Source organism: Tenrec ecaudatus, chromosome 1 (genome assembly GCF_050624435.1).
Source record: "Tenrec ecaudatus isolate mTenEca1 chromosome 1, mTenEca1.hap1, whole genome shotgun sequence".
Classification (NCBI taxonomy): Eukaryota; Metazoa; Chordata; class Mammalia; order Afrosoricida; family Tenrecidae; genus Tenrec; species Tenrec ecaudatus.
This window is the reverse complement of record NC_134530.1, coordinates 288,393,809-288,682,166: the sequence shown is the minus strand read 5'-3', so window position 1 is coordinate 288,682,166 and position 288,358 is coordinate 288,393,809. Positions and strand designations below refer to the sequence as shown.

The window sequence follows — 288,358 nt, the reverse complement described above, 5'->3', positions numbered from 1 at the left end:
GATATGAAGGAAGATAGGCAAAGACCCAAAACACAAAACAGAATATGGCAACCATGAAGCCAGAGATTGTAATAATCACTTTGAATACAAATGGGCTCAATTCATATGTTAAAAGAAAGAGGCTGGAGGATTGGATTAGAAAACATAACCCATCAATCTGCTGCCTGCAAGAGACACACCTTAAGCAAGCAGACAAGCATATGCTGAGAATAAAGGGCTGGCAGAAAGTTTACCAAGCAAATGGTAACTCCAAGAAGGCAGGAGTGGCTATCTTAATCTCCGACAAAATGGATCTCAAGATCCAAAACATAAAAAGAGACAAAGAGGGACATTACATAATGCTCAAAGGCTCAGTAAACCAGGAAGCAATAAGCATACTGAATATTTACGCACCTAATAATGGTGCGGCAAATTTCGTCAAACAAACTATTAAAAAAATGACAGAAGAAATCACGGAAACAACAATAATAGTGGGGGACTTCAACACTCCACTATCAGAGAAAGACAGGTCACAGGGAAAGAAGCTCAGCAAAGAGGCCAGAGAGCTAAACAATGTAATTGGGCAACAGGGCCTGATAGACATCTATAGAGCCTTTCATCCAAAAGCAAAAGGTTTCACATTCTTCTCCAATCCACACGGATCTTTCTCAAGAATAGATCACATGCTGGGGCACAAGGCCAGCCTGAGTAAATTCAAACACATAGATATTATCCAGACGTCTTTCTCAGACTACCATGCCATAAAGCTGGAGATTAATAGAAGGGCACCCAGAAAAGCAAGGGCCACCAATTGGAGAATAAACAACGATCTCCTGCGACATGAATGGGTTAAGGTCCAGATCAGAGAGGATATCAGGAAATTTCTAGAAACTAATGAGAACGAGCATACAACATATCAAAACTTATGGGACACTGCAAAGGCAGTTATCAGAGGTAGCTTGATATCACTGAATGCATACATGAAAAAAGAAGAAAGGCGTATGACAGATATGTTAACACAAAACCTCCAACAACTAGAACAGAGTCAACAGAACTACCCCTCCAATAGCAAGAGAAAAGAAATAATAAAAATCAGGGCGGAGTTAAACCAGTGGGAAGACAAAAGAACAATGCAAAGGATTAATGCAACTAGAAGCAGGTTTTATGAACGAATTAATAAAATTGACACTCCCCTGGCAAAGCTTACCAAAGATAGAAAGGAACAATCATCAATAGCCAGGATGAGGGATGAATCGGGGGCAATAACAACAGACCCCAATGAGATAAAAAGGATAATCACAAAGTACTATGAAGGTTTGTATTCTAATGAATTCAGAAACCTGGAAGACATGGATAAATATTTAGAAAAACAATCTCTCCCTAGATTATCTGAGACAGAGATCAAGAACCTCAACAAACCCATAGCGAAGGAAGAAATAGAGAGTGTCATCAAAAACCTACCAAGGAAAAAGGCCCCAGGGCCAGATGGCTACACAGCAGAATTTTACCAAACATTCAGGGAAGAGCTGACACCGATCCTCCACAAAGTATTCCATAACATAGAAAAGAACGGCAAGCTCCCAAACTCATTTTACGAAGCCAGCATTACTTTGATACCCAAACAGGGAAAAGACCCCACAGGTGTAGAGAATTATAGACCAATATCTCTAATGAACATAGATGCAAAAATCCTTAACAAAATATTGGCCAATAGAATACAAAGGAACATCAAACATATCATTCACCACGACCAAGTAGGATTCATCCCAGCGATGCAGGGATGGTTTAACATCCGAAAATCCATCAATATCATACACCACATCGAGAAGAAAAAGGATAAAAACCATATGATAATATCCATAGATGCGGAAAAAGCACTTGACAACATCCAGCATCCATTCCTAATCAAAACACTCATGAAGATAGGATTGGAAGGTAAGTTCCTCAAGCTCATGCAAGCTATCTATGAAAGACCAACAGCCAACATCATAGTCAATGGAGAAAAGACAAGAACAATACCACTGAAAAAGGGTACAAGACAAGGATACCCCCTGTCCCCTCTTCTATTCAATATCGTTTTGGAGGTTCTGGCTAACAACATAAGACAGCGGAAGGACATCAAAGGGATCCAGTTGGGAGAGGAGTAGGTGAAACTATCGTTATTTGCAGATGACACGATCCTATACATTGAAGACCCCCAAAACTCCACAGTTGGAATACTTACAGCAATAGAGGAATACGGAAGAGTAGCAGGATACAAGATCAATAAACAGAAGTCGGTAGGGTTTCTATACACATCGGACAGGGCCATGGAAGAGGCGATTAAGAGGGAAGTACCCTTCACAGTAGCCAAGAACAAACTGAAATACCTAGGAATATACTTAACAAAAAATACTAAAGACCTATATAAGCATAATTATAAAACCCTATTACAGGAAACCAAAAGTGACCTTCACAAATGGATGAAGCTCCCCTGCTCATGGTTAGGTAGGCTGAACATAGTAAAGATGACAGTTCTTCCTAAAGCACTCTACAAGTTCAATGCTATACCAATCCAATTACCATCAACCTTCTTCAAAGAATTGGAAAAACTGACCATCAACTTCATATGGAGAGAGAAGAAACCCAGAATTAGCAGAGAACTCCTCAAGAAGAAGGACACAATTGGAGGACTCGCCCTACCTGATTTTAATGCCTACTACACAGCTACAGTGGTCAAAACAGCATGGTACTGGCACAATGATAGACACTCAGACCAGTGGAAAAGAATAGAAAGCCCAGGAGTAAAATCATCAGCATATAGACAACTGATCTTCGACAAGGGTCCCAAAAACGTCAAGTGGGAAGCAGATGCCCTCTTTAATAAGTGGTGCTGGAAACAATGGATATCCACATGTAGAAAGTTGAAACAAGACGTCTACCTCACCCCATGCACAAGAATACACTCAAGGTGGATCACAGATCTAGAAGTCAAACCCCAAACCATCAGGACCATTAAGGAGGGAATCGGGACTAATCTCAGAGCACTGGCCCAGGGAGCACATAGGCTCACTGCAACAGGGAAGGGGACACACACAGGTGATCTGGAAATCGACAAATGGGATCTAATAAGAATAAAACACCTGTGCACCTCGAAAGACTTTGCCAAGAGGGTGACAAGGCAACCCACAGACTGGGAGAAGATTTTTAGTAATGACACGTCAGACAAAGGGCTCATTACTAAAATCTACAACACCATCATGACCTGCAAAAAGAGGAAAACAGTTAACCCCCTAAGGAAGTGGGCAAAAGAAATGAGAAGAACTTTCACTAGAGAGGAGATCAATATGGCCAATAAATATATGAGAAAGTGCTCGAAGTCACTTGCCATAAGAGAAATGCAAATCAAAACAACCATGAGATACCACCTAACACCCCTCAGGCTAGCTCAGATCAGTAAATCAGAGAGCAACAAGTGTTGGAGGGGCTGTGGTGAAATAGGAACCCTCCTCCACTGCTGGTGGTCGTGCAGATTTGTACAGACACTGTGGAAAGCAATCTGGCGATACCTAAAGAAAATGGAAATTGATCTACCTTACGACCCAGCCATCCCTCTACTGGGCATATACCCGGTTGAAGCAGCAAATAAAACACGACCAGTCATATGCGCTCCAATGTTTATTGCGGCACAATTCACAATAGCAAAGACTTGGAAACAGCCTAAGTTTCCATCGATAGACGAGTGGATTAGCAAACTTTGGCACATACACACAATGGAGTATTATGCAGCACTAAAAAGCACCGATGAGCACATGAAACACGTTATTTCATGGGAAAAGCTGGAAGGAATTATGTTAAGCGAGGTAAGCCAGACCCAAAGGGACAGGTACAACATGAATCCCATGAGGTAAGTACAATCAGCATGACAGAAATGGGGCATTAATCCACCCAAGGGGAGGGTATGGTTTATATCTCCACAGGGAAAGTGGGACCAGACTTCAACCCAGTGTCGCAAGGTGTGAATGCAATATCCCGGCGTGGAGGACTGAACCGGTGGAGAGGTCTGGGAGGCTGGGCCCAGCACCATAAATTAAGTGGATTCCTGCCCCTCCCCCGAAAAGAACTTGTTCCAAAGGACGACATTGACCCTGCAGCTATGGGAGATGGACATATTTGATCAGAGCACACGGGAGCAGATGAAGGGGCAGGAGGAGAGAGTGGAGCACAGCCTGGCCCACCAGGCCGTGATGATGATGTTCCTGAGTAGAGCAGCCAGTCCACAGAGAGAACAACATGGCTGGCCCTACTATGAGACATGATGCCCCTCAGTGACTGAGGGCGATACAGGGGACAGCACCGGAGACACAGTGTGGGAATTGCACCTGACCTGATCCCACCACACCGAGGCAAATCACTGGGGGAGTGCAGCGGAACAGCAAGGGAATGGAGTGGCAAGGTCCCCAGGGAATGCTGAAAGTGGACTTTGGGGCCAGGGCGTGGTGCCCCAACAGACTGGACTGGAAAACGCTCCTAAGGGCCAGAAAAGGTCCCTGAACTAACTACAAGCTTTTCTCTTGTGAACTGTTTTGTTCTGTTCTTTTTCAGTGGTTTGTTTTGGTTGTTTTGTTGTCTGGTTGTATACTGTTGCTTTGTGTTCCTCTGTCTAGTTTTCGTGCATGTTAGTGACTCCACAGGTCTGTCTGAATAGGACAGGCTGGATGAACTATCTGGATGAAAAACAACGGGACCGACAGTTCCGGGGGGACTTGGGGTGGGGGGTAGGGGGGGGGTAAGGAAGTGATGTTAACAAACCCAGGGACAAGGGAAAAACATGGGACCCCAAAGGGTAGAGAAGGGGGAGTGGCAGGCCTGATGGGAAATGATCGAGGGTAAGGTTGCTTAGAGAAGAGGTATACTCTAGCCCAGGTGGCGATGAAGCATGGTAGTAGGGCAGGAGGAAGGTCAAGGGAGATGGAGGAAAGAGCTAGGAGTCAAAGGGCATTCATGGAGGTCTAGACAAAGACATGTACATGCAAATATATATAGGAGGATGGGGAAATAGATCTTTGTGTCGATATTTATAGGTCAAGTATTAAGGTGGCGGAAGGACCTTGGGCCTCTACTCAAACACTCCCTCTATGCATGAATACCTTCTTTTATTAAATTGGAACTCTATGATGCTCACTCTCCCGACACAACGGCTGGAGCCAAAGTGGGTGAACAAGTAAATGTGGTGAAGAAAGCTGATGGTGCCCGGCTATCAAAAGAGATAGTGACTGGGGTCTTAAAGGCTTGAAGATAAACAAGCGGCCATCTAGCTCAGAAGCAACAAAGTCCACATGGAAGAACACACCAGCCTGTGTGATCGAGTGGTCCCAAAGGGATCAGTTACCAGGCATCAAAGAACAAAAAATCATATCAGTGACTGCACACCTCCATGATAGGATCGCTGAAGACAAATGGGTGCACAAGCAAATGTGGTGAAGAAAGCTGATGGTGCCCGGCTATCAAAAGAGATAGTGTCTGGGGTCTTAAAGGCTTGAAGGTGAACAAGCGGCCATCTCGCTCAGAAACAAATAAGCCCACATGGAAGAAGCACACCGGCCAGTGCGATCACGAGGTGCCCAAGGGACCAGATATAAGGCATCATGCAAAAAAAAAAAAAAAGATATGAGTGTGTGTATGTATGTGTATATATGTGTATATGTATATATGTATATGTATATATATATTATATTAAATGAAGGGGGAAGTGCAGAGTGGAGACCCAAGGCCCAAGTGTCGGCCAATGGAGATCCCCTCATAGAGGGGCCTAGGAGGAGATGGGTTAATTAGGGTGTGAGGTAGTATCGATGAAGAACACAGCTTTCCCCCAGATCCTGGATGCTTCCTCCCCCCAACTACCATGATCCGAATTCTACCTTGCAGGGCTGGATAGGACAGAGGCTGTACACTGGTACATATGAGGGTTGGAGGTACAGGGAATCCAGGGTGGATGATACCATCAGGACCAAGGGTGTGAGGGACGATGCTGGGAGAGTGGAGGGTGAGTGGGTTGGAAAGGGGGAACTGATTACAAGGAGCCACATGTGACCTCTTCCCTGGGAGAGGGACAGCAGAGAAGGGGGGAAGGGAGACCCCGAATAGGGCAAGATATGACAAAATAACGAGGTATAAATTACCAAGGGAATATGAGGGAGGGGGGAAAGGGGAGGGAGGGGGGGAAAAAAAGAGGACCTGATGCAAGGGGCTTAAGTGGAGAGCAAATGCCTTGAGAATGATTGGGGCAGGGAATGTATGGATGTGCTTTATACAATTGATGTATGTATATGTATGGATTGTGGTAAGAGTTGTTGGAGTCCCTAATAAAATGTAAAAGAAGAAAAGAGAAAAAAATGATTAGGGCAAAGACTGTACAGATGTGCTTTATACAATTGATGTATGTATATGTATGAACTGTGAAAAGAATTGTATCAGCCCCAATAAATTGTTAAAAAAAAAAATCACATTCACACACACCCATTCATGTTCACATGGAACCTGAGGCTATGGCCTTACTTGGAGAGGAGGTCTTGGCAGATGTGCTTAGTTAAGGATTTCAAGAGCTCCATCTTTCTGGGTTTAGATTTCAGATGGATGCTACATGCACTGATTGGTGTGTTCTTATAAGAAGAGGACTGGGCACACAGAGACCCCGTGTGAAGACACTGGCAGAGATTGGATCAGTGCATCTATAAGCCAAGAAATATCAAGGATTAGCAGCAGTGACCAAAAGCAGAGAGGGGCTACTTTGATTCTCCTTCAGAGCTCTCAGAAGGAATGAATCTTGCCCACACCTTAATTTTAACCCTTTGCCCTTCAGAAAAGTGAGAGAACAAATGCCTGCTGTTTAAGTCACTCGATTGGTAGCCATTTGTTACAGCTACCCAAAAGAACCATTATGGATTGATCTGTAGCCCCCTCAAAATATGTGAGAAATTTGAACCTTGGTGGACATGATCCTGTTTGAAAAAAAGGGAGTTCTTTTGTAATATAAATGAGGCCGTATGGCCACTGGAGATCCCCTCATTGAGGGGTTTAGAAGAGGAGATGGGTCAGTCAGGGTGCGAGGTAGTACCGATGAAGAACACAGCTTTCCCCCAGATCCTGGATGCTTCCTCCCCCCAACTACCATGATCCAAATTCTACCTTGCAGGGCTGGATAGGGCAGAGGTTGTACACTGGTGCATATGGGGGCTGGAGGCACAGGGAATCCAGGGTGGATGATACCTTCAGGACCAAAGGTGTGAGGGGCGATGCTGGGAGAGTGGAGGGTGAGTGGGTTGGAAAGGGGGAACTGATTACGAGGATCCACATGTGACCTCCTCCCTGGGAGATGGACAGCAGAGAAGGGGGGGAAGGGAGACTCCGGAGAGGGCAAGATATGACAAAATAACAATGTATAAATTACCAAGGGTACATGAGGGAGGGGGGAGTGGGGAGGGAGAGGAAAAAAAAGAGGACCTGATGCAAGGGCTTAAGTGGAGAGTAAATGCTTTGAGAATGATTGGGGCAGGGAATGTGCGGATGTGCTTTATACAATTGATGTATGTATATGTATGGATTGTGATAAGAGTTGTATGAGTCCCTAATAAAATGTTAAAAAATGAGGCCATATGAGAATAGGCTTGAGCCTAAACCTAAATACTTCTGAGTTAAAGGCCAGGATAGACCCAGTAACACACAGTACGGGGAGAAAGATAGCGAGGAATGCCAAGGAACTTTCTGGTATCCACAAAGAAGGACCCTGACCTAGAGTCGCACCCCAAATGTGAACCTGTAAGCTCCAAAGCAGGGGGAAAAGTGTTTTAAGGCTACTGACTTGTTAGATAATTTTTGGTTAAGGAGATTAAGACAGGAACTTAAGACATCCTCTAATCATTCCTCTGGCTTCGTTCCATTTTTCTCACATTCAAGAGTCCTCCCAGAGGATTCAGTCAGGTGGTTGTTGTTGTTGTTCAGTGTCATAGGGAGGGTTTGGATTCATTGTGACCATACATACAACATAATCATACACTGCCCAGTCCTGTACCATTCTCACAGTTGTTCTTAAGCTTGAGCCCATTGTTGCAGCCACTGTGTCAATCCCATTTGTTGAGGGCCTTCCTCTTTTTCATTGCCCCTCTACTTTCCAGAACACGATGTCCTGCTCCAGGGACTGATCTCTCCGGACAACATGTCAAAGTTAAGGCGAAGTCTCATTATCCTTGCCCTGAGGAACATTCTGGCTGTATTTCATCCATGTTAGATGGGTTTGTTCTTTTGGCAGTCCATGGTACATTCATTACTCTTTTACATCACTACTAATCAAATATATCTATTCTCCTTTGGTCTTCCTTATTCAGTGTTCAACTTTCACATGAATATGAGACAGTTGAAAATACCATGGCCTGGGTCAACCCGCCCCAGACCTCAAAGTAATCTCTTGCTTTTCAACACTTTAAAGAGGTCTCGTGTAGCAGATTTGACTAGTGAAATGTATCATTTGTTCTCTTCTCTGCTGCTTCCATGAGAATTGATTGTGGATTCAAGCAAGACAAAATCCTTGACAATTTCGATCTTTCCTCCATTTATCATGATGTTATCAATAGGTCCAGTTGTGAGGGTCTGGGCTTTCTTTACATTGAGTCATAATCCAAACTGAAGGCTTTAATCCTTCATCTTCATCAGCAAGTGAATCAAGTCCTTCTTATTTCCAGCAAAATTGTGTCATCTGTATAATGCAGGTTGTTAATAAGCCTTCCTCCAACCTGATGCTCCAGCAGGCACTGCCCCTTAGTGAGTTTAGGTCATGAAGGATAGTCCTCCATAGGCACATTGATTATTACCCTACCCCCCTCACATAATAAATTCAGAGAGAGAAAATTTCCCCAAAGCAATGGAAAGCTTTCTAGAGAAGTGGAGGGTGCTCAAAGCCAAAGGTGACACAAACTGGAAATCAGTACTAGTTTTCAATACCTGCAGTCATCTAATAGTTCACTGCACTATCTAAGGAAAGGTGAGGAGAACTGGGGCAATTCCATTAAAAAAAGACAATGCAGGGTATGTAAGTCCGTCATTCCTCTGGAGAAGAAAAACACATAGTTGGGTTGTAGAGCTTTGTTTGCTAATCAACCGAATGTAGTTGTAAGGCAGGGGTGTGTGTGCGCGCGAGTGTGTGCATGCGTGTGTGTGTGTGTGTGTGTGTGTGTGTGTTGAAGGGAAGCGCTTGCCATTCTATTTCATAGCCAGGAGAAAGATGAGCCTCTTCCCATATCTTTTGCTCTGTGGCAAGTTACTGATCTACAAGGAACTTTTATTTGACAAGGACATTGCCGAGAAAAAAACGGGAAGCTTGTGTTCATCTCTGCTGAGAGGTGGAGTCAAAGAGATGGGCTTTATGACAGACACCCTGATTGTGCAACCAAACTATGAAATGGCCTCATACATTCAACACACATTTGCTGCACCTCCCCAGTGTGCTGCCCACATATTACCAGGCAGAGTGTTTTATGGGCAGCATTTTAGAGTTAGGCAGGCAGAGGGAGTGTCTTTGTGGGTGTTGCCTTTACCAGTCCTTGGATTGTTCTGGGACAGGCATGTCTTTTTCCTCTAAAGTAACTGATCACGTGTAAAGAAGGAGTATGTATATACTCAGTAAGACGGGTTAAACCAAACCCAACCTATGACAATCATCTCAACTGGAACACATAGCGACCCTATACAAATACCCGTAGGGTTTCCAAGTTTGTAACTCTTTTGGGGGTCAACTACCGTATCCTTCTCTTTCAGAACCACTACAGAGTTGACCGTTGTTTTAGCAGCTGAATGCTTAATCACTGTGCCCATTTTGTTTGCTGAGCCGCCCTCAAAACACTGAACAGGTTTTCTGGGTAACAAGTATGTCCACTTCTATGTCTGACATAGGGTGTTTTCTCCAAGTTGATAGGAGGTGCAAATCAGTTACTAGGGGTTTGGCTGAGTCAGTATGGAAACTGGGAGGGTGTGTGAAATATGAACCAGAGTAGAACAATTCCAAGACACTTCCTAGGGATTCCTGGCATATAATATGCAAATGATAGTCAAGATATATAACTGTGTCTCTGTTCTTGGTTCTGTCAGTACCTGGTGTGGCCACAAAGGAGAAACCTGGTCTCCTGCTATTTTGAGCATCTAGTGTGAATGACAGGAGATAAGTCACATGCTAATGAACCCTGGTGGTGTAGTAGTTAAGCACCATGGTGCCCTGCTATCAAAGGATATAGCTTCTGGGGTCTTAAAGACTGGAAGATAAACAGGGGGCCATCTAGCTAAGAAACAACAAAGCCCACATGGAAAAAGCACACCAGCCTACCCGGACATGATCGCTGAAGACAAAGCGGGTGCATAAGCACATGAGAGCATGTTTTCTTGATGTGCAATCACCCTTTACATGCAACTCTCTTATACATACGTGTTTCTGTGGATTTGTTTCTCGAATGCACCCAGACTAACATAAGCAGCATGGAACGCATTTAAGAAGCCGAGACAAAGGCAGGGCAGGATATTCGGAGGTAATGGATCCAGAATTAGAGAGGAAGGAGCCCTGGTGGCAAAACAGGCTGCTAGCTCCCTGTCCCAAGGGGGACAATGAGACTGCTGGCTCCCATGAAGATTTACAGTCTTGAACACTCCATATAGGGTCACTGTGGTTGGAACCCACTGGACGGCAGTGAAATTTTGGGATTGAAGGTGGAAGCCACCAATGACTTCCTGCCATTGAGCCAAGGAGCCTCCGCAGAGTGTGTGAACTTCTGGAATGCAGTGAACAACCTCTGCACATCTGCTTTTCGTGCTGCCCAAGTCATGCCCTTGGCCTTTGCTTAAACATATTCATTCAGAAGTGAATCATCACAGCTGCTCCCTCGGGAAGCTGGGGGCTGAGCTCTCTGGTTCCACTCTGTCAGCATTTCTGGTCCGGGTACCTCCCCTCTGCCCCGGCACAGGCAATGTGCTTTTGGAAAGCAGTGCTCCCTGGGTAGTGGGTGTGACTTGCCTCCTCTGGCCTAACATGATGAATGCTGAGAGGGGGTGGATACTAGGGGGTTAAACTCCCTGAACTTTACCTAGCCCAGGGGAAAACTTATTAATTAAAGTAAGTTTTAGACAGAATCTTTAGAAAGATAAATTGTTAACTTTATGTACACAATTACTCCCCAACACATAGGCTCAACCTCATAGGCTGTGGATGACCTTGAGCAGGTGCTCAGTCACAATGGGTTTCTATCAGGATTGAGAGTTCAGCTCTCTCAACTCTCCAACTGGTTATTAGCACCATAGTCTCGTTTCTATTTATGTATTTACTTTGTTTTTAGGGGGAAAAGACTCCCAATTCAACTATATTTTATTAGGAACTCCTTTGCTAAGTTTTACACAAGAAAAAGGCACAAACTGCTGTTCTGGATGAAGGAGAGCATCCGCATGAGGCCACAATGGTGTCGGAAGGACCCACAGCCACAGTGACTTAAATAAAATGACACCCATTCTGTCCTGCTGACTCTGACTCATAGTGACTCTGTGTAGGGATCCTGAAGTTGCTACCTTTACAGGAAGCAATAACCTCATCTTTCTCCTGTGGAATGACTAGTGGCTTTGAACCAGCGACCTTGCTCTTAATAGTCCAACACTATCCAGCATTACCACCTGGGCTCCTGAAAACTTAAATAAGACATAGAAAACAAACAACTTTGTCACAAAATTGTGACTGAAGACAGATCAATTCATGGAGTTTCAGGAGGGCCTGTGAGAGCATGAGCGGAACCTTCATTGGGATGTGCACACTACCGTATATCGTTGAGTCTGGCCCGGGGAGTGGACGCAAGCACACTGCCTGAGGGACAAGCTTTCCACTGCCAGTCAGCAGTAGGAAAGAACTCAATGGCGGCTGTATCTGTGGCCTCTCAAAATGGATGTAGGGTCTCCACATAGACTCTCACTGTGAGCCACAGCCTATTGCTCAAAATTTAAGCTCAAATACGACTTAAACGCCAAACATTCTGTTTCCTTAAAATAGGGTACTGCCAGGATCAGCTAGAAGTCTGCATGACCTATCAGATCTCAACGCCGATCTCAAATCACTTCACATGATCCATTCTACCAGTCATGTCAAGGACAACTAGAGGTCTGCATGAGTGAGCCCAAATCGCCTCTTCACTTACCCATTCCAGAGGCTGTGCCTGTATAACCTATCGACTAACACATTCCCATATGCCGTGGTTATGAAACCAACCATCATGCTGGAATAAGGACCAATCACGATGCAAGGGTCAGGGTCAATGGGAAAGCAAAATAGGGGCTGAGGGGAGCCAAGAGGGGTCCCTTCACTCAATCCCTAAACCTGATCTAATGTCACAAGACTGGGGTCTTCCTCACATCTCAAGGGCACCCAATTCATGATTGAAGTGAATTGTGCTTATTCAATCTTTGTTCTGCTTGCTGTCCTGCTGTGCTGCATCCTCTTCTTGCTTTTTTGTGCATGGCTCCCTCTGTTGTGGTGACAAATGGCTCGAGAGGGATTTGACATAGGGAGAAAGCCCACCTGCATCAACTGTCACCAGAAGCAGACACTAAGTCCATTTCTCTCACCTCACAGAACTATGCACACCAGACACTGGTAGGGCTGCCTGGGAGGGGCACCCTTAGTGCAGTGGTTCTCAACCTGTGGGTTGCGACCCCTTTGGGAGTCATATGACCCTTTCACAGGGCTCACCCAATTCATAACTGTAGCAAAATTACAGTGATGAAGTAGCAAGAAAATCATTTAATGGTTGGGGGAGGGGGGCATCACCACAACAAGAGGACCTGTATTAGGAAGGTTGAGAACCACTGCCCGAGTGTGTTTAGGACTTTGCTGCCCTCAAGGTCATCAGACATTCCTGAAGGCAGAGGCACTGCAGGAAGCCCTTCTGGGAAATGCCCTGAAGACAGGTCTCAACCAACTCCACCCTCACCCTCCGAGATCCTAATCATAGGACGCATGGAAATGCTCCCTGCCACTTCGAAGACTGTAAGTCCATGGGAGCAGAAAGCCTCCTCTTTCTCCCTTGGAGTGGTGGCTGGTGAGTTCAAACTGCTCACTTTCTGGCTAACATAACCCACAGACCAGCTCCCCCTGAGGTCAGTTTGGTTTGCCGCACAGCACACATTGTTTGGAACCTTCTGAAATAGCTATGCACATGTGCAGGTTGGGGGGATTTCGCACAAGATGCAGTTTTCCACCGTCTCTTGGAAAAAATAATTTTTGCAAAAGGCTTGTATTCTCTTCTGGATCTGAGTAGCAGCTACTCTCATGAAGTCATAGCACATACATTCATGCTACAGTCCTCCCAACTCCCTAATGTCTTACGCCGAGTCTGCTCCATGCTTTTCTGTGTCCTACATGGCAGCTGTAGGCACCCAAGGCATGGGCTCTGCAGCCTGGGCCCAAATCTCTCCTTCCCACTTCCTCACTGTGTGGTCCTAGGCTCATGACTTTATCATCCTGTGCCACTGTTTTTTCATCTGTAAAATGAGGCCAGAATAGAGTCCACACATAGGCTTGTTAAGTGGAATAATTGAATTATTATACACAAAAAGCTTAGAACGGTGCTTGGCATCTTGCAAATACTATTAGGTGGTTTAGCATAGGGACTGGGTCATCCATTACATATGCTCAGGTTCAAACTTCCGGCCAGGAAGGGGTGGTACACCTAGGTGGGCATTACACCTGGATTGGCCCATCTGGGCCAGGTGAATTCAATCCAGCCATTGGGGTTGACCATGACCGTCAACCATGCCTCCCTTAGGAGGAATTGAAAAGGCAGGATCTTGACCGCTCCGATGTCTCCCTTCACCCACTTTTCTGTTGTCCGTCCCCCAGGGAGGAGGTCACATGTAGATACTTGTAATCAGTTCCCTCTTTCCAATCCACCCTCCCACAATCGTCTCAGTATCACCACTCAGAAATTATCAAGGTTTCTTGATGGATGGGGGAGCGGGGAGGGAGGGGAAAAATGAGGACTTGATGCCAGGGGCTTAAGTGGAGAGCAAATGTTTAGAGAATAATGAGGACAATGAATGTACAAATGTGCTTTACACAATTGATGTATATATGGATTGTGATAAGAGTTGTATGAAACCCTAATAAAACGATTTTTTAAAAAAGAAAAAAGGCAGGATCCTGGAGCCCCCTGAGTGACTTTCTCTCCAGCAGCTTCTAGGTAGGCTGTGCCCCGTGAGGGGCCCTGAGGTGCCTGTGTAAACCTGAAACTTCTCTCAAAAAACTCATGTGGATCACAATCCAGGCTTCAAAGTTAATTCTTTCTCGCGCGAAGCCAAGGCCTGAGGTATATCTCTCCCAGGAGAGATCTAACAATAGTATCTCTTATTATAGCATTAGGAGCCCAGGTGGTGTAGTGGACTGTGCATTAAGCTGCTAATCGCAAGGTCGGGGGTTTGAACTGACTAGCCCGTCCGTGGGAGAAATATGCGGTTGTCTATTTCTGTAAGGCAGTGGTTCTCTACCTTCATAATGCCCCCACCCTTTAATACAGTTCATGTTGTGGTCACCTGCAACCATAAAATTATTATCATTGCTACTTCATAACTGTAATTTTGCTATTGTTATGAATTGGTTGACCCCTGTGAGAGGGTTATTTGATCCCCAGAGGGGTCGCGACCCACAGGTTGAGAACCGCTACTGTAAGGATTTAAAATCTCAAAACCCCAAAGGGGCAGTTCTTTGTCCTATTAGGCCGGTATGAGTGGGAGTCAATAAAATGGTAGTTAGGTGTTTTTCTGCATCAGTATAAGATTCTAGTGGCAAACTCAGTCATCCTGCATTGTGGTCTGGTTTGAACTCTGGTAGATCTGTGGGAAATGACTGCCCTGGTTTGAGTTGAGGGCCACGGTGCTTCAGTGGTAGATCTCTCATTGTCTTTCACCGGGAAGACCTGGGTTCGATTTGCAGCCAATGTGCCCCAGACTGTCAGTGAAAGTTTGTGTGTTGCTATGACACTGAGCAGGCTTCAGTGATGTTTCCAGACTGAAATAGAATAAGGACGAAAGACCTGATCATCTCCATCCACACATCGACCTATGGCCCTCCACGGTTGGCTTCCCCTCCCAGCCCTGGTGATAGCACAGACTGGCATAGTTTGCTTCGCTTCCCATGAGGTGCCCATGAGAAGCTGACTCGACAACCACGGTCAAGATCAACAGCTTGAACTCCTTTCTGGGTCTACAGAAACAAGAACAACCTTCTGAAATGAGGTCGCATTGCTATTTGGGACTGGGAGAATGCCTTTGTGACAAGGATTGTGCTCTGGATCCCAAAGGCGACATTTAAACACAGCCACATAGCAACTCCGGAAATTGCCATAGTGGAAGCCAGGTTTAAAAAAAAAAAAAGTTCTACTGACTTGCTCAAAGGAGGCCAGAGGTGAATGGGGGTGGGGTGGGGTGGGGTGGGAGCCTCCTCTAAAAATGAACAAATTTGTTTCCTTACATATTTGCCATGTCTTTTGTTCCTGAAAGATAGTGGGGGGAAAAGCAGACGAGAGGAGGAAACGGCAACTGACAGTCATCTTGTTGGTGTTCCCACAGCATCCCCTCCTTAGGCACTTGCTGCCATCTCATCCAACTCCAATCAGTATATTTTCACCCAGCAATGATGCAGAAATGTCTGTGTACTCCAGTTTTATTGTAGTCGGGCAGCGTTTACGGGTTTGACTTTCAACTCAGCGTGGCAGGACGTCTAGAAGCAATTATAACCAGCACCTGCTCTGTCTGTGCGGTGGGCAGGCAGTGACGGATCCCCAGCTTCCGGAACACTAGTGCCCCCTCCCAGCTCAGGATAATGACGGTGACACTCGGCCTCCAGTTTGTCTGGGGGAGCTCTAGGAGCTCTCCTCTGAAACCTCATATTATTGGCATTTCTTTGAGTGAACACATCAAATTAGTGACTGTAAAGCAAGGCGTAGGAGATGATTATTGGTGACAAGGCAAGCCTCAACCACCTCCAGAGAGCATGTCTCCTAAGTGCAAAGTATGGAGAGAGAGGAAACAATTGACCACAAATGGAATAGGCTCTGAGTCTCGCCACACAATTTATGTGTGTGGTCACTGAGGCGCCAACATTATGGCTGGAGGACGGATATGGTTTGTGCAGCCGTGATTGCCACCCAGAACGTGCCGTGCTATTGTGAAAAATGATTTTTTATTCTGAGCAAATCTCTGCTTCCACTTGCTTTAATGCTTCGCCAGAGAGCCTGGGACTCTGGGAGGGGTGGGGACGCACAGGGCTGGGCTGACCTCAGGAACTCATGTGTAAAGGGCTTTTTCTCACTTGGAAGCAGGCTGGGTTCACAGCTGTTCTTTCTGGTAAAGCTTGTTTCTGAACCTTGCCACGTCTGAGTCCGAAAAGGGAAATGAAGGTGACAAATGCTGCGAGGAGCCCTGGGCACATCTTGGCTATGGTCCTGCTTAAGTCTGTTTCATTTGAATCCCAGTTTTACCTTTCCTCCTTTCTGGGTTCCGAAGCATCAGATGGGTGCCAAACGCTTCCACGGACAACTAAAGCTGAACAAGGTGGAGGCAGATGAAGAGCAACGGGAGGTTGGTGTTTGGGAGACTGAATACTTGGGCTTCCTAGGCCAGTCCAGCTGGTGGTTAGAGCCCTGTTTCAGATTCCACTGAAATCTCCTAGCGTCCAAGAACCAAGTGGCTCCTAAGTCCAGAATTTCTGATACATGTCTCACCAAGGAGAAGCTGGGCCAAAATGCATTGAAGAATAAAGCAGGAGCTTGGCTTGTGAATCCACTCTCTGATTCTGAAATTTCAAAGGCTCCGTGCACAGACATTTCAACACTGAAAGCACAGCAGGGAAAATCAAAGACTTGGGCTTCCTCCTTGCCTCTTTTAGGGCTTTTATGGTTTTCCAAGGTGCCTCCCAGAGCCGAGTGTTGTATAGGTCATGTTTAAAAATGTCATAGTTCTGAGGGACTTGCTGTTCTGCTTTCTTTTGCAAGGAGACCCGGTTTCTTGTCTTGTGGCCAAACACAGAGCACAGATGTCTGTGGGCCCCCTCCCTTTCCCCTGACCTTTGCTCTCTTCTCTGGATACCCTACTGACCTGTTCTCCCTTACAAGATCTGAACTGCTCACACACTTCGTTAAATTCTCATCCTAGCGAGAAGCATCTGAGCATCATATTAGAGCCTGTATGCGTTCTGTTCTGGATGCCTATTTGTGTAACTTCAGGTCTCTGGCATGGAAACGTCCCATGCCCACAGACCCACACAGGTAATATAAATTCCAACAGTAGTTTAAGGTTGAAGGTGGTCACAGGGAACACTGGGGCCCGTGTCTCCTGGTGAACCACACAGGCTGTCTAAAGGGGCTAGTTCCATCTTAATGTAGCCATGCAGGAATGTAGACCGGTTAGGTAGCAAGACAAGGGGTTGTTCCTCTCCATGCTTAGGGGGCCCCCTACGGGAGGTTGGAAGCCAATGCGGGCTAAGCCCAAGCCAGGAGAGCTTAATTGACACCTCCTGGCTGAAAGCCCTTAAAAGGCTGGAATCTGGAGACCACCCCCCCTTCCCTTCAGCTGCTTCTCTGCCTTCCACTCAGCAGGGCTGGGTGTGCAGTGTCATGAGGGTGCCCATGTTCAGTTTAGTGTAACGCCGGAACCTTCTTCTCTCGTGTATATAAACCCACTCGGATTACCAACCAGGCTTTGGTGTGAATTTCTTTCCAGTGTGTAGCCAAGGACCGAGACATTTCCCACCCGAGAAACCTAACAGACCCAGACTTACAATAAACCCATATTTTTATTTATAAGGCAAGAGGTGACCAGGTCTAGACAATAATGGTGAAGAGGGCCCTGGGTTTGAGAAAGATTCTGAAGTAGAATCCATAACCCTTAGAAATGTATTGGCCTTAGGGGAGGGGCAAAGAGGGCTGGATTGAGAAAGTCTCTGGCATCCAGTTCTGACTTGACTTCTGGATCCTGAATCCTTCAGGGCCATGACCTTGCCCTCCAGCCAGACCTTCCAATAGCCATCTTCTCAGAGCCTTGTTAAGTTCTCATAATACATCACACCTGCCATCCTGTGAGCAGCTACCAAACCCAGGCACTTTTTTCAAAGACAAGCTCGCTCTCTCTACCCCTAAGAGCAGGTAGTTTGGGGATGATGGATATGAGATACCACAGAAAACAAATCTGTTATCTTCCATGGTGCACAAAACATGCTGTCACAACCAGGACTCGTGACAATCCCTCAGTTTCCTAAATTGCTTCACTGCTACTTTTTAATTAAGCCTCATTAGATTGTCATATATTGATAAGAGGGATGACCCTGAACTAGATGCATAAATTAAAGCTTTCCTCATCCTGTGCTTTTATATGAATGTGTTAATTATTTTTGTCATAACTGAGAATAATGGAGGGATGGAGCAATACCAAACAGAGTTTGACAAAGTGTTGGTGTTTGCTGCGGCAAACGTGGTGCGTGTCAGATACAATCCGTCACCCAGTGAGTATGCAATTAACACCAAGGGACAAAGGTAGGATTCCCTGTAATAAATAGCCTTCCTCCCAGATGCTAATGGGGCCCCAGCAGGACCCAATGTTGTGTTGTCGCAGTTGTACACGGGCCCTTAGAGGAGACGGAGCTGCTGTTTGAAATGAGTCTTGTTTGCCCCCAGGTGGAGCTCATCCACCCCAGGACGGTCCTATACACTGCCAGGGACTGGCAGCTCCCCCTCCACAGGATGCAGGCAGCTCTCCAGCTCCCAGATGCTCCCCTGTATGCAGGGCCTGGTGCAGGACGTGGGGTGAGCAGTGGGCACTGGGCAACCTGGGATCCCATCCAACCTGGCCCAGGACGTGCACAGTCCCACCTTGCAGGCCTCCTGGAGCATGGCCTCTTTCCTCCTACAGTTGGCCCTCAGCTCGCCCCAGAGCTGCTGCAGTTCCTGTAGCCTCGCCTGGAAGGTCTCTGAGGCCCAGTGGCCCCCCTGCAGGCCCCTCTGTCCCTCCTGCAGCCACAGTGGGCACACAGACCTCCTCCAGCCACCAGCCTTGTGGCTATTGGTTCTGGGCACTAACTTGTAAGCTTCGTTCCCCCTCTATGTAATGGGCACAACAATGGATTATTTTGTTTCAAGGAGAGAAACCATATACAGTCCTGAGTGGGGCCCATCTTTTGTAGCTGGGAATAGAGACACTTAAAAAAGAAGGGAAAAAAAGGATTGACATCCAGTCCCTTCACCGGCAGGGACAAATGCTCTGGTCTCACTGTGTCCCCTAAAAACATCATGTCAAAAAGTTTTCTTTTAAATTATGGACATCACTGCATTATAGTTACGACAGCCAAAGGTGGAAGCCGCCTTTGAGTCCGTGGACAGATGGATGGACCAAGTCAGTGAGTTCGAGGTCTAGAACGGAGTGGTGTCCTTTCATTAAAATAGGGGGATAAATGTCAGGTCACAAATGAACCTTGAAAAGACATGCTGGGAATGAAGTAAATAAAATTCCCAACTCACTGCCATCCAGTCAACTCTGACTCATGGTAACCCTAAAGGGCAGAGTGGAATTGCCCCCACGGGTTCCGGGGATGGTAACTCTTTTACAGACATAGAAAGCTTCATCTTTCTCACAAGGAGCAGCTGGTGGACTTGAACTGCTGGTCTTGCAGATCACAGTCCAATTCGTAACCACTACGCCAGAAGGGCTGCTGGTAATGACATAAGCCAGACACAAAAGAACAGGTGTAGGACCGAGCCAAGTAGAGAAAGGGTGAGCACAAGCAAAGGCACAGAGGCAGGCAGATCGGAGATATACGGGTTCAGGGTGGCACACTTGGGCGGGTTAGTGCCCTGTGACCCCGCTACCCATTTATTTATTATTATTATTACTTTTCCTTTCCCCGCCTCTTTTTATCTGTCTACCATGTGTATCCCTGAATTTGGTCTGCTCCCTGCCATATTACCTGGTCCTCACCCCAGGAATGTTCATAAAGTAGCTTTTCCCCTATGTCCCTTTTGCATTTTTTTAAAGCTTACTTCTCCAGGGCACGGCGCTTGGTCTGCACCAGCAGGAACTTGTGCAGAGTGAGCACTCACTTCTTGGTGCCCACCATGCAGCCCTTCAGCATGACAAAGTCATTGATCACTTCCCCGTAGTGGACAAAGTCGCCCAGGGGGTTGATGCTCTTGTCAGAGAGATCATAGTCGGTGGAGGCGCTGTTCTTGATAAGCTTGCCGTCCTTGACGAGGTAGCCCTGGCCAATCTTATAGATCTTCTTGTTGATCTCTGTGCAGTGGTGGTAGCCTTTCTGCACAGCGCGGGCCATCGAGAATGCCACGCGGGCGGGATGCCAGGCCCCGATACAAGCCACCTTGCGCAACCCTCGGTGGGTCTTTCGGGGCATCTTCTTGGTGTGCCAACGACTCGTGACCCCTTTGTAGCCTTTGCCCTTGGTCACCCCCGTGACGTCGATCATTTCATCCTGCCCGAACATCTGGTTCACTGGCACCAGCTTCTCTCGGGCCCAGTCCAGCTTCTCAGCCACGGAGCCCCCGTTCACCTGCATCTCCATCAAGTGCGCCTTCTCCTGGCGCAGGGGGAGCAGGCGCGTCTGGGTGTGGGCGATGGCGCGCATGACCGGGCAGGACTTCTTCATGCTGCTAAAGTCTTTCTCGAGCTGCTTCTTACCCTCGTCATCCTGCCACTTCTTGCAGTACTTGGTGAAAGCCTTCTTCTTCGACTTGTGCCAGTTCTTGTAGAACCACCGCTTGCACTCGTCGTCACTGATGTGTTCCGCAAAAACCGTCTTGAAGGTCCGGAGGCCACGAGGTGTCTCCACATAGCCCACGATGCCCACCACCAACATGGGAGGGGCCTCCACGATGGTCACGGCCTCCACCACTTCCTTCTTGTTCACCTTGGAACCTGGCCTGTCGACCTCGCGCACAATGTGGGTCATGCCGGCCTTGTAGCCCAGGAAGGCCGTCAGGTGGACCGGCTTGGAGGCGTCATCCTTGGGGAAGCTCTTCACCTTCCCGCGTGTCGGCTGCTGCGCTTCCGAGGCAGGAAGCCCAGAGACCCATGCTGGGGCGCCAAGAACTTCCGGTGTGACATTACATCGTTGATCCCCGCTGGTAGAGGTACCCCAGCTTTTTAATCCAATTGTCAGGTGATGGAAATTTGGGTTGTTTCCAATTCCTTGCAATTTTGAACTGTGCCACAATGAACATTGGAGCACAGATGTCTGACCTTGGTTTGTTTCTTGCCCAGTAAGGGGGGGGGGGGTTGCTGGGTCATATGGTAACTCTATTTCCATCTGTTTTAGATATCGCCAGTAGACCTCTTTCTTACACACATATGAGTCTCCCTGGATTTGTTTCACGTATGATGTGTCTGGGTCATTGTGTGGTCGTGGTCTCTTTTAAGACTTGATCGATGTTTTCTTTACATTGTCTGTCCTGAAGGTCTCTTTTGTACCCTAAAAAAAGGAGTCAAGAAGATGCATGGGACTTGATTGCTGAAGGGGGGCAGGAGTGAAGAAATGGACCCAAAGGGTGTCCATACCACTTCTGGGCTCTGCTCTGGAGCTGTTGCCAGCTGTCCATAAACTGTTGGCACCTGTGGCCGAGGCTGCGGGCTGACCCCAGGCTTTTCTGGCAGAGGAGGGCTGCCTTCTGCTCCGGGATATGGGGGATGTCCGGAGGCTGAGGAAGGGGATCAGGTTGTGCTTAAGGGGCCCCTGGCATGGAAGTATACTGGCTCAGCTCTTCCTCTGCAGGGTCCCACAGAAGAGGTCCCCTGGCCTGGACCCAATGCTAGACCCAGTGGCATACCTGCCCCTGAACTTGGAGGAGGCCCATCTCCTGCTCCAAGGCCTCGTGTCTGTGCAGCAGCCTCTCCATGCTCTCCAATTCCTTCCCAAGGTCCAGGACTCTAGCAAGGGCACCCTGTGGAGGACGGGCACATTACAGGCTTGGCCTCTGCCCTTCTACCCAGGGTTCTCTTCAATCCTTTCTTCCTGGCTGGTCTTGGCCTTGGCCTCGGGCAGGTGACAGAGTCTGATTAGTGTCTGCACAGTGACACTGCGGGTGTTGGGGACAAGGCTGCTGGATGGAAAACCAGTACCTAGCAGGGGTCCCAGGCCTTCCTGTCAATTCCCTTCCTGCCTCCCTTCCATGGGGTCTCTGTCTCATAGGCCAGGTGTTTCTGAAACCGCATCAGCTTCTCTTTGTGGTCCCCAAGAGGGACAGGCTATTCCAGCTGCTGGCCCCACCCCTGGATCCAGTCGCCGTCCTGTGTGATGGTGGAGACATGAGTGCCCTGATGTTCATACTACCTTGGCCCCAAGCGGTGACCCCGTCTACCCCTCAGGCTGTGCCAAGGAGTGAAATGCTGACCAGGCTCAGGGACAGCACAATAATTTTTCTTTCACCCAAGATAACAGGGCCCAGGCCCATCAGTCTTCAGATCTAGGAAGTGGCTGGGCAGGGGCCATGGGTGGGTTCTCATGTGGAAGGCGCCCCTCACCCACCCCTGGGGCCCTGACAACTCTACCCATCAGGATGACAGGTGTCAACACGGGTCTGAGAATCAAGGGCCCTGGGCTCCAGTCCTAGCTTTGCCCCTGGAAAAGCCATTAAACTCTCCACATCCCGTTCCACCGCAGGCCGCCCCTTGGCCCCTAGTGGGGCTGAAGGTCACTTGTAAAGGTGAAATGGGGTTCAGGTGGGGTGCCCTCTGACCTGGCTACCAGCCCTGAGAAAGCCGGCAGTAATCAGAGAGCTGTGAAGCTTGTGTCGCTGACCTTCTCCCAGGGCTTCCACTCAAGCCGGCCGCTCTCGTATCGTGCCCAGCAGGCCCTGAACCCAGGGGCCTGGCAGCACAGTAGCCTGCTCTCTCAGCGCAGCCTCCTGCATAGTGGGAGGTGGGAGGTGGACCCAGCCCTGAGTACAGAGTGTACCCCTGCTGGGGCTGGCTCACAGCCCATAGCCCTCAGTATAAGTCCCAGGGGCCTCCCCTCAGCTCTGCAGTTGAGGGTTGGCCAGGCTCCTGGGCAGAAGGAAGCAGGGGCCATGTGATATGGGCAGATCCAAATGCCCTCTGTGGTCCCCAGAGTGTGGCCTAACCCATCCCCATGCGCTTCTGGGTGCTTGGGAACCTCGGCTTGGTCACCAGCCCTGGATTGGAGCCCCTGGCAACTTGGTAATCCCTCACCCACCAGCACAGGTTCGGTGTGCATACACACCTCACCCGTGTGGCCCCAACAGTCTGGATACCCCGGACTTATCAGGGTCACGCCCATGACCGTCCCGGCCATCACCTCCCTATCCTGTGTGCTCAGCACCTCTGGAAGGTGCCATGCTTCTGGATCAGCCGCTCCACCTCTTCCACAGAGCCCTCCAGGGCACTGGCTTCCTGGGAGACCTGGGGCAGCCATGGAGGTGACACAGAGGTGGAGGGGGGGATCAGGGGCAGAGATGGTGGTTCAAAGGGAACCCTAGACAGCAACATCTGCCAGAACCTTGGTTTACAGCCTGGGTTCTCTGGGGGTGCATCAAGGGGCCTGCGGCTAGGGGTGGGGAGGTGGGTGCTGAGCAGGAGGGGAAGGAACCTGAGGAAGAAGACCACTCCAACCTGGGGGCTGTTAGGAACATCCCAACTTCTGACGAGGTGGGGAGGAGCCCCATCAATTTCCAACCAAACCGCATAGGGCTTGGCTGGCCGGGGCCAGGTGCGGGGAGGAGATGGCCCTGGGTGACCTGAGGCTCAGGAGTCCCCTTGGCCACTTGGGAAGACACACTATCTAGCTCCGTATCAGAATAGCAGCCAGTGATCCAGGAAGCAAGGGGGATTGGGGTGGTACTACAGGAGGACTGGAGGTCCTGGTGTCAGTGTGCCTGTGTGTGGTGAGGGGAGCTGTCTCCTGGGCCTGCAGGATCTTGTCCAGATGCCACACTGTCTGAGGAAGAGCTGCTTCTGGTGCATGGCCTGCCGTCTCCCTTGCTTCCGTTCCCAGGCCTGAAAGACCTGCTCCCAAGCATCCTGCAGGGCGCATAGCCTTTCCGGGACCTGGGCATGGACACAACCGAAGGTGGTGCTGAGGGAAGCTCCAGAGAAAAGGTGCCTGACTGTCCCACCCAAGGGGAGGGTATTGTTTGTGTTTCCACAGGGAAAGAGGGACCAGATATCAAGCCAGTGCCAGATGAATGCAGTGTGCCTGCACGGAGTGGGGAGCCAGTGGAGGGGCCTGAGGGCTGGGCTCCCATACCAGCTATGTGGACAACTGCCCCTACCCCCAGAACAATTTACTTCAAAGGACAGCACTGAAGGTGCATCTAGGAGAGAGGGACATGTTTGATGAGAGCAAATGGGAGTAAAGAAGGGGGAGGAAGAGAGAGTGGAGCACATCCTGGCCCATCAGGCCTGGAGTACGATATCCCGGCTCTGAACAGCCAATGGACAGAGTGGACAATGTTGCTGATCCCACTAAGAGACACACCGTCCATTGATGACCCAGGGCCCTAAGGGGGACAATACTGGAGACTCAGGATTAGAACTGGCTCAGACTGATCCTATGACACTGAGGCAAACCACTAAAAGTGTGTGGCAGAGCAACCATGGGAGCAGTGCAGGAAGCCCCTGAGGTAGTACAAAGGACAGACTCTGGGGCCAAAGCATGGTACCCCATTGGACCTGACTGAAGGACATGCCTAGAGATTAAAATCAGACCTTCATCTATGTATAGGTTTTTCTTTCGTTAAAATTTTTTTTATTTTATTTTATTCTTAAAAAAACATTTTATTAGGGACTCATACAACTCTTATCACAATCCATACTTACATCAGTTGTATAAAGCACATCTGTACATTTTTTTGCCCTCATCATTTTCAAAGCATTTGCCTTCCAAAATTAATTTATTCTTCTATGGGTAATTGGTTTCCTTTTTGTTGTCATTGCTGTGTTCTCACTCATTGCCTATCTTGCAATGACTTGATTTTTGGTGCATATTATTATCTCTACAGACCTATCTAGATACGATAGACTGCATGAATAGTTTGGAGGAGAAAACAAGGGGACCAATAGTTCCGGGGGAATAGGGGAGTGGGAGAGAAGGGGGCAAAGGGGTAGTGCTGACCAACCCAGGGACAGGGGAGCAATAAGTTATCCAAAATCAGTAGCAAGGAGGGTGTGAGTGGTCTGGTAGGGATTCAGCAAGGGCAAAGTAACCGAGAGAAATTACTGAAACCCAAATGAAGGCTGAACATGATAGTGGGACAAGAGGAAAGTAAAAGGAAATAGAGAGAACTAGGTGACAAAGGGTATTTATAGAGGTCCAAAGACTGGAAAGTACATATGTAAATATATTTATATGAGTGTAGGGAAACAGATCTATGTGCATATATTTATAGGATTAGTACAAAGTCAGCAGATGGACATTGGGCCTCCACTCAAGCACTTACTCAATGCAAGAGCAAGTTGTTCTATTAAATTGGCATTCCAGGATTCACACCTTCCCGACACGATAGCTGAAGAAAAATGTGTGCATAAGCAAATGTGGTGAAGGAAGTTGACGGTGCCCGGCTATCAAAAGATATAGCGTCTGGGGTGTTAAAGGCTTGAAGATAAATAAGCGGCCATCTAGCTGAGAAGGATCAAAGCCCACATGGAAGAAGAACACCAGTCTGGCTGACCACGAGGTGTAGAAGGGACCAGTTATCAGACATCAAAGAACTAAAAATCGTATCAGTGGGTGCCCACCTTCCTGATACGATCAGTGAAGACAAACGTGTGCATAAGCAAATGTGGTGAAGAAAGCTGATGGTGCCTGGCTGTCAAAAGATATAGCATCTGGGATCTTTAAGGCTCAAAGATAAACAAGTGGCCACCTAGTTCAGAAGCAACAAAGCCCACATGGAAGAAACACACCAGCCTGTGTGACCACGAGCTGTCGAAGGGATCATGCGGTATCAAGAATCAGGGAACAAAAAATCATATCATTGAAAATGTGGGTGAGTGCAGAGTGGAGACTCACAGCACATTGGTAGCCAAGCGGACACCCTTTACTGAAGGGTTGTGGGGAGGTGATGAGCCAGTCAGGGTGCAGGGTAGCAACGATGAAACATATAACTTAACTCTAGTTCTAAAATGCTTCCTCCCCCCACTCTCATGATCCCAATTCTACCTTACAAATCTGGCTAGATAAGAGGGTGTACATAGGTACAGATAGGAACTGGAAACACAGGGAACGCAGGACAGATGACTCCTTCAGGACCAGTGGTGAGAGTGGCGATGCCTGGAGGGTGGAGAGAATGTGGGGTGGAAAGGGGAAATTGATTACAAGAATCTACAAATAGCCTCCTCCCTGGGGGAAGGACAGCAGAGAAGAAGGAAGGGGGAGACTTTGGACAGTGCAACATATGATAAAATAATATTAATTTATGAATGATGAAGGTTTCATGAGGTAGGGGGGAGTTGGGAGGGAGGGGGAAAATGAACAGCAGATATTAAGGGCTCAAGTAGAAGGCAAAGGTTTTGAGAATGATGATGGCAACAAATGTACATATGTTATTTTTTTTTAAAAAAAAACCCTTTTATTATTTAAGCTTAATTTATTCCCAAGCCATGAGTTTTTGCTTCTTCAGTTTCTTCTGGGAAATCTTTTTCTTCAGTGCAACCTCCTCTTCTGGCTTGGGAACGATTTGTTCCTTCTCAGTCAGGATCATTTCAATGTGGCAGGGGGAGCTCCTGTGTGGATTAATCTAGCCAAGAGCTCTGTAAGTCCGGTGGTGCATCTTGGGGACTTTGTTCACCTGGATGTGCTCGATGACCTGAGAATCCACATCTAAACCCTTAAGTTCAGCATGACTTTCTGCATTTTTAAGCATGTGAACCAAACATTCAGCACTCTTTTTGGGCTACCAACTCTGGGTCCCACCCCACTGTTTGGCCTGGGCACATCTACCAACACCATCATTGTCCCGTTGGAAAGGCACACACTGCTTCTGCAGAGTGACGTCTTTCAAGTATTTGGTGGCTTTCCAGATGTGCATGCCTTTGATGGCCTGGGCAGTTTCACGGGTGTTTTTGAAGTGGACCCGGAGATTCGACCCTCTGTATTTGCAGGAATTTGTAGGGTTTTCTGGGTCAAATGAGTAGCGAACCATTTTAGCAGGTCACCTCAGGCCGCTACAGTTAGAGGAAGAGCCTGTACATATGTTCTTGACACAATGCATGTATGTATGGATTGTGATAAGAATTGCACGAGCCCCCAATAAAATGATTAAAAAAATAGAAAAGAAAGGTGCTTGGCCCTGTGAGGCCAGGGTGCGGTGGTCCAGTGGGCTGGGGGAGGGCCAGAAAGGGGAGCCGATCTCCATGGCGGACGGCCCTGTAGCCTGGAGCACCTGCTGTCTCCGCTGGGTGGCGCACTGGTGCAGCTCCTTCTGGGCCTCCAGCTTGGCCCGCAGCTCTTGGTGGACACTGAGGCTTTGGGCTCCACTGCCGGGGTCTTGGGGCTCCTCCACCACCTGCAAATATCACTGCACACTGGCTGCCCAGGAGGCATAGTCTTGCACCTGGAGCCTGGGAGAGCACGGTAGAGCACGGGGTGAGGGGACCTGGTACCGAGGCAGCGTCACAGCCGGCCTGAGTCCACCACCACTCATGTCCAAACCTCCATGTCTCTGCCGCTCAATCCCACAGCCTTACCAAGTGTCTACTCGGCCTCAGCTCTGCCCGCCACCCCTCCTTCCCACCCAGTTCTCCAGGGCCAATGAAGTCCCTCATGGGCCACTTGATAGCTTTGCCCACCCATCCACAACTTTGCCAGACCCCACTTAGAGGTAGCCTTTGGTGGCCTTGTGTGAGAGCCGAGGGACTCGGGACTCTTGTCCCTTCATTGCCTCACTGTGCTGATGGAGGTTTTTGGTGTGTTTTTTTTTAAATTTAAATTTATTTATTTTATTGGGGGCTCTTACAGCTCTTGTTACAGTCCATACACCAATTGTATCTGACATAGTCATACGTATATTGCCATCATTCTTTTCTAGACATTTACTTTCTATTGAGCCCTTGGGATCAGCTCCTCTTTTTTTCCTCCTCCCCCACTCATGGGTCCTTGATAGATTATAGATTGTTATTATTTTCATATCTCACATCGACCATTGTCTCTTTTATCCTCAGGTTTCTGTTGCTCCTCTCCCTGCGATGGGTGTGTGGTTATATGTCATTCATTGCTATCGGTTCCCCTTCCTCCCATCCTCTACCCCCCTTCCCCCTACCCTTTTGGTTTCTCTATTCCCATTCCTGTTCCTGGGTTCCAATGTGTTGTGACTTTTATCTCTTCCTAATACCTATGCACTCTAGTCCAGAGTGGGAAGCGGCACTGGGGTGATGATAGTGGGGGGTGAGGAGGCCTCAAGGGGTCAGAGGCAGATTGTGTGATTCATTGGTGCGATCCATGTCTCCTCAGGGGGGCCTCCACCCAGTGGGACACAGCATCTGGGAGGCTTGTGGCTTTCTCCTGAGACAGCATGGTGGCCAAAGGCCCGGGCATTGAGTGTGGGACTCTGGGCCTGGGGTGGCAGCACTTGCAGAAGCCACCCCTTCCCCAAGGCACCCACCTGGATACGGACGAGCACGTGAGACAGTTGGCTGTGAACTTTGAGGGTGGCCTCAGCGTCTCAGAGCAGGAGGGGTCTTGCCTGAGTCAGCTCCCACAGCTCCAACCTGGCAGCCCTGCCCCCAGGCGGGGGTCAGCAGTTATCCCAGCATGCTCATTCCTCCCCCTCAGCTTCTGTCTAGTCAGCCCTTCAGCTTCCTGGCTGGGTTTAGAACTTGTCCTAAGCTCCCAGAGGGAGATCTTGCTCAGCGCTTCAGGCCTTTCTGCAAACTCTCCTCCCAGGAGCCCATTATCACTAGCAGTTTACCCCTTGCTCTAACGATGCTCCAGGAGGCCTGCTTGGGAAGTGTTGGGCTGTTGCCTGGTTCAGTCCCACTAACTGCTCCTCAGGAGAAAGAAGAGGTTCCCTGCTCCTGAAAAGATTTACTGACTTGCAAACCCTCTGGAGGATCCCCATGAGTCAGCAGGTGGGGTCATTCTAAAGCCCGGCACATGGCAGGTAGCCACGTTGTGTGCCACCCAGGCATGCTGTGTGTTTGGAGGAGACTGCACACCCTTCAAAGGTAGAAGCTGCACCCCTCCATGGTTCTTGCATGCAGCAAATGCTGGGCCCCTGAGACTCCGGGCCAGCCTCTGGGCTAGGATCATGGGCACATCGGGATCTCGCCTAAGCTCCATCTGGGCTGGAAACGCAGTAGCTTGTACTGTGACCTGGGTCAGCCTGGGGCTGTGCAGGGCATCCTCAGGCCAGCACAACTCTTTCCAGAACGCCCCTGCAGGTGCAGGGAGCCCGTGGCTTGGGAAAGTGACCCTGCTAAGTGGGCTTTGTGACCAGGCTCCCTGATACACCGACCCAGCTTTACCACCTCCACAGGCCACAGACAGCAGGGGCTGCCCTGGGTTCCCTGAACTTGGGCCCTCTACAGAGACAGTGGTTTGGCAGAGCCGCAGCACAGCAAGGGTCTCCCTGGAAGCCTCTTTATCCCATGCCCAGCACCTCCCCCCAAACTCACCCCTGCTCCAGACTGCTGGTACTCACTGTAGGTCCTGTCACCACTGCTGGGCCCTGGGGGCAGTGCTGGGCCACCACTCCAGCAGGCTCTCCGCTAGTGGGGCAGGCTGCCCCCTGGTGGCCACCCATCTTCACTTGGTGCGGAAACATTGCAAACTTGGTTAAGAGGAGCTGAGAAGAGAGGAGAGGGGTCACAGGGGGCCCTGGCTGGTGGGCTGTGAGACACCTCAGTGAGTGACTGGGCAGGGCAGGACTGGACAGCCACAGAACTTGCCCCTCTACGCAGACAGGGGAATAGGAAGCCACAGCTGTCCTCAGTCCAGACTGATGTTCCCCATCAGCCCCTTGTGCATGCAGCCCCCCCTCCACTACCCGATTTCCTTCGGCTCCAGAGCACCTTCCTTGCCCCTAGCCCCTTCCTCACTAGGGTGTGCTCATAGTCCTCTCTCCTCTAGCCACCTGCTGCTGGCTGCTCAGCCAGCTCTGCAAGTCCTTGGCTTCCCTCAGGAAGCCCTGCAGTGCCAGCATCCTCTTCAGATCCTGGCCCCTGTGGTGACAGCCTGAGTCCCCCAACAGTTAGTGTGCATGTGTCCACACTCTGGAGGTCAAGGGACCCAATCAAAGGGGCTGCCTGAAGGACAAGGATCTTCATGGTCTTTGCCCAGGCTGCTCCTCTGGATTCAAGAAGCAAACCCAGGGCTTTGGGAGTTGGGGCTGGCGAGGGTGTGGCTATGGGGAAGAGCAGGTGACTGGAGCCAGGGAGCCGAGCCCCTACCCTGCAGGCTCTCCTCAAAGGTTTGTGGGAAGAGGAAACAGTGAAGGACTCATCTTTTCCTAACACATGTCTACAGGCCTCTGTCACGGTTCTCTTCAAGGCAGGGGTAGCATCTAGGGGAATAAGCAACCCCAGCCAGTTTTCTGGTACCCACGGATGCAGTGACCCTCACTGTTGGGCTGCCAACTCCCGCAGTGTCTGCAGCTGCTTCCAGAGCCTCCCCTGCATCACACCCAGCTGCTCTGAGACCTCAGTTACAAGGATCTACGTATAACTTCCTCCCTGGGGGATGGACAACGGAAAAGTGGGTGAAGGGAGACAAAATATGTAAGATCTGACAAATTATCAAGGGTTCATGAGTGAGGGGGGAACAGGGAGGGCGGAGAAAAATGAGGACATGATGCCAGGGCCTTAAGTGGAGAGCAAATGTTTTGAGAATGATGAGGGCAATGAATGTATGGATGTGCTTTACACAACTGATGTATGTATGGATTGTGATAAGAGTTGTATGTGCCCCTAATAAAATGATTTTAAAAATTAAATCATTTTAATTTCTTAGGACAATGCCATTTGTATTTCAAAGCTACATTCACGAAAGCTATTTTTTCACCTTCACTATCTTCTATTTACTTGTAGATAGTGCAAATTCTTATGCCTTTTTATGAGATGTAATGCAAGTAGACATAAATTTATGCGTAATTAAAAATTTGAATGAACAAAATATTTTGTTAAAGGATTTGAACTTTTGTGAAAATCATAGAAAGCATATAGCATTTTATTGAAGGATTGGGAATTTTTTCCTCTATTTTATTCTAGTATTTGGTCTGAGGTTCTTACGGCATATTCTGATTGTTGTCATGTAAGAGAATGTACATTCTATATAAGAGAAAACTTTCCTTATAATATTTTCCTATCCATTGCTTCCTGCTGAATCTCTCATTTGTTCTTTTATCATGTTTTCCTATAAAACACCCAGGCTGATTAATTTTATTCTTATTAATCATTTATATAAGGTAGGAAAATATTTATTATATATACATTTTTATTAAAAATCTTTTATTGAAGACTCTTACAACTTTTGTTGCAATCCATATTGATTGCATCAGGCATTTTGTACATATGTTGCCTTCATTCATTTATAGACACTTCTTTCTTTTTCTTTTTTAAAATCATTTTATTGGGGCTCATACAACTCATCACAATCCATACATACACCAATTGTGTAAAGCACACTTATATATTCGTTGCCTTCATCATTCTCAAAATTTGCTTTCTGCTAGGGTTCAAGTGAGAGGCGTGTTATCTATACTCTATCTATTGGCTCACTTACAAAAAAGTAAATTTATGTTTACCTTCTTCTACTCCTAAAATAGTCTTCCCTCCGTATACACGGAGAGGGGGACCAGGACTCCCAGCAGGTACCAAAATCTGAAGGTATAAGTCTCTTACATAAAATGATATATTGTTTGTATGCGACCCATGCACATCTCCTGTGTACTTTAAATCACCTCTAGAGTAACGGTAACACCTAAACCACTATACATGCTATATAAGGAATACTTTATGCTCACTCAGTCTCTGAAGGATTGCTTGAGCACTCACTCAGTTGCTCTCCCCCACCAAATATTTTCCATCAGGAGTTGGATGTAACAGTGATGCAAAACCCTGAGATACAAATAGGCAATTGAACTTAAAGATCAAGTTTAGTAACCTGTCAATACACCATCCAAACAAATCACAAGTGTTGAGTGGGTGTCAGTACTTTGAGAATTTTCTTAAGGATTCCACATGACACTATGGTTAAATATTGGGCTGGTGAAAGCACAAGGTCAGCAATTCAAACCCACCAGCCACTCCACAGAAAAAAGATGAGGCTTTCTGCTCCAGCAAAGATTGACAGTTTGGAAACCCTACATAGGATGACTATGGGTCACAATTGACTCAGTGGTGGTGGAATTGGCTTTTTTGCTCACACCTGTGGTTCTCAACCTTCCTAATGCCGCAACCCCCCTTTAATACAGTTCCTCGTGTTGTGGTGACCCCCCCAAACACAAAATTATTTTCGTGGCTACTTCATAACTGTAATTTAGATACTTTGATGTATCATAAGGTACATAGCTGATATTCAGGATATATTTTCATTGTGACAAACTGAACATAATTAAAGCATAGTGATTAATCACAAAAATATGAAATTATATATTGCTAAATATTTTTTCTAATGACTAATAAATGAATTTTTGTCTTGAAGTATGGTATATCATGGGTGCCAAAAGTAAAATAAATTGCTACATTTTGCAAAAGTATGCACAAAAGGCCAACATCAATGTGATGCTTGAGATAGCTTTTTTCTCACCAGATCAGAAGCATGTATTTTCCAATGGTCTTAGACAACCCCTGTAAAAGTGTTGTTCAACACTGAAAGGGGTGGTGACTCACAGGTTGAGAACCACTGGGTTAGACCGTTCTTATTTGAAAATTCTATACATATGAGCAACACAACTTACAAGAACATGTAACTATATCATGTCATACATTAATCATTTTCCTTAATTACATATATATACAAATTCATTAAACCACAGTCGTTCTATTTTTAAAGTCAGGCCAAAACAAAGAGAAAGCTGATCATACTTCCAAACAAAGGTACACTAACATCAAATGCCTAATTTATTACTTAACTCTTATCCATAAAAATGGATCAATTAACCTAACAGTGGTGACAAAGAGAAAGTGGCTGACTGACTGGAAAAGTCATTCCTGTTTACAAATACATATGTATCATAAAATGAAAACAGTGATTATTAAGTACACATTTAAAGATAACACTTTTAAAATAATAAAATTTTTAAAAATAACACTTTTAATCAGGGATTTGAAACCATCTTCACAGTTCAGTTATAACCAAGGAAGCAAAACTGAAACAGACTGGAAAGAATTACAGTCTATGCTCTGTTGGAAAGTTAATCTGCCTCTTAGAAAATAAGGGCAGCCCAAGCAACGCCTAGCCACCACATCTCTTAGCCTGCAATCAGAAACAGTGCTGCCCTGCTCAAAGATGGCAGCAAATGCACTATTTAGAAAGTGTATTTTCCACCCACCTGGTAACAATCCAATCTCCCAAATTAGGTTCCTAAAAGGACTCCCTAACCCTCTTCCAAAACCTCTAATCCAGGGATAAAATCTACAAGGTTTCCCGTTCCGGTTTTCTTTCTGCTTCATTCAAATTTTAAAATGTTGAGACTCTTCTGATTTTGCTTCTTCAGACATGATTGAATCAGATCAAAACCCTGATTTAAATTAATATAAACTTACAGCCATTGAGTTCATGCTGACTCACATGGACCCTGTAAGGGCAGGACTCCTGCCCCTGTGAGTTTCTGAGATTGTAACTGTTAACGGAAGTAGAAAGCCTCTTTATATCTTCCACTGAATCAAAAACAAACCAAACTCAGTGCCACCGACTCAATTCTGACACATAATGACCCTACTGGACAGGGTAGAACTGCCCCTGTGGGTCACACCACCACAAGCAACTGCAATCAAGTCGATTCTGATTCAGTGAGCTTTGTAACTCTGCTCCATATGATTCTCAATCACTGTGCTCTGTTAAGTACACTGCCAGGCCTTTTCCTGCAAGGCACTTCTGGCTGCTTTGATCCACCAATCTTTCCATTCTTAGCCTAGTTAGTAGCTAAGTGGGAACATGTTTGTGCTGCCCAGGGCCTCTACTATAACCAAACAAGAGATCTCAAAGAAGTAGTTAGTATATAGGGTCACTGTGAACCAGAGCCATCTTGATGCCTGTGGTTCCAAGGATACATACGTGCACATGCAGTTACACACATACACACACACAGTGAGTAATTTTTAGATGAAAAGGAGAGAGAAACAATGAAAGTGAACTAAATCTACCCCCTGCACAAATCTGAAAAGTTCCCAATAGGATTGTGATGTTGATCAAATTACCACATCCTAGAACCAATCAACTGTCATTTGATGCACCAAAAGATCAAAACTGAGAAAGCTTCTTGAGGCCCTTGTTGCCAAAATGCTAATAATCTAGTATACATGAGCATGACTGAGAAATTCACATTTGCTTTTGTAATCAATGACAGCGTCTAAATACTTAACTTCTTCATGGATAGAGTACCTTCCAGCAGCTGTTAATGAAGATTGAGTAAGAACATCTAAGAAGTTAACTCTAGGTCTCCTGGTTATTTCCTCAGTTGTACAAATCTGAGACCTTTCAGTACATGCTATATGTGGAATCAGAAGATGTTATTACAGATTTCATATATACATTCAGTTCACATTCGACATTGGTTAAATGTTTCAGGCACTATTCTGGATGCTGGGGATACTCTAGAGAAGGCAAAGTGCCTATATTCACATACCTTATATGAAGATGGAAGAAAGAAATCATAAATTTGGATAAGAGCTGAAAGAGCCCTAATAAAATGATTAAACAAGATAAAAGAAAGCAATCTTAAATAACTCCAAGAGAGCAAGACCCGAGGAAAGGAGGCTAATTAAGTATCATTTTCAGTTTGAATTAATTAATGTTTAAAAAAAAAAAGATATCCAGAAAGCCAGAGAAATGGAGTGACATTGTTTAAACTCCAGTCCAGAGCTTGAGCCAAGATCAGACTTCAGAAACCAGTGTCTTTTATAATGCCTATTAATGCTTCTGTGGCGTTTCACCTTTTACAGGACAGTCTGAATAACACAAAGAGGAACACAGGACAGACTACAAGGTTCATATGCCCACCACGCCCCTCCTAATCGGTTTGGTTGATATTTATAGCATGCTGGATCTAAAACTTTTATGGATAAGTTTCCAAGAAATACAGGTCAGCAGTGTAAAGCAACAATAAATGAAAACTCCCATTTCCCCCACTTCTATGTCCCCCAGCCACCTCCCAATCGGTTTTGTTGATATTCAGAGCAAGCTGGATCTAAAATCAGAGGTGTAAAGCAGCCATAAACCAAAACTCCCATTTTCCCCACTTCTAAATGGCACCCCTGCCACTAGAACATCCCCATGAACAGGGATGTAAAACAGAGTTGTTGATTTTGTATATCACTTTTGCTTTGGAGAAGTAAATTCGGTTAAGGTTTAGATTTGCTCACACCTGCCTTGGGAAACTCGGTTAAGATTCTATCCTATGCTACAGTATTCTGAAATACTGCTTTTCCACTAAAACCTTTTACAATGTAGCTTTTGGAAGAAAAAAACCCCACGATTAATGAACTGCTGAGAACTCTGACTCTCTGGAGATGATTTTATTAGGAATCCTATTTCCAAACAGCCATTCAGTGCTTCAAAATAAGTACTCATCTAATTTAATTGTGATGACTTCGCCAGACAGTAACAGCCCAAGATGATGTTTACAAAAGCACTTGTCACTCCCTTTAGAAGTACCAATGCGGTTGGGGGAGTGGGGTGCGGGGAGAGAGTGTTTCATACTTTCTGGGTGTTTATAGTCTGCAACCAGTGATAAAGCGACACTTAAGATTATTTAAAGAGCAAAGCACTTCAAGTTTGGGACCTCCCGTAAATTATCCTACGTTCACTGGGTTGCCTCAGCCCCCAGGTACCTGGGACAGGTATTACGAGTCGCCATGTGCTTGTGCTAGGAAGCACTCTAGGAAGGGACCCCGGGATGCTATTTTACCCTCCGCCGACGACAGGTTCCAACATTAGGAGCTACTCCAGCGGAGCTTGCAAACACCACAGCAGCTGGGAAATAAACGTGACCCGCACGGCAGCCAGGCTTCGGCCAGCGGAGCGAGGTGCAGCCTTCCCAGTCGCTACCATTCACAAGCTTTTGCGCTCTGGCCAGGCAACCTTTTGGAATCTACGCGGACAACCACCCCAAGGGGCACGCATTCTTACCCCCTTGGGCTAAGCAAGGCGTTGGGGGCGAGGCCCCAGGGCTCCCCGGCGGCGCTGGGATTTAAAAACACGTACGTGAAGCCCACCACAGGTTTCCCGCTCCTAAAACACACTTCTGCGTGAAGAGACACCAGAGTGGCAGGCGGGTCCGGGGCTCCGGCGTAGACGCGATGGCGCCAACGCCACTCTCCGCTGAGGCGCCCTCAGGAGGCGTCGGAACGCACCGCCCGCCCGCCGGGGACGTCCGGCCGCGCCTCAGCAAGGCGTCCCGCGGGCCGCCGGGCGCGCGTACTCCGAGCCGGCAGGAAGCGCGGCACGGGGGCCGGAGCCGCCTGCCCGGACCTCGAGGAACGCGCCGCAGGCCAGCGCGGGGCTCAGGCGCCGCCGCGACCCCCGCCCTCGGCCGCCCTCAGCCGCACCGCATCCGGGTCACGCGCCTCTGCTCTCACCAGCCCGGCGCCCCGCGCAGCGCGCTCCGGATCCTGTGCGCCGTCAGTAGCCCCAGCCGCGGCCGCCCCGCTCGTCACCTCCCGCCCGCCGGGCTTGGCACTCCGCCTGCCCCCCACTGCCGTCGCCGCTGCCGCCGCCTCAACCGAGGGAGCAAGAGCGCCGCGCCTCCCGTGGAGCTGTAAGACTGGCGGGTCCCTGAAAGGCCCGGGACCCCAGACTCCCGCCTTCCATGCACGCAATAGGAAGAGGAGGGATTGGGCGTATACTTGTGACAAGATGGGCGGATTCTACATTTAGGATGGCAGCTTAACTTTGACCGGTCTGGATCTCCATATGAACCATTATCAGTAGGGTGTGAACTCCACCCACAGGAACCAAGCTATTGGTTGCAAGCTTGAGGGAGAATTAATCCATTGTCTCCAGCAGTAGGGAGCAGAGCATGCCCATCCCAGTCAAGGAGTATTTGTAATTCCTGCATTTAACATTTGAATGCTTACTTTCTTGGAATGTTTGAGCTTGGAGTCTTAAAAACAAATTGTCCAGCCCGTCACTTTACATAAAGAACAATAAAAGTTAGGTAAAAATATTTGCATAAGGCCTTCAGTCATCATCTCCAGGCCCTCAAAGGGGTAGGTTTGGCTGCTGGTCTCACATATCAAAGAGCCAGCAAAGCATCAGACATCCTGTCCTGCCCACAGATAGTGGCGTGTTCAGTCCCTTTCACTTCGCTTCTTCTCCCAACTGCCTGCAGAGACCTGCACAAAAAAGGTCGAGCAACACACACAGCAATGGTGTGGCCAACAGTGGGAAGAGGAGGAAGGGAAGAAAGGTGGGGGGGGGGGCGGGGCACAGAGGTGACAGAAGAAGAATAAGCATCAGGTGTCAGGGGAAGCCAGCCCCTAACACATCATTATGAGTCCGGTGGGCGCAATTGTATAGCGATAATAAATAAATATTATAGTAAAGTTACAGAGCATGAGAGAAAGAGAAATATTGAAATAAATGGAGTCAGACACAATTCATAGTAGCATACTCAGCTCAGCCCCGCTTGGTGGTCTACATGGAGAGAGAGATATTTGATGCTAACCCAGGTTTTTATATTCTCCGGGGGCATGCAAGCCCCCTAATTACAGGTGAGGACATATAGTAGAAACCTGGTAAAAAAATTATTTTTTTAATTGACCCAGAAAGGTAAAGAGGCTTGATCAAGGTCAGTCAGCTGGTATTCAAATTGCTAAGCCCTTTAATTTGGCTGAATTCCCTACTAGTCATTCCTCATGACCCCCTGAAATGACCTCACCATGCTCCTTGGATTCCCAAATATTTTTGTGCCAACCTTCCTCAGCTTAATAAGAACATAGAGGAACCATTCTCAGACTCAGGAGGCTGGTAGCACCTGGGAGAATTTCTGAGAAGAGTCAGGAAGCATTTTTGTAGAGGCTGTAGGCATGACACAGCCTTCCTGTGCTGATAGCTCTTCCTCCTTCCTCCCTAGAGAGAGTCTAAATGAACTTTAAATTTGTGAGGATCCTGGACCAGGTTATTTTTAATCTTTCCTTCCCTACACCACTCCACATCTGTTTATCTTGACCAAACTTTTCCCAACGTCTCAGCCACAAATTCACTTTCCTGTGAGGCTTTCTACTCCTGTAAAGAGTTACAGACTCTCCCAGCCCCCACCTCACTATCATGACTCCAGTTCTACCTTACAAATCCGGCTAGACCAAAGCATGTACACTGGTGCAGATAAGAGCTCTGGACATACAGAATTCAGGACAGATAAACCCCTTAGGAGCAGTAATGGGAGTAGCGATACCACGAGGGTAGGGGGAAGGTGGGGGGTGAAAGGGGGAACTGACTGCCATGATCACTGTATAACCACGCACCCCTGGAGGGTGACTGGGGGGCATGAACAACAAGAACTTGGGTGAATGGAGACAGCGGATTCTGTATAATATGAAAAATAATAATTTATAATTTATCAAGTGTTCATGAGGTAGGGAGGGTTGGGAAGGAGGGAAATAAAAGGAGCTGATACGCTCACATTGAAAGAAAATGATGATTACAGCATATGTACAAATGTGCTTGACAAAATTGATGTATGGATTGTTATAAGAGGTGTAAGGGCCCCCAATAAAATGATTTACAAAAATAGAGAGTTTCAGACTTGGAAACTCAGAGGTAGTTCTACCCTGTCCTGTGTAAGGTTGCTATGGGTCAGAATCAACTCTATAGCAATGCGTATGGTTTTGGGAGTCAACCTTGAGATTCTTACCTCAGTCTTGCAGGCAATTGCTGGCTTTCTGGCGGTTTCTGCAGTAGTTTACAAGTAATCTGAGGGATAGAATGCTCTCTTGGTTCCCTCTACATCATCAAGTGAAATTTAAAATGACAATTGGTTGTAAGCGAAGGCATTCTTTTAAGAACCAATTTCTCCGCTCAACTCATATTTTTAGCTATGCTGTTTAGGAGGGAGTAGTGTTATGGTGTAGTTTTATGTTAGGTAGCTAGAGCTGGGACCAGGGTGTCTACTGGGCAGGCTCCAAATTCAGGCACTTGAGGCAGGGAGGCAGTGCACCTAGGTGGGCGCAAACCAGGCCAGGTGGGCTTAATTTAGCCAATGGGGTCAACCAGTAATGTCAACCATGCCTCCCAGCCGAAGGCACTAAAGGCCAAACCTGGAGACCACCTCCCTCTTTTGCTGTGGTCTCTCTCTCTCAATCCTTTCTTTCTCCCTCCCCCCTCTCCCCCCTCTTTCTCTTCTCCTCTCCTCTCTTCTCTATCACCTTCTCTCCTTAATAAAAACCCATTTGGATCACCAATTAGTCTTCGACATGAATTCTTTCTCCTGTAATGCCAAGGACAGGTATTTCCCACCAGAGAAACATGGTTGGCAGCTCAAAACTACCATCAGCTCTGAGAAAGATTGGTTTTTCTACTGCCAGAGACAGTTACAGTCTCAGAAACTCAGAGGGTCACTGTGAGTCAGCAGTGACTTGATGACAGTGAGTTTGGGTTTTATTTTTTGGTTTTAGGGAGAGGGCTCAGAGTTCATATACCAGCACACCTGCACAGAGATTGTTTCTGATGAGGAGGAGGACTCCAGGCCCTAGGATTCAAGGGGACTAGGCTTAAGGTGTCCCTGAAAGCAAACTCAGATATGTTAAACAGTACAGTTTACAAGACTGGTCCACGGCTGAACAACCAAGGCATTGGGGGCATGACTCATGACTGTGCAGCCCAGAACGGCAGCCTCGATTCAAGGATACACTCAGGCAAGTCTCTAAGCCCCACCATGGGCTGCCTAAGGGGTAATCCACTTTCCAATGCCCTCTGCCTGGTGGCAAGAGGGTTCACATCCCTGGTCAATGGTCTGAAGGAATTCACTGGCAGCTTAATCCACGTGGGGACTGTGCAAATAGAATTTGGGTTTTCACTGTTATCCACAGACTTCTGAAAATTGTTAATTCTCAGAATTTCAGTTGAAAGGTAGGCTTGATGATCTGCTTCTAAGGGGGTCACTATGGTGCACACAGCAGGTCACTGTGCATGCACACAGGAATCAGTTCAACAGCAGCCAACAGCATTCTCCCTTATGTTGCTTGATGTTTGCTTTATGCCCACATCTTCTTTTCTCTCTCTCTCTCTCTCTCTCTCTCTCACACACACACACACACACACACACACACACACACACTTACTCACACAAGCACACACTGGTATTTCAAAAAATTCCTGAAAAATTCTATTCTCTTTTGATTCCTTGTTCCACTAACTTTTGGGAGCCCGCTTGTGTACATATATGACAACATTTGTTTGCTGAAAGTGAGGAGGAATTGAACCACTTGCTGAAGATCAAGGATTGTAACCTTCAATATGGGTTACAATTCAATATAAGGAAGACCAAAATCCCCACAACTGGACCAATAGGTAATAAACAGAGAAAAGGGCTTAAGTTGTCAAGGATTTTGTCTTGCTTAGATCCACTATCAATGTTCATGGAAACAGCAGTCAAGAGATCAAAAGATGTATTGTAATGGGTAAATCTGCTGCAGAACACCTCTTTATAGTGTTGAAGAACAATGATGTTACTCTGAGAACTAAGGTGCACATGACCTAGGCCATGCTATTTTCCATTGCATCATATGCATGTGAAGGTTAGACACTGAATAAGGAAGGCTGTAGAAGAACAGATGCATGGAATTGTGGTCCACCAGAAGACTACTGACAGTACCATGGACTGCTGAAGGACTGACCAATCTGTATCAGAAGAAATAAGGCCAGAGTGCTTCTTAGAGGCAAGGATGGCAAGACGCCATCTTACATACTTTGGACATGTTGTCAGGAGAGACCAGTCCCTGGAGAAGAACATCCTATTTTGTAAGGTGGAGAAGAAATGAAAAAGAGGAAGTCCTTGAAGAAGTGGATGGACTCAGTGGCTTCATCGGTGGCTCAGGCACAGCAACAATTTTGAGGATGGTGCACGACCCTACAGAGTTTCATTCGGTTGTATATGAGGTCAAACAAATCCAAGTGTCCTCAATGGCACGCAACAACAAGTAGCCAGAGCAGAGAGGAGCAATCTGCCCTCTGGGACTTCCCTGGGAAGGTCCTCTATGGAAACTGAGAAACTCTAAGACCCTATGGTCATGAGTCATAGGTGGTCGGAAGGCTCCAGAACAAATCCAGTAAGCCTTTCTAATCTGTGCTCGTCTCCGTGTCTCAAGAATGGCCCCATTCTCACTTATGTAGTCCTGCCTGAGACAGTGATGAATTGCTCTGCCTCCAATCACATTTTTGTGGCAGATTTCATCCATTTCTATAATTAGCAACATGGCCACACAGCCTTTAGACCCCATTATGGCCTCATGCTGATGGTCTCCTTCATCTAAATCATATCTCCTAGTTTTGTCTTTCTTCATTAATTGGATATCTGAGATACATATGGAAGGGGGATTATGTCTACAATAAGAGAAAGGGATGAGGTGGTGGTGGTGTGGAGTGGGGTGGCACACCATCTCAGAGAATGAGAACAGATGTTACAATGGTTCCCACTGCAGTGGGGAAACTGCAGGTACACTAAAAGAACACAACAATGACAGCATTAAGGTCTTAGAGCTTAAGGACTCCCACCCTCCTTAGGCCTCTCTTTCAACTATAAAATGTAGCTCTAAAATGCAGAGCTTCTCGGACACAGTTTTCAGGAAGCCTGTGGATCCAGCAAAGCCCCAATCTCAGCAGAACCAATTTGGCAATCCACAGGTCTGATTTTTGACCAGTCAGCTCACTTGGTCTAGATCACTCAATTATGTTCACATAAATTACAACAAACAGGTTCACACTGTCACCACATTTTCTAGATAAGAAAACTGGAACAGAATTAAGCTGCCAAATGAATTGGCTTCTTATAAAAGAAATAGCCAAGTGAATGTTTTGGAAAACAACAGCTCCCGCTATGTTGCACAGGGAGCCCTGGTGGCATAGTGGTTTTCACTTGGGCTGCTACCAACATAGTTCAAAACCACCAGCCACTGTGAGAGAGAAACGTTAGGGCTTTCTACCCCTGTAAAGAGTTGCAATCTCAGAAACTCACAGGGGCTGCTCTACCCTGTCCAATAGGGTTGCTCAAAGTCAGGGTTGCTGTGAGTCACAAAAGATGCAATGGCAGTGAGTTTTCAGTTTGGTTATTAAGCAAAATTATCAAATTCTGAAACTATTGTTTCTCGATCTAGCCTCCATCCAGATCTGCCTAAACACTTAAAAAAAATAAATCATTTTATGGGGGCTCTTACAGCTCTTATAACAATCAATTGTATCAAGCACATTTGTACCTATGGTGCCATCATCATTTTCAAAACATTTTCTTTATACTTGACCCCTTGGTATCAGCTCCTTTTTCCCCCTTCTCTCCCACTCTACCACCCTTATGAAACCTTGATAAATTATAATTTCATATCTTACAGTGCCCACTGTCTGACTCCACCAATGTTTCTGTTGCTTGTCCCCCTGGGGTGTGGGTGTTAATACATCAATCATTGCTATCTGTTTCCCCTATCTCCCCCCTACCCTCATGGTATCACTACTCCCATTACTTTTCCTGAAGGGTTTATCTGTCCTGGATTCTGTGTGTTGAGAGTTCTTACCTGTAACAGTGTACCTTATCTGGTACAGCCGGCTTTGTAAGGTAGAGCTAAGGTCATGATGGTTGGAGTGGGTGAGTGGGAGAAGAAGCACTGAAAAACTACACAAATGGTGTGTACTGTGGTATGAGTTGGGGTGCCAGCCCCCCACCACTAATCTTGGGTTCAATAAGCACAGTTGTATGGTAGAGATATATAAGTATTATCTTAAAGTCATCGGGAGCATGAATGATAGAAGAGACATTACAATAATGCAGTCAGACACAATTCATGGTAGCATGCTCACCTCCTGGATGGCCATGATCTTACCCGCCAGGTCCACGCACAGTGTGGGACGAAGGGAGGTGGGATGGAGACCAGGCAGGAGGCTCGAGGACTGGGCTGGAGGCTGGAGCCCCAGCACGAGGATGGCTTCCCCTGACAAATGGCGCACAACGGGGGACAATATGAATTATACCCCATGTAACAATTATACAGCCCCACCGGAATGTAGAGCGAATTTGAAAATTGTGTGATGTGAGGATCCAGTGTGGGGACTGAGAGAGAAGTAGTGGAAATAGTGAATGAGTATTTTAAAGAGGATAATGGGAGCAAGGTAAAAGTAAACCTGAAATTTATGGTACCATGCTCATCTACTTACTGAAAGGACAAGGTGTAAAAGTAATGAAGAAAAAGATACAATGTTTTCTAAAAGTAGTAAAAAGGTATAATCCATGGTTCCCAGAGGAAGGAACTTTTGATTTAGAGACCTGGGAGGAGGTCATTGTAAACTTAAAGGAAGCACAGAGATGAGGAGAGTATCCCTATGGAGAAGTGGTCTCTGTGGGTTCAAGTTAAGATGGTTTTAAAACTTTTGCAGGAGGAAGAGAATGAGGATGATCCGTCTAGTGATAAGTCATGTGTCTATTCAAATCTAGAAAAACAAGCTAAAGTGTCTGTGAATAAGCATGATTTAGGTGATGAAACTTTAGGAAAAACTGAAAAGGCAGGGATTGATTTGTTATCTAAAGCCTCCAATTCTAGAACAGAACCTCATGGCCAAAGCCTATAAGCTCTTGCGAGACTGCAGACTCCGAAGGTTTAAAGGTGATACAGTACTAGAGGCAGTGGATTGCAAGATCCAAAGCATGGCTATAAAGCAATCCCAGGAAGCTCCCTTGCTTTCAAAGGTAGATAAAGCCAAGAAGCAGAACAGGCAATGTCTAAGATGCCCAAACTTAAATCAGATGAGAAGCAGTCAGAACGGGTTTCAGGCAGATGAGAAGATTTTAGGCAGAACTAAAAGAACAGAGCCTGAGTCAGAAGGGGACATAGTAAAAGCAGCTGCTCTCCTGCTGGAATTTAGTGTAAGAAAGGCCAGAGATTGTAAAACAATGAAGCAAGTCGACCCTGGAGGTAGAGAGATTAGCTCCAAAGAAATGCAAACTAGGAGAGCTAGCACTGAAGGTGAAGTTCAGGAAGTGGAACTCCAAGATAGACAGATTGAAAAGAGTAGTTCAGAGAATAGACATAAAGAAGCAAAGTATAGGAAAGCACCTTTACTATCCAAAGTAGGAAGAGGGATTGCAGAAGGAGATTTAGAATGTAAAATGTCTTATCCTGTTAGAGTTGTTAGCAGACAGACTTAAGGGGAAACAACCAAAAGAAATTCATAACGCCTTTCCCTTTAAGTTGCTAAAAGATTTCAAGCAGGCAATCAATGATTATGGCCCAGACTCACATTTTGTAATTAGCTTGATAAGGGCTCTAGCAGAGTGAGAGCTGGACACCTACAGACTGGAGAGCTTTAGCGAGAATTTGTCTTTCCTCTTCAGAATCCTTGCAATATCAAATGCTATGGAAGGAAGCAGCCCTTGTACAAGCTCGGAAGAATGCTGAGGATGGGATAGATACAGGAATTCATCAATTGCTAGGGGATGCGAATTATATTACAGTTGAGGAGTCTCAACTACAGTTTACTGAACAGACAATAGGACAGATGCGTGAGGTTTGCTTAAGGGTCTGGGAAAAGATAATTCCATCAGAAGAGAGAAAGCCGAGTTACACGGCTATAAGACAACGGAATGATGAGCCTTATGCTGACTTTGTGTCCCGACTGGAAGATGCTATTTCCAAGTGTGTGAAGAATGTTCAGGCAGTAAAAGACCTAGTGCATAATCCATCTTATGATTTCTCTAATAAGCACTGTAAAAATGCCTTGCGTCCCTACAGGGAACAGGGCACTTTGCTGGGTTATTTTAGGATATGCAGGAATGTAGAGGCAGAGGCATACAAGGCAGACCTCATGGCAGCTACATTGGCAAACTATATCAGACCAGTAGAAAGTGCTTTAGTTGTGGGAAGGCAAGTCATCTTCAAAGAGAGTGTACGCACACCAGGCTGCGGCCAATGTCAGAGCATGGGCCAGGACCATGGAGATCGGGTTTAAAAGAACCTGAACTTGGCCTCCACTGTAGGAAGGGAACTCATTGGGCCCGCCAATGTCGTTCAAAGATCAACAGTGAAGGGTTGCCATTAGGAAAGACTTCCCGGAGGGAGAATAGTGAAAGGAGCTTGATGCAGAACCCTCATAGCAGAGCGTGGGAGGCAAGGTGTCTGCCTACTGGAGCAAAGAAGATCTTTGAGAGAAATGGCAGTTATCTTGTAGCCTCACAGCAGGAGACCAGACTTGGCCAAACAGGCAAAAACCTAGTCTCCATTCTCACTGCAGTTGGTTTGAATAACCAAGAGATGGCTCAGAAGCCCTCACTGGAGTTTGATCCTAAAAAGCAGGAACCTCTTATTGGAAGATTAATACAGTTTCTATCAGGAAGATTTAACCTTAGTAATCAAGAAATTAAAATTGATACTGGAGTTGATAAGAGTTGTGAGGAAAAGCAAAAAGCTGTGATTGAATCAGAAATGAAGAGCAGTAATTGGGGTCCGCTACCTAAAAGAACTATAGGATGTTTATTAAGAAAGTCCAACATAAATTCTCAAAGTGTTGCTGGAGTTGGTCAGGATTGTGAAGAAGAAATTAAGCCAGTAATGAGTTCTGATATACCATGGTTTATAAAAAAGGAGGATCGCTCAAGCCAATTTTTCCTTCCTTGAATTTCTAGAGTAAAAATGTATACCTATCAGGAAAGAGTACTTGAGAAGTTTGACCACCCTTTAAATCAAGCAGTTTTCTGGAATGCTGTTGTGGAGAAACAGCGCCCCCACATGGAATTAGAAATTGAAAGAAAAAGGTTTGTTAACTGTGGATGCCGGGTCATTTCCTTAGGGCATTCAGGAGGGCCTAAGACCCTCCCATTAACTTCCCCTAAAGCCAGCCTAGAGGGAATGAGTGAAGTTAACCAAGACAGAATATTGCAAGGTAAAATCATACAGTGTGAGAAGCCTGAAAAGCAAAATGTCTTAATTGAGCCTATAACCTTATTGGTAAGCTTGGAGAAAAAAAAATGTCTGCTTGTAAGTTACTTCAAGATCAGCTGAACAAATTTATTAAGCATTTTTTCAGTCTTTCAAGGTATGATAATAAGTTCTCCCAATTAGTTAGCTCTCTTAATTCTGAGTGATTGGGAGCCAGTATTTACATAACAATGAAGGCTATCTAACTAGTAGTTTTACTGGTTCAAGACCTAGCAAGGTAACTGAGACTGCTAGCAATGCTTTAATATTTAAATTGTTAAAACAGAAGGGGGAGAAGAGGAATCTTATGTGTGACAAAGTTCATTTAGTCATTTTAACTAAAAAAATTTTCTCCTTAATAAAAGCTTGTAGTAAAATTAGGGAATATAAACACATTTTCAATTCTACAGAGAAAATTGATCCTAAGAAATCTGAGGATGATGGAAACCGTGTTTGGTTGGGTCCATTCACCTGGAGAAAAGGATATGCATTTCTGTTTTTTACAGAATAAAACTGATGGACTCCCTTTAAAAGGACACAACCACGTTTGGAAAAAGATGGACAAGGAAGACAATGGAGAAGCACTGTTTATCCCACAACAAGTAGTGTCTACTCCCTTCTGATAAGGATAGTAGTTGTCTGTTTCTTTGTAGGAGACACTAGAGAGGTCAAACCCGTCCAAGGACGACCAAGGTTAGGCTGCCATCCTAAATGTAGGATAAGCCCATCTTGTCACATGTATACCCCCAACCCCTCCTCTTCTTACTGAGTGTATTTCCCTAGACCACCCCCTCTAATTACTGTATTACCTATAGCACAGCCCCTTCCTGTGATGTATGTCCTCACCAATGAGAAAAAGACTGGGAAAAGTTACAGTCTATGCTCTGTTAGAAACTGAATCTCCCTCTTACAAAACAAGGGCAGCCCAAACAACGCCTAGCCACTCTCTTAGCCTGCAATCAGAAACAAGGCTGTCCTGCTCAAAGATGGCAGCAAATGCACCATTTCGAATGTGTATTATCCACCCACCTGGTAACAATCCAATCTTCCGAATTAGGTTCCTAAAAGGACTCCCTAACCCTCTTCCAAATCCTCTAATCCAGGGATAAAATCTATAATGTTTCCCATTCCGGTTTTCTTTCTGCTTCATGCAAATTTTAAAATGTTGAGTCTCTTCTGATTTTGCTTCATCAGCCATGATGGAATCAGATCAAAACCATGATTTAAATTAATATAAACTTACAGTCATTGAGTCCATGCTGACTCACATGGACCCTGTAAGGGCAGAACTCCTGCCCCTGTGAGTTTCTGAGATTGTAACTGTTAACGGAAGTAGAAAGCCTCTTTACATCTTCCGCTGAATCAAAAACAAACCAAACTCAGTGCCACCGACTCAATTCTGACGCATAATGACCCTACTGGGCAGGGTAGAACTGCCCCTGTGGGTCACACCACCATAAGCAGCTGCAATCAAGTCGATTCTGATTCACAGTGAGCTTCGTAACTCTGCTCCATATGATTCTCAATCACTGTGCTCTGTTAAGTACACTGCCAGGCCTTTTCCTTCAAGGCACTTCTGGCTGGTTTGATCCACCAATCTTTCTATTCTTAGCCTAGTTAGTAGCTAAGTGGGTACGTGCTTGTGCTGCACAGGGGCTCTACTGTAACAAAACTGAGCTCTCAAAGAAGCACTTAGTATATAGGGTCGCTATGAACAAGAGCCACCTTGATGGCTGTGGTTCCAAGGATACATATGTGCACATGCAGTTACACACATACACACACATAGTGGGTAATTTTTAGATGGAAAAAAGAGAGAAAAAATGGTGAAAGTGAACTAAATCGACTCCTTGCACAAATCTGAAATTTTTCCTATAGGATTGTGATGTTGACCAAATTACCACATCCTAGAACCAATCAACTCTCAAGACCAAATTTGATGCCCCAAAAGATCAAAACTGAGAAAGCTTGTTTAGTCCCTTGGTTGCTAATAATCTAGTGCACATGAGCATGACTGAGAAATTCACATTTGCTTTTGTAATCAATGACAGCGTCTAAATGCTTATCTTCTTCATGGATAGAGTACCTTTATGAAGACAAAGGTGGTAGCTGTTAATGAAGACCGAGTAAGAAAACCTGAGAGGTTAACTCTAGGTCCCCTGGTTATTTCCTCAGTTGTACAAATCTGAGACCTTTCAGTACATGCTATATGTGGAATCAGAAGATGTTATTACAGATTCTATTCATGCATTCATTTCACATTCAACATTGGTTAAATGTTTCAGGCACTATTCTGGATGCTGGGGATACTCTAGAGAAGGCAAACAAAGTCCCTGTATTCACATACCTTAGATGAAGGTGGAAGAAATAAATCAGAAATTGTGGTAAGAGCTGTAAGAGCCCATAATAAAATGATTAAAAAGAAAAAAAGGAAGCAACCTTAAATGACTCCAAGAGAGCAAGGCAAAGGAAAGGAGGCTAATTAAGTACCATTTGCAGTTTGAATTGGGGTAGTGGAAATAATAACAGAACAAGTAGATTAAGGATATATTTTAGAGGTGCTATTGACACAGTGGCTACAACAATGGGTGCAGCAAACATAAGAACAATGCAGGACCAGGAAGACTTTCCCTCAAATGTACACAGGGCTGAACTGAAATGACTGAATGGTACCTAACAACAAGACTGAAGGGCAGAGAAGCCCTGGGGGTGGGTAGTGGGGAAGGCAAATAGGTGCTAACCACCAAGCCAGCTGTATGCTAAGGCTTTCTGTTCCAGTAAAATCTCAGATAGCCAAAGGGGCAGTTCTGCTCTGTCCCATAGGGTCACTATGAGTTGTAATCAACCCACTGGCAAATGAATTAAGGATGACTTTCAAAACTCTTACCTCACAGGTTTGCGAGAGATACTGTGTGAAAAGAGCTTGTATGTTTATCAAGGAGATAAACATCAGAGGTAGACAGTTTACTGATAATATTCAAATCACTGGGCAAGATGAGCTCACCTGAGAATACAGGCAGAAAAGGACAAAGAGAGGCCAGAAGCCCTGTGGTGTCCTACAAAGAGAGGAAGAATACAGGAGAGGGAAGATGGGGAAAAGGAGAAAATCTAACAAGAGACAGAAAGAAAAATAAAGTAGGAAGACAGCAATAAAAAGGCAGTATCAAAGAGGAAACCGATTACAAGGATCTACATGTGACCTCTTCCCTGGGGGATGGACAACAGAAAAGTGGGTGAACGCAGATGTCGGACAGGGCAAGATATGACAAAACAATAATTTATAAATTTTCAAAGGTTCATTAGGGAGTGGGGAGAGGGGAAAAAATGAGGTCCTGATGCCAAGGGCTTCAGTGCAGAGCAAATGTTTTGAGAATGATGAGGGCAATCAATGTATAGGTGTGCTTTACACAATTGATGTATGTATGAATTGTGATGAGTTGTATGAGCCCCTAATAAAATGATTATAAAAATAAAATAAAATGCAAAAGAACTTTTAAAAAAGGCAGTACTCTGGGAGTGTCCTTTATATGTTTCTCAAGTCCGGCCCACCCCCTCCTCCACCCAAATTCTATTAATTAATGTTTAAAAAAGGAGGGCCATAAAGCCAGAGAGATGGAGTGACACTTTGTAAACTCCAGTCCAGAGCTTGAGCCAAGATCAAACTTCTGACACCAGTGTTTTCCATAATGCCTAGTAACACTTCCGCTCTGGCGGTCCCCTCTAACAGGAGGACAGTCTGAATAACACAAAGAGGAACACAGGATAGACTACAAGGTTCCTATGTCCCCCAGCCACCTCCCAATCGGTTTTGTTGATATTCAGAGCAAGCTGGATCTAAAATCAGAGGTGTAAAGCAGCCATAAATCAAAACTCCCATTTTCCCCACTTCTAAATGGCACCCCTGCCACTAGAACATCCCCATGAACAGGGATGTAAAACAGAGTTGTTGATTTTGTATATCACTTTTGCTTTGGAGAAGTAAATTCGGTTAAGGTTTAGATTTGCTCACACCTGCCTTGGGAAACTCGGTTAAGCCTATGCTACAGTATTCTGAAATACTGCTTTTCCACTAAAACCTTTTACAATGTAGCTTTTGGAAGAAAAAAACCCCACGATTAATGAACTGCTGAGAATTCTGACTCTCTGGAGATGATTTTATTAGGAATCCTATTTCCAAACAGCCATTCAGTGCTTCAAAATAAGTACTCATCTAATTTAATTGTGATGACTTCGCCAGACAGTAACAGCCCAAGATGATGTTTACAAAAGCACTTGTCACTCCCTTTAGAAGTACCAATGCGGTTGGGAGAGTGGGGTGCAGGGAGAGAGTGTTTCATACTTTCTGGGTGTTTATAGTCTGCAACCAGTGATAAAGCGACACTTAAGATTATTTAAAGAGCAAAGCACTTCAAGTTTGGGACCTCCCGTAAATTATCCTACGTTCACTGGGTTGCCTCAGCCCCCAGGTACCTGGGACAGGTATTACGAGTCGCCATGTGCTTGTGCTAGGAAGCACTCTAGGAAGGGACCCCGGGATGCTATTTTACCCGCCGACGACAGGCTCCAACATTAGGAGCTACTCCAGCGGAGCTTGCAGCCACACCACAGCAGCTGGGAAATAAACGTGACCCGCACGGCAGCCAGGCTTCGGCCAGCGGAGCGAGGAGCAGCCTTCCCAGTCGCTACCATTCACAAGCACTTGCGCTCTGGCCAGGCAGCCTTTTGGACACGCATTCTTACCCCCTTGAGCAAAGCAGGGCGTTGGGGGCGAGGCCGCAGGGCTCCTCGGCGGCGCTGGGATTTAAAAGCACGTCAGTGAAGCCCACCACACAGGCTTCCCGCTCCTAACACACACTTCTGCGGGAAGAGACACCTGAGTGGCAGGCGGGCCGCGGCGTCCGCCTAGACGCGATGGCGCGAACGCCGCTCTCCGCTGAGGCGCCCTCACGAGGCGCCCGCCCGCGACCTCCGGCCGCGCCTCAGCAAGGCGTCCCGCGGGTCGCCGGGCGCGCGTGCTCCGAGCCGGCAGGAAGCGCGGCACGGGCGCCGGAGCCGCCGGCCGGGACCTGCAGGAGCTCGCCGCCCGCCAACGCGGGGCCCCGTAGCCGCCGCGACCCCCGCCCTCGGCCGCCCTCAGCCGCGCCGCATCCGGGTCCCGCGCCGCTCTCACCTGCCCGGCGCCCCGCGCAGCGCGCTCCGGATCCGATGCGCCGTCAGTAGCCCCAACCGCCGCGGCCGCCCCGCTCGGTCACCTCGCGCCCGCCCGGCGCGCCACTACGCCACCCGCCGCCCACGTTCAGGGCCCGCTCTGCCGCCGCCGCCCGGACCGACGGAGCACGCGCGCCCGCGCCTCCCAGCGAGCTGCACGGCCGGCCGGGGCCTCCAGCCGCCTTTCTGGAGCCTTTCCTGGCGGGTCCTGAGGGATCGCAGAGCCCCCAGACCCCTGCCTTCCGGAGCGGCCCGCAGCCGCCTCGCGGGGACCCGTCTGCCTCGGCGTTCCCTCGCAGCCCTTCGCCCCACTTGTGCCCCGCGGCGCCGCAGACCCCCGACCCCACTTCCTGAGCGTGGGAGCGCGGGGATGTTGCCCCGCAGAGTGGATGCCCTTGAAAGGCTGAAATTCCCACTTCCAAGTTCAAGAATATTATTCTGTGCGTTCATTTTTGTGATAACAGCTAACACTTTGCTGCAGTTTCATCGTTTAACCAATCCTTTTCGTATTCTGCTCTCCTGTTCGCTTTTCTCTCAACCAGGAAATGTCACGCCCCTCATTCTTGGATCACAGTTGAATTTTTTATTGATTATAAACCCTAATGTCGACTTACTGTAAAGCACCTGTACGAGGAGGCTTCAAAAATTCATGGGAAATTATCTTCTCTTTTCATTCCATTCTCCCACGATCTTTCCGAAGCTCATGCGTATTGTGATGCTAGTGTACAATTAGTAAAACCCCTCTGGCAAATAATTCAGTAGTCTGGGATATAATTTAGAACTATATGCTATGCAAAGCAAAGGTGGCAAAACAATCCAGTGGTAAAGGACTACTTTGGTTAATGAGTGGTTGAATTGGCTGAATTTACAAGAAATCAAAGGAAGGAGCATACTACATTCAAAAATAAACTCCAGGAGGATTAGAGCGATAAAATATTCAAAGCATTAAAAACTTAGAGGGATTTATTTTCAAGAGTAGCAATTTAGCTTTAGTGAGGTGGAAACTTTAAGCAAGACAGGAAGGTTCATGTCTTTAAAGGAAAGATAAAGCTATTTGACTATATACAGATATTTTTACCTTTTAGCATGGTATCACAATGACAAGAAAGGTGTTTTAAAAGAACAATTGGCTATGCAAAACGCATGGCAATCTAACATAAAGTTTCTATAAATTATTTTTCCAGACAAATTGCTCGGTTGTATGTGTTTTTAATACAGGCAATGCATACACATAGACAACTAACAGAAGAGAGGTTCATAAGCATGATTCATAAACATTGAAAAGATGCCCAATGTCATTGAAAGCCCTGGAAACATAAAGGGTTGAGATATAAATATTAAAGTCATAGAGAGCATGAGCAATAGAAGAGATATTACAATAATGCAGTCACACACATATCATGGTAGCATTGCTCACCTCAGCCCCGCTTGGTGGCTTGGTGGTCCACGTGGAGAGAGGGGGAAGGGAAGGAGGACAAGGGGAAATGGAAACGGGAGGGTAAAGACGTACATCACAGGAAGGACTTGCACTATGTTATACAGCAGTGAAAAGGGGTGGTCTAGGGGCATACCTGCAATAGGAAGAGGAGGGATTGGGGGTATACACGTGACAAAATGGGCGGATCCTACATTTAAAAATTTAGGATGGCAGCTTAACTTTGACCTGTGTTCTGGATCTCCATATGAATCATTATCAGTAGGGTGTGAACTCCACCTACTGGAACCAAGCTAATGGTTCCAAGTTTTAGAGAGAAGCAATCCATTGTCTCCAGCAGCAGGGAGCAGAGACTGCAGTCTGGCAGCATTGCCTTGAGGGACTTTGCAAGCATCTGACCCACACACATTATCCCTCTAGTAGGAATCAACCCAATTAACTTAAATTGGGGCTTTTTATCTCCAGACTATATATTTTTATTGGAGTAGAAAGCCTCATCTTTCTTCCCTGGAGCTGGCTGGTGGTTTAGAAGAGTGAAACTTTGTGTTTAACCGCTAAACCCATAACCTCCTATGGCACTAGAGCTCCATGACTCTGAACTAGCAACGTAAAATGCTTTGCCCTCAGGCAGAGTTTGTTTGCTTCCACCCACTTTCCTGGCCAGCCTTGTGAGGAGTAGTCTAGCCCTCAAGAACTTGCCTGAGTATGCCCTTGATGGGAACTGGGGTACTGAGGTTGCACGTTCATGCCCTGGCCAAGATGGTTGGAGGGCCCTGAACCAATCCTGTAAACTTTTCTAATCTGCAATAATGCATTTACTCCAATCACGGTCCCTCTCCCATTTCTGTAGTCACATTTCCAACTGTGATGGTCTGATCTGCTGGGAACGTGACTTTTAAAGGGGCTTCCTTTGTTTTCCATGTGACCTAGCTGTTGTGGATCCCTTAGTCCCCATTATGGCCTCATGCTTACGGTCTCCCTCAACCAGATGATTTGTTTTTTCTGGACTTTGTCCCATTCAAGATTTAACAAGGGGGGGGGTCTCTGTAAATTATATTTGACCTTCAAGTCTTCTCCCTGACCTAAAACAATGCACACACAAATATATACCAATTCGATCATTTCTACATTTACAATTTGCTAACATTCATTATATTTATGAAATTATGTAGCCATTCTCACTGTCCTTTTCCAATTACAAATTTCCATCATACACGTAAGTTCACTGCCCCTTAAACTTTTCACCTAACCTTCCAAGTTCCTGTGTCAATCTGATCACAGACAGATTATTCTTTAAAAGAACACAATGTCTAAAGCAGATCTTCTTTACTGATTCAGCTATTGGATGGCTTTTTTTTAATTGGATGGCTTTAAAAAGGCTTTCCAAAAATAAAATCTGCTGCTATCAAGTTAATGCTGACTCATAGTGAATACCGGCTATGGGCTTCTGAGACTGTAATGTTTACAGGAGTAGAAAGGCCCACCTTTCTCCTGCAGAGCGGCTGGTGGTTTCAAACTGCTGACCTTGTGGATCGCTGACCTTGTGGATCAGCCCAACATGTAACCACTACACCAATAGCGCTCCTCAATAGGATTTTAGGGGATGTTTTGGGTTTAAGGTTTTAGGATCTCCACTTTTTCTTTTTTCCCCCCTTCTTTTCACCCAATTGATATTTGATTCATACTATTTCATACCTTGGTTTTACACATAAGATAGCTCTTGTTCATAACAGTTCATACAGTGCTTCCACATTCTCCTCCTAGAGTATATGTGCAAAAATGTGGACATATCATAACACTTTTACAAAAGGCGCACACATGCATAACCAGTTCACAGATAGAAAAAGAGAACCTAACGACATTGCAGACTCCCACTTGAAACCCCTCCCAGTCACCGACTCTGTCCGCAACTTCTAACATCAGAAATCCATTTTTCCTAGTTTTGATCCTTAATTAAGTGAATTCATACAATGTGAGCTCTTTTTATGTCTGACTTCTTTTGCCATTTATTGGTCCTAAGCTCTTGGTGATATACCTATACAACTGTGTGTAGCAATACCTTGTTCATTTTCAGTTACTATGTATCATTGTGTCATTTTTTTCCATTCTCATTGTTTTATAGTATTTCATTACATCTATAGCTCCAAGGGAGCCCTAGTGCCAGAGAGCTTCTACGTTGGGCCTCTAACCTCAAAGTAGGCAGTTCCAAACCACCAGTCGTTCCATGGGAGAAAGGTAGGGTTTCTGTTCCGGTAAAGAGTCACAATCTCAGAAACTCACGGGTAGTTGTTCTACCCTGTTCTATAGGGTCACAATAAATCGACATGCACTTATGGCAGTGAGTGAAATTTTTGTACTCTGTTCTATATGGTATCATGTTTCCCTTTAGGAATAGTTGTTATTTATTTGGTCCCGATATGTTTGTTTCCAATGACTTGATAAGCAAAAAAATCATAAATTAAATCTCTAAAGACTGTTTAAAATACAAACTGTCCACTCTTACATCATTGTCAATTGCTCTTCCATGTGGATATTGAACTGCTAACACCAAGGTCAGTGGTTCAAGCTTACCAGCCCCTCCGATGGAGAAAAATGAGCCTGTTTGCTCATGTAAAGATTCACAGCCTTGGTGTCTCCATGTAGGCTCACTATGAGTCCTGAGCACCACCTGTCTGTGGAAGCCAGTCATCTTCTCTCCCCAGCCACTGCTGTCATTGCCCAGTGGGCACAGGAACAAAGGGGCCATGGTAGCAGGTATCAAGGTCGTCTCTTGGAATTACCATGTCCTGTGGTTAAAGTCCATGGTAAACTACAACAATACAATTCTGACAAGATTACTAATGGCACAGACTCTTCAGGAGTGACAGATTCGGTCACTGAGTCAGGCCAAGAACCAGGACCAGCTGCAGGACTTGTGAGGGCAAAGGGAATACAGAGTGGGTGGTGGAAGAAGGCAGCTCCAAAGAGCAGACCAGCCACATGATCAGTTACAGAGACGAGGACTACAGTTGTTATGAGGGCTTCCTCTTTGCATGTACACATCCAGTATTTGGGGTTCATTTATACAATATAAGATGAAAATGGGGTTGTGTGCTGTCAGTCGTACTCGTGTTAGTTGTGTCATGTTACATGCGAGTATGTCTTTGTTTGGAGATTCTGTTTGGTTTACAGAGAAGTGTGTAGGTGCCAAATAGACAAGAGGTTTCGTGTCAACTTGGCTGGGCCAGGGTTCTCAGTAGGATGTAATCTAATTGCATGGTGAGCAGCTATGCAGTTGTGGTCAGATGAGGGTGGAGGGCAATGGACAGGCAGTTTTCTCCTATTTCAGCAAACTCCTGGGAAGCCATGCCTTTTCCTCCTGGTATGAATCCTGCAGCTGTCTCCTTGACCTCTGGATCTTTGGACTTCAACCACTAGCCTGCCACCTTCCCTGCTCATCCTATCATCTCTTACGCCTGCCAAGTTCCCATCTTGTTGGAGCACATAGCTGTGGGAAAACAGCCTGAAGAGCAGGCTCCTGGGAGGGAACGTGGGGATTGGCAGGCAGAACGCCCAGGCCAAACTCGGTGAGCTGTTTAATTTCATCCAGGCTGATGCTCCTCCCTGAGATGTCACGGAGGACAAGCTGGAAGCAGTTTGTAAATGACCAAGCACCTCACACCATGAGCTTTCTCTGAGGGTCCGAGATGGTGGGACCGTGGACTCTGATGCTTGGGCTCTCAGTCTAACCTGCCCAACGTGACTCTGAGGGACATTCCACTCAACCTTTAAGGTTTCTTGCCCCTGACCCTCACCACCATAGCCCACTCTCCTGATTTCCAGTCTTAAGAAGTTGCCACAAAGAGCTACATGAGGCTGGGCCCATTTGAGCTTCTTCAAACATAATTCATTGTGGCACTCATGTTCAGTGTCCACCTTCCTACCCAGGGGTCCTGAGTGGCCTGAGGGCACAAGGTGGCGAGGGCTGATGAGCAGGCTGTCTGAGGCAGGGAATGTGTAGGGAGTCCTGGGGAAGAAGAGCAGAAGCTCAGTGATGTCAGTGCTCGGGGAGAGGAGCAGTATGGCATGGCAGGTGGGGGGTGGGATGGGGAGCAGGTGATGTGTTTAACAGAAGGGCATGGGGAGAGGAGCAGTGTGGCATGGGGAGGGCAGGTCATGTAGTTAACAGGAGTTCATGGGGAGAGGAGCAGTATGGCATGGGGCTGGGAATGGCAGGTCATGTAGTTAACAGAAGGGCATGGGGAGAGGAGCAGTATGGCATGGGGAGGGCAGGTCATGTGGCTAACAGAGGGCATGGGGAGGGGTAACTCAGTGGGATAAGGACAGCTGCCATCAAGGTGAGGGGTGGGGGTTCAGGAGGCTGTGGATGATGTCAGGGGTGAGGAGGGGCAGGGGTAACAGAGCCTGGGAAAGGGTGTGACCATGCACTGCAGATGTCCCTGCCCCAGCCAGGGCTACTGTCCAGGTTGTTTGCTCCTGGCCACAGCGGGGCCTTCTGTCTCCTACAGCCACCAGGGACAGGCCCTAACAGGGGTCCATTTTGTCAGCTGACATGTCTAGAAGCTATTATTCCTGTGCAGGAAAGAGCACCCAATGAAGCCCATTGGCAGCCACCCAAGGAGCAGTGGTCAGAACCCAAGACTGTGCTGCTTCCCTGGCTGCTTCAGCAGCCCCCAGATGAGCTTTCTGAGGGGACAGCCACTGACTCACTGGGCTGGAAGACGGACAGAGAGGTCTTCTTCAGGGAACACATATCGTTTGGGCCTTCTGTCCCGACAAACTCTGACCTTGACCCATCAAGCCAACCCAGTTCAGCTTCCTCTTGGGCAGCTTTCCCATCTGGAAACACTGTGAATTCCCGGCCAGAGGACACTTCCAACCTCCCAGCAAAGGCTTCTTTCCACGATTGTCTCACACACATGAGCTCTGAAGCTAGGGCCACTCTTTCCTTGACCCTGACATCCAAAAAGTTCCTGTAAATACACAGTCAAGAGAACAAGTGAGTTCTAACTGCCCCCCGAGTTCTTTGGGGATGTTGCAATCACTCAGGCAGAGCAGACCACCACAGTCCCCAGTCCTCTTGAGCAAACTAGCGCAGCTGTCCAACCCTGAGCAGCTCATCTCTCCAGGACCTGGGCCATTTACACTAGAAATTGAACCAGTTCCTCAGGGGCATCCCCTCTGCACAGGGAGTCCTTGGGGACTACTGCCTGGGTCCCAAGGAGCTCCTCCCCACGGCAGTCTCCCTCTGTTCAGTCAAAAAATTTCCAATGCTGCTCAGTTCAAATCTATCCACCATAGCTGAGGGAGTGAAACGGAACAGTCAATTTTAATTTCAGTGATTAACTAGAGAGAATAAGCTCCTCTGCCCCACAGATAGCAGGGCCGCATTAAGCACAGCTCTGATGTTAAACGGGTCACATGGAGTCCAGATGACAAGTGGCCCAAATTGATCATATTGTGGATCCAGGGGTTCTGTCAACTCACCCTGGTCACGTCCTTTGTCTAGGAAATGATGATGGATATAACGGCCATTTCTCTTAAGAATATGTTACTTTTTCTAGGAAGCTAGTATTGGACCCTTCCATCCTGGAACATAGGAGGACAAGGAAAAACAAAGATTCAAGGAAGCAATTAGCCTCAAGGAATAACAGTACCCTTGGACCACAGCCTCCTAGAACCTAAGAAGAGAATAATTAGGTGGACCCCAATACCAACTGCCAACCAAGATCATAATCAAAGGTCAAGGTTAAAATAGGTGGGAATATAGAATAAAAGTTAAAGACCAGACTTACTGGACCGAAAGACACTGGAGGAACCTGGAAGACTATTGCCCTGAGAGTACAACTTCTAACTTGAAACCAAAGGCACCTCTGTAAATCAACTTTCAACCAAATGCTACCTTGGACTATAAAACCCACCACAAACCCAGTGAAAATGTGGTCTGGGGACAATCCACACTACAAAACTGAAAGGGTAACATTTGCCCAAAACCCAAGAGGAGGAGACAGGGAAAGTGGACAAAAGAAAATAGGGAGCCCAGGGAGTAAACAGGCAGCTGCTACCTCACTGCAAGAAGTGTGACCAAGGTCACTCAACAACGGTGTGGGAACTGTTGATTGGAAAACAAACTTGCTGTGTAAACCTTCACATAAAACACAATTATAATACAAGAAAAATGTATCTATCAACTCTTTGTGGAAGGAGGATCAAAAGCTTGTTGTCTGTACCTGGATAAGAAAGCAGTTCATGTCCACCTCTTTCTACGACCATGACAACATTTCTCGTCTATTAAACAATATCACCCAAAGGGATCGTGAGTAGTTTGTGATTCCCATTTAGTTATATTTGTCATTCTCTATTTGGTGTCTTTGATAGTTCTATTTGTATTTCTCTTTCACTTTTATGAAAAACCTTTTTATTGGGGGCTTTTAAGGCTTTTACCACTATCCACATATCAATTGCATCAAGCATATTTGTACATGTTGCCATCATAAATTTCTAAACATCTACTTTCTATCGAGCCCTTCTCTTTTACTTTTATATCATAAACACCTGAGTTTCTGAGGTTGGTGAGGGAGTGTATTAGGTACATAATTACATGCCAAGTTGAAGCTATATAAACGTGTAGGGGTGGAATTGAGCCTGTCAATCAGGTTACAGCCTGATGGTGCTTCCTTGTGGGAGTGACCTTCTCAGGGGCATCTCCCTCCCTCTCTGCCTTCACCTTCCTGCTGGCTGACCCTGGTTGCTACCACTGCCCTGCAGATGCTTCCACCACCATTGGATCCATGGGACTTAGAATCCACAGGCCTATGATCTTGCATTCTGTATTATTGCATGTGACTTTATGAGTCTGAAGTGGGACTTATGGTCTAGTATCTGACTTTTGGACTTGAGTTGTACTGGACTGGGATGTGTCTTTGATATATAAGCACTTATTGATATAAAGCTCTTTCTTACACATATGAGTGTCTCTGGCTTTGTTTCTCTAGTCAACCTGGCCTAACACAGGAAGTATATGGAACTGGAGTTCCTGGGTGGCACAAAGAGTTGAGTGCTCAACCACCACTCATGAAAAGATTTACAGTTCAAATTAGAGCTTGGAACTGGTTCCAACTGGTTCGGTCATGGCAGACAAATCAAAGCAGAACATACACAAGTTTTAAAAATTGGGGCGAACCTAAACAGTAACTAAAATGGGTAGTTTAGAGGCTGAAGTCCTGTCATGAGAGTCCCTGGATAGACATAATGGGTCCTTCAAGGAGCATGGTGCAGTAGCTGGGTTAGTGACAGGACTGTGGAGACCGACATGGATTCAAAGCCCAATGTTTGGCCACCATCTTTGAGAGGGCCACCAGAGCTGTTTCTGAATGTTCAAGTTTGAACCTGCAAGAGATGTGGTTGCTATACAATGCATACGGTGCCTGTGGTAGTTATGTAATATGGTGTGAACTTGAGACTACTAAGAGTGAAGGGGTGGAATTTACCTTACAAATCAGGTTGCAGCTTGATGACCTCATTTGGAGGCGCTCCGGAGATAAATAGCCTGCTGGAGGAGGGACACAGACACTCTGCTTGGTATTCCTGATGGCAAGACACATGGAATTATGCGAGAGCCCTGGAGCTGGAGGAGCCATGTGGAGGCCCACACCAGCACTGAGATTCTTCCACTGCCACTGGATCCACAAGACTTTCCACCCCTTGGCCTGTGTTCTTCCTGCATTTGGCATCATTGCATGTGTTTGAAGACAGATGATTGATAGAAAGATTATCGATAACCTCACCAGGAAGGCCTCACAAGGCTCTGAGAGGAAAGACTCACATTCTCTGTGATAGGGCTATTTTGCCAAGTAGGCCAATCAGAACACGTGGGCAGAGTTTAATCATGTTGAAACTTGATCAGAGGGCAAAGAGAGAAATGGCTTTCCTAGGCCCCTTCCCTTTTCTCTTCCTGCCTGGTCATGGGACCAGCTTGAGCTATGCTTTACCCCAACCTGGACTGCACTACCCGTGGGCCAAGCCAACCCATGGATGGTATGGCTAGAGCTTGAGGCTTCTTTGAGACCTGCTTTGCCAGGCTGCTGCTGTGTACATTGCTTGAGCTTCAGGCTGGTGGATCCTGTGGCAGTATAGGGGCTTTCCTAAGCTCCCGTGCTACTGACAATTGCTGACTGACCCTGCTGTCTGCTGCCTTCAGGCAGACTTGGCCTGTCTTACCTGAGGGAAGATTCCAATGTCTGCTTCATTGACCTTGGACTGGCATCCCAGTTCAGCTGAAGGATTTCCAGTATGTTAACGGTTGCGTGAAAGTGAGTTCAACTAAGTCTTCTACACTGCTCGGTTAATGTTATGTTCACTCTCAATGTATAAACCCATCCTTTTATATATAATCATAACTTTTGGCTCACTCCCTGCAAGACATTCTAGAGGAAAAGCCAAATGGACTTACCATGATGTAGCCAGAGCCCTGGCAGCTGGAGAAAACATGTGGACACCCCTGCCAGCACTGAGATGCTTACACCACCACTGGATCCACAAGACTGCCCACCCACTGGCCTGTGATTTTCCTGCATTCAGCATCATTGCATGTGTTTAGTGAGTCTAAAGAGGACTTTATAGATTGTTATTAGACATATGGGCTAATTACGTACTTAACGACTTGATCTGGACTGGGCTGGAATGTTTTCTCAATATGGAATTGCCCTTAATTATAAAGCTCTTTCCTATTTAAAAAAAACCCAAAACAAATGCAAATGTCCTGGTTTTGTTTCTCTAGTGAACCCTGCCTAACACACTGTTCAAGCTCTCATAAGCCATAAATCAAATATGGAGCAAAACAGTCAAGCAACTGAATGATCAGCAAGAGAAAATTTCTACTGGTTCAGGCCAGTAGATGTTGTCTATCAGGGTCTTCCAAGGAGATCAGATCATTCATCGGTTATGGAAGGTTACTGGGAGCTTTCTTCAGGAAGGGAACCCTGCACAGCAGCGGACTCACACATCTACACACAGGGCAGTAAACTTGCTGGGAGGAGGCAGGCATTAACCACTTTACTCAAGAAAAAGCAACCATTTTATTCACTGAAGAATAATTATTTTTCCTGTGGTTTTAGGGAGGCTGGTACCAAACATGGGATATGGAATCATCCTTTGTCTAAAGCATCCCCTTAGGTGGAGAGTCTGCTGGTTCTGTGCCATCAGCAAGGGTTTAAAGTTTTTCTGGAACCCAATCTGTGAGCACCTAAGAAGCATACAGGTACCTGAGTACACACCCAACTCATGAAGTGCTAGCCAAGGATGCAAAGAGACTCTGCTCTGACAATGACCCCAGTGGGTGCTGCTGACTGGGAGGCTGGTAGTTCCAAGGCACCTGTTTCTCTGTAGGTAAAGGGTACGGCTGCCTGCTTCTGTAAAGATCTGGTCTGTGAAACCCTACATTGGCACTCTGAATCAGGCTGAAGGGACCACAGACTTGCTGAACAGCAAACCAGTCGCTTTGGAAGCAGGACTGCCAGAATGCTCCTCAGAAGCAAGGATGGTAAATCTTTGTCTCACAGTCGGACATGACATCACCAGATGAGTGCCTGGAAAAGACATCCTGTTCGGTAAAGCAGAGGGCCAGTGAAAAACAGGAAGACCCTCAAGCACATGGACGGACACACTGAAGGCCACAATGGGCTCAAACCCAGTAACAGTGAAGACGGTGCGGCGCAGGCCGTGTTTCGCAATGTTGAACATTGAAAGTCGACAGGGGTCAAACACACTCAACAGCACCTGACAACTGGGATGGGGTGACTGGATGGCGGTGTGGATGGCTGGATGGAAAACTGTGCATGCACATAGTGGTGAGACGGAAATGAAGAGGAGAGTTCAGATCATGAATGCTTCCATAAATTTTCATTTAATGCTAGCGAACATTTTTATCATAAACTCAATGAACTACAACCGGAAGTGGAAACCCCTTATCCTACTCTACCTGGGCCATCACCAAAGGGTTTGCCTCTAGGTTTCTCAGAGGAGAAGCAATCAAAACACACAAATGTTGAGCGTTGACAACCACAAAGAGAACTGGGGGAGTTTTGGCCTTGCACCACCGTGCAGGTGGGAAGGTGGATGGCAGTGCAGTGTGAACTGATCAGATCTTGTCCAAAGAGTGAACTCTTGTCTGTCCCTGCCTGAGTGAAACTAAATTGCCTTTACCTTGTGACCTCAGGAACAGTCTCAAATACCAAACTAGTCCAAGATCAAACTATTCTAAAACAGCCGTGTGCAGGAACATCACTACGTTTCTCAAGGAGTCTGGGAGTTGCATCTTCTATGGATCAGAAGCTGCAGCTTGTCTTGAACATCCAGACGAGGCACATGTGCTCCCCATGAAGTGCCAGCCACCTCCCCAAGAGAAGCTCAGTCCAGACTGCTAATGGAGAATTCACAGAGCATCTGCACCCCTCAGACGGCATCACTGGAGGCTTGGCCAGCAGGCCGCTGCACCTGTAACCAAGCACAGCACCTTCCTCTGCCTCCAGGTGTCCTCAGAGTCCTGACTTTCCAGCCCAGAGTATGTCCTGGCCCACCAGACTCCACCAGCTTCCTGAGCCCAGTGGCTCCCACACAGTGCACTCCCTCCTCTCCTCAAAACCCCTCCTCCACTTCCACCTGCAAGCCCTCACCACCACCAAGTACTAAGTCCCTCTGCACCTCAGGGGCGCTATGCACAGGCAGGAGTAGTGTCTCTCCTCTGGGCCAGGCACTGGGACTTCAGGAGAGGTAACACAGGGCCTGGGGGAGGCCTCACCTGGCCGGTTAGAAGGGGTGGGCTCAGCTCCACAGCAGATGTGACTCCGGGGAAGAAGGACACAGCCTTGGCCAACTCTGGTCTGAAAAACAAACAGGCAGGATGTCAGGACAGGCTGTCTCAAGTGTCCAGGGAGGCTTGGGAGTAGCGTCCATGCACTCAGTGAGATGGCAAAGAGTGGGTTTGGAGATTAGTTTTATTATAAACTGAAGTTTACATAATTTTATTATTTCCATATGCTTCATCCAAGTTTTCTTTTAGCAATGAAAATTTAAATAGTGGAGGGAAGGTAGGGTGTAAAGGGGGAACCGTATACAGGCATCTACATATAACCTCATCCCTGGAAGACCGACAACAGAAAAGTGGGTGAAGGGAGACGTTGGAAAGTGTAAGATAAGACAAAATAATAATTTATAAATTATCAAGGGTTCATGAGGGAGGGGGGAATGGGGAGGGTGGGGGGAAATGAGGAACTGATGCCAGGGGTTTAAGTGGCAAGCAAATGTTTTGAGAATGATGAGGGCAACGAATGTACAAATGTGCTTTACACAATTGATCTGTATGGATTGTAATGATTTGTATGAGCCCCCAATGAAATGATTTTTAAATTTTTAAATAGATCATTACTTTTTGATTTTCAAATAGAAATAAGAATGCTTAAGAAAAACTTCACTAAAACTGATGATCTTGAGTCAGAGAGAACTGAGAAAAACCGCTACACTGTGCTGTCTTGGTGGTCTCACTGTCTGGACACGAGGACCACTGCCCAGGGATGACCCCCAGTACTGAAAGCGTGACACTGACTGACCAATGCACAAACCCCACTTCAACGTTCTCCACACTCTCTCCCCAGTGACTCAATGTCCCTCCTGTCTGCATTCAGGAAGGCGGTTAGAAGAATCCCTCTGTGTCCTGTGCTAGTCTGCTCCCAATAAAACGCTCTCTTCTCACCAAAGCCTGCACTGGAGCAGACTTTTGGGCTTGACGTCAGCAGCAGGCAGAGACCCAACTTCTGTGGCAACACATGTGGGGGTTCATCCAAGCCCCCCTTCCCACCTGTGACACATGGACCATGCAGCTGGAGTGGGCCAATGCCAGTCCCAGCCCCGGGGAGTTTGTTACTGTTCCAAGACCTGGACAGGCATTTCCAAGGAAGAAAAAGAGAAAGAAAAGGCACAGGGCTGTCACACACTGGGGGTCGTGTGTGTGTGTGTGTGTGTGTGTGTGTGTGTGTGTGCACACCACAAGGGGGGACTGTCACACACCACCCAGCTGTCTGTCACACACCACACAGGGAGTTGCCACACATCACCCGAGCTCCAAAATGTCAAGACACCTCAGGTCCTGGGCAACCACTGGGCTGATGCGCTGGCTACTGCCTGCCTCTGCCTGAAGCTCGCTGCTCAAGTAGCAGCAGAGACCCTCCAGCTCAAAGCCTCAACTCTGGACCCCAACTGAAAATTAGATTTGTCTGAACTTGAATACACCCCTGAAGACCTAGAGAGCTGACAAGCAGACACTCAACGGGACACTGTCTGCGTACCCCACAAGGCAGACCACCTGCAGTCTGCATGGAGGACTTGTGGTCCCCACACACTGAAGACAAATCCCATCTGGCTCTCGGTCCCTGCACCCAGTATAGAAGGGATGCGCTGCCTCCCCTGGATCAGGTCCAGGAACAACTGGGCGGTGCCCTGCTGGATTTGCCAGTCAGCATCCCTATAATAGAAAAGGCCACCGAAGTGTTGAAGGCAACGCTGATGGCCCTCATCCCACCTCTGAGCAGCCTCTGAGCAGAGGCGCAGCTGGGGTGAGCACATTCCTCACACAAGTGCCCTGGGGCATCTGCCAAGCTTTAGGGGCTCAAGCAATTTCACCACACTGTGAAAAAGCCTCTGGCAGAGCTGTGTCTACAAAGGGAGTAACCGGGGACCAAGAACTTCCCTCTCCTGTGTAGAAACCAGAGCCACGTTAGGGAGTGATTTCACCAGGGACCGAGAACTTCCTCTCCATTAAAGTGATTTCACCAGGGACTGGGTACTTCCCTCTCCTGTGCAGAAACCCAGAGCTGCCAGAGAAGTTGGCTCAAGCCCCTATGAGATAGTATTTTTACAAATGTTGCCACTGGGTCAAGTCTGACCCAAATGACACTGTGTCAGACAGAGCAGAAGTGTCCCAATTAGGGTTTTAAGACTGAACATATTTATGGCAGCAGACTGCCACATCTCTCTCCCGGGGAGCAGCTGGTGGGTTTGAACCTCTGACCAGCAGAGAAGTGCATTCTGCAGGCAGGGCCCCTCAGGAAATGCCATGAGGAAGGTGCACATCAAACCCACCCTCCATCAACAGGAAAACCTTTTCCAGGTTGCCTGCAACCCCCTGAAGCCCTTTCAAAACCAAAGTCTGAAATGCAGAACCAGGATGCTGCTGCTCAGAGCCCCACAACCTGTGTGGAGACAGGAAAACACCAGGAAGAGGCTGCTGGGAACCTGGGCAGCCTCATGGGCAAGTGAGCCCAAGCTCTACTCAGACACAGGCCAGGGATGGTGCCCACATAAGCCTGGGTATTTGTGGGTGCCTTTCCTGTTTACCAGAAAGCCAAACTCTTTGTAGAAGCAACCTGGGATGAACGCTGTTAACTTTCAGAAATGTCGAATCTGTGTGCTTTGAGGGGTGAAGAGAAGGCTGGACCTCCTCCTACTGGGCCTTTGTTGCCTTTACTTTCCAGGGTCCATGGTGGAAAGGGTATCCCAGACTGTGGGGTTGTACGGGGCCACCTTTGCGGAAGGATGAACTCCCACCGTGGGTTTCTACAGGACTATCTTTGAGGAAGAAGGAACTCTGAACATTGGGTTCTATGGCACCAGCTTTGGGGGAGGATGGACAGCGATCTTTGGGGAAGAATAAACTCTGAGCATGGGGTTTTTTGGGACACTCTTTGAGGAAGGATGAACTCTGACCTTGGGATTCTGTGAGACTACCTTTGGGGAAGGGTGAACTCCAGAGGTGGTAATGCAGGCTGTGTCACCTGTAGCTCCACGTGTCCACCACTGGTACCTGGACCTTCCTCCAGACACATAGTCTCGGCGCTACGACGGGGCATGTCAGTGAATCCTGGGGAAATAAGGGTTCACAGATTACACAGGGAAGAAGCAGGGAATATGAGGCAGCGGCTCCACATTGAGGCTGGCCACGCTGAGCCAGGCTCACTTCCTGCAGAAGCCTCTGAATCAACACAGTAGCAACACCTATGTTCGAGCAACCAAACAACAGGCTAACTGGCCTCCCTGAACCTCCTGACCCAGACCACCTGATCAGGCTGGTTTCTGAGGGCACATCTGCTTTCTCCCATTCTCTCTCCCCTGGGGACCTCTCCAGTGCAGGACATAAGGCTTAAGTGCCAATCAGACCACCTCTGTCTCAGCACAGTGTTATACTTCTCCCTCTGAGACGGAGATGATCAAAAGGCCATGAACCAAACCAGCAAAGGGGGGCAACAGAAACAGGACAAACAGGTGCGAGACGACTACAGGCCTGCAGCGTTGGGAAGCCAACGGAGCCCACTAGATGATGGTGCGGGGCACAAGGCAAGGTGTCAGGCACCAGGAGCCCTGAGAAAGGTGAGCATGAAGGAAAAGCAGGGGGTACTCGTCAAATCACCTCCACACAGCGGAAGGAAACCATGCCAAGTCCTGTGCCTTCCTCACACCTGTGGCTGTGTCTCAGCCCACTGCAGCGGCCAATATGTCACTCAGTCCATTTTGTTGATGGACCCTTCTTTTTGGATGACCCTCTTCTTTACTGGGCATAACGTCCTTCATCAGAGACTGGCCCCTTCTGATGCAACATTCAAAGTATGTAAGACGGAATACCACCATTCCCTCTTCCAAGGAGCTTTCTGGATATTCTTTTTCCTCTTGTTCAAACTTCGGAGAGTCCATGCAGTTGGTATGACATGCCAATACCACAATCCAGATAAATTAATTCTTCATTTTTCTTCTGTTATCATGTAAATCAATAGAAAATTCCATTAATTGAGTCAGGTGCACATCAGTCCTCAAAATAACATCTTTGATTTTAAAGAGGTATTTGGCAGCAGGTTTGCCCATGCAATCCATCATCTGCTTTCTTTACTTCTGCTTCCATGAGAGGGAACTGTGGATACCAGCAAGCTGAAATCCTTCAGGTTCACATTTTCTCTGTTAATCGTGTTGCTGCCGAAAGGTGTCCAGTTATGAAGATTTTTTGAGATGCAACCCATCCTGAGTAAAGGCTGCAGCTTTATCTTCTTCAGTCAGCGCTCCATGTCCTTGTGACTTTCCACATGGAGCCACGGCTGTGGCACCTGCATGCTGCAGGTTATTGATGAATCACCCTCTAATCCCGACGCTGCGTTCTCCTTCACAGAGTCCCTTTTCTCAGATGATCTGTTCATGTACAGAGTGAATATGTGCAGGGACACCGCCTTAGCGAGCACCTCCCCTGACTGTAAGCCATGTGACTGTAAACTGTGTGATTGGCTGACTGCCTCTTGGTCTATGGGGAGTATCCAGATGAACACAACTGTATGTTCTGGCATTCCCATTCTTGGCAATGTTATCCATAGGCTATTATGACCCACAAAGATAAATGCCTTTGTATAGTCAATAAAAAAAACAGGTAGACATCTTTCTCGTGTTCTTGCCTACAGCCAAGATCCATCTGATATCATTAATGATATCCCTTGTTTGGTACCCTTTGACAAATCCAATTTGAAGGTCAGGCAGTTCCCTTTCAGTATGACTACAACTGTTGTTTTTTTTTTTGTATTACAGCCAGCACACTTTTATTTGCATGGGCTATTAATAATGTTCTTCAATGAAACCCAGTATTGATGGACCTACAGGGACAGAAAGTAGAATTAGGGGTCCATGGGGACAGGGATACAGTAGTGGTCATGGGTAAAAAAGATGTCAAGGAGTCAGTGTAGAAAGATTATTTGGGAACTGTCTGTGGTAGCAATTCTACAATTCTACTCTCAATGATTGATATGTGGAATGATATGAAATACACATCTGCACTAAATCCCAATTAGTAAAAAAATAAATAAACTAGAATAATGTTTTTCAATAATTTGAACATTCTACAAGAATACCCTTCTTGGAGTGGACATATATATGTACAGCTCTATTCCAGTGGATGGCCAAATGGGTAGGTAGTTTTTTTCCAAATTTCTTGGCACAGACCAGTCAGTCCTTCCTTCTCGTTGTGCACACTCAGAAACCGACAGAGGCGGTTGGTTGGTTGATTGTTTGGTCCTAACCCTCCTCTGCTTCCTGCCCATACATAGGTCCGGTCAAGAGGTGGTGATAGGTGGTGATAACTGGGCACCAAACTTGTCTGTCTTTTCCTGCTCCTGCAGGGATCATTTCATCATAATATCCACCAAAGTGCAGTGTATGGCACTTGGCTGTCGGATAGAGCATCCGGAAGCGGGACAACGGAGGGTGTCAAAGAGAAAAGACTATCAGAAAGCAGAGGTCAGGCAAGCATCCTCTCTCCGCCTTCATGATTTGTTTCTCTAGTATTCCACTCCCTAGGTACCATATTGTGTAAGGCCAGGTTGACTAGAGAAACAAATCCAGTGACATTCATATAGGTGTAAGAAAAAGCTTTCTATCAAGAAGGAATTGTGAATCAGGAAAACATCCCAACCCAGTCCAACTGAAGTCCATAAGTCTGATACTAGCCCATAAGTTCTTCTCCAGACTCATGAAGCCACATGCACTGTTGCTGAAGGCAGGAATGTCGCAGGTTGGTGGGTGCAAAGTCTTGTGCATCGAATGGCCGTGTGCACATCTCCAGAGGTCTTGCAGCCATCAGGGTCAGGCAACAGGAAGCTGAAGCCAGAGAGAGAGAGGAAGAGGTTCCCAGAACTCTCCGTAGTAGGAGGCCACGCACAAGGAGATACCATTAGGAATAATTGGAAGGCTACACTCAACTCTGTACTTTGATAAATCTTCAACATGACATGAGATTATGTGCATTTGTATTCGTACAGGGAAGTAAGATAGTAATAAGAAGATGTAGACATATAAAGAAGACAGAGTAAGTTTAAAAAAACAGCCATGAAGTTATTAGTTTCTAGGCTTTGCTAAGTTAATTTCCCATGTAATGTTCAGAAAAATATGAATAATAATATTGCTAACTAATCTATAGAATTATTTTATAGAGTGGCATGAACATACTGATAATGAAATTAATGTTAATACATTGGCGTGGTCACGTGCACTGGTTGGCTTGGTCACGCGCGCACGTGGGCGTGGTCACGTGCGCTGGTGGGCGGGACACGTGTGCAGGCGGGCGTGGTCACATGCGGGGGCCAGCCTGGTCACGTGCGCAGGTGGGCTAGGTCACGTGCGCAAGTGCCCGCAGTCACGTGCGCAGTCTGGCGTGGTCACGTGCGCAGGTGGGCATGGTCACTAGCGCTGGTTGGCGGGTCACGTGCGCAGGTGGGCGTGGTCACGTGCTTGGGTGAGCCTGGTCACGTGGAGTGGTGCAGGTGGTAATGTACGCGGGTGAGTTTGGTCACGTGCTTGGGTGGTCACGTGCACGGGTGAGCCCAGTCACGTGTGCAGGTGCGCGTGGTCACGTGGGGAGGTTGACATGGTCACGTGAGCGGGTGGGCATAGTCACGTGCGCAAGTACCCATAGTCACGTGCACAGTTTGGGGTGGTCACGTGCACAGGCGCCCCTGGCAACGCGCGCAGGTGGGCGTGGTCACGTGCGCTGGTTGGCGGGACACGTGTGCAGGTGGGCGTGGTCACATGCGCGGGCCAGCCTGGTCACGTGCACGGGTGGGCGTGGTCACATGCGCAGGTGACCGCAGTCACGTGCTCAGTCTGGCGTGGTCACGTGCGAAGGTGGGCGTGGTCGCACGCGCTGGTTGGCGGGTCACGTGCACAGGTGGGCGTGGTCAAGTTCGCTGGTGAGCCTGGTCACGTGGAGTGGTGCTAGTAGTCACGTTCACGGGGGAATTTGGTCTCCTGCTTGGGCAGTCACGTGCGCGGGTGAGCCCGGTCACGTGCGCAAGGTCACGGGAGCGGTTTGGTCACGTGCACAGGTGGGCGTGGTCATGTGCGCTGGTTGGCGGGTGACGTGTGCAGGCTGGCGTGGTCACATGCGCAGGCCAGCCTGGTCACGTGTGCGGGTGGGCGTGGTCACGTGCGCAAGAGCCCACAGTCACCTGCGCAGTCTGGCGTGGTCACGTGGGCTGGTGGGCGTGGTCACGTGCACTCTTTGTCGGGTCATGTGCGCAGGTGAGCGTGGTCACGTGAGCAGGCGGGCTTGGTCACGCCCCCTTTCCCCTAAACCCTTAATAGTTTATAAATAATTATTTTATCTTACCTTACACTGCCCGGCGTCTCCCCTAACCCACCTTCCCTTTGCCCATCTCCCAGAGAGGAGGTTCCCCATACATCCCCAATACCGTGTCTCTCTTTCTACACCCCCTTGCCTCCCGGTGTCGCCACTCCCACCGCTGGTCCTGAGGGGTTCATCCGTCGTAGGGAGTGACCAAGGCCAAGGTAACTGAGAGGAATTACTGAACCCAGAATTAAGGCTGAACATGATATAGGTTGTAACTCTTAATAGAAGCAGAAAGCCTCATTTTTCTTTCATGAAGGGTTGGTGAGTTTGAACTGCTGACTCTTGCTTCACAGTGCAATAAGCTAAATCAGCTAATGAAAATTTTATGCTTCATAATGATCTGATCTGCAATTACTTGTTGGAATAGAAAAAAAGAAATAGGATAAAGCTGGAACAGGATGAATTGTGGTTAAAAGAACCAAAACAAACAAATAAATAAATAAATAAATGAATAAATAAATCCGTCCTACAAACTCACAGCCCTCAAGTTGATTCAGACTCATAGTGATCTTGTAGAACAGAGCAGGACTTCCCTCTTTTTCCCAGACTGTAAATCTTCAGAGGGACAGAGGTCTCTCTCCATCTTTCCCACTGGGATTGAGTGGTGGATACAAACTGCTGACTGTGGGGTTTGCAGCTCCAATCAGAAAGTATCGTCTAAAAGTTTTAGCCTACTGGGAAATATTTTAACGTAAAATAAATAAATAAAATTGATAAACAGATAAAAGCAAAAATTACAAATAAAACAATTCTGGGCCTAAGCAATTTAATCAAAGTGAGCAGCAATTTGAAATATATATATATATATATATATATGGAAAAGACCTTCAGATATTATTCATTAAGGTATGCCGTATGGGAATTTTAACTGAAAATAATTCCATAAGTTACTCTCTACGAACAGTAATGAGTAAGATCTTCTCTGAGAATATACCTTAAGTTATTATGCAATCAAATGACTTGAAGGAAAATGAAAAGTATGACACCTACGAAATAATTCTCAGAGAATTCTAAGATGGATAAATCCAAAAATCAGAGCGAGAGCCCTCATAAAATTTTTGTTGCATATATATAAATATATTTTATTGATGGGTCATATTACACCTCTCATTTGTATGATAGTATAATTACTTTATCATAAATTGCATAGAATTCCCCTTGCCTAGAGTAGCACATGTCATTTTCAAATATTCCCTTCCTGGGTCAAGTAATCTTAAAAAATTCACAAAGAGCCTTGTAAAGAATGATTTTGGATAGACACGTGGAGAGTGCACAGCTTAAACTTTTTTTTCACTACACAGAGAAAGCAAGGTAGGGATATTGTTTTACGAATGTTTCCTTGAAAGAAGTATATCTCTTTGAGCCTGAAATACATTACATTTATATATTTTGGGAATAATATATAAGGCTAAGCAGAATAAATAGGAAAAGTTAAGGAGCTCTACCAAAAAAAAAGATGAAAGTGAGCGTGTTAGGCCAGGTTGACTAGAGAAACAAACCCAGTAACACTCATGTAGGTATAAGAAAGAGCTTTCTATTGAGAAGCATTATATATCAGGAAAACATCCCAGTCAAGGCAAACTCAAGTTCCTAAGGCCTACACTAGTCCATCAGTTCCTCTTTAGGCTCACAAAGCCACATGAAACAATGCCGAATGCAGGAATAGCACAGGCCAGTGGGTGCAAAGTCGTGTGGATCTGATGGCTGTGTACACATCACCGGAGCTCTTGCAGCCATCAGTGTCAGGCAGCAAGAATGAAGGCAGAGAGATAGGAAGAGGCTGCCAGGGCCTTCCTGATGAGAAGGCCATGCCCACAAGGAGGTACCACCATGCTGTGACCCGACTGACAAGCTAGACTCCACTCCTGTCCTTTTAGAAATCTTCAAGTTGACACGAACTTATGTCACTAGCACAGACCACCCCTTATGAACTTAACGCCTTTCCACAACTCTTTGACCATATATAATTTTAAAACAAAACAATCACAAAATCATAGTTGTATCTGACAGTATCAAACTAAAATGCACACTAGTCAAAATGTGCCAGCCTCATTTAAATACTATAAGTAAACAAAACAATTTAAATACTATAAGTAGACCATTAAAATTCTATAAGTAAACAAAACAAAAATATTCTGTGCCTAACATTGCAATTATGGGAACACCTCCATCATCGTTCTATAATCCTATCAACATTTCCCCCAGCCATCCATGTTGGTAAGCCACCTTCTTCATGTCTTTGTCTTCCACATTCCGCGTGTCCAATGTCTCCACTGCCCCTTCTATCAACCCAGTACTCCGAGGATACAAGCATTTTCGTTGATGTGAAGAATCTCATTCTAGTTGGCACCTGCGTGTCTGCATCCATCGTTAAAGTCAAACCAGGACAGGCCATCCATCAAGTCAGCAGGAAGATGCCCACCAATTCACAAGCTCAAAAATCTTTCCTTCATTTGGTCAACTCATTGTGGGCCACCTCACTTGGCCTCACTCAGGTGCCCATGGTCTGTCTTGACTTTTGACCAAGAGCCCCTGTCACAAATACTCACCCACCTTCGCCCCCTGGTGCTAAGTCATGTCATAGGCTCAGCTTTCCACAGCTCTTTAAACTTGAGACCAGGCAATCTGCTCGTGTTTGCAACTCTACTCCCTGTGAACGAGGTCCACAGGTGTCAGTGGCCAGATGCTCTATTCAGTCGTAGGGGCTGAATTTCTTTCTATTCCTATTTCCCAGAGTGTTTTCTATAACAGAAATGCCTATTGCATATTTTCAAATGCTCTTTCGTTATTTATTGTTATTATCATGAGTTCTTACATTGTCTTTTTCTTTGGTGTATTACATTAATTATTTTTCAAATGTTGAGCCAACATTTTTTGTCCCTGATCTGAATCCCACCAGACGATGGTGGAGTTTTTTCCATTAAAAAAAAAAGCTCTTGGATTTTATTTGCCAACACTTTACGGAGAAGTTTAGAGTCTATGTTGATGAGGGATATTGGTATATAGTTTTCTGTATTTGTGGGGTCTTTGCCTAGTTTCCGGATCAGTGTTACCCTCCATTCATAGAATGTCTTTCAGAGTTTGCTTCCCTTTTCTATATTCGGGAATAGTCTGTGTCGATTTGGTGATAACTCTTCCCTGAATAATTCATAGAATTCCCCCTTGAAGCCATCTGGTCCTGGGCTTTTCTTAGTTGGAACTTTCTTCATAACCTATTGTATTTAATATATTTTTATTGATCTGTTATTTTTCATATTTTCTGCATCGATTTGGGTGTATTGTGTATCTCAAGATATCAATCCATTTCTTCGACATCTTCAAAACTACTGGAGTAATCCACATTGAAGCCGAAAATCCGTGATTATCATCAACAAGTGTTTCAGATCCTCCTTACTTTCAGCAAGTCAGTTTTGTCATCTGCATATGTAGGGTTACCTTGGTCTTGGTCTCTCCCTACGACGGATGAACCCCTCAGGAACAGCGGTGAGAGTGGCGACACCTGGAGGCATGGGGGTGTAGAAAGAGAGAACCGATCTGGGGATCTATGGGGAACCTCCTCTCTGGGAGATGGGCAAAGGGAAAGTGGGTGAGGGGAGACTCCGGGCAGTGTAAGATAAGATAAAATAGTTATTTATGAACTATTAAGGGTTCAGGGTAAAGGAGGGTCGACCACGCCCACCCGCGCACATGACCACGCCCAACCGTGCGAGGCCACGCCCACCAGCGACTGGGACCACTCACACCTCCTCACGTGACCACGTGCTCTTCTGCACGTGAACGCGCCCACCTGCGCACTTTACCATGCTCACCTGTGCACCTACCCACAGACACCTGCCACCGTGACCACACCCTCCTGCGTATGTGGCCACATTCACAAGCGCACGTTACCACACCAACCCCCGCACGTGACCACGCTCACCTGGATCCAAGGGACATTACCAGAGAGCCTGCAGGCGGATGTCGCAAAAGAACAGGCTATTCACAGCAGAGAAGATCCAGGGAGAGAGTCCGAGGCAACTGGACTCTGCCCCTGCTGCGAGAGAGGTAGTCACTGGGCAGAGGGTGGTCATTCAAAGTTTAGCAATTGAGGCCATTTACCTGGAAGTAACGCCAAGCCAAGAAATGGGCAGCGGGGTGTGCTCCCAAGCCTCTTTGAACCGGAGCGCAGGTAATAGAGGAAGGAGCTTGATACAGACCCCACCCAGCAGAACATGGGAGGCAAGGTGTCTGCCGGCCAGAGCAAAGATCTTAAAGAGAAACGGCAGGCATCCCCCAATCTCACAGCAGGAGACCAGACCAAGCCAAACTTGCAGAACCCCAGACCCTGTTCTGGTTGCTATAACCTTGATTAACCAAGAGAAGGCTCAGGAGCCCTCACAGCAGTTTGCTGATGCTAAAGAACAGGAGCCTCTTATTGAAAGAGTAATACAGTTTTTATTAGGAAGTTTTAACCTGAGTACTCAAGAAATTCAAATTGATACTGGAGTCGAACAGAGTTGTGAAGTAAAGCCAAAAGCTGTAATTATATCAGAAATTATTAAGAGCAGTAATTGGGGTTTGCTACCTAAGAGAACTCTAGGATGTCGATTAGGAAAGTCTAATGTAAATCCTCAAGGTGTTCTGACTGTTGCTGGAATTATTGAACAAGATTATGAAAAAGTTAAGGCAGTGATGAATTCTGATATATCATGGTTTATAAAAGAAGATCGCTTAAGCCAATTTTGGCTTCCTTGCTTTCCTAGAGTAAAATTGTATGTCTATCAGGAAAGAGTACTTGAGAAGTCTGACCACCCTTTAAATCAAGGGGTCTTTTGGAATGCCGTTGTGGGGCAACGACAATGCTTACTCCCCCCCGCCCCCCACGGAATTAATTTTTGAAGGGAAAATGGTTTTAAACTTTGGATACAGGGTCATTCCTTTAGGGCATTCAGGAGGGCCTAAGACTCTCCCATGAACTTCCTCTAAATCCAGCATGGAAGGAATGAGTGAAGTTAACCAAGAGAAATGATTGCAAGATTGTAAAATCATACAGTGTAAGAAGCCTGAAGGGCAAAGCGGCTTAATTGAGCCTATAACCTTTTTGGTAAACTGGAGAGAGAATAAAATGTCTGGTTGGTAAATTACTTAAAGAACAGCTGAACAAAATTTCTTAAGAATTTTTTCAGTCTTTCAAAGTATGGTAAGAAGTTCTCTCAATTTAGCTCTCTTAATTCTCTGAGAGCCGAAAGCCAAGATTCACTTAACAATGGAGGCTATCTAACAAGTAGTTTCACTGGTTCAAGACCTAGCCAGGTAACTGAGACTGCTAGCAATATTTTAATATTTACATTGTTAAAACAGAAGGGGGAAAAGAGGAATCTCGTGTGTGACAAATTTCATTCAGTGATTTTAACCAAATTTTTTTCTCCTTACTAAAAGTGCGTGACAAAATGAGGGCAGAGAAACACGTTTTTGATTCTACAGAGAAAATTAATCCTAAGAAATCCGAAGACGATGGAAACCGTGTTTGGGATCCAGGTCCATTTACCTGGAGAAGAGGCTATGCAATTATGTTTTTACAGAAGAAAGCTGTGGGCCTCTCCTTAGAAGGACGCAACCATGTTTGGAGAAAGATGGACAGGGAAGAGATGGAGAAGCCACCCACTATTCATCATAATTCCTTTTTCAGGTTAATGGCTCCCCAGAGAGAGGGGCTATTTGTTTATATTTTTCACAGGCAAAGGAGATAGATAGGTGGATTTCTCTTCAGCCAGCAAGGCCCAGAAAAAGGAGAGAAGCTGATATGTGACGCGACCCTGTCCTGTTATGGAAGTTATCCAAAATGTCAAGGAGACCTGGCAGATTCCTGAGAATGGCGATTGCTGACTGCTGAGATATTTCTTCCATGGCTGACGCTGTCTAAAGGACACCCTGGGACACTATCAAAACTGGACATTATTTGGCTATCATCATGGGTTCACGGTGAGATCTCATCTTTATTTTAATCTACATCTCTCAGATGATTAGTGATCACTATTAGCATTTTTACATGTGTTTGTGAGCCACGTGAGTGTCATCTTTGGTGTACTATGTCTTTTGCCCACTTTTGAATTGGATTTTCCCCTTTATTCAGGTGTCACACAATGGTATAGATTTTAGTAATCCGGGCCTTGTTTGTTGTATCTTTGCTCAAGATTATTTCCCAGTACATTTGGCCATCATTTTACTCTTTTGGTAAAGTTTTAATGTGTGCAATTTATTTTCAGTAGGTCTTGGTTATCTATTTTGTCTCCCACTTTGTGCGCTTTCCTTTATATTATATTTGGTAGTCTGTGTATGCTCTGCAATAGAACTGTGAAGGTTTTCCCAGTGTTCTCATTGATGATCCTTATAGCTCTGGGGTTTGAACTCATGTCCTTAATCCATCTGGAGTTCATTTGTGTGCCTTGGATTAGGGAGGGGTCCTCTGGTACATGGAGATGGAGATCCAATTTCTCCAGTCCCATTTGTTGAAGAAGCTGTCACGTAACAATTTCATGGATTTGGTCCTTTGTCAAAGTTCACTTGCCTGTATTTGGATGGGTTTATTTCTGTGGGTATTTTTTTCCCTGGTGCATTAATCTATGCATCTATGATTACATCATTACAAGCCTGTTTTGACTAATGTGGTTGTCATAGGTGTTGAGGTAGGTAGCGTAAGACTTTCTGTGTTGTTCTGTCTAAGGAGTTCTTTGCTTATCCTAGGTCTCTCATATCTCCAAATGAAGTCGGTAATTATTTTTTCCATTTCACAAAGAATGACATTGGGATTTGCATCGCAATTGCATTGTATTTATAAAAATCTCTGGGTAGCATTGATATTTTCACAATGATAAGTCATCATATCCATGAACATTGGATGCTTTTGCATTTGTGTAGGTCTCTTGGTTTCTTGTAATAAAGTCACCTAGTTTACTTTGGATAGTCATTTGTTTCTTTAATTAGGTTTCTCACTAAGTAATTCATCTTAGTATAACTTTGATAAGTGGTATTGCTTTTTAATAACCTTTTCAGAGCTCTCTTGACTAGTATACAGAAATCCAATATATTTTTACTTATTAATCCCATGGGTTTTCCCAAATACCTCCCTTCATTCCAGCCATCTCTTTGGAGAATTCATGTTTCTTTTTATATATTAAATCACATCATCTATAAATAGTTAAGAGTTTTACTTCATGTTTTTTACCCAATTCTTTTCCCTTGATTTTTTAAATGGCTCAATTATTTTTAAATTGTTCTGGCTAAGACTTGGAGCCAAAAGAGTAGTGTTAAGTAAGAGTAGTGATGTGGACAGTCTTGTTTGGTTCTGGTTCTGAAGGGAAATATTTTCAATATTTTTCTCTTTGCGCATGATTTTGACCTTTATTTCTTAGTATATATGGCTTTATGGGTTTTTATGTTCATGAATTTTTTTCAATTCCTATTTCCCAGAGTGTTTTTTATAACAGAAACGCCTATTGCATATTTTCAAATGCTTTTTCGGTATTTATTTTTATTATCATGAATTCTTACACAGTCTTTTTCTTTGGTGTATTATATTAATTATTTTTCAAATGTTGAACCAACATTTTTTTCCCTGATCTGTATCCCACAACACTATGGTGGAGTTTTTTCCATTAAAAAAAAAAAGCTCTTGGATTTTATTTGCCAACATTTTACGGAGAAGTTTAGAGTCAATGTTGATGAGGGATATTGGTCTACAGTGTTCTGTATTTGTGGGGTCTTTGCCTAGTTTCTGGTTCAGTGTTACCCTCCATTCATAGAATGTCTTTCCGAGTTTGCTTCCCTTTTCTATATTCGGGAATAGTCTGTGTAGATTTGGTGATAACTCATCCCTGAATAATTGGTAGAATTCCCCTTTGAAGCCATCTGGTCCTGGGTTTTCTTGGTTGGAACTTTCTTCATAACCTATTCTATTTAATATTTTGTTATTGAGCTGTTATTTTTCCATATTTTCTGCATCAATTTGGGTGTATTGTGTATCTCATTATATCAATCCATTTCTTCTACATTTTCAAACTACTGGAGTAATCCACATTGAAGCCGAAAATCCGTGATTATCATCAGCAAGTGTTTCAGATCCTCCTTACTTTCAGCAAGTCAGTTTTGTCATCTGCATATGGAAGGTTGTTAATAAGCCTTCTTCCAGTCCTGATGCCACATTTTTCTTCATATAAGCCAGCCTCTCCCATGATTTGCTCAGTATACAGGTTAATTAACGATGGTAAGAGGATTCAACCGTGATGTATACCTTCCAAAATTTAATACACAAAATTAACCATGCAGTATTTTCTTGTTCATTTCAGAAACACACAGCTGTCTCAATTAATGGAAAGCTTCCGCATGACAACAACGGAGTGTTGTGGAATTATCGTTCTTCTCAAAACTATCTGTAGTTTTTTTTAATGATCCATATAATCCCAAGGCTTTGCCAGTAGAATTTTGCCCCTAAAAAGCTTTCAATATTGAAGCTTGAGACTTTCACTACTTTTTTCATTTTTTCAGGTTGATAAATGGTGTGCATATTCTTCATGTTGGGCTTTCCAACTCTAGCTATTTGCACATTTCACTCTAGTACTTTATTTTATCTTCATATGTTGTCCTTTGAAATTTTCTGTTCACCTCTTTTGTGTCCTCATTTCTTTTTTTAATCTTTATTTATTTATTACGTTTTATTAGGGCCTCATACAACTCTTATCACAATGCATACATATACATACATCAATTGTATAAAGCACATCCATACATTCTTTGGCCTAATCATTTTCCAAGCATTAGCTCTCCACTGAAGCCCTTTGCATCAGGTCCTCTTTTGTTTTCTGCCTCCCTTCCTGCTCCCCCCTCCCTCACAAGCCCTTGTTAATTTATAGATTGTTATTTTGTCATATCTTTCCCTATCCGGAGTCTCCCTTCCCCCACTTCCCTGCCGTCCCTCTCCCAGGGAGCAGGTCACATGTGGATCCCAGTCATCATTTCCCTCTTCCCAACCCACTAACCTTCCACTCACCCAACATCTCCCCTCACACCCCTGGTCCTGAAGGTATCATCCATCCTGGATTCCCTGTGCCTCCAGCTCCCATATGCACCAGTGTACAGTCTTTGCCCCATCCAGTCCTACAAGGTAGAATTTGGATCATGGTAGTTAGGGGGAGGAAGCACCCAGGATCTGGGGGAAATCTGTGTTCTTCATCGGTACTACATCACACCCTGACTGACCCATCTCCTTTCCTAAACCCCTCTATGAGGGGATCTCCAATGGCCGAAAAATGGGCCTTGGGTCTCCACTCTGCACTTCCCCCTTACTCACGATGGCATATATATACGTATATACACACACACACACATATATATATATATATATTTTTTTTTTTGCATGATGCCTTATACCTGGTCCCTTTGGTACCACGTGATCGCACAGGCTGGTGTGCTTCTTCCCTGTGGGCTTTATTGCTTTTGAGCTAGAGTGTCATAATTTTTACACATGTTTTAGCTATGGTGTAGTCAAGACTAGGTTAAAGACTCCCTTTTGACATCCATTTTGATATTTTTTTTCTGTCTTTTATAATAGTTTTCTCATCTGGTATCATTCCACAGATCATTTGGTCTTCTGTCATTAGTGTTCAATGAATCAAATTTATTTTTGTGAGAAATTTAAGTGAGATATACCTGTTGTATTTGGACTCTCGTGGGTTTGTTTTATTCTTCCTCAACTTGAATTTGAACATGCTCATGAGCAATTGATGCATTACACTCAGCCCCTGCCTTCATTTAAGGTGCTGATATTGAGCTTCTCCATGGTGTCTTTTTAGTCAGTCTGGTTTCTATGCATTCCATCTGGTGAAGCTCATGTGTACAGTCTCAATTTATATTGTTGCAAAAAGGGATTTACAGTGAAATATTTGTAAAAATTTATTATGTGATCTTCAGCTTTGTTTCTATCACCATGGTCCTATTTTCTAACTACTGTTTCTTCCTCTTTGCTTGAACATTTTTGTTCCAATCGGCAACTATTATCAATGCATGTTGATTCCCTTTTTGATCCATTTCAGACTGAAGAAGGTGGTAAAATTCTAGAATTCTGATATTGCTTCATCAATAGCATTAGTGGTTATTGAAATAAATTTGAATACACTTTGTATTAACTGGATTCCCTTAAATCTGTTTCGATATCATCTTATCACTTGCCTGTCAGTTTGTCATACTATAGTGGTATGTATGTTGCTGTGATGTTGAAAACCATGTAGCTGGTATTTAAAATACAATTAGAGTTACCCAAGATGGACAGTTTTCAGCACAGCTTCCAGACTAAGAGCAGACTACAAAGAAGGAATAGCTGTCCATTTATGAGGAATTAGCAACATAAACCATGAACGCTCTATGAAAAAGTGTAATCTACAAAGCACCACGACATTTTAGCGACATCCCTTCTTCAGTCAATATAAATAACAATGATTTTCATTATTTCAACGAGGACAGCAAGATATTTACTATTAACTTACCCATCACACTGAAAGTTTCTCATGTTTCAGACCTAAATTTTGAAGAGATACTGGCCCATTCAATTTGGATACTCTAATAAAGTATTTAAAATAAACTATATGAAGCTGAATTTTATAAAGTCTCTGGTCTCCCAAACAGTTCTCCAGCTGACTATGTTTCCCTGGTGCTACTGACATCAGTATTCCTGACACTCTTTGGGCACCATGAATAATAAGTACCTTTCCTCTCCCCAGTGTCCTACAGTCAGTCACAGCTCCTGTCCATCACCTCTATCTGAATACATGTGCCAACAACTATAATGTACCAAATGCTAGAGAAATTAGTGAGCTGTGTCATTAATTCTCCATTATATCTGAAAACAAAATGATTCCAGAAAACAGTAACAGAAGGAAAGCTATTTAGGAAGGTTATTAATACTTCCCTTTCTTTCTCACACTCTCCTGAGACATAAGTAAACCACACACAAACACGTTTCACACAAACACATTCATCTTCACGGACTCACAATTCAAAAGAAATCTCAATCAGATATATTTTATATTTATTTATTTAACAAGTATGAGTATCTACATGGCAGGCAATAATTCTCTGACCTTTTTAAAAAAACAGCATTGATCCCTGTTATTGAACTTATTTTCTTCCCGGTCAAACAGGGAAAACAAAACTTGAGAGGTAAATTATTAATGTGATTACCAAGTTGTAATAAATCATTTGATTAAAACAAAAATGAACAGAGATCAATACTGATGTAGAAAGGGAAGGCAACTTTGATGATTAAGACTCATTAGGGAAGTGAAGTTTCAGATGATAATTGAACGATTAAAATAAACAATTCAGGAGAAGAATTAAAAAAGAATGCTCAGGGAAAAAAGCCCACTTTGCAGCTAATGCTTCTATGAAAAATAAGGGTTTCACACACACACACACACACACACATATTTTTTTTTCAAAAGTTAAAACAAAACTAAAAGCCTTCCAGGAGGAGAGAGTGGAGCACAGCCTGGCCCACCAGGCCGTGATGATGATGTTCCTGAGTAGAGCAGCCAGTCCACAGAGAGAACAACATGGCTGGCCCTACTATGAGACATGATGCCCCTCAGTGACTAAGGGCGATACAGGGGACAGCACCGGAGACACAGTGTGGGAATTGCACCTGACCTGATCCCACCACACCGAGGCAAATCACTGGGGGAGTGCAGCAGAACAGCAAGGTAATGGAGTGGCAAGGTCCCCAGGGAATGCTGAAAGTGGACTTTGGGGCCAGGGCGTGGTGCCTCAACAGACTGGACTGGAAAACGCTCCTAAGGGCCAGCAAACGATCCCTGAACTAACTACAAGCTTTACTCTTGTGAACTGTTTTGTTCGGTTCTTTTTCAGTCGTTTGTTTTGGTTGTTTTGTTGTCTGGTTGTATACTGTTGCTTTGTTTTCCTCTGTCTTGTTTTCGTGCATGTTAGTGACTCCACAGGTCTGTCTGAATAGGACAGGCTGGATGAACTATCTGGAGGAAAAACAACGGGACCAACAGTTCCGGGGGGACTTGGGGTGGGGGGGTTGGGGGTGTAAGGAAGTGGTGTTAACAAACCCAGGGACAAGGGAAAAACATGGGACCCCAAATGGTAGAGAAGGGGGAGTGGCAGGCCTGGTGGGAAATGATCAAGGGTAAGGTTGTTTAGAGAAGAGGTATAATCTAGCCCAGGTGGCGATTAAGCATGGTAGTAGGGCAGGAGGAAAGTCAAGGGAGCTGGAGGAAAGAGCTAGGAGTCAAAGGGCATTCATGGAGGTCTAGACAAAGACATGTACATGCAAATATATATAGGAGGATGGGGAAATAGATCTATGTGTCTATATTTTTAGGTCAAGTATTAAGGTGGCGGAAGGACCTTGGGCCTCTACTCAAACACTCCCTCAATGCATGAATACCTTCTTTTATTAAATTGGAACTCTATGATGCTCACTCTCCTGACACAACGGCTGGAGCCAAAGTGGGTGAACAAGTAAATGTGGTGAAGAAAGCTGATGGTGCCCGGCTATCAAAAGAGATAGTGACTGGGGTCTTAAAGGCTTGAAGATAAACAAGCAGCCATCTAGCTCAGAAGCAACAAAGTCCACATGGAAGAACACACCAGCCTGTGTGATCGAGTGGTCCCAAAGGGATCAGTTACCAGGCATCAAAGAACAAAAAATCATATCATTGACTGCACACCTCCATGATAGGATCGCTGAAGACAAATGGGTCTATAAGAAAATGTGGTGAAGAAAGCTGATGGTGCTCGGCTATCAAAAGAGATAGTGTCTGGGGTCTTAAAGGCTTGAAGGTGAACAAGCGGCCATCTAGCTCAGAAGCAAAAAAGCCCACATGGAAGAAGCACACCGGCCAGTGCGATCACGAGGTGCCAAGGGACCAGGTATAAGGCATCATGAAAAAAACAACAACAACGATATAAGTGTGTGTATGTATGTGTATATATGTGTATATGTATATATATACCATATTAAATGAAGGGGGAAGTGCAGCGTGGAGACCCAAGGCCCAAGTGTCGGCCAATGGAGATCCCCTCATAGAGGCGTTTAGGAGAGGAGATGGGTTAATTAGGGTGCGAGGTAGTACCGATGAAGAACACAGCTTTCCCCCAGATCCTGGATGCTTCCTCCCCCCAACTACCATGATCCGAATTCTACCTTGCAGGCCTGGATAGGACAGAGGCTGTACACTGGTACATATGAGGGTTGGAGATACAGGGAATCCAGGGCGGATGATACCTTCAGGACCAAGGGTGTGAGGGACGATGCTGGGAGAGTGGAGGGTGAGTGGGTTGGAAAGGGGGAACTGATTACAAGGATCCACATGTGACCTCTTCCCTGGGAGAGGGACAGCAGAGAAGGGGGGAAGGGAGACTATGGATAGGGCAAGATATGACAAAATAACGAGGTATAAATTACCAAGGGCTCATGAGGGAGGGGGGAAAGGGGAGGGAGGGGAAAAAAAAAGAGGACCTGATGCAAGGAGCTTAAGTGGAGAGCAAATGTCTTGAGAATGATTGGGGCAGGGAATGTATGGATGTGCTTTATACAATTGATGTATGTATATGTATGGATGGTGATAAGAGTTGTATGAGTCCCTAATAAAATTTAAAAAAAGAAAAGAGAAAAAAATGATTAGGGCAAAGACTGTACAGATGTGCTTTATACAATTGATGTATGTATATGTATGAACTGTGATAAGAATTGTATGAGCCACTAATAAATTGTTAAAATTAAAACAAAACAAAAAAACCCCTATAAGCCTTCAATAACATCCTTGGGTATGCGTGTGTCTATGTACATGTGTGTTTAAGGGCAAGCAATTAAGTTATGTATAAATATTTATAATTAAATATGTGGATAATCTGTGTATGAATTCTTATATGTGGATATGTAGAGAATAGGTGTCCAGATAGATACATGTGCATATGAGTGTATGGCGGCCACACATACATGTGTGTTGCCAGCATACACTCATATGACATGAGTGTATTGACCCAACAGAATGCTCAAACTGCTGAAGTCCTCAAAGTAACATCCTTAGGTGCACCTGATTCAAGCCATGGTTTTTTCCAATTTCCTCATAAGCCTATAAAAGTTGGACATTGAATAATGAAGTGCTAAGAAGAATCAGTGCACAGTACTTGTGGTTCTGGAGAAGAAGATTGAAAGTACCAGGGACTGCTAAAATTCAAACTAACTTGTCTTGGCAGATGTAAGCAAGAGAGTTCCTTAGAATCAGGGATGACAAGACTTTATCTTAAATACGTTGGTCTGTTGGTCTTCCTGTCAGGAGAGATTCGTCCCTGGAGAAGCCCATCATGTGTGCTAAAGTGAAGAGGCAGAGACAAAGAGCAAGTCCTCAACGAGATGAGCTGGCCCAGTGGCTGCAACCCTGGGTTGAGACATAAGAACAATCATGAGGAGAGCCCAGGACTGTGCAGTGTTTCCTTCTGTTGTGTGGAGGCCAAGATGGGTCAGAATCCACAACAGCAACATGATTGGATGGAACATGGTTGCTTGGATTTGAGCAGTACATATGCCTATATATGTAGGCATGTGTGTGTGTGAGGTTGTTGTGTGTGTGTGTGTATCTGTGAGAGAGGCCTTAGAAAAATTTAGACTGTAAAGACAAGTATCTTAAATTTTTATCTTATGGAGTCCTCAAAGTATTTAGTATGCCGACTAGTTTGAGAAGTTCTAAGGGTGAAAAGAACAACTGGGAGATAACACTTTTGAAGGGAGTTGGGTGAGAGAAGAAAATGAGCACAAAGATGCACCAAATTGGGGGCTGAGTCGTGGCAAAAGAGGACATGTTCCATCTGCTGACTTAAATTTTCAATGTGAATTAAGCACTACTATGTCATGAGACATAGTGCACACCATAGAAAATGTGTGAGTGTTTCATCATAACTTTTTAAAAAATGCTATACATTTAATCTGTTTTCTTCAGTAAATTTCAGGCAAAGATCTCTTCACTATCAGAGTTCACTCAGCTTTGAATTTTATGAAGAAAATGATATTTAAAAAAAGAAAAGCAAGTTAGTGGGGTTTTTTACTAAAAAAGAGTAATAAAGATAAGGAGCTGTATATTTTGTACCAGAAAGGAATGCAATTAAATACAAACTGATTTGGGAATGAAGTTGGCAACATCTTTTCACATCTGTGATACGTTCCTACCATGGTTTTCTGAATTCTGTCAGTTAACTGATTGCTCACATGCCTCTAGTTTTCTTTCGAGAATACACAGAACATGTGATTATCTTTGACTCACTATAAAATGTCTCCAGTTTATATTTACACACAGAACTGTAGTTTGGACTCAATGAAAATATAGGATTTTTTCCTGATATTGTTCTGAACATATATTATTCAAATGTAGCTAATCACATTGATCATATGTGACAATATCACTAAATGTACATCATGTGTATTAAAACGTATAAATGTGAACAATATGAAATATAAATCACAATAGAAAAAGGAATTTTAAATCAGGCAGCAATAAAAGGATATGCTTATTCAAAGAATTAAGATTATATTATGTAATAACATTAATTTAATTATCAGTATGTTCATGCCACTCTATAAAATAATTCTATAATAGGGCAAGATATGACAAAATAACGAGGTATAAATTACCAAGGGCATATGAGGGAGGTGGGAATGGCGAGGGGGGGGGGAAGAGGACCTGATGCAAGGGGCTTAAGTGGAGAGCAAATGCCTTGAGAATGATTGGGGCAGGGAATGTATGGATGTGCTTTATACAATTGATGTATGTATATGTATGGATTGTGGTAAGAGTTGTATGAGTCCCTAATAAAATGTAAAAGAAGAAAAGAGAAAAAAATGATTAGGGCAGGGACTGTACAGATGTGCTTTGTACAATTGATGTATGTATATGTATGAACTGTGAAAAGAATTGTATGAGCCCCCAATAAATTGTTAAAATAAAAAAAAAAAAAGAAAATCATAACCTCAAGCTCCAGAGGTCACGGTACTTAAAAGTGGAGCACGCACTCAATAAGAAGCAGAGAAAGAACAAGAACCCTGCCCTCCAAACTATGCCACTTAACCTGCAGAGCAAGCCTCTGTCCCTCCACATGGATAATCAAGCTCCAATGAGAAGTGTTTGTAAAGAGATTTGGAAGTAAAAATCCTCTATGATTGCATGATGTCTGGAATCCATATATCTGCCCACGAGACTCAATAAACCAATAAAAAAAGAAAAAAAATAATTCTATAGATTAGTTATCAATATTGTTATTCATATTTTTCTGAACATTACCTGGGAAATTAACTTAGCAAAGCCTAAAAACTAATAACTTCATAGCTATTTTTTTTAAACTTACTCTGTTTTCTTTAGATATCTACATCATCTTATTAGTATCTTACTTCCCAGTATGAATACAAATGCACATAACCTCATGTCAACTTGGAGATTTTTCAAAGTACAGGGTGGAGCGTAGCCTTCAAATTATGCCTAATGGTATCTCCTTGTGTGCGTGGCCTCCTACTACGATGAGTTCTGGGAACCGCCTCCTCTCGCTCTGGCTGCAGCTTCCTGTTGCCTGACCCTGATGGCTGCAAGACCTCTGGAGATGTGCACACAGCCATTAGATCCACAAGACTTTGCACCCACCAACTTGCGACATTCCTGCATTCAGCAACAGTGCATGTGGCTTCATGAGTCTGGAGAAGAACTTATGGACTAGTATTAGACTTATGGACTTCAGTTGGACTCAGTTTTAATGTTTTCCTGATTCACAATTACTTCTTGATATAAAGCTTTTTCTTACACATATATGAATCTCACTGGATTTGTTTCTCTAGTCAACCTGGCCTTACACAATATGGTACCTAGGGAGTGGAATACTAGAGAAACAAATCATGAAGGCGGAGAGAGGATGCTTGCCTGACCTCTGCTTTCTGATAGTCTCTTCTCTTTGACTATTTGGAGGTCAAATATAGTCCTGTATTTTACTTGTTCTCTTCTGGGAAGGACATGGGAAGTGAAGGTTCTGATGCCCAGAAATTGTATTTGGTTATTTCTGTCTGAAATTTTGTAAACATGAATGTGACAGGTGTAAATTTTGAGTTCAGGGGGCAAAAATACCCTTCGAACTTCTCTGAGGCCATGCTGGTTAGTCAAACTGGGTGACCAAAGGCCTGGTCCTAGCTTGGTGCCACCAGAGGCCTAAGACCATAATGCATGTGAATGGGATAGTTTAGCTCAGAAAGGATTCCATTGGAATGTTTTCAGAATGTGTTTAGTATCTGACTGTATTAGGATTACATCGGACTTTTCTATCTATTTTTATTGCTGTAACGCATAATAGAAATGATTTTGGGAAATATGACTAGAGCATCTGGCCACTGACACCTGTGGACCTAGTTCACAAGGACTAGAGTTGCAAACAAGAGCAGATTGCCTGGTCTCAAGTTTAAAGAGCTGTGGGAACCTGAGCCTATGACATGACTTAGCACCAGGGGGCGAAGGTGGGTGAGTATTTGTGACAAGGACTCTCGGTCAAAAGTCAAGACAGCCCACGGGCACCTGAGTGAGGCCAAGTGAGGTGGCCCACAATGAGTTGACCTAATGAAGAAAAGATTTTTGAGCTTGTGAATTGGTGCATCTTCCTTCTGACTTTATGGATGGCCTGTCCTGGTTTGATTTTAACGATGGATGCAGACACGCAGGTGCCAACGAGAATGAGATTCTTCACATCAATGAAAATGCTTGTATCCTCAGAGTACTGGGTTGATAGAAGGGGCAGTAGAGACATTGGACACCTGGAATGTGGAAGATAAAGCCATGAAGAAGGTGGCTTACCAACGTAGATGGGTGGGGGAAATGTTGATAAGATTATAGAACGATGATGTAGGTGTTCCCATAATTGCAATGTTAGGCATAGAATATTTTTGTTTTCTTTACTTATAGTATTTAAATGAGACTGGCACATTTTGAGTAGTATGCACTTTAGTTTGATGCTGTTAGATATAACTATGATTTTATGATTGTTTTGTTTTAAAATTATATATGGTTAAGGAGTTGTTCAAGGGTGTTAAGTTCATAAGGAGTGGTCTGTGCTAGTGACATAAGTTCGTGTCAACTTGAAGATTTCTAAAAGGACAGGAGTGGAGTCTAGCTTGTCAATCAGGTCACAGCATGGTGGTACCTCCTTGTGGGCATGGCCTTGTCATCAGGAAGGCCCTGGGAACCTCTTCCTATCTCTCTGCCTTCATTCCTGCTGCCTGACCCCGATGGCTGCAAGAGCTCCGGTGATGTGTACACAGCCATCGGATCCACACGACTTTGCAACCACCGGCCTGTGATATTCCTGCATTCGGCATTGTTTCATGTGGCTTTGTGAGTCTAAAGAGGAACTGATGGACTAGTGTAGGCCTTAGGAACTTGAGTTTGCCTTGGCTGGGATGTTTTCCTGATATATAATGCTTCTCGATAGAAAGCTCTTTCTTATACCTACATGAGTGTTACTGGGTTTGTTTCTCTAGTCAACCTGGCCTAACACGCTCACTTTCATCTTTTTTGTACAGCTACTTAACTTTTCATATGTATTCTGTTTAATCTTATATATTATTCCCAAAATATATAAATTTAATGTATTTCAGGCTCAAAAAGATATACTTCTTTCAAGGAAACATTTATAAAACGATATCCCTACCTCGCTTTATCTGTTTAGTGAAAAAAAAATTAAGCTGTGCACTCTCCATGTGTCTATCCAAAATCATTCTTTACAAGGCTCTTTGTGAATTTTATGATTACTTGACCTAGGAAGGGATTATTTGAAAATGACATGTGCTACTATATGCAAGGGGAATTATATGCAATTTATGATAAAGTAATTATACTATCATACAAATAAGATGTGTAATATGACCCATCAATAACATATTTTATATATATGCAACAACAAGTTTATGAGGGTTCTCGCTCTGATTTTTGGATTTATCCATCTTAGAATTCTCTGAGAATTATTTCCTAGGTGCCATACATTTCATTTTCCTTCAAGTCCGCTCGTGGGGACAGGACCGTCACTCCACCTCTGGACTGTCAGGGATGGCGCAGTCGGCACGGCGGACACAGGTCTGAGGTGCCTCTGCATTTGGAATGGCTGAGGCCGTGCTGTAGTTGTACATTTAACATGTAGCAAAACCACCAAGCTATTTTCCACGGTAAATAAAAATCAAAAACAACAGTAACCCAAACCCTAAACCCATTGCCATCAAGTCAGTTCCAACCCACAGTGGCCCTGTGGACCCTGTGGCACAGGGCAGAGCTGCCCACCTATGGGTTTTCTGAGACTGTGAGTCTGTGTGGAAGTGGACAGCCATGTCTTTCCCCCAGGGAGTGACTCATGGGTTCTGACAGTTGAACTTGAGGTAGCAGCGAGCACCTTAGCCGTGGGACCACTATAAGGGTTCTGGATTTTTTCCCCGTCTGCTGGCAAACACGTTTTATTTCCTATTGTTGTTGCTTTTCATTGATTCCCATTCTATTGTTGATCTTGGAACAATACCCAGTAACAGCCATTCATTCTCCTTAAGTTTTACGTACTCGCTGACTCCACGGAAGCGAACTTTTTAGCTTTTCTCTCCCTAAGGATCTTTATGCGTCTGTCCCAGTCAGCATGCACGCTGAACTGTTGCTCTTCCCAACGGTCCCTGCCTCTGTCTGTTGCTAATGACTCCGGAATTCCTTGATGGCACAGCTGAGTCTTAACCATGGTCAGGCCCTGCGCGTTAGCCAGGAGGTCAGCCATTCAAACCCACCAGCCAGCACTCGGGAGAAAGCGGAGGCTCTTTGCACCAGTAAAGATTCATCATCTTAGAAACCCTATGTAGAGCCACTGTGAGTTAGGACTGACTGGAGGTAGTGGCTCTTTTAATGCTGGGTTTATCGATATTTCTTATAGACCTATCTATCTCAAAGGACATGTTTCCAGTTGACACATGAATGAAACCATACATTTTCTTTTTTTAAAAAGACTTACTTAAAAACAACATAATTATACCATTAACTTATCAAGGAAACGATGTGACACTCTAGCTCTACATACAATTTATACTGTGTAGCATTATATGGTATTTGAGGTGTTATGTTCCACACATCCTAACGTCCCCTGGGTGGGTCAGTATGGCAGTTTCCACTGCATTGTTTGTCTTTGCATTTGATGTTTGCTCTACAAGAACTTTTTGACTGCACATAGTTATTACTGAAGTTATGTTCTCATGAGTGAAACAAATTTACTGAGGTTATCGCTCATGATGTTATGTTCATGTCAAATTGACATGTATCTGTAGAGTTAGGTATACCACACAAAGAATTTCGAGCTTCGAAGGCTTGGGAGAAAATAAACCTGGATTTGTATCCATCTCATTAACTGGATAAAAGTCAGTGGTAGGAGGTCAGTGGCAACCATTTCTGTCATTGTCATTGAGAAAATCTGTGTCAAAAGAATGTGTCCTAGAAACCGAGTGTGAAGAGCCAGCAGCTCATTGGTGATGTGGTGCACACCAGGTGTTTGTCCGTGCTAACTAAAGACCTCAGCAGTTCTCCCTAGGCCAGGCATGGCCATTACAGTCACAGGTGTGTGGCTTTGACAAATCCGTCTATTTTTCTCTATTTAGAAAAGCAAGCCTGGTAGCCCAGTTAATAGCTCCACGATCTGTAGTTTGCACCCCCAGCCTGTCCGTGGGAGAAAGACACGGCAGCAGCCTCTTCCATCCAGACCAGAGCCCCAGACACCCAGCCTTCGGCTCCACTGCAGAGGCCCTGTGCCAAATCAAGATGACCACAGGGGGCCTGGCTTCCCCCAGCGCAGAATGTGCTGGTTTCCTATGAGCTAGAGCAGGAGGCAGTCCGACACCTTTGGAGAGGGCTACACATGCACGCGGCCACTGCAGAGGGGCAGCCTCGAGGGACAGTGACACAGATGCAATGTGTCCAGGTTGCCACTGCTTCCCGCGGTGGGGGAGGCTTTTTGTGGCCCCAGTACTGTCCCCATGACATCAGGACTCGGGTCTAAGGCTTGCCTCTCCCAACTGAGGTGGGCGGTGCCACCTTTCACAGTGAGAGCCAGGATCCCATTGGGGGAAATGTAGCCTAAGGAGAGACCGAGACGTGAACAAAAGGCCTTCCCTGACAGGGTGATCATCACCAGGGGGTTTATGATCGCAAATGCCAGCGACATTTAAAAATAAATTATAACCCATCCACAGACATGCATGCAGTTCTGTTTCTGAACACTTTTTAATAAAATGGAAAAATACTCACGGAAGTATCATGTAACAAGAAAAACGAGACGCAACACTGCATATGCCACAGAGATATCTATAAGGTTTATTTGGACACGAAAACAGAATCAAAGACCCAATTAGCGGAGTTTTAGAAGCAGGCTTTATTGAGAAGCTTGCGGGTGGGTTCAGCAACTCATGGTATTGAGCTATTGAAGCTGCGCACGGGGAAGAAATCCTGGTGGCGTTTCTATGCCCACTGCTGGCAGGCATAGCTGGGGAGGATCATAGCTGGGGAGGATCTACGCACACAGGTGCTTCAGAAGGGAGAAGGTTGTTAATCTTATCTATATGTCAGGCACGGGTGGAGTGACTATGTCTTCAGAAAACATTTTGGCTTTGGGATGAGCTGGTTCTAGGAATTTGGGGTTGAGCAGGGGAGAGGAGGTCAGTTAGGGTTCAGTCTTGAGAGCTAAGATGGAGGTGCAGAACTCAAAATGGAGTCTGTTGTGCCAAGACCGGACAATATCTATCTTGGGGGGAGTGGCAGGACGTGGAACTAAGTACAGTCCGCAGTCAATGTGGCTTAAGGTGTCCAGTGAGCAGAGACCAAACTGGGGACATAGGAGGACAAAACGTTCCTGTCCTCGGAAGAAACCCCCCCACCGCCCCCACAGCTGCAGAACTTTTGTTTGAAAATATGCAATGCTCAAGATGTAGGAAACCTGAGAGTCGGCCTATAGGGTACTGACTGCTGTCTATTTATTTTACTAGCTTTCCCCCAATTTTTAAATTGGGGGTGAAAAATTATACACCTTTTGTAGGGGATAAAAGGGACCCCACATTCAAAAAGAACTTATGGAGACACACTTACTAAGTCTTAAACAGGACAGAGACAAATCTTACAGACGAGGGAGACAGTCAGCACAAGGCCCAAATGGTGGCCAAGATTCCCAGAAACTCGGCTACTTAAATAGGACATGGAGAAACCTGTCCGTCAGTCACGATGGTGGCAGATGAAGACACTGCAGCTGTGGGCAGGAGCAAGCATGCAGGGAAGGGGCTTCACGGGGACAGTAAACCCATGCAGATGGATGGCACATGGTTGGTTCAGGACCCTCCACCTAAGGCAGGTAGGCTGGGGCTCATGCCTATGTGGCACTCAAACGTGCTGCCATCGAGGAGGAAACACCATCTAATTAATAGCGACCTTATAGAACAGCTAGGACTGCCCTGCATGTTTCTGAGGCTCTAAATCTAAACAGGAGCATAAAGAAACTCTCGTCTTTCTCCCTAAGAGCAGGTCGTGCGTCTGAACTGCGGACTGTTCAGTTAGCATACTTCGCTGAATTCGTGTCATCCCCAGTCTCATCAAGGACAAACGCCGGCAAGTCCCCTTCCCTGTCACAGGCAGGACTACAGAAGGAAGGGCGGAGAGATTCACTGTTGCAGATTAGAAAAGTTTACATAACTGGGTCAGACACCGCCCCCCCCCACCCCCCACCCTGATCGGAGGAGTATGACTCTTAGTGCCCCAGTTCCCATCAGGGGCACACCAGGCACGTTCCTGAGGGTGAGGCTGCCCCTGAGTGGCCGGCCACGTGCGGCACAGCAAACTCTGCGCCTGAGAGCGAAGTGTTTTTACATTGCTTGTTAGAATGAACTCCGTGGCCCTGAGAGGTCAAGGTCAGAACTTAAGGGAACCGGAACCTAGCGGAGACGCAGATGGATTTCCGGCTTCTCCGCCCTTAACCTGTGGCCCGCCACAAACCGAGCGCTTGGAACATCAGCTCTCAGATGCTGCAGCACCGGGGTCCGTGGAAGTGGGAGCCTCCACACCAGGCTTTGAGTCCTGGGAGGTAAGGGGGTCCTCACTATGTGGGTGATGTGGGCAGACTGTCACAGGGAAGCCGCTTCACAGGATGGGACTGAGGAAAAGTGAGCCTATTTATGAAGGAATCACAAAACTCTCGCTGCCACTGAGTTGATTCCGACTTACAACAACCCTACAGGACAGGGGAGAGCTGCCCCTGTGGGTCTCGGAGGCGGTGACCGTTTACGGGAGTAGAGAGCCCCATCTTTCTTGGGAAGAGTGGCTGGTGCTTTCAAACTGCTGATTTTTTTTGTAGTTCGTGGCCCCAGGTGTAACCATTGCACCACCAGGGCTCCTAGTACCTAGGAAGACCAACCTGACTGTGTCCACCTGCTTCTTCCAGCTACGAGGGAAACCAAACCCACAGCCAACTAGCAGATCCTAAGTCACAGTGACCCTACGGGACCCAGCAGAACTGGCCTTCGGAATTTCCAAGGCTAGACTGCTTGACAGGAGCAGACAGCCTCATCTTTCTCCCGAGGAGCAGCTGGTGGGTTCGTACCTGCAACTCTGTGGTCAGCTGCTCAATGTGAGACCCACTGTGACACCAAGGCTCCCTGAGCGATGAATTTGGAACCTTTGGCAGTCAGGGCATTGGGTGAAGGGGTCTTCAGGAGCAATCTGGTCCATGTGATAAGCCTTCTGGGTTCTGATTGTCCTTTTGGCTTAGAGGTGAGCTTCCCCTCCGACCGCAGGTCTTGTCAGCTGAGTTCTGCCCTGCAGGTGGAGATAGTTGAAGGTTGACTTCTAATTGGAAATAGCAGAGCTGTATCCATTCATCAGGAGGACTGAGGGGACTGCAGGATTGAAGCAGGAGGAGAGCAAAGGACGGGGAGCTGCAGCCAAGTGCTTTGGCGCAGCGTGGCCTTGTGCCGGCTCCAAAGACCCAGGCAAGGCACCTGGTCACTGCGGACTCTGAATTCCTCATTTTCAACGCACATAACAGCCGACCACGTAACGTGACTGGCAGAGGGGAGGGTGCCTGTGCTTTGGTTTCCCCTGGTGATTCTCATGGCAAACAAACACCAAAACATATGGTTGTTTCTTAGGGGACTGCAAGGTGCCGAGGGAAGTGGGCTGGTCATCTCCCATGGTTCGACTTTTCCTAACTCCCTTTTCTCACTGTGCCAAGGGGCTTCAGTGGGGACCCAAGGCAAACACCCCTGTCCAGCTTTGTGATCTAGCGCAGGCACATGCTATTTTCTCACAGTGCAGGCTTTCAAGAAGTCCAGATTCAAGGTGCTGGCTCTCAGGGAATGTCCTTGTCCCTTTCCAGCTTTGTCCCTTGGAGTAGTATCCATCTGCTTGCTTGTTATCGTCTGTTCTCGGGACCTTACACAAGATTGCTTTAAACCGCACCTGATACAAATCCTGCCTCCTTACTATGATAAAGGAACCCTACTCTCCAAGCGGGTTCACGGCACAGGTTACATAGGATTTGGTAACACTTGCTTTGGGGGACACAGTTCCATCCGGAACACACACGCATAGCCTTTAGACAGTGAGTTTCTGTTAATCAGTTGCCAACTGGGGTGCCCTTTGCTTCATCCCAGCCATTTTGCACCTCCGATCCCCTCTCTCAACCCCCCTGTGCACCCCCCCCACACGCACACCGGTGAACATTTGCTTTATCTGGAGACAAATAGCTGTGGTCACAACTAGGGGACAGTGCTGCTGGCATTTAGTGGTCCAGGCCTGCAGGACAGCCCGTGTCACAGAGTGATCCACCGCAGACATCCTCAGTGCCCACTCCAGGTGCGGAACCCGCACCAGACACGGTGTGGGTGGCCCCATGGGAAGGGCAGGGCAGCCTTCACATGCCCTCTCTGGGAGGTAGTCCGGCACCTACATGCCCACACACCTGGGCAAGCGTTGGCCAAAACTGTAGCAAAAACAACCAAAAAGGACTCTGTGGCATTTTGTCTCCCTGTTTTCCATCTTCAGAAGTTTTTCTTTAAGGCTTTTACAGCTCACCACCACCACACCGAGGGACCTACTTCCCACGGACTGTGGCAAGGCCTTGTCACGTTCATGGTGCCCATCAAGGAGGGCTCCCTTTTCATGGGCGCTCTTCAGATCCCCGGAGCACACAGAAGTGTGCCTACTGGTAGAACCTGCCATCAGTGCTCAGCCAAGACCTATCCCCTCAGCTGCCTGGGTGCAGGTGGTCACACTGCCTGCCCTCCCTGGAGTCCCCGAGCAAAGCCGACTGTTTGACCAAAATTACCCGCCAGCCGGGTCTAGTGCTCTGCTGAGTGTGGAGCTAGCCTTTCCTCCTGATGGTGAACAGCCACGCCTCCCGCTCTGCCCAGCGAGTAGCCTCTCCCCCTCCCCCCTCAGTGGGCTGCTGCCCTCTGAAGGTCTTGTAGAGCTGGGAGCCTCCTCCACCCAGTGCCAGAAGGGGGCCTTCTGAACCAATGTGAGGCCATTGACCCGCAAGGTTCCTTCTAAGTGTACCATGCCCCGGCTAGAGAAAGCCCCTGAGCTGGACGCGTGTTTTGTTTTAGCTGAAAATGGAATCCATAATTACACTGTTTATCTGCTTCGTTTCCCTAATGAGGGCACTGTGGGAGCGCATTTCTGCTGGCTGATCACAAAGGTTTCATCTGGGGGAAGCTGCAAGGAGAGAGGAGCTGACTGGCCCCTACCTGTGAAAGGGGGTGCCTTTGCTGAGACGGAAGGGGGGGGTTCAGCTAGGAGTGATCCACTTAAGTTTCTGCTCGGCATGACAGCAAGCCCCGTTGGTGCTTCTGCTCTGGGACATCTTTGCTAAGGGAAAGTGAAAGAAATGTTGCGTGGACACTCCCCTGAGTGCTCTCCTCACAAGGCTCTCGCTCCAGGCCTCCCAAACAGTTGTCTGTGGTCAGTCAGGTGGTTTCACAGTATTGAGGAAGGTGCTGGACTGGAATGGCCCAGGCCCATGGCAGGCACTGCCACTCAGAACGCAAGGCAACTCTGGGGCAGTGTCTTCAGTTCTCTGAGCCTTAGTGTCTCCGTCCGTAGTGTGGGGGTCCTGGCTAGGTCTTGCTCTGTGTGTGATGCTGATGACTGACCATGAAAGGCATTCGGTCCACAGTAGGTGCTTTGTGGAGTGAGACCATGGGGGTACATCAGGATGCTGGCCAAAATGTGGGAGATTCAGGTATGTCCATGGGTGCCTCAGAAACAGGCGTCAAAACAGCCAGTGAAAACCTGATGGAGCAGAGCTCGCATCTGGTTCCCCGGACTCAGAACCAACCTGAGGGCCCCTGGCTGTAAGTGCTTCCTGCGCAAATGGACGTGGTGGTCACGACAGGGACCTTCTGAGCCACTCCAGGAGGAGTATGTCTGCTGTCGCAGCCCCCATTTCCACTCCAGGGTAAAACAGGAATCAGCCCAGCCGAACCCCATGCTCCCCCTGCATCTGTGCTCGCCGAGAGGCAGGCAGTGGATCTGGCACGGCCGTGAGTTGAAGCAGTGCCCATGTTCTTGCTGGCTACCTTCATTGTTGGCGTCAAGTCCCATAGATGCACTGGCACGGCCGGCACCGACCTCGCGTTTCCCACAGCACTCCAGACCAAGGAAGGGCTTTGTGGGAAGCCACCCTGTGTAGACGCGAGGTGACCGGCCACAGCTTGATCTGAAAGTTCATGTGTCTTCCCAAAGGACAGCAGGGAGGGCACGGGGTCCTTTCAGTATTCCCTCCCAGCACTGTGATTCAGGAATGGACGTCAGTTCTTCTTTGGCTTTCCTTATTCAATGTCCGAATTTTGAATGTGTGGGGTGTTTGAAAAGGCCACTGTTCAGGTCAGGTGCACCGTATTCCTCAAAGCACCCGAGTCCCTGCTTCTCAATACTTTAAAGAGGTGTTGCACAAAAGTTAGGTGTGCCCTCCTCCCCCGAACCATTTTATTAGGAGCAGTATTGTACAATTGCTACCCCAATAAGTTTCAAAGCACGTCCTTCCTTTCTTGAACTCCTTGCTATCAGCACCCTTTTACCCCCACCGGGAGGAACATTTACTATAATTACTATCTCTAGAGATTCTTCATTCCTGGGTTTCATATACCAGAACACAGAAAAATGCTTTAAAAATGTTCAAAAAGGCTACCCACATGAAAAAATACATAAAAAATAAACTCCAATATAAAAAAAAAACAGAAAATATTGAGAGCTCAATCAAGGCCAGTTGTCTCAGAGGGGAGGTCAAATGACAAGGTTTTAACCCTTCAAGTCAGGTTTGACATTTTAATCTACCACAGTCTTCCCTCCAACACTCTGCTTGGTACCCAGTTTATTCCTGTTCCTCCATTAGGGGAGGCTTATTCCCTGTGTAGATCTCAAAAATGTATCTCGGGCTTCCACTGTCATCCACAGCCCTCTGCACACCAGCATCTCAGTGTTCTTGGAACTCTGATCGTAGTCCCTCTCGGGCTCTGGATGGCACAGCTTGTGATCCTCAGGGCACAGATCCTCAGTGCAACGCGGTGCGTCCTTTGAGCTCTGCACTGCTGTTTCCTTGCACATGGGTTGTGGATCCAAGCGAGAGGAAATCTGGGTCAATCCTGCCTTTGCTCCGCTTATGCTTCAGTCTTGACTGTCTTTGCAGTGCCCTTTGACTTATTGAGGTCCGATGGTCTATATGTCATCCCACCTCTCCTCAGTCCTCAGGTCTTCTCTCATTAGTGTTCAGGGCATCACGTCTGTTCTGAAGTGTTCTCAAGAGCGTAGTTTGGATCTGTGGACTTGGTTTCCTTCAGCCTGTCCTTACACTGATCCACGGTCGGGCCTGGCCACCTTAGTTGGCTGCTGATAGCGAGCTTCCCCATCGTCTCTTCCCCCGGACGTGGTCAATAGGACATCTCTCTGTTCCCTCTGGAGAAGTCCTCATCTATTGTTAAAAGTATATCTTCTAGGAGCAAGTCATTGGTTCTTGAAAAATCCTGTCACCAACCCAAGCTTCACTTCTATCACCAAGGCCATATTTTCCAACTACTGTCCCTTCCTCCTTGTTTCTAACGCTTGTGCTCCAATCACCAGTACTGATCCGTGCATCCTGATTGCTTGATCAATTTCAGACTGAAGATGATGGTAGACTTCTTCACTTTCTGCATTGCTACTTCTAGTAGTTGGTGCATATGTGTGAGTAATAGTTGTATTGACGGCATTTCCTTGCATGGGGATAGATATTATCTTGCACAGACAGCACTGCACTTCAAGATAGATCTTGAAATATCCTTTTTGATGGTGAATGCAGTTCCTTTCCTCTTGAACCTTTCATTCCCAGCCTAGTAAGCCATCTGATTTTGTCATTCAAAATGCCATTTCAGCTCCCTAAGTCCTAGAAGGTTGATGTTTATGCATTCTGTGGTGCTATCTGCCTTCCTATTTTCCAGGGGAGAATACTGGGGATTAACTGAAGGCAGCAGATGAGGGATTTGTACTATCAACTTCCCCACTTCAGAACCTTCCTGCTTACCACCATGCTGTCCTGTCTCACTGCGATCAGTATCTTTGCCACTTGAATGTTCGTGACGTTAGTAGAGAGCTCCGGGTGTTGCTTGTGTTTCCTAGCTGAGGTGCACGCGGCGCTCATTAGGTCTGGGCCCAGGACTAATGACTGTGACATGCCTGGGTCCATGTCGCTCACGGGCACCCCCACCCTCACCAAAGCCACCATCCAGAAATGGTGTCCAACTCGTAGTGACTGCACCCAGCAGAGTGGAGCTGTTCCTGGGGGTCCTTGAGACCCGACATCCGTATTGTCCTGTACTGTGTTGTCGAGTTATACTGCACCACACTGTATTGTAGTTTGAGACAGTCAATCATCATGGAAGCAGACAGCCTCATCTTTCTCCTGGGGAAATTACTGCTTCTGCTTTGAATTCTCGGCCTTCGTGGTCACCAGCCCAGACAGAGCTTCACCCGTGGCCCCGCCAGGGCTCCGTAACCTCTGATATATGGATTTTCATGATCCCCAGTTTAAAAATAATCAACTTGTTTTGTTACTTCCTTCCTGGGTGTAATTTATTTCAATCATTTCATCACAAAGATTTTGCCCAGCACCTACTTACTATGTGTTCCTCCATCAAACTAATCACAAAGCAAGTCACCCAGGGGAGTCCAACCCCACAGCCCCGTGGGACAGGCAGGAACCTCCCCGTGGGGCCTCGAGGCACCCCGAGGCTGTCTGTGATCATCATGGAAGCAGGCTGCCCGCGGCCTCTGTTGGCCTCCTACAGCACAGCTGTGGGTTTGCACCACTAACCTTGGAGTTAGCAGCAGAGTGTTTGAGCTCCTGGGCCAGCACGCCCCAGGCTTTTGACTGTGTGAAAACTGACAAGGTGTGTACACTATGGGACAAAGAGCTTCAGAGTAGTAAGATTCTGTCGGTCCGTGGCTGTGGTTCAAAGGCATTATGTATTTTACTATTTTCCTTCTATAATAAAACCATGCAATTGTATCATGACCTCTGTCTCACCCCAAATAATGTGGTCAAGCTTATATTTTACATATTTATTAAGATATACATCTTCATTGTTGCTAAGCTCTAGCGAGGCTGAGGTCAGAGCCCTGGTGACTGATGCTGTCCCAGAAAGTAGAATTCTTCTGCTGCATAAATGATATCTGATAATGCAAGACCACTGCGTGAGGAATTATAGGTTAGAGCGTAGCTTGGCAGGCACAGTGATGTGACTACAGGCCATCCCCAGATTACAAATGAGTTTTTGGGTTTTTTACTAAGTCTTTTTAAATCCAAAGACACTTAGGAATGGTTCCTGTCTAACATCAGTCAAGTGTCTATCATGATCTGCAGTGTACCTTTCTGTGCATAAAAAACACTTTAAAATAGACAGGCTAAGACCCCTTTGGCCAAATAATACAGTAACAATACTAATGAAATATGGTGATGCCTGCAACAAAGTAACATAACACCTGTTTGTGGATATGAAGCACTGTAGGCACCTCGGGTTTTTAATAGGATTGGCTTGTGGGGGTTCTAAGCACAGGTTGTAGGAGAGTCAGGCTGACAGACTTCTGCAACTGCCAGTTAGAAAATTCCATGGGATCCGGTGGGGTTTAGAACCAAACCCAGAGCCTTGGGAGCCTCACTCCATCCTCAGCTCTCTGGGCGGGGCTCACAATTGGGAGTGCGCATGCTGAGTTCTTGATCCCGTTCTTCCCCCACCCCCATATCCCCGCAGCCCAGAAGTTGAAGCACACCCTGGAACCTTGCCACATGGAGTACCCCGCGTTTGTCTGGGAGCGCACCTTCAAGGAGACCACCAGGAACATTGCCTGTGAAGCCTGCTCCAAGTAAGGCCCCACCCCTCAACACACACATCCCCCCACGGGCAAGTGGGACACAGGCAGTTGGCTTGCAGAGACACGGAAAGCATGGCTGCCCTGTCGTGTGGGCACGTGTTCCTGTAGCTGGGAAGAAGCATTGCTGGGTCTGTGAGATCCTTCCAAGGGTGGCCCCCATTCAACTGCATAAGAACATTTCCTGGAACGGGGGAGACTTCTCTGTCCAGGTGCTTACTGGTTGGAGAAGTCCCAGTGGATCTTTTCACAAATGGATGGTTGATCATTTAAAAGCCGGCTCAAGGAATTCTCAGATCACATCCTTAAAACTAACTGGCCTTTGTGTTTTCCCAAATCTGGTAACACGGTGTTGGTCTCCCGTGTCTCCATGTGCATTTCACAGATGACTAATGATGCCGATGCTATTTTAACAGTTTTATTGATGACTTGGACTTCCTTGCCTCTTTGGTCCCATGAGACTCCTGAGTTGGTTGGTTGGGTCTATATTTTGGTTTGGATATTCCTTGTGTTCTAGATTCCATTTGTTTATAAGTAACACACATGGTGCATGCGTCTTCCTAGTCTTTGGGGGGTGTGTCTTCAACTTTTAGAGGCATCTTTTGTTGAGTAGTTTTCTGTGCTCTTATTTTAATGTAGTCCAATTTATCCCTCTTTGCTTTCTTGACTTGGTGTCGTGGTTTTTTCCCCCTTTATAGGAAATGATCATTTTATTGGAGGCTCTTACAACCCTTTTTACAATCCGTACATCGATTGCATCAGGCCTGTGTGTACATACGTTGCCATCATTCTTTTCTGGACAGTTACTTTCTATTGAGCCCTTGGTATCTGCTCTTTTTTTGCCTCCCGCCCCCCCCCCACCTCATGACTCCTTGATAGATTATACATTATTTTTATTTTCACATCTCACACCAACAGCTGTCTCCCTTCCCCCATGTTTTCTGTTGTTATTCCCCCTGGCGAGGGGTGTATGGTTTTGTGTCAATCATTGTGATAGGTACCACCTTCTCCCATCCTCTCCCCTCTTTCCCCTTACCCTTCTGGTATCTCTATCCCCACTCCTGTTCCTGGATTCCGTGTGTCATGAGCTCCCATCTCTTATCTGGACCTGTGTACATGCTCCGGTCTGGGCTGAATTGAGCAGCAGCACTGGGGTCATGAGAGAGACACTCTCCTATAATGTCCTTCTGAGTGCTTTCAAGCACTGCCTTTCCTGTGCAGGACTCTAATCCCTCTGGAAGTGATGTGTGCGTGTCGTCAGGTGGAGTTCTAGTTTCGTCCTTTCCTGTGTTGTTGGTATGTTAACCAAGCTGTGTATTCCCTACGAGTGGTTACGACACCCCCGTGTCGGGCTGAGCTCTGGTCTGCGTGCAGGTTTGTTGCTCGCCCTGTGGTGTGTCAATGGACCTAAGTATCATCACTTTAACTAGGACTTGCTAGTTAGGAAAGCAAGTGCCCGCTTCCTTCTCATTTACATGGCTATTCTTGACTTTGTAATTTTTTTATACTAATTTTGGTATACTTTTGTTAAACCTGCATGAATTCTATGATTTTGATTAAAAGCAATATGTTTGTTATAGATGAATTTGAAGCCAACTGCTGTTTTAAATATTGGACCTTTTCATTCATAAACTGAGTATCTCTATATAAATCTTTTTCAATGCCTTTAATACAGTATTATAATTTTATTTATGAAAGGCTAAAACATAGTATATACCTTTCTTGTCATCATAAGTGCTACCTATTAGAATTACATTTTCTAATTGGTAACTGCTATTAGTATATCACTGATTTATGTACATTGAATAAATTACAGCAAATTGCTAACTGATCTTTTAGATCGAATTGCTTGTGTATACATTATCTTGGACTTCTTGCATAGGCAATAATATCATTAGTGAAAGTTTACTTCCTAATTGTCATTCTTAACTGAGTGTGTGTGCGTGTGTGTGCGTGTGTGTGTGTGTGTGTGTGTGTGTGTGTGTGTGTTTTACTGTTCTGGAGTTCTGATACATTGTTGAATGGAAGTAGTGAGAATATCAACTATTTTCAGGTTTAAAGAAAAGCCTTCTGTAGTTCCATGTTGCATATAATATCTGTTTTATGTTTTTCAAATTAGCCTCTTAGGTAAAAGAAAACCTCTATGAGATCTTGTTGCAGCCTCTGTGGTTTGAAACTTGTATGAATATTGAACTGTAGTAAACATTTTTTCTACGTCCATTACTAGAATCACCTTCCTTTAATTTGTTAATATGTTGAGTTACACTGGTGTCGTTTTCAAATTTTAAAGCCAGTAAGTAGATCATGTATAATAAACATATCTATAATAGTAAATACAGTGTTTAACTTGAAAATAGTTATTTTCCCAGGATGAATCTCAGTGGTACCAGGGAAAGAGAGACACACACCACCACCACCACCACCACCCCAGCTCTTAGCTACCCTCTATACGGTTTCTGAGACAAAAAGTCTTTACATGGATTTTGAACCACCAGTCTTGCAGTTAGCAGCAGGATTCTCATATTCATATTCTCTCCCTTTCTCCCTCCCTCCCTCCTCCTACCCCCATATGTACCTTAGATTTGTTTTGCTCATATTATACCATGGGCTTTTGATTTATGTTGAAAATATAAATTGTGTAATGTCATTTGGTTTTCTTCTTAAGGTTACTTCATTGTACCAAATTAGCCTCGATAGTTTTCCTCATTTTTTATTATCTGTAATATTTTGTATACAATTGAATTATCTGTTTCATATATGTTTGCTAAAGCTTACCTATAAAGTTATCGATGATTGATGGGATTTTGTGCATGTAGTTAGACTAATTTCTTTAATGATTTGAATTACTCTTTCTTTTTGAAAATGGCTTTAGCTATGATATTTCTTAGAAAGTTGCTCATTTCCATCTCAGTTTTCAAGTTTATTGGAGTGCATGTGTTAATTACATTCTATTTTGGTTTTAAAACAGTGGTTCTCAAACTTCCTAATGCCAGGAACTTTAATACAGTTCCCCATGTGATGGTGACCCCAACCATAAAATTATTTTTGTTGCTACTGTCATTTTACTACTGTTTTGAATTGAGTGACCCCTGTGAAAGGGTTGTTTGGTTGAGACTCACAGGTTGAGAAAACCGATGGATTAGAAGCTGCTACTGTAGCTGTACTTTGTTCCTGTTTAAATTCTTGGTGGTCCTCATGGATTCCCTCTCCCTCCCTTTCCCCTGCTCTCTTGTGCTCCCCACCCCCTCCTGTCTTCAAACTGTCAGCTTCTTGTCTGTATGATTACCATGTGTCTGGGGGTTACTCTTTTTTATTTGCTAACTTTTTGCAAAAAAAAAGTCAGCCTGCAGATGTCTATGTGTATGCTCCATTCTATCCCCATAAAGGGTTTTCATTGTTGTTGACTTCTAACATTTTTCTATTATCATTATGTTCTGATCTGTACTTTTGAAAGGAGTGCTTCAGAATCTCCTAACTCGTATCTTTTTATTATTGATCTCTAAAGCAGCATTGTATTCGGCTTAATACCTCCTTTTAGTTTTGTGGAGACTTGCTGTGTTTTCTGTGTGTGTGTGTGTGTGTGTGTGTGTGTGTGTGTGTGTGTTTAAACAAGCTGCATTCTGTAGTAGCTAGTCCTGGGATTGGTATGTATCCTCTGGGGCAAATCTTCCCATTTACTGTTGGTGTTGAGCTACTTAATATGCCAATTCCTCACCAGCATTATGGTTGGTTGATTTAGCTCGTCATGTCATGCAGTTCATCTTGCATTTTATATTTTGAAGATGCACTGCCATGTATCTTGTACATACGTAGGAGCATGGACTCTGTCCCAGTGGAGCAGCCCTCTTTGTCCATGGAATTGGCCCTGGGCCTGCTCCCCCTTTGCTTTGTTTGCTGAGAGAGCAGGAACTGTGGCTTCCGGCCAGGAAGGGGTGGTACACCTAGGTGGGCATTACACCTGGATTGGCCCATCTGGGCCAGGTGAATTCAATCCAGCCATTGGGGTTGACCATGACCGTCAACCATGCCTCCCTATGGAGGAATTGAAAAGGCAGGATCTTGAACACTCCGATGTCTCCCTTCACCCACTTTTCTGTTGTCCGTCCCCCAGGGAGGAGGTCACATGTAGATACTTGTAATCAGTTCCCTCTTTCCAATCCACCCTCCCACAGCCCTCTCAGTATCACCACTCACAAATTATCAAGGTTTCTTGATGGATGGGGGAGCGGGGAGGGAGGGGAAAAATGAGGACTTGATGCCAGGGGCTTAAGTGGAGAGCAAATGTTTTGAGAATAACGAGGGCAATGAATGTACAAATGTGCTTTACACAATTGATGTATATATGGATTGTGATAAGAGTTGTATGAGCCCCTAATAAAACGATTTTTAAAAAAAGAAAAAAGGCAGAATCCCGGAGCCCACTGAGTGACTTTCTCTCCAGCAGCTTCTAGGTAGGCTGTGCCCCGTGAGGGGCCCTGAGGTGCCTGTGTAAACCTGAAACTTCTTCTCTCAAAAAACTCACTTGAATCACAAGCCAGGCTTCGAAGTGAATTCTTTCTCACGTGAAGCCAAGGCCTGAGGTATATCTCTCCCAGGAGATATCTAACAATAGTATCTCTTATTATAGCATTAGGAGCCCAGGTGGTGTAGTGGACTGTGCATTAAGCTGCTAATCGCAAGGTCGGGGGTTTGAACTGACTAGCCCGTCCGTGGGAGAAATATGCGGTTGTCTATTTCTGTAAGGCAGTGGTTCTCAACCTTCATAATGCCCCCACCCTTTAATACATTTCATGTTGTGGTCACCTGCAACCATAAAATTACTTTCATTGCTACTTCATAGCTGTAATTTTGCTATTGTTATGAATTGGTTGACCCCTGTGAAAGGGTTATTTGATCCCCAGAGGGGTCGCGACCCACAGGTTGAGAACCACTACTGTAAGGATTTAAAGTCTCAAAACCCCAAAGGGGCTATTGTCCTATTGGGCCAGTATGAGTGGGAGTCAATAAAATGGTAGTTAGGTTTTTTTCTGCATCAGTATCAGATTCTGGTGGCAATCTCAGTCATCCTGCATTGTGGTCTGGTTTGAACTCTGGTAGATCTGTGGGAAATGACTGCCCTGGTTTGAGGTGAGGGACACGGTGCTGCAGTGGTAGATCTCTCATCGTCTTTCACCGGGAAGACCCGGGTTCGATTTGCAGCCAATGTGCCCCAGACTGTCAGTGAAAGTTTGTGTGTTGCTATGACACTGAGCAGGCTTCAGTGATGTTTCCAGACTGAAATAGAATAAGGACGAAAGAGCTGATCATCTCCATCCACACATCGACCTATGGCCCGCCATGGTTGGCTTCCCCTCCCAGCCCCGGTGATAGCACAGACTGGCATAGTTTGCTCCGCTTCCCATGAGGTGCCCATGAGAGGCTGACTCGACAACCACGGTCTAGATCAACAGCTTGAACTCCTTTCTGGGTCTACAGAAACAAGAACAACCTCCTGAAATGAGGTCGCATTGCTATTTGGGACTGGGAGAATGCCTTTGTGACTAGGATTGTGCTCTGGATCCCAAAGGCGACTTTTAAGCACAGCCACATAGCAACTCCGGAAATTGCCATAGTAGAAGCCAGGTTTAAAAAAAAAAAAAAGTTCTACTGACTTGCTTACAGGAGGCCAGAGGTGGATGGGGGTGGGTTGGGGTGGGGTGGGATACTCCTCTAAAAATGAACAAATTTGTTTCCTTACATATTTGTCATGTCTTTTGGTCCTGAAAGATAGAGGGGGGGGGGGGAAAGCAGACGAGAAGAGGAAACGGCGAATGACAGTCATCTTGTTGGTGTTCCCACAGCATCCCCTCCTTAGGCACTTGCTGCCATCTCATCCAACTCCAATCAGTATATTTTCACCCAGCAATGATGCAGAAATGTCTGTGTACTCCAGTTTTATTGTAGTCGGACAGCGTTTATGGGTTTGACTTTCAACTCAGCATGGCAGGACGTCTAGAAGCAATTATAACCAGCACCTGCTCTGTCTGTGCGGTGGGCAGGCAGTGACGGATCCCCAGCTTCCGGAACACTAGTGCCCCCTCCCAGCTCAGGATAATGACGGTGACACTCAGCCTCCTTGTTGTCTGGGTGAGCTCTAGGAGCTCTAGGAGCTCTCCTCTGAAACCTCATATTATTGGCATTTCTTTGAGTGAACACATCAAATTAGTGACTGTAAAGGAAGGCGTAGGAGATGATTATTGGTGACAAGACAAGCCTCAACCACCTCCAGAGAGCATGTCTCCTAAGTGCAAAGTATGGAGAGGGAGGAAACAATTGACCACAAATGGAATAGGCTCTGCGTCACGCCACACAATGTATGTTCGTGGTCACTGAGGCGCCAACATTATGGCTGGAGGACGGATATGGTTTGTGCAGCCGTGATTGCCATCCAGAACGTGCCGTGCTATTGTGAAAAATGATTTTTTTATTCTGAGCAAATCTCTGCTTCCACTTGCTTTAATGCTTCGCCAGAGAGCCGGGGACTCTGGGTGGGGTGGGGACGCACAGGGCTGGGCTGACCTCAGGAACTCATGTGTAAAGGGCTTTTTCTCACTTGGAAGCAGGCTGGGTTCACAGCTGTTCTTTCTGGTAAAGCTTGTTTCTGAACCTTGCCACGTCTGAGTCCGAAGAGGGAAATGAAGGTGACAAATGCTGCGAGGAGCCCTGTGCACATCTTGGCTATGGTCCTGCTTAAGCCTGTTTCATTTGAATCCCAGTTTTACCTTTCCTCCTTTCTGGGTTCCGAAGCATCAGATGGGTGCCAAACGCTTCCACGGACAACACTAAAGCTGAACAAGGTGGAGGCAGATGAAGAGCAACGGGAGGTTGGTGTTTGGGAGACTGAATACTTGGGCTTCCTAGGCCAGTCCAGCTGGTGGTTAGAGCCCTGTTTCAGATTCCACTGAAATCTCCTAGTGTCCAAGGACCAAGTGGCTCCTAAGTCCAGAATTTCTGTTACATGTCTCACCAAGGAGAAGCTGGGCCAAAATGCATTGAAGAATAAAGCAGGAGCTTGGCTTGTGAATCCACTCTCTGATTCTGAAATTTCAAAGGCTCCGTGCACAGACATTTCAGCACTGAAAGCACAGCAGGGAAAATCAAAGACTTGGGCTTCCTCCTTGCCCCTCTTTTAGGGCTTTTATGGTTCCAAGGCGCCTCCCAGAGCCGAGTGTTGTATAGGTCATGTTTTAAAATGTCGTAGTTCTGAGGGACATGCTGTTCTGCTTTCTTTTGCAAGGAGACCCGGTTTCTTGTCTTGTGGCCAAACACAGAGCACAGATGTCTGTGGGCCCCCTCCCTTTCCCCTGACGTTTGCTCTCTTCTCTGGATACCCTACTGACCTGTTCTCCTTTACAAGATCTGAACTGCTCACACACTTCGTTAAATTCTCATCCTAGCGAGAAGCACCTGAGCATCTTATTAGAGCCTGTATGAGTACTGTTCTGGATGCCTATTTGTGTAATTTCAGGTCTCTGGCATGGAAACGTCCCATGCCCACAGACCCACACAGGTAATATAAACTCCAACAGTAGTTTAAGGTTTAAGGTGGTCACAGGGAACACTGGGGCCCGTGTCTCCTGGTGAACCACACAGGCTGTCTAAAGGGGCTAGTTCCATCTCAATGTAGCCATGCAGGAATATAGACCGGTTAGGTAGCAAGACAAGGGGTTGTTCCTCTGCATGCTTAGGGGGCCCCCTACGGGAGGTTGGAAGCCAATGCGGGCTAAGCCCAAGCCAGGAGAGCTTAATTGACGCCTCCCAGCTGAAAGCCCTTAAAAGGCTGGAATCTGGAGACCACCCCCCCTTCCCTTCAGCTGCTTCTCTGCCTTCCACTCAGCAGGGCTGGGTGTGCAGTGTCATGAGGGTGCCCGTGTTCAGTTTAGTGTAATGCCGGAACCTTCTTCTCTCATGTATATAAACCCACTCGGATTACCAACCAGGCTTTGGTGTGAATTTCTTTCCAGTGTGTAGCCAAGGACCGAGACATTTCCCACCCGAGAAACCTAACAGACCCAGACTTACAATAAACCCATATTTTTATTTATAAGGCCAGAAGTGACCAGGTCTAGACAATAATGGTGAAGAGGGCCCTGGGTTTGAGAAAGATTCTGAAGTACAATCCATAACCCTTAGAAATGTATTGGCCTTAGGGGAGGGGCAAAGAGGGCTGGATTGAGAAAGTCTCTGGCATCCAGTTCTGACTTGACTTCTGGATCCTGAATCCTTCAGGGCCATGACCTTGCCCTCCAGCCAGACCTTCCAATAGCCATCTTCTCAGAGCCTTGTTAAGTTCTCATAATACATTACACCTGCCATCCTGTGAGCAGCTACCAAACCCAGGCACTTTTTTCAAAGACAAGCTCGCTCTCTCTACCCCTAAGAGCAGGTCGTTTGGGGGTGATGGATATGAGATACCACAGAAGACAAATCTGTTATCTTCCATGGTGCACAAAACATGCTGTCACAACCAGGACTCATGACAATCCCTCAGTTTCCTAAATTGCTTCACTGCTACTTTTTAATTAAGCCTCATTAGATTGTCATACATTGATAAGAGGGATGACCCTGAACTAGATGCATAAATTAAAGCTTTCCTCATCTTGTGCTTTTATATGAATGTGTTTATTATTTTTGTCATTAGGGAGAATAATGGAGGGATGGAGCAATACCAAACGGAGTTTGACAAAGTGTTGGTGTTTACTGCGGCAAACGTGGTGCGTGTCAGATACAATCCGTCACCCAGTGAGTCTGCAATTAACACCAAGGGACAAAGGTAGTATTCCCTGTAATAAATAGCCTTCCTCCCAGATGCTAATGGGGACCCAGCAGGACCCAATGTTGTGTTGTCGCAGTTGTACACGGGCCCTTAGAGGAGACAGAGCTGGTGTTTGAAACGAGTCTTGTTTGCCCCCCAGTTGGAGCTCATCCACCCCAGGACGGTCCTATCCACTGCCAGGGACTCGCAGCTCCCCCTCCACAGGATGCAGCCAGCTCTCCAGCTCCCAGATGCTCCCCCGTATGCAGGGCCTGGGACAGGACGTGGGGTGAGCAGTGGGCACTGGGCAACCTGGGGTCCCATCCAACCTGGCCCAGGGCGTGCACAGTCCCACCTTGCAGGCCTCCTGGAGCGTGGTCTCTTTCCTCCTACAGTTGGCCCTCAGCTCGCCCCAGAGCTGCTGCAGTTCCTGTAGCCTCGCCTGGAAGGTCTCTGAGGCCCAGTGGCCCCCCTGCAGGCCCCTCTGTCACTCCTGCAGCCACAGTGGGCAAACAGACCTCCTCCAGCCACCAGCCTTGTGGGTGTTGGTTCTGGGCACTAGCTTGTAAGCTTCGTTCCCCCCTCTATGTAATGGGCACAACAATGGATTTTTTTGTTTCAAGGAGAGAAACCATATACAGTCCTGATTGGGGCCCATCTTTTGTAGATGGGAATAGAGACACTTAAAAAAGAAGGGAAAGAAAGGATTGACCTCCAGTCCCTTCACCAGCAGGGACAAATGCTCTGGTCTCACTGAGTCCCCTAAAAACATCATGTCAAAATGTTTTCTTTTAAATTATGGACATCACTGCATTATAGTTACGAAAGCCAAAGGTGGAAGCCGCCTTTGTGTCCGTGGACAGATGGATGGACCAAGTCAGTGAGTTCGAGTTCTAGAACAGAGTGGTGTCCTTTCATTAAAATAGGGGGATAAATGTCAGGTCACAAATGAACCTTGAAAAGACATGCTGGGAATGAAGTAAATAAAATTCCCAACTCACTGCCATCCAGCCAACTCTGACTCATGGTAACCCTAAAGGGCAGAGTGGAACTGCCCCCACGGGTTCCGGGGATGGTAACTCTTTTACAGACATAGAAAGCTTCATCTTTATCACAAGGCGCAGCTGGTGGACTTGAACTGCCGGTCTTGCAGATCACAGTCCAATTCGTAACCACTACGCCAGCAGGGCTGCTGGTAACGACATAAGACAGACACAAAAGAACAGGTGTCGGACCGAGCCAAGTAGAGAAAGGGTGAGCACAGGCAAAGGCACAGAGGGAGACAGATCGGAGATATACGGGTTCACGGTGGCACCCTTGGACGGGTTAGTGCCCTGTGACCCCGCTACCCATTTTTTTATTATTATTATTACTTTTCCTTTCCCCGCCTCTTTTTATCTGTCTACCATGTGTATCCCTGAATTTGGTCTGGTCCCTGCCATATTACCTGGTCCTCACCCCAGGAACCCAGTAGTGATCATACAGTAGCTTTTCCCCTATGTCCCTTTCGCATTTTTTTAAAGCTTACCTCCGTGGACTCAATGTGTATTTGTCATTTTGTGCTTGATTTACTTCGCTTAGCATGCTTTCCTCCAGTTCTTCCCATGCAGTGATGTGCTTCAAACTTTCATCACTACTTTTTAGCGATGCGTAGTACTCCATTGTATGTATGTACCACAGTTTTTTTCCCCCACTGAAAAAGAAGTCTTTATTCTGATCCCACCAGCTGTACCATCTGTTATGCGCCTTCCTCCTTGGCAATCCGGTCTTTCTTGAGTGGTCCCATGAAAGCTTTTTTCTCTTCCACGGTCTGGAAACGGCCATGGCCCAACCTGGAAGTGGTGTCGATGAACTTGAGGTCGATCTTCTCCAGGGCACGGCGCTTGTTCTGCACCAGCAGGGACTTGTGCAGAGTGAGCACTCGCTTCTTGGTGCCCACCATGCAGCCCTTGAGCATGACAAAGTCATTGATCACTTCCCCGTAGTGGACAAAGTCGCCCAGGGGGTTGTTGCTCTTGTCAGAGAGATCGTAGTCAGTGGAGGCGTTGTTCTTGATAAGCTTGCCGTCCTTGATGAGGTAGCCCTGGCAAATCTTATAGATCTTGTTGATCTCTGTGCAGTGGTGGTAGCCTTTCTGCACAGCGTGGGCCATCGAGAAGGCCACCCGGCCGGGATGCCAAACCCCGATACAAGCCACCTTGCGCAACCCTCGGTGGGTCTTTCGGGGCAGCTTCTTGGTATGCCAACGACTGGTGACCCCTTTGTAGCCTTTGCCCTTGGTCACCCCCGTGATGTCGATCATTTCATCCTGCCCGAACACCTGGTTCACTGGCACCAGCTTCTCTCGGGCCCAGTCCATCTTCTCAGCCACGGAGCCCCCGTTCACCTGCATCTCCGTCAGGTGCGCCTTCTCCTGGCGCAGGGGGAGCAGGCAAGTCTGGGTGTGGGCGATGGCGCGCATGACCGGGCAGGACTTCTTCATGCTGCTAAAGTCTTTCTCGAGCTGCTTCTTACCCTCGTCATCCTGCCACTTCTTGCAGTACTTGGTGAAAGCCTTCTTCTTCGACTAGTGCCAGTTCTTGTAGAACCGCCGCTTGCACTCATCGTCACTGATGTGTTCCACAAAGACCGTCTTGAAGGTCCGGAGGGCGCGAGGTGTCTACACATAGCCCACGATGCCCACCACCAACATGGGAGGGGTCTCCATGGTGGTCACGGCCTCCACCACTTCCTTCTTGTTCACCTTGGAGCCTGGCCTGTCGACCTCGCGCACAATGTGGGTCATGCCGGCCTTGTAGCCCAGGAAGGCCGTCAGGTGGACCGGCTTGGAGGCGTCATCCTTGGGGAAGCTCTTCACCTTCCCGCCTTGCCGGCTGCTGCGCTTCCGAGGCAGGAAGCCCAGAGCCCCATGCTGGGGCGCCAAGAACTTCCGGTGTGACATTACATCGTTGATCCCCGCTGGTAGAGGTACCCCAGCTTTTTAATCCAATTGTCAGGTGATGGAAATTTGGCTTGTTTCCAATTCCTTGCAATTGTGAACTGTGCCAATGAACTTTGGAGCACAGATGTTTGATCTTGGTTTGTTTCTTGCCCAGTAAGAGTGGGGGGGGGGTTGCTTGGTCATATGGTAACTCTATTTCCATCTGTTTTAGATATCGCCAGTAGACCTCTTTCTTACACACATATGAGTCTCCCTGGATTTGTTTCACGGATGATGTGTCTGGGTCATTGTGTGGTCGTGGTCTCTTTTAAGACTTGATCGATGTTTTCTTTACATTGTTTGTCCTGAAGGTCTCTTTTGTACCCTAAAACAAGGAGTCAAGGAGATGCATGGGACTTGATTGCTGAAGGGGGGCAGGAGTGAAGAAATGGACCCAAAGGGTGTCCATACCACTTCTGGGCTCTGCTCTGGAGCTGTGCCAGCTGTCCATGAACTGTTGGCACCTGTGGCCGAGGCTGCGGGCTGACCCCAGGCTTCTCTGGCAGAGGAGGGCTGCCTTCTGCTCTGGGATATGGGGGATGTCCGGAGGCTGAAGAAGGGGATCAAGTTGTGATCAAGAGGCCCCTGGCATGGGAGTGTACTGGCTCAGCTCTTCCTCTCCAGCGTCCCACAGAAGAGGTCCCCTGGCCTGGCCCCGATGCTAGACCCAGTGGCATACCTGCCCCTGAACTTGGAGGAGGCCCATCTCCTGCTCCAAGGCCTCGTGTCTGTGCAGCAGCCTCTCTATGCTCTCCAGAGCCTTCCCAAGGTCCAGGACTCTAGCAAGGGCACACTGTGGAGGACGGGCACATTACAGGCTTGGCCTGTGCCCTTCTGCCCAGGGTTCTCTTCGATCCTTTCTTCCTGGCTGGTCATGGTCTTGGCCTCGGGCAGGTGACCGAGTCTGATTAGTGTCTGCACAGTGACACTGCGGGTGTTGGGGACAAGGCTGCTGGATGGAAAACCAGTACCTAGCAGGGGTCCCAGCTCTTCCTGTCAATTCCCTTCCTGCCTCCCTTCCATGGGGTTTCTGTCTCATAGGCCAGGTGTTTCTGAAACCGCATCAGCTTCTCTTTGTGGTCCCCAAGAGGGACAGGCTATTCCAGCTGCTGGCCCCACCCCTGGATCCAGTCGCCGTCCTGTGTGATGGTGGGGACATGAGTGCCCAGATGTTCATACTGCCTTGGTCCCAAGCGGTGACCCCGTCTACCCCTCGGGCTCTGCCAAGGAGTGAAATGCTGACCAAGCTCAGGGACAGCACAATAATTTTTCTTTCACCCAAGATGACAGGGCCCAGGCCCATCAGTCTTCAGATCTAGGAAGTGGCTGGGCATGGGCCATGGGTGGGTTCTCATGTGGAGGGTGCCCCTCAACCACCACTGGGGCCCTGTCTACTCTGCCCATCAGGATGACAGGTGTCCACACGGGTCTGAGAATCAAGGGCCCTGGGCTCCAGTCCTAGCTTTGCCCCTGGAAAAGCCATTAAACTCTCCACATCCCGTTCCACCGCAGGCCGCCCCTTGGCCCCTAGTGGGGCTGAAGGTCACTTGTAAAGGTGAAATGGGGTTCAGGTGGGGTGCCCTCTGACCTGGCTACCAGCCCTGAGAAAGCCGGCAGTAATCAGAAGGTGTGAAGCTTGTGTCACTGACCTTCTCCCAGGGCTTCCACTCAAGCCGGCCGCTCATGTATTGTGCCCAGCAGGCCCTGAACCCAGGGGCCTTGCAGCAGCCTGGCCTGTTCTCTCAGCACAGCCTCCTGCATAGTGGGAGGTGGGAGGTGGGCCCAGCCCTGAGTACAGAGTGTACCCCTGCTGGGGCTGGCTCACAGCCCATAGCCCTCACTATAAGTCCCGGGGGCCTCCCCTCAGCTCTGCAGTTGAGGGTTGGCCAGGCTCCTGGGCAGAAGGAAGCAGGGGCCATGTGATATGGGCAGATCCAAATGCCCTCTGTGGTCCCCAGAGTGTGGCCTAACCCATCCCCATGCACTTCTGGGTGCTTGGGCACCTCGGCTTCGTCACCAGCCCTGGATTGGAGCCCCTGGCTCCTTGGTAATCCCTCACCCACCAGCATAGGTTCGGTGTGCATACACACCTCACCCGTGTTCCCCCAACAGTCTGGATACCCCGGCCTTATCAGGGTCATGCCCATGACCGTCCCGGCCATCACCTCCCTGTCCTGTGTGCTCAGCACCTCTGGAAGGTGCCATGCTTCTGGATCAGCCACTCCACCTCTTCCACAGAGCCCTCCAGGACACTGGCTTCCTGGGAGACCTGGGGCAGCCATGGAGGTGACACAGAGGTGGGGGGGTGATCGGGGGCACAGATGGTGGTTTAAAGGGAACCCTTGACAGCAACATCTGCCAGAACCTTGGTTTACAGCCTGGGCTCTCTGGGGGTGCCTCAAGGGGCCTGCGGCTGGGGGTGGGGAGGTGGGTGCTGAGCAGGAGGGGAAGGAAGCTGAGGAAGAAGAGCACTCCAACCTGGGGGCTGTTAGGAACATCCCAACTTCTGACGAGGTGGGGAGGAGCCCCATCAATTTCCAACCAAACCGCATAGGGCTTGGCTGGCCGGGGCCAGGTGCGGAGAGGAGATGGCCCTGAGTGACCTGAGGCTCAGGAGTCCCCTTGGCCACTTGGGAAGACACACTATCTAGCTCCGTATCAGAATAGCAGCCAGTGATCCAGGAAGCAAGGGGGATTGGGGTGGTACTACAGGAGGACTGGAGGTCCTGGTGTCAGTGTGCCTGTGTGTGGTGAGGGGAGCTGTCTCCTGGGCCTGCAGGATCTTGTCCAGATGCCACACTGTCTGAGGAAGAGCTGCTTGTGGTGCATGGCCTGCCGTCTCCCTTGCTTCCGTTCCCAGGCCTGAAAGACCTGCTCCCAAGCATCCTACAGGGCGCATAGCCTTTCCTGGACCTGGGCATGGGCATGGACACAACCGAAGGTGGTGCTGAGGGAAGCTCCAGAGAAAAGGTGCCTGACTGTCCCACCCAAGGGGAGGGTATTGTTTGTGTTTCCACAGGGAAAGAGGGACCAGATATCAAGCCAGTGCCAGATGAATGCAGTGTGCCCGCACGGAGTGGGGAGCCAGTGGAGGGGCCTGAGGGCTGGGCTCCCATACCAGCTATGTGGACAACTGCCCCTGTCCCCAGAAGAATTTACTTCAGAGGACAGCACTGAAGCTGCATCTAGGAGAGAGGGGCATGTTTGATCAGAGCAAATGGGAGCAAAGAAGGGGGAGGAAGAGAGAGTGGAGCATATCCAGGCCCATCAGGCCTGGAGGACGATATCCCGGCTATGAACAGCCAATGGACAGAGTGGACAATGTGGCTGGTCCCACTATGAGACACACCGTCCATTGATGGCCCAGTGCCCAAAGGGGGACAACACTGGAGACTCAGGGTTAGAACTGGCCCAGACTGATCCTATGGCACTGAGGCAAACCACTAAAAGTGTGTGGCAGAGCAACCGTGGGAGCAGAGCAGGGAGACCCTGAGGTAGTACAAAGGACAGACTCTGGGGCCAAAGCATGGTACCCCATTGGACCTGACTGAAGGACACGCCTAGAGATTAAAAATCAGACCTTCATCTATGTATACGTTTTTCTTTCTTTAAAATTTTTTTCTTTTATTTTATTCTTAAAAAAACATTTTATTAGGGACTCATACAACTCTTATCACAATCCATACTTACATCAGTTGTATAAAGCACATCTGTACATTTTTTTGCCCTCATCATTTTCAAAGCATTTGCCTTCCAAAATTAATTTATTCTTCTATGGGTAATTGGTTTCCTTTTTGTTGTCATTGCTGTGTTCTCACTCATTGCCTATCTTGCAATGACTTGATTTTTGGTGCATATTATTATCTCTACAGACCTATCTAGATACGATAGACTGCATGAATAGTTCGGAGGAGAAAACAAGGGGACCAATAGTTCCGGGGGAATAGGGGAGTGGGAGAGAAGGGGGCAAAGGGGTAGTGCTGACCAACCCAGGGACAGGGGAGCAATAAGTTATCCAAAATCAGTAGCAAGGAGGGTGTGAGTGGTCTGGTAGGGATTCAGCAAGGGCAAGGTAACCGAGAGAAATTACTGAAACCCAAATGAAGGCTGAGCATGATAGTGGGACAAGAGGAAAGTAAAAGGAAATAGAGGAGAGAACTAGGTGACAAAGGGTATTTATAGAGGTCCAAAGACTGGAATGTACATATGTAAATATATTTATATGAGTGTAGGGAAACAGATCTATGTGCATATATTTATAGGTTTAGTACTAAGGCAGCAGATGGACATTGGGCCTCCACTCAAGCACTTACTCAATGCAAGAGCACGTTGTTCTATTAAATTGGCATTCCAGGATTCACACCTTCCCGACACGATTGCTGAAGAAAAATGTGTGCATAAGCAAATGTGGTGAAGGGAGTTGACGGTGCCCGGCTATCAAAAGATATAGCGTCTGGGGTGTTAAAGGCTTGAAGATAAATAAGCGGCCATCTAGCTGAGAAGTATCAAAGCCCACATGGAAGAAGAACACCAGCCTGACTGACCACGAGGTGTAGAAGGGACCAGTTATCAGACATCAAAGAACTAAAAATCGTATCAGTGGGTGCCCACCTTCCTGATACGATCAGTGAAGACAAACGTGTGCATAAGCAAATGTGGTGAAGAAAGCTGATGGTGCCTGGCTGTCAAAAGATATAGCATCTGGGATCTTTAAGGCTCAAAGATAAACAAGTGGCCACCTAGTTCAGAAGCAACAAAGCCCACATGGAAGAAACACACCAGCCTGTGTGACCACGAGCTGTCGAAGGGACCATGAGGTATCAGGAATCAAAGAACAAAAAATCATATCATTGAAAATGTGGGTGAGTGCAGAGTGGAGACTCAAAGCCCATTGGTAGCCAACCGGACACCCTTTACTGAAGGGTTGTGGGGAGGAGATGAGCCAGTCAGGGTGCAGGGTAGCAACGATGAAACATATAACTTTCCTCTAGTTCTAAAATGCTTCCTCCCCCCACTCTCATGATCCCAATTCGACCTTACAAATCTGGCTAGATAAGAGGGTGTACATAGGTACAGATAGGAACTGGAAACACAGGGAACGCAGGACAGATGACTCCTTCAGGACCAGTGGTGAGAGTGGCGATGCCTGGAGGGTGGAGAGAATGTGGGTTGGAAAGGGGAAATTGATTACAAGAATCTACAAATAGCCTCCTACCTGGGGGAGAGACAGCAGAGAGGAAGGAAGGGGGAGACTTTGGACAGTGCAACATATGATAAAATAATATTAATTTATGAATGATGAAGGTTTCATGAGGTAGGGGGGAGTGGGGAGGGAGGGGGAAAATGAACAGCAGATATTAAGGGCTCAAGTAGAAGGCAAATGTTTTGAGAATGATGATGGCAACAAATGTACATATGTTATTTTTTTTTTTAAAAAACCCTTTTATTATTTAAGCTTAATTTATTCCCAAGCCATGAGTTTTTGCTTCTTCAGTTTCTTCTGGGAAATCTTTTTCTTCAGTGCAACCTCCTCTTCTGGCTTGGGAACGATTTGTTCCTTCTCAGTCAGGATCATTTCAATGTGGCAGGGGGAGCTCCTGTGTGGATTAATCTAGCCAAGAAATCTGTAAGTCCGGTGGTGCATCTTGGGGGCTTTGTTCACCTGGATGTGCTCGATGACCTGAGAATCCACATCTAAACCCTTAAGTTCAGCATGACTTTCTGCATTTTTAAGCATGTGAACCAAACATTCAGCACTCTTTTTGGGCTACCAACTCTGGGTCCCACCCCACTGTTTGGCCTGGGCACATCTACCAACACCATCATTGTCCCGTCGGAAAGGCACACACTGCTTCTGCAGAGTGACGTCTTTCAAGTATTTGGTGGCTTTCCAAATGTGCATGCCTTTGATGGCCTGGGCAGTTTCACGGGTGTTTTTGAAGTGGACCCGGAGATTCGACCCTCTGTATTTGCAGGATTTTGAAGGGTTTTCTGGGTCAAATGAGTAGCGAACCATTTTAGCAGGTCACCTCAGGCCGCTACAGTTAGAGGAAGAGCCTGTACATATGTTCTTGACACAATGTTTGTATGTATGAATTGTGATAAGAATTGCACGAGCCCCCAATAAAATGATTAAAAAAATAGAAAAGAAAGGTGCTTGGCCCTGTGGGGCCAGGGTGCAGTGGTCCAGTGGGCTGGGGGAGGGCCAGAAAGGGGAGCCGACCTCCACGGGGGACGGCCCTGTAGCCTGGAGCACCTGCTGTCCCCGCTGGGTGGCGCACTGGTGCAGCTCCTTCTGGGCCTCCAGCTTGGCCCGCAGCTCTTGATGGACACTGAAGTTTTCGGCTCCACTGCCGGGGTCTTGGGGCTCCTCCACCACCTGCAAATCTCACTGCACACTGGCTGCCCAGGAGGCATAGTCTTGCACCTGGAGCCTGGGAGAGCACGGGAGAGCATGGGGTGAGGGGACCTGGTACTGAGGCAGCATCACAGCCGGCCTGAGTCCACCACAACTCATGTCCAAACCTCCATGTCTCTGCCGCTCAATCCCACAGCCTTACCAAGTGTCTACTCGGCCTCAGCTCTGCCTGCCACCACTCCTTCCCCCCCAGTTTTCCAGGGCCAATGAAGTCCCTCATGGGCCGCTTGATAGCTTTGCCCACCCATGCACAACTTTGCCAGACCCCCACTTAGAAGTAGCCTTTGGTGTGAGAGCCGAGGGACTAGGGACACTTGTCCCTTCACTGCCTCACTGTGCAGATGGAGGTTTTTGGTGTGTTTTTTTTAATTTAAGTTTATTTATTTTATTGGGGGCTCTTACAGCTCTTGTTACAATCCATACACCAATTGTATCTGACATAGTCATACGTATATTGCCATCATTCTTTTCTAGACATTTATTTTCTGTTGAGCCCTTGGGATCAGCTCCTCTTTATTTCCTCCTCCCCCAATCATGGTTACTTGATAGATTATAGATTGTTATTATTTTCATATCTCACATCAACCATTGTCTCTTTTATCCTCAGGTTTCTGTTGCTCCTCTCCCTGAGAGGGGTGTGTGGTTATATGTCATTCATTGCTATCGGTTCCCGTTCCTCCCATCCTCTACCTCCCTTCCCCCTACCCTTTTGGTATCTCTATTCCCATTCCTGTTCCTGGGTTTCATGTGTCATGAGTTTTATCTCTTGCTGATATCTATGCACTCTAGTCCAGAGTGGGAAGCGGCACTGGGGTGATGATAGTGGGGGGGTGAGGAGGCCTCAAGGTGTCAGAGGCAGATTGTGTGATTCATTGGTGCGATGCATGTCTCCTCACTAGGGCCTCCACCCAGTGGGACACAGCATCTGGGAGGCTTGTGGCTTTCTCCTGAGACAGCATGGTGGCCAAGGGCCCGGGCATTGAGTGTGGGACTCTAGGCCTGGGGTGGCAGCACTTGCAGAAGCCACCCCCTCCCCCAGGCACCCACCTGGATACGGACGAGCACGTGAGACAGTTGGCTGTGAACTTTGAGGGTGGCCTCAGCGTCTCAGAGCAGGTGGGGTCTGGCCTGAGTCAGCTCCCACAGCTCCAACCAGGCAGCCCTGCCCCCAGACGGGGGTCAGCAGTTATCCCAGCATGCTCATTCCTCCCCCTCAGCTTCTGTCTGGTCAACCCTTCAGCTTCTTGGCTGGGTTTAGAACTTGTCCTAAGCTCCCAGAGGGCCACCGTCCTGAGATCTTGCTCGGCGCTTTAGGCCTTTCTGCAAACTCTCCTCCCAGGAGCCCATTATCACTAGCAGTTTACCCCTTGCTCTAAGGATGCTCCAGGAGGCCTGCTTGGGAAGTGTTGGGCTGTTGCCTGGTTCAGTCCCACTAACTGCTCCTCAGGAGAAAGAAGAGGTTCCCTGCTCCTGGAAAGATTTACTGACTTGCAAACCCTCTGGAGGATCCCCATGAGTCAGCAGGTGGGGTCATTCTAAAGCCCGGCACACGGCAGGTAGCCACGTTGTGTGCCACCCAGGCATGCTGTGTGTTTGGAGGAGACTGCACACCCTTCAAAGGTAGAAGCTGCACCCCTCCATGGTTCTTGCATGCAGCAAATGCCGGGCCCCTGAGACTCCGGGCCAGCCTCTGGGCTAGGATCATGGGCAAATCGGGATCTCGCCTAAGCTCCATCTGGGCTGGAAACGCAGTAGCTTGTACTGTGACCTGGGTCAGCCTGGGGCTGTGCAGGGCATCCTCAGCCCAGCTCAACTCTTCCCAGAACGCCCCTGCAGGTGCAGGGAGCCCGTGGCTTGGGAAAGTGACCCTGCTAAGTGGGCTTTGTGACCAGGCTCCCTGATCCACCGACCCAGCTTTGCCTCCTCCACAGGCCGCAGACAGCAGGGGCTGCCCTGGGTTCCCTGAACTTGGGCCCTCTCTAGAGACAGTGGTTTGGCAGAGCCGCAGCACAGCAAGGGTCTCCCTGGAAGCCTCTTTATCCCATGCCCAGCACCTCCTCCCAAACTCAACCCTGCTCCAGGCTGCTGGTACTCACTGTAGGTCCTCTCACCACTGCTGGGCCCTGGGGGCAGTGCTGGGCCACCACTCCAGCAGGCTCTCCGCTAGTGGGGCAGGCTGCCCCCTGGTGGCCACCCATCTTCACTTGATGCCTAAACATTGCAAACTTGGTTAAGAGGAGCGAAGAGAGAAGAGAGGTCACAGGGGGCCCTGGCTGGTGGGCTGTAAGACACCTCAGTGAGTGACTGGGCAGGGCAGGACTGAACAGCCACAGAACTTGCCCCTCTACGCAGAGAGGGGAATAGGAAGCCACAGCTGTCCTCAGTCCAGACTGATGTTCCCCATCAGCCCCTTGTGCATGCAGCCCCCCCCTCCACTACCCGTCTTCATTCGGCTCCAGGCCACCTTCCTTGCCCCTAGCCCCTTCCTCACTAGGGTGTGCTCATAGACCTCTCTCCTCTGGCCACCTGCTGCTGGCTGCTCAGCCAGCTCTGCAAGTCCTCAGCTTCCCTCAGGAAGACCTGCAGTGCCAGCATCCTCTTCAGATCCTGGCCCCTGTGGTGACAGCCTGAGTCCCCCAACAGTTAGTGTGCATGTGTCCACACTCTGGAGGTCAAGGGACCCAATCAAAGGGGCTGCCTGAAGGACAAGGTTCTTCATGGTCTTTGCCCAGGCTGCTCCTCTGGATTCAAGAAGCAAACCCAGGGCAGGGGGAGTTGGGGCTGGCGAGGGTGTGGTGGGGGGAAGGGCATTTGACTGGAGCCAGGGTGCTGAGCCCCTGCCCAGCAGGCTCTCCTCAAAAGTTTGTGGGAAGAGGAAACAGTGAAGGACTCATCTTTTCCTGACACATGTCTACAGGCCTCTGTCACGGTTCTCTTCAAGGCAGGGGTAGCATCTAGGGGAATAAGCAACCCCAGCCAGTTTTCTGGTACCCACGGATGCAGTGACCCTCACTGTTGGGCTGCCAACTCCCGCAGTTCCTGCAGCTGCTTCCAGAGCTTCCCCTGCATCACACACAGCTGCTCTGAGACCTCAGTTACAAGGATCTACGTATAACTTCCTCCCTGGGGGATGGACAACGGAAAAGTGGGTGAAGGGAGACAAAATATATAAGATCTGACAAATTATCAAGGGTTCATGAGTGAGGGGGGAACAGGGAGGGCGGAGAAAAATGAGGACATGATGCCAGGGCTTTAAGTGGAGAGCAGATGTTTTGAGAATGATGAGGGCAATGAATGTACGGATGTGCTTTACACAACTGATGTATGTATGGATTGTGATAAGAGTTGTATGTGCCCCTAATAAAATGATTTTTAAAAATTAAATCATTATAATTTCTTAGGACAATGCCATTTGTATTTCAAAGCAACATTCACGAAAGCTATTTTTTCACCTTCACTATGTTCTATTTAGTTTTAGATAGAGCAAAAACAATTCTTATGCCTTTTTATGAGATGTAATGCAAGGAGACATAAATTTATGCATAATTAAAAATTTGAATGAACAAAATATTTTGTTAAAGAATTTGACCTTTTGTGAAAATCATAGAAAGCATATAGCATTTTATTGAAGGGTTGGGAATATTTTCCTCTATTTTTTTCTAGTATTTGGTCTGAGGTTCTTACGGCATATTCTGATTGTTGTCATGTAAGAGAATGTACATTCCATATAAGAGAAAACTTTCCTTATAATATTTTCCTATCCATTGCTTCCTGCTGAATCTCTCATTTGTTCTTTTATCATTATTTTTTCCTATAAAAAACCCAGGCTGCTTAATTTTATTCTTTTAATCATTTATATAAGTTAGGAAAATATTTATTATATATACATTTTTATTAAAAATTTTTAATTGGAGACTCTTACAATTTTGTTGCAATCCATATTGATTGCATCAGGCATTTTGTACATATGTTGCCTTCATTCATTTATAGACATTTCTTTCTTTTTCTTTTTAAAAATCATTTTATTGGGGCTCATACAACTCATCACAATCCATACATGCACCAGTTGGGCAAAGCACACTTATACATTCGTTGCCTTCATCATTCTCAAAATTTGCTTTCCGCTTGGGTTCCTGGAATCAGCTCATTTCCCCTTTCCCCTCTCCCCCTCTCATCCTGCTCCTCTTCCGTCATGAACCCTTAATAATTTATAAATTATTATTTTCTCTTATCTTACACTGCGCGGCGTCTCCCTTCACCCAATTTTCTGTTGCCCATCTCCCAGGGGGGAAGTTATATGTAGATCCTTGTGATCGGTTTCCCATTTCTACACCCACTTCCCTCCCAGTATCGCCACTCTCACCGCTGGTCCTGGGGGGTTCATCTGTCCTGGATTCCCTGTGTTTCCAGTTTCCATCTGTAGCGCTGTGTATCTTCTGGTCTAACCAGGTTTGCAATGTAGAATTGGGATCATGAGAGGTGGGGGGAGGAAGTGTTTAATCACTAGAGGAAGGTTGTGGGTTTCATTATTGCTACACTGAACCCTGAGTGACTCATCTCCTTCCCACTACCCCTCTGCAAGGGATGTCCAGTTGTCTACAGGTGGGCATAGGTCCCCCGTTATGCACTCCCCTCATTCACGATGATATAATCCCCCCTCCCGCCTTTGTTGCTTGAAAACTGGTCCCCTCAGCACTTCATGATCACACATGTTGGTGCGATGCTTCCATGTGGGCTTTGTTGCTTCAGGGCCTGCTTGTTTACTTTCAAGCCTTTAAGACCCGGGACGCTATATCGCTTGATAGCCGGGCACCATCAGCCTTCTTCACCACACTTACTTATGCACACATTCATCTTCAGCATTTATGTGGGGAAGGTGATCACACAATAATGGTTTTTGTTCTTTGGTGTCTGCTACCTGATCCCTTCAACACCTCGTGTTCACTTAGGCTTGTGTGCTTCTTCTCTGTGGGCTTTGTTGCTTCCGAGCTAGATTTCAGCCTGTTTGCCTTCAAGCCTTTAAGACCCCCAGAGTTTCATTATATTGTGCAGAGAGTGGCTATGAGCCAAACCCTCTCGACTGCACCCAACAACAATAACAACAGGGCTTGTGCTTCTAACAATATGCTGAAGAAGACGTTAAGAGAATCTCCCCTTTCTTTTAGAGCAGCGGCTCTCGACCTGTGGGTCGTGTCTACTTAGGGGGTCAAACAGCCCTTTCATGAGGTGGCCTGAATTATAGCAGTAGCAAAATTACAGCTATGATGTAGCAACAAAAATAATTTTATGGTTGGTTGGTCACGACTACATGAGGAACTGGATGAAAGGGTCGTGAGTAAGAATGTTGAAAACCACTGTCCAAGAAGAAGACTCAATTCTTGATACAGTTGAAGGGCAACAAAATAGACTCAGCCCCAATATAGATGGGATAGCACAGTGGCTGCAACAATAAACACAAGCCAAAGAAACACTGCAAGGATGGCACAAGACGGGACAGTGTTTCATTATATTGACATAGAGTTGCTATGAGTCAAAACCCACAAGAAAAAAAAACAGGACTTGTTTTTCTAACAATGTACCTAAGTAGACCTGAAGAGAACCTCCTATTAGTTTAGCGCAGCGGTCCTCAAACTGAGGGTTGTGACCCCTTTTGGGGCACGAATGACCCTTTCACAGCAGTGGCCCTTTCATTAAAGTGGAAAAATTAGAGTTATGATGTAGCAATGAAAATAATTTCATGATTTGGCAGTCACCACTACATGAGGAATGGTATGAAAGAGCCGTGGCATTAGGAAGGTTGAGAACCACTTCCCTAGAGGAAGACAGAATTCTTGGTAGAGTAGAAGGGCAGCAAAGGAGAGGCAGCCCCTACAAGATTGATTAGCCCAGTGGCTGCAACAATGAGCACAAGCAAATGAACAACTCTGAGCATGGCATTGGACTGGGCAGCATTTCATTATATTGTGCATAGAGTTCTTGTGACCAGAAACCCACTCAACAGCACTCAACAAAAATAACTACAGGACTTGTGCTTCTAACAATATGGTGAAGTAGGACTTAAGAGAAAGTCCTTTAACTTTAGAGCAGCAGTTCTCAACCTGTGGGTCGCGCCCCTTGGGAGGGTAGAATGACCCTTTCACAGGGGTGGCCCGATTCATAACTGTAGTACAATTACAGTGACAAAGTACCAATGAAAATAATTTTATGGTTGTGGGTCCCCACTAAATGAGAATCGATATGAAAGGGTAGTGGCATTAGGAAGGTTAAGAACCACTTCTCTAGGGCAAGACACAAATTTGGTACAGATCAGAAGGAAGAGAGTGGCAGTCTCCAACAAGTTGGATTAGCACAGTGGCTGCAACACTGAGGCCAAGCACACAAGCACGGTGAGGGTGGCACAGGACAGGGCAGCGTTTCATTATATTGTGCATAGAGTTGCTAAGAGTCAAAACCCACTCGACGGAACTTAACGACAATAACTACAGGACGTGTACTTCTAACAATATGCTGAACTAGATCTTAAGAGAAACTCCTCTAAATTTAGAGCAGTGGTTCTTTACTTGTGGGTTGCGACCCCTATGGGGTTTCAGACGAGCCTCTCACAGGTGTTGCCAATTAATAACAGTAGAGAAATCACAGTAATGGAGTAACAATGAAAAAAAATTACTGTTGGAGGCTCAGCACAACATTAAGAATTGTATAAAGGAGCCATGCCATTAACAAGGTTCAGAAACACTGCCCAAGAGGAATACACAAAACGTGGTACTGCAGAAGGGCAGCAAGTGAGAGGCAGACCCTACAAGATGGAATAGCTCAGTGGCTGCAACAATGAGTGCCATCAACAAACCACTGTGAGGACAGCACAGGACGGGGCAGCGTTTCATTATATTGTGCGTAGAGTTGCTGAGAGTCAAAACCCACTCGACGGCAACTAACAGCAACACAAAAAGGACTTGACTTCTAAAAATATGCTGACGTAGATCTTAAGAGAAACTCCTCTTAGTTTAGAGCAGGGTTCTCAACCTATGAATCACGAACCCTTTTGGGGAGTGAGTGGGTTGAATGACCCTTTCACAAGGGTTGCCTGATTCATAAGATTAGCAAAATTACAGTAATGAAATATCAGCGAAAATTTTGTATGACTGGGGGTCCACCACTATATTGGGAACTGCATGAAAGGGTCATGGAATTAGGAAGATTGAGAACCATTGTCCGAGAGGAAGACACAAATGTTGGTAGAGTAGAAGGGCAGCAAAGGAGAGGCAGCCCCTCCAAGTTGGAATACCTCAGTGGCTGAAACAACCAGCACAAGCAAAGAACCATTGTGAGGAATGCACAGGATGGGGGAGCGTTTCGTTACATTTTGCATAGAGTTGCTATGAGCCAAAACCCACTTGAAGGCACCTAAATACAATAACAACAGGACTTTTGCTTCTAACTTTTGCTGAAATATATCTTAAGAGACATTCTTCATAGTTTGGAGCAGAGATTCTCAACCTGTGGGTCAGGACTCCATTAGGGTGATGAACTACCCTTGCACAGGGGTGGCCCAATTCATAGCAGTAGCTTCATTACAATTATGAAGTAGCAATGAAGATAAATTTATGAGTGGGATTGTACCCACTACATGAGGAGTGGTATAAAAGGCCTGTGGCATTATAGGAAGGTTGAGAGCCACTGTCCTCGAGCAAGACAGAAATCTTGGCAGAGCAAAAGGAAACAAATGAGAGGCAGACCCCCAATGATAGATTAGCGCAGTGGCTGCAACAATGAGTGCAGACAAGAAACCACTGTGAGGATGGCACAGGACGGGGCAGCGTTTCATTATCTTGTGCGTAGAGTTGCTGAGAGTCGAAATCCACTGGGCAACACCTAACAACAATCACTGTAGGACTCATGCTTTTCACAATATGGTGCTGTAGATCCTAAGAGAAACTCCTCTTAGTATAGAGCAGTGGTTCTCAACCTGTGGGTCGCTATCCCTTTGGGGGGGGTCAAATGACCCTTTCACAGTGGAGGCCTGATTCATAACTGTAGCAAAATTAAAGTTACGAAGTAGCAATGAAAATAATTTTATGATTGGGGGTTCATCACTACCTGAGGAAATGAATGAAAGGGCAGTAGAGGGGCAGCAAAAGAGAGGGAGCCCCTCAAAAGTTGGATTAGCCCATGGCTGCAACAGTGACAACAAGCAAAATAACCACTGTGAGGGTGGCACGAGACGGGGTCACGTTTCATTATATTGTGTATAGAGTTGCTATGACCCAGCACACACTCAAAGGCACCAAAAACAACAGGACTGTGCTTCGATGAATATGCTGAAGTAGACCTTAAGAGAAACTCCCCTTAGTTTAGACCAGTGGTTCTCAAACTGTGTCACAGTGCCTTTAGAAGACTAATGAACCTTTCACATGGGTGGCCTGATCCATAACAGAAGCGAAATTACAGTTATAATGTAGCAATGAAAATATTTTATGGTTGGGGTGACACCACTACATGAGGACTGGTATGAAATAGTAGTGGCATTCAGAAAGTTGAGAACCACTATTCTTGAGGAAGACACAAATCTTGGTACGGAAGGTCAGGAAAAGAGAGGTAGTCCCTAACAAGATGGATTACCACAGTGGCCGCAACAATGAGCACAAACAGAAGAACCACTGTGAGGATCCACAGGGCAGCACAACGTTTCATTACATTGTGCATAGAGTTGGTATGAGCCAAAACCCACTCGAAGGCAGCCAAAAACAAGAACAGGATTTGTGCTTCTAACAATATGTTGAAACATACCTTAAAAAGAAACTCCTCTTAGTGTAGATTAGCAGTTCTCAAACTGTGGGTCGTGATGCCTTTTGGGGGTGGGGTGGAGAATGACTATATCACATGGTGGCCTGATTCATAACAGTAGCATAATTTTAGTTATAAAGTAACAAGGAAAGTAATTTTATGATTGGGGGGGGGGCACCAATACATGAGGAATGGTGTGAGAGAGTCGTGCATTAGGAAGTTTGAGAACCACTGCCCTAGAGGAAGACACAAATCTGGGTACAGTAGAAGGTCAGCAAATATGAGGCAGTCCCCCAAAAGATGGATTAGCACAGAGACTGCAACAATGAAAGAAAACAAAAGAAAAGTGTGAGGGTGTTAGAGGATGGAACAGTGTTTCATGATACTGTGCATAGAGTTGTTATGAGCCAACTATGAGCCAAACCCACTCGACAGCCCCTAAAAACAATAAGAACAGGACTCGTGCGTGTGATAATATACTGAGCTAGACCACAGGAGAAACTCCTCTTAATTTAGAACAGCGGTTCTCAGCCTGTGATTTGTGACCACTTTGGTTGGTTGAACAACCCTTTCACAGGGTGACTAGATTCATAAGACTTGCAAAATTACAGTTATGGAAAAACAGTAGAAAAAACCTTTATGCTTTGGGGACCACCACTACACATTGGGAAGTGTATGGAAAGGTCGTAGAAATAGGAAGGGTGAGAAACACTGTCCTAGAGGAAGACGCAAGTACAGTAGAAGGGCAGCAGAAAAGAGGAAGTCCCTGCAAGACGGATTTGCACGGTGGCTGCAACAATGAGCGCAAGCAAAGAACCACTGTGAGGATGATGCAAGTCTGAGCAGGCCTGTATTATATTGTGCACAGGGTTGCTATGAGCCCAAACCCTCTCCACGGCACGAACAACAATAACAGGAGGAATCATACATCTAACAATATGCTCAACTAAACCTTGAGAGAAACTACTCTTAGTTTAGAGCAGCCGTTCTCAACTTGTGAGTGGTAAATCCTTTGGGGGTGTTCGAATGACCCGCCCATAGGCGTGGGCCGATACGTAACAGTAGCAAAATTACAGTTATGAAGTAGCAACAGTATAATTTTTTTGGTTGGGGGGTCATAACTACACGAGGCACTGTATGAAAGGGTCGTGGCATTAGGATTACTGAAAACCACAGTCCTACAGGAAGACACAAGTCTTGATACAGTTGAAGGACCGCAATATAGAGTCAGCCCCCCAAATAGATGGAATAGCACAGTGGCTCCAGCAATGAGCTCAAGCTAAGGGATCACTGTGAGGATGGCACAAGATGGGGCAGCGTTACATTAAATGGAGCATAGAGTTGCTATGAGTGAAAACCCACTCGACTGCACCTGACAACAAAACAACAGGACTTGTGTTTCTTATAATGTGCTGAAATACACCATAAGAGAAACTCCTAATAGTTTAGTGCAGCGGTTCTCAACTTTTGGGTCACGAGCCCTGTTGGGGGATGAATGAACCTTTCATAGTGGTCGCCCAGTCATAACAGTAGAAAAATTAGAGTTACAAAGTTGCAATGAAAATAATTTTATGATTTGGCAGTCAGCACTATATGAGGAATGGTATGAAAATGTTGTGGCTTTAGGAAGGTTGAGAACCACTGCCCTAAAGGAAGACATAAATCTTGGTAGAGTAGAAGGGCAACAAAAAATAGCCAGCCCCCTCCCAATATGGCTCCAACAATGAGCACTAGCAAACAATCACTGTCAGGATGGCACAGGTCTTTGAAGCATTTCATGATATTGTGCATAGAGATGCGATGAGCCAAAACCCCCTCCGCGGAACTTAACAACAATAACAACAGGGCTTGTGTGTTTAACAATATGCTGAAGTAAATCTTAAGAGCAACTCTTCTTAGTTTACAGCAGGGTTCTCAACATTGGGTCGTGAACACTTTCAGGTGGGGGGTGTTTCGAAACACCCCTTCGCAGTGATGGCCTGATTCATAACTGTAGCAGAAGTACAGTTATGAAATATCAATGAATATAATTTTATAATTTTATGTTTGGGGTCCACCACTACATTGGGAACTGTACGAAAGGGCTGCAGAATTAGGATGTATGAGAAACATTGTCCTAGAGGAAGACACAAATGTTGGTACAGCAGAAGGGCTGCAAAAGTCAGGCAGCCCCTACAAGATGGAATAGATGCAGCAGTGAGCGCAAGCAAAGGACCACAGTGAGATGGCACGAGATGGGGCCGAGTTGCATTATATTGTGCATACACTTGCTGTGAGCCAACACACACTCAAAGGCACCAAACAATAATAAAAAGAACTTGGGCTTCTAAGAATATTCTGAAGTAGACCTTAAGAGAAACTCCTATTCATATAGACCATTGGTTCTCCAACTGTTTGTCGAGACGCCTTTGAGGAGACTAACGAACCTTTCACATGGGTGGCCTGATCCATAACAGAAGCAAAATTACAATTATGATGTAGCAATGCAAATATTTTATGGTTGGATGTCACCACTACACGAGGAATGGTGTGAAGTGGTTGTGGCATTTGCAAAGTTGAGAACCACTGCTCTAGAGGAAGACACATATCTTGGTACAGAAGGGCAGGAAAAGAGAGGCAGTGCCCAACAAGATGGATAAGCACAGTGGCTGCAAAAATGAGTGTGAGCAAAAGAACCACTGTATGGAAGGCACAGGGCGGGAAAGCATTTCATTACATGGTGCATAGAGTCGGCATGAGCCTAAACCCATTCGAAGGCACCAAACAACAGGATTTGTGCCTCTAACAATATGCTGAAGAAGACTTTAAAAGAAACTCTTAGTGTAGAGTAACAGTTCTCTAACTGTGGGTCACATGGGTGACCTGATTCATAACAGTAGCAAATTTATAGTTATGGAGTAACAAGGAAAATAATTTTATGATTGGGGGGGGGTCACTAGTACATCAGGAATGGTGTGAAAGAGTCATGACATTAGGAAGGTTGAGAACCACTGCCCTAGAGGGAGACCTAGATCTGGGTACAGTAGAAGGGCAGCAAAAAGAGGCAGCCCACAGCACGATGGAATACAACAGTGGCTGCAACAATCCGCGCAAGCAAAAGAACCACTGGGAGGATGGCGCAGGACAGGACACCTTTCCATCATATTGTGCTTAGAGTTGCTAGGCGTCGAAAGCTACACAACAGAATCTAACAATAACTATAGGATTTGTGCTTCTGACAATAGGGTGAAGTAGATATTAAGAGAAACTCCTCTTAGTTTAGACCAGCGGTTTTTAACTTGTGGTTCGTGACCACTTTTGGCGATCGAATGACCCTTTCAAGGTGTGAAATGATTCATAACTGTAGGAAAATTACAGTTATGAAGTAACAATAATGTTATGATGGGGGTCACCGCTACATGAGGAACTGTATGAAAGGGTCATGGCATTAGGAAATTTGACAACCTCTGCCCTAGAGGAAGACAAAAGTCTTGGTACAGCAGAAAGGCCACAAAAAAGAGGCAGCTACCCAAAAGTTGGATTAGCACAGTGGCTGCAACAATGAGCACAAGCAAAAGAACCACTGTGAGTATGGCATAGGATGGGAAAGCATTTCATTATATTGTGCATAGAGTTACTATGAGCCAAAACCCACTCGATGGTACCTAACACCAATAACAACAGAACTTGTGCATCTACCAGTATGCTGAATTCTATCTTAAGAGAAAAACAACGGGACCGACAGTTCTGGGGGGACTTGGGGTGGGGGGTTAGGGGGGGTAAGGAAGTGGTGTTAACAAACCCAGGGACAAGGGAAAAACATGGGACCCCAAATGGTAGAGAAGGGGGAGTGGCAGGCCTGGTGGGAAATGATCAAGGGTAAGGTTGCTTAGAGAAGAGGTATCCTCTAGCCCAGGTGGCGATGAAGCATGGTAGTAGGGCAGGAGGAAAGTCAAGGGAGATGGAGGAAAGAGCTCAGAGTCAAAGTGCATTCATGGAGGTCTAGACAAAGACATGTACATGCAAATATATATAGGAGGATGGGGAAATAGATCTAGGTGACTATATTTATAGGTCAAGTATTAAGTTGGCGGAAGGACCTTGGGCCTCTACTCAAACACTCCCTCAATGCATGAATACCTTCTTTTATTAAATTGGAACTCTATGATGCTCACTCTCCCGACACAACGGCTGGAGCCAAAGTGGGTGAACAAGTAAATGTGGTGAAGAAAGCTGATGGTGCCCGGCTATCAAAAGAGGTAGTGACTGGGGTCTTAAAGGCTTGAAGATAAACAAGCAGCCATCTAGCTCAGAAGCAACAAAGTCCACATGGAAGAACACACCAGCCTGTGTGATCGAGTCATCCCAAAGGGATCAGTTACCAGGCATCAAAGAACAAAAATCATATCATTGACTGCACATCTCCATGATAGGATCGCTGAAGACAGATGGGTGCATAAGCAAATGTGGTGAAGAAAGCTGATGGTGCCCGGCTGTCAAAGGAGATAGTGTCTGGGGCCTTAAAGTCTTGAAGGTGAACAAGCGGCCATCTAGCTCAGAAACAAATAAGCCCACATGGAGGAAGCACACCGGCCAGTGCGATCGCGAGGTGCCCAAGGGACCAGGTATAAGGCATCATGCAAAAAAAAAAAAAGATATAAGTGTGTGTATGTATGTGTATATATGTGTGTATGTATATATGTATGTATATATATGTATATATATCATATTAAATGAAGGGGGAAGTGCAGAGTGGAGACCCAAGGCCCAAGTGTCGGCCAATGGAGATCCCCTCAAAGAGGGGTTTAGGAGAGGAGATTGGTTAATTAGGGTGTGAGGTAGTACCGATGAAGAACACAGCTTTCCCCCAGATCCTGGATGCTTCCTCCCCCCAACTACCATGATCCGAATTCTACCTTGCAGGGCTGGATAGGACAGAGGCTGTACACTGGTACATATGAGGGTTGGAGGTACAGGGAATCCAGGGTGGATGATACCTTCAGGACCAAGGGTGTGGGGGACGATGCTGGGAGAGTGGAGGGTGAGTGGGTTGGAAAGGAGGAACTGATTACAAGGATCCACATGTGACCTCTTCCCTGGGAGAGGGACAGCAGAGAAGGGGGGAAGGGAGACTCCGGATAGGGCAAGATATGACAAAACAACGATGTATAAATTACCAAGGGCATATGAGGGAGGGGGGAATGGGGAGGGAGGGGGGGAAAATAAAGAGGACCTGATGCAAGGGGCTTAAGTGGAGAGCAAATGCCTTGAGAATGATTGGGGCAGGGAATGTATGGATGTGCTTTATACAATTGATGTATGTATATGTATGGATTGTGGTAAGAGTTATATGAGTCCCTAATAAAATGTAAAAGAAGAAAAGAGAAAAAAATGGTTAGGGCAAAGACTGTACAGATGTGCTTTATACAATTGATGAATGTATATGTATGAACTGTGAAAAGAATTGTATGAGCCCCAATAAATTGTTAAAATAAAAAAAATAAAATAAAATAAATTTTTAAAAAATTAAAAAAAAAAAAAGAGAATCTCCTCTTAGTTTAGAGCAGGGGATCTTCACCTGTGTGTCCCGACCCCTTTGTGGGTATGGAATGAAAATTTCACAGGGGTGTCGTGACTCATAACAGTAACAAAATTACAGTTATGAAGCTGCAATGAAATCATTTTTATGGTTGGGGGTGTCACCACTAAATGAGAATCGGTATGAAAATATCATGGCATTAGGAAAGTTGAGAACCACTGCTCTATTGGAAGTCCCAAATCTAGGTATGAAAGGGCAGGAAAAGAGAGGCGATCCCCAACAAGATGCATTAGCACAGTGGCTGCAACAATGAGCGCAAGCAGAGAACCACTGTGAGGATGTCACAGGACAGGGCGGCATTTCATTATATTGTGCGTAGAGTTGTTATGAGACATACCCACTCGACGGCACCTAACAACAACAACAAATGGACTTGAGCTTCTAACAGTATGGTGAAATAGACCTTAAGAGAAACTCCTCTAAATTTAAAGCAGTGGTTCTCGCCGTGTGGGTCGTGACCTCTTTGGGGCTTAGACGAACACTTTACAGGGTGGCACTATTCATAACTTGTAACAAAACGAGAGTTACGAAGTAGCAAAGAATATAATTTTATGATTGGGGGTCTATCACTACAAAGGAAACTGTATGAAAGTGTCGTGGATTTAGGAAGGTTGAGAAGCACTGTCCTAGAGGAAGACACAGATATTGGTAGAGTAGAAGGGCAGCAAAGGAGAGGCAGCCCCTACAATTTGGAATAGCTCAGTGGCTGCAACAATGAGCGCAAGCAAAGAACCACTGTGAGGAATGCACAGGACAGGGCAGCGTTTCAGTACATTGTACATAGAGTTGCTGTGAACCAAAATCCACTCGACGGCACCTAACAACAGCAACAACAGGACTTGGGCGTCTAACAATATACTGAACTACATCTTAAAGAAACACCTCTTAGTTAAGAGCAGCGGTTCTCAACCTGTGGATCGGGACCTCTTTGGGGGTTGAGCTACCCATTCACAGGGGTCGGTATCTTCTTCATAGTAGCAAAATTACAGTTATGAAGTAGCAACGAAAATAATTTTATGAATGGATGTTCACCACAACATCAGGAACTTCATTATAGTGCCAAGGAATTAGGAAGGTTGAGAACCACTGGTTTAGAGCATAGGAAATCTGATGAAATACTGCATATTTTAACACACATGACGTTGGAAAGTAATGGAAATTGGAAGAGGACAGTAGTATCAAATTCCTATGAGTCAGAATTGCTCTATATCATAGAGTAGCTAAGACAATGAGAAGAAATGACAAAGTCAAAGAGCTGAAGAGAAAATTCCATAGGACATGTGGCAACAGCTTTATGCTCTTGTTAGACCCTTGGGGCCTCCCTACCTTTTGTTGGCTTTCTTAAGCCCATCCCCACCACTGTGAATAGTCTTCATTAAACTCTCTTTAATTAAACCTTCTGCATGGTTTGTTTTCTGCTGGACCCCTAACAGATATCATTTAATTTTCTTGATTGCAATTCATCTCTAGCATACAGAAATCTTTCAAGAGTTTGTTTTATGTTTTGTTTTCATCCACAATAGCATTTCCTTCCAGATTTGTTTGTCCTTGAAACATGATCAATAGTTCTTTCCTCTCCAATGAAACCCAAGTGATATGCTGCCTGACTGCCTATGAAGTTCATGTGTAGCCTACATGGAGATCCCAACCATTCCCTAGACAAGTGTTTCTCAACCTCCCAAATGCCATGATTCTTTCATACAGTTCCTCATGTTGTGTTTACCCCGATCATAAAAATTATTTCATTGCTAATTCATTACTGTAATTGTGCTACTGCGATGAACCAGGCAACCCCTGTGAAAGTGTCATTGGACCCCCAAAGGTGTTGTGACCCACTGGTTGAGATCCACTACCTTAGACCAACGTATGGCCCGAGGGCTGTATAGGGCCCCCCAAATAATCAATAGCTGCCAGCATCACACACCTCACCAACGAGAAGCATTTGGAGCCATCACCTTAGGGGTGAGTTCATTAAATATTTGACCTGTATGGCCCCATGAATGATGTTATCCATCACCACATGGTCCTTGGCAGAAAAACAGGTTTCCAGCTCCTGCTCCAGACCAAAGGTTCCCGAACTTATTCTGCCTACTGCCCTCTTTTCAGAAAAAGAAATTAATCAGGACCCCTCAGCAATGAAAGAATTTTGGACTATAGCCCACCATCCAGGATAAAACGTAGATATCTGCTTTGTAGATCTCTGGATTTTTCTGTGCCCAGTAGGTGGGTGGTGTTGCCCACTTTGGGAAATGAGACTCTAGGAAAATCAGGTGTGTTTTCACTCTCTCTGCAAGAATTTCAATTGAGGAGCAAGATCTGTCTTGAAAGAAGTGTATCCAGAATGCTCCTTAGAGGCAAGGATGGCTAGACTTCATCTCACATCCTTGGGCATCAGGAGCTATGTGGAGGAACATTATGGAAAAGGCCATCATGCTTGGTAAAGGGGCGCCCAAAAGGGGAGGACCCTCACCAAGATGGATGGACACAGTTTCTACAACAACACACTAAAACATAACAATTGTGAGGCTGGCACAGGAGCAGGCAGTGTTTCTTTCGGTTGTATGTAGGGTCCCCACGAGTTGAAACCAACTTGACAGCATCCAACAAAACCAGATGTGGAGAAAGCATGGCCTGGTCTGTGTACAGTGGCCCCACCGAGGTTCCTCATCAGTTGTGTTTGAATGGGCCAGGTGCTCTCACAAACCTCCTCTTCAATAGACAACTTAGAATGTTTGCTTTCTGCCCAGGAACCATCCTGAAATTTAAAATGACCATTTGACACTGAGTTGATTGTGATTCATGGTGAGTCATAGGACTTTCAATCGGCATAACCTTTCAGAAACAGATGGCCAGGCTTTTCTTCCAAGGTATTTCTGGGTGCGCTTGAACCTCCTAAGTTTCTGTTAATGGCCAAGTGTTTTAACCATTTGTACTCTCCAGGGATGACTCACAGCTCTATATATCCTTAAAACTGACATCTCTCCTCTCTTTGGAAAGCCATGGCAATTGTTCTGTTTCTGTAGATTTACCTTCTTTAAATATAGGAATGACATATACTTCTACCACCTCACAGAAAATGTCAGAAACTCGTAGCTCTCATTTAATAATGGCGTGGGTGATTACATATTGGGCTGCTAATCCCAAAGCCAACAGTTCAAAACCACCAGCCACTCTCAGGGAAAAACATGAAACTTTCCAATCCTATAAAGTTACAATCTCAAATACCCACAGGAGCAGTTGGACCCTGTCCTATAGGTAGAACTCAGGTCATGGGGAGTCAGAGTGGATTCGATGGCAGTGAGTTTGGTTTGGTCTTTGGACTCCCCTCCTACCACAATAGCTCACAATTACTAAGTGCATGTTATGTACTAGTGTTCAAAGCATTGCATGTACATTCACTCATTTCATCCCACTGGTGGTGGTGGGGGTGAAGCATTAGAACTGCTAACCAGAAGGTCGGTGGTTCAAACCCACCAGCTGTTCTTCGGGATCAAGTTGGGGCTGTCTGAGCTCATAAAGATTTTCAGGGTCGGACGTTTTCAGGGACAGTTATTACTTTATCCTGCTGAGTTGCTATGAGTCTGAATGAACTCAAGAGAAGTGGGGTTTTGGTGACTTTTGCAACCCCTTTAAGAGGAGCGCTGGCGGGGCAATAGAGAAGCCCTTGACTATTTACCACCAGCTCAGCGAAACCCTCGGCAGCTTCCCATGAGAATGATGCGTCAATTTGCTCCAGTATCAGTCACAGCCTATGGGAACGCCTATAGAATGGTTCCACTCTGTCCTCCAGGCTCACTATGAGATGGAATCGACTGACGCATTGGTAGTACATCAGCTTCCGTCTATAGGTGAGGACACGAATGCACAGAGAGGTGAAGCCATCTGGCCCAGGGGTAATCAGGTTATCCAAGGGGGAGCTGGAATTTAAATCCCAGCAGACCAGCCTCAGAGACTACAGGCTTAGCTCTACCGTCTGCTGATATCTGGACTAAGAGTGGTTGGATTTTGCCTCCTTTTCCCTACACATCATCTCCACTGTCCCCTATCAAGCAAAATTAGCTTGAGCATTGAACAGGCACCCTCCAGCCCTGCCCGATTGCACACGCGCAGGTTAGAAAAGGATGGGGAGATCACTGGGCTGTTTTAGCTGCCACCTCTACTCCCACTGCGCCAACACACCCACAAGGAAGTCAGAGAAAGAATTCTTGGCCTTGTAACCACTCCTCAGCCCTGACACCTTGGAGGGAGCCAAAGCCACTCTCTTGGACACCCACTCGACTGCTACCTGGGAACTTCCCTTGGAGCACTTGGGGACAAAAGAGAGGGAGCACGCCTGCAATGTAATTAACATCATGACAACTTGTTCCCCCCTTGGAGAATGACACCATTAGCTGCTTCAATTGTGCATGAAATGTAAATTACACGACTCAGGGGTATCACATCTGAGCAGCCATGATGCTAAGTGATGAGGCTCTCCATCGAGCAGCCCCTCCCCAAGCAGCAGGAACTAAGAAACCCAAGCCCCGAGGCCGACAGCTGAGACCGAGGTCCTATGGTCTTTGAGTGTGCCTGCTCCACAGAGCCCACAAGGGAGGATCATTCCAGGTGGCCCTGGATGCGAGGCTGGGATATTCCAGCACCTGCTCTCATCACCCTGGACCTCCCATTTTCTCTAAAGGGAGTCGAATGATGGACAGCACTCTTTCCTCCCTATCTCTCAGAAAATTAGGAAAAAGGGGTGGTGGCTGTGGTTGTGGTAATATCCTTCTTGCTAAGGAGTTTTGGTGATGCTGTGGGTTAAGCATCACGCTACTCATCTCAAAGCCAGCAGTTCAAACCCACTAGCTGCTCTGAGAGGCAGAAAGATGAGGCCGTCTGACAATGGACAAATTTATAGTGTCAGAAACCCACAGAGGCAGATCCAAACTCGTCCCCCAGATTACTTCCATATCCATTCTGCCTCCCATTCATTACTCTGTCTGGCTCAAATTATTCCGTGTTCACTCCCTGGACAGCTCCCCACATTTCCCTACCACCTTTCACCACGCACTCTCTGGACACTACTCGAAATCAGCTTGAGACACTGGATGAGCCACACTTCTTTGTGGCCCATGAAAGAACTTTCCAAAACCTCATGTCACAAGCAGGTCCACTTGCTTTTAGAGAAGAGGCATAGGCAAAATTGTATGTGTCCACCTTGAGAGGGGCAAGCACCACCATGTACAATTAGTAGGTGACCACCAGTGTGTCACTTTTGTGGTCACTACACATCTCCTTTGGGGACCCATTTGCCCCTCTCCTAGCACCCTGATCCCTGGTGCCATGGTTAGACTGGGATGGGAAATCCCTGTGCTCAACCAGGAAATTCCAGGTGGAATCAGAGTCACTGTCCCCTCTGCAGAGCCTCTGTGAGGACCAGGAGTTTGGAAACACAGCCTAAATCTGCAGTAGGATAAATTTAAGAAATGATCACGCATTTACCCTAATGTCAACTGTACAAATCCCACAAACAACCTTCAAATGCCCTGCCACTGAGCAGAGCCAAAAGCAGGAAGAGCCAAAACCTACATATGGGTACAGGAAGACCTCTGGAAGGTGTCCCTGTGGGGGGCCGGGGAAGGGGGAGAGTGGAGATGAGGAGGCTCGGGGGCTAAGACTCAGGCTGGGAAAGAGCCAGAGTTCCTAGTTCGACTCTCTCTTTGTCTCTCTGCCTAACCACCCACCTCCCACCCAGTCCAGGAAATTCTTTGAACAGGGCCCACAGGGTCAGAGGTGAGAGCTGGCAGCTCCTGTTACTACCCTGACTTGGGAAAACTCCCTCATTCTGGAAATCCATATATTTTCTTGGGCTTTGATCAAGACCCAGGTCAAGCCTCCCCTCCCCCTTTTCTCACAGAGGCACTTGGTCAGAATGGCAAATAGCCCTCAACTGTGCCATGCACTCCGCCTCTTCAGTCCCTGTTCCCTTCAAACCATCTGCTGCAAAAAATCACAAAACAGCCCGATGGAGGGCAGGTCGGTGCTTCTTTTTCAGACTTCCCTCTCATTCTTTCTCTGGTCGCATCAACATTCCAGGTACAGCAAACCCATTACTGTCCAGTCAATTCCAACTCATGGAGACCCTATGTAAGTTTTCCAACATTGTCCAACATTACTGGAACAGACAGCCTCATCGTTTTCCTTGAAGCAGCTGATGGTTTGAACTGTCAACTTTGAGCTAGCAGTTCAACATTTACATGACATCCCTTCAGAGTGGTGAGTCATAGTCTACAGAGACCGTGGTCAAGAATCATTGTTCTGGCTTATTTTCATAAGGTGGGATTCTAGGTAGGCAGGTGTGATGCAGGTGTAACTGGAAATCGACTTGATGGTAACAAACAACAACACTGATGTCATTGTTTCGGGACATGGGAACTGAGACCTATGAGGCATGGAGCTAAGTAACAGCTACTTCAGGTTTGTTAGGTACTTCATTGCTGAGCTCTGTTCTAGATACTGGGAATACAGCTAGAAGGAAGGTGGCATCTCTGTTCCTGGGGTTGAGAGATGAGAGGGGTTGGGAACCTTCCTGCCCTGTTAGTAGTGGGTGTAGACATTGTTTCTGCTGTTAGATGTCATTGAGCCAGTTCCAACCCCTAGCCACCCTATGGATAATAGAACGAAACACCACCCTGTCCTGCACCATCCTCTCAATTGTTGTTATGTTTGAGCCCCTTGTTGCAGCCACTGTGTCAATCCATTGGCCGAAGTTCTTCCTCATTTTCACTGCCTTTCTGCTTCACCAAGCAGGACGTCCTTCCTCCTCCAGGGACTGGTCTCTCCCTAACAGTATGTCCAAGGTACGTGAGGGGAAGCCTCACCATCCTGGCTTCTAAGGAGTATTCTGGCTGTACTTCTAACCCACATTTGTTTGTTCTTTGGCAGTTCATAGTACTTTCAATATTCTTCACCATCCTCCCAATTCAAATGCATTGATTCTTCTCTGGTCTTCCTTTTCAATGTCCAACTTTCACGTGCATAGAAGGCCATCGAAAATATGACTAAGATGGCTTTAGTCAGGTGCACCTTAATGTAACATTCTTGCTCTTAAACACTTTGAAGAACACTTTTGAAAGAGGTCTCTGGCGGCAGCACCCGGCCCCTTTAAGGGTGAGGAGGATGGGCGCACAGGTGGAAGCCCATGGCCCCGTTAAGGCTTGGCCTACTTGGCAGCAGCTGGAGCCTATTGAGAACATGACAGGAGGCCAGCCAGCAGTTCCTATAGAGGTCAAGGGCTCAGGAGCTGAGCGAGCCAAGCTCTGAAGGCTGTGAGCCTGCTTCGGAGCCGCACTGCCTCCATGGGCCATAATGACCTGATGCGCAAGGCCTAGGACTTCAAAGACCAGCTGTGGTCTGTACAGCCTTCCTGCCCCTTCCCAGACTCCTGCCCACCAGGGAGGGCCTTGCTACCATGACCCCTGATGTGGGTCTGCAGCCCACCAGGCACCTGGACAGCCACCAGGATCCCTGCCCTTCCCAGCTGACCCACCCAGGACCACACTCCAGACCCCCTGCCCCCACCCTGAGCCTGCTCACCACCAAGACTCTGCCCTGGGCCCGCTGCCCACCCAGGAACCTGCATCAGGGACCTGGCCAACCCTGGGTCCAGTCCAGGCCAGGCACACGCCTGGGATCCCTGTTCCAGGTCCCTGCCCACCTGGGTCTGGGCCTGCCACAAAGACCCTGCCCGAGGCCCTCTGCCTACCCAGGAAACACCCCCTGCCCAGCTAGCCCCTGGGTCATCTGGGCACTGCCCCAGGCCCCCTGCCTGCCCAAGACCTTGTGTTAGCCTGACTGGCCATGGAGGATGGAGAGGAAGAGGGACCCTGCCCAGGCCTCTGCACCCCATCCCACTTGGGATGCCCTGGGTTGGCCCAGCCCCAAAGGTGGCTCCCTTCCCCCAGGCCCACATACCCAGAACTCCATGGGCCCACTGCTTACCTGAGGCCTCCCCATCAAGGGCTTGGGATATGTAACCCCAGCCTGGGATGGGCTCCTAGCTTGCTAGAGCCCCATGCCAATCTCCTTAAGCCCCAACTACTTAAGATCCCTAGAAAGTGCCTGTGGGGGCCCTTGTTGAGTCACACTCTGGCTGTAAGGGGCTAGGCTGTAGCCCTTGAAACTTGTCTTCTCCATTCTGAACCTTTAGGACATTGGTCCTTCCACAGGGCAGTTCTACAGAAGTGGCAGGGAACTCTATTCCCGAGTGGAGTTGGCCAGGTTTGAGTGGGGGGTGCCCTGGCAGGGACCCAACTTGGGAGAACAGCCCATCTCCCCTTTCTCTTTCCCAACTGCAAAAAAAGAAAAAAAGAAAGAGATCTCAAAGAGCAGATTTACCCAATACAATACATCCCTTCAGTTCTTGACCGGGGCTCACATGATCATTTATTGTGGACTCCAGAAAGAAGATAGCCCTGATCACTTCAGACTTTTCTCCATTTATCATGATCATGTTGTAGATGACAGGGTCATAATTACATATAAATATGTCCCTGGGACCCAGCTCCTGGGGAGTCCCAAACATCTTGATGTAAAGAAAATAAGAGAGAGAAAACAAGCACTCTGAGCTCTTGGTTGGAAGGACAGTCTTTGTGAATAGAGAGCTGCAAGGATATTGGAGTTCCTGAAGGGGGGCAAACAGTTCCACACACTACTATTTAACAAATCATTTGCCGTTGGAACCCACCCAGGGACACCATGGAGGAAAGGCCTGGCAACCTGCTTAAAGCCTATAGTCTTGAAAGTCCTATGCAATGTACACATGGGGGCACCATGAGTCAGAATCAACTCTCTCATGCCTGTTTTTGTTTGGGGCGAGGAGCTATTGGAAGCAGTGGGGTATAATGTTGAATCCCAAAAAAGGAAGGATTTGGTCACCATTAAAGTGACTTCTGACCAAATTACTAACAATCATAGGGACTTTTGTGGGAGAAAGATGAGGATTTCTACTGCTGTAAATATTTCATGTCAAAACCCACAGACAGTTCTCCCCTGTCCTATACAGTCGCTGACTTGCTGTCAACTGGATGGCACTAAGATAGCACCTATCTGCTGAAAGGTTGCCATGCGGCAGGACTTGTGCCAAGTCCATTATGGTAATGCCTATGATCTTTGTGGGAGACAAAGCCTTGCTTATGTTTAATGTCTCTGTTGTCAGATCGCTCCATTGTCCAGTCCTGGCTCTATGTCCTTCTAGCTCCATGACCTGGGACAAATCATTGAACCCCCTTTGCGCTGCTGTGTGTAGAAGGGAAGTGAAAAATAGTGCTTAGGTTGTGTGTTCGAGGTTGAGATTGAATGCATCAATAGATAGAAAGACCTTGTTGTTGTTGTTAGTCTCCAGTAAGTCAAATTTGACTCCTTTTGACCGTAGGTCTGATAAGACAAATCACTGCCAGAACCTATGCCATCTTCCTGGCCATCGGCAGGTTTGAAGTCATTGTTGCGGTTATGGTGCCAGTTCGTGTCATGAAGAGTTTCCCCAGATCCACATGATGTCCTCTTCTCACAACTGGTCTTTCCTAACGACACTGAATGTGCTGAGGAACATATGCCCCTGGGAACAGCCCTGACCAGGGCCCTCACTCCTTGGATGGCAAAACTCTTAGAGGCGTGTGCTACCCCTACCCCTGGAGACTTTCTAAGTGATTAAGCAGCAGGTTCCCAGGTTTGTAATTGGATTCACAATCTATTTGTTATCGGTGGCCTTCCCTCCACTGGCTCACAATGCCACATCATTACCTGCATGCTCAGAGTTTCCTAAATAAGCTCATTGCCTTTAAGTCTTTGGCCAGCGTCTGCTTCAGTGAGAACCCAAACTAAGCCCAGGTCTGAATCGTTATGTGTCCTTCCTGCCATCCAGTTGATGCCGACTCATGGCGAATCTATAGGATAGGGTAGAACTGCACCTGTGAGTTTCTCTGACTGGAACTCTTTTTTTTTTTTTTAACATTTTATTAGGGGCTCATACAACTCTTATTACAATCCATACATATACATACATCAATTGTATAAAGCATATCCGTACATTCTTTGCCCTAATCACTCTCAAAGCATTTGCTCTCCACTTAAGCCCTTTGCATCAGGTCCTCTTTTTTTTTTACCCTCCCTCCAACTCCCCACTCCCTCATGAGCCCTTGATAATCCACAGATTGTTATTTTGTCATATCTTGCCCTATCCGGAGTCTCCCTCCCCCCCCTTCTCTGCCGTCTGTCTCCCAGGGAGGAGGTTACATGTGGATCCTTGTAATCTGTTCCCCGTTTCCAACCCACTCACCCTCTACTCTCCCAGTATCACCCCTCACACTCCTGGTCCTGAAGGTATCATCCACCCTGGATTCCCTGTGCCTCCAGCTCCTATATGTACCAGTGTACAACCTCTGCCCTATCCAGTCCTGCAAGGTAGAATACGGAGCATGGTAGTTGGGGGGAGGAAGCATCCAGAATCTGGGAGAAAGCTGTGTTCTTCATCGGTACTACATCGCACACTGACTGACCCATCTCCTCTCCTAAACCCCTCTGAGAGGGGATCTCCAGTGGCCAGCAAATGGGCTTTGGGTCTCCACTCTGCACTTCCCCCTTCATTCACTATTATGTGTATATATATATATATATATATATATATATATATATATATATATATATATATATATATATATATATATATATATACCATATATATGGTATATATATATATATTGCATTATGCCTTATACCTGGTCCCTTTGGCACCTTGTGATCGCACAGGCTGGTGTGCTTCTTCCATGTGGGTATTTTTGCTTCTGAGCTAGATGGCCGCTTGTTCACCTTCAAGCCTTTAAGACCCCAGTCACTATCTCTTTTGATAGCCGGGCACCATCAGCATTCTTCGCCACATTTGCTTATGCACAAGTTTGTCTTCGGCAATCGTATCATGGGGGTGTGCAGCCAATGCTGTGATTTTTTTGTTCTTTGATGCCTGATAACTGATCCCTTCGGGTCCTCGTGATCACACAGGCTGGTGTGCTCTTCCATGTGGGCTTTGTTGCTTCTGAGCTAGATGGCCGCTTGTTTATCTTCAAGTCTTTAAGATCCCAGACACTATCTCTTTTGATAGCCAGGCACCATCAGCTTTCTTCACCACATTTATTTGTTCAACAGCTTTGGCTTCAGCAGTTGTGTCTGGAGGATGAGCATTGTAGAGTGCCAATTTAATAAAAGAAAGTATTCATGCATTGAAGGAGTGCTTGAGTTAAGGCCCAAGGTCCTGTCGCCACCTTAATACTAAACCTATAAATATAGACACATAGATCTATTTCCCCATCCATATATATATATATATTTGCATGCACATGTCTTTGTCTAGACCTCTATAAATGCACTTTGACTCCTAGCTCTTTCCTCCATCTCCCTTGACTTTCCTCCTGTCCCTCTACCATGCTCCGTCCCCACCCGGGTTCGGGCTATACCTCTTCTTTACGTAACCTTACCCATGATCATTCCCTACCAGGCCTGCCACTTCCCCCTCACTACCATATTGAGTCCCATGTTGTTCCCTTGTCCCTGTGTTTGTTAACACCACTTCCTTACCCCCCGCACCTCCCCCTATCCCAAGTGCCCCCGGAACTCTCAGTCCTGTTGTTTTTCCTCCAGATAGTTCATCCAGCCTCTCTTATTTAGACAGACCTGTGGAGACACTAACATGCACGAAAACAAGACAGAGGAAAACAAAGCAAACAGTTTACAACCAGACAACAAAACAACAAAAACAAACCACTGACAAAGAACAAAACAAAACACATCAAGAAAGAAGAGCTTGTAGTTAGTTCAAGGATCATTTGTTGGACCTTAGGAGTGTTTTCCAATCCCGTCTGTTGAGGCACCACAACCTGGCCCCAAAGTCCACTTTCAGCATTCCCTGGGGACCTTGCCACTCCATTCCCTTGCTGTTCCACTGCACTCCACCACACTTTGCCTCGGTGTGGTGGAATCAGGTTAGGTGCAATTCGCACACTGTGTCTCCAGTGCTGTCCCCTGTATCACCCTTGGTCACTGAGAGGCATCATGTCTCATAGAGGGGCCAGCCATGTTGTTCTCTTTGTGGACTGGCTGCTCTGAGACTGGAACTCTTTAGGGGAGTAGAAAGCCTCATCTTTCTCCCTTGGAGTGGCTGGGGATTTCAAATTTGCCATTTCAGACATTGCGTATAGTGCCCAACACATAACCCCTATACCCCACCATAGCTACAGAAAACAATAAAGAAACAAAATCCAACAACATTCATTGCCATTGGGTGCATAACAATCCTATCGAGAGAAAATACTGCGGCCTCCTGGGTTTCCAAGGCTATAACTCTTTGTAAAAATAAAATTGTGTTATGTTTTCATTGAAAGTTTACATAACCGATTAGATTTTCATTTAACAAATTCTCTACTTGTTTAGTGACATTAGTTAATTTTTCAATAAAAAGGAAAGCAGAAAATTAAAAAAAGAACAAATGAAAAACGTTTTAAGAGTAAAGACAAATGATAAGATGTTAATTTTTAACCTAATCATATCTGCAACAATACACTTTCTGATGTACTGACGGTGAGCAGGGTTTAATCCCATCCCTGGTGAATGGTCCCAGGGGATTTAATGGAGGCTTATTCTCTGTGGAATCTCTGCCAAAGCATTTTGAGTTTTTATACTCATCTAAGGCTATAACTCTTTATGGGAGAAGAAAGCCTCATCTTTCTCCAAAGGAGCGACTGGTGAATTCCAACTGCTGACCTTGCAGTTAATAGCCCAACACATAACCCATTATGCCACCAGAAGAGAGATTTGTATCTGGGTGCCTTCCAATGCAAGCACTACAATTATGCAAGGAGGATATTTTTTTCTGTACTGGAGCCAGGTCAAGTCAGAACCAGTGTGTCCATGGTTTGCAGCGAAGTTGGAGGAAGAAGAGGGTAGACTGTCTATAACTTCTCATAGCCCAGGGAAATGCTAGGCCTGGAAGGGGGCATGTGGCTCAACCATATTCAGAAAATCTGCACACTAACCTCCCCGGCTCAAATAATTACCAGCACCATGTCTCTGAATATCACCTGAAAGCAAAATAGTGAAAGCACCATTTCCATTTCATAATACTTTTATTAAAAGTAAAGTTCAATTCAGTGATGTGAAGAAGCTGGGAAAATTATCTTTTCATTCCTTTCTTTTTCTTTCCCTCCCTTTCCCCTTCTTCTCCACAGAACTGAGAGGCAGAAGGAATAAAGGCAGCATGGCACCAGCTGGAGGACACCGTGGGGTCAGGGTCACCATTTAACTCATGCTTCTCCAGTTTGGAGGGGCAACTGGATGTCCTCATTTGTGAATTTGCTTATTAATCTTTTTGAGTTAACAAGATCATGGTAAAAAAGGATTGTTGGTGTTTTTGTTAGGAACCTTCTAGTCCAGTCCAACTCATAGTGACTCAATTCATCAGTGCCGAGCTCTCTAGACCAATGGTTCTCAACCTGTGGGACCCTTGCACAGGGTGACTGTAACAAAATTACAGTTATGAAGCAGCAATGAGAATATTTTTATGGTTGTGGAGGTCACCACAACATGAGGAACTGTATGAAAGGGTTGTGGCATTAGGAAGTTTGAGAACCACTGCTCTAGGCTTTTCTATGCTGTAATCTTTACAAGAATGAGTTGCCTGGTTTTTCTTCCAAGAACAGAGCCACTGGTGGGTTCAAACCTTCAACCTTTTGGATAGCAGCTGAGCACTTAACCATTGTGCCTCCAGGGCTCTTTGATAAAGTCTATTAGAGGGTCTTAACCATTGCAACCCCATGGATCCTTTTGGCATTTAGGAAAGGCTATGGAACACCTGCCCACTCCCCAGAATAATATTTCCAAATACCTCCAATGAAATACAGAATCACAAAGGCACAAATTGTATTGAAATGCAGTGATAAAAATAAAAGACATTGGATTTGTGGCAAATATACATGTTAATAAATCCATTAAATATGATCTGATGGTGGGTCTAATAAACCAAACCCACACCATTGAGTTGATCCTGACTCACTGTGACCCTATATAAAATTCCTCAAGCTAAGTCTTGACAGGAGCAGATCATCTCACCTTCCTCTCAGAGAACAACTGGTGCCTTTGAACTGCCAACCTTGAGGTTACCTGCCCAATGGCTCACCCACAGCGTCACCGTGAGTTCTAGATAGTGATGAGCATGAACTGTACTCAACGATGGCTGCAACGACTAGCATGGGGTGTGAAAGCATGTAGAATTTCTCTCGGTGTTAATCGCATGGCTATTCTGAACACAGCTGTGGACATGCTAAACTGCCCTACGAGCTTAGGGGAAGTAACTCAACCAGGATTGTCCCTCATCCAATTTGACATTGCTCCCCAGCCTGCTGGGGCTCAGTGGTTCAGTGTTAGGGTCCCTTGTCTAGATACCAGGGCTGGCATGGAGAAAGTCATTCCTCTGCAGCCTTCTAGTGTGTGGGGGAAGATATTAGTGTTAAGCCTTGGCAGGAAATTGGTGGATTTTCCTGGCAGCCACATTCTTAATAACCATTTACTGGATACTTATTATATTCTGAGGGTAAATTGTGGTTCAGTTGTAGAATTCTCCTTTTCCATGTGGGAGATCTGGGTTTGAGTCCAAGACAATGCAACTCATGTGCATCCAACACTCATTTGTCAGGGGGATGCTTGGTTATTGCAGTGGTACTGAACTGATTTCTGTGTTGCTATGATACTGAAATGGGGAAGCTTGGTTGGGTGCGGGTATGAGACTGAACCCGTTTCTGTGATGTGTCCAGACTAAGATGAGCGATGAAGAAGAGCCTGGTATTCTACTTCTGAAAACCAATTAACGAAAACCCCTGTGAATCACAATCTGATGCACAACCAAAGAGATGGTGCAGGACCAGGGAGAATATTGCCCATGGAGTCACTGGGAGCTGGTTGTCACAGTGAGTTGGACTGGAGGCTGACTCAACAGCAGCTAACAACCATTGTGTTCCAGGCACTCGATTTGCTTTAAAAATCTAGCTCAGCCTTCTGGTACAGGGAAGTGATTAATCATGCCTACTTTATAGAACACCGTGAACCCTGATCAATGTCAGGCCCTGCTTGTGTTTTGTCCCTCCTTTTCCACATTCACATCACTTCCATTCCCCTCTTCAGACTAGTACCCCCTGCTGGATGCTTGGTGTTTGTGTGTCCTTATAGGCATACAGCCATGTGCACTAGACCATGCTGCCATGTGCACTAGACCATGCTGCTTGGTGAATGGGCTTTCAGCTTCCATGAATGGTACTGCAATATAAATCTCATTCAGTTTCTGACCTTTTCAACTCCTTGCAATGTCATTAAGAGTTATTGCCTAGACCTCCATGAATGCCCTTTGACTCCTAGCTCTTTCCTCCATCTCCCTTGACCTTCCTCCTGCCCTACTACCATGCTTCATCGCCACCTGGGCTAGAGTATACCTCTTCTCTAAGCAACCTTACCCTTGATCATTTCCCATCAGGCCTGCCACTCCCCCTTCTCTACCCTTTGGGGTCCCATGTTTTTCCCTTGTCCCTGGGTGTGTTAACACCACTTCCTTACCCCCCCTACCCCCCACCCCAATTCCCCCCGGAACTGTCGGTCCCGTTGTTTTTCATCCAGATAGTTCATCCAGCCTGTCCTATTCAGACAGACCTGTGGAGTCACTAACATGCACGAAAACTAGACAGAGGAACACAAAGCCACAGTATACAACCAGACAACAAAACAACCAAAACAAACCACTGAAAAAGAACAGAACAAAACAGTTCACAAGAGAAAAGCTTGTAGTTAGTTCAGGGATCTTTGCTGGCCCTTAGGAGCGTTTTCCAGTCCAGTCTGTTGGGGCACCACGCCCTGGCCCCAAAGTCCACTTTCAGCATTCCCTGGGGACCTTGCCACTCCATTCCCTTGCTGTTCCGCTGCACTCCCCCAGTGATTTGCCTCGGTGTGGTGGGATCAGGTCAGGTGCAATTCCCACACTGTGTCTCCGGTGCTGTCCCCTGTATCGCCCTTAGTCACTGAGGGGCATCATGTCTCATGGTAGTAGGGGAGGAGGAAGGTCAAGGGAGATGGAGGAAAGAGCTAGGAGTCAAAGGGCATTCATGGAGGTCTAGACAAAGACATGTACATGCAAATATATATAGGAGGTTGGGGAAATAGATCTTTGTGTCGATATTTATAGGTCAAGTATTAAGGTGGTGGAAGGACCTTGGGCCTCTACTCAAACACTCCCTCTATGCATGAATACCTTCTTTTATTAAATTGGAACTCTATGATGCTCACTCTCCCGTCACAACGGCTGGAGCCAAAGTGGGTGAACAAGTAAATGTGGTGAAGAAAGCTGATGGTGCCCGGCTATCAAAAGAGATAGTGACTGGGGTCTTAAAGGCTTGAAGACAAACAAGCGGCCATCTAGCTCAGAAGCAACAAAGTCCACATGGAAGAACACACCAGCCTGTGCGATCGAGTGGTCCCAAAGGGATCAGTTACCAGGCATCAAAGAACAAAAAATCATATCATTGACTGCACACCTCCATGATAGGATCGCTGAAGACAAATGGGTGCACAAGCAAATGTGGTGAAGAAAGCTGATGGTGCCCGGCTATCAAAAGAGATAGTGTCTGGGGTCTTAAAGGCTTGAAGGTGAACAAGCGGCCATCTCGCTCAGAAACAAATAAGCCCACATGGAAGAAGCACACCGGCCAGTGCGATCACGAGGTGCCCAAGGGACCAGATATAAGGCATCATGCCAAAAAAAAAAAGATATAAGTGTGTGTATGTATGTGTATATATGTGTATATGTATATATGTATGTGTATATATATATTATATTAAATGAAGGGGGAAGTGCAGAGTGGAGACCCAAGGCCCAACTGTCGGCCAATGGAGATCCCCTCATAGAGGGGCCTAGGAGAGGAGATGGGTTAATTAGGGTGTGAGGTAGTATCGATGAAGAACACAGCTTTCCCCCAGATCCTGGATGCTTCCTCCCCCCAACTACCATGATCCGAATTCTACCTTGCAGGGCTGGATAGGACAGAGGCTGTACACTGGTACATATGAGGGTTGGAGGTACAGGGAATCCAGGGTGGATGATACCTTCAGGACCAAGGGCGTGAGGGACGATGCTGGGAGAGTGGAGGGTGAGTGGGTTGGAAAGGGGGAACTGATTACAAGGAGCCACATGTGACCTCTTCCCTGGGAGAGGGACAGCAGAGAAGGGGGGAAGGGAGACCCCGAATAGGGCAAGATATGACAAAATAACGAGGTATAAATTACCAAGGGCATATGAGGGAGGGGGTAAAGGGGAGGGGGGGGGGAAAAAGAGGACCTGATGCAAGGGGCTTAAGTGGAGAGCAAATGCCTTGAGAATGATTGGGGCAGGGAATGTATGGATGTGCTTTATACAATTGATGTATGTATATGTATGGATTGTGGTAAGAGTTGTTGGAGTCCCTAATAAAATGTAAAAGAAGAAAAGAGAAAAAAATGATTAGGGCAAAGACTGTACAGATGTGCTTTATACAGTTGATGTATGTATATGTATGAACTGTGAAAAGAATTGTATCAGCCCCAATAAATTAAAAAAAAAATGGATGATACATGCAAAAAAAAACATGGTTTAGAATGTACGGATGTGCTTTATACAATTGATGTATATATATGTATGGATTGTGATAAGAGTTGTATAAGACCCTAATAAAATGTAAAAAAAAAAAAAGAAAGTATTCCCTTTGAGGACCATATTGCAAATATATATTTAGGCAGGCAATTAGATAAAGACATTTTAAGTCTGGGCTTCTATACCTGCCATCTGTCTGTTATGAATAGTATAATTAGCAACTAGAATCTCTCACACAAAATCAACTCAATATGGTCTTTCTGGTCTGCCCTCCGTGGTGTTCTACTCTGCTTTGATGGAGCTCATCATATCATGACTCTATAACAAGATTGAGGAGTTATTTGCATTCTTATGTGGAAGGTAAATCTGTTTGGACATTTTGTTAGACTAGTTCATTTTCTTTCCTACCATCCCATCTGCCATTTTAATTCAAAACAAGGAGAAAAGCATGTATGTGCCTTTTAAGGAAGGAGAAGATTTTGGTGTGGAAGAAATTCTCTTCTAGACTGCAAGGTAAGTATTTACCCCCTCTAGCCCTGTTGGAGGAGGGGAAAAGGAAGAGAGACAAGGCAAAGAGAACAACATAGTTAGTTTCATGCCTCCTTACTTGACCTGGGGATTGAGGGGAATATCAGTGACTATGGACCTGTTGTGCTCCCCATTTGGAAGCATGAAGAATAGAGGCTGCCAGGCAGAGCAGCCCTCTGGGAAGTCACTGAAGACAAACATATAGAGAGTGCCATCAAGTCTACTGTGATCCATGGAGACCTTATATGAAATGGAATGGAGTGCTGTCTGACCTTGCACCATCGTCACACATTCCTGAATGATGAAGTCCATTGTTGCAGCGATTAGGTCAATGTTCCACAATAAGGATCTTCCATGTCCCTCTATTTCATCAAATATGATGTCTTCCTCTAGCAATTGTCCCCTGATAGTGTGTCCAAAACACATTAGTCAGTCAGTGTTCTCTTGTGATCCATAAGGTTTTCTTTCAGTAATTTTTGGAAGTGGACTAGCAGGCCCCTCTTCCTTGTCTGTCTTAGTCTAGAAGCTTCACTGAAACCTGTCCACCATGGGCAATCCTGCTGGTATTTGAAATTCTGGGAACAGAGCTTCCAGCACCATAACAATACAGAAACCATTATAGTACAACCAACTGACAGATGAGTGGAGGATATCTATATCTATATATGGAGAGAGAGAGAGAGTAAAACTGGCAATGCAGTCTGATTAGGCAGTATTCTGATAATCTGCTGCTAACAGAAAGTATCCCCACAAATAACATCTTAAAGTAATGATAATATCAATTTTGCTCACAAATCTGCAATCTGGGCAGAGCTCAGTGAGGACACTAGTTTTGGCTTCATCAAGCATTAGCTGGGGTAGCTCAAAGGACAGAGGCTGCAGCTCTCTTAAGACTCACTCCCTCACACGACTGATACTTCTATTGGTTGGAGCTCAAGAAGAACCCTATATGTGACATTTTCATTTGGCTTGGTCTTCCTTGCAACATCCTGACAGGGTCCCAATGGTGAACAACCCAATACGACCAGGTGGAAGTCACAGAGCAACACTTCTGCCATAGTCAAAGGCCTGCCAAGATGCAAGGAAGAGGGAAAGCAGGCCCTGTTTCTGGAAAAATGAACACAAACTCATCTTGTAACAAGAGAATGTGCGATGTGCAACATTAGGACAGTCATCTTTGAAGGACACAACCTGCCATGAGCCAAGATACAGAGACAGATTTCTAGGAAAACGAAAGGGCAGGACTTAGACTTAAAGATAAAGCCACAGACTTCATAGGACAAGAGCAATAGGGAGACAAGCAAAGGAAAGCTCTAGGATGCAAGCCTAACATGGCTAAAGATAGGGACAATGTCAGGACTGAACTGGAAGCAAGCAGACACCTGTGCAAGGCAGAACCCGTGAAGTTGTGAGTGCCTTCAAAGCTAAGTCAAAGTACCTTGGGGCGTGAGAAGGGAAGGAGCAGGAGAAGGAATTAATGGGTAGGTTTATGGAATTTGTAAGTCTGGAGACAGAGCATCAGGAATAGCTGGGTTCTGGCACTCAGTTGATACCATCAGAGTTTGAACCTTTTCCTTTCAGAGCTCTTTCCTTTTGAGTTTCACGCAGGCTTCCTGATGACAGCTGTAGTTTTATCTAGAAGCTCAGGAATTCTATTAGAGAGAGGTTCTTTTCCTTTCTAATCATTGGTGGTACTATCAGGTAAGCATTGGATTGCTAACTGCAAGGTTGGCAGTGCTACCCTACCAGCTACCTCATAGGGAAAAAGATGGAACTTTCTGCTCACATAAATATTTACAGTCTGAGAAACCCCACAGGGACCTTCTATGATTCAAAATGGACTCATTGGCAATGGGGCAATTGTTTCTGGGGCATTTTTTAGGGTTAGATATCATTAACCTAGCATGAGTCTCATACTGAGTCTGACCCAGTCCCTTTGGACAGAGGAAAGTCATGCCCTGACTAGCCAGGCCTGGAGCTGGCAGATTGGGTCAATGCCAGCAGTAGCATGGAGATGGAGCATGGTGGAAGAGTGATCCCAAAGATACAAGCCATGTGCTGTGACTGGAAGAAGGGCAAATGAATGCTGCATTAATTAACCAGTCATTGACAAAATGAGGTTGCATGACAAATGGCTCCAAAACCCAGCAGTTCAACAAACAGCCCAACCCCTTCCCTCCCACACACACAGTTCTTAAAATTCAGGATCAGGGAGATTAACTGGAACTTTGAACTTGGCACTTCAGGGCTTGGAAGAGGTGACAGTGCATGTAAAGGCCTTGGGGCAGGAGAGATCTTGGTGTGACTGAAAGCCCAGAAGAAGACTAATTTGGGGGAGGTGAGATAATAGGAATGGAGTTTTCAGTGAGCATTTCCTTGAGAGCCTTCAAGCAAAAGCGATTTTTCTATATTCATGTTTTAGAAGTAGATCTCCACCCATTGGGTAAAGCTTTGGGTATTGGATTGGTGTCGGTATGCAGGGAAAAAATAAATGGGCTTGTTATGGATTAGGAGCCTGTGGTAGTCACCTAATCTTGTGTCAAGTTAAGGATTAGGAGTGTAGGCGTGGAGTTTAGGCTGCCAATCTGGAGAAAGTCAGTGAGATTTTTATGTGGGCATAGCCTCCTTCTGAGAACTCTGAGAAATCTGGTACTTCCTCCTTGGAGGTGGAAGACACCCCTCTCTCTCTCTCTCTCTCTGCTACTCCTTGGGAGACATTGCAGAAGGCAAGCCAAATGGATGCGACCAGACCTCTGAAGCCAAAGAATCCTCAGAGAGATCGCTGCCAGCACTGAGATGCTTACAATGCCACTGGATCCACAAGACTTTCCACCCATTGGCCTGTGATTGTCCTGCATTCAGCATCACTGCACATGTTTTATGGGTCTGAAAAGGAATTTATAGATTGGTATCAGACATATGGGCTAATATCAAACTTAGGGATTTGATGTGCAATGGGCTGGGATGTTTGTTTAATGTACAATTACTGTTTGATATAAAACTCTCTCTCTGGATTTATAAGGTAGAATTAGACCAGAACATGTACTCTGGTACAGAGAGGAGCTGGAAACACAGGGAATCCACGACAGATGATCCCTTCAGGACCAGTGGTGAGAGTGGCAATACCAGGAGGGTGGAGGGAAGGTGGGGTAGAAAGGGTGAATCGATTACAAGGATCTACATAAAATCTCTGCCCTGGGGGACAGACAACAGAAAAGTGGGGGGAGTGAGATGTTTGACCTGTAAGATATGACAAAATAATTTATATACTACCAAGGATTTATGAGGGAGGGGGAGGAGGATGGAAGTGGGGAAATGAGGAGCTGATACGAAGGGCTCAAGTACAAAGCAAATATTTTGAGAAGGATGAGGGCAACACATGTACAAATGTACTTGACACACAATGGGTGGATGGATGATGGATGGATGGATGGATGGATGGAATGACTGTGATAAGCGTTGTATGAGCCCCCAATAAAATTATCAAGGGTTCATAAGGAGGGGGGATTGGGGAGGGAGGAGAAAAATGAGGAGCAGGTGCCAGGGGCTTATGTGGAGAGCAAATGTTTTGACAATGATGAGGGCAATGAATGTATAAATGTGCCTTAAAATGGATGGATGGATGGATTGTGATAAGAGTTGTATGAATCCCTAATATAATGATTAAATAATAGGGAAATGATTTTTAAAAACCACCAACTCTCTCTCATACACATGCGTCTCCCTCGATTTTCCTCTAGCATACCCAGACTATTACACAGTTCGCCCCTGTCCTATAGGGCCGCTATGAGTTGGCATGGACTTGAGGGCAGTGGGTTTGTTAGGGCTTTGGAGTTCAGCAGGCCTTTGTTGGTGTGTTTGAGTCTATTTTTGTAGCTGTTGTGTGCAGGTCAGTGGCTCATCTTCCAGCACTCTATAGGACCCTATTTTGTTGTGACCCATAAGGCTTTCATTTGTTAATATTTGGAAGTAGATCACCAGGTCTTTCTTCCTAGTCTGCCTTAGGCTAGAGCAGTGGTTCTCAATCTGTGGGTTGTGACCCCTTTTGGGGTCCAGCGACCTTTTAACACGAGTCACCCGATTCATGGCAGTAGCAAAATTACAGTTATGAAGTAGCAAGGAAAATGATTTTATGGTTGGGGGTCACCACAACATGAGGAATTGTATTAAAGGAAGGTTGAGCACCACAGGGCTCGAGGTTCCACTGAAGCCTGACCATCATTGCTGACCCTTCTGGGGTTTGTCATATCGGTGGCACGGCTTCCAATTTCACAGCAACACTCTAGCTACCACTGCACCACAAACTGATAGACAGGTGGTGGACTGTTCTTAAAAGCCACCTGATTTATGATGCTTTGTTTTGACAGCCCTGGAAAATGGATACAGAATCTAGTTTCATAGTCAATGCAAGACACACCTTGGGGCAGTAGGGATGGCATGAAGTGAATAGATTCAAAGTATATTTTAGGGAGAGAAAGGATGACAGTTAATGCCTGGGGGCTGTGCAAGAAGGAAGGAAGCAGAGACACCAATGATATTAAGTGCCTGAGTTAAGACAGGAATTTCCAGGGAAGCTGGTGGGTCATGATGGGAGAATTTCACACTCCCCGGGGACAGGGGGAGCATTGATTAGTTCATATGTCTGCGCATCTTCTCAGACAATAGAGGCTTTGTCATCCTCAAATGAAGCATGCGGTTGGAGCTCAGAGAGGGCATGCAGTGCAAATGAAGACTGGCTTGGTTGAGATGGGTTTAATGTTTCACCTCCAACTGCAGCAGCGAGAGGCTCTATCAGCTCATCCTGGAAAGGAAACATACTACCTGCCATCAGGTTCATTTCTTCAAAAAGGATGGAAGAATACAAATGAAAGACTACAGTTTGAAGGGGTCTAAGGCAGACTATCAGGCTCATTAAAGCTTCATTTATTAAAACTTCATTCTGCAGAGACATTCTCCCAGTAGGATGTATGGTGGGGTGGGGGTGGGCATGAGGAGGAAGGCTTGGAGCAGGGTAGGGAACAACCCCACACCACCAAAAAATACCTTCCCCCGAAGCAATTCCAGTGGGCACAGATTAGATAGAAGTTTCATCCTCTGGTCACTTGATGTTTGTCCCTCTCTTTTATCTGAATGCTCTTTCCACATTGCTCGGATGAAGCATCCAATTTGTATTAAAATGCAAGTTAGGAAGCATCATCCCCAACCAACCCTGTTCATCAAAATGGTAGTACTCTCTCCGGGTACCCTGAGTTCGTTTTGTCAACAAGCTGAAGCAGTTGAGCTGGGGCTCTGTGAGGCCCAGGAGCATGAGTTCATTAATATCCGACCCATAATGCCTTGCTGGGTTTATGCCAACAAAGCCCTGTCACTCCTTACCTTAGGATTTACTCACTCCTTGAAACAGGCATTTATTTACACACAGTTTGACCTCATGATGGTGTTCAGCAGATGTGGATCTTACTTATTTGCATTGTTCTGTGACAGTTGCAAAATTCGTTAGTGGCTCAGGGATCAATCATCTGTGGACTGCCCCGAAGCTAGATGAAGCAAGCGGGTTCTCCCTGAATCATCCTCCCTCCTTACAATGCTTGCTAGTCAGGTTAACATAGTGCTCATTAAAGAAACTGCCTGTATCAGTTTAAATTTGTGACCTGGGCGGGAGGGAGGGTGATGATCACAAGTGACAGAAACTGACGCTTGTCTAACTTAGGGAAAAAGGCCTAATGGTGGATAAATGGTGGGAAGACAAGAAAATGTGGCAAATGCCTGGGCAATCTCAGGGCTGTGAAGCAGGTACTGGCGAAACACTCCTCCTGAGGCCAAAGCGTGCCCTCTGTAGTACATTAAATCACATTCACACACACCCATTCATGTTCACATGGAACCTGAGGCTATGGCCTTACTTGGAGAGGAGGTCTTGGCAGATGTGCTTAGTTAAGGATTTCAAGAGCTCCATCTTTCTGGGTTTAGATTTCAGATGGATGTTACATGCACTGATTGGTGTGTTCTTATAAGAAGAGGAGTGGGCACACAGAGAACCCGTGTGAAGACACTGGCAGAGATTGGATCAGTGCATCTATAAGCCAAGAAATATCAAGGATTAGCAGCAGTGACCAGAAGCAGAGAGAGGCTACTTTGATTCTGCTTCAGAGCTCTCAGAAGGAATGAATCTTGCCCACTCCTTAATTTTAACCCTTTGCCCTTCAGAAAAGTGAGAGAAAAAATGCCTGCTGTTTAAGTCACTCAATTGGTAGCCATTTGTTACAGCTACCCAAAAGAACCATTATGGATTGATCTGTAGCCCCCTCAAAATATGTGAGAAATTTGAGCCTTGGTGGACATGATCCTGCTTGAAAAGAAGGGAGTTCTTTTGTAATATAAATGAGGCCGTATGGCCACTGGAGATCCCCTCATAGAGGGGTTTAGAAGAGGAGATGGGTCAGTCAGAGGGGCGATGCTGGGAGAGTGGATGGTGAGTGGGTTGGAAAGGGGGAACTGATTATGAGGATCCACATGTGACCTCCTCCCTGGGAGATGGACAGCAGAGAAGGGGGGGAAGGGAGACTCGGGATAGGGCAAGGCAAGATATGACAAAATAACAATGTATAAATTACCAAGGGTACATGAGGGAGGGGGGAGCGGGGAGGGAGAGGGAAAAAAAAGAGGACCTGATGCAAAGGGCTTAAGTGGAGAGCAAATGCTTTGAGAATGATTGGGGCAGGGAATGTGCGGATGTGCTTTATACAATTGATGTATGTAAATGTATGGATTGTGATAAGAGTTGTATGAGCCCCTAATAAAATGTTTTAAAAAATGAGGCCATATGAGAATAGGCTTGAGCCTAAACATAAACACTTCTGAGTTAAAGGCCAGGATAGATCCAGTAACACACAGTACGGGGAGAAAGATAGCGAGGAATGCCAAGGAACTTTCTGGTATCCACAAAGAAGGACCCTGACCTAGAGTCGCACCCCAAATTTGAACCTGTAAGCTCCAAAGCAGGGGGAAAAGTGTTTTAAGGCTACTGACTTGTTGGATAATTTTTGGTTAAGGAGATTAAGACAGGAACTTAAGACATCCTCCAATCCTTCCGCTGGCTTCGTTCCATTTATCTCACATTCAAGAGTCCTCCCAGAGGATTCAGTCAGGTTGTTGTTGTTGTTGTTGTTGTTGTTGTTCAGCGTCATAGGGAGGGTTTGGATTCATTGTGACCATACATACAACATAATCATACACTGCCCGGTACTGTACCATTCTCACAGTTGTTCTTAAGTTTGAGCCCATTGTTGCAGCCACTGTGTCAATCCCATTTGTTGAGGGCCTTCCTCTTTTCCATTGTCCCTCTACTTTCCAGAACACGATGTCCTGCTCCAGGGACTGATCACTCCGGACAACATCTCAAAGTTAAGGCGAAGACTCCTTATCCATGCCCTGAGGAACATTCTGGCTGTACTTCATCCAAGTTAGATGGGTTTGTTCTTTTGGCAGTCCATGGTACACTCATTACTTTTTTACATCACTATTAATCAAATAGATCTATTCTTCTTTGGTCTTCCTTACTCAGTGTTCAACTTTCACATGAATATGAGACAGTTGAAATTACCATGGCCTGGGTCAACCCGCCCCAGACCTCAAAGTAATCTCTTGCTTTTCAACACTTTAAAGAGGTCTCGTGTAGCAGATTTGACTAGTGAAATGTATCATTTGTTCTCTTCTCTGCTGCTTCCATGAGAATTGATTGTGGATTCAAGCAAGACAAAATCCTTGACAATTTCGATCTTTCCTCCATTTATCATGATGTTATCAATAGGTCCAGTTGTGAGGGTCTGGGCTTTCTTTACCTTGAGTCATAATCCAAACTGAAGGCTTTAATCCTTCATCTTCATCAGCAAGTGAAAAAAGTCCTTCTCATTTTCTGCAAAATTGTGTCATCTGTATAATGCAGGTTGTTAATAAGCTTTCCTCCAACCTGATGCCCCATAATGAGTTTAGGTCATGAAGGGTAGTCCTCCATAGGCACATTGATTATTACCCTACCCCCCTCACATAATAAATTCAGAGAGAGAACATTTCCCCAAAGCAATGGAAAGCTTACTAGAGAAGTGGAGGGTGCTCAAAGCCAAAGGTGACACAAACTGGAAATCAGTACTAGTTTTCAATACCTGCAGTCATCTAATAGTTCACTGCACTATCTAAGGAAAGGTGAGGAGAACTGGGGCAATTCCATTAAAAAAAGACAATGCAGGGTATGTAAGTCCGTCATTCCTCTGGAGAAGAAAAACACATAGTTGGGTTGTAGAGCTTTGTTTGCTAATCAACCGAATGTAGTTGTAAGGCAGGGGTGTGTGTGTTCGCGTGTGTGTGCGTGCGTGCGTGCGTGCGTGTGTGTGTGTGTGTGTGTGTGTGTGTGTTGAAGGGAGGGGCTTGCCATTCTATTTCATAGCCAGGAGAAAGATGAGCCTCTTCCCATATCTTTTGCTCTGTGGCAAGTTACTGATCTACAAGGAACTTTTATTTGACAAGGACATTGCCGAGAAAAAAACGGGAAGCTTGTGTTCATCTCTGCTGAGAGGTGGAGTAAAAGAGATCGGCTTTATGACAGACACCCTGATCGTGCAGCCAAACTATGAAATGGCCTCATACATTCAACACACATTTGCTGCACCTCCCCAGTGTGCTGCCCAGATATTACCAGGCAGAGTGTTTTATGGGCAGCATTTTAGAGTTAGGCAGGCAGAGGGAGTGTCTTTGTGGGTGTTGCCTTTACCAGTCCTTGGATTGTTCTGGGACAGGCATGTCTTTTTCCTCTAAAGTAACTGATCGCGTGTAAAGAAGGAGTCTCCTCAGTAAGACGGGTTAAACCAAACCCAACCTATGACAATCATGTCAATTGGAACACATAGCGACCCTATAGAAATACCCATAGGGTTTCCAAGTTTGTAACTCTTTTGGGGGGCCAACTACCATGTCCTTCTCTTTCAGAACCACTACAGAGTTGAGTGTTGTGTTAGCAGCTGAATGCTTAATCACTGTGCCCATTTTGTTTGCTGAGCCGCCCTCAAAACACTGAACAGGTTTTCTGGGTACCAAGTATGTCCACTTCTATATCTGGCATAGGGTCTTTTCCCCAAGTTGATAGGAGGTGCAAATCAGTTACTAGGGGTTTGGCAGAGTCAGTATGGAAACTGGGAGGGTGTGTGAAATTTGAACCAGAGTAGAACAATTCCAAGACACTTCCTACGGATTCCTGGCATATAATATGCAAATGATAGTCAAGATATATAACTGTGTCTCTGTTCTTGGTTCTGTCAGTACCTGGTGTGGCCACAAAGGAGAAACCTGGTCTCCTGCTACTTTGAGCATCTAGTGTGAATGACAGGAGATAAGTCACATGCTAATGAACCCTGGTGGTGTAGTAGTTAAGCACCATGGTCCCCGGCTATCAAAGGATATAGCGTCTGGGGTCTTAAAGGCTGGAAGATAAACAGGGGGCCATCTAGCTAAGAAACAACAAAGCCCACATGGAGAAAGCACACCAGCCTACCCCGACATGATCGCTGAAGATAAAGCGGGTGCATAAGCACATACGAGCATGTTTTCTTGATGTGCACTCACCCTTTACATACAACTCTCTTATACATATGTGTTTCTGTGGATTTGTTTCTCGAATGCACCCAGACTAACATAAGCTGCGTGGAACGCATTTAAGAAGCCTAGACAAGGGCAGGGCAGGATATTCGGAGGGACTGGATCCAGAATTAGAGAGGAAGGAGAGCCCTGGTGGCAAAACGGGCTGCTAGCTCCCTGTCCCAAGAGGGACAATGAGACTGCTGGCTCCCATGAAGATTTACAGTCTTGAACACTCCATATAGGGTCACTGTGGTTGGAATCCACTGGACGGCAGTGACCTTTTGGGATTGAAGGTGGAAGCCACCAATGACTTCCTGCCATTGAGCCAAGGAGCCTCCGGAGAGTGTGTGAACTTCTGGAATGCAGTGAACAACCTCTGCACATCTGCTTTTTGTGCTGCCCAAGTCATGCCCTTGGCCTTTGCTTAAACATATTCATCCAGAAGTGAACCATCACAGCTGCTCCCTCAGGAAGCTGGGGGCTGAGCTCTCTGGTTCCACTCTGTCAGCAATTCCGGTCCGGGTACCTCCCCTCTGCCCCGGCACAGGCAATGTGCTTTTGGAAGCAGTGCTCTCTGGGTAGTGGGTATGATTTGCCTCCTCTGGCCTAACATGATGAATGCTGAGAGCGGGTGGATACTAGGGGGTTAAACTCCCTGAACTTTATCTAGCCCAGGGGAAAACTTATTATTTAAAGTAAGTTTTAGACAGAATCTTTAGAAAGATAAATTGTTAACTTTATGTACACAATTACTCCCCAACACATAGGCTCAACCTCATAGGCTGTGTATGACCTTGAGCAGGTGCTCAGTCACAATGGGTTTCTATCAGGATTGAGATTTCATCTCTCTCAACTCTCCAACTGGTTATTAGAACCATAGTCTCGTTTCTATTTATGTATTTACTTTGTTTTTAGGGGGAAAAGACCCCCAATTCAACTATATCTTATTAGGAACTCCTTTGCTAAGTTTTACACAAGAAAAAGGCACAAACTGCTGTTCTGGAAGAAGGAGAGCATCCGCATGAGGCCACAATGGTGTCAGAAGGACCCACAGCCACAGTTACTTAAATAAAATTACACCCATTCTGTCCTGCTGACTCTGACTCATAGTGACTCTGTGTAGGGATCCTGAAGTTGCTACCTTTACAGGAAGCAATAAGCTCATCTTTTTCCTGTGGAATGACTAGTGGCTTTGAACCAGCGACCTTGCTCTTAATAGTCCAACACTATCCAGCATTACCACCTGGGCTCCTGAAAACTTAAATAAGACATAGAAAACAAACAACTTTGTCACAAAATTGTGACTGAAGACAGATCAATTCATGGAGTTTCAGGAGGGCCTGTGAGAGCATGAGCGGGACCTTTATTGGGATGTGCACACTACCGTATATTGTTGAGTCTGGCCCGGGGAGTGGATGCAAGCACACTGCCTGAGGGACAAGCTTTCCACTGCCAATCAGCAGTAGGAAAGAACTCAATGGCGGCTGAATCTGTGGCCCCTCAAAATGGATGTAGGGTCTCCACATAGACTCTCACTGTGACCACAGCCTATTGCTAAAAATTTAAGCTCAAATACGACTTAAACGCCAAACATTCTGTTTCCTTAAAATAGGGTACTGCCAGGATCAGCTAGAAGTCTGCATGACCTATCAGATCTCAACGCCGATCTCAAATCACTTCACATGATCCATTCTACCAGTCATGTCAAGGACAACTAGAGGTCTGCATGAGTGAGCCCTAATCGCCTCCTCACTTACCCATTCCAGAGGCTGTGCCTGTATAACCTATCGACTAACACATTCCCATATGCCGTGGTTATGAAACCAAACATCATGCTGGAATAAGGACCAATCATGATGCAAGGGTCAGGGTCAATGGGAAAGCAAAATAGGGGCTGAGGGGAGCCAAGAGGGGTCCCTTCACTCAATCCCTAAACCTGATCTAATGTCACTAGACTGGGGTCTTCCTCACATCTTAAGGGCACCCGATTCATGATTGAAGTGAATTGTGCTTATTCAATCATTGTTCTGCTTGTTGTCCTGCTGTGCTGCATCCTCTTCTTGCTTTTTTGTGCATGGCTCCCTCTGTTGTGGTGACAAATGGCTCAAGAGGGATTTGACATAGGGAGAAAGCCCACCCACATCAACTGTCACCAGAAGAAGACACTAAGTCCATTTCTCTCACGTCACAGAACTATGCACACCAGACACTGGTAGGGCTGCCTGGGAGGGGAACCCTTAGTGCAGTGGGTCTCAACCTGTGGGTTGCGACCCCTTTGGGAGTCATAATACCCTTTCACAGGGCTCAGCCAATTCATAACTGTAGCAAAATTACAGTGATGAAGTAGCAAGAAAATCATTTAATGGTTGGGGGAGGGGGGCATCACCACAACAAGAGGACCTGTATTAGGAAGGTTGAGAACCACTGCCCCAGTGTGTTTAGGACTTTGCTGCCCTCAAGGTCATCAGACATTCCTGAAGGCAGAATCACTGCAGGAAGCCCTTCTGGGAAATGCCCTGGAAACAGGTCTCAACCAACTCCACCCTCACCCTCCGAGATCCTAATCATAGGACGCATGGAAATGCTCCTTGCCACTTCGAAGACTGTAAGTCCATGGGAGCAGAAAGCCTCCTCTTTCTCCCTTGGAGTGGTGGCTGGTGAGTTCAAACTGCTCACTTTCTGGCTAACATAACCCACAGACCAGCTCCCCCTGAGGTCAGTTTGGTTTGCCGCACAGCACACATTGTTTGGAACCTTCTGAAATAGTTATGCACATGTGCAGGTTGGGGGGATTTCGCACAAGATGCAGTTTTCTACCCTCTCTTGGCAAAAATAAATTTTGCAAAAGGCTTGTATTCTCTTCTGGATCTGAGTAGCAGCTACTCTCATGAAGTCATAGCACACACATTCATGCTACAGTCCTCCCAACTCCCTAATGTCTTACGCCGAGTCTGCTCCATGCTTTTCTGTGTCCTACATGGCAGCTGTAGGCACCCAAGGCATGGGCTCTGCAGCCTGGGTCCAAATCTCTCCTTCCCACTTCCTCACTGTGTGGTCCTAGGCTCATGACTTTATCATCCTGTGCCACTGATTTTTCATCTGTAAAATGAGGCCAGAATAGCGTCCACACATAGGCTTGTTAAGTGGAATAATTGAATTATTATACACAAAAAACTTAGAATGGTGATTGGCATCTTGCAAATACTATTAGGTGGTTTAGCATAGGGACTGGGTCATCCATTACATATGCTCAGGTTCAAACTTCCGGCCAGGAAGGGGTGGTACACCTAGGTGGGCATTACACCTGGATTGGCCCATCTGGGCCAGGTGAATTCAATCCAGCCATTGAGGTTGACCATGACCGTTAACCATGCCTCCCTATGGAGGAATTGAAAAGGCAGGATCTTGACCGCTCCGATGTCTCCCTTCGCCCACTTTTCTGTTGTCCGTCCCCCAGGGAGGAGGTCACATGTAGATACTTGTAATCAGTTCCCTCTTTCCAATCCACCCTCCCACAGCCCTCTCAGTATCACCACTCACAAATTATCAAGGTTTCTTGATGGATGGGGGAGCGGGGAGGGAGGGGAAAAATGAGGACTTGATGCCAGGGGCTTAAGTGGAGAGCAAATGTTTTGAGAATAACGAGGGCAATGAATGTACAAATGTGCTTTACACAATTGATGTATATATGGATTGTGATAAGAGTTGTATGAGCCCCTAATAAAACGATTTTTAAAAAAAGAAAAAAGGCAGGATCCCGGAGCCCACTGAGTGACTTTCTCTCCAGTAGCTTCTAGGTAGGCTGTGCCCCGTGAGGGGCCCTGAGGTGCCTGTGTAAACCTGAAACTTCTTCTCTCAAAAAACTCACTTGGATCACAATCCAGGCTTCGAAGTGAATTCTTTCGCGCGCGAAGCCAAGGCCTGAGGTATATCTCTCCCAGGAGAGATCTAACAATAGTACCTCTTATTATAGCATTAGGAGCCCAGGTGGTGTAGTGGACTGTGCATTAAGCTGCTAATCGCAAGGCCGGGGGTTTGAACTGACTAGCCCGTCCGTGGGAGAAATATGAGGTTGTCTATTTCTGTAAGGCAGTGGTTCTCAACCTTCATAATGCCCCCACCCTTTAATACATTTCATGTTGTGGACACCTGCAACCATAAAATTAATTTCATTGCTACTTCATAACTGTAATTTTGCTATTGTGATGAATTGGTTGACCCCAGTTAAAAGGTTATTTGATCCCCAGAGGGGTCGCGACCCACAGGTTGAGAACCACTACTGTAAGGATTTAAAGTCTCAAAACCCCAAAGGGGCAGTTCTTTGTCCTATTGGGCCGGTATGAGTGGGAGTCAATAAAATGGTAGTTAGGTTTTTTTTCTGCATCAGTATCAGATGCTGGTGGCAATCTCAGTCATCCTGCATTGTGGTCTGGTTTGAACTCTGGTAGATCTGTGGGAAATGACTGCCCTGGTTTGAGGTGAGGGCCACGGTGCTTCAGTGGTAGATCTCTCATTGTCTTTCACCGGGAAGACCTGGGTTCGATTTGCAGCCAATGTGCCCCAGACTGTCAGTGAAAGTTTGTGCGTTGCTATGACACTGAGCAGGCTTCAGTGATGCTTCCAGACTGAAATAGAATAAGGACGAAAGACCTGATTATCTCCATCCACACATCGACCTATGGCCCGCCACGGTTGGCTTCCCCTCCCAGCCCTGGTGATAGCACAGACTGGCATAGTTTGCTCCGCTTCCCATGAGGTGCCCATGAGAGGCTGACTCGACAACCACGGTCAAGATCAACAGCTTGAACTCTTTTCTGGGTCTACAGAAACAAGAACAATCTTCTAAAATGAGGTCGCATTGCTATTTGGGACTGGGAGAATGCCTTTGTGACAAGGATTGTGCTCTGTATCCCAAAGGCGACTTTTAAACACAGCCACATAGCAACTCCGGAAACTGCCATAGTAGAAGCCAGGTTTAAAAAAAAAAAAAAAAGTTCTACTGACTTGCTCAAAGGAGGCCAGAGGTGGATGGGGGTGGGGTGGGGTGGGGAGGGAGACTCCTCTAAAAATGAACAAATTTGTTTCCTTACATATTTGTCATGTCTTTTGGTCCTGAAAGATAGGGGGGGGGGGAAGCAGACGAGAAGAGGAAACGGCGACTGACAGTCATCTTGTTGGTGTTCCCACAGCATCCCCTCCTTAGGCACTTGCTGCCATCTCATCCAACTCCACTCAGTATATTTTCAGCCAGCAATGATGCAGAAATGTCTGTGTACTCCAGTTTTATTGTAGTCGGGCAGCGTTTATGGGTTTGACTTTCAACTCAGCATGGCAGGACGTCTAGAAGCAATTATAACCAGCACCTGCTCTGTCTGTGCGGTGGGCAGGCAGTGACGGATCCCCAGCTTCCGGAACACTAGTGCCCCCTCCCAGCTCAGGATAATGACGGTGACACTCGGCCTCCAGTTTGTCTGGGGGAGCTCTAGGAGCTCTCCTCTGAAACCTCATATTATTGGCATTTCTTTGAGTGAACACATCAAATTAGTGACTGTAAAGGAAGGCGTAGGAGATGATTATTGGTGACAAGGGAAGCCTCAACCACCTCCAGAGAGCATGTCTCCTAAGTGCAAAGTATGGAGAGTAAGGAAACAATTGACAACAAATGGAATAGGCTCTGAGTCTCGCCACACAATGTATGTGCGTGGTCACTGAGGCGCCAACATTATGGCTGGAGGACGGATATGGTTTGTGCAGCCTTGATTGCCATCCAGAACGTGCCGTGCTATTGTGAAAAATGATTTTTTATTCTGAGCAAATCTCTGCTTCCACTTGCTTTAATGCTTCGCCAGAGAGCCGGGGACTCTGGGAGGGGTGGGGACGCACAGGGCTGGGCTGACCTCAGGAACTCATGTGTAAAGGGCTTTTTCTCACTTGGAAGCAGGCTGGGTTCACAGCTGTTCTTTCTGGTAAAGCTTGTTTCTGAACCTTGCCACGTCTGAGTCCGAAGAGGGAAATGAAGGTGACAAATGCTGCGAGGAGCCCTGGGCACATCTTGGCTATGGTCCTGCTTAAGTCTGTTTCATTTGAATCCCAGTTTTACCTTTCCTCCTTTCTGGGTTCCGAAGCATCAGATGGGTGCCAAACGCTTCCACGGACAACACTAAAGCTGAACAAGGTGGAGGCAGATGAAGAGCAACGGGAGGTTGGTGTTTTGGACACTGAATACTTGGGCTTCCTAGGCCAGTCCAGCTGGTGGTTAGAGCCCTGTTTCAGATTCCACTGAAATCTCCTAGTGTCCAAGGAACAAGTGGCTCCTAAGTCCAGAATTTCTGTTACATGTCTCACCAAGGAGAAGCTGGGCCAAAATGCATTGAAGAATAAAGCAGGAGCTTGGCTTGTGAATCCACTCTCTGATTCTGAAATTTCAAAGGCTCCGTGCACAGACATTTCAACACTGAAAGCACAGCAGAGAAAATCAAAGACTTGGGCTTCCTCCTTGCCCCTCTTTTAGGGCTTTTATGGTTTTCCAAGGCGCCTCCCAGAGCCGAGTGTTGTATAGGTCATGTTTAAAAATGTCGTAGTTCTGAGGGACTTGCTGTTCTGCTTTCTTTGGCAAGGAGACCCGCTTTTTGTCTTGTGGCAAAACACAGAGCACAGATGTCTTTGGGCCCCCTCCCTTTCCCCTGACCTTTGCTCTCTTCTCTGGATACCCTACTGACCTGTTCTCCCTTACAAGATCTGAACTGCTCACACACTTCGTTAAATTCTCATCCTAGCGAGAAGCATCTGAGCATCTTATTAGAGCCTGTATGAGTTCTGTTCTGGATGCCTATTTGTGTAACTTCAGGTCTCTGGCATGGAAATGTCCCATGCCCACAGACCCACACAGGTAATATAAACTCCAACAGTAGTTTAAGGTTGAAGGTGGTCACAGGGAACACTGGGGCCCGTGTCTCCTGGTGAACCACACAGGCTGTCTAAAGGGGCTAGTTCCATCTCAATGTAGCCATGCAGGAATGTAGACCGGTTAGGTAGCAAGACAAGGGGTTGTTCCTCTCCATGCTTAGGGGGCCCCCTACAGGAGGTTGGAAGCCAATGCGGGCTAAGCCCAAGCCAGGAGAGCTTAATTGACGCCTCCCAGCTGAAAACCCTTAAAAGGCTGGAATCTGGAGACCGCCGCCCCTTCCCTTCAGCTGCTTCTCTGCCTTCCACTCAGCAGGGCTGAGTGTGCAGTGTCATAAGGGTGCCCGTGTTCAGTTTAGTGTAACGCCGGAACCTTCTTCTCTCATGTATATAAACCCACTCGGATTACCAACCAGGCTTTGGTGTGAATTTCTTTCCAGTGTGTAGCCAAGGACCGAGACATTTCCCACCCGAGAAACCTAACAGGCCCAGACTTACAATAAACCCATATTTTTATTTATAAAGCAAGAGGTGACCAGGTCTAGACAATAATGGTGAAGAGGGCCCTGGGTTTGAGAAAGATTCTGAAGTACAATCCATAACCCTTAGAAATGTATTGGCCTTAGGGGAGGGGCAAAGAGGGCTGGATTGAGAAAATCTCTGGCATCCAGTTCTGACTTGACTTCTGGATCCTGAATCCTTCAGGGCCATGACCTTGCCCTCCACCCAGACCTTCCAATCGCCATCTTCTCAGAGCCTTGTTAAGTTCTCATAATACATTACACCTGCCATCCTGTGAGCAGCTACCAAACCCAGGCACTTTTTTCAAAGACAAGCTCGCTCTCTCTACCCCTAAGAGCAGGTAGTTTGGGGATGATGGATATGAGATACCACAGAAGACAAATCTGTTATCTTCCATGGTGCACAAAACATGCTGTCACAACCAGGACTCATGACAATCCCTCAGTTTCCTAAATTGCTTCACTGCTACTTTTTAATTAAGCCTCATTAGATTGTCATATATTGATAAGAGGGATGACCCTGAGCTAGATGCATAAATTAAAGCTTTCCTCATCCTGTGCTTTTATATAAATGTGTTAATTATTTTTGTCATTAGTGAGAATAATGGAGGGATGGAGCAATACCAAATGGAGTTTGACAAAGTGTTGGTGTTTGCTGCTGCAAACGTGGTGCGTGTCAGATAAAATCCGTCACCCAGTGAGTCTGCAATTAACACCAAGGGACAAAAGTAGGATTCCCTGTAATAAATAGCCTTCCTCCCAGATGCTAATGGGGACCCAGCAGGACCCAATGTTGTGTTGTCACAGTTGTACATGGGCCCTTAGAGGAGACAGAGCTGGTGTTTGAAACGAGTCTTGTTTGCCCCCACTTGGAGCTCATCCACCCCAGGACGGTCCTATCCACTGCCAGGGACTCGCAGCTCCCCCTCCACAGGATGCAGCCAGCTCTCCAGCTCCCAGATGCTCCCCCGTATGCAGGGCCTGGGACAGGACGTGGGGTGAGCAGTGGGCACTGGGCAACCTGGGGTCCCATCCAACCTGGCCCAGGGCGTGCACAATCCCACCTTGCAGGCCTCCTGGAGCGTGGCCTCTTTCCTCCTTCAGTTGGCCCTTAGCTCGCCCCAGAGCTGCTGCAGTTCCTGTAGCCTCGCCTGGAAGGTCTCTGAGGCCCAGTGGCCCCCCTGCAGGCCCCTATGTCCCTCCTGAAGCCACAGTGGGCACACAGACCTCCTCCAGCCACCAGCCTTGTGGGTGTTGGTTCTGGGCACTAGCTTGTAAGCTTCGTTCCCCCCTCTAGGTAATGGGCACAACAATGGATTTTTTTGTTTCAAGGAGAGAAACCATATACAGTCCTGAGTGGGGCCCAACTTTTGTAGATGGGAATAGAGACACTTAAAAAAGAAGGAAAAAATAGGATTGACCTCCAGTCCCTTCACTGGCAGGGACAAATGCTCTGGTCTCACTGTGTCCCCTAAAAACATCATGTCAAAATGTTTTCTTTTAAATTATGGACATCACTGCATTATAGTTACGACAGCCAAAGGTGGAAGACGCCTTTCAGTCCGTGGACAGATGGATGGACCAAGTCAGTGAGTTCGAGTTCTAGAACGGAGTCGTGTCCTTTCATTAAAATAGGGGGATAAATGTCAGGTCACAAATGAACCTTGAAAAGACATGCTGGGAATTAAATAAATAAAATTCCCAACTCACTGCCATCCAGTCAACTCTGACTCCTGGTAACCCTAAAGGGCAGAGTGGAACTGCCCCCACGGGTTCCGGGGATGGTAACTCTTTTACAGACATAGAAAGCTTCATCTTTCTCACAAGGCGCAGCTGGTGGACTTGAACTGCTGGTCTTGCTGATCACAGTCCAATTCGTAACCACTACGCGAGCAGGGCTGCTGGTAATGACATAAGCCAGACACAAAAGAACAGGTGTAGGACCGAGCCAAGTAGAGAAAGGGTGAGCACAGGCAAAGGCACAGAGGCAGGCAGATCGGAGATATATGGGTTCACGGTGGCACCCTTGGGCGGGTTAGTGCCCTGTGATCCCACTACCCATTTAATTATTATTATTATTACTTTTCCTTTCCCCGCCTCTTTTTTATCTGTCTACCATGTGTATCCCTGAATTTGGTCTGGTCCCTGCCATATTACCTGGTCCTCACCCCAGGAATGTTTATACAGTAGCTTTTCCCCTATGTCCCTTTTGCATTGTTTTTAAAGCTTTCCTCCGTGGACTCAAGTGTACTTGTCCTTTTGTGCTTGGTTTACTTCGCTTAGCATGCTTTCCTCCAGTTCTTCCCATGCAGTGATGTGCTTCAAATTTTCATCACTACTTTTTAGCGATGTGTAGTACTCCATTATATGTATGTACCACATTTTTCCCCCCCACTGAAAAAGAAGTCTTTATTCTGATCCCACCAGCTGTACCATCTGTTATGTGCCTTCCTCCTTGACAATCTGGTCTTTCTTGAGTGGTCCCATGAAAGCTTTTTTCTCTTCCACGGTCTGGAAACGGCCATGGCCCAACTTGGAGGTGGTGTCGATGAACTTGAGGTCGATCTTCTCCAGGGCACGGCGCTTAGTCTGCACCAGCAGGGACTTGTGCAGAGTCAGCACCCGCTTCTTGGTGCCCACCATGCCGCCATTCAGCATAACAAAGTCATTGATCACTTCCCCGTAGTGGACAAAGTCGCCCTGGGGTTGTTGCTCTTGTCAGAGAGATCTTAGTCGGTGGAGGCATTGTTCTTGATAAGCTTGCCGTCCTTGATGAGGTAGCCCTGGCCAATCTTATAGATCTTGTTGATCTCTGTGCGGTGGTGGTAGCCTTCCTGCCCAGCGTGGGCCATCGAGAAGGCCACACGGGTGGGATGCCAGGCCCCGATACAAGCCACCTTGCACAACCCTCGGTGGGTCTTTCGGGGCAGCTTCTTGGTGTGCCAACGACTGGTGACCCCTTTGTAGCCTTTGCCCTTGGTCACCCCCGTGATGTCGGTCATTTCATCCTGCCCGAACACCTGGTTCACTGGCACCAGCTTCTCTCGGGCCCAGTCCAGCTTCTCAGCCACGGAGCCCCCGTTCACCTGCATCTCCGTCAGGTGCGCCTTCTCCTGGCGCAGGAGGAGCAGGTGCGTCTGGGTGTGGGCGATGGCGCGCATGACCGGGCAGGACTTCTTCATGCTGCTAAAGTCTTTCTCGAGCTGCTTCTTACCCTCGTCATCCTGCCACTTCTTGCAGTACTTGGTGAAAGCCTTCTTCTTCGACTTGTGCCAGTTCTTGTAGAACCGCCGCTTGCACTCATAGTCACTGATGTGTTCCGCAAAGACCGTCTTGAAGGTCCGGAGGCCGTGAGGTGTCTACACATAGCCCACGATGCCCACCACCAACATGGGAGGGGTCTCCATGATGGTCACGGCCTCCACCACTTCCTTCTTGTTCACCTTGGAGCCTGGCCTGTCGACCTCGCGCACAATGTGGGTCATGGCGGCCTTGTAGCCCAGGAAGGCCGTCAGGTGGACCGGCTTGGAGCCATCATCCTTGGGGAAGCTCTTCACCTTCCCGCCTTGCCGGCTGCTGCGCTTCCGAGGCAGGAAGCCCAGAGCCCCATGCTGGGGCGCCAAGAACTTCCGGTGTGACATTACATCGTTGATCCCCGCTGGTAGAGGTACCCTAGCTTTTTAATCCAATTGTCAGGTGATGGAAATTTGGCTTGTTTCCAATTCCTTCCAATTGTGAACTGTGCCAATGAACTTTGGAGCACAGATGTTTGATCTTGGTTTGTTTCTTGCCCAGTAAGAGTGGGGGGGGGGGTTTCTTGGTCATATGGTAACTCTATTTCCATCTGTTTTAGATATCGCCAGTAGACCTCTTTCTTACACACATATGAGTCTCCCTGGATTTGTTTCACGGATGATGTGTCTGGGTCATTGTGTGGTCGTGGTCTCTTTTAAGACTTGATCGATGTTTTCTTTACATTGTTTGTCCTGAAGGTCTCTTTTGTACCCTAAAACAAGGAGTCAAGGAGATGCATGGGACTTGATTGCTGAAGGGGGGCAGGAGTGAAGAAATGGACCCAAAGGGTGTCCATACCACTTCTGGGCTCTGCTCTGGAGCTGTGCCAGCTGTCCATGAACTGTTGGCACCTGTGGCCGAGGCTGCGGGCTGACCCCAGGCTTCTCTGGCAGAGGAGGGCTGCCTCTGCTCTGGGATATGGGGGATGTCCGGAGGCTGAAGAAGGGGATCAAGTTGTGATCAAGAGGCCCCTGGCATGGGAGTGTACTGGCTCAGCTCTTCCTCTGCAGCGTCCCACAGAAGAGGTCCCCTGGCCTGGCCCCGATGCTAGACCCAGTGGCATACCTGCCCCTGAACTTGGAGGAGGCCCATCTCCTGCTCCAAGGCCTCGTGTCTCTGCAGCAGCCTCTCTATGCTCTCCAGAGCCTTCCCAAGGTCCAGGACTCTAGCAAGGGCACACTGTGGAGGACGTGCACATTACAGGCTTGGCCTCTGCCCTTCTGCCCAGGGTTCTCTTCGATCCTTTCTTCCTGGCTGGTCTTGGTCTTGGCCTCGGGCAGGTGACAGAGTCTGATTAGTGTCTGCACAGTGACACTGCGGGTGTTGGGGACAAGGCTGCTGGCAGGGGTCCCAGCTCTTCCTGTCAATTCCCTTCCTGCCTCCCTTCCATGGGGTTTCTGTCTCATAGGCCAGGTGTTTCTGAAACCGCATCAGCTTCTCTTTGTGGTCCCCAAGAGGGACAGGCTATTCCAGCTGCTGGCCCCACCCCTGGATCCAGTCGCCGTCCTGTGTGATGGTGGGGACATGAGTGCCCAGATGTTCATACTGCCTTGGTCCCAAGCGGTGACCCCGTCTACCCCTCGGGCTCTGCCAAGGAGTGAAATGCTGACCAAGCTCAGGGACAGCACAATAATTTTTCTTTCACCCAAGATGACAGGGCCCAGGCCCATCAGTCTTCAGATCTAGGAAGTGGCTGGGCATGGGCCATGGGTGGGTTCTCATGTGGAGGGTGCCCCTCAACCACCACTGGGGCCCTGTCTACTCTGCCCATCAGGATGACAGGTGTCCACACGGGTCTGAGAATCAAGGGCCCTGGGCTCCAGTCCTAGCTTTGCCCCTGGAAAAGCCATTAAACTCTCCACATCCCGTTCCACCGCAGGCCGCCCCTTGGCCCCTAGTGGGGCTGAAGGTCACTTGTAAAGGTGAAAAGGGGTTCATGTGGGGTGCCCTCTGACCTGGCTACCAGCCCTGAGAAAGCTGGCAGTAATCAGAGAGGTGTGAAGTTGTGTCACTGACCTTCTCCCAGGGCTTCCACTCAAGCCGGCCGCTCACGTATTATGCCCAGCAGGCCCTGAACCCAGGGGCCTTGCAGCACCCTGGCCTGTTCTCTCAGCACAGCCTCCTGCATAGTGGGAGGTGGGAGGTGGGCCCAGCCATGAGTACCGAGTGTACCCCTGCTGGGGCTGGCTCACAGCCCATAGCCCTCACTATAAGTCCCGGGGGCCTCCCCTCAGCTCTGCAGTTGAGGGTTGGCCAGGCTCCTGGGCAGAAGGAAGCAGGGGCCATGTGATATGGGCAGATCCAAATGCCCTCTGTGGTCCCCAGAGTGTGGCCTAACCCATCCCCATGCACTTCTGGGTGCTTGGGCACCTCGGCTTCGTCACCAGCCCTGGATTGGAGCCCCTGGCTCCTTGGTAATCCCTCACCCACCAGCACAGGTTCGGTGTGCATACACACCTCACCCGTGTTCCCCCAACAGTCTGGATACCCCGGCCCTATCAGGGTCATGCCCATGACCGTCCCGGCCATCACCTCCCTGTCCTGTGTGCTCAGCACCTCGGGAAGGTGCCATGCTTCTGGATCAGCCGCTCCACCTCTTCCACAGAGCCCTCCAGGACACTGGCTTCCTGGGAGACCTGGGGCAGCCATGGAGGTGACACAGAGGTGGGGGCGGGTGATCGGGGGCACAGATGGTGGTTTAAAGGGAACCCTAGACAGCAACATCTGCCAGAACCTTGGTTTACAGCCTGGGCTCTCTGGGGGTGCCTCAAGGGGCCTGCGGCTGGGGGTGGGGAGGTGGGTGCTGAGCAGGAGGAGAAGGAACCTGAGGAAGAAGAGCATTCCAACCTGGGGGCTGTTAGGAACATCCCAACTTCTGACGAGGTGGGGAGGAGCCCCATCAATTTCCAACCAAACCGCATAGGGCTTGGCTGGCCGGGGCCAGTGCGGGGAGGAGATGGCCCTGAGTGACCTGAGGCTCAGGAGTCCCCTTGGCCACTTGGGAAGACACACTATCTAGCTCCGTATCAGAATAGCAGCCAGTGATCCAGGAAGCAAGGCGGATTGGGGTGGTACTACAGGAGGACTGGAGGTCCTGGGGTCAGTGTGTCTGTGTGTGGTGAGGAGAGCTGTCTCCTGGGCCTGCAGGATCTTGTCCAGCTTCCACACTGTCTGAGGAAGAGCTGCTTGCGGTGCATGGCCTGCCGTCTCCCTTGCTTCCGTTCCCAGGCCTGAAAGACCTGCTCCCAAGCATCCTGCAGGGCGCATAGCCTTTCCTGGACCTGGGCATGGGCATGGACACAACCGAAGGTGGTGCTGAGGGAAGCTCCAGAGAAAAGGTGCCTGACTGTCCCACCCAAGGGGAGGGTATTGTTTGTGTTTCCACAGGGAAAGAGGGACCAGATATAAAGCCAGTGCCAGATGAATGCAGTGTGCCCGCACGGAGTGGGGAGCCAGTGGAGGGGCCTGAGGGCTGGGCTCCCATACCAGCTATGTGGACAACTGCCCCTGTCCCCAGAAGAATTTACTTCAGAGGACAGCACTGAAGCTGCATCTAGGAGAGAGGGGCATGTTTGATCAGAGCAAATGGGAGCAAAGAAGGGGGAGGAAGAGAGAGTGGAGCATATCCAGGCCCATCAGGCCTGGAGGACGATATCCCGGCTCTGAACAGCCAGTGGACAGAGTGGACAATGTGGCTGGTCCCACTATGAGACACACCGTCCATTGATGGCCCAGTGCCCTAAGGGGGACAACACTGGAGACTCAGGGTTAGAACTGGCCCTGACTGATCCTATGGCACTGAGGCAAACCACTAAAAGTGTGTGGCAGAGCAACCGTGGGAGCAGAGCAGGGAGACCCTGAGGTAGTACAAAGGACAGACTCTGGGGCCAAAGCATGGTACCCCATTGGACCTGACTGAAGGACACGCCTAGAGATTAAAAATCAGACCTTCATCTATGTATACGTTTTTCTTTCTTTAAAATTTTTTTCTTTTATTTTATTCTTAAAAAAACATTTTATTAGGGACTCATACAACTCTTATCACAATCCATACTTACATCAGTTGTATAAAGCACATCTGTACATTTTTTGCCCTCATCATTTTCAAAGCATTTGCCTTCCAAAATTAATTTATTCTTCTATGGGTAATTGGTTTCCTTTTTGTTGTCATTGCTGTGTTCTCACTCATTGCCTATCTTGCAATGACTTGATTTTTGGTGCATATTATTATCTCTACAGACCTATCTAGATACGATAGACTGCATGAATAGTTTGGAGGAGAAAACAAGGGGACCAATAGTTCCGGGGGAATAGGGGAGTGGGAGAGAAGGGGGCAAAGGGGTAGTGCTGACCAACCCAGGGACAGGGGAGCAATAAGTTATCCAAAATCAGTAGCAAGGAGGGTGTGAGTGGTCTGGTAGGGATTCAGCAAGGGCAAGGTAACCGAGAGAAATTACTGAAACCCAAATGAAGGCTGAGCATGATAGTGGGACAAGAGGAAAGTAAAAGGAAATAGAGGAGAGAACTAGGTGACAAAGGGTATTTATAGAGGTCCAAAGACTGGAATGTACATATGTAAATATATTTATATGAGTGTAGGGAAACAGATCTATGTGCATATATTTATAGGTTTAGTACTAAGGCAGCAGATGGACATTGGGCCTCCACTCAAGCACTTACTCAATGCAAGAGCACGTTGTTCTATTAAATTAGCATTCCAGGATTCACACCTTCCCGACACGATTGCTGAAGAAAAATGTGTGCATAAGCAAATGTGGTGAAGGAAGTTGACGGTGCCCGGCTATCAAAAGATATAGCGTCTGGGGTGTTAAAGGCTTGAAGATAAATAAGCGGCCATCTAGCTGAGAAGTATCAAAGCCCACATGGAAGAAGAACACCAGCCTGGCTGACCACGAGGTGTAGAAGGGACCAGTTATCAGACATCAAAGAACTAAAAATCGTATCAGTGGGTGCCCACCTTCCTGATACGATCAGTGAAGACAAACGTGTGCATAAGCAAATGTGGTGAAGAAAGCTGATGGTGCCTGGCTGTCAAAAGATATAGCATCTGGGATCTTTAAGGCTCAAAGATAAACAAGTGGCCACCTAGTTCAGAAGCAACAAAGCCCACATGGAAGAAACACACCAGCCTGTTTGACCACGAACTGTCGAAGGGATCATGAGGTATCAAGAATCAAAGAACAAAAAATCATATCATTGAAAATGTGGGTGAGTGCAGAGTGGAGACTCAAAGCCCATTGGTAGCCAACCGGACACCCTTTACTGAAGGGTTGTGGGGAGGAGATGAGCCAGTCAGGGTGCAGGGTAGCAACGATGAAACATATAACTTTCCTCTAGTTCTAAAATGCTTCCTCCCCCCACTCTCATGATCCCAATTCTACCTTACAAATCTGGCTAGATAAGAGGGTGTACATAGGTACAGATAGGAACTGGAAACACAGGGAACGCAGGACAGATGACTCCTTCAGGACCAGTGGTGAGAGTGGCGATGCCTGGAGGGTGGAGAGAATGTGGGGTGGAAAGGGGAAATTGATTACAAGAATCTACAAATAGCCTCCTACCTGGGGGAGGGACAGCAGAGAGGAAGGAAGGGGGAGACTTTGGACAGTGCAACATATGATAAAATAATATTAATTTATGAATGATGAAGGTTTCATGAGGTAGGGGGGAGTGGGGAGGGAGGGGGAAAATGAACAGCAGATATTAAGGGCTCAAGTAGAAGGCAAATGTTTTGAGAATGATGATGGCAACAAATGTACATATGTTATTAAAAAAAAAAAAACCCTTTTATTATTTAAGCTTAATTTATTCCCAAGCCATGAGTTTTTGCTTCTTCAGTTTCTTCTGGGAAATCTTTTTCTTCAGTGCAACCTCCTCTTCTGGCTTGGGAACGATTTGTTCCTTCTCAGTCAGGATCATTTCAATGTGGCAGGGGGAGCTCCTGTGTGGATTAATCTAGCCAAGAAATCTGTAAGTCCGGTGGTGCATCTTGGGGGCTTTGTTCACCTGGATGTGCTCGATGACCTGAGAATCCACATCTAAACCCTTAAGTTCAGCATGACTTTCTGCATTTTTAAGCATGTGAACCAAACATTCAGCACTCTTTTTGGGCTACCAACTCTGGGTCCCACCCCACTGTTTGGCCTGGGCACATCTACCAACACCATCATTGTCCCGTCGGAAAGGCACACACTGCTTCTGCAGAGTGACGTCTTTCAAGTATTTGGTGGCTTTCCAAATGTGCATGCCTTTGATGGCCTGGGCAGTTTCACGGGTGTTTTTGAAGTGGACCCGGAGATTCGACCCTCTGTATTTGCAGGATTTTGTAGGGTTTTCTGGGTCAAATGAGTAGCGAACCATTTTAGCAGGTCACCTCAGGCCGCTACAGTTAGAGGAAGAGCCTGTACATATGTTCTTGACACAATGTATGTATGTATGGATTGTGATAAGAATTGCACGAGCCCCCAATAAAATGATTAAAAAAATAGAAAAGAAAGGTGCTTGGCCCTGTGGGGCCAGGGTGCAGTGGTCCAGTGGGCTGGGGGAGGGCCAGAAAGGGGAGCCGACCTCCACGGCGGACGGCCCTGTAGCCTGGAGCACCTGCTGTCCCCGCTGGGTGGCGCACTGGTGCAGCTCCTTCTGGGCCTCCAGCTTGGCCCGCAGCTCTTGATGGACACTGAAGTTTTCGGCTCCACTGCCGGGGTCTTGGGGCTCCTCCACCACCTGCAAATCTCACTGCACACTGGCTGCCCAGGAGGCATAGTCTTGCACCTGGAGCCTGGGAGAGCACGGGAGAGCATGGGGTGAGGGGACCTGGTACCGAGGCAGCATCACAGCCGGCCTGAGTCCACCACCACTCATGTCCAAACCTCCATGTCTCTGCCGCTCAATCCCACAGCCTTACCAAGTGTCTACTCGGCCTCAGCTCTGCCTGCCACCCCTCCTTCCCCCCCAGTTTTCCAGGGCCAATGAAGTCCCTCATGGGCCGCTTGATAGCTTTGCCCACCCATGCACAACTTTGCCAGACCCCCACTTAGAGGTAGCCTTTGGTGTGAGAGCCGAGGGACTAGGGACACTTGTCCCTTCACTGCCTCACTGTGCAGATGGAGGTTTTTGGTGTGTTTTTTTTAATTTAAGTTTATTTATTTTATTGGGGGCTCTTACAGCTCTTGTTACAATCCATACACCAATTGTATCTGACATAGTCATACGTATATTGCCATCATTCTTTTCTAGACATTTATTTTCTGTTGAGCCCTTGTGATCAGCTCCTCTTTTTTTCCTCCTCCCCCAATCATGGTTACTTGATAGATTATAGATTGTTATTATTTTCATATCTCACATCGACCATTGTCTCTTTTATCCTCAGGTTTCTGTTGCTCCTCTCCCTGAGAGGGGTGTGTGGTTATATGTCATTCATTGCTATCGGTTCCCGTTCCTCCCATCCTCTACCTCCCTTCCCCCTACCCTTTTGGTATCTCTATTCCCATTCCTGTTCCTGGGTTTCATGTGTCATGAGTTTTATCTCTTGCTGATATCTATGCACTCTAGTCCAGAGTGGGAAGCGGCACTGGGGTGATGATAGTGGGGGGGTGAGGAGGCCTCAAGGTGTCAGAGGCAGATTGTGTGATTCATTGGTGCGATCCATGTCTCCTCAGGAGGGCCTCCACCCAGTGGGACACAGCATCTGGGAGGCTTGTGGCTTTCTCCTGAGACAGCATGGTGGCCAAGGGCCCGGGCATTGAGTGTGGGACTCTGGGCCTGGGGTGGCAGCACTTGCAGAAGCCACCCCCTCCCCCAGGCACCCACCTGGATACGGACGAGCACGTGAGACAGTTGGCTGTGAACTTTGAGGGTGGCCTCAGCGTCTCAGAGCAGGTGGGGTCTGGCCTGAGTCAGCTCCCACAGCTCCAACCAGGCAGCCCTGCCCCCAGACGGGGGTCAGCAGTTATCCCAGCATGCTCATTCCTCCCCCTCAGCTTCTGTCTGGTCAACCCTTCAGCTTCTTGGCTGGGTTTAGAACTTGTCCTAAACTCCCAGAGGGCCACCGTCCTGAGATCTTGCTCGGCGCTTTAGGCCTTTCTGCAAACTCTCCTCCCAGGAGCCCATTATCACTAGCAGTTTACCCCTTGCTCTAACGATGCTCCAGGAGGCCTGCTTGGGAAGTGTTGGGCTGTTGCCTGGTTCAGTCCCACTAACTGCTCCTCAGGAGAAAGAAGAGGTTCCCTGCTCCTGGAAAGATTTACTGACTTGCAAACCCTCTGGAGGATCCCCATGAGTCAGCAGGTGGGGTCATTCTAAAGCCCGGCACACGGCAGGTAGCCACGTTGTGTGCCACCCAGGCATGCTGTGTGTTTGGAGGAGACTGCACACCCTTCAAAGGTAGAAGCTGCACCCCTCCATGGTTCTTGCATGCAGCAAATGCCGGGCCCCTGAGACTCCGGGCCAGCCTCTGGGCTAGGATCATGGGCAAATCGGGATCTCGCCTAAGCTCCATCTGGGCTGGAAACGCAGTAGCTTGTACTGTGACCTGGGTCAGCCTGGGGCTGTGCAGGGCATCCTCAGCCCAGCTCAACTCTTCCCAGAACGCCCCTGCAGGTGCAGGGAGCCCGTGGCTTGGGAAAGTGACCCTGCTAAGTGGGCTTTGTGACCAGGCTCCCTGATCCACCGACCCAGCTTTGCCTCCTCCACAGGCCGCAGACAGCAGGGGCTGCCCTGGGTTCCCTGAACTCGGGCCCTCTCTAGAACAGTGGTTTGGCAGAGCCGCAGCACAGCAAGGGTCTCCCTGGAAGCCTCTTTATCCCATGCCCAGCACCTCCTCCCAAACTCAACCCTGCTCCAGGCTGCTGGTACTCACTGTAGGTCCTCTCACCACTGCTGGGCCCTGGGGGCAGTGCTGGGCCACCACTCCAGCAGGCTCTCCGCTAGTGGGGCAGGCTGCCCCCTGGTGGCCACCCATCTTCACTTGATGCCTAAACATTGCAAACTTGGTTAAGAGGAGCGAAGAGAGAAGAGGGGTCACAGGGGGCCCTGGCTGGTGGGCTGTAAGACACCTCAGTGAGTGACTGGGCAGGGCAGGACTGAACAGCCACAGAACTTGCCCCTCTACGCAGAGAGGGGAATAGGAAGCCACAGCTGTCCTCAGTCCAGACTGATGTTCCCCATCAGCCCCTTGTGCATGCAGCCCCCCCTCCACTACCCGTCTTCATTCGGCTCCAGGGCACCTTCCTTGCCCCTAGCCCCTTCCTCACTAGGGTGTGCTCATAGACCTCTCTCCTCTGGCCACCTGCTGCTGGCTGCTCAGCCAGCTCTGCAAGTCCTCAGCTTCCCTCAGGAAGCCCTGCAGTGCCAGCATCCTCTTCAGATCCTGGCCCCTGTGGTGACAGCCTGAGTCCCCCAACAGTTAGTGTGCATGTGTCCACACTCTGGAGGTCATGGGACCCAATCAAAGGGGCTACCTGAAGGACAAGGTTCTTCATGGTCTTTGCCCAGGCTGCTCCTCTGGATTCAAGAAGCAAACCCAGGGCATGGGGAGTTGGGGCTGGCGAGGGTGTGGTGGGGGGAAGGGCATTTGACTGGAGCCAGGGTGCTGAGCCCCTGCCCAGCAGGCTCTCCTCAAAAGTTTGTGGGAAGAGGAAACAGTGAAGGACTCATCTTTTCCTGACACATGTCTACAGGCCTCTGTCACGGTTCTCTTCAAGGCATGGGTAGCATCTAGAGGAATAAGCAACCCCAGCCAGTTTTCTGGTACCCACGGATGCAGTGACCCTCACTGTTGGGCTGCCAACTCCCGCAGTGCCTGCAGCTGCTTCCAGAGCTTCCCCTGCATCACACACAGCTGCTCTGAGACCTCAGTTACAAGGATCTACGTATAACTTCCTCCCTGGGGGATGGACAACGGAAAAGTGGGTGAAGGGAGACAAAATATGTAAGATCTGACAAATTATCAAGGGTTCATGAGTGAGGGGGGAACAGGGAGGGCGGAGAAAAATGAGGACATGATGCCAGGGCTTTAAGTGGAGAGCAGATGTTTTGAGAATGATGAGGGCAATGAATGTACGGATGTGCTTTACACAACTGATGTATGTATGGATTGTGATAAGAGTTGTATGTGCCCCTAATAAAATGATTTTTAAAAATTAAATCATTATAATTTCTTAGGACAATGCCATTTGTATTTCAAAGCAACATTCACGAAAGCTATTTTTTCACCTTCACTATGTTCTATTTAGTTTTAGATAGAGCAAAAACAATTCTTATGCCTTTTTATGAGATGTAATGCAAGGAGACATAAATTTATGCATAATTAAAAATTTGAATGAACAAAATATTTTGTTAAAGAATTTGACCTTTTGTGAAAATCATAGAAAGCATATAGCATTTTATTGAAGGGTTGGGAATATTTTCCTCTATTTTTTTCTAGTATTTGGTCTGAGGTTCTTACGGCATATTCTGATTGTTGTCATGTAAGAGAATGTACATTCCATATAAGAGAAAACTTTCCTTATAATATTTTCCTATCCATTGCTTCCTGCTGAATCTCTCATTTGTTCTTTTATCATTATTTTTTCCTATAAAAAACCCAGGCTGCTTAATTTTATTCTTATTAATCATTTATATAAGTTAGGAAAATATTTATTATATATACATTTTTATTAAAAATTTTTAATTGGAGACTCTTACAACTTTTGTTGCAATCCATATTGATTGCATCAGGCATTTTGTACATATGTTGCCTTCATTCATTTATAGACATTTCTTTCTTTTTCTTTTTTAAAATCATTTTATTGGGGCTCATACAACTCATCACAATCCATACATGCAGCAGTTGTGCAAAGCACACTTATACATTCGTTGCCTTCATCATTCTCAAAATTTGCTTTCCGCTTGGGTTCCTGGAATCAGCTCATTTCCCCTTTCCCCTCTCCCCCTCTCATCCTGCTCCTCTTCCATCATGAACCCTTAATAATTTATAAATTATTATTTTCTCTTATCTTACACTGCGCGGCGTCTCCCTTCACCCAATTTTCTGTTGCCCATCTCCCAGGGGGGAAGTTATATGTAGATCCTTGTGATCGGTTTCCCATTTCTACACCCACTTCCCTCCCAGTATCGCCACTCTCACCGCTGGTCCTGGGGGGTTCATCTGTCCTGGATTCCCCGTGTTTCCAGTTTCCATCTGTAGCGCTGTGTATCTTCTGGTCTAACCAGGTTTGCAAGGTAGAATTGGGATCATGAGAGGTGGGGGGAGGAAGTGTTTAATAACTAGAGGAAGGTTGTGGGTTTCATTATTGCTACACTGAACCCTGAGTGACTCATCTCCTTCCCACTACCGCTCCGCAAGGGATGTCCAGTTGTCTACAGGTGAGCATAGGTCCCCCGTCATGCACTCCCCTCATTCACGATGATATAATCCCCCCTCCCGCCTTTGTTGCTTGAAAACTGGTCCCCTCAGCACTTCATGATCACACATGTTAGTGTGATGCTTCCATGTGGGCTTTGTTGCTTCAGGGCCTGCTTGTTTACTTTCAAGCCTTTAAGACCCGGGACGCTATATCGCTTGATAGCCGGGCACCATCAGCCTTCTTCACCACACTTACTTATGCACACATTCATCTTCAGCGTTTATGTGGGGAAGGTGATCACACAATAATGGTTTTTGTTCTTTGGTGTCTGCTACCTGATCCCTTCAACACCTCGTGTTCACTTAGGCTTGTGTGCTTCTTCTCTGTGGGCTTTGTTGCTTCCGAGCTAGATTTCAGCCTGTTTGCCTTCAAGCCTTTAAGACCCCCAGAGTTTCATTATATTGTGCAGAGAGTGGCTATGAGCCAAACCCACTCGACTGCACCCAACAACAATAACAACAGGGCTTGTGCTTCTAACAATATGCTGAAGAAGACCTTAAGAGAATCTCCCCTTTCTTTTAGAGCAGCGGCTCTCGACCTGTGGGTCGTGTCTACTTAGGGGGTCAAACAGCCCTTTCATGAGGTGGCCTGAATTATAGCAGTAGCAAAATTACAGCTATGATGTAGCAACAAAAATAATTTTATGGTTGGTTGGTCACGACTACATGAGGAACTGGATGAAAGGGTCGTGAGTAAGAATGTTGAAAACCACTGTCCAAGAGGAAGACTCAATTCTTGATACAGTTGAAGGGCAACAAAATAGACTCAGCCCCAATATAGATGGGATAGCACAGTGGCTGCAACAATAAACACAAGCCAAAGAAACACTGCAAGGATGGCACAAGACGGGACAGTGTTTCATTATATTGACATAGAGTTGCTATGAGTCAAAACCCACAAGAAAAAAAAACAGGACTTGTTTTTCTAACAATGTACCTAAGTAGACCTGAAGAGAACCTCCTATTAGTTTAGCGCAGCGGTCCTCAAACTGAGGGTTGTGACCCCTTTTGGGGCACGAATGACCCTTTCACGGCAGTGGGCCGTTCATTAAAGTGGAAAAATTAGAGTTATGATGTAGCAATGAAAATAATTTCATGATTTGGCAGTCACCACTACATGAGGAATGGTATGAAAGAGCCGTGGCATTAGGAAGGTTGAGAACCACTTCCCTAGAGGAAGACAGAATTCTTGGTAGAGTAGAAGGGCAGCAAAGGAGAGGCAGCCCCTACAAGATTGATTAGCCCAGTGGCTGCAACAATGAGCACAAGCAAATGAACAACTCTGAGCATGGCATTGGACTGGGCAGCATTTCATTATATTGTGCATAGAGTTCTTGTGACCAGAAACCCACTCAACAGCACTCAACAAAAATAACTACAGGACTTGTGCTTCTAACAATATGGTGAAGTAGGATTTAAGAGAAAGTCCTTTAACTTTAGAGCAGCAGTTCTCAACCTGTGGGTCGCGCCCCTTGGGAGGGTAGAATGACCCTTTCACAGGGGTGGCCCGATTCATAACTGTAGTACAATTACAGTGACAAAGTACCAATGAAAATAATTTTATGGTTGTGGGTCCCCACTAAATGAGAATCGATATGAAAGGGTAGTGGCATTAGGAAGGTTAAGAACCACTTCTCTAGGGCAAAACACAAATTTGGTACAGATCGGAAGGAAGAGAGTGGCAGTCTCCAACAAGTTGGATTAGCACAGTGGCTGCAACACTGAGGCCAAGCACACAAGCACGGTGAGGGTGGCACAGGACAGGGCAGCGTTTCATTATATTGTGCATAGAGTTGCTAAGAGTCAAAACCCACTCGACGGAACTTAACGACAATAACTACAGGACGTGTACTTCTAACAATATGCTGAACTAGATCTTAAGAGAAACTCCTCTAAATTTAGAGCAGTGGTTCTTTACTTGTGGGTTGCGACCCCTATGGGGTTTCAGACGAGCCTCTCACAGGTGTTGCCAATTAATAACAGTAGAGAAATCACAGTAATGGAGTAACAATGAAAAAAAATTACTGTTGGAGGCTCAGCACAACATTAAGAATTGTATAAAGGAGCCATGCCATTAACAAGGTTCAGAAACACTGCCCAAGAGGAATACACAAAACGTGGTACTGCAGAAGGGCAGCAAGTGAGAGGCAGACCCTACAAGATGGAATAGCTCAGTGGCTGCAACAATGAGTGCCATCAACAAACCACTGTGAGGACAGCACAGGACGGGGCAGCGTTTCATTATATTGTGCGTAGAGTTGCTGAGAGTCAAAACCCACTCGACGGCAACTAACAGCAACACAAAAAGGACTTGACTTCTAAAAATATGCTGACGTAGATCTTAAGAGAAACTCCTCTTAGTTTAGAGCAGGGTTCTCAACCTATGAATCACGAACCCTTTTGGGGAGTGAGTGGGTTGAATGACCCTTTCACAAGGGTTGCCTGATTCATAAGATTAGCAAAATTACAGTAATGAAATATCAGCGAAAATTTTGTATGACTGGGGGTCCACCACTATATTGGGAACTGCATGAAAGGGTCATGGAATTAGGAAGATTGAGAACCATTGTCCGAGAGGAAGACACAAATGTTGGTAGAGTAGAAGGGCAGCAAAGGAGAGGCAGCCCCTCCAAGTTGGAATACCTCAGTGGCTGAAACAACCAGCACAAGCAAAGAACCATTGTGAGGAATGCACAGGATGGGGGAGCGTTTCGTTACATTTTGCATAGAGTTGCTATGAGCCAAAACCCACTTGAAGGCACCTAAATACAATAACAACAGGACTTTTGCTTCTAACTTTTGCTGAAATATATCTTAAGAGACATTCTTCATAGTTTGGAGCAGAGATTCTCAACCTGTGGGTCAGGACTCCATTAGGGTGATGAACTACCCTTGCACAGGGGTGGCCCAATTCATAGCAGTAGCTTCATTACAATTATGAAGTAGCAATGAAGATAAATTTATGAGTGGGATTGTACCCACTACATGAGGAGTGGTATAAAAGGCCTGTGGCATTATAGGAAGGTTGAGAGCCACTGTCCTCGAGCAAGACAGAAATCTTGGCAGAGCAAAAGGAAACAAATGAGAGGCAGACCCCCAATGATAGATTAGCGCAGTGGCTGCAACAATGAGTGCAGACAAGAAACCACTGTGAGGATGGCACAGGACGGGGCAGCGTTTCATTATCTTGTGCGTAGAGTTGCTGAGAGTCGAAATCCACTGGGCAACACCTAACAACAATCACTGTAGGACTCATGCTTTTCACAATATGGTGCTGTAGATCCTAAGAGAAACTCCTCTTAGTATAGAGCAGTGGTTCTCAACCTGTGGGTCGCTATCCCTTTGGGGGGGGTCAAATGACCCTTTCACAGTGGAGGCCTGATTCATAACTGTAGCAAAATTAAAGTTACGAAGTAGCAATGAAAATAATTTTATGATTGGGGGTTCATCACTACCTGAGGAAATGAATGAAAGGGCAGTAGAGGGGCAGCAAAAGAGAGGGAGCCCCTCAAAAGTTGGATTAGCCCATGGCTGCAACAGTGACAACAAGCAAAATAACCACTGTGAGGGTGGCACGAGACGGGGTCACGTTTCATTATATTGTGTATAGAGTTGCTATGACCCAGCACACACTCAAAGGCACCAAAAACAACAGGACTGTGCTTCGATGAATATGCTGAAGTAGACCTTAAGAGAAACTCCCCTTAGTTTAGACCAGTGGTTCTCAAACTGTGTCACAGTGCCTTTAGAAGACTAATGAACCTTTCACATGGGTGGCCTGATCCATAACAGAAGCGAAATTACAGTTATAATGTAGCAATGAAAATATTTTATGGTTGGGGTGACACCACTACATGAGGACTGGTATGAAATAGTAGTGGCATTCAGAAAGTTGAGAACCACTATTCTTGAGGAAGACACAAATCTTGGTACGGAAGGTCAGGAAAAGAGAGGTAGTCCCTAACAAGATGGATTACCACAGTGGCCGCAACAATGAGCACAAACAGAAGAACCACTGTGAGGATCCACAGGGCAGCACAACGTTTCATTACATTGTGCATAGAGTTGGTATGAGCCAAAACCCACTCGAAGGCAGCCAAAAACAAGAACAGGATTTGTGCTTCTAACAATATGTTGAAACATACCTTAAAAAGAAACTCCTCTTAGTGTAGATTAGCAGTTCTCAAACTGTGGGTCGTGATGCCTTTTGGGGGTGGGGTGGAGAATGACTATATCACATGGTGGCCTGATTCATAACAGTAGCATAATTTTAGTTATAAAGTAACAAGGAAAGTAATTTTATGATTGGGGGGGGGGCACCAATACATGAGGAATGGTGTGAGAGAGTCGTGCATTAGGAAGTTTGAGAACCACTGCCCTAGAGGAAGACACAAATCTGGGTACAGTAGAAGGTCAGCAAATATGAGGCAGTCCCCCAAAAGATGGATTAGCACAGAGACTGCAACAATGAAAGAAAACAAAAGAAAAGTGTGAGGGTGTTAGAGGATGGAACAGTGTTTCATGATACTGTGCATAGAGTTGTTATGAGCCAACTATGAGCCAAACCCACTCGACAGCCCCTAAAAACAATAAGAACAGGACTCGTGCGTGTGATAATATACTGAGCTAGACCACAGGAGAAACTCCTCTTAATTTAGAACAGCGGTTCTCAGCCTGTGATTTGTGACCACTTTGGTTGGTTGAACAACCCTTTCACAGGGTGACTAGATTCATAAGACTTGCAAAATTACAGTTATGGAAAAACAGTAGAAAAAACCTTTATGCTTTGGGGACCACCACTACACATTGGGAAGTGTATGGAAAGGTCGTAGAAATAGGAAGGGTGAGAAACACTGTCCTAGAGGAAGACGCAAGTACAGTAGAAGGGCAGCAGAAAAGAGGAAGTCCCTGCAAGACGGATTTGCACGGTGGCTGCAACAATGAGCGCAAGCAAAGAACCACTGTGAGGATGATGCAAGTCTGAGCAGGCCTGTATTATATTGTGCACAGGGTTGCTATGAGCCCAAACCCTCTCCACGGCACGAACAACAATAACAGGAGGAATCATACATCTAACAATATGCTCAACTAAACCTTGAGAGAAACTACTCTTAGTTTAGAGCAGCCGTTCTCAACTTGTGAGTGGTAAATCCTTTGGGGGTGTTCGAATGACCCGCCCATAGGCGTGGGCCGATACGTAACAGTAGCAAAATTACAGTTATGAAGTAGCAACAGTATAATTTTTTTGGTTGGGGGGTCATAACTACACGAGGCACTGTATGAAAGGGTCGTGGCATTAGGATTACTGAAAACCACAGTCCTACAGGAAGACACAAGTCTTGATACAGTTGAAGGACCGCAATATAGAGTCAGCCCCCCAAATAGATGGAATAGCACAGTGGCTCCAGCAATGAGCTCAAGCTAAGGGATCACTGTGAGGATGGCACAAGATGGGGCAGCGTTACATTAAATGGAGCATAGAGTTGCTATGAGTGAAAACCCACTCGACTGCACCTGACAACAAAACAACAGGACTTGTGTTTCTTATAATGTGCTGAAATACACCATAAGAGAAACTCCTAATAGTTTAGTGCAGCGGTTCTCAACTTTTGGGTCACGAGCCCTGTTGGGGGATGAATGAACCTTTCATAGTGGTCGCCCAGTCATAACAGTAGAAAAATTAGAGTTACAAAGTTGCAATGAAAATAATTTTATGATTTGGCAGTCAGCACTATATGAGGAATGGTATGAAAATGTTGTGGCTTTAGGAAGGTTGAGAACCACTGCCCTAAAGGAAGACATAAATCTTGGTAGAGTAGAAGGGCAACAAAAAATAGCCAGCCCCCTCCCAATATGGCTCCAACAATGAGCACTAGCAAACAATCACTGTCAGGATGGCACAGGTCTTTGAAGCATTTCATGATATTGTGCATAGAGATGCGATGAGCCAAAACCCCCTCCGCGGAACTTAACAACAATAACAACAGGGCTTGTGTGTTTAACAATATGCTGAAGTAAATCTTAAGAGCAACTCTTCTTAGTTTACAGCAGGGTTCTCAACATTGGGTCGTGAACACTTTCAGGTGGGGGGTGTTTCGAAACACCCCTTCGCAGTGATGGCCTGATTCATAACTGTAGCAGAAGTACAGTTATGAAATATCAATGAATATAATTTTATAATTTTATGTTTGGGGTCCACCACTACATTGGGAACTGTACGAAAGGGCTGCAGAATTAGGATGTATGAGAAACATTGTCCTAGAGGAAGACACAAATGTTGGTACAGCAGAAGGGCTGCAAAAGTCAGGCAGCCCCTACAAGATGGAATAGATGCAGCAGTGAGCGCAAGCAAAGGACCACAGTGAGATGGCACGAGATGGGGCCGAGTTTCATTATATTGTGCATACACTTGCTGTGAGCCAACACACACTCAAAGGCACCAAACAATAATAAAAAGAACTTGGGCTTCTAAGAATATTCTGAAGTAGACCTTAAGAGAAACTCCTATTCGTATAGACCATTGGTTCTCCAACTGTTTGTCGAGACGCCTTTGAGGAGACTAACGAACCTTTCACATGGGTGGCCTGATCCATAACAGAAGCAAAATTACAATTATGATGTAGCAATGCAAATATTTTATGGTTGGATGTCACCACTACACGAGGAATGGTGTGAAGTGGTTGTGGCATTTGCAAAGTTGAGAACCACTGCTCTAGAGGAAGACACATATCTTGGTACAGAAGGGCAGGAAAAGAGAGGCAGTGCCCAACAAGATGGATTAGCACAGTGGCTGCAAAAATGAGTGTGAGCAAAAGAACCACTGTATGGAAGGCACAGGGCGGGAAAGCATTTCATTACATGGTGCATAGAGTCGGCATGAGCCTAAACCCATTCGAAGGCACCAAACAACAGGATTTGTGCCTCTAACAATATGCTGAAGAAGACTTTAAAAGAAACTCTTAGTGTAGAGTAACAGTTCTCTAACTGTGGGTCACATGGGTGACCTGATTCATAACAGTAGCAAATTTATAGTTATGGAGTAACAAGGAAAATAATTTTATGATTGGGGGGGGGGGTCACTAGTACATCAGGAATGGTGTGAAAGAGTCATGACATTAGGAAGGTTGAGAACCACTGCCCTAGAGGGAGACCTAGATCTGGGTACAGTAGAAGGGCAGCAAAAAGAGGCAGCCCACAGCACGATGGAATACAACAGTGGCTGCAACAATCCGCGCAAGCAAAAGAACCACTGGGAGGATGGCGCAGGACAGGACACCTTTCCATCATATTGTGCTTAGAGTTGCTAGGCGTCGAAAGCTACACAACAGAATCTAACAATAACTATAGGATTTGTGCTTCTGACAATAGGGTGAAGTAGATATTAAGAGAAACTCCTCTTAGTTTAGACCAGCGGTTTTTAACTTGTGGTTCGTGACCACTTTTGGCGATCGAATGACCCTTTCAAGGTGTGAAATGATTCATAACAGTAGGAAAATTACAGTTATGAAGTAACAATAATGTTATGATGGGGGTCACCGCTACATGAGGAACTGTATGAAAGGGTCATGGCATTAGGAAATTTGACAACCTCTGCCCTAGAGGAAGACAAAAGTCTTGGTACAGCAGAAAGGCCACAAAAAAGAGGCAGCTATCCAAAAGTTGGATTAGCACAGTGGCTGCAACAATGAGCACAAGCAAAAGAACCACTGTGAGTATGGCATAGGATGGGAAAGCATTTCATTATATTGTGCATAGAGTTACTATGAGCCAAAACCCACTCGATGGTACCTAACACCAATAACAACAGAACTTGTGCATCTACCAGTATGCTGAATTCTATCTTAAGAGAAAAACAACGGGACCGACAGTTCTGGGGGGACTTGGGGTGGGGGGTTAGGGGGGGTAAGGAAGTGGTGTTAACAAACCCAGGGACAAGGGAAAAACATGGGACCCCAAATGGTAGAGAAGGGGGAGTGGCAGGCCTGGTGGGAAATGATCAAGGGTAAGGTTGCTTAGAGAAGAGGTATCCTCTAGCCCAGGTGGCAATGAAGCATGGTAGTAGGGCAGGAGGAAAGTCAAGGGAGATGGAGGAAAGAGCTCGGAGTCAAAGTGCATTCATGGAGGTCTAGACAAAGACATGTACATGCAAATATATATAGGAGGATGGGGAAATAGATCTAGGTGACTATATTTATAGGTCAAGTATTAAGGTGGCGGAAGGACCTTGGGCCTCTACTCAAACACTCCCTCAATGCATGAATACCTTCTTTTATTAAATTGGAACTCTATGATGCTCACTCTCCCGACACAACGGCTGGAGCCAAAGTGGGTGAACAAGTAAATATGGTGAAGAAAGCTGATGGTGCCCGGCTATCAAAAGAGGTAGTGACTGGGGTCTTAAAGGCTTGAAGATAAACAAGCAGCCATCTAGCTCAGAAGCAACAAAGTCCACATGGAAGAACACACCAGCCTGTGTGATCGAGTGGTCCCAAAGGGATCAGTTACCAGGCATCAAAGAACAAAAATCATATCATTGACTGCACATCTCCATGATAGGATCGCTGAAGACAGATGGGTGCATAAGCAAATGTGGTGAAGAAAGCTGATGGTGCCCGGCTGTCAAAGGAGATAGTGTCTGGGGTCTTAAAGGCTTGAAGGTGAACAAGCGGCCATCTAGCTCAGAAGCAAATAAGCCCACATGGAGGAAGCACACCGGCCAGTGCGATCGCGAGGTGCCCAAGGGACCAGGTATAAGGCATCATGCAAAAAAAAAAAGATATAAGTGTGTGTATGTATGTGTATATATGTGTGTATGTATATATGTATGTATATATATGTATATATATCATATTAAATGAAGGGGGAAGTGCAGAGTGGAGACCCAAGGCCCAAGTGTCGGCCAATGGAGATCCCCTCAAAGAGGGGTTTAGGAGAGGAGATTGGTTAATTAGGGTGTGAGGTAGTACCGATGAAGAACACAGCTTTCCCCTAAATCCTGGATGCTTCCTCCCCCCAACTACCATGATCCGAATTCTACCTTGCAGGGCTGGATAGGACAGAGGCTGTACACTGGTACATATGAGGGTTGGAGGTACAGGGAATCCAGGGTGGATGATACCTTCAGGACCAAGGGTGTGGGGGACGATGCTGGGAGAGTGGAGGGTGAGTGGGTTGGAAAGGAGGAACTGATTACAAGGATCCACATGTGACCTCTTCCCTGGGAGAGGGACAGCAGAGAAGGGGGGAAGGGAGACTCCGGATAGGGCAAGATATGACAAAACAACGATGTATAAATTACCAAGGGCATATGAGGGAGGGGGGAATGGGGAGGGAGGGGGGAAAAAATAAAGAGGACCTGATGCAAGGGGCTTAAGTGGAGAGCAAATGCCTTGAGAATGATTGGGGCAGGGAATGTATGGATGTGCTTTATACAATTGATGTATGTATATGTATGGATTGTGGTAAGAGTTATATGAGTCCCTAATAAAATGTAAAAAAAGAAAAGAGAAAAAAATGGTTAGGGCAAAGACTGTACAGATGTGCTTTATACAATTGATGAATGTATATGTATGAACTGTGAAAAGAATTGTATGAGCCCCAATAAATTGTTAAAATAAAAAAAATAAAATAAAAAAATTTTTAAAAAATTAAAAAAAAAAAAAGAGAATCTCCTCTTAGTTTAGAGCAGGGGATCTTCACCTGTGTGTCCCGACCCCTTTGTGGGTATGGAATGAAAATTTCACAGGGGTGTCGTGACTCATAACAGTAACAAAATTACAGTTATGAAGCTGCAATGAAATCATTTTTATGGTTGGGGGTGTCACCACTAAATGAGAATCGGTATGAAAATATCATGGCATTAGGAAAGTTGAGAACCACTGCTCTATTGGAAGTCCCAAATCTAGGTATGAAAGGGCAGGAAAAGAGAGGCGGTCCCCAACAAGATGCATTAGCACAGTGGCTGCAACAATGAGCGCAAGCAGAGAACCACTGTGAGGATGTCACAGGACAGGGCGGCATTTCATTATATTGTGCGTAGAGTTGTTATGAGACATACCCACTCGACGGCACCTAACAACAACAACAAATGGACTTGAGCTTCTAACAGTATGGTGAAATAGACCTTAAGAGAAACTCCTCTAAATTTAAAGCAGTGGTTCTCGCCGTGTGGGTCGTGACCTCTTTGGGGCTTAGACGAACACTTTACAGGGTGGCACTATTCATAACTTGTAACAAAACGAGAGTTACGAAGTAGCAAAGAATATAATTTTATGATTGGGGGTCTACCACTACAAAGGAAACTGTATGAAAGTGTCGTGGATTTAGGAAGGTTGAGAAGCACTGTCCTAGAGGAAGACACAGATTTTGGTAGAGTAGAAGGGCAGCAAAGGAGAGGCAGCCCCTACAATTTGGAATAGCTCAGTGGCTGCAACAATGAGTGCAAGCAAAGAACCACTGTGAGGAATGCACAGGACAGGGCAGCGTTTCAGTACATTGTACATAGAGTTGCTGTGAACCAAAATCCACTCGACGGCACCTAACAACAGCAACAACAGGACTTGGGCGTCTAACAATATACTGAACTACATCTTAAAGAAACACCTCTTAGTTAAGAGCAGCGGTTCTCAACCTGTGGATCGGGACCTCTTTGGGGGTTGAGCTACCCATTCACAGGGGTCGGTATCTTCTTCATAGTAGCAAAATTACAGTTATGAAGTAGCAACGAAAATAATTTTATGAATGGATGTTCACCACAACATCAGGAACTTCATTATAGTGCCAAGGAATTAGGAAGGTTGAGAACCACTGGTTTAGAGCATAGGAAATCTGATGAAATACTGCATATTTTAACACACATGACGTTGGAAAGTAATGGAAATTGGGAGAGGACAGTAGTATCAAATTCCTATGAGTCAGAATTGCTCTATATCATAGAGTAGCTAAGACAATGAGAAGAAATGACAAAGTCAAAGAGCTGAAGAGAAAATTCCATAGGACATGTGGCAACAGCTTTATGCTCTTGTTAGACCCTTGGGGCCTCCCTACCTTTTGTTGGCTTTCTTAAGCCCATCCCCACCACTGTGAATAGTCTTCATTAAACTCTCTTTAATTAAACCTTCTGCATGGTTTGTTTTCTGCTGGACCCCTAACAGATATCATTTAATTTTCTTGATTGCAATTCATCTCTAGCATACAGAAATCTTTCAAGAGTTTGTTTTATGTTTTGTTTTCATCCACAATAGCATTTCCTTCCAGATTTGTTTGTCCTTGAAACATGATCAATAGTTCTTTCCTCTCCAATGAAACCCAAGTGATATGCTGCCTGACTGCCTATGAAGTTCATGTGTAGCCTACATGGAGATCCCAACCATTCCCTAGACAAGTGTTTCTCAACCTCCCGAATGCCATGATTCTTTCATACAGTTCCTCATGTTGTGTTTACCCCGATCATAAAAATTATTTCATTGCTAATTCATTACTGTAATTGTGCTACTGCGATGAACCAGGCAACCCCTGTGAAAGTGTCATTGGACCCCCAAAGGTGTCGTGACCCACTGGTTGAGATCCACTACCTTAGACCAACGTATGGCCCGAGGGCTGTATAGGGCCCCCCAAATAATCAATAGCTGCCAGCATCACACACCTCACCAACGAGAAGCATTTGGAGCCATCACCTTAGGGGTGAGTTCATTAAATATTTGACCTGTATGGCCCCATGAATGATGTTATCCATCACCACATGGTCCTTGGCAGAAAAACAGGTTTCCAGCTCCTGCTCCAGACCAAAGGTTCCCGAACTTATTCTGCCTACTGCCCTCTTTTCAGAAAAAGAAATTAATCAGGACCCCTCAGCAATGAAAGAATTTTGGACTATAGCCCACCATCCAGGATAAAACGTAGATATCTGCTTTGTAGATCTCTGGATTTTTCTGTGCCCAGTAGGTGGGTGGTGTTGCCCACTTTGGGAAATGAGACTCTAGGAAAATCAGGTGTGTTTTCACTCTCTCTGCAAGAATTTCAGTTGAGGAGCAAGATCTGTCTTGAAAGAAGTGTATCCAGAATGCTCCTTAGAGGCAAGGATGGCTAGACTTCATCTCACATCCTTGGGCATCAGGAGCTATGAGGAGGAACATTATGGAAAAGGCCATCATGCTTGGTAAAGGGGCGCCCAAAAGGGGAGGACCCTCACCAAGATGGATGGACACAGTTTCTACAACAACACACTAAAACATAACAATTGTGAGGCTGGCACAGGAGCAGGCAGTGTTTCTTTCGGTTGTATGTAGGGTCCCCACGAGTTGAAACCAACTTGACAGCATCCAACAAAACCAGATGTGGAGAAAGCATGGCCTGTTCTGTGTACAGTGGCCCCACCGAGGTTCCTCATCAGTTGTGTTTGAATGGGCCAGGTGCTCTCACAAACCTCCTCTTCAATAGACAACTTAGAATGTTTGCTTTCTGCCCAGGAACCATCCTGAAATTTAAAATGACCATTTGACACTGAGTTGATTGTGATTCATGGTGAGTCATAGGACTTTCAATCGGCATAACCTTTCAGAAACAGATGGCCAGGCTTTTCTTCCAAGGTATTTCTGGGTGCGCTTGAACCTCCTAAGTTTCTGTTAATGGCCAAGTGTTTTAACCATTTGTACTCTCCAGGGATGACTCACAGCTCTATATATCCTTAAAACTGACATCTCTCCTCTCTTTGGAAAGCCATGGCAATTGTTCTGTTTCTGTAGATTTACCTTCTTTAAATATAGGAATGACATATACTTCTACCACCTCACAGAAAATGTCAGAAACTCGTAGCTCTCATTTAATAATGGCGTGGGTGATTACATATTGGGCTGCTAATCCCAAAGCCAACAGTTCAAAACCACCAGCCACTCTCAGGGAAAACATGAAACTTTCCAATCCTATAAAGTTACAATCTCAAATACCCACAGGAGCAGTTGGACCCTGTCCTATAGGTAGAACTCAGGTCATGGGGAGTCAGAGTGGATTCGATGGCAGTGAGTTTGGTTTGGTTTTTGGACTCCCCTCCTACCACAATAGCTCACAATTACTAAGTGCATGTTATGTACTAGTGTTCTAAGCATTGCATGTACATTCACTCATTTCATCCCACTGGTGGTGGTGGGGGTGAAGCATTAGAACTGCTAACCAGAAGGTCGGTGGTTCAAACCCACCAGCTGTTCTTCGGGATCAAGTTGGGGCTGTCTGAGCTCATAAAGATTTTCAGGGTCGGACGTTTTCAGGGACAGTTATTACTTTATCCTGCTGAGTTGCTATGAGTCTGAATGAACTCAAGAGAAGTGGGGTTTTGGTGACTTTTGCAACCCCTTTAAGAGGAGCGCTGGCGGGGCAATAGAGAAGCCCTTGACTATTTACCACCAGCTCAGCGAAACCCTCGGCAGCTTCCCATGAGAATGATGCGTCAATTTGCTCCAGTATCAGTCACAGCCTATGGGAACGCCTATAGAATGGTTCCACTCTGTCCTCCAGGCTCACTATGAGATGGAATCGACTGACGCATTGGTAGTACATCAGCTTCCGTCTATAGGTGAGGACACGAATGCACAGGGAGGTGAAGCCATCTGGCCCAGGGGTAATCAGGTTATCCAAGGGAGAGCTGGAATTTAAATCCCAGCAGACCAGCCTCAGAGACTACAGGCTTAGCTCTACCGTCTGCTGATATCTGGACTAAGAGTGGTTGGATTTTGCCTCCTTTTCCCTACACATCATCTCCACTGTCCCCTATCAAGCAAAATTAGCTTGAGCATTGAACAGGCACCCTCCAGCCCTGCCCGATTGCACACGCGCAGGTTAGAAAAGGATGGGGAGATCACTGGGCTGTTTTAGCTGCCACCTCTACTCCCACTGCGCCAACACACCCACAAGGAAGTCAGAGAAAGAATTCTTGGCCTTGTAACCACTCCTCAGCCCTGACACCTTGGAGGGAGCCAAAGCCACTCTCTTGGACACCCACTCGACTGCTACCTGGGAACTTCCCTTGGAGCACTTGGGGACAAAGGAGAGGGAGCACGCCTGCAATGTAATTAACATCATGACAACTTGTTCCCCCCTTGGAGAATGACACCATTAGCTGCTTCAATTGTGCATGAAATGTAAATTACACGACTCAGGGGTATCACATCTGAGCAGGCATGATGCTAAGTGACGAGGCTCTCCATTGAGCAGCCCCTCCCCAAGCAGCAGGAACTAAGAAACCCAAGCCCCGAGGCCGACAGCTGAGACCGAGGTCCTATGGTCTTTGAGTGTGCCTGCTCCACAGAGCCCACAAGGGAGGATCATTCCGGGTGGCCCTGGATGCGAGGCTGGGATGTTCCAGCACCTGCTCTCATCACCCTGGACCTCCCATTTTCTCTAAAGGGAGTCGAATGATGGACAGCACTCTTTCCTCCCTATCTCTCAGAAAATTAGGAAAAAGGGGTGGTGGCTGTGGTTGTGGTAATATCCTTCTTGCTAAGGAGTTTTGGTGATGCTGTGGGTTAAGCATCCCGCTACTAATCTCAAAGCCAGCAGTTCAAACCCACTAGCTGCTCTGAGAGGCCGAAAGATGAGGCCGTCTGACAATGGACAAATTTATAGTGTCAGAAACCCACAGAGGCAGATCCAAACTCGTCCCCCAGATTACTTCCATATCCATTCTGCCTCCCATTCATTACTCTGTCTGGCTCAAATTATTCCGTGTTCACTCCCTGGACAGCTCCCCACATTTCCCTACCACCTTTCACCACGAACTCTCTGGACACTACTCGAAATCAGCTTGAGACACTGGATGAGCCACACTTCTTTGTGGCCCATGAAAGAACTTTCCAAAACCTCATGTCACAAGCAGGTCCACTTGCTTTTAGAGAAGAGGCATAGGCAAAATTGTATGTGTCCACCTTGAGAGGGCCAAGCACCACCATGTACAATTAGTAGGTGACCACCAGTGTGTCACTTTTGTGGTCACTACACAGCTCCTTTGGGGACCCATTTGCCCCTCTCCTAGCACCCTGATCCCTGGTGCCATGGTTAGACTGGGATGGGAAATCCCTGTGCTCAACCAGGAAATTCCAGGTGGAATCAGAGTCACTGTCCCCTCTGCAGAGCCTCTGTAAGGACCAGGAGTTTGGAAACACAGCCTAAATCTGCAGTAGGATAAATTTAAGAAATGATCACGCATTTACCCTAATGTCAACTGTACAAATCCCACAAACAACCTTCAAATGCCCTGCCACTGAGCAGAGCCAAAAGCAGGAAGAGCCAAAACCTACATATGGGTACAGGAAGACCTCTGGAAGGTGTCCCTGTGGGGGGCCGGGGAAGGGGGAGAGTGGAGATGAGGAGGCTCGGGGGCTAAGACTCAGGCTGGGAAAGAGCCAGAGTTCCTAGTTCGACTCTCTCTTTGTCTCTCTGCCTAACCACCCACCTCCCACCCAGTCCAGGAAATTCTTTGAACAGGGCCCACAGGGTCAGAGGTGAGAGCTGGCAGCTCCTGTTACTACCCTGACTTGGGAAACCTCCCTCATTCTGGAAATCCATATATTTTCTTGGACTTTGATCAAGACCCAGGTCAAGCCTCCCCTCCCCCTTTTCTCACAGAGGCACTTGGTCAGAATGGCAAATAGCCCTCAACTGTGCCATGCACTCCGCCTCTTCATTCCCTGTTCCCTTCAAACCATCTGCTGCAAAAAATCACAAAACAGCCCGATGGAGGGCAGGTCGGTGCTTCTTTTTCAGACTTCCCTCTCATTCTTTCTCTGGTCGCATCATCATTCCAGGTACAGCAAACCCATTACTGTCCAGTCAATTCCAACTCATGGAAACCCTATGTAAGTTTTCCAACATTGTCCAACATTATTGGAACAGACAGCCTCATCGTTTTCCTTGAAGCAGCTGATGGTTTGAACTGTCAACTTTGAGCTAGCAGTTCAACATTTACATGACATCCCTTCAGAGTGGTGAGTCATAGTCTGCAGACACCTTGGGCAAGAATCATTGTTCTGGCTTATTTTCATAAGGTGGGATTCTAGGTAGGCAGGTGTGATGCAGGTGTAACTGGAAATCGACTTGATGGCAACAAACAACAACACTGATGTCATTGTTTCGGGACATGGGAACTGAGACCTATGAGGCATGGAGCTAAGTAACAGCTACTTCAGGTTTGTTAGGTACTTCATTGCTGAGCTCTGTTCTAGATACTGGGAATACAGCTAGAAGGAAGGTGGCATCTCTGTTCCTGGGGTTGAGAGATGAGAGGGGTTGGGAAACTTCCTGTCCTGTTAGTAGTGGGTGTAGACATTGTTTCTGCTGTTAGATGTCATTGAGTCAGTTCCAACCCCTAGCCACCCTATGGATAATAGAACGAAACACCACCCTGTCCTGCACCATCCTCTCAATTGTTGTTATGTTTGAGCCCCTTGTTGCAGCCACTGTGTCAATCCATTGGCCGAAGTTCTTCCTCATTTTCACTGCCTTTCTGCTTCACCAAGCAGGACGTCCTTCCTCCTCCAGGGACTGGTCTCTCCCTAACAGTATGTCCAAGGTATGTGAGGGGAAGCCTCACCATCCTGGCTTCTAAGGAGTATTCTGGCTGTACTTCTAACCCACATTTGTTTGTTCTTTGGCAGTTCATAGTACTTTCAATATTCTTCACCATCCTCCCAATTCAAATGCATTGATTCTTCTCTGGTCTTCCTTTTCAATGTCCAACTTTCACGTGCATAGAAGGCCATTGAAAATATGACTAAGATGGCTTTAGTCAGGTGCACCTTAATGTAACATTCTTGCTCTTAAACACTTTGAAGAACACTTTTGAAAGAGGTCTCTGGCGGCAGCACCCGGCCCCTTTAAGGGTGAGGAGGATGGGCGCACAGGTGGAAGCCCATGGCCCCTTTAAGGCTTGGCCTACTTGGCAGCAGCTGGAGCCTATTGAGAACATGACAGGAGGCCAGCCAGCAGTTCCTATAGAGGTCAAGGGCTCAGGAACTGAGCGAGCCAAGCTCTGAAGGCTGTGAGCCTGCTTCGGAGCCGCACTGCCTCCATGGGCCATAATGACCTGATGCGCAAGGCCTAGGACTTCAAAGACCAGCTGTGGTCTGTACAGCCTTCCTGCCCCTTCCCAGACTCCTGCCCACCAGGGAGGGCCTTGCCACCATGACCCCTGATGTGGGTCTGCAGCCCACCAGGCACCTGGACAGCCACCAGGATCCCTGCCCTTCCCAGCTGACCCACCCAGGACCACACTCCAGACCCCCTGCCCCCACCCTGAGCCTGCTCACCACCAAGACTCTGCCCTGGGCCCGCTGCCCACCCAGGAACCTGCATCAGGGACCTTGCCAACCCTGGGTCCAGTCCAGGCCAGGCACACACCTGGGATCCCTGTTCCAGGTCCCTGCCCACCTGGGTCTGGGCCTGCCACAAAGACCCTGCCCGAGGCCCTCTGCCTACCCAGGAAACACCCCCTGCCATCTAGCCCCTGGGTCATCTGGGCACTGCCCCAGGCCCCCTGCCTGCCCAAGACCTTGTGTTAGCCTGACTGGCCATGGAGGATGGAGAGGAAGAGGGACCCTGCCCAGGCCTCTGCACCCCATCCCACTTGGGATGCCCTGGGTTGGCCCAGCCCCAAAGGTGGCTCCCTTCCCCCAGGCCCACATACCCAGAACTCCATGGGCCCACTGCTTACCTGAGGCCTCCCCATCAAGGGCTTGGGATATGTAACCCCAGCCTGGGATGGGCTCCTAGCTTGCTAGAGCCCCATGCCAATCTCCTTAAGCCCCAACTACTTAAGATCCCTAGAAAGTGCCTGTGGGGGCCCTTGTTGAGTCACACTCTGGCTGTAAGGGGCTAGGCTGTAGCCCTTGAAACTTGTCTTCTCCATTCTGAACCTTTAGGACATTGGTCCTTCCACAGGGCAGTTCTACAGAAGTGGCAGGGAACTCTATTCCCGAGTGGAGTTGGCCAGGTTTGAGTGGGGGGTGCCCTGGCAGGGACCCAACTTGGGAGAACAGCCCATCTCCCCTTTCTCTTTCCCAACTGCAAAAAAAGAAAAAAAGAAAGAGATCTCAAAGAGCAGATTTACCCAATACAATACATCCCTTCAGTTCTTGACCGGGGCTCACATGATCATTTATTGTGGACTCCAGAAAGAAGATAGCCCTGATCACTTCAGACTTTTCTCCATTTATCATGATCATGTTGTAGATGACAGGGTCATAATTACATATAAATATGTCCCTGGGACCCAGCTCCTGGGGAGTCCCAAACATCTTGATGTAAAGAAAATAAGAGAGAGAAAACAAGCACTCTGAGCTCTTGGTTGGAAGGACAGTCCTTTGTGAATAGAGAGCTGCAAGGATATTGGAGTTCCTGAAGGGGGGCAAACAGTTCCACACACTACTATTTAACAAATCATTTGCCGTTGGAACCCACCCAGGGACACCATGGAGGAAAGGCCTGGCAACCTCCTTAAAGCCTATAGTCTTGAAAGTCCTATGCAATGTACACATGGGGGCACCATGAGTCAGAATCAACTCTCTCATGCCTGTTTTTGTTTGGGGCGAGGAGCTATTAGAAGCAGTGTGGTATAATGTTGAATCCCAAAACAGGAAGGATTTGGTCACCATTAAAGTGACTTCTGACCAAATTACTAACAATCATAGGGACTTTTGTGGGAGAAAGATGAGGATTTCTACTGCTGTAAATATTTCATGTCAAAACCCACTGACAGTTCTCCCCTGTCCTATACAGTCGCTGACTTGCTGTCAACTGGATGGCACTAAGATAGCACCTATCTGCTGAAAGGTTGCCATGCGGCAGGACTTGTGCCAAGTCCATTATGGTAATGCCTATGATCTTTGTGGGAGACAAAGCCTTGCTTATGTTTAATGTCTCTGTTGTCAGATCGCTCCATTGTCCAGTCCTGGCTCTATGTCCTTCTAGCTCCATGACCTGGGACAAATCATTGAACCCCCTTTGCGCTGCTGTGTGTAGAAGGGAAGTGAAAAATAGTGCTTAGGTTGTGTGTTCGAGGTTGAGATTGAATGCATCAATAGATAGAAAGACCTTGTTGTTGTTGTTAGTCTCCAGTAAGTCAAATTTGACTCCTTTTGACCGTAGGTCTGATAAGACAAATCACTGCCAGAACCTATGCCATCTTCCTGGCCATCGGCAGGTTTGAAGTCATTGTTGCGGTTATGGTGCCAGTTCATGTCATGAAGAGTTTCCCCAGATCCACATGATGTCCTCTTCTCACAACTGGTCTTTCCTAACGACATGACCAAAATCAGCATGACAAAAAATTGCCATTCTCTCTTCTAGGAACATTCTGTGAAGAGTGTCCTGGCTCAATTTCCTCCAGGACTGATTTGCTCATTCTCCTGGCCACACACAGTATAATCCACACACAATGCCACACACACATCAATGTCATTCAAATGCCTCAATCCTTCTGAGAATCCTGGTCCTCACTGTTTTCCCCATTAGAAACTCCATTTCTCGCAGCTTGCTTCAGATCTGCTGACGTGGAATCTGAGTTTCTGTTAGGCCCCAAGGGCATTTTATTTGTGTGCCTGCTAGAAGCACGGCTGGGGAACAACGTCTGGCCCATAGTAAGTGCTTTATAATTATTGGTTGTGATCAGTGTCATTATTTATTACTCCATCTAATCTTTCCAGCACACTCACAGGTCAGGAAACCAAGATTCTGAGCCTGTCAGTGCCTTTGCTGAGGCTACCCCTCAGGAGAGGGCAGGGGCTGCATGCAAACCGAATATAGGATCAGGCCAACATTTGGATCACTCTGAATGGAGACACAGTCAATGCTCATTAACCAGTCACTCCCCATTGCCTTCGTCACCCAACCCTTATTAACCGTGACTCTGCTTGCTGTGTATGGATTTCCCTATGGATTCTGCATATTTTATATCAATCTCATTATGGTCTGACTTGTTTCACTCAGCAGAAGGTGTTCAAGGTCCCTGCATAGTGTAGCATGTTCCAAAACATCATTCCTTTTTAAAGGGTGAATAATATTCCATTGTATGACTTAGATATTGTTTGGTTTATCCATTCTTCGGGCCCCGGGCACTTTGGTAATAGTCACCTTTCAGCTATTGTGGGTAGTGCTGCAGTGAACTTGTATACCACTATCTCTTTGAGTCTCTGTTTGTTATTCTTTGAGGTATATGCTTAGATGTAGAATTGTGAGGTGGTCAAGGATTTCCTCTTCCTTGGATCCATGTTCAACGCTCATGCAAGCAGCAGTCAAGAGCTTAAAAAATGCATTGCATTGTATTGGCTAAATATTCACAAGACCTCTTTAGAGTATTGAAAAGCAGGGATGTTATTTTGAGAACTAAGGTGCATCTGACACAAGCCATAGTGTGTTCAAACACTTCCTATGCATGCAAAATTTGGAGATTAAATAAGGCAGGCCAAAGAAGAATCGATGCATTTGAATTATGGTGCTAGGAAAAAAGAACCATAGAAAGTACTATGGACTACCAGAAGCACCAATAAACTTGTCTTGGAAGAAGCACAGGCCAAATGCTCCTTAGAAGTAAGGATGACCAGATTTTGTCACCCTTTGGACATGTACTTTCAACATGTTGTCAGGAGAGACCACGCCCAGGAATAGGACATCATGCTTGGTAAAGTGGAAGGGCAATGGAAAAGAGGGAGGCTCTCATGAGATGGATGGACATGGGGGCTGCAGTAATGGGCTCAAACATAAGAACAATTGTGATGAGGGTACCGGGTGGCGTTGTGTTCTGTTTGACATAGGGTTGTTATGAGTGGGAAGCAACAGGACCGACCCTAACAACAATAGTAAATCTCTGACTTGTTAAGAAGAAACAAGCATTTTTCATTTCCTCTATGAGCCAGGCACTGCGAAGACCCTGAAGGTCCAGATAGAAACAGCACTTGGCCCCTACCCATGATGGGTTCCCAGGCTAGGGGTGAGGCAGCAGATCTCCACTTTTGGATGAGACCTATGCAGCCCCCTTGGGGTTCCAGTGTGTGCTGGAGAGACTCCAGTTAACTTTGCCTTTCTCTATACCCGCCTTTAGGGAAGTGGAAGAACTTTAGAATAAAGCATCCCCCGAGATTTCTGTTGCACAATTAGACAAAAGGAAACCAATGGTGGCTAAAGAGAGCGAACAGAGAATCCAGAGCTGTGTCTGGGTCCTTGGCCATGCAGCTATCAATCAGCACAGTTGAGTTCAGGAATCAGGAAGCGAAGATCCTCAATATCTGGATCCAGTAGGTATAGAAGGCATAGCTTCAAAGATAAAGAAGGATAAGCCCTCTTTCGCTTTCAGGAGGAACTCACCCAGGGAGAACTCATTCAGGTGGGACTGCACTAAAGCCTTAGAACTGGGAGGGTCCATAGGAGCATGTTTACTGCCAGAATGGTGCCTTCCCATTCAAGAGCTTCTATCATATTCCGGCTCATGAATGGTCTTTGCCAAGTGCCTTGGTTCTTTTGCTGTGACTTCTGTGGCATCACGTGAACTCTCCATCCCCTCCAGCCAGGAGCAGTGGCAGGAAAAATCTATTAGGGAGAAGTGAGAGAGTGAGCTAGGAGATATTCCGTACACAGCTTGCCGTCTCCTTCAGCAAAGGCCCTGTGGGGTGGGGACTTAACTTTTCTGATTCTCTCCTATTAGAAGTCAACACGGAGCTAAAGAAGCATGAATGGAAGAAAGCAGGATAATGAGCTGACAGCTTTTCCATAAGGAAATAATAGCCAGAAGGGCTCCAAGTTGGGATGAGGCATGGTGGGGAGGGGAACACACGTGCTGCTACCAAGAGGAGAGTGAGGAGCAAGAGACCAGCAGAGGCTAGTCTCAAAGCCATCTCCAATAACATTTCCCCAACAGGCTGATTTCCTCTCTCCACTCTAAACACGTCAGCCTTCACCTCCACCAAGCACCGAAACCCCCCATGCCTCCCACCAATTGGTCCAGGTTGCTATGGGAACTATGGGAGTAGTAAGTGGTTCCCGCTATTACTACCTACCTCCCTGATTTCAGCAGCAAAAGTTTTATGACTGGGGGTCCACCACTACATTGGGAACTGTATGAAAGGGTCATGAAATTAGGAAGGTTGAGAACCACTGTCTGAGAGGAAGACACAAATGTTGGTATAGTAGAGGAGCAGCAAAGGAGAGGCAGCCCCCACAAGTTGGAATAGCACAGTGGCTGCAACACAAAGCACAAGCAAGGAAGCACGGTGAGGATGGCACAGGGCAGTGTTTCATTATATTTGCATAGAGTTACTGTGAGCTGAATCCCACTCTATGGCACCTAAATACAATAACAAAAGACTTGTGCTTCTAACAATGTGTTTAAATATATCTAAAGAAAAATTCTTCATAGTTTAGAGCAGCGGTTCTCAACCTGTGGGCCAGGACCCCATTTAGGTGATGAATGACCCTTTCACAGGGGTGTCCCAGTACATAATGGTAGCAAAATTACAGTTATGAAGTAGTAATGAAAATAAATTTATGATTGGGGGGTATGCACTACATCAGGAATTGTATGAAAGGGTTGTGGAATTAGGGAGGTTGAGAACCACTGGCCTAAAGGAAGACAGAAATCTTGGTAGAGTAGAAAGCCAGCAAATGAGAGGCAGACCCCCAAATGATGGATTAGCAGAGTGGCTATAACAATGAGCGCAAGCAAAGAGCCACTGTGAGGATTGCATAAGTGGCGGCAGCATTTCATTATATTGTGCGTAGAGTTGTTGTGAGCCGAAACTACTGGACAGCACCTAACAACAATAACTACAGGACTTGTGCTTCTCACAATTTGGTGACGTAGATCCTAAGAGAAACTACTGTTAGTTTAGAGCAGCGATTCTCAACCTGTGGGTCGCGACCCCTTTGTGGGGCGGGGGGGTAAATGACCCTTTCACAGTGGAGGCCCAATTCATAACTACAGCAAAATTAAAGTTGCGAAGTAGCAATGAAAATAATTTTACGATTGGGGGTTCATCACTACATGAGGAAATGTATGCAAGGGTCATGGCATTAGCATATTTGAGAACCACTGCCCTAGAGGAAGACACAAATCTTGGTACATTAGAGGGGCAGCAAAAGAGAGGCAGCACTCCAAAAGTTGGATTAGTACAATGGCTGAAACAATGAGCACAAGCAAAATAACCACTGTGAGGATCGCACAAGATGGGGCCGGGTTTCATTATATTGTGCATACAGTTGCTATGAGCCAACACACACTAAAAGGCACCTAACAATAAAAAACAGGACTTGTGGTTCGAGGAATATTCTGAAGTGGACGTTAAGAGAAACTCCTATTAATTTAGAACATTGGTTCTCAAACTGAGTGTCGTGACACCTTTGAGGAGACTAATGAACCTTTCACATGGGTGGCCTGATTCATAACAGAAGCAAAATTATAGTTATGATGTAGCAATGAATATATTTTATGGCTGGGATGTCACCACTACATGAGGAACGGTTTGAAATGGTAGAGGCATTCAGAAAATTAAGAACCACTGCTCTAGAGGAAGACACAAATCTGTGTATAGAAGAGCAGGAAAAGAGGCAGTGACCAACAAGATGGATTGGCACAGTGGCTGCAACAATGAGCATGAGCAAAAGAACCACTGTGAGGAAGGCACAGGACGGGAAAGCATTTCATTACACGGTGCATAGAGTTGGTATGAGCCAAAAACCACTCGAAGGCAGCCAAAAACAACAGGACTTGTGCCTCTAACAATATGCTGAAGTAGACCTTAAAAGAAACTCCTCTTAGTGTAGAGTAGCAGCTCTCAAACTGTGGATCACAACGTTTTAAGGGGGAGGAATGACCATTTCACATGGGTGGCCTGATTCATAACAGTAGTAAAATTATAGTTATGAAATAACAAGGAAAATAATTTGATGATTGGGGGGTGTCACCAGTACAAGAGAAATGGTGTGAAAGAGTCGTGGCATTAGGAAGGTAGAGAACCACTGCCCTAGAGAAAGACATAAATCTGGGTACAGTAGAAGGGCAGCAAAAAAGAGGCAACCCACAGCAAGATGGAACACGACAGTGGCTGTAACAATCCGAGCAAGCAAAAGAACCACTGTGAGGATGGCACAGGACAGGACACCTTTCCACCATATTGTTCTTAGAGTAGCTGTACGTCGAAAGCTATGCGACAGAATCTAACAACAATAACTACGGGATTTGTGCTTCTAACAATAGGGTGAAATAGATATTAAGAGAAACTCCTCTTAGTTTAGACCAGCAGTTTTCAATCTGTGGGTCGCGACCGCTTTTGGCGGTCAAATGACCCTTTCACAAGTAAGACCCGTTTCATAACTGTAGGACAATTACAGTTACAAAGTAACAATGAAATTAATTTTATGATGTGAGTCACCACTACATGAGGAACTGTATGAAAGAGTCATGGCATTAGGAAATTTGACAACCACTGCCCTAGAGGAAGACAAAATTCTTGGTACAGTACAAAGGCCACAAAAAAGAGGCAGCTACCCAAAAGTTGGTCTAGCTCAGTGGCTGCAACAATGAGCGCAAGTGTAAGAACTACTGTGGCATAGGACGGGAAAGTGTTTCTTTGCATTGTGCATAGAGTTGTTATGAGCCAAAACCCAGTCAATGGTACCTAACAACAGAACTTCTGCATCTACAAATATGCTGAATTCTATCTTAAGATAATCTCCTCTTAGTTTAGAGCAGAGGATTTTCACCTGCGTGTCACAACCCCTTTGTAGTGTGGAATGAAAATTACACAAGGGTGTCATGATTCATAACAGTAACAAAATTACAGTTATGAATGTGCAATGAAAATAATTTTATGGTTGGGGGTCACCACTAAATGAGAATCAGTATGAAAAGAAAATGGCATTAGGAAAGTTGAGAGCCACTGCTCTTTTGGAAGACCCAAATCTTGGTACAGAAGGGCAGGAAAAGAGAGGCAGTCCCCAACAAGATACATTAGCACAGTGGCTGAACATAATCAAAGAACCACTATGAGGAGGGCACAGGACAGGGAGGCGTTCCTTTATAATGTGCATAGAGTTGCTATGAGACACACCCACTCTACGGCACCTAACAACAACAACAAATGGACTTGAGCTTCTAACAGTATGGTGAAGCAGACCTTAAGAGAAACTCCTCTGAATTTAGAGCAGCAGTTCTCAACATGTGGGTCGTGACCAATTTGGGGCTTAGACGAACCTTTTACAGGGTGGCACTATTCATAACAGTAGCAAAACTAGAGTTATGAAGTAGCAAAGAATATAATTTTATGATTGAAGGTCTACCACTACATTGGAAAGTGTTGTGGAATTAGGAAGGTTGAGATCACTGTCCTAGAGGATGACACAAATATTTGTACAGTAGAAGGGCAGCAAACGAGAGGCAGCCCCTACAATTTGGAATAGCTAAGTGGCTGCAACATAGAGCCCAAGCAAAGAACCACTGTGAGGAATGCACAGGATGGGTCAGCATTTCAGTACATTGTACATAGAGTTGCTGTGAGCCAAAACCCACTCGATTGCACCTAACAACAGCAACAACAGGACTTGGGCGTCTAACAATATACTGAACTACATCTTAAAGAAACACTTCTTAGTTTAGAGCAGCGGTTCACAACCTGTGGATCAGGACCTCTTTGGGGCTTGAGCTACCCATTCACAGGGGTTGGCCTCTTCTTATTAGTAGCAAAATTACAGGTATAAAGTAGCAACAAAAATAATTTTATGAATGGATGTTCACCACAACATCAGGGACTTCACTATAGTGCCAAGGAATTACGAAGTTTGAGAACCACTGGTTTAGAGCATAGTAAATCTGATTAAATACTACCTATTTTAACACGAATGAAGTTGGAAAGTAATGGAAATTGGGAGAGGACAGTAGTATAAATTTCCTATGAGGTAGAATTGCTCTACATCATAGAGTAGCTAAGACAATGAGAAGATATGAAGTCAAAGAGCTGTAGAGGAAATTCCATAGGACACGTGGCAACAGCTTTATGCTCTTGTTAACCCCTTGGGGCCTCCCTATCTTTTGTTGGTTCCCTTAACCCCATCCGCACCACTGTGAACAGTCTTCATTAAACTCTCTTTAATTAAAACTTCTGAATGGTTTGTTTTCTGCTGGACCCCTAACAGATATCATTTAATTTTCTTGATTGCAATTCATCTCTAGCATACAGAAATCTTTCAAGAGTTTGTTTTATGTTTTGTTTTCATCCACAAAAGCATTTACTTCCAGATTAGTTTGTCCTTGAAACATGATCAATAGTTCTTTCCTCTCCAATGAAACCCAAGTGCTACACTGCCTGAATGCCTATGAAGTTCATGTTTTCCTACATTGAGATCCCAACCATTCCCTACACCAGTGTTTCTCAGCCTTCCTAATGCCGTGACTTTTTCATATATTTCCTCAGTTTGTGGTGACACCTGACCACAAAATTATTTCATTTCTAATTCATCACTGTAATTTTGTTACTGTGATGAATCAGGCCACCCCCGTGAAAGTCTCATTCGACCCCCAAAGAAGTCGTGACCCACCAGTTGAGATCCACTACCCTAGACCGTTTGGCCCGAGGGCTGTATATGGCCCCCCAAATCATCAATACCTGCCAGCATCACACATCTCACCAAAGAGAAGCAAAGAGAAGCATTTGAACTCACCTTAGGGGTGAGTTCATTAAATATTTGACCTGTATGGCCCCATGAATGACATTATAAATCACATGATCCTTGGCAGAAAAACAAGGTTCCAGCTCCTGCTCTAGACCAAAAGTTCTGAAACTTATTCTGCCTACTGCCCTCTTTTCAGAAAAAGAAATTACTCAGGGACCCCTGGTAATGAAAGAATTTTGTACTATAGCTCACCATCCAGGATAAAATGTAGATATCTGCTTTGTAGATCCCTGGATTTTTCCATGCCAAGCAGATGGTGGTGTTGCGCACTGTGGGAAACGAGATTCTAGGTAAATCAGGTTTGCTTTCACTCTCTGTGCAAGAATTTCAGTTGAGGAGCAAGATCTGTCTTGAAAGAAGTGTATCCAGAATGCTCCTTAGAGGCAAGAATGGCTAGAATTCGTCTCACATACTTGAACATCAGGAGCTATGAGGAGCAACATCATAGAGAAGGCCATCATGCTTGGTAAAGGGGCACCAAAATGAGGAAGGCCCTCACCAAGATGGATGGACACAGTTTCTGCAGCAATAGTCTAAAACATAACAATTTTTGAGAATGGCACAGGAACAGGAAGTGTTTCTTTCGGTTGTACAAAGAGTCGCTGCGAGTTGAAACCAACTTGACAGCATCCAACACAACTAGATGTGGAGAAAGCATGGCCTGGTCTGTGTACAGTGACCCCAGCGAGGTTCCTCGTCCATTTTTGTATTTAAATGGGCCAGGTGCTCTCACAAACCACGTCTTCAATAGACAACTTAGATTTTTTCTTTCATCCCAGGAACCATTCTGAAATTTAAAATGACCATTTGACACTGAGTGGATTGTGATTCATGGCAATTCATAGGATTTCCAATGGGCATATCCTTTCAGAAACAGATGGCCAGACGTTCTTCCAAGGTATTCTGGGTGCGCTTGAGCCTCCTACGTTTCTGTTAATGGCCAAGTGTTTTCACCATTTGTACTATCCAGGATTGACTTCCAGCTCTATATATCCTTAAAATTGACATCTCTCCTCTCTTGGTAAAGTCATGACCATTGCTGTGTTTCAGTCGATTTACCTTATTCAAATATAGAAATGACAAATAATTCTACCACCTCACAGAAAATGTCAGAAACTCGTTGCTCTCATTTAATAGTGGCGTGGGTGATTACATATTGGACTGCTAATCCCAAAGTCAACAGTTCAAAACGACCAGCCACACTCAGGGAAAAAGATGAGGCTTTCCACTCCTACCAAGTTACACTCTCAAATAACCACAGGAGCAGTTGGACCCTGTCCTATAAGGTAGAACTCAGGTCATGGTGAGTCAGAGTGGACTGGATGGCAGTGAGTTGGTTTGGTTTTTGGCATCCCCTCCTACCATAATATCTCACAATTGCTAAGTGCATGTTATGTACTAGTGTTCTAAGCATTGCATGTACATTCACTAATTTCATCCCACAGGTGTGGTGTGGGTGAAGCATTAGAAATGCTAACCAGAATGTCGGTGGTTCAAATCCACCAGCTGTTCTTCGGGATCAAGATTGGGCTGTCAGCTCTCATAAAGATGTTCAGGGTTGGACATCTGCCGGGACAGTTATTACTTTATCCTGCCGAGTTGCTATGGGTCTGAATGAACTCAAGAGCAGTGGGGTTTTGGTGGCTTTTGCAACCCTTTTAAGAGGAGCGCTGGTGGGGCAATAGAGAAGCCCTTGACTATTTACCACAAGCTCAGAAAAACCCTCAGCAGCTTCCCCTGAGAATGATGCATCAATTTTCTCCAGGACAAGTCACAGCTTATAGGAACACCTCTAGAATGGTTCCACTCTGTCCTGCAGGCTCACTATGAATTGGAATTGACTGACCCATTGGTAGTGAGTGCATCAGCTCCCGTCTATTGGTGAGAACATGAATTCACAGAAAAGTGAAACAATCTAGCCCAGAGGTGACCAGGTTATCAAAGGGGGAGCTAGAATTCATATCCCAGCAGACCAACCTCAGAGACTACAGGCTTAGCTCCACCCTCTGCTGATGTCTTGACTACAAGTGGTTGGATTTTGCATCCGTTCCCCTACACATCATCTCCACTGTCCAATATCGATCAATGTTAGCATGAGAACTGCAGAGTCACACTCTAGCCCTGCCCAATCCCACACGTACAGGTGATAAAAAAATGGTGAGACCACTGGGCAGTTTTAGCTGCCACCTCTACTTCCACCGCCTCAATGCACACAAAAAGAAGTCAGAGAAAGCATTTTTGGCCTTGCCACCACTCCTTAGCCCTGACACCTTGGGGCCTGTCCACTCTCTTGGACACCCACAAGATGGCTACCTGGGAACTTCCCCTGGGGCACTTGGGGACAAAGGAAAGGGCACACGCCTGCAATGTAATTCACACTGTAACAACTTGTTTCCCCCTTGGAGAATGACACCATTAGCTGCTTCAATTGTGCATGAAATATAAATTACATGACTCAGAGGTATCATGTCGGAGCAGCCATGATGCTAAGTGATGAGGCTCTCCATCGAGCAGCCCCTCTCCAACCGGCAGGTCCAAAAAAACCCAAGACCCGAGGCTGACAGCTGAGAACGAGGTTCTGTGGTCTTTGAGTGTGCCTGCTTCATAGAGCCCACAAGGGAGAATCATTCCGGGTGACCCAGGATGCCAGGCTGGAATGTTCCAGCCATCTGCTGTCATCACCCTGGACCTCCCATTTTCTTTAAAGGGAGTCGAATGCTGAACAGTACTCTTTCCTTCCCTAACCCCCAGAAAAGTAGGAAAAAGGTGGTGTTGATTGTGGTAATATCCTTCTTGCTAAGGAGATTTGGTGATGCTGTGGGTTAAGCATCTCACTACTAATCACAAGGCCAGCAGTTCAAACCCACTAGCTGTTCTGAGAGGGAGAAAGATGAGGCCGTCTGACATGGACAAATTTATGGTGTCAGAAACCCACACAGGAAGTTCTACTATTTCCTCTGGGATTGCTATGCATCTGAATTGGCTGGATTCACCAGAAGTAGGTTTTGCTTCTTCGGAGTGTATTTGTACATGTGTGTGTACATGTGTGTGTGCGTGCCTGTGAGTGCGTGTGTCTGCATTGTCGCTTGTGTGGTTTGGAAGCCCAGAGCAGGCAGATCGAGGCTGCATTGGAAGCAGTTGAGAAGAGAGAAGGGTGAGATCCTTCAAGAGGTAGATAGATCCAAACTCATTTCCCAGATCCCTTCTATATTCATTCTGCCTCCCATTCATAACTCTTTCTGGCTCAAATTACTCCGTATTCTCTCCCTGGCTAGCGCCCCACAGCTTTCTACCCCATTTCACCACTAGATCTCTGGACACTACTCTAAATCAGCTTGAGATACTCAATGATTGATGAGCTGCTGAAGGGTTGGATCAGCCACCCTTCTTTGTGCCCATGAAAGAACATTCCAAAACCTCATGTCACAAGCAGGTACCCTTGCTTTTAGAGAAGAGGCATAAGCTAATTTGTATGTTTCCACCTTGAGAGGGCCAAGCACCACCATGTACAATTATTAGATAACCATAAGTGTGTCACTTTTGTGGTCACTACACATCTCCTTTGGAGGACCCATTTGCCCCTCTCCTAGCACCGTGATTCCTGGTGCCATAGCTAGACTGGGATGGGACATCCATGTGCTCAACCAGGAACTGCCAGGTGGAATCAGAGCCACTGCCCCCTCTGCAGAGCCTCTGTGAGGACCGGGAGTTTGGAAACACAGCCTAAAGCTGCGGGAGGAGAAATTTAGGAAATTATCACGCATTTATGCTAATGACAACTGTACAAAGCCCACAACCACCCTTCAAATGCCCTGCTACTGAGCAGAGCCAAAAGAAGGAAAAGCCAAAATCCACATATGGGTACAGGAAGACCTCTGGAAGGTGTCCCTGTGGGGGGCCCGGGAAGCGGGAGCGTGGCCTTGAGGAGCCTCAAGGGCTCAGGCTGGGAAAGAGCCAGGATGCCTGTCGACAAAACCCTTCAGACCAGACACAACCTGAGGAAGTTCAACTCTCTCTCTTTGTCTCTCTGCCTAACCACCAACCTCTTACCCAGTGCAGGAGATTCTTTGAACAGGGTCCACAGGGCCAGATGTGAGAGCTAGCAGCTCCTGTTACTACCCTGGCTTGGGAAACCTCCCACTTTCTGGAAATGCAAATATTTTCTTGGACTTTGATCAAGACCAAGATCAACCCTACCCTCCCCCTTTTCTCACAGAGGCACTTGGTCAGAATGGCAAATAGCGCTCAACTGCCATGCACTCCGCCTCTTTATTCCTTGTTCCATTCGAACCAACTGCTTCAAAAAATCACAAAACTGCCAGATGGAGGGCAGGGCAGTGCTTTCTGTTCAGGATTCCCTCTCATTCTTTCTCTGGTCGCATCATCATTCCAGGTACAGCAAACTCATTGCAGTCCAGTCAATTCCTTATATAAGTTTTCCAAGGTTGTACAACATTACTGGAACAGACAGCCCCATCATTTTACCTTGAAGCAGCTGGTGGGTTTCAACTGTCAACCTTTCAGCTAGCCATTCAACATTTACATGACAGTGCCTTCAGAGTGGTGAGTCATAGTCTGCAGACACCGTGGGAAAGAATCATTCTTGTGCCTTATTTTCATAAGGTGGGTTACTAGGTAGGCAGGTGTGAGTCAGGTGTAAGTAGAAATCAACTTGTTGGCAACAAACAACAACACCGATGTTATTGATTTGGGGCTGGGGAACTGAGACCTATGAGGCATGGAGCTAAGTAACAGCTACTTCAGGTTTGTTAGGCACTTCGTCGTTGAGCTCTGTTCTAGATACTGGTTATACAGGTAGAAGGAAGGTGGCATCTCTGTTCCTGGGGTTGAGAGATGCGAGGGGTTGGAAAACTTCCTGTCCTGTTAGTAGTAGGTGTAGATTTTGTTTCTGTTGTTAGATGCCATTGAGTCAATTCCAACTCCTAGCCACCCTATGGACATTAGAACGAAACACCACCCAGTCCTGCACCATCCTCTCAATAGTTGTTATGGTTCAGCCCCTTGTTGCAGCCACTGTGTCAATCCATTTACTGAAGGTCTTCCTCATTTTCGCTTATCTCTCTTCACCTAGCAGGATGTCCTTACTCCTCCAGGGACTGATCTCTCACTAACAGTATGTCTAAGGTACGTGAGGGGAAGTCTCACCATTCTTGCTTCTAAGGACTATTCTGGCTGTACTTCTAACCCACATTTGTTTGTTCTTTTGGCAGTTCATAGTACTTCCAATATTATTCACCAGCATCCCAATATAAATGCATTGATTCTTCTTTGATCTTCCTTTTCAATGTCCAACTTTCACGTGCATACAAGGCCATTGAATATATGACTCAGATGGCTTTAGTCAGCTACACCTTAAGCTTCAAGGTAACATCCTTGCTCTTAAACACTTTGGAGAACACTTTTGAAAGAGGTCTCTGGCTGCAACGCGTGGCCCCTTTAAGGATGAAGAGGCGGGGCGCACAGGTGGAAGCCCATGGCCCCTTTAAGCCTTGGCCTATTTGGCAGCAGCTGGAGCCACTATTGAGGACAAGGCAAGAGGCCAGCCAGCACTTCCTGTGGAGGCCAAGGGCTCAGGACCTGAGCAGGCCAAGCTCTGAGTGCTGAGTGAGCCAGCCTCAGAGCCGCACCACCTCCATGGGCCAAAATGACCTGATGGGCAAGGCCTAGGGCTTCACAGACCAGGTGTGGTTCCTGCGGCCTCCCCGCCCTCTCCCAGACTCCTGCCCACCCGGGCCTTGCCACCATGACCCCTGATGTGGGTCTGCAGCCCACCTGGTGCCTGCCCAGGCCCCAGAACTCCTACCCTGCCTGGCCCACCCACCTGAGACCTCACTCCAGGACCCCTGTCCCAACCCTGGTCCTGATCCAGGCCCCCTCCCTGCCCAAGACTTTGTTAGTCTGGTTGGTCATGAGGGATGGAAAGGAGGAGGGATCCTGCCCAGGCCCTGCACCCCATCCAACTTGGGATGATCTGGGTTGGTCCAGCCCCCAAGGTGGCTTCCCTCCCACAGGCCCATATACCCAGAACTCCATTGGACCCACTGGGTACGTGAGGCCTCCCCATCAAGGGCTCAGGATATGTGCCCACAGCCTGGAATGGGATCCTAGCTTGCTAGAGCCTCACTCCCCTCCCCTTAAGCCCCAACAACTTAAGATCCCTAGAAAGTGTCTCTTTGTGGGGGCCCTTGTGGGGTCACACTCTGGCTGTGAAGGGCTAGGCTATGGCTTTTGGCACTTGTCTTCTCCATTCTGAATCTTTAGACCATTGGTCCTTCCACGGGGCAGTTCTACAGGAGTAGCAGGGAAATCTATTCGGGAGTGAAGTTGGCCAGATTTGAGTAGGGGTGCCCTGGCAGGGATGCCAACTTGGGAGAAGAGCCCATCTCCCCTTTCTCTTTCCCAGCTGCAAAAAAATTTTAAAAAGGAAGAGGTCTCATAGAGCAGATTTACCCAATGCAATACGTCCTTTGGGTTCTTGACTGGGGCTCGCGTGATCATTTATTGTGGATCGCAGCAAGAAGATAGCACTGATCACTTCAGTATTTTCTCCATTTATCATGATCATGTTGTAGATGACAGGGACATAATTACATATAAATATGTCCCTGGGACCCAACTCCTGGGGAGTCCCAAACAACTTGATGAAAAGGAAAACGAGAGAGAGAAGACAAGCACTCTGAGCCTAGGTTGGAAGGACAGTCCTTTGTGAATAGAGAGCTTCAAGGGTATTGGAGTTCCTGGAGGAGGGCAAAGAGTTCCACACTCAACTCTTCAACAAATCATTGGCAGTTGGAACCCACACAGGGGCACCATGGAGGAAAGGCCTGGAAACCTGCTTAAAGCCTATAGTCTTGAAAGTCCTATGGAATCCACACATAAGGCACCATGAGTCAGAATCAACTCTCTCATGCCTGTTTTGGTTTGGGTAGAGGAGCTATTAGAAGCAGTGGGGTATAATGTTGAATCCAAGAAGAGGAAGGATTTGGTCACCATTAAAGTAACTTCTGACCCAATTAATAACAATCATACGGACTTTTGTGGGAGAAAGATGAGGATTTCTATGGCTGTAAATATTTAGTGTCAGAAACCCACATAGACAGTTCTACCCTGCCCTATACAGTCGCTGATTTGGTGTCAACTGGATGGCACTAAGATAGCAACTATCTGCTGAAAGGTTGCCATGTGGAAGAGCTTGTGCCAAGTCCGTTATGGATATGCCTATGATCTTTGTGGGAGACAAAGGTCCTGCTTAAGATTAATGTCTCTGGTGTCAAATCGCTCCATTGTCCAGTCTTGGCTCTATGTCCTTCTAGCTCTATAACCTCGGAAAAATCATTGAACCCCCTTTGTTCTGCTGTGTGTACAAGGGAAGTGAAAAATAGTTCTTAGGTTGTGTGTTCGAGGTTGAGATTGAATGATAGAAAGACCTTGTTGTTGTTAGTCGCCAGCAAAGCAAATTTGAATCCTTGTGACCTTATGCCGGATAGGACAAATTACTGCTAGATCCTATGCAATCTTCCTGCCCATTGGCAGGTGTGAGGTCATTGTTGCGGTTATTGTGCCAGTCCGTGTCATGAAGAGTTTCCCCAGATCCACTATTTTACCAAACATGATGTTTTCGTCTCGCAATTGGTCTTTCCTAACGACATGTCCAAAATCAGCATGACAAAATTTTGCCATTCTATCTTCTAGGAACATTCTTCGAAGAATGTCCTGGTTCGATTTCCTCCAGGACTGATTTGCTCATTCTTTTGGCCACCCACAGTATACTCAATACATGGTCTTTGCCATCACGGTCATTTGAATGCCTCAATCCTTCTTAGAATCCTGGTCCTCACTGTTGTAGAAACTCCATTTCTCACAGCTTGCTTCAGATCTGCTGAAGTGGAATCTGAGTTCTTGTAGGCCCCAAGGACATGGCATTTGTGTGCCTGCTAGAAGCACTGAGGAACAACGTCTGGCCCATAGTAAGTGCTTATAATTGTCCATTGTGATCCGTGTTATTATTTATCATCCCATGTAAACTTTCCAGCACACGCACAGGTCAGGAAACCAAGATTCTGAGCCTGTCAGTGCCTTCACTGAGGCTACCCCTCAGGAGAGGGGAGGGGCTGCATGCAAATCGAACACATGATCAAACCAGTTGGCCTGGGTGGAGGGACTTTCAATGCTAAAATAGGGGAACGGGTTGTTGGGTATGTGGGAGGAAAGGCATCTAAAGAAAATCAGCAGAGTGCTCCGAGGCTCTGGAGTTCTGACTACAAAGACACATAACCCAGGCCTATATATCTTTGGGGGATGTGCAAGACCAGTAATTACAGGTAAAGACATACATCACAGGAAGGGGTTGCACTATAGGGTATACAGCAATGAGAGGGGGACAATATAGGGATATACACAATAGGAAGAGGAGGGATTGGGGGCACACATATGACAAGGGCAGATCCTAGATTCAGGATGGCAGCCTAACTTTGAATGTCACTGAGCTGGTTTGACCTGTTTTCTGGGTCTCCATAGAAACCATTATCAGTAGGGTGTAAACTCTTCCTATGGGAACCAAGCTAATGGTCACAAGCATTTAGGGAGAACTAGCCCATTGTCCTTAACATCAGGGAAGGGGGGACCTCTACCTGCCCTGGGAGCAGACAGTTGTCTGGCCAATGACTGCCTTCAGGGAGGATGTCTCCAAGCATCTGGCCTCCCACGATATGCCGGCAAATAGGCTCTAGTGTTTGACATGTCTTTGGGGAGACAAATCTGGGGAGAAGTCTCTTTATAATTCCACATACATGATGTAAGGTATCGGTCCATTTGCCTTCATTCCTTTGCATGTGGCGACTCAGTGGTCATAGCACTGTGTATTGAATAAGTGGGTCTTCCCCCATTCACATAATTGTCAAATCACAAGTTACCATAGGTGTACGGGTGTATTTCTTGATTCTCATTTCTACTCCTTGGACTGCCCTCTTAGGAATACCACACTCTTTTGATGATTGTGGCTTTGTTAGATCTCTCGGGAGATCGAGTTGTACCTCGTTAGAAAGAATTCACGCCGGAGCCTGGTTTGTGAACCAAGTGAGTTTGATGAGAGGTAGAAGAAGTTTCAGGTTTTACACAGCACCCATAGGACTCCGCCGACCATGCAGCCTGGCTGAAGCTGCTCAGCGTCACGCAAAGATCTCTCCTTCCCTGCGACTCTCTGCTCTCTGTTAGATCTCTCTCTCTCTCTCTCTCTCTCTCTCTCTCTCTCTCTCTCTGACTCACTTTCTCTCTCCCTTCTCCCCCTCCCCCTCCCCCACCCCTCCCTTTTCATGGATTCCAGGGGGAGGCGTGGTGGACGACCCCAGATGGACCCCATTGGCTGAATTGAATTCACCTGGCTCAGGTGGGCCGATCCAGGTTTAGCACCCACCCAATCCCACTGGTGGGAAACCTGAGCCTCTGAGCATGTGCAGTGTGCCGCTCTTTGTTCCCTTGCCTGGCTCTCTGGGCATGGCTTAAGGGACATCCCATCCCTGCGCTAGTCTGCCTAACAACGTTACAGTACATTTTTAAATTGGAAAGGATGAAACTTCCTATTTTTAAAAATTTATTTTTTATTTTATTTTGAAACCTCCTATTTTGTTCTTCTTTTTTTCAAGATAATTTTTACTATTTGAGGCCCTTTGCAATCATGTGAATTTGAGAATTGACTTTCCGTTCCCCTAAAAGGAACATAAAAGCTGTTGGAATTTTTATAGGGATTGCAGATCACTTTGGTCATATTGTCATCTTAACAATATTAAGCCTTCTAATTTATTTATGTCTTCTTTAAATTCCCTCAGAAGTATTTTTAGTATTTATCTCCCTCATTAAATTATTCCTCAGTCCCATCTACATGTAACCTCCTTTCTGGGAAATGGGCAATGCAACGGTGGGTGAGGGGAGACGCGGGGCAGTGTAAGATAAGATAAAATAATAATTTATAAACTATTAAGGGTTCAAGGGGGAGGGGGAGGGGGAGCGGAGAGGGAAGGGAGGGGAAAAAAAGGAAAAAGCTGATTCCAGGAACCCAAGTGGAAGAAGAATTTTGAGAATGATGAAGACAACGAATGTATAAGGGTGCTTTACTCAATTGATGTATGTATGGATTCTGATAAGAGTTGTATGAGCCCCAATAAAACGATTTATTAAAAAAATTATTCCTCAGTCCTTTAGTTGTTTACATGGTATTAGAAATGGAATTGTTCTCTTTCTTTCCTTTTCCGATTGTTTGCTGCTGGTGTATGGAAGCACAACATATTTTTAAAGAATCTTTTTATTAGGGACTCATACAACTCCCATCACAATCCATATACACATCAATTATGTAAAGCCCATCCGTACATTCATTGCCCTCATCGTTCTCAAAACATTTGCTCTCCACCTAAGCCCCTAGCATCAGGTCCTCATTTTTTCCCTCCCTCCCTGTTCCCCCCTCCCTCATGAACCCTTGATAATTTATAAATTATTATCTTGCCATATCTTTCCCTGTCAGATATCTCCCTTCACCCACCCCTCTGTTGTCCGTCCCCCAGAGAGGAGGTCACATGTAGATCCTTGTAATTGGTTCCCTGTTTCCAACCCATCCTCCCTCTACCCTCCCAGCATCACCACTCACACCACTGGTCCTGAAGGGATCATCTGCCCTTGATTCCCTGTGTTTCCAGTTCCCATCTGTACCAGTGTACATCCTCTGGTCTAGGCAGACTTGCAAGGTAGAATTGGGATCAGGATAGTGGGGGAGGAGGAAGCATTTAGGAACTTAAGGAAAGTTGTATTTTTCATCATTGCTACATCGCACCCTGACTGGCTTGTCTCCTCCCCGAGACCCTTCTGTAAGGGGGTGTTGTCCAGTGGCCCACAAATGGACTTTGGGTCTCCACTCTGCACTCCACCCCTCATTCACTATGATATAATTTTTTGTTCTGATGATGCCTGATACCTGATCCCTTCAACACCTCGTGATCGTACAGGCTGGTGTGCTTTGTCCATGTGGGCTTTTTTTGCTTCTGAGCTAGATGGCTGCTTGTTTACCTTCAAACCCTTAAGACCCCGACTCTATACCCGGGCACCATCAGCTTTCTTCACCACATTTGCTTATGCACCCATTTGTCTTCAGCGATCAAATCAGGGAGGTGAGCACACAATGATATGAATTTTTGTTCTTTGATGCCTGATAAGTGATGGCTTCGGCACCTCTTGATCACACAGGCTGGTGTGCTTCTTCCATGTGGGCTTTGTTGCTTCTGAGTTAGATGGCCGCTCGTTTACCTTCAAGCCTTTAAGACCTCAGATGCTATTATCTTTTGATAGCCGGGCACCATCAGCTTTCTTCACCACATTTGCTTATTCACCCGCTTTGTCTTCAGCAGTTGTATCAGGAAGGTGAGCCTCATAGAGTGTCAATTTAAAAGAAGAAAGTATTTTTGATTGAGGGAGTACTTGAGTGGAGGCCCAAGGTCCTTCTGCTACCTTAATACTAAACCTATAAATATGTGCACATAGATCTGTAAGGTCTCTCTCTCCGGGACTAGATTTCAGCCTTGGTCCTTGGCTCCGCGCGAGAAAGATTTTATGCTGAAGCCGGGCTCGTGATCCAAGTGAATTTAATGAAAGTTCAAAGAAGCATCAGGTTTTACGCGGCACCCATAGGATTCCTTTGACCATGCGGCCTGGCAGAGACTGCTCCGGGACACGCAAGGATCTCTGCCCTCCCACGGAGATGACCAGACCCTCTCCCTCTCGGTTCCTGCCTTCTTAAAGGTTCCTGGGGGAGGCGTGGTGAACGACCCCAGGTCGATCCCATTGGCTGAATTGTAGTAACCTGGCCCAGTTGGGCTGCTCCAGGTGTAACGCCCATCTCCACCCACTGGCGGGAAAATCCAGCTTTGTCCTTTGCTGGTTCTCCTGGGCATGCGTAAATGGACTTCCCAATTACCTAGGCTAAGCTACCTAACATATCTATTTCCCCATCCTCATATATAAACATATTTGCCTATGTACATGTCTTTATCTAGAACTCTATAAATGCCCTTTGCCTCCCAGCTCTTTCCTCTATTTTCTTTTTTGACTTTCCTCCTTTCCCACTATCATGCTCAGTCCCCACCAGGGTTTCAGCAATTCCTCTTGGTTACATTACCCTTGATCATGCCCTACCAAGCCTCCCACACCCTCCTCACCACCGATTTGGGTCACTTGTTCCTTTGTCCCTGGGTTTGTTAACACCACTACCTTTCCCCCCACTTCCCCCTCTCCCATGTCCCCTCAGAATTGTTGGTTCCATTGTTTTCTCCTCCAGATTGTTCATCCAGCCTATCTTATTTAGACAGACCTGAGGAGGTAATAACATGCACAAAAACAAGACAGAGCAAAACCAAGAAACAATATACAGCAAAACAACAACAAACCAATGACAAAAACCAAAACAAAACACAATAAGAAAAAAAAGCTTGTAGTTAGTTCAAGGACTGTTTGTTGGCCTTTAGGAGTGTTTTCCAGTCCAGTCTGTTGGGGCACCATGCTGGCTCCAAAGTCCACCTTCAGCATTCCTTGGGGACCTCGCCACTCCAATCCCTTGCTGTTGCACCCCTTTAGTGTTTTGCCTCAGTGTGGCAGGATCATATTGGGTGCAATTCCCACACTGTGTCTCCATTGTTGTCCCCTGTAGGGCTATGAGTCAGTGAGGGGCGCCATGTCTCCTAGTTTGGCTGGCCATGTGGTCCTCTCTGTGAACTGGCTGTTCTAATTGGAAATATCGTCCCCATGGCCTGGTGGTCCAGGATGTGCTCCACTCTCCTCGTTCCCCTTCCTCTGCTCCCGTGTGCTCTGATCAGATATGTCCCTCTCCCGGAGCTTCAGATTCAATGCCGCCCTTTGAAATAAATTCTTCTAGGGGGAGGGGCAGGTGTCCATTTAGTAGTTGGGATTGGGACCGGCCCCTCAAACCTCTCCACTGGTTCCCTACTGCATGCTGGCATGCTGCATTCACATCTTGGAGCATTGGGTTGAAGTCTGGTCCCTCTTTCCCTGTGGAGATAAAAACAATACCCGCTCCCCTTGGGTGGGTTAGTGACGCTGAAATTCTTTAAGTGAGCAGACAGCGTCTATTTTCTCCTGAGGAGTGGCCGATGGGTTTGAACCACTGACCTTGCTGTTAGCAGCTACCGGGGTTCCTTACAGTTAGCCGTAGGCACACTAAATGAAGAGACAGTAGGTTAGAAGATAAATGTGGGGAAATCAGTTAAGTGGAATGAGGGGCTCCGGGATGGAGGTTCAATAGGGTGAGTAAAGCGGGCCTCAATGAGGAGGTGGCTCTTGGGCACAGACTCAAGGGCAGGGAGGGAGGTAGTGTGCAGACACATGCGGGGGCAGTTCACGGAAGGCAAACACCCTGAGTCGGAGAGAGGTTGGTGCGCTCGGGAGAGGGAAGCGTTTTGCCCATGTGTTTTTGGTTGGTTAAATTCCTAGCAGAGGAATTATGGGGTCAAAGGAATTGTCTAGATCTCCTTTGAAATTCTCTCGTTTCAAAGCCCTGGGATAGAAGAGTGACCGTACCCCAAAAGAAATCTATTCAAATGCAAGAAAATCAAAATGGAAGAAGAGTAGAAAACATAAAGGGGCTAAAAATAGCAGTTACCACTTCTGTTAAGAATTTCTGTGAGAATCTCAGGGGTTTACTGAGTCATCTTCCGCGGTGCCTGTTACAGTGGGCTGGCACAGCTTGGCCACGTGTCACCCCTCCGCGTTCCTGTATCTACTAGGCAGGATCCATCTTGCCTCTTTGCCAGTGACTTTCAAGTACCAATCAGCTCTTCCCTTTCCACCTTCCCAGGTCCCCTGGGACCTTCCTATTCAGCTCCAATTTCTGATCTAGTTAAAGACATCCCAACTTTCCCACTGACCGTGAGACTAATCGGATGACTTCACTGGAGGCGCGCGACCTTGTGGTTCAGGGGGAGGGCAGTGGCCTTGAAGCACAGGGGGGACCTTCTGCTCTACCCAAGGGAAAGAATGGAGGGAGCTGCAGGGCCAGGGAGCAGGGAGGGTGTGTGGTAAGGGGCCGGCTCCAGGCAGAGGCTCATCAGAGGAGAAGAATGGGTTGGGCCCCGTTACCAAGGCCAGGCAGACTTTATTCTCCAAGTGGTAAGTCATCAAAGGAGGTTTGCTCAGAGTGACAACATGAGGCTGCCTTTCAAGAGGTTGTCTGGAGCTGGGGTGATAAATGCTTTTGGAAGGAGGGGAGTTAAGCCAGGGGAACCAGTTAGTTCACTGTGGCAGGAGATATTGTAAGCCTTTCATCCAGTCATTAAGCCAGTGTGTACTGGGGATCATGGGCATGCTGGGCACTGTGCTCCATCCTGGGAAGGTGTAACCCACACCCCCACCCTCATGGAGATCACATTCTAGCCGGGGACAGAGACAGCTATCCAGTGGAAATCAATTGAGTAGATAGTATATTAACCTGTTTGCAAACCTGTCACTGGAGTCGTAGGACTGCCCCGTATTGTGTCTGAGGAAACAGATTGGCCACCATGTCTCTCCCCCGAGGGGCACCTGGTGGACTGAGATCAACCCCCTCCTGGTTAGCAGCCACGTGCTTAAGCACCGACCACCACCAGGGCCCGTAGATAGTGTGCTTGACGGTGCAGGTGGTCAAGTGGACATGCACGCAGGAAGGGAACGAGGAGTTTTTCAGAGCCCCGGGGTGGTGTCCATGGTTAAGCATTTGTCTTACTAATGGGAAGGTCGGGGCACATTGCCTACTCCTAAAGGACCCCCAACGAAATGTAATCCTTTTCAGAAAAGTCAGGGCCACAAACTGTGGAGCAAAGGTCCACTCTGACATCCCGGGTCACCAGGAACCAGAATCGACTCGAGGGCAACTGTTGTTTGTTTACTAGAAATGGTTGTGGGCTGGGGCCGGGAGGGGGTGGGCGGTGGGTGGTGTGGTTCACAAGTTCCTAAAGAAGAAGGATAGCCAGCTGGGGGAAGGAAGGCTCTTGGGGTGACTTGTGAGTGGAGGGGCCCCAAAGGAGGTGGCATGGGAGAAGGAGAAGGTGAGGGCGAGGGAGGTTGGGAGTGTTTGTAGGTAGACTCGGTGAGACGAGGAGCCAGCCAGGAGCACAACAGGGAGTCAGTGATTTTTATGAAGGGCAGCAAGAGAAAGCCACCCAGGCAGCACACAGCACGGTACCATCATGGAAGACCCAGGGCGTTCAGGTTATAGGCATGTCTCCCCGATGAGGCTGTCAGCATCTTGAAAGGACCCATTCACACTGGCCAAGCCAAGGGCTGAGCACATTCCAAAATATTCAGTGAATATTCACAGTTGGAAGGCATTCTTCCTTCATCTTGCTGCCCCCAGCCACGGGGAGCTCCCTGCGTGGTGCCTGAGGCTGCTTTTCTATACTTCGCTAGAGGTCCACCACCGCAGCTAGGGAAGCTAACCAAGGGTCTGGCCCCAGGGAGGACTGGGGTTTGGGCCAAGCAGGAGTCCCGCTGTGTTAGCCCCAGTTGACCAGAGAAACAAATTCATAGACACTTATATGTGTTTTAAAAGAGAACTTTATATCAAAGAAAAATTGTACATTATGAAAACATCCCAGCCCAGTCCAGATCAAGTCCTTAAGTCTGATATTAGCCCATATGTCCGATACCAGTCTATAAATCCCTCTTCCTACTCATGAAACACAAGCAATGATGCTGATGCAGGAAGATCACAGGCCAGTGGGTGGAAAGCCTTGTGGACCCAGTGGTGGTGGAGGCATCCCAGCGCTAGCAGGGGTCTCCAAGTGAGCCCTGCGGCTCCAGGGCTCTAGTGTAGCTCTGTGTGTCTTGTCAGCAGGAATGTCTCACAGGAAGGGAGCTATTGATTTCCGTGGGCACCTCCAAATGAGGTCATCAAGCTGCAACCTGAATGACAGCTTAGACTCCACCCCTCCACAAGTTGACACCAGAGTATGTTGCTCACGTGCTCTTGGGCTGTGTGGCCCCTCCTGGAGTAGGCGTGCGGCAGCCTCCTCCTTGAAAATCCCCTTCTATTTCTGGTGGTCCAGAGTCTCTTGGTCCCTCCCCAGTGAGCACTGCCCAGTGATACCCTGTGGCCTGCCCAGAGAGGGCATCTCATCCGTAAGTGGCTGGGTGCTGTTTATGTCAACATCTACCTCCCACCCCACTTAAGAGCTTGGCGTGCCTCCAACCGTGCCCTACCTGGATGAGGCCCCGATGCCACTGCACTTCTACCGGGACTGGGTCTTCCCCAGCAGGCCCTGCATCATGCACAATGCCCTGCAGAAGTGGTCGCTCCCCTATCTGAGGTGGGTGCAGCCCTGGGCTGGGCTAGGGTGATGGGCGAGCTGTCTTGTGGCATGTGGGCATGCTCTTAGAGTCCCTTCCCCTAGGGCCACGGTGGGTGCCACGGAGATGAGCGTAGTGGTGACCACAGATGGCTATGCTGATTCCGTGCGCGGAGACCACTTCGTGATGCCAGCCGAGCGCCTGCTGCCCCTGTGAGGTGTGTTGGACGTCCTGGAGGGCAGGGCCCGGCACTCTGGCGTGCTCTACGTGCAGAAGCAGTGCTCTAACCTGCTTACCGAGCTGCCCCAGCTGCTGCTCGACTTGGAGCCCCACGTGCCCTGGGCCTCCGAGGCTCTGGGTGAGAGGGGGCGACTGGGGCAGAGGGCAGTCGTTGAGAATACACAGCAGAAGCACACACCAAGCTTCTACACTGACAGCTCGGTGACATTGATTGTCTTGGCCCACACCCACCACCCCATGGCCAGGGTCAGGCCCTGCCGCCCTGGAAGCCTTGACTGTTGACCGACTGCAAAGGATTAGTGCTCTAACTTTTGCCTGTGGGGGGTTGGGCCCACTCCCCAAGCCCTCCAAACCATGGCCTCTTCGCCACTTTTCCCTGTGATGCCCCTCGCTCACATGCAGTACCCCTGCCCACATCCTGTTGGGTGTTATCCCAGACCCGACCTGCAGGGGACAACCACTCCTAACTCTCCTCCTCTGTCCTGCAGGGAAGATGCCAGAGGCGGTGAACTTCTGGCTGGGGGAGGCGGCCGCAGTGACGTCCTGTAGGTGTCTCTGGGATGCAGGGACAGGGAGGAGCCAGGATGGGGCCAAGGGTGGGAGGCTGGCCTGGAGGGTCGGTCTACAATTCTGCGAACAGAGGAGGAGCGGCGTTGCAGCGTGGTGGGTGGGATGACTTTGGTGTGGGGGCGCACTAGACATCTCTCAGAGGGCACGTTGGCCCCGGAGGTGAACTTGGGAGAACCCTATGCGTGGATATTTACCTCTTTGGAGAGATGACCCGCATGGGGCGTGTGGTGAGTGCCAAGTCCCTGGTGGCTGGGATCTGGAATGCCCTCCACCCCAGACACCCCCTGGGCATCTCCTGGAGTCTGGTTTGACTATGTCGTTGAGAATACACAGAGCAAAAGCACACACCAAGCTTCTACGCTGACAGCTCAGTGACATTGATTCAGTCCCTCTAGTTGGTTCAAACGTTCTCACCCTCCCTTCCCGAGTTCTTCTCCCTGAGGGAAATGAGGGGGCTTCAGAAACTGTGTAGAAAATAATGGGATTCCCCCTCCCCCTTATAAATTCATTGTCCTCCAGGATCCTGGCTGTTCTTTGAAGAGGCTGTTTTCAGTCTGAGCCCGGATGGAGTTTAAAAGAGCACCATGCTCATGGCAGAGGGATGGAGATCCTTTACTGGCTAAGTTGAACTAGTACTGGGCGTAAAGGAGACATCAGGGGACACTTTGGATGGAAGGTTGAAATCTTTATTCGCAGGACTTTCTCGTTTTTACACCCCTGGCTGTCTTGAGGCGCAAGGCTCTGGGTGGGCAGGTTCTGCCTCTCATGTGCCCTACTCCGCCAAATCTGCCCAGGACCTTCTTTGTGTTGGCAGTGCACAAGGACCACTACGAAAACCTCTACTGTGTCCTCTCTGGAGAGAAACATTTCCTGTTTCACCCGCCCAGCGATCGACCCTTCATCCCCTATGGTAGGGCTGGGACCTGCCTTACGCATGGGCCCCAAACCAGAGGAAGGGTAGCGAGGCTTCCCTGCCTGTATCCCTGGGGCCAGGCAGCCAACAGGAGAGGCTGGGAGGAGGTGTGAGGGGCTGGGAGCACTCTTTGCTGAGCTCCCCCTTTTTCTCTGGCATCAGAGCTGTACACCCCAGCAACCTACCGACTCACTGAGGCGGGCACCTTTGAGGTGGTGGATGAAGAGGCCATGGAGAAGGTGTCCATCTTGGCCCTGGGCCTCAGGGAGGGGCAAGCTCATCCATCTCCAAGGAGCAAGTGGGCCCCAAAAGTCCTGGGAAGGTGGCCCCTTCCTCCGTAAGGTCCCACCTTCTGGGGCTGGCTTCCCAGGGCGGATGGAGGGGGACCTTTGGCCCTTACCGTTGGCAAGGCCAAAGGCCGAGTTCCCCGGTCCTGCTCCGTCCCCAGGTGCCCTGGCTTCCACTGGATCCCTTGACACCAGATCTGTCCCGGTACCCACAGTACCGTGGGGCCCAGGCCCTCCGCTGCACCATGCAGGCCGGCGAGATGCTCTACCTGCCGGCCTTGTGGTTCCACCACGTGCAGCAGTCCCAGGGCTGCATTGCTGGTGAGGAGCTGCTGGCCTCGGCCAGCGGGTGGGCTGGGGAGGCTCTGGGTCAGAGCTGGGCCACCCACTCCTGTGCTTGCTCTCCCCACAGTGAACTTCTGGTACGACATGGAGTATGACCTCAAGTACAGTTACTTCCAACTGCTCGACACCCTCACCAAGGCCTCAGGCCTGGACTAGTGGAGCCCCCAGGGAACGTGCCCCCCCACAGCTCAGGGGGCACTCTGGCTCCTCCCCAGATAGGCCCCCACAGAGACACCCTGCAATCTGTCTGACCCAGAACCCCGTTTGGGTTGGGACCGATCCTGGAGACTATCGTGGGTGATAGGAGGAGGACCAGGAAGTGCCAGGCAGGTGTCTAGGTCAGGGTTCCCAGAAAGCTGCCACGCAGGTGAAGCAGCCCCGTGGGTGGAGGCCAGCTGCGGCGTCCTCCCTCCTCTGTAAAGCTGTGAAGTGGACATAATGATGGTCCCTACCTTTCTGGCTGCCCTGGGGCCTGGAGAGGGTTTCTGTAAGGGCCCGCTCGCTCGCTCGAAAGACATGCTCAATAAAGCCGGGGAGGCTCCATGTGGTACCTGCCCCTTGTGGATTTCTGTGTCTCCAGGAGGGCGGGGAGGGTTCAGATGGAAATGTCAGAGAGAGGAGCTAGCTCCCTGTCTGTCCAGGGACCACAGCTTGTACTCCGGTCTGGCCGGCAGGCCAACCCTGTTTTAACTCTCTGCCAGGGCTCATTGACTGGGACTCTGGTTTGCTTCGCGATGGGGTTGGTGGCCTGGGGACGAGCCTGTGTCTCCTAACCAGCACAGGGACCAGGGGACATAAACTGCCCCACCCCCACCCCTGGGCTGCTCCTCTGCAGAAGGAACTGGCTTTCTCATGCTGCCCCCACAAAAGGGGAGATGAGCCCCCTTCCCCTGGGTGCCCACCTGGAGCTCCAGTCCTGGCCATCTCTGGGGACCCAGGTGGCCCAGGCCCTGGCTTTGAAGAGCTGTTTTTAGTAACAGCCACTCCCCTGCTGTGATGATAGGCTCCGGATACACCCCTCCTCCGGGTCTGCTTCAGTGGAGACTGGGCATTCCTGTCCTTCTGGTACCTGGATGTTGCTACAAGCCTTGTTGGTGGGGACTCTGCCCTTGCCCTACCTCTGGCGGCTGCCCAGACCTGTGGCCCCTCCAAGCCATACCTTCCTGTCCTGCTCACACGGGTGGTTGGTGAGCTGTCCTGGAAGCAGGACCCAGCTGGGCAGGCCCAGGTGGTGTCTGCTGGGGGCAGTGGGTTTTCCAGGAACCCAGCAGGGGTGGGGGACCTTGAGCCCATGGGAGGGTGTCAGTAGCCCCAGTATAGGCTGAGGTGCCACATTTCTTGGACAGGGTGTGGGGCTTGGGCGGAGCGGAAGATGCAGGTGGGAGGGGCTAGGGAGGCCAGTTGGGACATACTTGGATTTTGGCTTAAAACCCCACAGTCCTCGGCCCAGTGGCTACTGCTGCCTTTGCTCGCCCCGCCTGGGACCCCCAGCCTCATGGCTCTGGTAAGACTGGCGTGGCACTGGAGCCCACTCTGACCCTTGCTCCCCACCTGAGTCCTGGCTAATGCTTTCTCTGGAGGGCAGTGGCCACGGTGGTCTTCAGGTGTAGGGGGCGTGTTTGCCAGCTTTAGGTAGGGGCATGGCTGGGCTGCGGATCCACAGAGCTTCTAGGCAGGGAGAGGCTCCTGGCTGCTCCCCTGCTCCCTCTGAGTCAGTTGCCTGGGCTGTCGGGGCCTGAGACTGATGAGATGGGTGACTTTCCCGGGTTCTTCCTCTGCCAGGAACCCCTGGGTGCATGCAGCTGGGACTTCCAACGACAGCTGGGAGGCCAGTGAAAGGGTGTGCTGACACACGCTCCCTGGCCCCAGCGCACCTGGCAGGGCTTCAGCCCAGAGCCCGGGGTGGTTTGGGATGGAGTCCTGGGGTCCTTTGTTCCTCTGCCCTCGGAGAACCTGGAGGGCGCAGGGCTTGGCTCCCATGGTCTGCCTGGCCTGGTAACCTCCCACCTGCCCCAGCACAGAGGTGGCTTCCAGAACTTCCCCCTGACCAGGGGTGGGATGCACATGGAGGAGCGAGTGAGCAAGCAGGAGCTTAGTCCTAGCAGGCCGCTCCCTCCATGCCCTTCTGTATGCCCACCCAGAGCTTTGTAAGCGAGGGCATGGGCTGGGGCAGACAGGTGGCAAGATGGGAGCCTGCTGGTTCCAGGAGAGGGAAGCGGAGAGCACAGCGATCCTGCCTCTGGGTCTCCGGCCAGTTGCTGGGTCACCTCTCCATGCCTCCGCCTCCTCGTGAGGCAGCGTAGTAGTCGGCTGAGTTAATGTATGGATAGCCCTTGGGACAGACCTGTCATGGGCATTGTGTAAGTTCCTATGGACGTGCCCTGTCTCTTCTAGACTCGGGGTTCTGGGTGGCCTTGGCCCTGTTGGTGCAGGGTGAGCCCTCACAGGTGCCCCAACCTCCCTTCCATCGCCTGCGGCCTTTGGTCATGTCATCCCACAGCAAGCTTGTCCTCTCCCCGCTGCTCTGCAGGCCAAGTTGCCCGGGACCTGCCTGCTCACCATTCGTGTGCTGCAGGCCCACAGCCTGCCTGCCAGGGACGTGGGTGAGTTGACCGAGAGAGGAGAAGGGAACTGAGGTTGCAATTGGAGCAGGGCAGGGACGGTGGGAGGTGGCAGGAGGGCTGGGCCTGCGAGGTCCTGGGAGGAGGGGCTGCAAAGAGTGATGGGCAAGGGCTGGTGATGGAGGGTGGGGCTTGGTGCGTCCCCAGGGATCCCTCTGGTGGTGAACTCTGCGTGGCTTGGGGGAGAATTGACCCTCATTTCTTCTCCTCCAAGTGACCCACCGTGAATTCTATGTGACCCTGTGGCTGCCCACGGCCTGCAACCACCGGCTCCAGACGCGCACGGTCAACAACTGCAGAAACCCTGTCTGGAACCAGAGCTTCTACTTCCGGGTGCACAGCCAGATCAAGGTGGGCCTGCCTCAGCCCAGTCCTGCGTACCCCCAGCGCCACCCCCACACCACCCCCCACCCCATGGCCCTGTCCCGCTGCTCCCCTTCCAGAACATGGTGGAGCTGAAAGTCTTTGACCAGGACCTGCTGACCAGCGACGTCCCCATGCTGTCAGTGCTGTTTGACGTGGGCACTCTGCTGCCTGGGGAGTTCCGGCGCCAGAGCTTCTTGCTGAGCCTGCAGGCAAGACTCCACATGGGCGGCCACCCTCGGTACCACCAACGGGATGCTGCTTAAATGCCCTCTTCAAAGAACTTGTTTACAGACCATGAGGTCAGGTTTCCCTGGTGCCCGAGGCCCTTGTCAACCAGGACCTGCTTCCCGAGGAGCGGCCCCCTCCTCGGGGCCACATTATGGACAGCAGCCCTCCCCGCATTGGCACCCCTGGCTGGCATCTGGGTTGGAATCTGCACATACCCACACTGACACACACACTCACACTCACATTCACACCCACACACAGCCTCACACACATACACAGGTACACTCACAAGCAAGCACACGCACTCAACCACTGTCACACTCACACATGCACAGCCATGTGGATACACATGCACACACACTCACACGTGCACACAACCACTCACATGCATGCCCACATACATGCACACGTCTTACCTTTATAACTTGCTTTTTCAGGGTGGGGAGCGGTTTGACGTTGAATTCCGCCTGCGGAGTGTGTGAGTTGGGGGTTGCGGGGGTCAGGGGAGTTGGGGGTTGCGAGGTAGGGAGAGGGGCTCTGGGTCAAATCTGTCCCTTCTGGAAGGAGAGAGCCTCGTGCGCTCAGGGCTGGTGTCCTTCCCCGGGGACCCTCTGTGGTTGGAAGGACTGCCTAGGCTTCCTTGGGGGCAAGAACCTGACCCCCGCTCATGGCTTTTCCCAGGACAGACTGTGCAGAGCAGCTCACCAGCAACGGTGTCCTAGTGGTGAGTCAGATCATTGTAGTGATTGATTCAGGATCATAGTAGTGATTCGGGATCATAGTGGTGACTTGGGATGGTAATGGTGACTTAGGATCATGGTACAAATTCGGGATCATAGTAGTGATTCAGGATCATAGTAGTGCTGTGTGATCATAGTAGTGATTTGGGATCATAGTAGTGTTTTGGGATCATAGTAGTGCTTTGGGGTCATAGTAGTGCTTTGTGATCATAGTAGTGCTTTGTGATCATAGTAGTGATTTGGGATCATAGTAGTGCTTTGTGATCATAGTAGTGCTTTGGGATCATAGTAGTGATTTGTGATCATAGTAGTGCTTTATGATCATAGTAGTGCTTTGGGATCATAGTAGTGCTTTGTGATCATAGTAGTGCTTTGTGATCATAGTAGTGCTTTGTGATCATAGTAGTGCTTTGTGATCATAGTAGTGCTTTATGATCATAGTAGTGATTTGGGATCATAGTAGTGATTTGGGATCACAGTAGTGATTTGGGATCATAGTAGTGCTTTGGGATTGTAGTGGTGAGTGACACACCCTCCCTCAGGCCATCTGCTCACCTGCCCTCCTGGCTGCAAGTCTGTCTGGACCAGGAAAGAGCAAAGTGGGAGGGGCTATGATTTCCAGAGGACATGGGACTGAGGAGCAGGAACCGCGGGCTGCAGGGGAAAGGGTAGTGGTGAGGTATCCTTGCGTGGGAGGGGCGGCATATGAATCTTCTCTTCCCAACACAGGCCCGTGAGCTTTCCCGCTTGCATGTGCGGCTGAAGGAGGCCGGGGACCAGAAGGGTGAGTCTCCCAGGTCACCAGGACAGCCCTGGCCCTCAGCCTATGTCTTCCCCCTTCCTCAGCTGCCCATCCTGGAAGAAGCTGCCAGCCACCTTTAGCCTCCGAAGGCTAGGGGCTGGGGGTGAAACTGCCCGGGCTTACCAAGACCTGGTCTTTTCCCATGACCCTGCTCTGAGGGGGCTGGGCTGGGGGTAACTCCTCCCAGCCTCTGCCAGCCACAGGGGCGGGAGACACCTCACGGGCAGGGAACCCCCTCCCACCCCTACCTCGGTTCCTTTCTCCAGAGTCAAAGGGAAAAGATCAGCTTGTGGTCCCCGGATCCTACGAGGGATCTCAGGAGGCCACCGTAGGCAGTGACTCCTTCCGTTTCCACTTCCCCACCTGCTGGGAGCAGGAGCTGAGTATCCACCTGCAGGTAGGGTGCCCCCCCCCCACTGACCCCCTGGAATTCAGGCCCACAGGGCCGGGTGGTACCCCTGCTCTGAGACTCGGGTAAGTGTACAGTTTTAGTCCCCTTGCAGAACGCCCGCCAGGAGCAACTGAAGGTGCCACTCAGGGCCCTGCCATCAGACCAGCTCATGAGGCTGGTCTTCCCTACGTCCCAGGTACTCTTCACTCAGAGGAAGAGACCTTGATGTGGGGGTGGGACAGGGCCTCAGGCCAGTGCGGGGGTGGTGGCAGGGGGTGACTCCTTCTCTCCCTTTTCTTTTGGGCCAAGCCCCTGGGCTGGGCTGTGGGGGTGCATCCCTGTGGAGATGACTGGGGCATCCCAGGGCCGAAGTTGGGGTGGAGGTGCCAGCCTTTCTGAGTGGTGTTTTGCTGGTTTGCAGGAGCCTCTGATGAAGGTGGAGCTGAGAAAAGAAGACAGGTGAGAGGCTGGGCTGGGGGAGAGCAGCCGGGGGAGGGAGGGCGCTACGTGCAGCTGGGTGGCCTGGAGGACCGGAAGCAAGCGGGTGGCTGCAGCAGGGAGCTCCCAGTCTTGGGAAGGTGCTCAGAGCAGAGAGGGTCCTTCCTCAGCCTTGTAGTCTGCGTGTGGCCTCACTGGGTGGGAGAGAGGTGGGGGCTGAGGAGAGTAACACGCCTGGTTTGAGGAGCACAAAGACCAGAAGGAAGCAACCTTTTGGGTGGAAGCAACGTGGCTGGGCCTTCAAGAACTTTTGCTGGCCCTCGGTGTCTGGGAGCATAAGCAGCCCCAACTTAAAGGCCTTTGTTCCTTCTCAGCCCCCGTGCCCCCTCCCCAGTGTAGCCCTGGTCCAGCGTTGCAGGGGAGGGAGAAGCTGAGACTCAGGGCCACCTTTGGCCACAGGGACACCCTCATCTTCCGGCTGGCCTTGCTGTCATGCCGGGCGTGTTTGTGTGGCTCTGGGCCCACCATCCCCCCCTCACTCTCCAAGCTTCAGCACGCAGGCTGAAGGGAGAGAAGAGATGGACGTGGATCTTGCAGGGAGATGGGCCCAGTGTTCTCTTTTCTGACGAGGATGAGCACTGCCTCACTGTCCGTCCATCCCCCCACCCCACCCCCAGACCAGGGGAGCTGGCCGTGCGCCTGGGCTTCGAGCTGTGTGCTGAGGAGCAGGCCTTCCTGAGCAGGAGGAAGCAGGTGGTGGCCAAGGCCCTGCAGCAGGCCCTGCAGCTGGAGGGAGACCTGCAGGAGGACGAGGTCTGTCGGGCTGGGCAGGAGTGTGGGGGTCTCAGGCCGAGTGTTGAGCTGAGTGGGCCTCCACACTTCCATTGCCCGACCAGGGTTGGTTGTAAGGCGGACTTGTGTTTGCCTCTCGTCTGCCCACCTACCCCCCTTGTACTTCCCGGAGCTTTCTTGATGTTATCTTGGGCCCAATGCGGCTGAGCAGTGTCAGAACCACGGGCCCCACCAGGGGTAGCTACCCTTCTCTGTGCGTTGGCCCGTGACCTGGAGCTGCTTTTAAGACTGGGCCTCTCAGACAACTTGGTGGACATCTGGCCAGGCCTCTCTGCTGGTTGGGCTGGCTCCTAAGGAAATGAGCTCCTTGCAAGGGGAGAGGGACGCTGATTTAGGGGTTTTGAGGTGAGCCTGTGTCTTTAAAGAAGTGACCGCCATACTCCCCAGGCTGGGGATGGGGAGATAAGGCCTGTGGCCTGTACGCTCCCTGGAGTTTTCAAAACCCGAAAGGACCCACCCTGCTGAAGGAGGTTATCCTGACATGACTCTCCTCAGCTGCTCTGACTCAGACCTGCTCCATGGGTCCCCACCAGACTCTGACCTACGCTAACTTGGTGGTGGGGCCAGGGGCAGGGGACTGAGTGGCCACTTGACTTGCTGTGTTATCCTCCTGTGGTTTTTACTGCCCGGCGCACCCTGACCTCCCCTCCACCAACTGGAAGTCCCCGCAGGGCCTCCCTTGAGCCCAGCTGTACTCTGCCCTTCCAGGTCCCAGTGGTGGCAATCATGGCTACTGGTGGAGGGGTCCGGGCAATGACTTCCCTGTATGGGCAGCTGACCGGCCTCAGGGAGCTGGGCCTCTTGGACTGCGTCTTCTACATCACAGGGGCCTCAGGCTCCACTTGGTGAGCAGGCTGAGTGTGGGATCTGGGGGTGAGTGGGCAGAGGCAGGGGTGCCTGTGGTAAGGCTTCTCCAGTGCCCCCTTGGCCTCCCTGACTAGATTGGAAGGTCTGCGAGGAGGCAGGTGGCAGGTGCGATATGTCCAAGGTGCCCCATGGGCTTCGGCTGTCTCCATGGAGCTGGAAGGCACCTGCGGGCTGCTGCCCTGGGAGAGAAGGTCCGAAGGGGTGTGAGGTCTCGGGGGACTGTTAGAGGAACCTGTCTGCCCCCGACCTCTGGCTTTGCCTAGGACCTTAGAAAACCTCTACAAGGATCCAGAGTGGTCGCAGAAGGACCTGGGGGGCGCCACCGTACTGCTGAAGACGCAGGTGACCAAGAACAAGCTGGGCGTGTTGGCTCCCAGCCAGCTGCAATGGTACTACCAGGAGCTGGAGGAGCGCGCTCGCCTGGGACACCCGGCCTGCTTCACCAACCTCTGGGACCTCATCAATGAGGCCATGCGACATGATGGGGTACAGAAGGGCAGCCCATGGCCTGTTTTGTGATTTTTTGCAGCAGATGGTTTGAAGGGAACAGGGAATGAAGAGGCGGAGTGCATGGCACAGTTGAGGGCTATTTGCCATTCTGACCAAGTGCCTCTGTGAGAAAAGGGGGAGGGGAGGCTTGACCTGGGTCTTGATCAAAGTCCAAGAAAATATATGGATTTCCAGAATGAGGGAGGTTTCCCAAGTCAGGGTAGTAACAGGAGCTGCCAGCTCTCACCTCTGACCCTGTGGGCCCTGTTCAAAGAATTTCCTGGACTGGGTGGGAGGTGGGTGGTTAGGCAGAGAGACAAAGAGAGAGTCGAACTAGGAACTCTGGCTCTTTCCCAGCCTGAGTCTTAGCCCCCGAGCCTCCTCATCTCCACTCTCCCCCTTCCCCGGCCCCCCACAGGGACACCTTCCAGAGGTCTTCCTGTACCCATATGTAGGTTTTGGCTCTTCCTGCTTTTGGCTCTGCTCAGTGGCAGGGCATTTGAAGGTTGTTTGTGGGATTTGTACAGTTGACATTAGGGTAAATGCGTGATCATTTCTTAAATTTATCCTACTGCAGATTTAGGTTGTGTTTCCAAACTCCTGGTCCTTACAGAGGCTCTGCAGAGGGGACAGTGACTCTGATTCCACCTGGAATTTCCTGGTTGAGCACAGGGATTTCCCATCCCAGTCTAACCATGGCACCAGGGATCAGGGTGCTAGGAGAGGGGCAAATGGGTCCCCAAAGGAGCTGTGTAGTGACCACAAAAGTGACACACTGGTGGTCACCTACTAATTGTACATGGTGGTGCTTGGCCCTCTCAAGGTGGACACATACAATTTTGCCTATGCCTCTTCTCTAAAAGCAAGTGGACCTGCTTGTGACATGAGGTTTTGGAAAGTTCTTTCATGGGCCACAAAGAAGTGTGGCTCATCCAGTGTCTCAAGCTGATTTCGAGTAGTGTCCAGAGAGTTCGTGGTGAAAGGTGGTAGGGAAATGTGGGGAGCTGGCCAGGGAGTGAACACGGAATAATTTGAGCCAGACAGAGTAATGAATGGGAGGCAGAATGGATATGGAAGTAATCTGGGGGACGAGTTTGGATCTGCCTCTGTGGGTTTCTGACACTATAAATTTGTCCATTGTCAGACGGCCTCATCTTTCGGCCTCTCAGAGCAGCTAGTGGGTTTGAACTGCTGGCTTTGAGATTAGTAGTGGGATGCTTAACCCACAGCATCACCAAAACTCCTTAGCAAGAAGGATATTACCACAACTACAGCCACCACCCCTTTTTCCTAATTTTCTGAGAGATAGGGAGGAAAGAGTGCTGTCCATCATTCGACTCCCTTTAGAGAAAATGGGAGGTCCAGGGTGATGAGAGCAGGTGCTGGAACATCCCAGCCTCGCATCCAGGGCCACCCGGAATGATCCTCCCTTGTGGGCTCTGTGGAGCAGGCACACTCAAAGACCATAGGACCTCGGTCTCAGCTGTCGGCCTCGGGGCTTGGGTTTCTTAGTTCCTGCTGCTTGGGGAAGGGCTGCTCAATGGAGAGCCTCGTCACTTAGCATCATGCCTGCTCAGATGTGATACCCCTGAGTCGTGTAATTTACATTTCATGCACAATTGAAGCAGCTAATGGTGTCATTCTCCAAGGGGGGAACAAGTTGTCATGATGTCAATTACATTGCAGGCGTGCTCCCTCTCCTTTGTCCCCAAGTGCTCCAAGGGAAGTTCCCAGGTAGCAGTCGAGTGGGTGTCCAAGAGAGTGGCTTTGGCTCCCTCCAAGGTGTCAGGGCTGAGGAGTGGTTACAAGGCCAAGAATTCTTTCTCTGACTTCCTTGTGGGTGTGTTGGCGCAGTGGGAGTAGAGGTGGCAGCTAAAACAGCCCAGTGATCTCCCCATCCTTTTCTAACCTGCGCGTGTGCAATCGGGCAGGGCTGGAGGGTGCCTGTTCAATGCTCAAGCTAATTTTGCTTGATAGGGGACAGTGGAGATGATGTGTAGGGAAAAGGAGGCAAAATCCAACCACTCTTAGTCCAGATATCAGCAGACGGTAGAGCTAAGCCTGTAGTCTCTGAGGCTGGTCTGCTGGGATTTAAATTCCAGCTCCCCCTTGGATAACCTGATTACCCCTGGGCCAGATGGCTTCACCTCTCTGTGCATTCGTGTCCTCACCTATAGACGGAAGCTGATGTACTACCAATGCGTCAGTCGATTCCATCTCATAGTGAGCCTGGAGGACAGAGTGGAACCATTCTATAGGCGTTCCCATAGGCTGTGACTGATACTGGAGCAAATTGACGCATCATTCTCATGGGAAGCTGCCGAGGGTTTCGCTGAGCTGGTGGTAAATAGTCAAGGGCTTCTCTATTGCCCCGCCAGCGCTCCTCTTAAAGGGGTTGCAAAAGTCACCAAAACCCCACTTCTCTTGAGTTCATTCAGACTCATAGCAACTCAGCAGGATAAAGTAATAACTGTCCCTGAAAACGTCCGACCCTGAAAATCTTTATGAGCTCAGACAGCCCCAACTTGATCCCGAAGAACAGCTGGTGGGTTTGAACCACCGACCTTCTGGTTAGCAGTTCTAATGCCTCACCCCCACCACCACCAGTGGGATGAAATGAGTGAATGTACATGCAATGCTTAGAACACTAGTACATAACATGCACTTAGTAATTGTGAGCTATTGTGGTAGGAGGGGAGTCCAAAAACCAAACCAAACTCACTGCCATCGAATCCACTCTGACTCCCCATGACCTGAGTTCTACCTATAGGACAGGGTCCAACTGCTCCTGTGGGTATTTGAGATTGTAACTTTATAGGATTGGAAAGTTTCATGTTTTCCCTGAGAGTGGCTGGTGGTTTTGAACTGTTGGCTTTGGGATTAGCAGCCCAATATGTAATCACCCACGCCATTATTAAATGAGAGCTACGAGTTTCTGACATTTTCTGTGAGGTGGTAGAAGTATATGTCATTCCTATATTTAAAGAAGGTAAATCTACAGAAACAGAACAATTGCCATGGCTTTCCAAAGAGAGGAGAGATGTCAGTTTTAAGGATATATAGAGCTGTGAGTCATCCCTGGAGAGTACAAATGGTTAAAACACTTGGCCATTAACAGAAACTTAGGAGGTTCAAGCGCACCCAGAAATACCTTGGAAGAAAAGCCTGGCCATCTGTTTCTGAAAGGTTATGCCGATTGAAAGTCCTATGACTCACCATGAATCACAATCAACTCAGTGTCAAATGGTCATTTTAAATTTCAGGATGGTTCCTGGGCAGAAAGCAAACATTCTAAGTTGTCTATTGAAGAGGAGGTTTGTGAGAGCACCTGGCCCATTCAAACACAACTGATGGGGAACCTCGGTGGGGCCACTGTACACAGAACAGGCCATGCTTTCTCCACATCTGGTTTTGTTGGATGCTGTCAAGTTGGTTTCAACTCGTGGGGACCCTACATACAACCGAAAGAAACACTGCCTGCTCCTGTGCCAGCCTCACAATTGTTATGTTTTAGTGTGTTGTTGTAGAAACTGTGTCCATCCATCTTGGTGAGGGTCCTCCCCTTTTGGGCGCCCCTTTACCAAGCATGATGGCCTTTTCCATAATGTTCCTCCTCATAGCTCCTGATGCCCAAGGATGTGAGATGAAGTCTAGCCATCCTTGCCTCTAAGGAGCATTCTGGATACACTTCTTTCAAGACAGATCTTGCTCCTCAACTGAAATTCTTGCAGAGAGAGTGAAAACACACCTGATTTTCCTAGAGTCTCATTTCCCAAAGTGGGCAACACCACCCACCTACTGGGCACAGAAAAATCCAGAGATCTACAAAGCAGATATCTACGTTTTATCCTGGATGGTGGGCTATAGTCCAAAATTCTTTCATTGCTGAGGGGTCCTGAGTAATTTCTTTTTCTGAAAAGAGGGCAGTAGGCAGAATAAGTTCGGGAACCTTTGGTCTGGAGCAGGAGCTGGAAACCTGTTTTTCTGCCAAGGACCATGTGGTGATGGATAACATCATTCATGGGGCCATACAGGTCAAATATTTAATGAACTCACCCCTAAGGTGATGGCTCCAAATGCTTCTCGTTGGTGAGGTGTGTGATGCTGGCAGCTATTGATTATTTGGGGGGCCCTATATAGCCCTCGGGCCATACGTTGGTCTAAGGTAGTGGATCTCAACCAGTGGGTCACGACACCTTTGGGGGTCCAATGACACTTTCACAGGGGTTGCCTGGTTCATCGCAGTAGCACAATTACAGTAATGAATTAGCAATGAAATAATTTTTATGATCGGGGTAAACACAACATGAGGAACTGTATGAAAGAATCATGGCATTCGGGAGGTTGAGAAACACTTGTCTAGGGAATGGTTGGGATCTCCATGTAGGCTACACATGAACTTCATAGGCAGTCAGGCAGCATATCACTTGGGTTTCATTGGAGAGGAAAGAACTATTGATCATGTTTCAAGGACAAACAAATCTGGAAGGAAATGCTATTGTGGATGAAAACAAAACATAAAACAAACTCTTGAAAGATTTCTGTATGCTAGAGATGAATTGCAATCAAGAAAATTAAATGATATCTGTTAGGGGTCCAGCAGAAAACAAACCATGCAGAAGGTTTAATTAAAGAGAGTTTAATGAAGACTATTCACAGTGGTGGGGATGGGCTTAAGAAAGCCAACAAAAGGTAGGGAGGCCCCAAGGGTCTAACAAGAGCATAAAGCTGTTGCCACATGTCCTATGGAATTTTCTCTTCAGCTCTTTGACTTTGTCATTTCTTCTCATTGTCTTAGCTACTCTATGATATAGAGCAATTCTGACTCATAGGAATTTGATACTACTGTCCTCTCCCAATTTCCATTACTTTCCAACGTCATGTGTGTTAAAATATGCAGTATTTCATCAGATTTCCTATGCTCTAAACCAGTGGTTCTCAACCTTCCTAATTCCTTGGCACTATAATGAAGTTCCTGATGTTGTGGTGAACATCCATTCATAAAATTATTTTCGTTGCTACTTCATAACTGTAATTTTGCTACTATGAAGAAGATACCGACCCCTGTGAATGGGTAGCTCAACCCCCAAAGAGGTCCCGATCCACAGGTTGAGAACCGCTGCTCTTAACTAAGAGGTGTTTCTTTAAGATGTAGTTCAGTATATTGTTAGACGCCCAAGTCCTGTTGTTGCTGTTGTTAGGTGCCGTCGAGTGGATTTTGGTTCACAGCAACTCTATGTACAATGTACTGAAACGCTGCCCTGTCCTGTGCATTCCTCACAGTGGTTCTTTGCTTGCACTCATTGTTGCAGCCACTGAGCTATTCCAAATTGTAGGGGCTGCCTCTCCTTTGCTGCCCTTCTACTCTACCAAAATCTGTGTCTTCCTCTAGGACAGTGCTTCTCAACCTTCCTAAATCCACGACACTTTCATACAGTTTCCTTTGTAGTGGTAGACCCCCAATCATAAAATTATATTCTTTGCTACTTCATAACTCTCCTTTTGTTACAAGTTATGAATAGTGCCACCCTGTAAAGTGTTCGTCTAAGCCCCAAAGAGGTCACGACCCACACGGCGAGAACCACTGCTTTAAATTTAGAGGAGTTTCTCTTAAGGTCTATTTCACCATACTGTTAGAAGCTCAAGTCCATTTGTTGTTGTTGTTAGGTGCCGTCGAGTGGGTATGTCTCATAACAACTCTACGCACAATATAATGAAATGCCGCCCTGTCCTGTGACATCCTCACAGTGGTTCCCTGCTTGCGCTCATTGTTGCAGCCACTGTGCTAATGCATCTTGTTGGGGACCGCCTCTCTTTTCCTGCCCTTTCATACCTAGATTTGGGACTTCCAATAGAGCAGTGGTTCTCAACTTTCCTAATGCCATGATATTGTCATACCGATTCTCATTTAGTGGTGACACCCCCAACCATAAAAATGATTTCATTGCAGCTTCATAACTGTAATTTTGTTACTGTTATGAGTCACGACACCCCTGTGAAATTTTCATTCCATACCCACAAAGGGGTCGGGACACACAGGTGAAGATCCCCTGCTCTAAACTAAGAGGAGATTCTCTTTTTTTTTTTTTTAATTTTTTAAAAAAATTTTTTATTTTATTTTTTTTATTTTAACAATTTATTGGGGCTCATACAATTCTTTTCACAGTTCATACATATACATTCATCAATTGTATAAAGCACATCTGTACAGTCTTTGCCCTAACCATTTTTTTCTCTTTTCTTCTTTTACATTTTATTAGGGACTCATATAACTCTTACCACAATCCATACATATACATACATCAATTGTATAAAGCACATCCATACATTCCCTGCCCCAATCATTCTCAAGGCATTTGCTCTCCACTTAAGCCCCTTGCATCAGGTCCTCTTTATTTTTCCCCCCTCCCTCCCCATTCCCCCCTCCCTCATATGCCCTTGGTAATTTATACATCGTTGTTTTGTCATATCTTGCCCTATCCGGAGTCTCCCTTCCCCCCTTCTCTGCTGTCCCTCTCCCAGGGAAGAGGTCACATGTGGATCCTTGTAATCAGTTCCTCCTTTCCAACCCACTCACCTTCCACTCTCCCAGCATCGTCCCCCACACCCTTGGTCCTGAAGGTATCATCCACCCTGGATTCCCTGTACCTCCAACCCTCATATGTACCAGTGTACAGCCTCTGTCCTATCCAGCCCTGCAAGGTAGAATTCGGATCATGGTAGTTGGGGGGAGGAAGCATCCAGGATCTGGGGGAAAGCTGTGTTCTTCATCGGTACTACCTCACACCCTAATTAACCAATCTCCTCTCCTAAACCCCTCTTTGAGGGGATCTCCATTGACGACACTTGGGCCTTGGGTCTCCACTCTGCACTTCCCCCTTCATTTAATATGATATATATACATATATATACATACATATATACATACACACATATATACACATACATACACACACTTATATCTTTTTTTTTTTGCATGATGCCTTATACCTGGTCCCTTGGGCACCTCGCGATCGCACTGGCTGGTGTGCTTCCTCCATGTGGGCTTATTTGCTTCTGAGCTAGATGGCCGCTTGTTCACCTTCAAGCCTTTAAGACCCCAGACACTATCTCCTTTGACAGCCGGGCACCATCAGCTTTCTTCACCACATTTGCTTATGCACCCATCTGTCTTCAGCGATCCTATCATGGAGATGTGCAGTCAATGATATGATTTTTGTTCTTTGATGCCTGGTAACTGATCCCTTTGGGACCACTCGATCACACAGGCTGGTGTGTTCTTCCATGTGGACTTTGTTGCTTCTGAGCTAGATGGCTGCTTTTTTATCTTCAAGCCTTTAAGACCCCAGTCACTACCTCTTTTGATAGCCGGGCACCATCAGCTTTCTTCACCACATTTACTTGTTCACCCACTTTGGCTCCAGCCGTTGTGTCGGGAGAGTGAGCATCATAGAGTTCCAATTTAATAAAAGAAGGTATTCATGCATTGAGGGAGTGTTTGAGTAGAGGCCCAAGGTCCTTCCGCCACCTTAATACTTGACCTATAAATATAGTCACCTAGATCTATTTCCCCATCCTCCTATATATATTTGCATGTACATGTCTTTGTCTAGACCTCCATGAATGCACTTTGACTCTGAGCTCTTTCCTCCATCTCCCTTGACTTTCCTCCTGCCCTACTACCATGCTTCATTGCCACCTGGGCTAGAGGATACCTCTTCTCTAAGCAACCTTACCCTTGATCATTTCCCACCAGGCCTGCCACTCCCCCTTCTCTACCATTTGGGGTCCCATGTTTTTCCCTTGTCCCTGGGTTTGTTAACACCACTTCCTTACCCCCCCTAACCCCCCACCCCAAGTCCCCCCAGAACTGTCGGTCCCGTTGTTTTTCTCTTAAGATAGAATTCAGCATACTGGTAGATGCACAAGTTCTGTTGTTATTGGTGTTAGGTACCATCGAGTGGGTTTTGGCTCATAGTAACTCTATGCACAATATAATGAAATGCTTTCCCATCCTATGCCATACTCACAGTGGTTCTTTTGCTTGTGCTCATTGTTGCAGCCACTGTGCTAATCCAACTTTTGGGTAGCTGCCTCTTTTTTGTGGCCTTTCTGCTGTACCAAGACTTTTGTCTTCCTCTAGGGCAGAGGTTGTCAAATTTCCTAATGCCATGACCCTTTCATACAGTTCCTCATGTAGCGGTGACCCCCATCATAACATTATTGTTACTTCATAACTGTAATTTTCCTACAGTTATGAATCATTTCACACCTTGAAAGGGTCATTCGATCGCCAAAAGTGGTCACGAACCACAAGTTAAAAACCGCTGGTCTAAACTAAGAGGAGTTTCTCTTAATATCTACTTCACCCTATTGTCAGAAGCACAAATCCTATAGTTATTGTTAGATTCTGTTGTGTAGCTTTCGACGCCTAGCAACTCTAAGCACAATATGATGGAAAGGTGTCCTGTCCTGCGCCATCCTCCCAGTGGTTCTTTTGCTTGCGCGGATTGTTGCAGCCACTGTTGTATTCCATCGTGCTGTGGGCTGCCTCTTTTTGCTGCCCTTCTACTGTACCCAGATCTAGGTCTCCCTCTAGGGCAGTGGTTCTCAACCTTCCTAATGTCATGACTCTTTCACACCATTCCTGATGTACTAGTGACCCCCCCCCCCCAATCATAAAATTATTTTCCTTGTTACTCCATAACTATAAATTTGCTACTGTTATGAATCAGGTCACCCATGTGACCCACAGTTAGAGAACTGTTACTCTACACTAAGAGTTTCTTTTAAAGTCTTCTTCAGCATATTGTTAGAGGCACAAATCCTGTTGTTTGGTGCCTTCGAATGGGTTTAGGCTCATGCCGACTCTATGCACCATGTAATGAAATGCTTTCCCGCCCTGTGCCTTCCATACAGTGGTTCTTTTGCTCACACTCATTTTTGCAGCCACTGTGCTTATCCATCTTGTTGGGCACTGCCTCTCTTTTCCTGCCCTTCTGTACCAAGATATGTGTCTTCCTCTAGAGCAGTGGTTCTCAACTTTGCAAATGCCACAACCACTTCACACCATTCCTCGTGTAGTGGTGACATCCAACCATAAAATATTTGCATTGCTACATCATAATTGTAATTTTGCTTCTGTTATGGATCAGGCCACCCATGTGAAAGGTTCGTTAGTCTCCTCAAAGGCGTCTCGACAAACAGTTGGAGAACCAATGGTCTATACGAATAGGAGTTTCTCTTAAGGTCTACTTCAGAATATTCTTAGAAGCCCAAGTTCTTTTTATTATTGTTTGGTGCCTTTGAGTGTGTGTTGGCTCATAGCAACTGTATGCACAATATAATGCAACTCGGCCCCATCTCGTGCCATCTCACTGTGGTCCTTTGCTTGCGCTCACTGCTGCATCTATTCCATCTTGTAGGGGCTGCCTGACTTTTGCAGCCCTTCTGCTGTACCAACATTTGTGTCTTCCTCTAGGACAATGTTTCTCATACATCCTAATTCTGCAGCCCTTTCGTACAGTTCCCAATGTAGTGGTGGACCCCAAACATAAAATTATAAAATTATATTCATTGATATTTCATAACTGTACTTTTGCTACAGTTATGAATCAGGCCATCACTGCGAAGGGGTGTTTCGAAACACCCCCCACCTGAAAGTGTTCACGACCCAATGTTGAGAAACCTGCTGTAAACTAAGAAGAGTTGCTCTTAAGATTTACTTCAGCATATTGTTAAACACACAAGCCCTGTTGTTATTGTTGTTAAGTTCCGCGGAGGGGGTTTTGGCTCATCGCATCTCTATGCACAATATCATGAAATGCTTCAAAGACCTGTGCATTCCTGACAGTGATTGTTTGCTAGTGCTCATTGTTGGAGCCATATTGGGAGGGGGCTGGCTATTTTTTGTTGCCCTTCTACTCTACCAAGATTTATGTCTTCCTTTAGGGCAGTGGTTCTCAACCTTCCTAAAGCCACAACATTTTCATACCGTTCCTCATATAGTGCTGACTGCCAAATCATAAAATTATTTTCATTGCAACTTTGTAACTCTAATTTTTCTACTGTTATGACTGGGCGACCACTATGAAAGGTTCATTCATCCCCCAACAGGGCTCGTGACCCAAAAGTTGAGAACCGCTGCACTAAACTATTAGGAGTTTCTCTTATGGTGTATTTCAGCACATTATAAGAAACACAAGTCCTGTTGTTTTGTTGTCAGGTGCATTCGAGTGGGTTTTCACTCATAGCAACTCTATGCTCCATTTAATGTAACGCTGCCCCATCTTGTGCCATCCTCACAGTGATCCCTTAGCTTGAGCTCATTGCTGGAGCCACTGTGCTATTCCATCTATTTGGGGGGCTGACTCTATATTGCGGTCCTTCAACTGTATCAAGACTTGTGTCTTCCTGTAGGACTGTGGTTTTCAGTAATCCTAATGCCACGACCCTTTCATACAGTGCCTCGTGTAGTTATGACCCCCCAACCAAAAAAATTATACTGTTGCTACTTCATAACTGTAATTTTGCTACTGTTACGTATCGGCCCACGCCTATGGGCGGGTCATTCGAACACCCCCAAAGGATTTACCACTCACAAGTTGAGAACGGCTGCTCTAAACTAAGAGTAGTTTCTCTCAAGGTTTAGTTGAGCATATTGTTAGATGTATGATTCCTCCTGTTATTGTTGTTCGTGCCGTGGAGAGGGTTTGGGCTCATAGCAACCCTGTGCACAATATAATACAGGCCTGCTCAGACTTGCATCATCCTCACAGTGGTTCTTTGCTTGCGCTCATTGTTGCAGCCACCGTGCAAATCCGTCTTGCAGGGACTTCCTCTTTTCTGCTGCCCTTCTACTGTACTTGCGTCTTCCTCTAGGACAGTGTTTCTCACCCTTCCTATTTCTACGACCTTTCCATACACTTCCCAATGTGTAGTGGTGGTCCCCAAAGCATAAAGGTTTTTTCTACTGTTTTTCCATAACTGTAATTTTGCAAGTCTTATGAATCTAGTCACCCTGTGAAAGGGTTGTTCAACCAACCAAAGTGGTCACAAATCACAGGCTGAGAACCGCTGTTCTAAATTAAGAGGAGTTTCTCCTGTGGTCTAGCTCAGTATATTATCACACGCACGAGTCCTGTTCTTATTGTTTTTAGGGGCTGTCGAGTGGGTTTGGCTCATAGTTGGCTCATAACAACTCTATGCACAGTATCATGAAACACTGTTCCATCCTCTAACACCCTCACACTTTTCTTTTGTTTTCTTTCATTGTTGCAGTCTCTGTGCTAATCCATCTTTTGGGGGACTGCCTCATATTTGCTGACCTTCTACTGTACCCAGATTTGTGTCTTCCTCTAGGGCAGTGGTTCTCAAACTTCCTAATGCACGACTCTCTCACACCATTCCTCATGTATTGGTGCCCCCCCCCCCAATCATAAAATTACTTTCCTTGTTACTTTATAACTAAAATTATGCTACTGTTATGAATCAGGCCACCATGTGATATAGTCATTCTCCACCCCACCCCCCAAAAGGCATCACGACCCACAGTTTGAGAACTGCTAATCTACACTAAGAGGAGTTTCTTTTTAAGGTATGTTTCAACATATTGTTAGAAGCACAAATCCTGTTCTTGTTTTTGGCTGCCTTCGAGTGGGTTTTGGCTCATACCAACTCTATGCACAATGTAATGAAACGTTGTGCTGCCCTGTGGATCCTCACAGTGGTTCTTCTGTTTGTGCTCATTGTTGCGGCCACTGTGGTAATCCATCTTGTTAGGGACTACCTCTCTTTTCCTGACCTTCCGTACCAAGATTTGTGTCTTCCTCAAGAATAGTGGTTCTCAACTTTCTGAATGCCACTACTATTTCATACCAGTCCTCATGTAGTGGTGTCACCCCAACCATAAAATATTTTCATTGCTACATTATAACTGTAATTTCGCTTCTGTTATGGATCAGGCCACCCATGTGAAAGGTTCATTAGTCTTCTAAAGGCACTGTGACACAGTTTGAGAACCACTGGTCTAAACTAAGGGGAGTTTCTCTTAAGGTCTACTTCAGCATATTCATCGAAGCACAGTCCTGTTGTTTTTGTTTGGTGCCTTTGAGTGTGTGCTGGGTCATAGCAACTCTATACACAATATAATGAAACGTGACCCCGTCTCGTGCCACCCTCACAGTGGTTATTTTGCTTGTTGTCACTGTTGCAGCCATGGGCTAATCCAACTTTTGAGGGGCTCCCTCTCTTTTGCTGCCCCTCTACTGCCCTTTCATTCATTTCCTCAGGTAGTGATGAACCCCCAATCATAAAATTATTTTCATTGCTACTTCGTAACTTTAATTTTGCTACAGTTATGAATCAGGCCTCCACTGTGAAAGGGTCATTTGACCCCCCCCCAAAGGGATAGCGACCCACAGGTTGAGAACCACTGCTCTATACTAAGAGGAGTTTCTCTTAGGATCTACAGCACCATATTGTGAAAAGCATGAGTCCTACAGTGATTGTTGTTAGGTGTTGCCCAGTGGATTTCGACTCTCAGCAACTCTACGCACAAGATAATGAAACGCTGCCCCGTCCTGTGCCATCCTCACAGTGGTTTCTTGTCTGCACTCATTGTTGCAGCCACTGCGCTAATCTATCATTGGGGGTCTGCCTCTCATTTGTTTCCTTTCTGCTCTGCCAAGATTTCTGTCTTGCTCGAGGACAGTGGCTCTCAACCTTCCTATAATGCCACAGGCCTTTTATACCACTCCTCATGTAGTGGGTACAATCCCACTCATAAATTTATCTTCATTGCTACTTCATAATTGTAATGAAGCTACTGCTATGAATTGGGCCACCCCTGTGCAAGGGTAGTTCATCACCCTAATGGAGTCCTGACCCACAGGTTGAGAATCTCTGCTCCAAACTATGAAGAATGTCTCTTAAGATATATTTCAGCAAAAGTTAGAAGCAAAAGTCCTGTTGTTATTGTATTTAGGTGCCTTCAAGTGGGTTTTGGCTCATAGGAACTCTATGCAAAATGTAACGAAACGCTCCCCCATCCTGTGCATTCCTCACAATGGTTCTTTGGTTGTGCTGGTTGTTTCAGCCACTGAGGTATTCCAACTTGGAGGAGCTGCCTCTCCTTTGCTGCCCTTCTACTCTACCAACATTTGTGTCTTCCTCTCGGACAATGGTTCTCAATCTTCCTAATTCCATGACCCTTTCATGCAGTTCCCAATATAGTGGTGGACCCCCAGTCATACAAAATTTTCGCTGATATTTCATTACTGTAATTTTGCTAATCTTATGAATCAGGCAACCCTTGTGAAAGGGTCATTCAACCCACTCACTCCCCAAAAGGGTTCGTGATTCATAGGTTGAGAACCCTGCTCTAAACTAAGAGGAGTTTCTCTTAAGATCTACGTCAGCATATTTTTAGAAGTCAAGTCCTTTTTGTGTTGCTGTTAGTTGCCGTCGAGTGGGTTTTGACTCTCAGCAACTCTACGCACAATATAATGAAACGCTGCCCCGTCCTGTGCTGTCCTCACAGTGGTTTGTTGATGGCACTCATTGTTGCAGCCACTGAGCTATTCCATCTTGTAGGGTCTGCCTCTCACTTGCTGCCCTTCTGCAGTACCACGTTTTGTGTATTCCTCTTGGGCAGTGTTTCTGAACCTTGTTAATGGCATGGCTCCTTTATACAATTCTTAATGTTGTGCTGAGCCTCCAACAGTAATTTTTTTTCATTGTTACTCCATTACTGTGATTTCTCTACTGTTATTAATTGGCAACACCTGTGAGAGGCTCGTCTGAAACCCCATAGGGGTCGCAACCCACAAGTAAAGAACCACTGCTCTAAATTTAGAGGAGTTTCTCTTAAGATCTAGTTCAGCATATTGTTAGAAGTACACGTCCTGTAGTTATTGTCGTTAAGTTCCGTCGAGTGGTTTTTGACTCTTAGCAACTCTATGCACAATATAATGAAACGCTGCCCTGTCCTGTGCCACCCTCACCGTGCTTGTGTGCTTGGCCTCAGTGTTGCAGCCACTGTGCTAATCCAACTTGTTGGAGACTGCCACTCTCTTCCTTCCGATCTGTACCAAATTTGTGTTTTGCCCTAGAGAAGTGGTTCTTAACCTTCCTAATGCCACCACTCTTTCATATCGATTCTCATTTAGTGGGGACCCACAACCATAAAATTATTTTCATTGGTACTTTGTCACTGTAATTGTACTACAGTTATGAATCAGGCCACCCCTGTGAAAGAGTCATTCTACCCTCCCAAGGGGCGCGACCCACAGGTTGAGAACTGCTGCTCTAAAGTTAAAGGACTTTCTCTTAAATCCTACTTCACCATATTGTTAGAAGCACAAGTCCTGTAGTTATTTTTGTTGAGTGCTGTTGAGTGGGTTTCTGGTCACAAGAACTCTATGCACAATATAATGAAATGCTGCCCAGTCCAATGCCATGCTCAGAGTTGTTCATTTGCTTGTGCTCATTGTTGCAGCCACTGGGCTAATCAATCTTGTAGGGGCTGCCTCTCCTTTGCTGCCCTTCTACTCTACCAAGAATTCTGTCTTCCTCTAGGGAAGTGGTTCTCAACCTTCCTAATGCCACGGCTCTTTCATACCATTCCTCATGTAGTGGTGACTGCCAAATCATGAAATTATTTTCATTGCTACATCATAACTCTAATTTTTCCACTTTAATGAACGGCCCACTGCCGTGAAAGGGTCATTCGTGCCCCAAAAGGGGTCACAACCCTCAGTTTGAGGACCGCTGCGCTAAACTAATAGGAGGTTCTCTTCAGGTCTACTTAGGTACATTGTTAGAAAAACAAGTCCTGTTTTTTTTTCTTGTGGGTTTTGACTCATAGCAACTCTATGTCAATATAATGAAACACTGTCCCGTATTGTGCCATCCTTGCAGTGTTTCTTTGGCTTGTGTTTATTGTTGCAGCCACTGTGCTATCCCATCTATATTGGGGCTGAGTCTATTCTGTTGCCCTTCAACTGTATCAAGAATTGAGTCTTCCTCTTGGACAGTGGTTTTCAACATTCTTACTCACGACCCTTTCATCCAGTTCCTCATGTAGTCGTGACCAACCAACCATAAAATTATTTTTGTTGCTACATCATAGCTGTAATTTTGCTACTGCTATAATTCAGGCCACCTCATGAAAGGGCTGTTTGACCCCCTAAGTAGACACGACCCACAGGTCGAGAGCCGCTGCTCTAAAAGAAAGGGGAGATTCTCTTAAGGTCTTCTTCAGCATATTGTTAGAAGCACAAGCCCTGTTGTTATTGTTGTTGGGTGCAGTCGAGTGGGTTTGGCTCATAGCCACTCTCTGCACAATATAATGAAACTCTGGGGGTCTTAAAGGCTTGAAGGCAAACAGGCTGAAATCTAGCTCGGAAGCAACAAAGCCCACAGAGAAGAAGCACACAAGCCTAAGTGAACACGAGGTGTTGAAGGGATCAGGTAGCAGACACCAAAGAACAAAAACCATTATTGTGTGATCACCTTCCCCAAATAAACGCTGAAGATGAATGTGTGCATAAGTAAGTGTGGTGAAGAAGGCTGATGGTGCCCGGCTATCAAGCGATATAGCGTCCCGGGTCTTAAAGGCTTGAAAGTAAACAAGCAGGCCCTGAAGCAACAAAGCCCACATGGAAGCATCACACTAACATGTGTGATCATGAAGTGCTGAGGGGACCAGTTTTCAAGCAACAAAGGCGGGAGGGGGGATTATATCATCGTGAATGAGGGGAGTGCATGACGGGGGACCTATGCTCACCTGTAGACAACTGGACATCCCTTGCGGAGCGGTAGTGGGAAGGAGATGAGTCACTCAGGGTTCAGTGTAGCAATAATGAAACCCACAACCTTCCTCTAGTTATTAAACACTTCCTCCCCCCACCTCTCATGATCCCAATTCTACCTTGCAAACCTGGTTAGACCAGAAGATACACAGCGCTACAGATGGAAACTGGAAACACGGGGAATCCAGGACAGATGAATCCCCCAGGACCAGCGGTGAGAGTGGCGATACTGGGAGGGAAGTGGGTGTAGAAATGGGAAACCGATCACAAGGATCTACATATAACTTCCCCCCTGGGAGATGGGCAACAGAAAATTGGGTGAAGGGAGACGCCGCGCAGTGTAAGATAAGAGAAAATAATAATTTATAAATTATTAAGGGTTCATGACGGAAGAGGAGCAGGATGAGAGGGGGAGAGGGGAAAGGGGAAATGAGCTGATTCCAGGAACCCAAGCGGAAAGCAAATTTTGAGAATGATGAAGGCAACGAATGTATAAGTGTACTTTGCCCAACTGGTGCATGTATGGATTGTGATGAGTTGTATGAGCCCCAATAAAATGATTTTAAAAAAGAAAAAGAAAGAAATGTCTATAAATGAATGAAGGCAACATATGTACAAAATGCCTGATGCAATCAATATGGATTGCAACAAAATTGTAAGAGTCTCCAATTAAAAATTTTTAATAAAAATGTATATATAATAAATATTTTCCTAACTTATATAAATGATTAATAAGAATAAAATTAAGCAGCCTGGGTTTTTTATAGGAAAAAATAATGATAAAAGAACAAATGAGAGATTCAGCAGGAAGCAATGGATAGGAAAATATTATAAGGAAAGTTTTCTCTTATATGGAATGTACATTCTCTTACATGACAACAATCAGAATATGCCGTAAGAACCTCAGACCAAATACTAGAAAAAAATAGAGGAAAATATTCCCAACCCTTCAATAAAATTCTATATGCTTTCTATGATTTTCACAAAAGGTCAAATTCTTTAACAAAATATTTTGTTCATTCAAATTTTTAATTATGCATAAATTTATGTCTCCTTGCATTACATCTCATAAAAAGGCATAAGAATTGCTTTTGCTCTATCTAAAACTAAATAGAAGATAGTGAAGGTGAAAAAATAGCTTTCGTGAATGTTGCTTTGAAATACAAATGGCATTGTCCTAAGAAATTATAATGATTTAATTTTTAAAAATCATTTTATTAGGGGCACATACAACTCTTATCACAATCCATACATACATCAGTTGTGTAAAGCACATCCGTACATTCATTGCCCTCATCATTCTCAAAACATCTGCTCTCCACTTAAAGCCCTGGCATCATGTCCTCATTTTTCTCCGCCCTCCCTGTTCCCCCCTCACTCATGAACCCTTGATAATTTGTCAGATCTTACATATTTTGTCTCCCTTCACCCACTTTTCCGTTTTCCATCCCCCAGTGAGGAAGTTATACGTAGATCCTTGTAACTGAGGTCTCAGAGCAGCTGTGTGTGATGCAGGGGAAGCTCTGGAAGCAGCTGCAGGCACTGCGGGAGTTGGCAGCCCAACAGTGAGGGTCACTGCATCCGTGGGTACCAGAAAACTGGCTGGGGTTGCTTATTCCCCTAGATGCTACCCCTGCCTTGAAGAGAACCGTGACAGAGGCCTGTAGACATGTGTCAGGAAAAGATGAGTCCTTCACTGTTTCCTCTTCCCACAAACTTTTGAGGAGAGCCTGCTGGGCAGGGGCTCAGCACCCTGGCTCCAGTCAAATGCCCTTCCCCCCACCACACCCTCGCCAGCCCCAACTCCCCATGCCCTGGGTTTGCTTCTTGAATCCAGAGGAGCAGCCTGGGCAAAGACCATGAAGAACCTTGTCCTTCAGGTAGCCCCTTTGATTGGGTCCCATGACCTCCAGAGTGTGGACACATGCACACTAACTGTTGGGGGACTCAGGCTGTCACCACAGGGGCCAGGATCTGAAGAGGATGCTGGCACTGCAGGGCTTCCTGAGGGAAGCTGAGGACTTGCAGAGCTGGCTGAGCAGCCAGCAGCAGGTGGCCAGAGGAGAGAGGTCTATGAGCACACCCTAGTGAGGAAGGGGCTAGGGGCAAGGAAGGTGCCCTGGAGCCGAATGAAGACGGGTAGTGGAGGGGGGGCTGCATGCACAAGGGGCTGATGGGGAACATCAGTCTGGACTGAGGACAGCTGTGGCTTCCTATTACCCTCTCTGCGTAGAAGGGCAAGTTCTGTGGCTGTTCAGTCCTACCCTGCCCAGTCACTCACTGAGGTGTCTTACAGCCCACCAGCCAGGGCCCCCTGTGACCCCTCTTCTCTCTTCGCTCCTCTTAACCAAGTTTGCAATGTTTAGGCATCAAGTGAAGATGGGTGGCCACCAGGGGGCAGCCTGCCCCACTAGCGGAGAGCCTGCTGGAGTGGTGGCCCAGCACTGCCCCCAGGGCCCAGCAGTGGTGAGAGGACCTACAGTGAGTACCAGCAGCCTGGAGCAGGGTTGAGTTTGGGAGGAGGTGCTGGGCATGGGATAAAGAGGCTTCCAGGGAGACCCTTGCTGTGCTGCGGCTCTGCCAAACCACTGTCTCTAGAGAGGGCCCGAGTTCAGGGAACCCAGGGCAGCCCCTGCTGTCTGCGGCCTGTGGAGGAGGCAAAGCTGGGTCGGTGGATCAGGGAGCCTGGTCACAAAGCCCACTTAGCAGGGTCACTTTCCCAAGCCACGGGCTCCCTGCACCTGCAGGGGCGTTCTGGGAAGAGTTGAGCTGGGCTGAGGATGCCCTGCACAGCCCCAGGCTGACCCAGGTCACAGTACAAGCTACTGCGTTTCCAGCCCAGATGGAGCTTAGGCGAGATCCCGATTTGCCCATGATCCTAGCCCAGAGGCTGGCCCGGAGTCTCAGGGGCCCGGCATTTGCTGCATGCAAGAACCATGGAGGGGTGCAGCTTCTACCTTTGAAGGGTGTGCAGTCTCCTCCAAACACACAGCATGCCTGGGTGGCACACAACGTGGCTACCTGCCGTGTGCCGGGCTTTAGAATGACCCCACCTGCTGACTCATGGGGATCCTCCAAAGGGTTTGCAAGTCAGTAAATCTTTCCAGGAGCAGGGAACCTCTTCTTTCTCCTGAGGAGCAGTTAGTGGGACTGAACCAGGCAACAGCCCAACACTTCCCAAGCAGGCCTCCTGGAGCATCGTTAGAGCAAGGGGTAAACTGCTAGTGATAATGGGCTCCTGGGAGGAGAGTTTGCAGAAAGGCCTAATGCGCCAAGCAAGATCTCAGGACGGTGGCCCTCTGGGAGCTTAGGACAAGTTCTAAACCCAGCCAAGAAGCTGAAGGGTTGACCAGACAGAAGCTGAGGGGGAGGAATGAGCATGCTGGGATAACTGCTGACCCCCGTCTGGGGGCAGGGCTGCCTGGTTGGAGCTGTGGGAGCTGACTCAGGCCAGACCCCACCTGCTCTGAGACGCTGAGGCCACCCTCAAAGTTCACAGCCAACTGTCTCACGTGCTCGTCCGTATCCAGGTGGGTGCCTGGGGGAGCGGGTGGCTTCTGCAAGTGCTGCCACCCCAGGCCCAGAGTCCCACACTCAATGCCCGGGCCCTTGGCCACCATGCTGTCTCAGGAGAAAGCCACAAGCCTCCCAGATGCTGTGTCCCACTGGGTGGAGGCCCTCCTGAGGAGACATGGATCGCACCAATGAATCACACAATCTGCCTCTGACACCTTGAGGCCTCCTCACCCCCCCACTATCATCACCCCAGTGCCGCTTCCCACTCTGGACTAGAGTGCATAGATATCAGCAAGAGATAAAACTCATGACACATGAAACCCAGGAACAGGAATGGGAATAGAGATACCAAAAGGGTAGGGGGAAGGGAGGTAGAGGATGGGAGGAACGGGAACCGATAGCAATGAATGACATATAACCACACACCCCTCTCAGGGAGAGGAGCAACAGAAACCTGAGGATAAAAGAGACAATGGTCGATGTGAGATATGAAAATAATAACAATCTATAATCTATCAAGTAACCATGATTGGGGGAGGAGGAAAAAAAGAGGAGCTGATCCCAAGGGCTCAACAGAAAATAAATGTCTAGAAAAGAATGATGGCAATATACGTATGACTATGTCAGATACAATTGGTGTATGGGTTGTAACAAGAGCTGTAAGAGCCCCCAATAAAATAAATAAACTTAAATTAAAAAAAACACACCAAAAACCTCCATCTGCACAGTGAGGCAGTGAAGGGACAAGTGTCCCTAGTCCCTCGGCTCTCACACCAAAGGCTACCTCTAAGTGGGGGTCTGGCAAAGTTGTGCATGGGTGGGCAAAGCTATCAAGCGGCCCATGAGGGACTTCATTGGCCCTGGAAAACTGGGGGGGAAGGAGTGGTGGCAGGCAGAGCTGAGGCCGAGTAGACACTTGGTAAGGCTGTGGGATTGAGCGGCAGAGACATGGAGGTTTGGACATGAGTGGTGGTGGACTCAGGCCGGCTGTGATGCTGCCTCGGTACCAGGTCCCCTCACCCCATGCTCTCCCGTGCTCTCCCAGGCTCCAGGTGCAAGACTATGCCTCCTGGGCAGCCAGTGTGCAGTGAGATTTGCAGGTGGTGGAGGAGCCCCAAGACCCCGGCAGTGGAGCCGAAAACTTCAGTGTCCATCAAGAGCTGCGGGCCAAGCTGGAGGCCCAGAAGGAGCTGCACCAGTGCGCCACCCAGCGGGGACAGCAGGTGCTCCAGGCTACAGGGCCGTCCGCCGTGGAGGTCGGCTCCCCTTTCTGGCCCTCCCCCAGCCCACTGGACCACTGCACCCTGGCCCCACAGGGCCAAGCACCTTTCTTTTCTATTTTTTTAATCATTTTATTGGGGGCTCGTGCAATTCTTATCACAATTCATACATACATACATTGTGTCAAGAACATATGTACAGGCTCTTCCTCTAACTGTAGCGGCCTGAGGTGACCTGCTAAAATGGTTCGCTACTCATTTGACCCAGAAAACCCTACAAAATCCTGCAAATACAGAGGGTCGAATCTCCGGGTCCACTTCAAAAACACCCGTGAAACTGCCCAGGCCATCAAAGGCATGCACATTTGGAAAGCCACCAAATACTTGAAAGACGTCACTCTGCAGAAGCAGTGTGTGCCTTTCCGACGGGACAATGATGGTGTTGGTAGATGTGCCCAGGCCAAACAGTGGGGTGGGACCCAGAGTTGGTAGCCCAAAAAGAGTGCTGAATGTTTGGTTCACATGCTTAAAAATGCAGAAAGTCATGCTGAACTTAAGGGTTTAGATGTGGATTCTCAGGTCATCGAGCACATCCAGGTGAACAAAGCCCCCAAGATGCACCACCGGACTTACAGATTTCTTGGCTAGATTAATCCACACAGGAGCTCCCCCTGCCACATTGAAATGATCCTGACTGAGAAGGAACAAATCGTTCCCAAGCCAGAAGAGGAGGTTGCACTGAAGAAAAAGATTTCCCAGAAGAAACTGAAGAAGCAAAAACTCATGGCTTGGGAATAAATTAAGCTTAAATAATAAAAGGGTATTTTTAAAAAAAAAAATAACATATGTACATTTGTTGCCATCATCATTCTCAAAACATTTGCCTTCTACTTGAGCCCTTAATATCTGCTGTTCATTTTCCCCCTCCCTCCCCACTCCCCCCTACCTCATGAAACCTTCATCATTCATAAATTAATATTATTTTATCATATGTTGCACTGTCCAAAGTCTCCCCCTTCCTTCCTCTCTGCTGTCCCTCCCCCAGGTAGGAGGCTATTTGTAGATTCTTGTAATCAATTTCCCCTTTCCACCCCACATTCTCTCCACCCTCCAGGCATCGCCACTCTCACCACTGGTCCTGAAGGAGTCATCTGTCCTGCGTTCCCTGTGTTTCCAGTTCCTATCTGTACCTATGTACACCCTCTTATCTAGCCAGATTTGTAAGGTAGAATTGGGATCATGAGAGTGGGGGGAGGATGCATTTTAGAACTAGAGGAAAGTTATATGTTTCATCGTTGCTACCCTGCACCCTGACTGGCTCATCTCCTCCCCACAACCCTTCAGTAAAGTGTGTCCGGTTGGCTACCAATGGGCTTTGAGTCTCCACTCTGCACTCACCCACATTTTCAATGATATGATTTTTTGTTCTTTGATTCTTGATACCTCATGATCCCTTCGACAGTTCGTGGTCAAACAGGCTGGTGTGTTTCTTCCATGTGGGCTTTGTTGCTTCTGAACTAGGTGGCCACTTGTTTATCTTTGAGCCTTAAAGATCCCAGATGCTATATCTTTTGACAGCCAGGCACCATCAGCTTTCTTCACCACATTTGCTTATGCACACGTTTGTCTTCACTGATCGTATCAGGAAGGTGGGCACCCACTGATACGATTTTTAGTTCTTTGATGTCTGATAACTGGTCCCTTCTACACCTCGTGGTCAGCCAGGCTGGTGTTCTTCTTCCATGTGGGCTTTGATACTTCTCAGCTAGATGGCCGCTTATTTATCTTCAAGCCTTTAACACCCCAGACGCTATATCTTTTGATAGCCGGGCACCGTCAACTTCCTTCACCACATTTGCTTATGCACACATTTTTCTTCAGCAATCGTGTCGGGAAGGTGTGAATCCTGGAATGCCAATTTAATAGAACAACGTGCTCTTGCATTGAGTAAGTGCTTGAGTGGAGGCCCAATGTCCATCTGCTGCCTTAGTACTAAACCTATAAATATATGCACATAGATCTGTTTCCCTACACTCATATAAATATATTTACATATGTACATTCCAGTCTTTGGACCTCTATAAATACCCTTTGTCACCTAGTTCTCTCCTCTATTTCCTTTTACTTTCCTCTTGTCCCACTATCATGCTCAGCCTTCATTTGGGTTTCAGTAATTTCTCTCGGTTACCTTGCCCTTGCTGAATCCCTACCAGACCACTCACACCCTCCTTGCTACTGATTTTGAATAACTTATTGCTCCCCTGTCCCTGGGTTGGTCAGCACTACCCCTTTGCCCCGTCTCTCCCACTCCCCTATTCCCCCGAAACTATTGGTCCCCTTGTTTTCTCCTCCAAACTATTCATGCAGTCTATCGTATCTAGATAGGTCTGTAGAGATAATAATATGCACCAAAAATCAAGTCATTGCAAGATAGGCAATGAGTGAGAACACAGCAATGACAACAAAAAGGAAACCAATTACCCATAGAAGAATAAATTAATTTTGGAAGGCAAATGCTTTGAAAATGATGAGGGCAAAAAAATGTACAGATGTGCTTTATACAACTGATGTAAGTATGGATTGTGATAAGAGTTGTATGAGTCCCTAATAAAATGTTTTTTTAAGAATAAAAGAAAAAAATTTTAAAGAAAGAAAAACCTATACATAGATGAAGGTCTGATTTTTAATCTCTAGGCGTGTCCTTCACTCAGGTCCAATGGGGTACCATGCTTTGGCCCCAGAGTCTGTCCTTTGTACTACCTCAGGGTCTCCCTGCTCTGCTCCCACGGTTGCTCTGCCACACACTTTTAGTGGTTTGCCTCAGTGCCATAGGATCAGTCTGGGCCAGTTCTAACCCTGAGTCTCCAGTGTTGTCCCCCTTAGGGCACTGGGCCATCAATGGACGGTGTGTCTCATAGTGGGACCAGCCACATTGTCCACTCTGTCCACTGGCTGTTCAGAGCCGGGATATCGTCCTCCAGGCCTGATGGGCCTGGATATGCTCCACTCTCTCTTCCTCCCCCTTCTTTGCTCCCATTTGCTCTGATCAAACATGCCCCTCTCTCCTAGATGCAGCTTCAGTGCTGTCCTCTGAAGTAAATTCTTCTGGGGACAGGGGCAGTTGTCCACATAGCTGGTATGGGAGCCCAGCCCTCAGGCCCCTCCACTGGCTCCCCACTCCGTGCGGGCACACTGCATTCATCTGGCACTGGCTTGATATCTGGTCCCTCTTTCCCTGTGGAAACACAAACAATACCCTCCCCTTGGGTGGGACAGTCAGGCACCTTTTCTCTGGAGCTTCCCTCAGCACCACCTTCGGTTGTGTCCATGCCCATGCCCAGGTCCAGGAAAGGCTATGCGCCCTGCAGGATGCTTGGGAGCAGGTCTTTCAGGCCTGGGAACGGAAGCAAGGGAGACGGCAGGCCATGCACCGCAAGCAGCTCTTCCTCAGACAGTGTGGAAGCTGGACAAGATCCTGCAGGCCCAGGAGACAGCTCTCCTCACCACACACAGACACACTGACCCCAGGACCTCCAGTCCTCCTGTAGTACCACCCCAATCCGCCTTGCTTCCTGGATCACTGGCTGCTATTCTGATACGGAGCTAGATAGTGTGTCTTCCCAAGTGGCCAAGGGGACTCCTGAGCCTCAGGTCACTCAGGGCCATCTCCTCCCCGCACCTGGCCCCGGCCAGCCAAGCCCTATGCGGTTTGGTTGGAAATTGATGGGGCTCCTCACCACCTCGTCAGAAGTTGGGATGTTCCTAACAGCCCCCAGGTTGGAATGCTCTTCTTCCTCAGGTTCCTTCTCCTCCTGCTCAGCACCCACCTCCCCACCCCCAGCCGCAGGCCCCTTGAGGCACCTCCAGAGAGCCCAGGCTGTAAACCAAGGTTCTGGCAGATGTTGCTGTCTAGGGTTCCCTTTAAACCACCATCTGTGCCCCCGATCACCCCCCCCACCTCTGTGTCACCTCCATGGCTGCCCCAGGTCTCCCAGGAAGCCAGTGTCCTGGAGGGCTCTGTGGAAGAGGTGGAGCGGCTGATCCAGAAGCATGGCACCTTCCCGAGGTGCTGAGCACACAGGACAGGGAGGTGATGGCCGGGACGGTCATGGGCATGACCCTGATAGGGCCGGGGTATCCAGACTGTTGGGGGAACACGGGTGAGGTGTGTATGCACACCGAACCTGTGCTGGTGGGTGAGGGATTACCAAGGAGCCAGGGGCTCCAATCCAGGGCTGGTGACCAAGCCGAGGTGCCCAAGCACCCAGAAGTGCATGGGGATGGGTTAGGCCACACTCTGGGGACCACAGAGGGCATTTGGATCTGCCCATATCACATGGCCCCTGCTTCCTTCTGCCCAGGAGCCTGGCCAACCCTCAACTGCAGAGCTGAGGGGAGGCCCCCGGGACTTATAGTGAGGGCTATGGGCTGTGAGCCAGCCCCAGCAGGGGTACACTCGGTACTCAGGGCTGGGTCCACCTCCCACCTCCCACTATGCAGGAGGCTGTGCTGAGAGAACAGGCCAGGGTGCTGCAATGCCCCTGGGTTCAGGGCCTGCTGGGCACAATACGTGAGCGGCCGGCTTGAGTGGAAGCCCTGGGAGAAGGTCAGTGACACAAGCTTCACACCTCTCTGATTACTGCCGGCTTTCTCAGGGCTGGTAGCCAGGTCAGAGGGCACCCCACCTGAACCCCTTTTCACCTTTACAAGTGACCTTCAGCCCCACTAGGGGCCAATGGGCGGCCTGCGGTGGAACGGGATGTGGAGAGTTTAATGGCTTTTCCAGGGGCAAAGCTAGGACTGGAGCCCAGGGCCCTTGATTCTCAGACCCGTGTGGACACCTGTCATCCTGATGGGCAGAGTAGACAGGGCCCCAGTGGTGGTTGAGGGGCACCCTCCACATGAGAACCCACCCATGGCCCATGCCCAGCCACTTCCTAGATCTGAAGACTGATGGGCCTGGGCCCTGTCATCTTGGGTGAAAGAAAAATTATTGTGCTGTCCCTGAGCTTGGTCAGCATTTCACTCCTTGGCAGAGCCCGAGGGGTAGACGGGGTCACCGCTTGGGACCAAGGCAGTATGAACATCTGGGCACTCATGTCCCCACCATCACACAGGACGGCGACTGGATCCAGGGGTGGGGCCAGCAGCTGGAATAGCCTGTCCCTCTTGGGGACCACAAAGAGAAGCTGATGCGGTTTCAGAAACACCTGGCCTATGAGACAGAAACCCCATGGAAGGGAGGCAGGAAGGGAATTGACAGGAAGAGCTGGGACCCCTGCCAGCAGCCTTGTCCCCAACACCCGCAGTGTCACTGTGCAGACACTAATCAGACTCTGTCACCTGCCCGAGGCCAAGACCAAGACCAGCCAGGAAGAAAGGATCGAAGAGAACCCTGGGCAGAAGGGCAGAGGCCAAGCCTGTAATGTGCCCGTCCTCCACAGTGTGCCCTTGCTAGAGTCCTGGACCTTGGGAAGGCTCTGGAGAGCATAGAGAGGCTGCTGCAGAGACACGAGGCCTTGGAGCAGGAGATGGGCCTCCTCCAAGTTCAGGGGCAGGTATGCCACTGGGTCTAGCATCGGGGCCAGGCCAGGGGATCTCTTCTGTGGGACGCTGCAGAGGAAGAGCTGAGCCAGTACACTCCCATGCCAGGGGCCTCTTGATCACAACTTGATCCCCTTCTTCAGCCTCCGGACATCCCCCATATCCCAGAGCAGAAGGCAGCCCTCCTCTGCCAGAGAAGCCTGGGGTCAGCCCGCAGCCTCGGCCACAGGTGCCAACAGTTCATGGACAGCTGGCACAGCTCCAGAGCAGAGCCCAGAAGTGGTATGGACACCCTTTGGGTCCATTTCTTCACTCCTGCCCCCCTTCAGCAATCAAGTCCCATGCATCTCCTTGACTCCTTGTTTTAGGGTACAAAAGAGACCTTCAGGACAAACAATGTAAAGAAAACATCGATCAAGTCTTAAAAGAGACCACGACCACACAATGACCCAGACACATCATCCGTGAAACAAATCCAGGGAGACTCATATGTGTGTAAGAAAGAGGTCTACTGGCGATATCTAAAACAGATGGAGATAGAGTTACCATATGACCAAGCAACCCCCCCCCCCCACTCTTACTGGGCAAGAAACAAACCAAGATCAAACATCTGTGCTCCAAAGTTCATTGGCACAGTTCACAATTGCAAGGAATTGGAAACAAGCCAAATTTCCATCACCTGACAATTGGATTAAAAAGCTAGGGTACCTCTACCAGCGGGGATCAACGATGTAATGTCACACCGGAAGTTCTTGGCGCCCCAGCATGGGGCTCTGGGCTTCCTGCCTCGGAAGCGCAGCAGCCGGCAAGGCGGGAAGGTGAAGAGCTTCCCCAAGGATGATGGCTCCAAGCCGGTCCACCTGACGGCCTTCCTGGGCTACAAGGCCGGCATGACCCACATTGTGCGCGAGGTCGACAGGCCAGGCTCCAAGGTGAACAAGAAGGAAGTGGTGGAGGCCGTGACCATCATGGAGACCCCTCCCATGTTGGTGGTGGGCATCGTGGGCTATGTGTAGACACCTCACGGCCTCCGGACCTTCAAGATGGTCTTTGCGGAACACATCAGTGACAATGAGTGCAAGCGGCGGTTCTACAAGAACTGGCACAAGTCGAAGAAGAAGGCTTTCACCAAGTACTGCAAGAAGTGGCAGGATGACGAGGGTAAGAAGCAGCTCGAGAAAGACTTTAGCAGCATGAAGAAGTCCTGCCCGGTCATGCGCGCCATCGCCCACACCCAGACGCACCTGCTCCTCCTGCGCCAGGAGAAGGCGCACCTGACGGAGATGCAGGTGAACGGGGGCTCCGTGGCTGAGAAGCTGGACTGGGCCCGAGAGAAGCTGGTGCCAGTGAACCAGGTTTTTGGGCAGGATGAAATGATCGACATCATGGGGGTGACCAAGGGCAAAGGCTACAAAGGGGTCACCAGTCGTTGGCACACCAAGAAGCTGCCCCGAAAGACCCACCGAGGGTTGTGCAAGGTGGCTTGTATCGGGGCCTGGCATCCCACCCGTGTGGCCTTCTCGATGGCCCACGCTGGGCAGGAAGGCTACCACCACCGCACAGAGATCAACAAGATCTATAAGATTGGCCAGGGCTACCTCATCAAGGACGGCAAGCTTATCAAGAACAATGCCTCCACCGACTAAGATCTCTCTGACAAGAGCAACAACCCCAGGGCGACTTTGTCCACTACGGGGAAGTGATCAATGACTTTGTTATGCTGAATGGCGGCATGGTGGGCACCAAGAAGCGGGTGCTGACTCTGCACAAGTCCCTGCTGGTGCAGACTAAGCGCCGTGCCCTGGAGAAGATCGACCTCAAGTTCATCGACACCACCTCCAAGTTGGGCCATGGCCGTTTCCAGACCGTGGAAGAGAAAAAAGCTTTCATGGGACCACTCAAGAAAGACCAGATTGTCAAGGAGGAAGGCACATAACAGATGGTACAGCTGGTGGGATCAGAATAAAGACTTCTTTTTCAGTGGGGGGGGAAAATGTGGTACATACATATAATGGAGTACTACACATCGCTAAAAAGTAGTGATGAAAATTTGAAGCACATCACTGCATAGGAAGAACTGGAGGAAAGCATGCTAAGCGAAGTAAACCAAGCACAAAAGGACAAGTACACTTGAGTCCACGGAGGAAAGCTTTAAAAACAATGCAAAAGGGACATAGGGGAAAAGCTACTGTATAAACATTCCTGGGGTGAGGACCAGGTAATATGGCAGGGACCAGACCAAATTCAGGGATACACATGGTAGACAGATAAAAAAGAGGCGGGGAAAGGAAAAGTAATAATAATAATAATTAAATGGGTAGTGGGATCACAGGGCACTAACCCGCCCAAGGGTGCCACCGTGAACCCATATATCTCCGATCTGCCTGCCTCTGTGCCTTTGCCTGTGCTCACCCTTTCTCTACTTGGCTCGGTCCTATACCTGTTCTTTTGTGTCTGGCTTATGTCATTACCAGCAGCCCTGCTCGCGTAGTGGTTACGAATTGGACTGTGATCAGCAAGACCAGCAGTTCAAGTCCACCAGCTGCGCCTTGTGAGAAAGATGAAGCTTTCTATGTCTGTAAAAGAGTTACCATCCCCAGAACCCGTGGGGGCAGTTCCACTCTGCCCTTTAGGGTTACCAGGAGTCAGAGTTGACTGGATGGCAGTGAGTTGGGAATTTTATTTATTTAATTCCCAGCATGTCTTTTCAAGGTTCATTTGTGACCTGACATTTATCCCCCTATTTTAATGAAAGGACACGACTCCGTTCTAGAACTCGAACTCACTGACTTGGTCCATCCATCTGTCCACGGACTGAAAGGCGTCTTCCACCTTTGGCTGTCGTAACTATAATGCAGTGATGTCCATAATTTAAAAGAAAACATTTTGACATGATGTTTTTAGGGGACACATTGACACCAGAGCATTTGTCCCTGCCAGTGAAGGGACTGGAGGTCAATCCTATTTTTTCCTTCTTTTTTAAGTGTCTCTATTCCCATCTACAAAAGTTGGGCCCCACTCAGGACTGTATATGGTTTCTCTCCTTGAAACAAAAAAATCCATTGTTGTGCCCATTACCTAGAGGGGGGAACGAAGCTTACAAGCTAGTGCCCAGAACCAACACCCACAAGGCTGGTGGCTGGAGGAGGTCTGTGTGCCCACTGTGGCTTCAGGAGGGACAGAGGGGCCTGCAGGGGGGCCACTGGGCCTCAGAGACCTTCCAGGCGAGGCTACAGGAACTGCAGCAGCTCTGGGGCGAGCTAAGGGCCAACTGAAGGAGGAAAGAGGCCACGCTCCAGGAGGCCTGCAAGGTGGGATTGTGCACGCCCTGGGCCAGGTTGGATGGGACCCCAGGTTGCCCAGTGCCCACTGCTCACCCCACGTCCTGTCCCAGGCCCTGCATACGGGGGAGCATCTGGGAGCTGGAGAGCTGGCTGCATCCTGTGGAGGGGGAGCTGCGAGTCCCTGGCAGTGGATAGGACCGTCCTGGGGTGGATGAGCTCCAAGTGGGGGCAAACAAGACTCGTTTCAAACACCAGCTCTGTCTCCTCTAAGGGCCCGTGTACAACTGCGACAACACAACATTGGGTCCTGCTGGGTCCCCATTAGCATCTGGGAGGAAGGCTATTTATTACAGGGAATCCTACTTTTGTCCCTTGGTGTTAATTGCAGACTCACTGGGTGACGGATTGTATCTGACATGCACCACGTTTGCAGCAGCAAACACCAACACTTTGTCAAACTCCATTTGGTATTGCTCCATCCCTCCATTATTCTCACTAATGACAAAAATAATTAACACATTTATATAAAAGCACAGGATGAGGAAAGCTTTAATTTATGCATCTAGCTCAGGGTCATCCCTCTTATCAATATATGACAATCTAATGAGGCTTAATTAAAAAGTAGCAGTGAAGCAATTTAGGAAACTGAGGGATTGTCATGAGTCCTGGTTGTGACAGCATGTTTTGTGCACCATGGAAGATAACAGATTTGTCTTCTGTGGTATCTCATATCCATCATCCCCAAACTACCTGCTCTTAGGGGTAGAGAGAGCGAGCTTGTCTTTGAAAAAAGTGCCTGGGTTTGGTAGCTGCTCACAGGATGGCAGGTGTAATGTATTATGAGAACTTAACAAGGCTCTGAGAAGATGGCTATTGGAAGGTCTGGGTGGAGGGCAAGGTCATGGCCCTGAAGGATTCAGGATCCAGAAGTCAAGTCAGAACTGGATGCCAGAGATTTTCTCAATCCAGCCCTCTTTGCCCCTCCCCTAAGGCCAATACATTTCTAAGGGTTATGGATTGTACTTCAGAATCTTTCTCAAACCCAGGGCCCTCTTCACCATTATTGTCTAGACCTGGTTACCTCTTGCTTTATAAATAAAAATATGGGTTTATTGTAAGTCTGGGCCTGTTAGGTTTCTCGGGTGGGAAATGTCTCGGTCCTTGGCTACACACTGGAAAGAAATTCACACCAAAGCCTCGTTGGTAATCCGAGTGGGTTTATATACATGAGAGAAGAAGGTTCCGGCGTTACACTAAACTGAACACGGGCAACCTTATGACACTGCACACTCAGCCCTGCTGAGTGGAAGGCAGAGAAGCAGCTGAAGGGAAGGGGCGGCGGTCTCCAGATTCCAGCCTTTTAAGGGTTTTCAGCTGGGAGGCGTCAATTAAGCTCTCCTGGCTTGGGCTTAGCCCGCATTGGCTTCCAACCTCCTGTAGGGGGCCCCCTAAGCATGGAGAGGAACAACCCCTTGTCTTGCTACCTAACCGGTCTACATTCCTGCATGGCTACATTGAGATGGAACTAGCCCCTTTAGACAGCCTGTGTGGTTCACCAGGAGACACGGGCCCCAGTGTTCCCTGTGACCACCTTCAACCTTAAACTACTGTTGGAGTTTATATTACCTGTGTGGGTCTGTGGGCATGGGACATTTCCATGCCAGAGACCTGTAGTTACACAAATAGGCATCCAGAACAGAACTCATACAGGCTCTAATAAGATGCTCAGATGCTTCTCGCTAGGATGAGAATTTAACGAAGTGTGTGAGCAGTTCAGATCTTGTAAGGGAGAACAGGTCAGTAGGGTATCCAGAGAAGAGAGCAAAGGTCAGGGGAAAGGGAGGGGGCCCACAGACATCTGTGCTCTGTGTTTTGCCACAAGACAAAAACCGGGTCTCCTTGCCAAAGAAAGCAGAACAGCAAGTCCCTCAGAACTACGACATTTTTAAACATGACCTATACAACACTCGGCTCTGGGAGGCGCCTTGGAAAACCATAAAAGCCCTAAAAGAGGGGCAAGGAGGAAGCCCAAGTCTTTGATTTTCTCTGCTGTGCTTTCAGTGTTGAAATGTCTGTGCACGGAGCCTTTGAAATTTCAGAATCAGAGAGTGGATTCACAAGCCAAGCTCCTGCTTTATTCTTCAATGCATTTTGGCCCAGCTTCTCCTTGGTGAGACATGTAACAGAAATTCTGGACTTAGGAGCCACTTGGTCCTTGGACACTAGGAGATTTCAGTGGAATCTGAAACAGGGCTCTAACCACCAGCTGGACTGGCCTAGGAAGCCCAAGTATTCAGTCTCCAAAACACCAACCTCCCGTTGCTCTTCATCTGCCTCCACCTTGTTCAGCTTTAGTGTTGTCCGTGGAAGCGTTTGGCACCCATCTGATGCTTCGGAACCCAGAAAGGAGGAAAGGTAAAACTGGGATTCAAATGAAACAGACTTAAGCAGGACCATAGCCAAGATGTGCCCAGGGCTCCTCGCAGCATTTGTCACCTTCATTTCCCTCTTCGGACTCAGACGTGGCAAGGTTCAGAAACAAGCTTTACCAGAAAGAACAGCTGTGAACCCAGCCTGCTTCCAAGTGAGAAAAAGCCCTTTACACATGAGTTCCTGAGGTCAGCCCAGCCCTGTGCGTCCCCACCCCTCCCAGAGTCCCCGGCTCTCTGGCGAAGCATTAAAGCAAGTGGAAGCAGAGATTTGCTCAGAATAAAAAATCATTTTTCACAATAGCACGGCACGTTCTGGATGGCAATCACGGCTGCACAAACCATATCCGTCCTCCAGCCATAATGTTGGCGCCTCAGTGACCACGCACATACATTGTGTGGCGAGACTCAGAGCCTATTCCATTTGTTGTCAATTGTTTCCTTACTCTCCATACTTTGCACTTAGGAGACATGCTCTCTGGAGGTGGTTGAGGCTTCCCTTGTCACCAATAATCATCTCCTACGCCTTCCTTTACAGTCACTAATTTGATGTGTTCACTCAAAGAAATGCCAATAATATGAGGTTTCAGAGGAGAGCTCCTAGAGCTCCCCCAGACAAACTGGAGGCCGAGTGTCACCGTCATTATCCTGAGCTGGGAGGGGGCACTAGTGTTCCGGAAGCTGGGGATCCGTCACTGCCTGCCCACCGCACAGACAGAGCAGGTGCTGGTTATAATTGCTTCTAGACGTCCTGCCATGCTGAGTTGAAAGTCAAACCCATAAACGCTGCCCGACTACAAAAAAACTGGAGTACACAGACATTTCTGCATCATTGCTGGCTGAAAATATTCTGAGTGGAGTTGGATGAGATGGCAGCAAGTGCCTAAGGAGGGGATGCTGTGGGAACACCAACAAGATGACTGTCAGTCGCCGTTTCCTCTTCTCGTCTGCTTCCCCCCACTATCTTTCAGGACCAAAAGACATGACAAATATGTAAGGAAACAAATTTGTTCATTTTTAGAGGAGTCTCCCTCCCCACCCCACCCCACCCCCATCCACCTCTGGCCTCCTTTGAGCAAGTCAGTAGAACTTTTTTTTTTTTTTTAAACCTGGCTTCTACTATGGCAGTTTCCGGAGTTGCTATGTGGCTGTGTTTAAAAGTCGCCTTTGGGATACAGAGCACAATCCTTGTCACAAAGGCATTCTCCCAGTCCCAAATAGCAATGCGACCTCATTTTAGGAGATTGTTCTTGTTTCTGTAGACCCAGAAAAGAGTTCAAGCTGTTGATCTTGACCGTGGTTGTCGAGTCAGCCTCTCATGGGCACCTCATGGGAAGCGGAGCAAACTATGCCAGTCTGTGCTATCACCAGGGCTGGGAGGGGAAGCCAACCGTGGCGGGCCATAGGTCGATGTGTGGATGGAGATAATCAGGTCTTTCGTCCTTATTCTATTTCAGTCTGGAAGCATCACTGAAGCCTGCTCAGTGTCATAGCAACGCACAAACTTTCACTGACAGTCTGGGGCACATTGGCTGCAAATCGAACCCAGGTCTTCCCGGTGAAAGACAATGAGAGATCTACCACTGAAGCACCGTGGCCCTCACCTCAAACCAGGGCAGTCATTTCCCACAGATCTACCAGAGTTCAAACCAGACCACAATGCAGGATGACTGAGATTGCCACCAGCATCTGATACTGATGCAGAAAAAAAACCTAACTACCATTTTATTGACTCCCACTCATACCGGCCCAATAGGACAAAGAACTGCCCCTTTGGGGTTTTGAGACTTTAAATCCTTACAGTAGTGGTTCTCAACCTGTGGGTCGCGACCCCTCTGGGGATCAAATAACCTTTTAACTGGGGTCAACCAATTCATCACAATAGCAAAATTACAGTTATGAAGTAGCAATGAAAATAATTTTATGGTTGCAGGTGTCCACAACATGAAATGTATTAAAGGGTGGGGGCATTATGAAGGTTGAGAACCACTGCCTTACAGAAATAGACAACCTCATATTTCTCCCACGGACGGGCTAGTCAGTTCAAACCCCCGACCTTGCGATTAGCAGCTTAATGCACAGTCCACTACACCACCTGGGCTCCTAATGCTATAATAAGAGGTACTATTGTTAGATCTCTCCTGGGAGAGATATACCTCAGGCCTTGGCTTCGCGCGCGAAAGAATTCACTTCGAAGCCTGGATTGTGATCCAAGTGAGTTTTGTGAGAGAAGAAGTTTCAGGTTTACACAGGCACCTCAGGGCCCCTCACGGGGCACAGCCTACCTAGAAGCTGCTGGAGAGAAAGTCACTCAGTGGGCTCCGGGATCCTGCCTTTTTTCTTTTTTTAAAAATCGTTTTATTAGGGGCTCATACAACTCTTATCACAATCCATATATACATCAATTGTGTAAAGCACATTTGTACATTCATTGCCCTCGTTATTCTCAAAACATTTGCTCTCCACTTAAGCCCCTGGCATCAAGTCCTCATTTTACCCCTCCCTCCCCGCTCCCCCATCCATCAAGAACCTTGATAATTTGTGAGTGGTGATACTGAGAGGGTTGTGGGAGGGTGGATTGGAAAGAGGGAACTGATTACAAGTATCTACATGTGACCTCCTCCCTGGGGGACGGACAACAGAAAAGTGGGTGAAGGGAGACATCGGAGGGGGCAAGATCCTGCCTTTTCAATTCCTGCATAGGGAGGCATGGTTGATGGTCATGGTCAACCCCAATGGCTGGATTGAAATCAGCTGGCCCAGATGGGCCAATCCAGGTGTAATGCCCACCTAGGTGTACCACCCCTTCCTAGCCGGAAGTTTGAACCTGAGCATATGTAATGGATGACCCAGTGCCTATGCTAAACCACCTAATAGTATTTGCAAGATGCCAAACACCGTTCTAAGCTTTTTGTGTATAATAATTCAATTATTCCACTTAACAAGCCTATGTGTGGACGCTATTCTGGCCTCATTTTACAGATGAAAAGTCAGTGGCACAGGATGATAAAGTCATGAGCCTAGGACCACACAGTGAGGAAGTGGGAAGGAGAGATTTGGACCCAGGCTGCAGAGCCCATGCCTTGGGTGCCTACAGCTGCCATGTAGGACACAGAAAAGCATGGAGCAGACTCGGCGTAAAACATTAGGGAGTTGGGAGGACTGTAGCATGAATGTGTGTGCTATGACTTCATGAGAGTAGCTGCTACTCAGATCCAGAAGAGAATACAAGCCTTTTGCAAAATTTATTTTTGCCAAGAGAGGGTGGAAAACTGCATCTTGTACGAAATCCCCCCAACCTGCACATGTGCATAGCTATTTCAGAAGGTTCCAAACAATGTGTGCTGTGCGGCAAACCAAACTGACCTCAGGGGGAGCTGGTCTGTGGGTTATGTTAGCCAGAAAGTGAGCAGTTTGAACTCACCAGCCACCACTCCAAGGGAGAAAGAGGAGGCTTTCTGCTCCCATGGACTTACAGTCTTCGAAGTGGCAAGGAGCATTTCCATGCGTCCTATGATTAGGATCTCGGAGGGTGAGGGTGGAGTTGGTTGAGACCTGTTTCCAGGGCATTTCCCAGAAGGGCTTCCTGCAGTGATTCTGCCTTCAGGAATGTCTGATGACCTTGAGGGCAGCAAAGTCCTAAACACACTGGGGCAGTGGTTCTCAACCTTCCTAATACAGGTCCTCTTGTTGTGGTGATGCCCCCCTCCCCCAACCATTAAATGATTTTCTTGCTACTTCTTTACTGTAATTTTGCTACAGTTATGAATTGGCTGAGCCCTGTGAAAGGGTATTATGACTCCCAAAGGGGTCGCAACCCACAGGTTGAGACCCACTGCACTAAGGGTCCCCCTCCCAGGCAGCCCTACCAGTGTCTGGTGTGCATAGTTCTGTGACGTGAGAGAAATGGACTTAGTGTCTTCTTCTGGTGACAGTTGATGTGGGTGGGCTTTCTCCCTATGTCAAATCCCTCTCGAGCCATTTGTCACCACAACAGAGGGAGCCATGCACAAAAAAGCAAGAAGAGGATGCAGCACAGCAGGACAACAAGCAGAACAATGATTGAATAAGCACAATTCACTTCAATCATGAATCGGGTGCCCTTAAGATGTGAGGAAGACCCCAGTCTAGTGACATTAGATCAGGTTTAGGGATTGAGTGAAGGGACCCCTCTTGGCTCCCCTCAGCCCCTATTTTGCTTTCCCATTGACCCTGACCCTTGCATCATGATTGGTCCTTATTCCAGCATGATGTTTGGTTTCATAACCACGGCATATGGGAATGTGTTAGTCGATAGGTTATACAGGCACAGCCTCTGGAATGGGTAAGTGAGGAGGCGATTAGGGCTCACTCATGCAGACCTCTAGTTGTCCTTGACATGACTGGTAGAATGGATCATGTGAAGTGATTTGAGATCGGCGTTGAGATCTGATAGGTCATGCAGACTTCTAGCTGATCCTGGCAGTACCCTATTTTAAGGAAACAGAATGTTTGGCGTTTAAGTCGTATTTGAGCTTAAATTTTTAGCAATAGGCTGTGGTCACAGTGAGAGTCTATGTGGAGACCCTACATCCATTTTGAGGGGCCACAGATTCAGCCGCCATTGAGTTCTTTCCTACTGCTGATTGGCAGTGGAAAGCTTGTCCCTCAGGCAGTGTGCTTGCATCCACTCCCCGGGCCAGACTCAACAATATACGGTAGTGTGCACATCCCAATAAAGGTCCCGCTCATGCTCTCACAGGCCCTCCTGAAACTCCATGAATTGATCTGTCTTCAGTCACAATTTTGTGACAAAGTTGTTTGTTTTCTATGTCTTATTTAAGTTTTCAGGAGCCCAGGTGGTAATGCTGGATAGTGTTGGACTATTAAGAGCAAGGTCGCTGGTTCAAAGCCACTAGTCATTCCACAGGAAAAAGATGAGGTTATTGCTTCCTGTAAAGGTAGCAACTTCAGGATCCCTACACAGAGTCACTATGAGTCAGAGTCAGCAGGACAGAATGGGTGTCATTTTATTTAAGTAACTGTGGCTGTGGGTCCTTCTGACACCATTGTGGCCTCATGTGGATGCTCTCCTTCTTCCAGAACAGCAGTTTGTGCCTTTTTCTTGTGTAAAACTTAGCAAAGGAGTTCCTAATGAAATATAGTTGAATTGGGGGTCTTTCCCCCCTAAAAACAAAGTAAATACATAAATAGAAATGAGAGTATGGTACTAATAACCAGTTGGAGAGTTGAGAGAGCTGAACTCTCAATCCTGATAGAAACCCATTGTGACTGAGCACCTGCTCAAGGTCATCCACAGCCTATGAGGTTGAGCCTATGTGTTGGGGAGTAATTGTGTACATAAAGTTAACAATTTATCTTTCTAAAGATTCTGTCTAAAACTTACTTTAAATAATAAGTTTTCCCCTGGGCTAGAGAAAGTTCAGGGAGTTTAAACCCCTAGTATCCACCCGCTCTCAGCATTCATCATGTTAGGCCAGAGGAGGCAAATCATACCCACTACCCAGAGAGCACTGCTTCCAAAAGCACATTGCCTGTGCCGGGGCAGAGGGGAGGTACCCGGACCGGAATAGCTGACAGAGTGGAACCAGAGAGCTCAGCCCCCAGCTTCCCGAGGGAGCAGCTGTGATGGTTCACTTCTGGATGAATATGTTTAAGCAAAGGCCAAGGGCATGACTTGGGCAGCACAAAAAGCAGATGTGCAGAGGTTGTTCACTGCATTCCAGAAGTTCACACACTCTCCGGAGGCTCCTTGGCTCAATGGCAGGAAGTCATTGGTGGCTTCCACCTTCAATCCCAAAAGGTCACTGCCGTCCAGTGGATTCCAACCACAGTGACCCTATATGGAGTGTTCAAGACTGTAAATCTTCATGGGAGCCAGCAGTCTCATTGTCCCTCTTGGGACAGGGAGCTAGCAGCCCGTTTTGCAACCAGGGCTCTCCTTCCTCTCTAATTCTGGATCCAGTCCCTCCGAATATCCTGCCTTGCCCTTGTCTAGGCTTCTTAAATGCGTTCCACGCAGCTTATGTTAGTCTGGGTGCATTCGAGAAACAAATCCACAGAAACACATATGTATAAGAGAGTTGTATGTAAAGGGTGAGTGCACATCAAGAAAACATGCTCGTATGTGCTTATGCACCCGCTTTATCTTCAGCGATCATGTCGGGGTAGGCTGGTGTGCTTTTTCCATGTGGGCTTTGTTGTTTCTTAGCTAGATGGCCCCCTGTTTATCTTCCAGCCTTTAAGACCCCAGATGCTATATCCTTTGATAGCCGGGCACCATGGGTGCTTAACTACTACACCACCAGGGTTCATGTGACTTATCTCCTGTCATTCACACTAGATGCTCAAAGTAGCAGGAGACCAGGTTTCTCCTTTGTGGTCACACCAGGTACTGACAGAACCAAGAACAGAGACACAGTTATATATCTTGACTATCATTTGCATATTATATGCCAGGAATCCCTAGGAAGTGTCTTGGAATTGTTCTACTCTGGTTCAAATTTCACACACCCTCCCAGTTTCCATACTGACTCTGCCAAACCCCTAGTAACTGATTTGCACCTCCTATCAACTTGGGGAAAAGACCCTATGCCAGATATAGAAGTGGACATACTTGGTACCCAGAAAACCTGTTCAGTGTTTTGAGGGCGGCTCAGCAAACAAAATGGGCACAGTGATTAAGCATTCAGCTGCTAACACAACACTCAACTCTGTAGTGGTTCTGAAAGAGAAGGACATGGTAGTTGGCCCCCCAAAAGAGTTACAAACTTGGAAACCCTATGGGTATTTCTATAGGGTCGCTATGTGTTCCAATTGAGATGATTGTCATAGGTTGGGTTTGGTTTAACCCGTCTTACTGAGGAGACTCCTTCTTTACACGCGATCAGTTACTTTAGAGGAAAAAGACATGCCTGTCCCAGAACAATCCAAGGACTGGTAAAGGCAACACCCACAAAGACACTCCCACTGCCTGCCTAACTCTAAAATGCTGCCCATAAAACACTCTGCCTGGTAATATCTGGGCAGCACACTGGGGAGGTGCAGCAAATGTGTGTTGAATGTATGAGGCCATTTCATAGTTTGGCTGCACGATCAGGGTTTCTGTCATAAAGCCGATCTCTTTTACTCCACCTCTCAGCAGAGATGAACACAAGTTTCCCGTTTTTTTCTCGGCAATGTCCTTGTCAAATAAAAGTTCCTTGTAGATCAGTAACTTGCCACAGAGCAAAAGATATGGGAAGAGGCTCATCTTTCTCCTGGCTATGAAATAGAATGGCAAGACCCTCCCTTCAACACACACACACACACACACACGCACGCACGCACACACACGCGCGCACACACACCCCTGCCTTACAACTACATTCGGTTGATTAGCAAACAAAGCTCTACAACCCAACTATGTGTTTTTCTTCTCCAGAGGAATGACGGACTTACATACCCTGCATTGTCTTTTTTTAATGGAATTGCCCCAGTTCTCCTCACCTTTCCTTAGATAGTGCAGTGAACTATTAGATGACTGCAGGTATTGAAAACTAGTACTGATTTCCAGTTTGTGTCACCTTTGGCTTTGAGCACCCTCCACTTCTCTAGTAAGCTTTCCATTGCTTTGGGGAAATGTTCTCTCTCTGAATTTATTATGTGAGGGGGGTAGGGTAATAATCAATGTGCCTATGGAGGACTACCCTTCATGACCTAAACTCATTATGGGGCATCAGGTTGGAGGAAAGCTTATTAACAACCTGCATTATACAGATGACACAATTTTGCAGAAAATGAGAAGGACTTTTTTCACTTGCTGATGAAGATGAAGGATTAAAGCCTTCAGTTTGGATTATGACTCAAGGTAAAGAAAGCCCAGACCCTCACAACTGGACCTATTGATAACATCATGATAAATGGAGGAAAGATCGAAATTGTCAAGGATTTTGTCTTGCTTGAATCCACAATCAATTCTCATGGAAGCAGCAGAGAAGAGAACAAATGATACATTTCACTAGTCAAATCTGCTACACGAGACCTCTTTAAAGTGTTGAAAAGCAAGAGATTACTTTGAGGTCTGGGGCGGGTTGACCCAGGCCATGGTAATTTCAACTGTCTCATATTCATGTGAAAGTTGAACACTGAGTAAGGAAGACCAAAGAAGAATAGATCTATTTGATTAATAGTGATGTAAAAAAGTAATGAGTGTACCATGGACTGCCAAAAGAACAAACCCATCTAACTTGGATGAAGTACAGCCAGAATGTTCCTCAGGGCATGGATAAGGAGTCTTCGCCTTAACTTTGAGATGTTGTCCGGAGTGATCAGTCCCTGGAGCAGGACATCGTGTTCTGGAAAGTAGAGGGACAATGGAAAAGAGGAAGGCCCTCAACAAATGGGATTGACACAGTGGCTGCAACAATGGGCTCAAACTTAAGAAAAACTGTGAGAATGGTACAGTACCGGGCAGTGTATGATTATGTTGTATGTATGGTCACAATGAATCCAAACCCTCCCTATGACGCTGAACAACAACAACAACAACAACAACAACAACCTGACTGAATCCTCTGGGAGGACTCTTGAATGTGAGATAAATGGAACGAAGCCAGCGGAAGGATTGGAGGATGTCTTAAGTTCCTGTCTTAATCTCCTTAACGAAAAATTATCCAACAAGTCAGTAGCCTTAAAACACTTTTCCCCCTGCTTTGGAGCTTACAGGTTCAAATTTGGGGTGCGACTCTAGGTCAGGGTCCTTCTTTGTGGATACCAGAAAGTTCCTTGGCATTCCTCGCTATCTTTCTCCCCGTACTGTGTGTTACTGGATCTATCCTGGCCTTTAACTCAGAAGTGTTTATGTTTAGGCTCAAGCCTATTCTCATATGGCCTCATTTTTTTAAACATTTTATTAGGGGCTCATACAACTCTTATCACAATCCATACATTTACATACATCAATTGTATAAAGCACATCCGCACATTCCCTGCCCCAATCATTCTCAAAGCATTTGCTCTCCACTTAAGCCCTTTGCATCAGGTCCTCTTTTTTTTCCCTCTCCCTCCCCGCTCCCCCCTCCCTCATGTACCCTTGGTAATTTATACATTGTTATTTTGTCATATCTTGCCTTGCCCTATCCCGAGTCTCCCTTCCCCCCCTTCTCTGCTGTCCATCTCCCAGGGAGGAGGTCACATGTGGATCCTCATAATCAGTTCCCCCTTTCCAACCCACTCACCCTCCACTCTCCCAGCATCGCCCCTCTGACTGACCCATCTCCTCTTCTAAACCCCTCTATGAGGGGATCTCCAGTGGCCATACGGCCTCATTTATATTACAAAAGAACTCCCTTCTTTTCAAGCAGGATCATGTCCACCAAGGCTCAAATTTCTCACATATTTTGAGGGGGCTACAGATCAATCCATAATGGTTCTTTTGGGTAGCTGTAACAAATGGCTACCAATTGAGTGACTTAAACAGCAGGCATTTTTTCTCTCACTTTTCTGAAGGGCAAAGGGTTAAAATTAAGGAGTGGGCAAGATTCATTCCTTCTGAGAGCTCTGAAGCAGAATCAAAGTAGCCTCTCTCTGCTTCTGGTCACTGCTGCTAATCCTTGATATTTCTTGGCTTATAGATGCACTGATCCAATCTCTGCCAGTGTCTTCACACGGGTTCTCTGTGTGCCCACTCCTCTTCTTATAAGAACACACCAATCAGTGCATGTAACATCCATCTGAAATCTAAACCCAGAAAGATGGAGCTCTTGAAATCCTTAACTAAGCACATCTGCCAAGACCTCCTCTCCAAGTAAGGCCATAGCCTCAGGTTCCATGTGAACATGAATGGGTGTGTGTGAATGTGATTTAATGTACTACAGAGGGCACGCTTTGGCCTCAGGAGGAGTGTTTCGCCAGTACCTGCTTCACAGCCCTGAGATTGCCCAGGCATTTGCCACATTTTCTTGTCTTCCCACCATTTATCCACCATTAGGCCTTTTTCCCTAAGTTAGTCAAGTGTCAGTTTCTGTCACTTGTGATCATCACCCTCCCTCCCGCCCAGGTCACAAATTTAAACTGATACAGGCAGTTTCTTTAATGAGCACTATGTTAACCTGACTAGCAAGCATTGTAAGGAGGGAGGATGATTCAGGGAGAACCCGCTCGCTTCATCTAGCTTCGGGGCAGTCCACAGATGATTGATCCCTGAGCCACTAACGAATTTTGCAACTGTCACAGAACAATGCAAATAAGTAAGATCCACATCTGCTGAACACCATCATGAGGTCAAACTGTGTGTAAATAAATGCCTGTTTCAAGGAGTGAGTAAATCCTAAGGTAAGGAGTGGCAGGGCTTTGTTGGCATAAACCCAGCAAGGCATTATGGGTCGGATATTAATGAACTCATGCTCCTGGGCCTCACAGAGCCCCAGCTCAACTGCTTCAGCTTGTTGACAAAACGAACTCAGGGTACCCGGAGAGAGTACTACCATTTTGATGAACAGGGTTGGTTGGGGATGATGCTTCCTAACTTGCATTTTAATACAAATTGGATGCTTCATCCGAGCAATGTGGAAAGAGCATTCAGATAAAAGAGAGGGACAAACATCAAGTGACCAGAGGATGAAACTTCTATCTAATCTGTGCCCACTGGAATTGCTTCGGGGGAAGGTATTTTTTGGTGGTGTGGGGTTGTTCCCTACCCTGCTCCAAGCCTTCCTCCTCATGCCCACCCCCACCCCACCATACATCCTACTGGGAGAATGTCTCTGCAGAATGAAGTTTTAATAAATGAAGCTTTAATGAGCCTGATAGTCTGCCTTAGACCCCTTCAAACTGTAGTCTTTCATTTGTATTCTTCCATCCTTTTTGAAGAAATGAACCTGATGGCAGGTAGTATGTTTCCTTTCCAGGATGAGCTGATAGAGCCTCTCGCTGCTGCAGTTGGAGGTGAAACATTAAACCCATCTCAACCAAGCCAGTCTTCATTTGCACTGCATGCCCTCTCTGAGCTCCAACCGCATGCTTCATTTGAGGATGACAAAGCCTCTATTGTCTGAGAAGATGCGCAGACATATGAACTAATCAATGCTCCCCCTGTCCCCGGGGAGTGTGAAATTCTCCCATCATGACCCACCAGCTTCCCTGGAAATTCCTGTCTTAACTCAGGCACTTAATATCATTGGTGTCTCTGCTTCCTTCCTTCTTGCACAGCCCCCAGGCATTAACTGTCATCCTTTCTCTCCCTAAAATATACTTTGAATCTATTCACTTCATGCCATCCCTACTGCCCCAAGGTGTGTCTTGCATTGACTATGAAACTAGATTCTGTATCCATTTTCCAGGGCTGTCAAAACAAAGCATCATAAATCAGGTGGCTTTTAAGAACAGTCCACCACCTGTCTATCAGTTTGTGGTGCAGTGGTAGCTAGAGTGTTGCTGTGAAATTGGAAGCCGTGCCACCGATATGACAAACCCCAGAAGGGTCAGCAATGATGGTCAGGCTTCAGTGGAACCTCGAGCCCTGTGGTGCTCAACCTTCCTTTAATACAATTCCTCATGTTGTGGTGACCCCCAACCATAAAATCATTTTCCTTGCTACTTCATAACTGTAATTTTGCTACTGCCATGAATCGGGTGACTCGTGTTAAAAGGTCGCTGGACCCCAAAAGGGGTCACAACCCACAGATTGAGAACCACTGCTCTAGCCTAAGGCAGACTAGGAAGAAAGACCTGGTGATCTACTTCCAAATATTAACAAATGAAAGCCTTATGGGTCACAACAAAATAGGGTCCTATAGAGTGCTGGAAGATGAGCCACTGACCTGCACACAACAGCTACAAAAATAGACTCAAACACACCAACAAAGGCCTGCTGAACTCCAAAGCCCTAACAAACCCACTGCCCTCAAGTCCATGCCAACTCATAGCGGCCCTATAGGACAGGGGCGAACTGTGTATTAGTCTGGGTGTGCTAGAGAAAACTCGAGGGAGACTCATGTGTATGACAGAGAGTTGGTGATTTTTAAAAATCATTTCCCTATTATTTAATCATTATATTATGGATTCATACAACTCTTATCACAACCCATCCATCCATCCATTATAAAGCACATTTATACATTCATTACCCTCATCATTGTCAAAACATTTGCTCTCCACATAAGCCCCTGGCACCTGCTCCTCGCTTTTCTCCTCCCTCCCCACTCCCCCCTCCTTATGAACCCTTGATAATTTTATTGGGGGCTCATACAAATCTTATCACAGTCATTCCATCCATCCATCCATTCATCCATCCATCCATCCATCCATCCATCCATCCATCCATCCATCCATCCACCCATTGTGTGTCAAGTACATTTGTACATGTGTTGCCCTCATCATTCTCAAAACATTTGCTTTCTACTTGAGCCCTTGGTATCAGCTCCTCATTTCCCCACTTCCATCCTCTCCTTCCTCCCTCATAAATCCTTGATAATATATAAATTATTTTGTCATCTCTTACACGTCAAACATCTCACTTCCCCCACTTTTCTGTTGTCCGTCCCCCAGGGCAGAGGTTTTATGTAGATCCTTGTAATCGGTTCACCCTTTCTACCCCACCTTCCCTCCACCCTCCTGGTATTGCCACTCTCACCACTGGTCCTGAAGGGATCATCTGTCGTGGATTCCCTGTGTTTCCAGCTCCTGTATGTACCAGAGTACATGTTCTGGTCTAATGCTACCTTATAAATCCAGAGAGAGAGTTTTATATCAAACAGTAATTGTACATTAAACAAACATCCCAGCCCAGTGCAGATCAAATCCATAAGTCTGATATTAGCCCATATGTCTGATACCAATCTATAAATTCCTTTTCAGACCCATAAAACATGTGCAGTGATGCTGAATGCAGGATAATCACAGGCCAATGGGTGGAAAGTCTTGTGGATCCAGTGGCATTGTAAGCATCTCAGTGCTGGCAGCGATCTCTCTGAGCCTTCTTTGGCTTCAGAGGTCTGGTCGCATCCATTTGGCTTGCCTTCTGCAATGTCTCCCAAGGAGTAGCAGAGAGAGAAAGAGAGAGAGAGAGGTGTCTTCCACCTCCAAGGAGGAAGTACCAGATTTCTCAGAGTTCTCAGGAGAAGGCTATGCCCACATAAAATTCTCACTGACTATCTCCAGATTGGCAGCCTAGACTCCACGCCTACACTCCTAATCCTTAACTTGACACAAGATTAGGTGACTACCACAGGCTCCTAATCCATAACAAGCCCATTTATTTTTTCCCTGCATACCGACACCAATCCAATACCCAAAGCTTTACCCAATGGGTGGAGATCTACTTCTAAAACATGAATATAGAAAAATCGCTTTCGCTTGAAGGCTCTCAAGGAAATGCTCACTGAAAACTCCATTCCTATTATCTCACCTCCCCCAAAGTAGTCTTCTTCTGGGCTTTCAGTCACACCAAGATCTCTCCTGCCCCAAGGCCTTTACATGCACTGTCACCTCTTCCAAGCCCAGAAGTGCCAAGTTCAAAGTTCCAGTTAATCTCCCTGATCCTGAATTTTAAGAACTGTGTGTGTGGGAGGGAAGGGGTTGGGCTGTTTGTTGAACTGCTGGGTTTTGGAGCCATTTGTTATGCAACCTCATTTTGTCAATGACTGGCTAATTAATGGACCATTCATCTGCTCTTCTTCCACGCACAGCACATGGCTTGTATCTTTGGGAGCACTCTTCCACCATGCTCCATCTCCATGCTTCTGCTGGCATTGACCCAACCTGCCAGCTCCAGGCCTGGCTAGTCAGGGCATGACTTTCCTCTGTCCAAAGGGACTGGGTCAGACTCAGTATGTGACTCATGCTAGGTTAATGATATCTAACCCTAAAAAATGCCCCAGAAACAATTGCCCCATTGCCAATGAGTCCATTTTGAATCATAGAAGGTCCCTGTGGGGTTTCTCAGACTGTAAATATTTATGTGAGCAGAAAGTTCCATCTTTTTCCCTATGAGGTAGCTGGTAGGGTAGCACTGCCAACCTTGCAGTTAGCAATCCAATGCTTACCTGATAGTACCACCAATGATTAGAAAGGAAAAGAGCCTCTCTCTAATAGAATTCCTGAGCTTCTAGATAAAACTAAAGCTGTCATCAGGAAGCCTGCGTGAAACTCAAAAGGAAACAGCACTGAAAGGAAAAGGTTCAAACTCTGATGGTATCAACTGAGTGCCAGAACCCAGCTATTCCTGATGCTCTGTCCCCAGACTTACAAATTCCATAAACCTACCCATTAATTTCTTCTCCTGCTCCTTCCCTTCTCACGCCCCAAGGTACTTTGACTTAGCTTTGAAGGCACTCACAATTTCACGGGTTCTGCCTTGAACAGGTGACTGCTTGCTTCCAGTTCAGTCCTGACATTGTCCCTATCTTTAGCCATGTTAGGCTTGCGTCCTAGAGCTTTCCTTTGCTTGTCTCCCTATTGCTCTTCTCCTATGAAGTCTGTGGCTTTATCTATAAGTCTAAGTCCTGCCCTTTCGCTTTCGTAGAAATCTGTCTCTGTATCTTGGCTCGTGGCAGGTTGTGTCCTTCAAAGATGACTGTCCTAATGTTTCACATCGCACATTCTCTTGTGACAAGATGAGTTTGTGTTCACTTTTCCAGAAACAGGGTCTTCTTTCCCTCTTCCTTGCATCTTGACAGGCCTTTGACTATGGCAGAAGTGTTGCTCTGTGACTTCCACCTGGTCGTATTGGGTTGTTCACCATTGGGACCCTGTCAGGATGTTGCAAGGAAGACCAGGCCAAATGAAAATGTCACATATAGGGTTCTTCTTGAGCTCCAACCAATAGAAGTATCAGTCGTGTGAGGGAGTGAGTCTTAAGAGAGCTGCAGCCTCTGTCCTTTGAGCTACCCCAGCTAATGCTTGATGAAGCCAAAACTAGTGTCCTCACTGAACTCTGCCCAGATTGCAGATTTGTGAGCAAACTTGATATTATCATTACTTTAAGATGTTATTTGTGGGGATACTTTCTGTTAGCATCAAATCATCAGAATACTGACTAATCAGACTGCATTGCCAGTTTTACTCTCTCTCTCCATATATATATATATATATATATATATATATATATATATATATATATATATATATATATATGTTTATAGGTATAGGTATAGGTATAGGTATAGGTATAGGTATAGTTATAGGTATAGGTATAGGTATAGGTATAGATATAGATATAGATATAGATATAGATATAGATATAGATATAGATATAGATATAGGTATAGGTATAGGTATAGGTATAGATATAGATATAGATATAGATATAGATATAGATATAGATATATAGATATCCTCCACTCATCTGTCAGTTGGTTGTACTATAATGGTTTGTGTATTGTTATGATGCTGGAAGCTCTGTTCCCACAATTTCAAATACCAGCAGGATTGCCCATGGTGGACCGGTTTCAGTGAAGCTTCTAGACTAAGACAGACAAGGAAGAGGGGCCTGCCAGTCCACTTCCAAAAATTACTGAAAGAAAACCTTATGGATCACAAGAGAACACTGACTGACTAATGTGTTTTGGACACATTATCAGTGGACAATTGCTAGAGGAAGACATCATATTTGATGAAATAGAGGGACATGGAAGATCCTTATTGAGGCAGATTGACCTAATCGCTGCAACAATGGACTTCAACATTCAGGAATGTGTGACAATGGTGCCAGATCAGACAGCACTCCATTCCATTTCATATAAGGTCTCCATGGATCACAGTAGACTTGATGGCACTCTCTATATGTTTGTCTTCAGTGACTTCTCATAGGGCTGCTCTGCCTGGCAGTCTCTATTCTTCATGCTTCCAAATGGGGAGCACAACAGGTCCATAGTCACTGATATTCCCCTCAATCCCCAGGTCAATAAGGAGGCATGAAACTAACTATGTTGTTCTCTTTGCCTTGTCTCTCTTCCTTTTCCCCTCCTCCAACAGGGCTAGAGGGGGTAAATACTTACCTTGCAGTCTAGAAGAGAATTTCTTCCACAACAAAATCTTCTCCTTCCTCAAAAGGCACATACATGCTTTTCTCCTTGTTTTGAATTAAAATGGCAGATGGGATGGTAGGAAAGAAAATGAACTAGTCTAACAGAATGGCCAAACAGATTTACCTTCCACATAAGAATGCAAATAACTCCTCAATCTTGTTATAGAGTCATGATATGATGAGCTCCATCAAAGCAGAGTAGAACACCACGGAGGTGAGACCAGAAAGACCATATTGAGTTGATTTTGTATGAGAGATTCTAGTTGCTAATTATACTTTTCATAACAGACAGATGGCAGGTATCGAAGCCCAGACTTAAAATGTCTTTATCTAATTGCCTGCCTAAATATATATTTGCAATATGGTCTTCAAAGGGAATACTTTCTTTACCTTAAATTCCTTTTCTTTTTCCCCTCTTTTATGTAATTTTATTGAAGTATCATTGATGTACAATAAACCATAGTGTGTTTTGCTCTTTGAGGTTTTTAAAAAGAATCGTTTTATTGGGGGCTCCTACAACTCTTAGCACAATCTGTACATACATCCACTGTGTACATTTGTTGCCATCATCATTCTCAAAACATTTGCTTTCTACTTGAGCCCTTGGTAGTAGCTCCTCATTTCCACTCCTTCCCCCTCCCCCTCCCTCATGGACCCTTGATAATTTATAAATTATTATTCTGTCCTATCTTACACTGTTTGACATCTACCTTCACCCACTTTTTTGTTGTCCCTCCCTCATGGAGGAGGTTATATGTAGATCCTTGTAATCAGATCCCTCTTTCTACCCCACCTTTCCTCCACCCTCCTGTTATTGCTACTCTCAGCACTGGTCCTGAAGGGGTCATCTGTCCTGGTTTCCCTGTGTTTCCAGTTCCTATATGGACCAGTGTATATTCTCTGGTCTAGCCAGGTTTGTAAGGTAGAATTGGGATCATGATAGTGGGCGCGGTAGAATTTAGGAACGAGAGGAAAGTTATATGTTTCATCGTTGCTACACTGCATCCTGAATGGCTCATCTCCTCCCAGCGACCCTTCTGTAAGGGGTTGTCCAGTTGCCTACAGATAGATTTTGGATCCCCTAACTGTACCCCCCCCCTCATTCACAATGATATGATTTTTTTGTTCTTTGATGCCTGATAGCTGATCCTTCTACACCTTGTGATCACACAGGCTGGTGTGCTTCTTTCACGTGCACTTTATTGGTTCTGAGTTAGATGGCCACTTGTTAACCTTCTAGTCTTTACAACCCTAGACTCTTTATCTTTTGATAGCTAGGCTCCATAAGCTTTCTTCACCTCATTTGTTTATACACCCACCTTTTGTCTTGAGTGATTGTGTCGGGAAGGTGACCATCATGGAATACCAGTTCCTTAAATTCCATATCTATAGGCTTAAATCTTATCCACCGGAAGCCTATTTTTATTGTATCCCTTGAACAAAATTTTGCAATAATTTTCTCTTTTTGGATAAGTCCATCCTCAATCATTTATCCTTTAACATTTACAAGAATTTATCTGTAACCAACCCCATTTACATAGTCTCATTCATGCTATATCCACAATAATTGCTAATAACCCTATTTTTTAGAATCGGCAGAAAGCATCAGCTTCAATATCCCATTGCCACTGAGTTGATTTCAACTCATGGGTACCCTATAGGACAGAACAGTATTGCCTCATGGGTTTCCAAGGCTGAAAAAAAATCTCTTTATTGTGAGTTGGGAGAAGGTTTACATAATACATCCGTTTTCCATTCAACAGTTCACACATATTTTGCTTCGTGATATTGACTGCAATCTGCTCAACGTAATATCACTTATCGCACTTCCTCCTTGTATTTCCTGTTTCCATTCCCCCTTCTTTCCTGACCCTTCTGAACTTTATCTTTATTGTTTGGCTGAAGATTGAGCCAAGGGAGTGAGTTCAGTTCCAGATCTGAAGGTGCCTAAGGACAACAGTCTTGTGGGTTCCAAGAATCTCTCTCTGAGTAATACCCCTGAACTTTTAAAATAAGTTTAAACTTTGTTGCACATATTTCTCCTATTCTATCCCAAAATTCCAAAGCAAACTCATTATCATTGTGTTGAAGCTGACTCATAGAGACCCTACAAGATAGAATAGAACTTCACCCTTTGATTTTCCAAGGCTTAAATCTTTACCAGAGCAGACAAACTCATATTTCTCACATTGAGCAACTGATAGGTTAGAACCACTTACTTTGTGGTTAGGAGCTCAATGAGGAGTCCCCTCTGCCATTAGAGCTCGTTTAGAATGCTATCCAGGATTCCCTAATGCTATCCCTCTCAGATCAGTTGGTAGTGGTAATGAATGTAAATCTTAAGGGGGTCAGACTGCCACATCGTAACTCTTCCTTGGGGAAGATGGTGGGTTTGAACTGCTGATTGATTAGCCCTTAAGTGCTTAATTACTGCCTCACCAGGGTTCTCCTTAACATTAGAACAGTGGGCACTTATTGGTTTATCTTGCTGGTCTCTGTTCCCTAAAAATTACACTTCATCCACAGGGTTTTCTTCCACAACACACAGCTGCTAGTGTTTTTGGTTTGTTTTTCCACATGACTTCACCTTCCTGGTCAAAGCTGATTTGTCCAGGGCTAAACACACAATGAAAACATAGCCATATTTGCACACTACAAAATTTGAAGTGAGACAGCGAGCTATTTGTTGAGTTTTTTGAATGACAGAAGTCTAAAAGGAAGTGTTATGATACAGGAAACAGTGAGTTTTGATGTCCAGGAATTATGCTAGGGACCCAGTTGGCACTCCGAATGACTATTCAAAGTGATGGTATGAATTCTCCTCTTCCATGACCTACACATATAATAGATATAACCACTAAGTCCATGATTTGACAAATGTCTTGTGTGATTGAGTTTGGGTTCCCCATAGGATTAGATCCTGAGACAAAGGTTTTAATTAAGCCATTTTCTGGGGAGATATCAATAAGGAAATGGGAAATAGAAAAGGGAAAGAAGGCAGCCAATGAAAAGTACATTATCAAACAATTTAAAATTGTGAGCAACTGGAGGTTAATCTTATTGGAGACACTGTAGAAAATCCACTAGTTATTCTGCCCAGAATGTGAGGGACTGTGGCTATTTGTCCAACAACTCCTATGGGTCATTGGTTAAGGGTTACTCCAGGAAGGAAGAATTAACTCCA

At 47.1% G+C, this 288,358-nt stretch overlaps 1 pseudogene; it reads left to right on the top strand.

Annotated features, from left to right (window-relative positions):
• The first annotated feature begins 51,222 nt into the window (after nucleotides 1-51,222).
• On the top strand, nucleotides 51,223-229,725 carry LOC142440568 (bifunctional peptidase and (3S)-lysyl hydroxylase JMJD7-like; annotated as a pseudogene).
• The last annotated feature ends 58,633 nt before the right edge of the window (nucleotides 229,726-288,358 follow it).